Source organism: Hyla sarda, chromosome 5 (genome assembly GCF_029499605.1).
Source record: "Hyla sarda isolate aHylSar1 chromosome 5, aHylSar1.hap1, whole genome shotgun sequence".
NCBI lineage: Eukaryota > Metazoa > Chordata > Amphibia > Anura > Hylidae > Hyla > Hyla sarda.
The window spans coordinates 254,093,055-254,381,412 of record NC_079193.1 but is presented as its reverse complement, the minus strand read 5'-3'; the positions used below and the strand labels follow the sequence as shown (position 1 = coordinate 254,381,412).

The window sequence follows — 288,358 nt, the reverse complement described above, 5'->3', positions numbered from 1 at the left end:
TGCTGCTATAGCTTGTGACCTATTTATGTGCTTCTTACTGATAAATTGTATGCTGGGCCGGTGATATCACCTTATTGATGCTGTGTTCCTCTTGCAATTCACTTCCTATATTGTATGTAAATGTTTTCATATATGTTTAATAAACTTGTCTTCGCTCAGAAGCATTGTTTATTCACAAGTGACTCTGTTTTTTTTGTTTTTTTTGTACACATATTCATGGAGTTGACATATTGATGCCCATATACATATAGGGGATACACTTGTAGAATACTAGAGCATATTCTTTCCCGTTTTCTCTGTCTGCTGTTTTTGTATATTCTTCTGCCAGTGTAAAGCATTACCACTATTAGAGATGAGCGAACTTACAGTAAATTCGATTCGTCACAAACTTCCCGGCTCGGCAGTTGATGACTTTTCCTGCATAAATTAGTTCAGCTTTCAGGTGCTCCGGTGGTCTGGAAAAGGTGAATACAGTCCTAGGAGACTCTTTCCTAGGAATGTATCCACCTTTGCCAGACCACCGGAGCACCTGAAGGCTGAACTAATTTACGCAGGAAAAGTCATCAACTGCCGAGCCGAGAAGTTCGTGACGATTCGAATTTACTGTAAGTTCGCTCATCTCTAACCACTATTAATACACTACTAAGTGCCAGAGAATATACATAGGCATAATGTATTCAAATTGTTTTCTGATGTGTACATCTTAATAATCATAGAACTTATTTTCTTTGGCTTCAACATTGCGATAATCCTCTGGTATTCCTCCTGTAAATGTATGCATATATTGACAACTGGGTGTTAACTTGGCCTTTGTCATAGGGGTGTGTCCCTACGTAGTCTGATTCTCTTTGCTCTGATTGGATAGTGTGACAGTACAGCCCTGATTTGTAAAAGTGTGACAGAAAAACTGGAGAGATTTTGCCCAGAACAACCAATCACAGCTCAGCTTTCACTTTACCAGAGCTGGTTAAGATAGGAAAGCTGAGCTGTGATTGGTTGTTATGGGCAAAATCTTGCCAGTTTTTCTGTCACACTTTTAGAAATCAGGGCCGTACTTGATAAATCAAGGCAAGTGTGTACAAACCTGCCCACAACTGTTAACACCGATTGTAAGTTTAGTCATAATAGAATAACATATGAAAGGCAAAAAGCAGAGCTATAAGAAAAGAGTTTGTTATATTGTTATATTATGGGGATCACAAGTACTTACTAAAACTGACTTGTCAGGAGGGCTAACCCATGGTCTCTTAGGTCCTGCACACATGGCCAGTGATCTGGAACACAGGATGCAACAAGCTGGATCTATTGCATCCGACATCCCATACGGTGCCCCATAGACATAATTATTATTATTATTAGTAATAATAATATTATACAGTGGTCCCTCAAGTTACAATATTAATTGGTTCTGGGACGACCATTGTATGTTGAAACCATTGTATGTTGAGACCAGAACTCTATGGAAACCTGGTAATTGGTTCTAAAGGCACCAAAATGTCATCCAAAAATAGGAAAAAGTGAGGATGAAAGAAAAATACGCAGATAACTAATTTAATATAGATAAAGCAAATCCTTACATATAAAAGTAAGAAAGATCTGCTGGGAGCTGTAATCACTGTCTGTCAGTGTTTCCCAAGCAGGGGGCCTACAGCTGTTGTAAAACTACAACTCTCAGCATGCCCGGACAGCCAAAGGCTGTCCGGGCATGCTGGGAGTTGTAGTTTTGCAACAGCTGGGGGCTCCCTGCTTGGGAAACACTGGTCTATGTAGAGGACAGGAGCTTCTTCGGGGTCCTGTACAGTAAACGCAATGTCCTAAAAAAAAGTAACATGGAGCCGCCCTCGCCTGGTGTCCAAAGGAGCAGCTAACCCTGGTACAGGTAAAGTGTACAGAACATGTAATACCTCCCTGTACTGTAGGGGGCGCTACCAGACATCAGTCAGTGCATGCACTTCAGTAATACAGGGTTTTTACCAGTGAAATGCCCATTCTGATTGGTCAGTTCTTCCAGCCATTGACACGTTTCACAGATCTGGACTGTCTGTAACATAGTATGTTGAGTCTGGTTTCAACTTAAAATGGTCCAGAAAAAGATTATTGTATGTTGAGGGATCATTGTGTGTGTGTATATATAATTATTTTTTTTGATCCCCATAGGGAAACAATGAGGCTGGCATGATGGCAATATGTTGCTTTACACATTGATATCTGTACAGCACAGGCTATGGATATGCATTTGTATACAGTAAAGTGCTGGCAGGTTTAGTATTTAGTTTACTGAACTCTCAAGTTCTAAAAGTGTGTGACCTCTTCAGTAGCAATGTTTCTATGAAATCCGCCACCCCACAATAGCAAACAAATAATTGTTATTTTACTGTCTTACACTGAAAGTATTGACATTACTTGATCTTAATCCTGTTAGTGGAAAAGGAAGTGATAGCTTGGAGCTACTTTTGACGACTAGTCGCTCTCCAAGCCTTGTGCTTCAGTCATCTGTCCTCATGTAGTCTGTGACCTGCTTTGCTCTCTTGTTTGCTATCATTTCCTAATAGAGTCTGGCAGTATATTGTAGTATTTCTTCATACCGACTCTCTTTCTAGTCAACGATTGTTCAGGGCAATGTGTGTAAATCCAGACTAGGATTGCTGTGTATTAAGTCCTGCGTTTATTATAGCTTTGTTCTTTAGAGGTTTTGTTTGCAGTGTCATGTAAGTTCGTTAGACTTTTCCACTCCCGATCTTCTGTTATGATGTGAAGGCAGTCAGTGGCAAAACTAGGCCAAAGGGAAACCTTTTAGAAACTTACCAGGGTTGACTTTGTCCTGACTTTGCTTCTGTATATTTGCAGGTAATAGTGATATACATGGCAAAATATGCACCCCCCATTTTAACAGAGAAATTGAAGTTAAAAAAATAAAATGTTAAATAAATGACTTGGACTAAATGCCACATCATCTCCCCCCCCCCCCCCCCCAACTTTGTTTTCTTCTGCACCTCAGTTTGATCCCGTGCCCTCCAGTGCCACACGATTCCTTCCCTTTTATCAGTCCCTATGCCACATTTACCCCTCTCATCGCCACCCACCATATCTCATCATCCCCCCCATGTCTCATCACTTCCCCTGTCACAGATCACCACTAGCCATACAGACATTAAGCATTTAGTGCCTCCCCCCACCCTGTCTCATCATGTTCCTCCTATGGCATCCAGTGGTCTTCAACCTGCAGACCTCCAGATGTTGCAAAACTACAACTCCCAGCATGCCCGGACAGCCGATGGATTGCCATAGAATGAGATTTGCCATAGAATGAGATGCTCCGCCTCCATCACATCCTATTGGCTCACACTTGTCACGTGACATATTTAACCGTCACGCATCGACGCGCACAGCAGTCTCAGTTTGGCTATCACAGGGAGAGGATCTCCTCTCCCTGTGATAGCTGAAGCTGCACGGAGCTCTCATGGCCTCTGTGGCCCGACTTTTACTGTTTTATTGTCACCTACCAGCGCACTCTATCGCCAGCGCTATCGGGATGCCTATGCCCGATAACGCTGTCATCTGCTTGCCTCCCGCCAGCGCCATCGGTCGACAGTGCTATCGGGATCCCTATGCCCGATAGCGCTGTCAACCGATTGCCTCCCCGCCCGCAGCTCTACTCCCCGTCCCCTGCTAACTCTCAGGGAACGGGGAACAGAAAGTAGTGCAGCGAGCGCAGCTAAAGTAGTACTGCGCATGCGCAGCACTACGCAAATAGCATAGGTAGGTAGATTAGTGTAGGTTGTAATTTAGCATAATTTAGGCACCACAAGTTTAGGACAACAACTCCCAGCATGCCCAGACAGCTAAACGCTGCCCAGGCATGCTGGAAGTTGTAGTTTAGCTTAGATTAGACAGCGAAGGGACTACAACTCCCAGCATACCCAGACAGCTGAAGGCTGCCCGGGTATGCTGAGAGTTGTAGTTTAGCTTAGATTAGACAGCAATGGGACCACAACTCCCAGCATGCCCAGACATGTATGCTGAGAGTTGTAGTGCACTGAAGGGATTACAACTCCTAGCATGCCCAGACAGCTGAAAGCTGCCCGGGCATGCTGGGAGTTGTAGTGCAGTGAAGTCACCACAACTCCCAGCATGCCCAGGCATGCTGGGAGTTGTAGTTTTACACAGCTATACACAGTTTTACACAGTTTATCTGCCTGTAAAACTGAGTTAGCTACACTACACCCGTGTACAACTACGCCAACTATGCTAGAACTGGACTAACACTACACTACACTAACTACTCTAAGACTACGCTGCGCTCGCTACTCTAAGACTACGCTAACAATACGCTATGCTAAATACGCTAAAACTGTGCTAATGCTACACCACACTAAATACATTAAAACTGTGCTAAAACTAAGCTACGCTAAAACTGCGCTAACACTACTCTACACTAAATACACTAAACTGCACTAACACTAAGCTACTCTACGCTAAAACTGGGCTAACACTACACTACGCTAAATACGCTAAAACTGCGCTAACACTAAGCTATGCTAAATACACTAAAACTGCGCTAACACTAAGCTACGCTAAATACGCTAAAACTACACTAGCACTAAGCTACGCTACAACTACGCTATGCTAAATAAGCTACAACTGCGCTAACACTATGCTACGCTAAAAACTGTAAAACTGCGCTAACACTATGCTACGCTAAAAACTGTAAAACTGCGCTAACACTAAACTAAAGCTACGCTAACTATGCTAAAATCGCGCTAACACTACGCTAACTACTTTATACCTGTGTAAAACTACAACTCCCAGCATGCCTGGGCAGCCTTTAGCTGTCTGGGCATGCTGGGAGTTGTGGTGACTTCACTGCACTACAACTCCCAGCATGCCTGGGCAGCTTTCAGCTGTCTGGGCATGCTAGGAGTTGTGGTCCCTTCACTGCACTACAGCTCTCTGCATACCCGGGCAGCCTTCAGCTGTCTGAGCATGCTGGGAGTTGTGGTCCCTTTGCTGTCTAATCTATGCTAAACTACAACTTCCAGCATGCCTGGGCAGCGTTTAGCTGTCTGGGCATGCTGGGAGTTGTAGTCCTAAACTACAACTCCCATGCTGGGAGTTGTGGTGCCTAAACTATTCTAAATTACAACCTACACTAATCTACCTACCTACGCTATTTGCGTAGTGCTGCGCATACGCAGTACTACTTTAGCTGCGCTCGCTGCGCTACTTTCTGTTCCCCGTTCCCTGATAGTTAGCAGGGGACGGGGAGTAGAGCAGCGGGCGGGGAGGCAAGCGGTTGACAGCGCTATCGGGCATAGGGATCCCGATAGCGCTGTCGACCGATGGCGCTGGCGGGAGGCAAGCAGATGACAGCGCTATCGGGCATAGGCAGCCGTTGGCTGTCCAGGCGTGCTGGGAGTTGTAGTTCTCCAACATCTGGAGGTCCGCAGGTTGAAGACCACTGTATGCTATTCTTCCCCTCCCTCATCATTCCCCCTTTTCCATGCTTTTCATAGTTTTTTATTTTCCTTACCTGGCTTCGCTTCGGCTGTCTTGCGGGCTGCGGTCAGTGAAGCAGATGAGTGACGTCCTCTCCTGGCTCCTCTGCGCCGCATCAGGGATGCCGCTTTTCGGCGGCGACTACAGGAAATGAAAAATGACGTCACTAATGCCGCGCAGAGAAGCTGGGAGAGGACGTCACTCATCTGCTTCACTGACCGCAGCCCGCAAGACCCCCGCCTGACCTGACCTGCCGAAGCGCAGCCAGGTAAGAAAAAAAAAAAAAAAAAAAACTATAAAAAGCAGGGAAAAGGGGGAATGATGAAGAGGGGGGGGGGGGGGGGGAGAGAGGTAAGAAAAATTTTAAGTAAAACTGTCACTTGTTTTCTCCCACACTATCCACAGGTACTGGTGGATAGTGCGGGAGACGCTGAATAAAAGGTAGGGCAGATCCAGACAAGGTAGGGCTCATTTTAATCAGCGTCTCACGCACTATCCACCAGTACCTGTGGATAGTGCGGGAAAAAACATGTGACCGTTTTCCAGAGTGGGGAGGAGACGCCACCGGTCACTGATTTAAAGTGGCCGCGGCCGTGCTGCTAATACTTAACAAGCAGCCGCTGCTGCGGCCGCTTTAAATCAGTGACCAGAAGATTTATTGGCATATAACACGCAGGCAGGCCTTTTGCCTTAAATTTAAGTTCTAAAAGTGCGTGTTATACACCGATAAATACGGTACCTTTTAATTTTTGATGCTTGTTTCTGATACTTATAAAGTAGATTGGGCACTGACAACAGAATAAATGCTTTTATCCACTATCGACAAGAAATGGACGTAGAGTAGAGTCTTCCTGCTGCCTGCTCCTATTTATGCCTTGCACATGCCGATAATACAGAGCGGCATCATGCTCAGAGTATTGTCTAATCTATGAGACCTATGAATGGAGGGTTAATCACAAAAGTTACAATAACCACCTAGGTGGTCACAAATACCCTAATTTTCCCATCTAGCCTAAATAGAAACCAAAATAATTTTATTTAAATGTTACACACAGATTAAAATAAGCTGATGTGTACCCTGTGTATAAATGTATATCACACTATCATTGAGGAATGGCCACGCTAGTGTTATGACACTTCTTTCAGGACATATCTGCAGAATGTCCCTCTTGTATCAGGGATTTCGCAACACCCAATTATTAAAACATCCTACACAGGCCCTCCCCCTCCCCACACCTTTCAATGTTTTGCCACTACTGTGGCTTTGTCAAGAGGCAACAGGCTAGATAGTCCGTTGCCTCTTGACAAAGCCACAGTAGTGGTGAAACTACTAAGGCATTTATTGTAACCACAGTGTTGTCTGACACCATAGATGAGGGCGTGTACCTTTTCCTGAATTGTTAATTTGATGTGTTCTGTGATCTATTTTAGTTTGTATGTGTAATTCTCTGTCTAGTACTTGGCCAAGTGATCATCACCATTTAAAAGTGAATGTAATGAAGCATTAGGGCTATATAGTTCAGTAAAAATACAACAATAGATTGGCCTACACGCAGCTAAGTAGCTGTGTCGTCTTTCTGGTCATGTACTTCATGAAGTTGTGTTTTGTGTCTTTCAGCTGAACTGGAGTTTGTGCAGATCATCATCATAATCGTGGTTATAACTGTGATGGTTGTTGTGATCGTCTGCCTTCTGAATCATTATAAGCTCTCAACGTGGTCCTTCATTAACCGACAAAGCCAAAGCAGAAGACAGGAAGAAGTGCTTCAGCCGGTGAGTCCTGTCGAATTATGTGCTGCTCTACTGTACAACACATGAACTATACATGTGAAAAAAGTGCAATGTGTTTGGTGAATGCCAGTAGAATTCTGTAATGTTTGTAAGAGAAGTTATAATGCTATGGGGATGGTCTCTGGTGTTGGTCTAGGTCCTTAGTTCTAGTAAAGGGAATTCTTTAAGGGGTTATACAGGATTAGAAAAACAGAGCTGAATTCTTACAAAACCAGCACCATGTCTATCCCTAGGTTGTGCGTGGTATTGCAGCTCAGTTCCATTGACATGGGTTATTATGGGTTTGTCCAAGCTGAAGCCCAGGCATGGACAAAGTCCAGTAAGTGAGCATGGGCTAGCACTCCTCTGTGCTCTCTCCTGTCTGATAGGGCTCCTATGTGCTCTCACCTGTCTGATAGCGCTCCTCTGTGCTCTCACCTGTCTGATAGCACTCCTCTGTGCTCTCTCCTGTCTGATAGCACTCTTCTGTGCTCTCTCCTGTCTGATAGCACTCTTCTGTGCTCTCTCCTGTCTGATAGCACTCTTCTGTGCTCTCTCCTGTCTGATAGCACTCTTCTGTGCTCTCTCCTGTCTGATAGCACTCCTCTGTGCTCTCTCCTGTCTGATAGCACTCCTCTGTGCTCTCTCCTGTCTGATAGCACTCCTCTGTGATCCCTCCTGTCTGATAGGAGAGAGAGCACAGAGGAGTCCTCTCTGATAGGACTCCTCTGTGCTCTCTCCTGTCTGATAGGACTCCTCTGTGCTCTCTCCTGTCTGACAGCACTCATCTGTGCTCTCTCCTGTCTGATAGGACTCCTCTGTGCTCTCTCCTGTCTGATAGGACTCCTCTGTGCTCTCTCCTGTCTGATAGGACTCCTCTGTGCTCTCTCCTGTCTGATAGGACTCCTCTGTGCTCTCTCCTGTCTGACAGCACTCATCTGTGCTCTCTCCTGTCTGATAGGACTCCTCTGTGCTCTCTCCTGTCTGATAGGACTCCTCTGTGCTCTCTCCTGTCTGATAGGACTCCTCTGTGCTCTCTCCTGTCTGATAGGACTCCTCTGTGCTCTCTCCTGTCTGATAGGACTCCTCTGTGCTCTCTCCTGTCTGATAGGACTCCTCTGTGCTCTCTCCTGTCTGAAAGCACTCCTCTGTGCTCTCTCCTGTCTGACAGCACTCCTCTGTGCTCTCTCCTGTCTGATAGGACTCCTCTGTGCTCTCTCCTGTCTGAAAGCACTCCTCTGTGCTCTCTCCTGTCTGACAGCACTCCTCTGTGCTCTCTCTTGCCCATGCCCCCTTCATATATCTCTATGGGAGAGAAGATAGTCGGATAGGGGATATGTTTTTTGCATGAGACTACTCCTTTAAAGAATGATTCCTCTGAGAAGTATTTGGCTACTGACCTATAGAATCACTTGTAAATAAATAGATGATGCAGAACATAAAAGATCATAATGTGACCATAGTTTAATTTCTGTGCAAATTGAAAGATATTTAACTCCAGTTGTAATACACTTATCTCAGTAAAGGTGGGGTTTGTGCCTTGCCAGTTCCCACACTACCCTTCTGTGCTATATGGGGAATCTTGTAGTCTGGTGTAGCTGTATTATAGTAATGATTAAGAATGACTAGACCATCATGTTAGATGTATCCCTTGTGTATCCAGCAGGTAATGGCTACATTTATTGGTTTGCCTATTTTACTTCTAAATTAGTTAAAGGGGCATTCCCATCGCAAAGGTTATATTTAATCTTTTAGTTTATGTCAAATACATTTTTGCTAATAGTTAAAACTACCCTCCTTGAATCCTTTCAAAGATATAGGCTTTATCGCCTTCCCTTTTTTCTTTTTTTGTAGCTAAATGTTTATTTGTACCTTTCCTTACAAGTTGACGATGACTTACTATCCTGCTGTTCTAGATGGGGAAAGGATTTACAAACTATATTCACTGCTCAACAAATGGGCCTATGCATTTACTTTGCCCACTAAGGTCTCCCACAATGCCTCTCATTTGGAGGTGTCTAGAAAAACTACTCTATAGGTGGTACCTGACTCCTTTTCTCCTTCCCTTTTTGATAGCCTTTGGTCAAGTGGTCCCTATGCAGCAGTTAAATGTAAAGGGTTTTAATGAGAATCTCTGAAACATTTCCTCAGAGACCTCAGATTATTATAAAGAAAACTACTGCATAGTTCCTCTTCTCACTGACTGTCTTTATATGAATTTTTTTGTCAATAGTACAAAGGTTGAAAAAGAAAAGAGTTTTAGAATGCTGTAAGCGGTTTCATTACACTTGAGCTTCATAGATCAGTTTTACATGATGACAGCAGAAGCCATAAAGAACAGCTTTCTGTGCACTTGTAGAGCTGCTTCTGGCATTGAGGTCCCACTTTGCTTTTCGTGATGGAAGGCATGTGTCATATATGACCCAGACAGCTGACTGAACATCGCCCCTTTGCTCTCCAGGCTTTATGAAAGGCATAGCTGTAGGAGGCAGTCAGCTCCTATTAGGACAGGCAGTGGACAGGATTTTGTGGCGCCCTAGGGATGCCATTCTGGTGTAGTCCTTTGTACAGTGTGACTTCTGTGTCTGCTGTCTTACCAGCCATTTCAGGACAAGACCTATTAGTTTTCTCTATTGAATTGAAAGGGGAATGATAATGTATTTCTTAGAATTTTATATTATTTCTTTTACAACATTCCCAATACGTGTATTTATCACAGTGCAAATTTATTTACAAGTATTAAAGACAACTTGTTACTTTGGGCAGATCTACATTTTATTTATTTTTTAATATTTATTTAAGTTTTGCATTTTAATTAACACCACCAACAAGGTGGAACAAGGTAGATCATATACAACAGACGACGTAGGTCCCGAAGTCCGGCTCTAGCACATTGACAAAGATTCAGAGTATGTAAATATATGCTCCAGTAAAACAGAAGGGCACATCTGAGACCCACCATAGGAAGCCCAACACAGACAGAAGCAGACACACACACAATCCCTTTCCTGTAAAGAACCGCAGCACAGAATACATACTGGGATAGTCTAGTCGAGGGTCCGTCGACACATCCAGCAAAAGGCAGGTGGTCTATACCTTGTTAAAGTTTTTTTAGGGCACTTAAGACTCGCATATAGAACCTGGTATAACAGGACATATTTACTAACCAAAGTTAGCCAACTAGACATCGGGGGAGGCATGGTGTCCTTCCAGGTCATTACTACCACCTTACGGGCACAGAATAGCAGGAAGTAAAGTAGTAAGCGTCAATGCGAACCAGAGACCACCTCAATAATGACTCCCAGCAGGCGTACCACAGGGGTGAGTAAGAAAAGGAAGTCTAAATTATCAGCCATAAACCCCATCACCTCCCTCCAGAAGAGCAATGATGGGACACTCCCACACAGTATGCAAAAAGTACCGATTTCCTAAGAGCAACGGAAACGCAGATCAGACGTAGAAAAGCCAATGCGCTTCAGCTTAGCAGGGGTATAATACAACCTAAAAACTTATCTTGATTGGATCAGCATATCTCTACTACTAACTACAGTGGAATAAGAGCCTTCCACTGACTTGCAGACAAATCCGGGATTACAGCCACCCATTTATGAAAGGCTTGTGAAAAAATGCTAGGCCCAAATGTCTGGAGGAGAGCACAGGTCGGATTGAGGGGTTTAGAAAGATCCGTAGTGCCCAGGAGAATCTCCACATCAGAAAACACAGGAGTAAATGTCAGGGAGCCAAACTGCGCCTGAATCGCATGCCGAAGCTGAAAATACCTATAAAAGGCATTTCCAGGGATGCTATAATGTTCCTTCATGTCCGAGAAAGATAAGGAAATCTGATCCTCCCCAAGCAAGTAGATCACAAATTTGACTCCATGAGAACCCTAGAAACTTGCCACTCATGGACCACTGGACACTGCATGACTGGTATATGTCCCAGGAGGCAGGGGGACCCCTAGTGGCCAGTTTTTTTTACTGGCTTTTTCAGTATGAAATACTGAAAATTTTCTGATGAAGTCAATTGCAAAACATATTGTTTTTGCATGCTTTATAATATATCAAAAGTTATTGTCTGACCGTGCCCATTTAAGTAAGCTGGCGCCCTTAGTAGGTAATTTCATCCTGTAGGTAATTTCCCCAATATGTAATTTTCCTCAGTAGATGGCCTGCCTCTTGTAGTTTGCCCTCTCCAAGTAAGAGGGGCAAACTAGGTTAGGTAGCACCGCTCTGTAGAAAGTTTTCCCCATTTAAGTAGGACCCCCCCCCAGTAGAAAGTTTGCCCCTAAAGGTATTTTACCCCCCCCCTTTTTAGTTTGCCATTCCTTTAGATATGACCACCCTGAAGATAGTTTTCCCCCTGTATATAGGACCCCCCCCTGCAGTTAGCTTGCCCCATGTATTTAAGACCCTCTATCTGTGGGTAGCTTGCCCCCTTTATATAGGAGCCCACTGTAGGTAGTTTGTCCCCCCCCCCCTCCGTCACTGTAGATAGGATGCCCTTGAAAGTTAAAGGAAATCTGTCATCAGAATCTGTTACACAGGCTTGTAGTGTGGGTGATCCTGATTAAAACACTCCTTACCTGGTTAAAAATGGTTCAGCGGCTCTTCAGATATCTTTATTTTTAGTTTTCTGTTATTCCCTGGCTTGGGACTCAGTGGGAGGTGTTATCATCTGGGACTCGGCTATACGTCATTATAGCTGGGCGGAGCTGCCGCCCGGCTCATGAATATTCATGAACTTATCCTCGTAGTCTAACTCCTTTTTCTAGGTCTGGTGGGGAGGGCCGCGAGGATAAGTTCATGAATATTCATGAGCCGGGCGGCCGCTCCGCCCAGCTAGAATGACGTGTGGCCGAGTCCCAGATGATAACACCTCCCACTGAGTACCAAGCAAGGGAATAACAGAAAACTAAAAATAAAGATATCTGAAGAACCGCTGAACCATTTTTAACCAGGTAAGGAGCGTTTTAATCAGGATCACCCGCACTACAAGCCTGTGTAACAGGTTTAGTGCGGGTAATTCTGATGACAGATTTCCTTTAATAAAAAAAATAATAATTCTGCTCTGCTGCAGTCACCACTGACTTATCGGTGGGATGAAAATGGAGATCCAGTGGGATCTAAATGTTTGACATCATATCAAAAGTTTCTTTAAATGACACTAAAGCTTTAAGGCTTCACAGATTAGAGAGGAGAGGAAACATAGTGGTGATGTACATAACATATATTGTCAGTACAACTCTGCTTCCATGCGAATGAAATGGCAACTAAACTGAATCTGCTCTCACTGGTGTTTGGTAGGCACCCCTATAAAGTCTTTACCATACCGACTCTGAAGAATGCTTCTGGATTTGTAAAGTTTGGTTGGGTTATTTTCATAACCTTTTAGTTAAAAGTAAAACCGTGACCTCTCCCAACTGAAAAAATGTAAATCTCAAATACTGTCTAATAAAACAATAACGTTTAATGAAATAGATTTTGACGTGCGGCCACGTAAGTTTTGATTGCATCGGGTTTCACTATTGAGACTTGCTGCAATCCCTAGTTATTGGGAAGCAAGTGGCAACACACGTCTCACTCCCTGACTGTCAATCAAATCTAACCTTGACTCTGTACAAGTCTATACAGAAAAAGGTTGGGTCTGCCAGCCGGGGAGCCGAGGGTGGTTGCGCTTGCTTTCTGACTTATAACTCTCAGCAAGTCTCAAGAGTGAGACCCTGTGCCATAATAACTTTAGACCTGTGTATGCAACATGTGAAAAGTTTTTTCTAATGACAATAATCGGTCGGATTCTCAGTACTGAGCCCCTTCCAGTCGTTAGATATAACCGGATGAAGCACACAACTTAACATTCAGCCCATCTGATCCATTATAGTCTATGGAGCCTCTCTCCTGCATTTTGCACCTAATGTTAAAAGTGGTCCCTGATCTAAACTTTTGTCTGTGCAATGTATCTAAAGATGAATTTTATAGTCGCTTAAAGAGTTTGTAACTATAGACACACCACTGATGTATTTGAAGATTGTTCATATTTTTACATAAATGGAACCAAATAGGTTATCTGTCTAGGCAGTTTAGACCTGTACAGACAGTGCAGGCAGGTATTGTGGTATAGCAAAGCTATTACTATTAATCAGCTGCCAAACAGAAGGCATTGCCAAGTGGCTATCCCAGAATACACACCATCTCCAAGTTGGCACATGGTATCGAGTAATGTTTTTGAAAATATGACAAATACCCACTTGTTGCTAGCAAACCTGGTGTGTGATCGCCTGGAGACCAATATTCCCCTGGCAACAGCTTATTAAAATGAGTCAGAAGTGATAATGATGAAGGTAGATACGTTGCATTGACCTCATGGAGTTTTCTTCTAACATGTTTGGAGACTAAACTTGTGATTCAGTGGACGCTGGTAGCGTCTTATGTTCTCCTTTTATAGTAGTGAGGCACAGCAGACTGTATTATCATTTCATCTTTATAGCACTTATTGAAGGATTCTTGCCAAGGCTACATTTTGTGCCACTAGACGTATGAAAGCTTTTGAGTTATGATTTATTTTTTATTTTAAGATTAAAATTTCCATCTTTAACATAAAACACAATTCATAGTATTGCTATGTATCATATATTGACATTAAATGGGCACGGTCAGATGTAAAAACTTTTTTATATGTTGTACATCATGGCAAAACAATAGTTTTTCTAATATACTACTTTTAAAGAATTTCATATTTTATTAAAGAAAACTGCCTTTGAAAATCCCACCACTAGGGGGTCCCCATACCTCCTGGGATACTGATGAATCCCACAGCAGCATCAGCTTGTCCAAGGGTCATGGATACGAGATGGCTGATTGACAAGGCTGCAGGAGGAACACAGCCTGCAGCAACATTGCTGTAACACACAGTTTTACTAGTCATGTGCCTCCGGCTGTTGCAAAAGTACAACTCCAAGCATGCCTGGACAGCAAAACGATGTGTCTGGGCATGCTGGGAGTTGTAATTTAGCAAAAGCTTTAGGCAGCACTGCTGCAAGAAAAGAGTTATCCAAACATTGCACCACCGGTACGTCATGGGTCGGGTGAGGGCAACATGACGCGGGCCGGCGGTTGGGTCCATGTCATAACCGGCAAATCCCCGCTGCTATCAGCAGATGACATCTGCCGGTAATGACAGAGATGGGAGCTGGCATCGGAGCTGACTGCAGAACCAATAGAATAACGATAGAAAGTAAGATTTACTTATTGCCCCACAAAATTGCGCATTTACTTTATTTTATTTTGGCTTACATAGATTTTTTTATGGCTCCGTAATAGGGATTGACCGATTATCGGTTTGGCCGATCTTATCGGCCGATATTCACGATTTTGGACATTATCGGTATCGGCAATTACCAGCTGCCATATCAAAACATGATTTGGACTTCCGGTTCCGGCGCCATGCTGTGAGGACGTGGACTGGCTCGGCTCCTCTCCCGCTTCTAATATATACCCGAATTACCCGCAATAGCACCCAGTTTGGTCTGCCCGAACCTCCCCAAAGGCTGCCCTATCTTATATGGACCGTTTTGTGCTACACATGGGGATCCGGGACGATAAAGCCGCGAAGACCAGGCAATCCCGCAGTCGCAGCAGGCCTCCTAGCGCGGCCTCCTCTCCCACCTCTAGCCGCGCGGCTTCCCCGGATCCATCTCTCTCTGGCCCGATGGCGGAGGCTGACCTCCAAACACCAGAACACCGACTACGCTGCACTCGACAGATGCGATGGTGGACCGCATCGTGCCCAGAGTAAAGGAGACCCTGATGGCGACGCTACAATCTGCACTGCAGGAGCTGCAACAGTCGCTTTCGCATCATGGCACACGCTTAACTGCCGCGGAAGACCGGATCCAGGCAGTGGAAGATAGCGGGGCGCTCACTGATGGGAAGGTGGTGACACTGGAGGCGGAATGCCGCCGCCTCTGGGACAAGGTTGAAGATTTGGAGAATCGATCCAGACGGAACAATCTCCGAGTTGTGGGGGTGCCTGAATCTGTGCCGGCGTCGGAACTTTTACATCTCTGTGAGTACCTATTGCCTAAACACCTGGGCCTACCCCGACCATTCAAGGTAGAACGGGCACATAGAATGGGCCCTGATATGAGGGGGGAGCCGGAGAAGGGGGTGACCCCCGGGCCTAACCACAAGGTCCCGACCACGCCAAGTAATAGCCAGGTTCCTGGACTTTCAGGACAAAACAGCTGTTCTATGGGCATTCAGGAGGCGACAAGAGGACCTGGTGATAGGTGGGGCTAAACTGCTCATCTTTGGTGATTTCTCGGCCGAGGTCACTAGACGCCGCAAGTTACTGTCCCCAATCTGTACCGCTCTATACAAGAAAAATGTCCGCTTCGCCATGCTATACCCGGCGCAACTGCGTGTATTTTTTCCTGACGGCCAAATGGCAACTTACTTGACACCTGATGATGCCTCTGCCGGCCTGACTGACATATTGGGGCATTCCCCGACACGAGGGGGGGGCGCTCCTCCGGGCTCTCCACCGCGGCAGTCCCGGGGTGCATCTGTTGGTGACCAGAGTGCCCTTAATCCATCTGCATCCCCGTTCGGACCGAACTGCGCTGCCACGGATGATGGGAGTCTCCTGCCGAGGGATCAGCGTCTCCATTTTCTTCCCTACCTGGACCTGCTAATGAGATGGGCACAAGTTCCCAGGTGAGACCCTTCGTTGATTTTGCCGCTGGATGGAAGACTATATGAGCACAGGATTGCATCTTGCCTGATCGGACTTGAGGCGCTACTATTATGTACTGTTTACTGGTTCATGTCCTCCACATGTTATGTTGTAGGGGTGGAGGGAGGGTTAGGGGACACCGCTGTTCGGCATGCATAGGGGGGGAGGGGGGACAACATAGGTTACAAGAGGATAGATGTTTATATGTAAAAAAAAAAACACATTATAACAAAAAAGGGGTTAAAATACAAATAACAAAAAATAATTTTATACTACGTTAAAAAACAAGTCTTCCATGGGAAGGGGAGGGGAGGTGGGGGTAAGGTACCCTTAGCTCTGTTCTTTGCACTCTGAAACTGAGGTTCTGCCGCTACTCAGTTCCAACAATGCTACTTTCTGATACTCAAACTATGTGAACAATTTCATGGAATATAAAGGGGTTGAGGTCTTCCCAGAAGCGTAGCTGCGTTTTGCGTCACCTCAAAAAGTTCTCCCTGGACTTAGTTCTCTTGCAAGAGACACACCTGGAGAGGGAGGATTTTTTCAGGATGCGCAAATGGTGGGTGGGCCGGGTAGAGGGGTCTCCGGCAGTAGATAGGAAAGCGGGGGTGCTATTTCTTTTTCACAAAACATTTTCCTGTGACGTACTCTCTGTGAAGAATGATGTGGAGGGGCGACGCTGTACAGTAGAGCTGAGGGTAGCAACAGAGGAATATGTGATAACTATGGTCCTAACGATTCGAACTCTCTTTTCTTCTCTGACTTAGCTGGTGATGTGGCGAGTTATTCAGTCCCTGGTCAAATGGTGATGGGCGACTTTAAAACGGTTTTACATCGCGACGAGGACAGGCGTAGAAACAGACCGACTCAGCCGGTTCCGAGAAGGCGTGACGACGTTCTGGGTAGGTGGGCGACTGACTTGGGCCTGACGGACACCTGGCGATCCCAGAATCCTGATGGTAGGGAATACACCCATTATTCACACCCTCACGATTCTTGGTCAAGGATCGACTATGGACGGAATACCATGCCCTCAATGCTGGAACCCCCAATTGTTTTGGCATGCGGCAAAGGCGGTCCTCCGAGGGAGGATCCTTAGCTATTCAAAGTCTCTTAAAAAGAAAATTGCCAGCCTGTTGTCGGACCTGGGCAGCACCCTCCGGACATCGTACAGCGCGTTTTTAACTAATCCTTCACCGAACACGAAACAGGCATGGATGACGGCTAATATGTGTGTTTCCCATTGACATCCATGTTAAAAAAAAACGTATGCGGTTGCAGTACGTTTTTTAAACCGGAGACAAAATCGTGGTTAACCACGGTTTTGACTCCGGTTTAAAAACCGTACTGCAACTGCATACGTTTTTTTTTAACATTGACGTCAATGGGAAACGCACATATATACGGTTCCATACGGGAAAAACGTATACGTTTTTACTTTGTGCATGTGCATTTGAATCCTAAAGTCCCCACCCAAGACCCTTTCCCATTAAAAATGGACAACATTTTCAAAAACGTATGGGTTTTTTTTCTATAAAAACTGACATAACTGTATGCACTTTTAAAAACAGTATACTGTTTAAAAACGCATACGGTTTACTTTTTTCCATACTGTTCCATCCGTTTTTTTGCCATACGGTTTTCTTTAGAAAAACGGATTGAAAACAGTATGGCCAAACATAGTGTGAACCCAGCCTCAGGCGGGGTACGATCTCTGGCTGGAAAAGAGAGAGAACTTGAAACGGTCACATTTCGAGGCCTCACTATTCCGATTCGGGAACAAACCGGGGAGACTCTTGGCCAGATACGCGAAAGGGGCACGACCTACTACTAACATCACTAGCCTCAGGGATGGGACAGGGACGCCCAGAAGGGATCCTAAAGCAATCAAATCTTGCAGTCTTACTACAAACAATTATATTCCCATACCCCCGGGTCTACTCTCGAACTGGGGATGTGGCTGTCCCAGGGATCTCTCCAAACCTTGACTGCCGAGAAGTTGACTATGCTAGGGGAAAACATTACCGGTGAGGAGTTGGTGGTAGCTATCAAGGGGTTGAATTCAAATAAGGCACCGGGTCCGGACGGTTTGTTCGGCGACTTTTTTTTAAATCCTAGCACCCGAGATATCTCCTCATTTATTGGCCTTGTATAACTCTTACTTAGGGGGTGCTCCAATCCCGGCTAACTCTAATACGGCATATATTAAAGTTTTTCCCAAACCGGGGAAAGACGGGGGGGGGGGGGGGGGGGGGTACCAGAGGGCTACAGACCAATATCCCTGCTCAATTTAGATGTTAAATTAATGTCCAAAATCCTGGCCGACAGACTGGCAGTTGTGCTGCCCCTTTATCGCCGGTTCAGGTGGGATTCACCAAGGGTAGATCTGCAGTCACTCATATTCGTACGGTATTGACACTACTGGACGCCATTCAACAGCACCCCCATGGTCATCCCTCCCCTGCTCTGTTATCTATCAATGCAGAAAAAGCTTTCGATAATGTGTCGTGGGCATGGCTATGGGCGGTGCTGGACCGAATGAACTTTGGAGGCCCCTTCCTTACTTACCTACATGCCTTGTATAATTCACCGGTTGCTAGAATTCACGCACCTGGCTTCCTGTCGGATCCTTTTGCTCCCCAGAAGGGAACCCGCCAGGGATGCCCCCTGTCACCACTCCTGTTCAATATTGCCATTGAACCACTCTCTAGGAAATTATCTCTGAGTGACTCCTTCGGTATCAAAATGGTGGGGGAGAACAAAATCTCACACACTCCTGGCCAATCCTGGAAGGCACTTGGGGACAGTGTTTGAGCTTTTAGAGGATTTTGGGACTCGGGCGGGATTCAAAGTCAATGATTCCAAAAGTGTCCTGCTTGACCTTTCCCCTTTCCACAAACCCCTAGTGTCCTCTGCTCTCCCTAGACAAGTGACCATTAGCCGTACCTCGTTCAAATACCTGGGTATCTGGGTGGGGAGAACCCCCTCCTCTCTCTATGCCTTAAATTACCCCCCACTTATACAGAAGATAACGACGGAATTGAAAACATGGGCATCCCTCCCATTGCCCCTCCTAACTAGGTGCCACCTCCTTTAAAAATGCTTAGCTTCTCGAAACTCCTGTATCCTATGCAGACTATACCGGTGCTGCTTAAACGGGGTGACATCCAATTACTTACTTCTCACTTAACGAAATTTATATGGGCGGATAAAAGGGCCAGAATTGCTTTACGCAAATTGATGCTTCCGAAGGAGAAGGGTGGGGTTCCCTGGTATTAAACATTATAACCTGTCATGCCTGTTCCGGCATTGTATCGACTGGCTCAGGGGCGACTCGTGCTATTCAAACACGGCCCTGGAGGGAGGGGTAGCGGCCCCCTGGTCGCTTCCTGCACTACTGCATACTAAATTCTCGGCGCTGCCGCCACAAATCCGGAGCAGCATTCTGTTCAAGGATACCATAGGGGCGTGGAAACAGTCCAGGGACTTGATGTCCCTTATTTTTATGTTAGCAAATATATGCCTCTGTGGACTCTCCCTGAATTCCAGCTGGGCGGGCCCACCGCCCAGTTTCGACAGTGGCGTTCAGCGAATATAATGACAGTGGCTGATCTATTCCACGACGTAGAACCTAGATACCTGACGTTCTCTGAACTGTCCGATAAGTTCAGATTGGGCGGGGGACATTACTTACCATACTGCCAATTGATGGCGTTTTTGCGTCCCAGACTGGCAATCTTGTCCCGGGAACACTCACAGACCTCCTTCAACAGCTTCATCAGCTCCTCTTCTCCTTACCATACCCTTTCCTGTCTTTACCGCTATCTTAAGCGTCGAGGCAGTGATTCTGTTCTAGCCTCCCTATTTACCTATTGGGAGAGCAAGTTATCTGAAACTGATTTAACCGTCCCCATCCTGGAGGGGTGGGTGAAGCTTCGCAAGGCGATGACTAACAAGGGGTGGAGGGAGACCCAATTCAAAATCTTACACCATGCTACTTACGGTTTCTCGCTGCCACGGACGCCTGACAGGATAGAAAATTGCCCGAATTGTGGGCACTATAGGACTGACTTACTCCACGGACTATGGACATGTAGACAAACATGTTTTTTTTTGGATGCGGTGTCTAATAATATATTGAGAAAATTGATCCCTGGTTTGGTCCTGACACAGAACCTGGCCATTCTCGACGTTGTCCAGGTGGATATGTCTATCTCACTTATGGCGCACACTGTTATCCTGGTGGCCAAGAGAGGCTTATTGGCACATTGGTTGGAAGCTAGAATGCCTACAGTAGAGGAAGTTCTGGGCCAGCTGAGGAGATACATGCACCTGGATAGCTTGGATATCCTCAGGACTAAGGAGAAGTCAGCCAAACAGTTTTTCAAGAAATGGAAAAGTTTAATTGTACACTTCTTGACTGATGATGAAATAGTATAAGTGATGACTCCGTTCAGAAACACTTCCTGGTACTTGACGAGAGAGGTGTCGGGCGAATTGGGGCGACTGCGATTACCTGACTGCAATGCGGGATGATGTCCGATTAGACTCGAAGTGGGGGTGTCCTGGGTGTTGTTTTTGGGGAGACCTCATTATTCCTCTTTTGCTGAGGGGAGGGTGACTGTGCATATGGTACCTACACGCGCCGCGGAACTGAGTGCTAGCATTGGTAGAGGCAAATGGGTTATTTCATAGAGGGCCTTGACGTAGTGGAGGCTGAGGGCCCTTATGAGGGCTTTGGGAATCTCACTTCAGGGATTCAGGGTGGATTGTATGATGAAGACCACTGTATCATGTTATAACATTCCAGGATGCATGTTCTACATTGTTTTCTTTTCTGTTCCTGATATGCATTATTCGTGGTATGCCCCGAGGCATTTTCTTTGTATTAAATTTGAAAATCTAATAAAAGCATATTTAAAAAAAAAACATGATGTGGACGCACCATAACAGAACAATAGGACATTTTTAACAAAGACCTATTGCAAATTTGCTTCCATTTTATTGGTAATGAAACAAATTGTGCGTTAGAGGGATTTGAACATGGACCTCTTGAACCTCTGCTCTCCAAGGCGGCTGCTCTAACCACTAGGCTGTGGGAGCTGCTCAATGGGACAATAAAAATACAGTTGCAAAGGTGTTTACATCTCCATGCAACCTCCGCATTGGAAATTCTGCATACCAGATTTCGCCAAATTATAATACAAGTCTTTTAATTTTGCAGAATTTTGTTCAGAGCCACATTAAAGTTAATGGGGCGGAATTTCAAGCGGAGTTTGTGTTTTGAAAGCACAGAAATCTGCTCAAATCAGCAAAACTGCAAACAAATCTGCTTTTCTGTGCAGAATTTGACCGGAATAGCAGAAATTCTGCCATGTGAACATGGGGCGATTATTGCTCAAACTGGCCGATTGTTGCCCAATGTTAAGGACCCAGTGGCCAATGATTGCTGGAATTATGCGACCCTAAAAATAACCATTCTACTATAATCGATTGAGCCTTGGATACAGTGTTAAATATCTTTTCATCATCTTCCAATTGCTGTACTATATTTGTAGTGTTGATCCTTGTTTTCAAGGCTTTTGCAATTCTTCCTGGCATACCGAATATCCACTGATGACAACCCATTCTTGCCTCATCAGTTCTTGGAGTTTATTACAATTTCTGTGTTTTAGTTTGTCATCCTGCCCTTTTGGAGGGTGGACCCAAGATTTCAATGTTTTCTTCACTGTGTCCCTTACTACTTACATTTGCCTTGTGACATGGTGCCCCATCATGCTGGAAACTGTTCATCAACAAATTGCTCCGGTATTGTTATATGTTTCTCTTGAAGACTATTTAGACACCATTGCATGGCACATGGCAGTGTTTAACAAAGATTTCCTTGGATGGAAAGCAACCTCATATATGAATGATTTTAGGATGCTTAAAGGGGTACTCCTGTGCAAAACATTTTTGTTTACAAATCAACTCGTGCTAGAAAGTTAAACAGATTTGTTAATTAATTCCATTAAAAAGTCTTAATCCTTCCAGTACTTATCATCTGCTGTATACTACAGAGGAAGTTGTGTAGTTTGTTTCTTTCGGACCCCAGGGCTCTCTGCTGACACCTCTGTCCGTGTCAGGAACTGTCCAGAGAAGGAGAGGTTTCCTATATCTGTGTCAGGAACTGTTCAGAGCAGGAGCAAATCGCCATAGGAAACCTCTCCTGCTCTGGACAGTTCCTGACACGGACAGAGGTGTCAGCAGAGAGCACTGTGGTCAGACTGAAAAGAACTACACAACTTCCTCTGGAGAATACCGCAGCTAAGTACTGGATGGATGAAGATTAACAAATATGTTTTCACTTTCTAGCCCCAGTTGATTTGAGAGTTTTCCACAAGACTACCCCTTTCAAGCCTCCTTCACACAGCATAACTTCCTAGCGGAATCTGTCGGAAAAATTCCACTCTGAAATTCCATTGCAGTCCTGCTGTTTTCAGTTGAATACTGCTACAACGTGCAAACGGCAGAATTTCTGTGCTGGAAAAATCTGGCTTGGATCTGGTAGAATCTGCTCAGAAATCTGAGGATGGCACAATTCCTAGCGGCCTAGCACTGACTGATGAGAAATTTTCAGGACTGTCATGCTGCAGATATTATGCCATGTGAACATAGCCTTGTTGGCGTGAAACAGGAGTGATAGGGGCGTCATCGGAGAAAATAACTTTAGCCCAGTCCCCTCCAGTCCAGTCTCTGTACTTCCTGTAGAATCGGTGTGTCCTTGATGTTTTCTTGGAGAGAAGTGACTTCTTCGCTGCCCTTCTTGACACCAGGCTAGTCTCTAAAAGTCTTTGCCTCGCTGTGCATGCGGATGCCCGACACGTGCCTGCCACCATTCCTGAGCCAGCTCTGCACTGATGGGGAACCGATCCTGTACCTAAATCTTGTTGTGTTTTTCTTGCAATTACAATGCATTCAGAAACTCTTCAGACCTTTTCACTTCTTTCACATTTTATGTTGTGGCTAGGGTTGCCACCAGGCCGGTATTTTACTAGCACAGCCGGTATTTTGGCCACCCTGCTAGTATTTTTATATAAAAAATACCGGCAATGGCCGGTATTTATCCAACCAGTCCTCCAACTCCTGGAATGTTGCACCATAACCTATACCAGTGTTTCCCAAGTAGAGCGCATCCAGCTGTTGAAAAACTACAATTCCCAGTATGCCCGGACAGCCGTTGGCTTAATATCCCATAATGAAAACAGAATTTTATATATTTTAGCAAATTTTATAAAAGAAAAACTAGGAAACAAGGCACTGCTCATCACCTGCGCAATGCCATCCATACAGTGAATCATGTTAGTTGCAGCATCACGCTGTGGGGATGTGTTTTAGTGGCTGCGAGAGGGAGACTGGTCAGGTTTAAGATAAAGCTGAATGGATAAGTACAGAGATATTGTTAAACCTAATCCAAAGTACCCTGGACCATAGACTGGGCTGAAGGTTCAAACTCCCAAAAAGACAAAAGGGGAGATTTTTCCAAACCTGTCCAGAGGAAAAGTTGCTGATTTGCCCATGGCAACCAATCAGATCGCTTCTTTGATTTTTCAGAAATGAAAGAAGTGATCTAATTGGTTGCTATGGGGGAACGCAACAACTTTTTCTCTAGACAGGTTTTGATAAATCTCCCCCAAAGACCCTGAGCACACAGCCTAGATGGCGCAGGACTGTCTTAGGGACAACTCTGTGACTGCTCGTGAGTGGCCCAGCCAGAGCCCTGACCTAAACCCAATCTACTATCTCTGGAGAGACCTAAAAAGGGCTTCAACTGACTGTCCCCATCCACCCTGACAGAGCTTGAGAGGATCTGCCAGAGGAATGGTGGAAAATGTCCAAATCCCGGTGTGTAAACCTTGTGGCATCATACGCAAGAAGACTGGAGGCTGTAATATCTGCCAAAGGTGCTTCAACTAAGTTCTGAATAAGGGGTCTGAATACTTATGTCAGTGTGCAATATTTAATACATTTCAATAAATTTGCAATATTCAATAAATTAGCAAAGATTTGGAACATTCTGTGGTATTTAGTGTAGAATGATGGGGGGGGGGGGCTTCTTTTTAATTTTAGGGCAAGATCGCAATATATCAAAATGTGAAAAAAATAAGTATTTATTTTATTATATTTACTATCCACCTTTGGTTTAGATAAAAAAACACACACACACACACACACAAAAACAGTGTACCAAAACTCTGTGACCCAGGACCTTTTATTCATGCAATGAAGAGCTACAGTCATGGCCGTAAATGTTGGCACCCCTGAAATTTTTCTAGAATATGAATTATTTCTCACAGAAAAGGATTGCAGTGACACATGTTTTGCTATACACATGTTTATTCTCTTTGTCTGTATTGGAACTAAACCAAAAAAGGAGGGGAAAAAAGCAAATTCGACATTAATGCCTCACCAAATTCCAAAAATGAGCTGAACAAAATTATTGGCACCCTTAACCTAATATTTGGTTGCACACCCTTTGAAAAAAATAACTGATATCAGTCGCTTCCTATAACTATCAATAAGCTTCTTACACCTCTCAGCCGTAATGTTGGACCACTCTTCCTTTGTAAACTGCTCCAGGTCTCTCTTATTGGAAGGTGCCTTTTCCCAACAGCAATTTTAAGATCTCTCCACAGGGGTTCAATGGAATTTAGATCTGGACTCATTGCTGGCCACTTCAGAACTCTCCATCCATTTCTGGGTGCTTTGTGACATATGTTTGAGGTTCTGGTGGAAGACACAAGATCTCGGACGCAAACCCAGCTTTCTGACACTGGACTGTGCAGTGCGACCCAAAATCCATTGGTAATCCTCAGATTTCATGATGCCTTGCACACATTCAAGGTACCCAGTGCCAAAGGCAGCAAAACAACCGAAAAACATCATTGAACCTCCACCATATTTCACTATAGGTACTGTGTTCTTTTCTTTGTAGGCCTCATTACGTTTTTGGTTAACAGTAGAATTATGTGCTTTACCAAAAAGCTCTATCTTGGTCTCATCTGTCCACAAGACGTTTTCCCAGAAGGATTTTTGCTCAAGTTCATTTTCGCAAAATGTAGTCTTGCTTTTTTATGTTTGTGTCAGCGGTGGAGTCCTCCTGGGTCTCCTGCGTTTAAAGGGGTTCTCCACCATAAGGTGATTTTAGTACGTACCTGGCAGACAGTAATGGATATGCTTAGGAAGGATCTGCGCTTGTCTTAGGGCTAAATGGCTATGTTGTGAGACTACCATGACACTGTGGCTAGCTTTTTGTTAACTGGTATTTCCTGTTTCAGTTTTCTTTTTTTTTTTTTTGCCTACAAATCCCATAATTCCATTTTCCTCCCTCCCACACATCAGCCACCCCACCCATTGAAACATAAAAAATGAGCTGCATCCATTCAAAAGACCTGTGGTTTTCAATCAGGGTGCTACAGCTGTTGCATTAGTTGCAGATTGATCTCTCTCCCACCAAGTGATCCCTCCACCCATTGAAGCAGACAGGCTCCCTGTCATCAGCTGACTAGTGAGTCAGATCTCGGCCACATTGCAACCTGGGGTCATTGACTTGCATTGAGGGGGCATGGCCGTGCCATCGCGACCCCTGCACCCAGCGTTCGGAACAAAATGTTACGAACACTAGAGCAGTGGAATACCCCTTTAAATAATTGCAACTTGTGAAAGACCAGACAGCACAGCGTCTCTAACTCCCCACCGCCAACACCACTATGTTTAACTACTGATATGATCTTCTCATTGTGGAACGCCGTATTAACTTTATACCAGACACAAAGATCTGCGCTGTCCACGGAGTTCATGTTTAAATCATCTGTCCATATCCGAGTCTCCCAAACGGGTAGGAGGGTACTGTTACTCTTTAGTAGCTGTCATTTCCATCTTGCCGCTCTCCCGGAAACTTGGACCGTTTTCCCCAATCTGTTAACGTGGGACTTTTAGCCAGCGTCAAAGGGACCTGCGGTTTTTCGATATTGAGTGTTATTGGTCTCATTTAGTGATTATTTTTCTCTGTGGTTTGAGTCCTAGAACATTAGAAATTGCTTGCTAACTCTTTCCAGACCAATGCTGTACTTGGTAACATTATGTTAAGTGTTTCCTGGTCCTGGATGCCTTCTGTTCCCTATTTTCTGGTTTTGTTGATTTAATATTGAGAATAATGGAGTTACTGCAATGAAGTAGTTTTGCATCACAGTAACTTGACAACACGAGTCGTTGTCAGGGTGCACGATTTCTTTTTTTTTTTTTTTTTTTTTTTTTTCTTAGCTGGAGATCACTTTGCACACTGTTAGCCTTGTTAGAAACAGAAAAAATAGCTTTCTAGGGAAAATCTATATAACAGTGGTGCCATCTACTGGTGCCTTGTATTGTCTACATGTATTGATTACATAATGCAATACTCATGAGATCCAAAATGTTTGGCAGTCATTTATGCATCAAGTGCTGTAGACTAAACCTGTTCAAGTCACTCATGTGCCAGACTCCTACTCTTCAGGATCCAGGAGCAGAAGAAACTGCAAGGAGGCAGACTTGGCTATCAGTGTTTATAGGAAGCTGGTTCAAGGACGTGAATGTGTATATAGAACTACTCTCTGCGACCAAGTATAACTGAATAAGCCTTACATGTATTACAAGAATGTTACATGTATAAAGATCATCTAAGGACAGCTTACAGTTGTGTGAATGTCTGAGCCAGCCCTTTGACCCTAGGCCAGTGTTTTTGGACCAGGGCGAATGTCCGGGCATGCTGGGAGTCGTAGTTTTGCAACAGCTGGAGGCACCCTGGTTGGAAAACACTTCCCTAGGCTTTATGTGCCCTTGACAGAGAACCACTGTGATGGTCGGAAATTTAGCCTGACAGTACATTCTTACAAAATGCTTTCTGGACGGAAGGACATTAAACTGCGTAGTGGTTACAGAAGTCATCTTATAAAATCACAGATGCATCAATAAAAATATTAAAGGGGTATTCCAGTTTAAAAAACACTTTTTTTTTTTTTATATCAACGGGCTACAGAAAGTTAGATTTGTAAATGACTTCTATTAAAGGGGTATTCCCATGGAAAACTTTTATTTTTTTAAATGAACTGGTGCCAGAAAGTAAGACAGATTTGTAAATCACTTCTATAAAAAAAATCTTAATCCTTCCAGTACTTTTTAGGGGCTGTATGCTAAAGAGAAATAAAAAAAATGCATTTCCTCTGATGTCATGACCACAGTGCTCTCTGCTGACCTCTGCTGTCCATTTTAGGAACTGTCCAGAGCAGCATATGTTTGCTATGGGGATTTTCCCCTGCTCCTTACAGTTCCTAAAATGGACAGCAGTGGTCATGACATCAGAGGAAATGCATTTCTTTTTTGGATTTCTCTTTAGTATACAGCCCCTAAAAAGTACTGGAAGGATTAAGATTTTTTTTAATAGAAGTGATTTACAAATCTGTTTAAATCAACTGGTGCCAGAAAGTTAAAGAAAAAAAAAAAAAAAAAGTTTTCCACGGGAGTACCCCTTTAAAAAAATCCTAAGCCTATCAGTACTGCTGAAGTTGAGTTGTTCTTTTCTGTCTGCTGATACCTCTGTCTGTCTCAGGAACTGTCCAGAGCAGGAACAAATCCTCAAAGAAAACCTCTCCTGCTCTGGACAGTTCCTGAGACAGACAGAGGTGTCAGCAGAGAGCACTGTGGTCAGATAGAAAAGAAAAACTCAACAACAGCAGCTGATAAGTACTAGTAGGATTATTTTTTTTATAGAAGTAATTTACAAATCTGTTTAACTTTCTGGAGCCAGTTGATATAAAATTATTTTAAATTTTTTTAACATGAGTACCCCTTTAAATCTTGTGGTGTTATAACTGGATTCTGCTTAAATTTGTATAAATGTTTCACGGTTGGATAGAAAAAAATGACACTAGTAAACTAGTTACATTTGCATTGGTATCTTTCATTGGCGCCATTACGATCTGTTTTATGACAGTGTGTGTCAGTGTGTTACTACTTTTCTGCACGGTCCCCCATGGACTATTGGAGGCAGTGGGGTTTTCAGAGGTGACACTGCTTGATTTTTGATGTGGACATTGGGGTGGTTTCTGCATAAAAAAACATGGTTCTAACCGTTCTATGCTGTGTGAACATGCTCTTATGTCTTCTGAGTAAACAGCTCCTAATACTTTTCAGTAGTAGATGGATATATGGGCGTGATTCTATACAGCAAGTGCCAGCTCCCTAACCTCTGTTTTACTGCATCTGTGGTTAAAAGGGGTACTCCGGTGGAAAACTTTTTAAAAAAAACCAAATGATGCCAGAAAGTTAAACAGATTTGTAAATTATACAATGAAAAGAGGTAGCGTGCACTCACCGCGGGTAAACAGCGGGATCACCACGGCATAGACGGAGACGGTAAGGGGCGCTCAGAGGCTACGCCGGCTGTTTCGGACGTAGGAACGTCCTTCTTCCGGCCTCTTCTATTAAAAACAGAGGAAATTGCTACAGAGGAAATTCTTTGCTTTTTGAATTTCTTTTTAGTCTTGTCCACATTGCTCTCTGCTGACACCTCTGTCCGTGTCAGGAACTGTCCAGAGTAGCATAGGTTTGCTATGGGACAGTTCCTGATACGGGCATCAGGTGTCAGCAGAGAGCACTGTGGACAAGACCAAAAAGAAATTCAAAAAGCAAAGAATTTCCTCTGTAGCAAATACCTACTAAAAAGTATTGGAAAGATAAAGATTTTTTTAATAGAAGTGATTTACAAATCTGTTTAACTTTCTGGCGCCAGTTGATTTAAAAAAAAAATTAAAAAAAAACATTTCCACCGGAGTACCCCTTTAGATCTGCATCACACTTTTTAGTTGCTGTGGCATAAAGATGGAACTCACTATTGAATGCATAAAGATATATTTCACAGTGATTTTTCCTTTCTTCTTCCATAGGAAACGTGTCTGTGGCCTTCAGATAGTTTAATGGCACGACAAGGAGCGTCAGAGGTATGAAATCATCTTTCCATCAATTGACTATAGGTTTGATGTGTAGTGATACAATGTCATAGAATGATTCCTACACAATTCAGTATTACACCCAAAACCTTTTACCAGCGTGTAAATATGTTAGTGTTTTATTCTGCTAAATTGTATTCAGCATTCCTCTATTGTAGACCTGATCAACGTATGGTACAGCTATTACTGATCAATCTAGCAGGGGTCTCAAACTGGTGGCCCTCCAGATGTTGCAAAATTCCAACTCCCAGCATGCTGGGGGTTGAAGTTTTGCAACATCTGGAGGGCCACAGTTTGGGATCCCTGATCTAAAGAGCTCTATAGCTGTTAAAGGGGTCCTTTTTTTTTTTGTTGTTGTTGTTTTTTTTGTTTTTTAAATCAACTGGTGCCAGAAAGTTAAACAGATTTGTAAATTACTTCTATTAATAAAATCATAATCCTTCCAGTACTTATTAGCTGCTGAATACTACAGAGGAATTTTTTTTAACACGGAGCTCTCTGCTGACATCTCTGTCCATTTTAGGAACTGTTCAGAGCAGCATATGCTTGCTATGGGGATTTTCTCCTACTTTGGACAGTTCTTAAAATGGACAGAGATGTCAGCAGAGAGCACTGTGCTCATGATGTCAGCAGAGAGCACTATGTTTTAAAAAGAAATAATTTCCTCTGTAGTATTCAGCAGCTAAGTAGTACAGGAAGGATTAAGATTTTTTTAATAGAAGTAATTTACAAATCTCAGCCAATTGAGCGAAGTAGAAAATGTCGCACTCACCAACCAGGAGCAGTGTTCAAATTCTGTTCTTTATTCACACCGGCAGTGGAACAAAGAAAGACTGTCACACACGCGGGGAGCGAGAGCAGCCGCTCTCGAGATGCGGGGGCACACCACCAGAGGCGACTAGTTTCGAGTCACAGATTGACGCTTCTTCCGGCCAATAAGGTGTACGCCTACCTATTCAGGTGGGTAAGTATTTATACAGGTTAAAATTGGAGGAAGGAGGGGAGGGGAAGAGAAAAGGGAGAAGCATGGTGACCGTAACATACAACAAAGTGCATTAAAGAGAAACCACATACCATTTTAAAACCTAAAGGTATATAAACAATACTTATAGTAAAACCACCCTACAAAGGTAGCCGATTCACAGAAAAGCTGACAGGTCTTGTTGGTCATTCATGCCCGTCGGTCCCATAGCTCTAAGCCTGATGATCCAAAAGGCCTCTCGGCGTAAGAGGAAGGCATCTTTTTCTATGACAACTGGGACATGGTCTATTCTCTAGAGTCCTGCAAATTTTAGTCCTTCGCTTATATTGCATATTTTCTTAGATATGTGAACGATGTTCTACTAGTGTGGAATGGCACCGAAAATGAGTTTCAGTGCTTCGTCCAATATCTGAACGATAACGCAGTTAATATGTTCTTCACCTATGCGTTTGGAGATCGCTCCATTGATTTTTTGGGATGTAACCCTAATAATCAACGAAGGTGAGCTAACAACTACTGGATATAGAAAGACAATTTCCAAGAACACGTTACTCCACTATAATAGCTCGCATCCTAGTTATGTCAGGGACAATATCCCTTATAGTCAATTTTTAAGGATAAAAAGAGTAAACAGTGACACAAAAAAACAGGCAGAAGAACTAAAAGGAAGGTTATTAGAAAGAGGCTATCCCCCAGAGATCATTAAGCAAGCCTACAATAAAGTAGAAAGGAGAGACAGGGAAGAACTATTGGCCCCCAAAAATCAAAGGAAAAACAACAAACATATAAAGAACAATAAACGCATTGTTTTTTCTTTTACAAACTCGCCAATCAATCAGGAAAAGCATTTTTTACAATTGGTTCCATTTTGAACATGATGATGAATTGGATGAGGAAGCAAAAGAAAAACCTATTATTACATTTAGGAAATCTACCACCATAGGAGACATAATTAAAAAACCCAAGAAAAAGTCTCAAGATGGAGGAGATCATTGGTTGAGTAAAATTACGCCTAAGGGGAACTTTCCTTGCAGGAACTGCACATTTTTCAAATACAACCTGTCAAAAAGGAATTTCTACATTGGAGGCGTAAATATATTTGTTAACCAATTGATCACCTGTCAATCCACTCACATAGTGTATTGCTTAATTTGCCCGTGCAAAAGACATTACGTGGGCAAAACCAAGCGAAAACTAAATGCACATGTGATAGAACATCTCTACTCTCTCCGGTCAGACAAGGGGTCCCCACGCTTCATCGCTCATATGAATGACTATCATGGCGGTGTAAGCAAAGGACTAAAATTTGCAGGACTCGAGAGAATAGACCATGTCCCAGTCGGCATAGAAAAAGATGCCTTCCTCTTACGCCGAGAGGCCTTTTGGATCATCAGGCTTAGGTCTTGTCTGTCATTCATGCCCGTCGGTCCCATAGCTCTGTCAGCTTTTCTGTGAATCGGCTACCTTTGTTGGGTGGTTTTACTATAAGTATTGTTTATATACATTTAGGTTTTAAAATGGTATGTGGTTTCTCTGTAATGCACTTTGTTGTGTGTTACGGTCACCACGCTTCGCCCCTTCCCCTCCCCTCATTCCTCCCCCGCCCCCTTCCTCCTATTTTAGCCTGTATAAATACTTACCCAGCTGAATAGGTAGGCGTCCACCTTATTGGCCGGAAGAAGCGTCAATCTGTGACGCGAAACTAGTCGCTCTCGCTCCCCGCGTGTGTGACAGTCTTTTATTGTTCCACTGCCGGTGTGAATAAAGAACAGAATTTGAACACTGCTCCTGGTTGGTGAGTGCGACTTTTTCTACTTCGTTCAATTGGCTGATATAAGTTACCTTCATCTACCGGTCTGCACCTCCACGTAGAAAGATTGTTCATTACACAGTCACAGCAGCGTTATCCATCCCGGAATCCTTACTGGCTGATTGGATATAGCAGTGCCGGGTGCTACACCTGTTCTTGCAAACATTTGTTTAATTTACAAATCTGTTTAACTTTCTGGCACCAGTTGATAAAAAAAAAAAAAAAAAAAAAAAAAAAAAAAAAAAAAAGTTTTCCACTGGAGTACTTCTTTAATAGTTAGTGATGTGGTCATTGAAAATGCACTTTGTATGAGGCAGTTGCTTACAGAAGTAAATCTTCAAGTCTTTGGATTGGGAATAACCCTGTGGTGACAAAGTCCAGCTTTAAAGGTGTTATCCAGGAAAATACTTTTTTTTATGTAGATCAACTGGCTCCAGAAAGTTAAACAGATTTGTAAATTACTTCTATTAAAAAAATCTTAATCCTTTTCAATACCTATGAGCTGCTGAAGTTGAGTTCTTTTCTGTCTAAGTGCTCTCTGATGGCACCTGTCTCGAGAACTGTCCAGAGTAGAAGCAAATCCCCATAGCAAACCTCTTCTATTCTGTGCAGTTACTGAGACAAGCAGAGATGTCAGCAGAGAGCACTGTTGTCAGAACAACTCAACTTCAGCAGCTGATAAGTACTGAAAGGATTAAGATTTTTTAATAGAAGTAATTTACAAATCTGTTTAACTTTCTGGAGCCAGTTGAGATATATATATATATATATATATGTGTGTGTGTATAATAATTTTTTTCTTCCTGGAATACCCCTTTAACTGAGATTCTTAAGTCATTGAGTGCTCTTTCTAATATTTTTTTTTCTAGATCATGTATGCACCAAGGTCGAGGGACAGATTCACAGCTCCTTCTTTTATGCAGAGAGATCGTTTCAGCCGCTTCCAACCAACATATCCTTACATTCAGCATGAGATTGACCTTCCACCTACTATTTCCCTCTCTGACGGCGAGGAGCCTCCACCTTACCAAGGTCCATGCACTCTTCAGTTGCGGGACCCAGAGCAACAGATGGAACTAAACAGAGAATCTGTCAGGGCTCCACCAAACAGGACCATTTTTGATAGTGATTTAATAGATATAGCTATGTACAATGGTGGCCCGTGTCCACCTAGCAGCAATTCCGGCATCAGTGCAACCAATTACAGCAGCAGTGGAAGAATGGAAGGACCACCACCAACCTACAGTGAAGTTATGGGACATTACCCGGGCTCATCTTATTTCCAACACCAGCAAAATAACTCCTCTACCCCGTCTCTGACAGGTGGCAGACTTCAGTATCAACAAAATGATCTAGAAAGCACAATAGTCCCTGTCAATGGAAAAGATAGGCAGCCCGGAAACCTTGTCTGAATCTCCTCCAAACGGTCCATAACCTAAAGCGGCAGAAGTAGACGTGACAGTGACCGGGTGACTTCCTGAGCTCTGGTGCACAGTGCTGTTGTTTCTCAAGTGGTACACTCAAGTTAAGCCAAATGCACATATTTCTTGTATGCAGATTCTGATACCAGTCAGAGGAAGGCATGCAATCGGATAGAATTCTACACACTTTTTCTGTTTGACCCATACATTTGTTTCAAGAAACGTCTTTTTATGTTATCATATTTCAGTTTATTTAAACTTTACAAAAATGTGGCACAGAACTCTAGCTTTGCAGAGCCTCTCTCATATACTGATATTAGTGAGAGTCACATAGAACAAGAAAGTGTTTATTTAGAGATGCTAAGGTTTATAGGCAGATGGCCAATGTGTAGGGGCAGTGCTAACTATTTTATGGAAATCTATAACCCTTTTGTGTGTGCTAATGTGTACAGTGAGTTGACTGAATGAGATGAATGCAGATTTTATATATATATTTTTTTTATTGTTTATTCACATGTTCAGCATCCTGTACGTATTTAATGCGCAGGATTTGAAGCTGTAGATTTTATGCTGAAAGAGTTCAATGGAAACTGACAACGTGGCATCAATTCTGTAGCTTCAAATCTGCTGCATCAATTATGCGCAGCATACTGTACGTGAGAATAGAACCATAAAGGGGTACTCTGCTGCTCAGCGTTTGTAACAAACTGTTCTGAGCGCTGGAGCTGGCGCCGGGAGTTTGTGACGCCATAGCCCTGCCTCTCATGACGTCACGCCCCGCCCCCTCAATGCAAGTCTATGGGAGGGGGCTTGACGCTGTCACGCCCCTCCCATAGACTTGTATTGAGGGGGCGGGACATGATGATGTTGTGAGGGGGTGGGGCTATGACGTCACAAGCTCCCAGCTCCAGCGTTCAGAACAGTTTGTTCCAAATGCTAAGCAGTGGAGTACCCCTTTAGGAGGAAAAGTTGCACTAAATGATAATTATTCACATTATTTTCTATGAGGGAATCGTGTAATGTAATTCTTACTTGTCATGCAGTATTTGTGAGGATAAAACAATTGAGACGACCAGCAACAAAGAAACCATCCAAGGTTTCACTCTCACTAGTTTGCTAGATGCACATTTCTTCTTTAGTTAACCAGGAATGGGCAACTTTCCTCTGTTCCGTTACCACTGTATCTGCATGAAATACAGAATACAGAAAGTTTTCCATTCATACAATACTATACTGAATTAAATTTAAAGTGAAAACCCTAAGGGTACTTCTATATGCTGCAAAAAAAATCTGCACAGAATCCATGCTGAAAAGGACCTGTTATGTGGATCTGCTACTTCATGCTGAGGGAATATAAATGTCAAATGCTGTATAAAATCTATAGTTATTGCAGATTTCAAAAACATGGGAAAGTAAAGAAAAACTGTCTAAAAGAAAAACTGATTTAGTGGGACATGTCAACCAAATACATTGTAGATCTCACTTTACATAATGATCATTGAAAATTAAAGCTGAGCTCTGATTGGTTGCTGTGGAACACTAAAAAGTTTCTCTTAGAGTACTTTCACACGAGCGGATCCCCAGCGTATTTTACGTTGCAGATCCGCCCCTGTATGGTGCCTTTACAGGTGCCTGCTTGGAGCGGCAATACACGAGCAGACACACTGCTATGAGCAGACACACTGCGATGTGCGAGGCGCAGTGCGCAGTATACTTGCACATCGTGGCAGCTCTCGGCCTAGCTCATAGAGCAGGGGGAGCGGTCGCGATGTGTGAAAGTACACCGTGCATGTGCGGCAACTCGCACATCGCTTCACTGTGTCTGCTCGTAGCCGCTTATTGCCGCTCCGAGCAGGCACCTGTAAAGGCAGCATACAGCGGTCCTTCAGCCTGTAAAGGCAGCATACAGAGGTCCTAATACGCGCTGGGGATCCGCTCGTGTGAACGTACCCTTAGACACTTTTATTCCCTCCCACAGATTTTTTTTTTTTTTTAATCTCTCTCGCTCTCTCTCTCGACATTTACATAACCCGTTGTTTCCATAATCCGCATTGGCAAATATCGGCAACAATATCTGCACAATTTGATGTGGATGCGGTACTGCAAATTTACCCGTAGAAAGGCTGTGGATTTTACACTGCAGTAAATCTACAGCATCTGTTTGGTGTGAAAGTACCCTGACACTCTCTGTAGTATCAATGTGCTGATATTTTGGTTGTGACATTTCTTTTAGACATTTCATACCCATGTCTGCGTTAAAGCACCATTATTATGTTTACTCGTGAACACTGCTGGGGACAATGTCTAACATCAATATTACTTTGTTTTAGTTTTGTTTATAACCCAGACTAATAAGCGTCCATGCAACAAGTAAACTAATCCATAAGTACCTAGAAAAAGTGCTGAAGTCTGTACTTAGGGAGGTCTAAACAGCCATTGGTTGTTAAGTATCCAAGCTGATCAAGAAGTTGTTCATAAATTCTTAGCTTTATTGTATCTTAAATGGGTACTCCACCCCTAGACATTTTATTCCTTATCTAAAGGATAGGGAATAAGATGTCTGATGGCTGGGACCCCCACGATCTCTGTGTAGCCCCAGTCTTTCGTTTAGAAAGCTGGGGGCGGTCATGACATCACGGCCACGCCCCACCGAGCCATCACGCCACACCCCCTCAATGTAAATCTATGGGAGGGGCGTGGCTGTCGCCACGCCCCCTCCCATAGACTTACATTGAGGGGGCATGGTGTGATATCACAATGGGATGTGGCCATGACGTCACGACCCCCGCTCCAAGCGTTCGGAACAAAATTCCGAATGCTGGGGCAGCGGAGTACCCCTTTTTTAAATCTGATTTTGAGCTGGCTTTTCTTCATGACTTGTATGTAGTATGGATCAATAACCACACTTGGCTACACTAGGCAAAGCCACAAAATAACTTCAAGATGTGTGCACAGTTATTATCTGTGGTACAAAAAGACACTTCCAGGACACATTCAAAATAGCCCCTTAGACGTGATTCTTATATATGAATAATGTACAGAAAGTTTATTAGCTCTTGCCTCTCTCTCTTCTTGGTTATCCACTTTAAAGCTTGCACCAAATGCTGGAACTGTTTCTACTTGTGTGATGATATTCACGATCTGTTCATATTACAAGTGGTCTGAACCGCTGAACAATGTAAAAGAGTATTCTGTGCCTGGAAACAGTTCCAATTCTTCATCCTCTTAAAACCACAGTGAAGGGCATTTCTTGAAATATAGTTGACCGTGAAGACGGCCACCTAAGGGAGGAAAAGGATGCTTTAGCTATTCATTATCTTTATATATTCACAAGATGCACAGAAGTAGAATCCTATATAGAAGGTTTAACAGTAAAGTCTTTGAAGTGTAAAATTTACCATAGACATGAGATTCTGTGATCTCCTGACGTAACTGCATCAGATTTGTTGGGCAGCCAACTATCCATTTCCCTGTGTTTGAAATAACTTCATTGGTTGGCCTGTTTTCTGTCTGTGACTTTACTATGAAGCGACAGGCTGTGCTTCTTTATCTATGGACAGCTTGTGAACATATAATTAAATTAAACAATGTTAGAAACCTAGATAGGTAGATTTGTTGCAGGGATATTCAGGCTTGCAGAGATTCATGAGCTTGTGGCCAAAACAACCCCATTTATAGTAAATGAATTGTTTTCTTAGCTGCCACTGATCCTCTGTGTGTTAATATTTCCCTACCCTACATCTTCGAATATGTGTCCTTGTAGAGCTGGGCGGTATGACCAAATGTGTATGTGTATCACGGTATTTTTGTAACTTATGGCGGTTCCACGGTATATAATGGTATTTCTGTCCCCCAAGCCCCGCACCCCCAAAACATGTGACCCGCAAGCGCTGTTCTGCCCCCCCCCCCCATTTAATTATTAGAGCTGCGCTGTCCCCATCGGGTTACTACTCACATATCACCCGCAAGCGCTGCCCTCCTGGTCCTCCTGTTTGTTGCGGGCTGCCGGCGCTGACGCTATACTGTACGCTGTATCCCTGTGCCCAGGCTGCAAAAGATAAACAAAATAAACTTTAACGCACCTTCCTATGTCGGCCACACGCTTTTCCTGGGGACGGGAACGTCGGAGAGCTGTTAGCCTATCACCGGCCGCAGCGTTGTTCCACCTCGGCCGGTGATAGGCTGAGCCTTGTGTCATGTAAGAAGCCGGCTTCTTACATGACAGTGCACTCAACCTATCAACGTCCAAGGCGGAACATCGCTGTGGCCGGTGATAGGCTGACGGCTCTCTGACGTTCACGTCCCCAGGAAGCAGGTCTGGACCGACGGGGAAGGTGAGTTAAAGTTTTTGTTTATCTTTTGCAGCCCGGGCATAGGGATACAGCGTACAGTATAGAGTGTCGGCAGCCCGCAACAAACAGGAAGACCAGGAGGGCAGCGCTTGCGGGTGATATGTGAGTATTTACCCCGATAGGACAGCACAGCGCTGGGCTGATAATTAATTGGGGGGGGGGGGAGCAGAACAGCGCTCGCAGGTCACATATGATTAGTTCCCAGATGTGGGGACAGCGCAGTGCTGGCTTGAGAATTCATTAATTCCCGAGGGGGAGGGGCCCAACCAGTATTGTGGCATGGGAAAAATTCATATCGTGCAGCACAAAAATTTTGGTATTCGGTATGAACCGGTATACCGCCCAGCACTATGTCCTTGTACAATGAGCAATGTAACTATAATGAATAGGCCTCTTAATTCTAAATATATGGTGGCCCTAAGTATTACACCACCAGAGCACAGCAATTTTAATAGGAATTTTTTAAAAGCAAGTCTTAGACCACAATTTTAATGCTTAAGTGTTACTGCCATATGAAGAAAAACTTTTAACATGTCTGGACTACGCCCTGGGTCTCTGTCCTGAGATCTGTTGCATTTGCGAGTTATAAGTCGGTGAAGTGAGCAGCAGCACTTACTTCACTCCCCAGCTGTCAATCAAACCAAACTCATTCACTGCTTTAGTTTATACAGTGAATGGGTCAGATGGAGCAGCCGGTCGGGCAGTGAAGAGCAACACCACTTCAACTCGTCAGGGGCCTAGACTGAGACTTAAATTTTCACATGTATGGGCGAAAGTCAAAAGTTTTTTTTTTTCAAATGACAGTAATGCTGTCAGGGTTATAGTTGGCTGGGGAAACAATTCCCGCATGCAACGTGGAACGTCTTTTTAGTTTCAATAAACACATTCATAGGATTCCATTTTTGGCATTCTGCTTTGCATTGTGCTTCCTCCAGCAAAACGGCAAGCTCCTATGGCTGCTATGTCTTATGGTTTAAATTAACATAAATATAAAATTATAATAACATTTCAGTTAAATTATACCTGTCGTTAACAATTTTTTTTTTATATAATGTAGATAATACCATTATATGTATATGTGTAATATACATTGGTTAAAACACTTTTGGGCTGACAAAACGCTGTCGCTGCAGGTATTGTCTGTGTGTCTCTATGAGGAGTCCAAATACAGGAAGTGAGGGCAGGACAAGTAGGGCTCTGTGCAGGCTCCTGGCTTGTCAATCACCCTGTTTTGTGAGCCAGGAGCGTGTCATAGAGCCTCAGTGCACAGAGCCCCGCTTGTCCTCAGTGTACAGAGCCCTGCTTGTCCTCAGTGCACAGAGCTCTGCTTGTCCCCAGTGTACACGGAGCCCTGCTTGTCCCCGGTGTACACGGAGCCCGGCTTGTCCCCGGTGTACACGGAGCCCGGCTTGTCCCCGGTGTACACGGAGCCCGGCTTGTCCCCGGTGTACACGGAGCCCGGCTTGTCCCCGGTGTACACGGAGCCCGGCTTGTCCCCGGTGTACACGGAGCCCGGCTTGTCCCCGGTGTACACGGAGCCCGGCTTGTCCCCGGTGTACACGGAGCCCGGCTTGTCCCCGGTGTACACGGAGCCCGGCTTGTCCCCGGTGTACACGGAGCCCGGCTTGTCCCCGGTGTACACGGAGCCCGGCTTGTCCCCGGTGTACACGGAGCCCTACTTCTCTGCCCACACTTCCTGTATTTGAATCCCTCATAGAGACACACAGGCAATAGCTGTATAGACAAGAATATAATTTTTTTTTTTTTTAACTAATGTATATTACACAATTACATATAATGGTATTATCTACATTTTATAAAAAAAAATAAAAATTATCGACAGGTACACTTTAAGTTCATATCAGATCTCTCATCTGTTTTATATTAGAGCAGTAGCTAATAATCGGTTACCTTTTAGACTTGGTGCATTAATATGACAGTAGGTAGAATCTTGCCTTAAGTAAATTTATCCCAAAAATGCTTTCAATAATCACAATGACATCAGAATTCCTGCAGCATATGGTAATATTTTAGGTGTACTTACAGGGTAACTATAAGGAGCGGAGTCTGATGCTAGTGTGGACAAGTCATACTTGTGATGGCAGTAAATTCCCTTACCCCTTGCCATAGATTACTCCAAATGGAAAATGTCAGGGCAGACCCCAGTGAATGCATCTTATCGTTCAAGAAATATCTGAATGTTTTTATTTATATAGCTTTAAAAGAAGCAGCCAAAATAAATAAGACAAAATATGACGAGTGGACACAGAGAGATGTAATGTTTGGTGAACTGGTGCATATATATTAGGATTGGGTATACACATGACCCTAGTACATGTTATTGGATATATCAGTGCTTAGAAGCTGTGGCTTCCATGTCTGCTGGCACTGGACTGGCCCATGGGTTGAATGCAGGACACCTTTAGCAGCAGTCTGCATTCTGCTAGTAAAAAGAGCTATTCTGTTAATAAGAATATTTTATGTTATTCTTTCAGCACTTTTATCTCCTTGCTGTCCATTGCAATAGGCAACTTTTCATGATTAAGACTTCCTATAAGCATCATTTAGTCTGCAAGTGTAAAGGATTTCATTATGTCAACCACTAAGACACATCCAGGCTGAAAGAAGGGAAAAGGAACCAGAAAACATTGTGACGTGACCTAATGAAATCCCTTTATGATACTTTTATTTGACATCGATGTTGCATAATTGGTGTTATGACAGATGTTTTGTGTTAGATCCATATTGATTTCATATATGTTAGATGTTGTCACAATAGTTATATTCAGATGTGTGGGTCTTATAGCTGGGACCCTTCTGTCCCAAGAAAGAGCTGGTCTCTGTGCCAGCTACTAATGGAGATGTGGCCATACATGCTGTCCCTCTACCTTAACGGTTTATTGTTATTTAGTAAGTTATCCCCTATCCAGAGATTTGGGGATAACAAGATGATCAGAGGGGTTCTATTTGCTGGGACCCCCATTGATCCTAAGAATGAGGATAAAATGAATGAACTGAGCGCATGAACTGAGCGACCAGCCATCCATTTATTCTTTATTGGGCTTCCGAACATTGCCAAACTCTGCACGAATGGTGCACTACGTTAACTTTGGAGAGGATTTTGTTCTGAGAATCTGTGGTGGTCTGACTACTGAGAACCCTACTGATCCTTAGAACGGGGATAACTTGTTCATATGGGTATTTCTCTATAAAATGAATGGTTGTTCCAGAAGCCTGTTCTTGGGATCAATGTTGCCTCCACCTTTTTGGATTCATCCATGCTTATCAAATCTACTAACCATAACACTGTGACAGCACATCAGCGCTGCATTAGACAATAACTAGAGGGACACTACACCTAGAGCTGCAATTTATAATGCTGTCTTATTTCCTTTAGAAAACATTATGGGGGGAATTTCTCTTTCTCTGCCAGTTCAGAGTGGCAAAATTGCACAAACTCCCCCTTTGCGTGAAAACAGTTTGCGCAAACTTTTGCCGTTGTGCGCTAGCGTAGAAATTGATAAATTCCCTCTATACCTTTTATTTACATGCATCCAAATACATGACAGCTGTTCTTCATTTGTCATTGCTTTACATATTAAACGGAAAATACTTGATCGCTGAATTTAATGGTAAAATGATTGTCATTTGTTGTATAACAAATAGCAAAGAAAAAGCGTAAGTCTCATCCTCGTATTTGCTACATTACTACTGCTGCTGCTGCATTTGCTGCCATTGCTTTTTGTTGATATGTTGAATGTGTGTGGTATGTATTAGATGTGACATTAACCCTGGAGAGTAGTCTAGTGTGGAGAGATCTGCATGTGTGTCTCTGGAGCCCCATGTCATGGTCAGGGAGGCTCTTGTGTCGCCTCTTTTGCTGTGCCTCATTTGTAAAGGTGCTTATTTCCACTTCATCTACTTTTAAGTCTTATTTTTTAACTGTATATAACTTGAATATTATGCACATATCCTACCCAATGGGTAGAACAGAAAACAAATATTCATTGTTAATACTGTAATATAATGTATAGTTGGTATGGATTTTAACAAAAATGGCATAGAATTTGTGAATGCCTAACATGTCTAGTCCTTTTTTGTAAGAAGATTTGCAAATGAATGCAGAATACAGATGACAGATATCTATGTATTTTATTTTCCTATTAAATATCAATATATGACATAAGGAAAAAGAACAAATCTACGTTTTTAAGTAACCTGTTTATATTGTTGGTGTGAATGTGTTATCCGAGTGTTCCTGATGGTCGATGCTTGTTAGGCTCATGTTGTGTTGGACCAGTATTATTCTTGCACCATGTTCAAGAAATACTTTTTTATTTTTAAATCTCTCTTGCCGACCAAGTATTAATAAAGAAACCACATGACCTGATATTTGCTCTATGAGAAGAAGTCACTGCAGTATTTTAGATGAGTTTTTTTTTGTAGAATTGTCGCCATGGTATTTTATTGATTCATCCACTAAAAAAATAATGTGGTTGTGATGTTTTGTAGTGGAGATCTTGGAAGAACCAAATGTTCCGTGACTACTATGACTTCCTTCTGATTATTTTGGTATGGATTTTTTAAAAACAGAGACGTAGAAATGATTACATAACTCTGGGTGAGAAAGCTAGAGATGAGCGAACTTACAGTAAATTCGATTTGTCACGAACTTCTCGGCTCAGCAGTTGATGACTTATCCTGCATAAATTAGTTCAGCTTTCCGGTGCTCCCGTGGGCTGGAAAAGGTGGATACAGTCATAGGAGACTCTTTCCTAGGACTGTATCCACCTTTTCCAGCCCACCGTAGCACCTGAAAGTTGTACTAATTTATGCAGAATAAGTAATCAACTGCCGAGCCGATAAGTTCGTGACAAATCGAATTTACTGTAAGTTCACTCATCTCTAGAGAAAGCCACTAAAAATATTCTGGAAATAACATTTCCTTTTTGACTTGTATATCTCTTTCTGCGCCTATATTGGTGCATTACATGGGAGAATGAAGGATTAAGGAAGATGAAAAGCCTGATGACTGTTAGACCCCTGGTAGGAATTTTCCATTTGCCTACATATTTTATTAGGATGAGGACATCAAGTAGTGTTCCTGTCCTTCAAAAATGAAATTCCTGAAATGAAAGTCAAATACTGATGGGTTCTGATGGACCTTTATGTCCATTTACATATAGACAGTATGTACAATCCAAGATCACATTATATTAATAATACATAACCGTGCAGGAAAGCAGGTGATGGTAATACACTTTACCCTGTAGGCCATTTCTGGAATGAGAGCAATGTAGTCACTAAATGTAGAAGAGTGTAACTGCTGGTTACAATACAATGCAAGTACACATTTAACTACATTGCCCAATGTTTAGAAACCTAGGTGGAATACATAATTTGGCAAATAATTATCTAATGTGGATGCCAGATAATCCAGGAATTCTGAGAAATGCATAGCCCTTACAAAATCTAGACAAATGGGAGCTTTGCGTACACATACAGAATACTTATTCCCTCACAAAATGTATTGGTCTTAGTTCAGAAATCTGTGGCTTATAGCCTTAGAATGTCGCACATGGGCAGAAAAGTCGCAAACCCCTTACAAAGAGTCGAAAGTCTGCTCCAGGTCTGGCCTGGAGTACAAAACTCCCATATGTGAGCACATTTAAAAAGTCGCAATATAGTCTCACTAAAGTCTCTGCTGCGACCTTTTTTTTTTATTTGTTCCAAATTTATCATCCCCCTGTCATAGTATGATAAATATGTAGCCCATAAGCAATACTAAAGGAAAAAAATGCCTTCAGAACTTGCTTACCAAAGCAATCAATGATCAATGTGCACACATAACACTGTGCATAAGGTTTTAAAGGGGTACTTTGCTGCTCAGCGTTTGGAACAAACTGTTCCAAACACTGGAGCCGGCACGGGGAGCTCGTGGTGTCATAACCTGGCCCCCTCATGATGTCACGCCCCGCCCCCTCAATGCAAGTCTATGGGAGGGGGTGTGATGGCTGTAAGGACTTCCCATAGACTTGCATTGAGGGGGCGTGGCTATGACATCACAATCTCCCGACTCCAGCGTTTGGAGCAGTTTGTCCCAAACGCTGAGCAGCGGAGTACCCCTTTAAGGAGATTTATTTCCAGACATACTGCTTACACATGTGGCAAGATTTTGTCTTATGTTCGGTCCTTTTTTAGCTCCAAAACTGTGTCTGCATTTTCATTACTTTACCAATTCTAAATGAGGGCTTTCTCTGTTATAGTGGGGTTTCCTAACATACGTTGTTCCACTAGTTAAATGTGCAAAAATCTGGCCTAATTGGTGGCCCGAGCCTTATGTATAGTAGTATAGCATACCAAGTGGTATTTCAGTTGTGTCCCACTCATGCCAGTTTTCTGATGAACTTACACGCTGTCTATCTGTATATTTATTGAAGAGCAGTGTTCTAGGAATGAATGACATACTTCATGTACAGTAGTACCATTTCATAGCACTTACTAGGAGCACTTGACATGATATAACTTGGCACTTATAGTAGTCGTCTTTAGCTCTGTTTAACCTTTTTCCGTTCAATACTGTGTTTATTTCTAATCCTTTATTACTGATTCAGGTTTAAGAAAATGATTCCTTTATTTAGAACATTTTAGAAGTCCCCATTCCATCATGTTGTTGGTATTTCATGGTGCTTGCAGGGTATAGTAGCTAGGTTGTAATCCCCTTCAGACTGATTTCATTACTTCGGAGACTTCCAATAGAACTGGTAGAATAATAATATTAATCTTCTTGGTATCTGCTGCAGATGTAATTTGCCCAAATATTCATTCGCTGTAGTACTTAATCTCATGCTTTGTGTAAAGACTGGTGAATTCCGCAAAACGTTGGCTCGAAAGAAAGCAAAACAAAGCTGGTAATAACTTCCATTAGTAAAGTCGTAGTTGTGCAGCAGGTTTAGACGTGTAACAACACTTCATGCTCCTTGCACAATGTTTTTCCTTGGGGGACGTTTTCTTAAACATAACATTGTTCTGTAATGATGGTATTAATGATACTGTTATATATAAATTAACACAATCGCTTCTTCCGTCTACTCTGTGTTGTTTATGAAGCTGTATCTGTGTGTGGACAAGATGGCTTCCACCTTGTCTTTAAATCAGTATTATGTGTTTGAGATGCGCCTCAATATGTATCATTTACATGAAATTTATTTCTGAACACATGGACCAAAAAAGACCCCAAATAAAAATAAAAAAATGTCCTATGTGCTTTGCATATTGCATCTTATTGATGGGCTAGTAAGAGCATTCAATTGGTTGCAGAACCCAACATAGTATTTGTGTAGTTCTTAGGTGGCACAGGCCTACATGAAGTCATTTAGTAGCCATTGTATACCATGTCTTCACATAATCCTACTCATGGAACAATACCACATTGCTTTATTTATATACTATCTAAAACATTTCAAAGCAGTACTGTATCTCATTTCCCATAGCAAGCATAAAGGTTTATACTACTTAGTTCTGCTTTTAAATGTTATTGTTTTTATAATACAAACTGATTTATAATGTTAATAACTGTTATTTACAGCTTCACTTTTATATATGAGGGAACTGCACAACACTTCTATTCCCATTGTTGTTCACTTTATGACCCGGACATTACCACAGCCCCTCTGTTCCTTCCATTAATGGAAAATGCTCCACCAGAAGCCCTAAGACAAGAATTGGTATGGATAGTACAAATAACCCTTTATAACCAGTATCTATTGGGATCAAGAATATAATCCTTATCTGGTCAATGTGTATATGAGGATTGTGATCAGAGACCATCTTAGGATATGCTTACAGGGGGTAAAACAGTTATGATGTAAAAAAAGAATCATAACTGTTTTCCACATGTGAACATACCCTAAGGCTCCCTGTACTTGCAGATAAAATAGGGCCATGAAGTACATTAGTGTAGACTTGTTTCTGATTTTTCAGAAAGAAATGGGACAAGTCTCAGAAGTTAGCTTGATTCTGTTATGGAGAAGCTACTCAAGGCTGCCCACTGTTCATATTTGTTATGGTTTTGGTAACTTATCATGCCCCATGTACTGTCATGACTGGCTTTTCCAAATAACTGCAATGAATAAAATGTATCTGTATACCCACCTATCTCTTAATTGAAAAAAATGGTGATATTATTTTTTATGACTTTTGTTTAAATGAAATATGTTCTAAGTGCTGTTAGTTATAAAATAAAGGTTTTATGCTTGTTCTTAATTCCACTGTAGTCATACTACGGTGATAAAACAATAAAATTTGAGAATATTTTTGTTTTCTGTTTCTATTTTGATATTGAAAATTAACACATATAGGGAATAGAACATCAACACCAGGTATTTATATAGGATGCAATGTAGTAACGATATTGACTGAGAGAATAACAATGATAGCTTTATTCTTTTATCCAGTTCTGTTTACTTCTATATCTGTAACTTCTAGCAGAATTGTGCTGCCACCTTTTAGTTGCACATTCATATAAACAAGACTGGAGCTTCCAAGAACTGTGGATATACGAGGCTGAGGAGTGTCCATGAAGCCATTATTTTCCTGGACTTCTGGCTATTCTATTGGGATAAAGCGGAAATACAATGCATCAACTGGGCATCACATGTTCAGGCATTTGGTATAAAAATGTTTACCTTCATGATTGTATTTGAAGAGTATGCAGATACATGTCCCTTGTCATCAGGGAACGGTACTATATTCCTGTTTGTGGTACATTTTACCATTGTGTAGTTGCCTGGCAACGGTAACTGGGCTTTCAATGGACCAAGAGACCCCACTGGTGGTAATATAAGATTAGGTGGGGAACGAATCACACAGAAACGGCAACCTCTCTGTTTGCTTCATTAAACTTACAGCTATTAAAAGTACAACAGAGATGGCCAATAAAATACTATAATATCAATGCACAAAGGAAAATATAATGAGCAGTATGTTTTATGGCGGTATTGCCTACATGAATAGTGTTTTATTTTATTTTTTTTAAAGTCCAAAGAGAATGTACAGTCGGCACTGCCTATTTTCCTCTATGGCACAATCCTGTGGATCAGCTCTGACCAGCCAATATTCAATAACTGATTGGTCCACCCGGTGCTCAGGGGTGAAAGACGTAGCTCGATGCAATGTACCTTATGTAGAAGAAGACCACGGCACTCGCTCCAGATGCAATTAAAATTCTCTATTCCTGTTTGAAGTACATAAGAATGTCAGGAGGGGGAGAAGAGATGGGACAATGTCCGTTTCGCAGCACACGCTGCTTCCACCGGTCCCTGGGGGGAAAAGAGAGGGGACAATGTCCGTTTCGCAGCACACGCTGCTTCCACCGGTCCCTAGGGAGGGGGAGAAGAGACGGGACAACGTCCGTTTTGCAGCACACGCTGCTTCCACCGGTCCCTAGGGGGAGAAGAGACGGGACAACGTCCGTTTCGCAGCACACGCTGCTTCCACCGGTCCCTAGGGGGAGAAGAGACGGGACAACATCCGTTTCGTAGCACACACTGCTGCCACCGGTCCCTAGGGGGAGAAGAGACGGGACAACATCCGTTTCGTAGCACACACTGCTGCCACCAGTCCCTAGGGACCGGTGGAAGCAGCGTGTGCTGCGAAACGGACGCTGTCCCATCTCTTCTCCCCCTCCTGACGTTTTTATGTGCCTAAAGCTGGAATAACGACTTTTAAATGCATCCGGAGCGAGTGCCGTGGTCTTCTTCTACATAAGGTACAGTGTTTTATTTTAGCTGCTAACCTGAAATGCTGAAATATTTGACACTAGTTCTGATCATAATCTCCCTCACTCTTCAACTAATCCCTTTATATCCCCTCAGAGCTCCACTGTCACTCTTAAGTGTGACTGCTTCCCTACAACACTTCAGATTATAGGTGCGGTCTATCATAGATAATAGAAATGTTGTCATGTACTGACAGCCTATTCAGTGACTTCCAATGACCTTTCAATGTATAGAAGAGCACAAAAGTAATTGGAGACAGACCAAAAAACATGTTTGGCTATAAATTGTTAGTGGTAATAAAATAAAAACTGCGTTCAACATAATAAATTACTATTTTTATTTTATTGTCCATTTAATCTAAGCATTCAAGTCACTGGTGAATTACAGCTACCATGGGCCCTGGGTGTTGTTCGAACCATAGACACCCACTTCACATACTTGTTTCATGTCCAATCACTGTCCCGGAAACTATTGTTTAACATCTATTCAAGATCACTTCTGATACAAAGCAGGAATCGTACACAAAGTAATTGCATTAAAACAGCAAGAACGTGCCACTATCTTTATTAGAATATACTGGAAAGCGCTCACTTCATTTCTTGTCAAGGTCATAATTGGACCATTAAGACTGAATACTGCCGGCCTGGGCCCCTGCGCTTTATCAGCCTTATACCAAAGCCCCTGTTATAGCGCTTTGTTTCATGTATAGAATATCTTTTTCAATCAACAACAATAGAAGGCTAGAAAGTTGGGAGAAGAAGACAAGAACAATGATGACTTATAAGTGTTTTATGAAATACCTTCACAATCAGATATGAGAGATCGTAGATAAATCACAGTCATGTACTTGTGTTATTGCAATTATTTTGTTTTGGAGATTTAAAAAAAAAAAAAAAAAAATGTTAAAAAGACAAATCAATAAAAGAATTAAAACTGTACTGACATTACATGGGGCCAGATTAGGGTGTTTCCAAATGTATCTTTTATGCCAATCAGTAACAAATATGCAATAAAAACTGCACGCATTACATGCAGATTTTATTACAGACTTGTGGATCTCACCCCTATACACAGAAACATAGAAAATTCTTAATTAATTTCATTAGGCATTTTGTAGCAGTTGTGACCCATGTGGATTTAACCAAAGGGGGGAAACCTAAAGGGGTACTCCGGTGGAAATAGTTTTTTTTTTTTTTTAAATCAACTGGTGCCAGAAAGTTTAACAGATTTGTAATTTACTTCCATTTAAAAATCTTAATTCTTTCAGTACTTATCAGCTACTGTATATTCCATACTTCTTGTTGAATTCCTTTTCTGGCTGACCACAGTGCTCTCTGCTGACACCTCTGTTCATGTCAGGAACTGTCCAGAGTACAAACAAATCCCAATAGCGAACCTATCCTGCTCTGAACAGTTCCTGAAATGGACAGAGGTGTCAGCAGAGAGCACTGTGGTCAGACAGAAAAGAAATTCCTCTGGAGTTTACAACTGCTGATACTGGAAGGATTAAGATTTTTAATAGAAGAAATTTACAAATCTGTTAAACTTTCTGGCACCAGTTGATTTAAAAAAAAATAAAAAATAGTTTTCCACCGGAGTACCCCTTTAACTTTTTTTTCTCCAGGCCACAGTATAGCAGCTGCAGATACAACTAAATTTTTAATAATTTTATTAAAGTTGCAAAACTTTACAGCTGGCGTTATGTGCAGCCAGGGAATCGAAATTCTCCTGGCATTCACCAAACCCAGACTGACCCATCAGACTGCCAGATAAAGACGCATGATTCATCACTCCATTAAACATGTTTGCCCTGCTACAGAGTCTAGGTGTGGCCCTTCTGTTCGTGTCAGGAACTGTCCAGATTAGAAGCATATCCCCATAGCAAACCTCTCCTGCTCTGGACAGTTCCCGACATGGACAGAGGTGTCAGCAGAGAGCACTGTGGTCAGACAGAAAAGAACCTCTGAAGCATACAGCAGCTGAGAAGTACTGGAAGGATTACGGTAAACATTTTTAATAGAAGTAATTTATAAATCTATATATGTTGTGCAAAAATAGCCCAAACCTCAAGGATAGTAGTTTAAAAAAAAAAGGGTAAAAAATATTTTCAATACTGTGCTTCAATTAAACAGATATTTTATTAGATATATAAGAATCATAGGGCCCTTGTGGGAGGAAAAAGAAATGGCAAATATAACATCTAAAATATGCAATGGCAAAATCAATGTAAAAAATTTACCGTATAAAACATACAGTGAATTACTAAATTCAGCTACTGAACGTCCGGATACTAAACAGTCTGTGTATAGTGAAATAATGTTGGTTGAATGTCCATAAAAGTTATAGCAATAGTGATTAAATATTACCTGTTCCTGGTGATGGTATCGTGCTGTGATGCTTAAGTCCACGCAATGCTCCCGCTGGTTAGCGCTGGCAGGCGCTGAATGTGGCTGGTCCAGACTGCGCTGGATGCAATGTTTTGCCACACAGTAACGCTCCTCGTGGCACCCGGCGTCTGACGTCAGCCAGGGTGGTGATTATGGAAGTGGATGTTGGAAGATGGGTTGCAGGATCTCTGTTGGCAGCAGAGACAGGACGACACGGAGGATCTCACAGCAAGCGGATCTCCAAGTAGATGGATGGCAGGAGGTAGGTGACAATAGCAAATTGTATAAATTCTGAACTCAAAGCAGCTAGTACTGTCGGCTTACAGTGGGTTCTATGTGGTCATAGGCTAAACGCGTTTTTGGGGTACTCAGGCAAATAACTCTAGACCCCTTCCTCAGTGGCTGTCACAGCTTTTTTTTTTTTTTGTTTGTTTGTTTGTTTTTAAAACTACTATCCTTGAGGTTTGGGCTATTTTTGCACAACATATTTAGATTATTTAATCACTTTGGGTATAAGTGATTGCCCCGATACCTCGGACAGTAGTAAATAATGAGTTGCACCAACCCCTTTTTTTCTTCTTAATTTACAAATCTGTTTAACTTTTTGCCACCAGTTGATTTAAAAAAATTAGTTTTCCACCAGAGAACCTCTTTAATAAGCAATGTGAATGGCGGCTTGTATGTGTTAACCCATGACTGTCATTTTGTTTCCTTGGTCCTTGCTCACATTTTGTCAGATTTCTCCATTAGTTAACAGGGAAAATGCTGTCTTGTCCCTGCAGTTATTGCCTGTGTTTCTTGGCCGGGACAAAATACAAGAAGTGTGAGCAGGACAAGCAAGGCTCTGTGCAGGCTCCTGGCTTGTCAATCATCCTGCTGTGTGAGCCAGGGGTGTGTCATAGAGCCTCAGTGCACAGAGCCCTGCTTGTCCTCACTGCACAGAGCCCTGCTTGTCCTCACTGCACAGAGCCCCGCTTGTCCTCAGTGTACAGAACCCTGCTTGTCCTCAGTGTACAGAGCCCAGCTCGTCCTCACTGCACAGAGCCTCGCTTGTCCTCAGTGTACAGAGTCCCGCTTGTCCTCAGTGTACAGAGCCCTGCTTGTCCTCAGTATGCACAGCGCTGCTTGTCCTCAATGCGCAGAGCCCCGCTTGTCCTCAGTGTACAGAGCCCAGCTAGTCCTCACTGTACAGAGCCCCGCTTGTCCTCAGTGTACAGAGCCCAGCTCATCCTTACTGCACAGAGCCCCGCTTGTTCTCAGTGTACAGATCCCCGCTTGTCCTCAGTGCACAGAGCCCCGCTTGTCCTCAGTGTACAGAGCCCCGCTTGTCCTCAGTGTACAGAGCCTCGCTTGTCCTCAGTGTACACAGCCCCGCTTGTCCTCAGTGTACAGAGCCCCGCTTGTCCTCAGTGTGCAGAGCGCTGCTTGTCCTCAATGCGCAGAGCCCCGCTTGTCCTCGGTGTACAGAGCCCCGCTTGTCCTCGGTGTACAGAGCCCTGATTGTCCTCAATGCGCAGAGCCCTGCTTGTCCTCAGTGTACAGAGTCCTGATTGTCCTCAGTGCACAGAGCCCTGCTTGTCCCGCCCACACTTCCTATATTTAGTCTCCTCACAAAGACACATAGGTAATGGCTGGTGGGGGAACCTTTATTTTTTTTTTTACTCAAAAATATACAGATTTTTTTTAACCAATGTATATTACAAATATACATATAATATCTACATTTATATAAAAAGTTTTTGCAAATGACAGGTACACTTTAATGACCTGAGCCTGGTAAATTGTTATGAAGAGCTACTAAGGTCAAGCAATGAATTAGATTGTCTTTCTGGGCCTCTATCTACTGCTTCCATGTATAAAGATTAATAATTAGCAGCAGCGCTAAGAGGAGCAGAAACCCCCCATGTCCCAGCTCCAAACTCCCAGTGGTTCCAGTTGTTATTTGGAATTCCATATCCCCAACACTTAGGAGGCTCTTGCTTCATGTGTTTTAATGAGAATTTGTTCTGCTAAAATTCATTACACATCTCTCATTACCGTTATGTTCGGCCGCACCATTTTACATTTTAATTAAAATGCACATTTTAAAACAGCCAAGTTGAATGTATTCCAGTCTTTTTCATAGTGTTTGCTTCCGCCGCATGATTTTATTAACAAAAGATTTTGCTGTTCCTTAGCTCCCACATGGCCTGAATGATAAATAATAGAATTTATGGGGAATTTCCAAGAATCGCTCTCTGTTATTAACCTGTTGCTTTTACTTCCAGCCTAACTAGAGGCTAATAATGTCTTGCCTCTGTGGAGATACAATTGGTGCAGGTTGGTGCAATTATTCCAATGAGTCCAGATTACATAATGGAATACTTGACATATAAAAAACAGGACTGAAACCCTTTCTTATCTTGAATAAATCGTTTACAATGCAGGATACATGGCATTCTTCATGAGTTGTAAAGAAGAAGACAGCAACAGCGCGCGCGCACGCGCACACACACATTTTCAATGTATAAATATAGGATGAAACAAGTCACGGCTCTATGGCACCCTTTTCTCATTGGGAATACAACACAATAAGCATCATAACTGTCTTTTGATAGAGAGTAAAACAAGACCAAATTATATGAAGGGTTGAAGGGGCAGGTGCCCCAGGGGCCTTTACCGCCTTAGGTTCACAGCAGGGATTCATTTGTTGATACAGAAGAACTGACAGACTTAGGAACCCCAGCCCTGAGCACTGTTAGGGCCCTATTACACCAGGTGATTATAATCATGTTGTTTTGACCAGTCAAAAAAAAAAAAAAAAATCATCACTTAATGAATGCATATCTCCCGGGCATGTGCAGCCGATGGATGATAGAGGCAAAAGGCTGCACTTAAGATTCAGAAGTCCTCTCCGCATAATCCATGTAATAGGCTCTATTAAGATCACCACCCATTCAAACCATGCTTTTGGCCATGTAATAGGGCCCTTAGTCTACTACTATAGAACATAGGGGGAGATTTATCAAAACTTGTGTAGAGGAAAAGTTGCCCAGTTGCCCATAGCAACCAATCAGATCGCTTCTTTCATTTTTCACAGGCATTTTCAAAAATGAAAGAAGCGATCTGACTAGTTGCTATGGAGAACTTTTCCTCTATACAGGTTTTGATAAATCTCCCCCATAAACTTTTATTTTTGTGGAACTCAATTTGTAGTCTACAATTCATTGACATTCCTCAAATAAAAGTCTCATAAAACTATAAATCATAAAGCTAACTGTGTAATCATTAGTAAATTATGTTCAGGTAATAAACTAAATGGCCCACTGTGGCTACACTATGATTTATGTCAACATACCTTTGTGCTGGTATTCCAATGTATACGGTGAAATAGATGATCGTTAGATGTAAATGGAGCCTTAGTTGGACAGTGTAGATTGCTGTCTACTGCTGTTTGTTTGGAAATGTATGGTGGTATTAATAGGACAAAGTAAATGTATTATTTAGAACCTGGGTAACTATATATGTACATTTTTGGAAGCTGGTAATGCTGTGTCTAACCTGTATATGTTGGATCTTTGTTCTTTTGTGACAGGTTTCTCATGGCAGGACTAGCAGGGATGTGACACATACACACTGACCTTACTGCCATGTGCCCCAATTAGGCTTGCTGTTGCTCTGCTATAGCTATTTGAACTTGAACTTCAGACCTGGATTGCATTTCTTGTTATTCTTTTGCCTCACTCCCTATTGCACCACATATATCATTTTGAATCCTTGACATGTACGAATACTGTTGTTCCAAAACCTGGCTCTGCTCAACCTCAATTATGACACCTTGAGTCTCTAACTATTGCTGATTTCTTCACGGCCCAAGCACGCTTCTCTCCATGATCCCTCTGTATAAAACGTCATTAATAAACAGTCGATGCACTTTAGAAATAGAACATTTGGTGCAATGTGTTGTTGCCTCTGCCTTACATTGAAATCTTTCCGTCTAGCTTCATGGGCAGGCCAGTTTTTAATATTTTGTATGTAGCACGCATGGCATATATTTCACCATCTAAAAGGTCCCCCATAGGATAATACATCCTCAGGTAGTTCAATCTCACCACCCCCTCCAGTACGTAAATATGTTGGTAGGTAGGTATGTAATCCAAAATATTTGGGCCAAAGTCTAGTGTGCCATACAAAAATGCCTATAAATCACACCAGACAATATATTCATAAATCAAGATTAATCTTTATGGAGAACATGAATAAAAACATTTAAAAGTACAACAATCAGAATAATCTGACTACTGTGAGGGACATAAAAATCAATGAAGATACATACATTAAAGTGTCCAGTGCAATCTATAGGGCCACCAGTAAGTAGCATAACATAGATACTACAGAATGCACACTTCATTACATCAAATATCACACCTTTACATCAATATATAAGGGATCAAACATAACATGATCTCAAAGTGTGCCAGGACTGGCTAAAAAACATATTCACTTAACCTGTTAATGACCATGGACATCTATACTCGTCCATGTCCCGTTAACGGGGTATGGCACAGGCTCCTGACTCAAGCCCGCGTCATACCGGCCGGCCCCCAGCTGATTCCTTCAGCTGGGGGCCGGTGTTAATAGCCAACATGCGGCGATCACAGGGGCTGGCTATTAACCCTTTAGATCGTCGCTGTCAAAGCTGACAGCGGCGTCTAAAGGTGCCTTTATCCCGTCCCTGGTGGTCCAGTGGGGGTGGTTGGCAGGCTTAATCAATCGAGCGCAGGGCATACTGATCAGTGTGGTTTTATGGAACCACATTGATCTGTATGAGGAATCAAATGATTCCTCCTAAAAGTCCCCTAAGGGGACTAAAAATGTAAAAAAAAAGAAAAAGTTTAAAAACACAAACATTAACCCCTTCCTCATTAAAAGTTTAACCCCTTAAGGACACATGACATACTGGAACGTCATGTGTCCGCTCCCGATCAAGCGTCATAGCGGGTTGGCCCGGGCCGGGACCCGTGGCTAATAGTGTGTGGCATTGCTCGCAGTGCCGCGCGCTATTAACCCTTTAGACGCGGCGTTCAAAGTTGAACGCTGCGTCTAAAGTGAAAGTGAAAGTATGCCTGTTAGCTCAGTGGGCTGTTCGGGATAGCCGCGGCAAAATCGCGGCATCCCGAACAGCTTACAGGATAGCAGGAGGGTCCCTACCTGCCTCCTCGCTGTCCGATCGCCGAATGACTGCTCAGTGCCTGAGATCCAGGCATGTGCAGTCAAGCGACAGAATCATCGATCACTGGTTTCTTATGAGAAACCAGTGATCAATGTGAAAGATCAGTGTGTGCAGTGTTATAGGTCCCTATGGGAGCTATAACACTGCAAAAAAAAGGTGAAAAAAAAAGGTGAATAAAAATCATTTAACCCCTTCCCTATTAAAAGTTTGAATCACCCCCCTTTTCCCATAAAAAACAAAACAAAACAGTGCAAATAAAAATAAACATATATGGTATCACCGCGTGCGGAAATGTCCGAATTATAAAAATATATTGTTAATCAAACCGCATGGTCAATGGCGTACGCGCAAAAAAATTCCAAAGTCCAAAATAGTGCATTTTTGGTCACTTTTTATATCATGAAAAAATGATAAGTCCTATCAATGCAAAAATGGTTCCGCTAAAAACTTCAGATCACGGCGCAAAAAATGAGCCCTCATACCGCCCCATACACAGAAAAATAAAAAAGTTATAGGGGTCAGAAGATGACAATTTTAAATGTATTAATTTTCCTGCATGTAGTTATGATTTTTTCCAGAAGTACGACAAAATCAAACCTATAGAAGTAGGGTATCATTTTAATCGTATGGACCTACAGAATGAAGATAAGGTGTCATTTTTACCAAAAAAATTTACTGCGTAGAAACGGAAGCCCCCAAAAATTCCAAAACAGCGTTTTTCGTTTTTTTCAATTTTGTCTCACAATAATTTTTTTTAGTTTCACCGTAGCTTTTTGGGCAAAATGACTGAGGTCATTACAAAGTAGAATTGGTGGCGCAAAAAATAAGCCATCATATGGATTTTTAGGTGCAAAATTGAAAGAGTTATAATTTTTTAAAGGCAAGGAGGAAAAAACGAAAATGCAAAAACAGAAAAACCCTTGGTCCTTAACCCCTTAAGGACCAAGGATGTACAGGTACGTCCTTGGTCCTGCTCCCGTGATATATTACGGCGGGCCCGGCGTCATAGTGAAGCCGGGACCCGCCGCTAATAGCGTGCAGCGCCGATCGCGGCGCCGCGTGCTATTAACCCTTTAGCCACGCGCTCAGAGCTGAGCCGCGCGGCTAAAAGCGAAAGTGAAACCATGTCGGTTAACTCAGTGGGCTGTTCGGGATAGCCGCGGTGAAATCGCGGCATCCCGAACAGCTTATAGGACAGCGGGAGGGCCCCTACCTGCCTCCTCGCTGTCCGATCGCCGAATGACTGCTCAGTGCCTGAGATCCAGGCATGAGCAGTCAAGCGGCAGAATCATCGATCACTGGTTTCCTATGAGAAACCAGTGATCAATGATAACGATAAGTGTGTGCAGTGTTACAAAGTAGAATTGATGGGGCAAAAAATAAGCAATCATATGGATTTTTAGGTGCAAAATTTAAAGAGTTATGATTTTTTTAAAGGCAAGGAGCAAAAAACGAAAATGCAAAAACGGAAAACCCCCCGGTCCTTAAGGGGTTAAGGGGCTAAATCACCCCCTTTTCCCAAATTTCATATAAAAAATATATAAACATAATAAAAATAAACATATATGGTATCGCTGCGTGCGTAAATGTCTGAACTCTAAAAATATATTGTTAATTAAAGCGCACGGTCAATGGCTTATGTGCAAAAAATCCAAAATAGCATATTTTTTTTCACTTTTTATACCATAAAAAAATTTATAAAAAGCGATCGAAACGTCTGATCAAAACAAAAATGGTACAATAAAAACTTCAGATCACGGTGCAAAATATGAGCCCTCAAACATCCCTGTATGTGAAAAAAATAAAAAGTTATAGGGGTCAGAAGATGACAATTTTAAATGTATTAATTTTCCTGCATGTAGTTATGATTTTTTCCAGAAGTACGACAAAATCAAACCTATATAAGTAGGGTATCATTTTAATCGTATGGACCTACAGAATAATGATAAGGTGTAATTTTTAATGAAAAATGTACTGCGTAGAAACGGAAGCCCCCAAAATTTACAAAATGGCGTTTTTTTTCTATGTTGTGGTACAATGATTTTTTCCCGTTTTGCTGTAGATTTTTGGATAAAATGACTGCTGTCATTACAAAGTAGAATTGGCGGGGCAAAAAAAAGCCCTCATATGGTTTTTTAGGTGCAAAACTGAAAAGGTTATGATTTTTAAAAGGTAAGGAGGAAAAAACTAAAGTGCAAAAACAGAAAAACGCTTGGTCCTTAAGGGGTTAATCAGCTGAAAGGTTGGAGAAATATAAGGATCCAACAAGATGTGAAACAATAGGGCCTAAAAATACACCTTGTCAGGGATCCGCTAGGAAGCAAAATACAAAGCACTTTTCCACAACATATCAGCAGAGCCATGACCAAGCCCCTCACACATACCCTCGCAGCACATCAGCCCCCAACGCAGTTTCACTGTTAGGCTTCCCTGAGGAAGCAGTGTGATATCAGATGTAATGAAGTGCGTATTCTGTAGTATCTATGTAATAATGCTACTTACTGGTGGATATAGATTGCACTTGACACTTTAATGTATGTATCTTCATTGATTTTTATGTCCTTCGCAGTAGTCAGACTATTCTGATTGTTGTTGCCCTTTTAAATGTTTTTTTTCGTGTTCTCAATAAAGATTAGTCTTGAATTATATATAAATTGTCTGGTGTGTTTTATAGTCATTGTTTTAGGTAGGGATGTAGCCAGGAAAGAAGGTAGATAGCTTCTTGGCCACCTACCTACCTGGCTGCCTATCTAGGTAGGTAAGTAGCTATTTATATAGGTAGGTAGCTATCTATATAGCCAAGTAGATATGTAGGTGGGTATCCGGGTAGGTAGCTAGGTATACAGGTAGCTAGCCAAGTAAGTAGGTCGGTAGCAAGGTAGGTAGTCAACGGTACCCCACATCACCCTCTCCTGATGCCAGGATGTTATAAAAAATAAACTACTTATACTTAACTAATTACACACGCAGGGATCTTCTCAGCAGCACAGGCTGGATGCCTTTTTTTTTCTCTCCACAGTACAGGTGCCGATGAGTAACGTCATTGGCTCCTGCACTGCATGGGGGTGGAGGTCACAGGTCTCCTCCCAGAAAACCTACAGGTCCTGCAGATCACCCTGAAAGGCAGCTTTAAGCTGTATGTTCGTGTTCACATACAGCTGAAAGCAACCTCTGCTTTTCTGGGGATCTGGAACAAGTGTCCTGGGTTCTCCAGTAGCAAGAGCGCCTGGGCTGGGTGGGCCTCCTCCCTGCTCTGGGTCCGTGCGTGGCACTCAAAAGCACCCTGACTCCTGATTAGAGTAATGGGTCTTAATCAGCTTTATTATGTGTTGCTACATTATTCTCCCATAAAGCATACAAGACTAGCCAGGATGTTTAGTCTTTGTCCTATGCAGGTGGAACCCACTTTACTGCCATGGGTACGAAGAACACATTCAGCAGTAGTCACAAGATCTAGGACTTTGAGGGAAATTTATGAAAACCTGTGCAGAGGAAAAGTTGACTAGCTTCCCACAGCAACCAGTAAACATCCACAGTGCAGGGGGAAAAAGTAAGTAAACCCTTGAATGAAATATTTTGTAGGTTTCTCTTTAGCAGCAATCTCTTCCACCAAACATTTCCTGTGTATGTTAAGGAATTTTGGACCATTCATACATGGAAATGTGTTTCAGTGCATCATTATTTCTGGGACCCCTTGTGTTCACAGCCCTCTTCAGGTCATGCTGCAGTATCTCATCAGAATTAAAGGGGTACTCCACTGGCCAGCGTTCGGAATATTGAGCTCCGAACACTTCTCGGCTCGGCGGTTGCTGACTTTAACCTGCATAAATGAATTCAGCTTTCGGGTTCTCCAGTGGGCTGGAAAAGGGGGATACAGTCCTAGGAGAGAGTCTCCAGCCCACCGGAGCAACTGAAAGCTGAACTCATTTATACAGGTTAAAGTCAGTAACTGCCGAGCCGAGAAGTTTGTGACGAATCGAAATACTGGAAGTTCACTTATCTCTAGTTGTAATCACTTATCTCGGCATAAAATGCCCCATAATACTGTGTATCACTCTGCTTGAAAAAGATTCTATTGATTAATTGAAATGTTGCTGCTGACATGGGCAGAATAAACTTTATTTCACAAATCCTGGAGTGCTGCACTGGTATCTGCTTATCTAAAGTGAACCGTAATTGGGTTTGGATCGCTGGCACCCATTGTTCCTTTTTGGTGGGGTGGGGTGGGGTGGGGTGGGGTGTGGTGTGGTGTGGTGTGGTGTGTGTGTGTGTGTGTGTGTGTATATATATATATATATATATATATATATATACACGGTATTTATCAGGGTATACCACGCACCGGTCTATAACACGCACCCTCATTTTACCAAGGATATTTGGGTAAAAAAAGTTTTTTACCCAAATATCCATGGTAAAATGAGGGTGCGTGTGTGCGCGTGTATACCCCGATACATCCCCAGGAAAGGCAGGGGGAGAGAGGCCGTCGCTGCCCGCTTCTCTCCCCCTGCCTTTCCTGGGGTCTAGAGCCCTGCTGCCGGCCCTTCTCTCCCCCTGGCTATCGGCGCCGCTGTCCGTTCTGTCCCCCTGACTATCGGTGCCGGCGCCGATAGCCAGGGGGAGAGAAGCGGCGCCGACAGCCAGGGGGAGAGAAGGGGCAGCGGCACCCATTGCCGGCGCCGCTGCCCCGTTGCCTCCCCCCATCCCCGGTGGCATAATTACCTGGGTCGGGTCCGCGCTGCTGCAGGCCTCCGGCGTGCGTCCCCTGCGTCGTTGCTATGCACGGCGCGGCGCACTGACGTCGTGCGCCGTGCAGCTCATAGCAACGACGAAGGGGACGCACGCCGGAGGCCTGCAGCAGCGCGGACCCGACCCAGGTAATTATGCCACCGGGGATGGGGGGAGGCAACGGGGCAGCGGCGCCGGCAATGGGTGCCGCTGCCCCTTCTCTCCCCCTGGCTATCGGCGCCGGTACCGATAGTCAGGGGGACAGAACGGGCAGCGGCGCCGATAGCCAGGGGGTGAGAAGGGCCGGCAGCAGGGCTCTAGACCCCAGGGAAGGCAGGGGGAGAGAAGCGGGCAGCGACGGCCTCTCTCCCCCTGCCTTTCCTGGGGCGGTATCGGCATATAACACGCACTTAGACTTTAGGCTAAAAATTTTAGCCTAAAAAGTGCGTGTTATACGCCGATAAATACGGTATATATATTCCAAAGTGTAGTAGAATCAGCACAGATACAAAGTCCCCATTCCAGGACACAGCACCGATCACGAGGTCTGGTTAAGTGCAGGCTGAAATACTTTATTGCATCAGAGAATACAAATGCAACGTTTCGGCTAGTGGGCCTTTGTATTCTCTGATGCAATAAAGTATTTTAGTCTGCACATAACCGGATCTCGTGATTGGTGCTGTGTCCTGGAATGGGGACTTTGAGTGTGTGTATGTAATATTATATATAATAGAAATATAATATATATATCATTACAGAGGGCTCTTCCAGGAATTTTTATTTTTTTTCTATATCAACTGGCTCCAGAAAGTTGAACAGATTTGTAAATTACTTCTTTAAAAAAATCTTTATCTTTCTAATAATTATCAGCTGCTGAAGTTGAGTTGTTCTTTTCTGTCTAGCAACAGTGCTCTCTGCTGACATCTCTGCTTGTCTCGGGAACTGCACAGAGTAGAAGAGGTTTGCTATGGGGATTTGCTCCTACTCTGGACAGTTCCCGAGACAGGTGTCATCAGAGAGCAATTAGACAGAAAAGAACACTTCAGCAGCTCTGAAAGTACTGAAAGAATTAAGATTTTTTTTAATAGAAATAATTTACAAATCAATCTGTAACTTTCTGGAGCCAGTTGTGTGTATATATATATATATATATATATATATATATATGGTTTTTTTTTCTTGAAGAGCCCTCTGTAATGCTATATATATATAAAAAAAATATATATTTTGAACCCAATAGTGGTCTTCAACCTGCGGACCTCCAGATGTTGCAAAACTACAACTCCCAGAATGCCCGGACAGCCGTTGGCTGTCCGGGCATGCTGGGAGTTGTAGTTTTGCAACATCTGGAGGTCCACAGATTGAAGACCACTGCAGGAGGAGGTAATACTCACGTGTCCCCGCCACTCCGGACCCGTCACCGCTGCCCTGGATGTCGCTCCATCGCTGTTGCCGTGTCCCCGTCGCTCTGGAACGTCTCTGCTGCCGGCCGGGTATCCTCGCTCTCCGTCGCCGTCGTTACGCACGTACGCGACGACGTGATGACGAGAAAGGAGAGCGCCCCGGCCATACAGGGGATCCCTGAACGGAGAATACACAGAGGAGGCAGGTAAGGTCCCTCCCGGTGTCTTGTAAGCACTAACCCGGCTATTCAGTCGGGCTGTTCGGGACCGCTGTGGTGAAATCGTGGTGGTCCCGAACAGCCGGGTTAGAGTCACTTTCCCTTCAGACGCGGCGGTCAGCTTTGATCACCGCGTCTGAAGGGTTAATACAGGGCATCACCGCGATCGGTGATGTCCTGTTTTAGCCGCGGGTCCCGGCCGTTGATGGCCGCAGGAACCGCCGCGATAGGGGTGTATTCGCCGTATAAGATGCACCAACTTTTTCCCCCCAGTTTTGGGGAAGAAAAAGTGCGTCTTATATGGCAAAAAATACGGTATATATATATATAAAGTTTTTTCCTGGATAACCCCTTTAATTGCACACATATCCTACGCTTACAATACTGAATACTAAAACGTGAATGTGCGACTGAAGGCAAACCAAAAAAAACACTGTCATATTGTATTTTAAGGGTCATTTTATCGAAAAAGGGTTTTCTATAAAAGAGCTAGAAAAACTATATGCAACAGATTTTACCCTTTTATTTATTTTTTTCTGCAGTTTAGGAATTTACACTGGCGAGCTGCCTGCTTAATATTCAGATGGAAGAGCTACAACCCCAAATGAGGAATAATCATACTCACTATTTAGGCATTTCACACCAGGATCATCACGATTCCATCATAATCATACACAATTCCATCAGTACTTTTTCTGGCTATATTTTAGATTTCCTGTAATGAATAGTTAACACTTGATTTACTAACTAGCTTATTAGTTGTATTATTACCATTAGTTTATAGAAGAGTGAAGAGTAGATAAATGATGCAAACAAAAGATCAAATTAATCAAATTAACAAAAGGTAGGATGTTGAAAAGACTAACAAATGTACTCGCATCAGCCTATAGAACAGTCATCCCAGCTATTGCCACATAAAATGATTAAGTTTGTACCCAGTAGGTCCCATCCATTCCATTTTGGATTCAGTCATTCCAGCACGTCTAGTCCTTGGCCTGTGTCCAACCTATTTTGATACATGTCTTGAACTAGTCAACCCCAGGTTCAAATGCAACTGTTCAGATAAATTCCTTCTTCAAGTGAATGAGCTACGCTATTGGAAGTGAAGTGGGATGTGGGCTAGAAACACGCAGAAGGGTATTATTCACTGTCTTCAATCTATGAAAGCTGGAGACAATTCATCCCTCAGGGGGGATACCAGTGTGGAGGTCCAAGAATGTGGAGAAATGAATGATGTCACTCCATGTAATGACAGTTGGTATTCGTGCCCCAGCCCTGTTACAATGTGGGCATTGCTTCACGTGCAGGGGTTGTGTATAATATTTCGTATAATGTCTATTCCCTATTTCTGTGCAGGATTTATATTTCCCTTAGGTCTAATTTGTAAGGAAACAAAGTCACATATGCAGCGATGCATATTTATGTGTTCTTTATCACTTATTCTTCCTTTATTCTGTGTGTATAGGTGTCATGCACAGATCTTTTATAATCATCATGAAAAGAATAAAATATTGTATTTATCGGTTTATGTAGTTTTCTTAATCTATATTATTGTTTTCCAGTTACTACAGATAATAACCATTTCATTTCCAGGGTATTTTTTTAAGCTTGGAAGGGGTATTCCTATCTTGGACATGCATGGAATATGTGCAGGATATGCCATAATGTCTGATAGCTGCATGTCCCATCTTTAAAAAGAGAACCTGTCATCAAACCAGATTTTCTAAACTAACTCAGATTATATTCAATAACTATTCCGAACACCCCTCCTGCCCTAAAAAAAAAAAATCTGAGTTTTAAAAATCTCTGTATCATACAGTTCCCTTTGCTCCCATTGTCTGAGCTACCGGCAGGAGAAAGTGGGCGTTCCCCAGCAGGAAGCCTGCAAGAGCTGGGCCTCGCCATGCCCCGCACACACTTCCTGATTTTGGACTTCTGGAAGTCTGGGTGGAGACCATACTAACTGTTTGACTTGTGCAGGGGACAGAACAGAGCCACCTAGTGGCCGTTTTTTCAATCACATAAAAAATTTATAAAGGTTGAGAATGTAAAGGGGTTATCCAGGAAAAAAAACGTATATATATCTCAATTGGCTCCAGAAAGTTAAACAGATTTGTAAATTACTTCTATTAAAAAATCTTAATCCTTTCAGTACTTATGAGCTTCTGAAGTTAAGGTTGTTCTTTTCTGTCTAAGTGCTCTCTGATGACACGTGTCTCGGGAACCGACCCAGTTTAGAAGCAAATCCTCATAGCAAACCTCTTCTAAACTGGGCAGTTCCCGAGACACGTGTCATCAGAGAGCACTTAGACAGAAAACAACAACCTTAACTTCAGAAGCTCATAAGTACTGAAAGCCAGTTGATATATAAAGAAAAGTTTTTCCCTGGAATACCCCTTTAAGCAGCAAGTAAATAGGAAAGTGTCTTATAATTACATAAGGCACAATATATTAAAAGTTTAGTTTGGTGACAGGTACTCTAAGAATTGAGGGTTTCTCAACCTGCCTATTGAGGAAACTGGAAGAAGCTGTATCCAGGTATAGGATGAATGGCTGTATATGTGCACATCTCTCTATTAACCTTTATGAAAACAGCTTTGCTGCCAATATACAAATAACTTCTCTTGTTTCTCGTACATTTCGGCACAAATGAAACCTTTATAAAACAGAAATCCATATTTGAATGTAGATTTTTTTCTGACATATGCAGTGAATACTTGTCAATTGTTATTCTACAGTATAAACGGTTACATTATTACGATTACAACTAAGTTGCTGAAATATAGTTTAGAAGCACCTCTAGTTTTATACTGGCATGATTTTGTTGGCCTTCAGCTAAGGAGAATGATCTATTCAAGCTGTTGGAAATGGAATTATCTAGTTCTGGGAAACCTGGGTGACAATGTTCTGCCAATTCCCTGCCAAGTTAAGCAGGCACAGTAGAGAAAGGATGGATTATTGCATTAATGGGCAGATTTGTATTTTGACAATCCATCCAGCCATTATTATATCTCCACAGGTTGTCAGCTTTTTGGAAAAGACATAAGACACTAAAAATTGAAATTTCATAACATTTTTTAACTATAGTCATTATACAGTATTTTGGTTATTCTGCACAAGCTCACAAAATATCCATTCAAATAAGCCTGGCAATCTCTGCTGTTCAGATAGGAACCAGGACACCTACCAGTAGAGATAATAATAACTAATGCAAACAATTAGGACTCTTAGGGACTGCTCAAAGAGGTTGTTCTGGATTAGGAAGACACCGCTGTTTTTTTCTAAAACAGCACCACACCTGTCCTCATGTTGTGTATGGTAGTTCAGCTCAACCCCATTTACTTCAACCCGGTGGATATGTGTGATACTATTATATCTTTGTGTGATATTACTAAAATAAATATATTAAATAGATGACTTAAAGACTATGTACACTTTAGAAAACAATTTCTTTTTTTAATTATTAAAACAATGTCCCCCATAGATCTTTATATAAAATAAGCTGACTTTCTTCTACAGCCTGTGCAGCTTTCTGTGTGAGCTTCTACACCGCCTATATGATTCTCCCATGCAGACTGCCTTGTGTTTGCTCTCCTTTCTTGCTCCAGTCAAGGTAATCAACGTTACTGGCATTTAGAAGAACTTGAGACATGCAAACATGTAAAAAGTTTGAATTTATATGGGTCTCTGTGCGAAGACCCACACAGATCTTTAGAAAGGGCAAGCAGCAGCGCCCTATGGCTTGGGGTTTTCCGAATTATTGCAGGACATGGGCTTCATAGACTATAATGGAGACCGTCTGAACTTTGCTAAAGATCCATTGGACAAGCCGGAAGGCTATTAGCTACCAAATGATAAAAAGGTTATCCAACTAAGGTGACTTTAATTCTTACCTGCCAGATAGTAATGGACATGCTTAGAAAGGATCTGTGGGGGCTAAAGAGCTGTGTTGGGAGTCCACCATAACACTATGCTTTCTTTTTGTCAAATGGCCATTTCCTGTTGGAGTTTATTCCCTACAATTCCCAGGATCCCTTGTCAACTTTCTCCCTCCCACACAGTCTCCTCACCCATTGCAGCACAGCTGAGCGCCCTTCCATGTATGCTGTGATTGAAACTACAATTCCCTTCAGCCCTGTCAAAAATGAGCCCCCTCCCACCCAGAGGTCACTCCACCTATTAAAGCACTGCAATGCTCTATTTCAACACCTGACTAGTGATACAATATCTAGGGCCACGCTGCCACCTGGGAAAAGCCTGAGATGACACTCATTTTAAATGCTGCTAAAAATAAACATCACATAAGAATTGCGAGACCAGCCATCAAACACAGGTAAACACACTTTATTATGACACAGGGTGGGTTGTTTTAATTGGGTGGGTCCCATATTGTGTATATTGAACTGTTCTAAATAAAGTATTTTCATTTTTTGACTTTATATTTTTGGATTCTTATTGGGTGCTAGTTATAGGTTTATATATACACTTTATTATGAATTACACTAACTTTACAGCCCCTGTAGCATAGTCAAATACAAGAAAAAATCCTGGAATACCTCTTTAAAGCCATAATTAATTCTTGTTACATAGTTACATAGTTACATAGTTAGTACGGTCGAAAAAAGACATATGTCCATCAAGTTCAACCAGGGAATAAGTTGTTGAAGTAAATCAATGCAAAATCTTCTAGGGTTGGACATATCTGGTATATACAGGTGAAAATTTGAAGTTCATTTATTTCAGTAATACAACTTAAAAGGTGATAATATATATGAGAGATTCATTACATGCAAAGCAAGATAGTTCCAGCTGTGATTTGCCATAATTGTGATGATTATGGCTTACAGCTCATGAAAACTCCAAAGCCCCCCCCACCCCCCAATTACTATGATTTGGGGAGCCATGTCATCTGCTGGTGTTGGCCCACTGCGCTTAATTAAAGGGGTACTCCGGCGCTAAGACACCTTATCCCCTATCCAAAGTATAGGGGATAAGATGCCTGATCGCGGGGGTCCTGCTGCTGAGGACCCCCGTGATCTTGCACGTAGCACCCCGTTTGCTCCGGGTCTGATTACTGGCGATCACGGGGGCCGGAGCCATGTGACATCATGGTCCCGCCCCTGTGTGACATCACACTCCGCCCCCTCAATGCAAGCCTATTGGAAGGGACGTGACAACTTCCTCTTGACTCATGTCTAACAGCAACAAAGACAGTGCTATATAAATAATCAGAAGAACAAACACTAAAAACTTGGTATTGGTATAGTATTTTAATCAACAAAAATCATGTTAACAATATGATTTTCATAGAACGAGAACCAGCATCTCAGATTTAGAACAAAGGAAATGTAGACACACCTCTCCCAAAAGAACAATTACCATAGAGTTCAAAGGCCCTTTTATATGGGCTGTTGGCTGTATTGGTGGCGATAATGAGCGCCAACCAATGAGATTGGTGCAGATTTAACTTTAAGCCATCACACGGCTCAATCAATTGTAGGACGGTCTGCAGGAACAACCACTAGACTGATTGAGTCCCTCTTTATTTTCCTAATTTCCTCAGCCCTTTCTCTATTTACACAGGGTGATGTGAGGCTGATAAGGATTTAAATGACTACACAAAAGATCCCATTGGCTGATAAACAAGCACTTTTTGTTCACAGACTCTTTCACACAGGCCAATTTTTAAGGATAAGGGTTCCTACAAATTCAGACGACAATCGGCTCATATAAAGGGGGCCTTAGCAGGGATTAACTGGGCCTTAACACCTTGGAGGAAATATATCAAACACCTTGGTGATCAAATGGTACTAGTCAATTGTACTGAAAGATGGAGATCGTTGAATGGAAAACAACTATGTGTACCCATATTAAATAGATATAGTACCTACAAATGTGTGCCACAATGAAGTATCAACAAGTCTTGGGCACTTTCTTACCATTTGTTTTAAATTTCATGGCATCACAATGAGTATGAGAAAAAAAAAATTATTATACATTGTTCAAAAGGTAAAAAAAAAATTATGTAAGCCATAAACTTATACTTAATAAAATGTATAACAAAAATCAAATCATTCAAAGCTTGGCAGCCCAGATCATTGTTACTATTTTTATCTTTTTTTGCAGTGGCAGCTTTGTTTCAGAAATTTCTACAATAAAAAAAAAAAAAAGTTCCAAACACATGAAATTTCCATTTAGGTGAATGGGACAGTTACATGCAAATATTACCATGCTATGCCAAAAAGTATAAAAGTATAAAAGGCCAGATAGGAGGACTTTTTCCTTAACAGTATGACACACCATATACAGTATAACACCTTCGAGACCACCCAAAATTGCATTGAAAAATGTTATTTTAAGGAGCTGGTCTTCTCAAACATAAAGGCCATTATGTACAAATATATGGTGGAGATAAAACTCTGTCCCAATCTGGTTTTGCTGTATAAATAAGTAAAAGATGTATCTGTTACTACAGGTTACTGCACCTCCGTAGCCGTTCTAGAATTTTCTAAACTAGTCAGTGTTTGATATGGAACATTTGGCATTCAGCAGAGGTGAATAATATTATAGCTATCTAGGAGATGTTTTCTTTTAGACTGCCAGGCACATTGGAAAAATGATGACAAACAGTTTTTACAGATTAGTGGGTGACACTATACTGGATTATTTGGAATATTAGGAAACACTATGATACTGGCATAGGGATAGTACAGGCGATACGTCACCTATGATGATTATATAACCAGCTGTATCCAACACTTTCCTGGTTTAAAACTCTTAACTGCTTACTCTTGACCCCTTTAAAGAGGTACTCCCGTGGAAAACTTAAAATCAACTGGTGCCAGAAAATTAAACAGATTTGTAAATCACTTCTATTAAAAAATCTTAATCCTTCCAGTATTTTTTAGGGGCTGTATACTAAAGAGAAATCCAAAAAAGAAATGCATTTCCTCTGATGTCATGACCACAATGCTCTCTGCTGACCTCTGCTGTCCATTTTAGGAACTGTCCAGAGCAGCATATGTTTGCTATGGGGATTTTCTCCTACTTTGGACAGTCCCTAAAATGGACAGCAGAGGACAGCAGAGGTCAGCAGAGAGCACTGTGGTCAGTACATCAGAGGAAATCTATTTTTTTTTGGGGATTTCTCTTTAGTATACAGCCCCTAAAAAGTACTGGAAGGATTAAGATTTTTTTCATAAAAGTGTTTTACAAATCTGTTTAACTTTCTGGCACCAGTTGATTTAAAAAAAAAAAAAAAAAAAAAAAAAAGGTTTTCCCCGGGAATACCCCTTTAAAAGGGGTACTCTGCTGCCCCATCGTTGGGAACATTTTGTTCTGAACACTTGGAGCGGGCGGCGGGGTCGTCACAACCATGCCCCTCGTGATGTCATATGCACGCCCCCTCAATGCAAGTCTATGGGAGGGGGCATAGCGGCAGCCACGTCCCCTCCCATAGATTTTCATTGAGAGGGCGTGGTGTGACGTGACTTAACACCCCCCACCCCCCCCCCCACTGCCCGCACTCAGCATTCTAAACAAACGCCAGGTGCTACACAGAGATCGTGGGTGTCCCAGCTGTGGGACCTTAGCGATCAGACATCTTATCTCCTATCATTTGGATAGGAGATGAGATGGCAGAGTACCCCTTTAACTTGAAGAGAAGAAACCTTTTTTTCTCTGCATACAGTAGAAACCATGATCCACATTTATAGTCAGGGCGGACATAAAGGAATATTTTAGAAGCTCACCTGCAGTGGTATTACAACTTGATGCAGAATGAGACATTAAACATTTATACTGGATTTCAATGAAAAGCTTCTAATATTACGTCTACACTGATATTAAGACGTGCCAATAACTGCAAAAGCCATAGACAAGGTTAACATGTAATATATATGATTTCTAGGAATGAGGTCTTGTACAGCAACTCTATGCAAATGTCAAATAGCAAGACTGGATAAAAACCAATGCAGTTTTCTGTGCACAATTCCAGGAATTGTTTACATGACACCATTTCATTCCTCCTTCTTTTTCCTAAAAGTCAAAGATTCTTTGGTTTCTTGTAGCTTTTCAGAGAGTCTATCTTTTGTTTCTTCCATCTTTTCACTGATCATGTCTCTTGTTACTTCCATTTTCTCACTAAAACGTCCTTTTGTCTCCTCCATTTTGTCCTGTATATAGTCTTTTACCAATGGTGGAGTGGACAAGTAACCATATTTCCGGAGATATTTAACACTAATAGAAGTCCCTCCTAATGTTACAGTATATCGGACTGGGGTTGCAATCTGAAAAAAATAAATAAAAAGATATTGATTAGTGATTTCTGCACTTTTACCTACATTTGCACTGTTTATACAATTCAACCAACACAGTGTTCCTCCTGCATTAAACAAAAGACCATTAAAGGGGTACTCCGGTGCTTAAACATCTTATCCCCTATCCAAAGGATAGGGGATAAGATGCCTGATCGCGGGATCATGCACGCGGCACCCCGTTTGTAATCAGTGCCCGGAGCGCGTTCTCTCCGGGACTGATTACCGGCGACCGCAGGGCCGGCGGTGTGTGACGTCACGCCTCCACCCCCGTGTGACGTCACGCTCTGCCCCTCAATGCAAGCCGACAGGAGGGGGCGATATAGCTATCACGCCCCCTCCCGTAGGCTTGCATTGAGGGGCGGAGCGTGATGTCACAAGGGGGTGGAGGCGTGACGTCACACGCCGCCCGCCCTGCGGTCGACCTTAATCAGACCCGGAGCAAACACGCTCCGGGCACTGATTACAAACGGGGTGCCACGTGCATGATCCCGGGGGTCCCCAGCTGCGGGACTCCTGCGATCAGGCATCTTATCCCTTATCCTTTGGATAGGGGATAAGATGTTTAAGCACCGGAGAACACCTTTAAATTGAACCAATGGAAAAATAAAACGCAGTTTGCATCACTGGAGAACAAACTACACAAGTCACTATACTACATAAAGTAGAAGTGTGAATGGTGTGCAAGAATGACTTCGCACCCATGTAATTTTCATTGTTTTCTTACATTCTAGAATGAAAACAAAATGGAAAATAGAAGACATTGATTCCTATAGAGATACTCAGGAAAAAAAAAAAAAAGACGATAAGAATGCTCTTTGTGCCCGATTAACACAACTGTCAATCCTAATCTTCCCGCTGTTGTCACAAAACACTGATCTCTTAGGATGAAGTTCAAATATCCAGTAGTGTTGAATGGATAATAGTAGATAGATGGGCCATGTATTAAGCAAGAATACACTCAGATGGACATGCTTGCAGGTCATAGCTGCACTAATCTACAAGTAGGTTAAAGGCATAAAAGACGCCTTAAACAAAATAAAGTGATGTAAAGTACAAAAAGCAAGTAGCAAACTGACTGGATCTATACTGTGCAGTAATTTGGGCTAATACTTCAATGTATGAACCACATTCCCACCATGTAAAAGAATGTTCAAAACACCAATAATCAATCAATCAATCACCATGCTCTGTTTTCCACAAGAATATTTCCAAATAACCTAGAAATGCATTTTTTTCCATATGCCCAGGGAAGCTTTAGACCATGCTTTTACCACATCCCGCATGCAGCCCGCCAAAGGATTCCTTGCTGCCTGCGATTATATTGCTTTGTCAAAGAAGGTTATAGTCCAGTGACTACACTAGGATCTTCCTTGCTATAAAGGCTTATGGGGTTGATGTTGCTGCGGCACAGCCATTAATACTTATACCTTGGCAACAAAAGTGAGTAAACCCCTAAGTGGAAATGTCCAAATTGTGCCCAAAGTGTCAATATTTTTGTGTGGCCACCAATAATTTCCAGTACTGCCTTAAGCCTCTTGGGTATGGAATTTACCAGAGCTTTACTGGTTGCCACTGGAGTCCTCTTCAACAAAGACATCACAGAGCTGGTGGATGTTCGAGACCTTGTGCTCCCCCACCTTCCGATCTGAGGATGCCCAACAGATAATCCATAGGGATTACATCTAAAAACATGCTTGTCCATTACCTTTAACCTCAGCCTTATTTTTAGCATGGTCGTTTTGGAGGTGTATTTGGGGTACTGCCCTGTAGCTACTTGGGACATACTGTGGACTCTGTGAATGGATCCCATCACCACTTCTACATGTTTCAATTTTCCTGACAAGAGTTGGAACGTGTTGAAATGGTGGTTGGTGCATTTACATTGTCCACAGTATGTTCCAATCAGGTAAATATGACTATATGATGAGATTATGGCATAATACCATGTAGAAAATAGGCAGATAGCATGACGCCTATTTGTTGACAGATTATGCTGTGGGTATTCTTGTGGGTGCCCCACACCTTTTTTGTTTTGGGGTTGGTTTATTTTAAGGGTGGGTCATTTTAGAAATGGAGGGCTTCTCTTATGTAATGATTTTGTAACCAATAAAGCATTGTGTTGGATAAGTCGAGTGTCAGTCTTTCGTAGGTCTATTTGTAGCGGTTTTGGGATTGACAGGTTCTGCACTGTAAGCTGGATCATAGTTACATAGTTACATAGTTAGTACGGTCGAAAAAAGACATATGTCCATCAAGTTCAACCAGGGAATTAAGGGGTAGGGGTGTGGCGCGATATTGGGGAAGGGATGAGATTTTATATTTCTTCATAAGCATTAATCTTATTTTGTTCCAGGAATGTATCTAATCCTGTTTTAAAGCTGTTAGTTGTTCCTGCTGTGACCAGTTCCTGAGGTAGACCGTTCCATAAATTCACAGTCCTCACGGTAAAGAAGGCGTGTCGCCCCTTGAGACTAAACTTTTTTTTCTCCAGACGGAGGGAGTGCCCCCTCGTCCTTTGGGGGGGTTTAACCTGGAACAGTTTTTCTCCATATTTTTTGTATGGGCCATTAATATACTTATATACGTTTATCATATCCCCCCTTAAACGTCTCTTCTCAAGACTAAACAATTGTAACTCCTTTAATCGCTCCTCATAGCTAAGATGTTCCATGCCCCATATTAGTTTAGTCGCGCGTCTCTGCACCCTTTCCAACTCCGCAGTGTCCCTTTTATGGACAGGTGACCAAAACTGAACAGCATATTCCAGGTGAGGCCGTACCAATGCTTTATAAAGGGGGAGTATTATGTCCCTGTCCCTTGAGTCCATGCCTCTTTTGATACATGACAATATCCTGCCGGCTTTGGAAGCAGCAGCCTGACATTGCATGCTATTCTGTAGTCTGTGATCTACAAGTACACCCAGATCCTTCTCTACCAGTGACTCTGCCAGTTTAATCCCCCCTAAGACATACGATGCATGCAGGTTATTAGTACCCAGATGCATAACTTTACATTTATCCACATTGAACCTCATTTGCCAAGTGGATGCCCAGACACTTAGTCTATCCAAGTCATCTTGTAACTTATGCACATTATGGATTGTAGGGTTTGACAGGCCATCTGCTTTGGCAGTAACAATCAGTAGGAGACGTAAACGTATACAAATCCATTGTGGCAGTGGAAATATTTACCTTTATCTACAAATCCTTTGACTATAAATAAAATAAATGGACATCACATGGTTTATTAATAATACTAAAAGGGAATCAAGCAGTAGACTTTACCATATATAATGCTTGCCAAGCATTATACAGTATATGGTAAAATCGTCATCCTCACCATCCCCGGAGAACATTTCTGCCCCTAGGGATGGTAAGGATATGAATTTTGTAAGTCATCCCTGCCTCCCCGTAAGTAGTCCCCTGGACAGGGAGCTATACTTTCCTAGTACCGTCGCTCTGGTCGTAGGGACGCCCCTCAGCGTGAATGATGTCCTGCGCCACCGCTCTGCTCCTTCTGATGAGCCACCAACCCCGAAGATGTGGCGTCACTATGGCCAGAGCTCCGGGACTAAGTATAGCTCCCCCCCAGGGGAGTACTTAAGGAAACTTCATATCCTCACCATTTTGCGGGCAAAAACATCCTACGGGATAGTAGGTATAAAGATTTTAACATATACTGTATTATGTGTTGCCAAGCGTTATATATGGCAAGATCTAATGCTTCTAACTCGAATAATATAGTAAATAGTAATTTGATAGCCAACCCTAGTTCAGCTAATGGAAAAACTCTCTGGAGTAAAGTAAACTGTAGTTGTTAAAGAGGGTGGCCATCAATATTCGATCATACAGGGCTCCTACTTCTGGGCCTCCCCACTGACCAGCACAATGAAGAAGCAGCTCCTTCTATATTTATACAGACACAGCCTTATACATACAGTTGTAGCTGAACTTAATACTGCAGCTCAGTCCTGTTCAAGTGTATTTGGGTGTAGCTGCAGTGTCAGCACATCTGCTTGTGCACATAAATCATTATGCCTGTGTAAGCAAAGATTTATCAATCTGCCTGAAACCAAAACTTTCTGGTTTTTCCCATAGCAGCCAATAACAGTAAAATTGGCACTGTCAGATACATTGTTGTACATCTTGGCAAAACAATAGTTTTTATAATATACTTAAAATAAAAATAAAAATCAAATTTTGTTAAAGAAAACTTGAAAATCCCACACTAGGGGGGGGTCCCCATACCTCCTGGGACACTGATGAGTCACACAGCAGCCTGAGTGTGTCCAACGGTCATGGACATGCGATTGACAAGGCTGCAGGAGGAACACAGCCTGCAGCAACACTGCTGTAACACAGAGTTTTACCAAACATGTGCCTCCAGCTGTTGCAAAACTAAATCTCCAAGCATGCCTGGACAGTCAAAGGATGTCTGGGCATGCTGGGAGTTGTAGTTTTGCAAAAGCTGTAGGAAACACTGCTGCAAAAAAGAGTTACCCAAACACTGTACCTCCAACTATTCCAAAACTACAAGTCCCAGCATTATAGGACTGCCTATGCATGACACACATGAATGACATAGGAAGATGTTCTACACTCACCATCTTGTCTTTGGTGGTAGAGTACAGGCAATCTCCGATAATCATTGTGTGTGTGTATGTCTGTGAGTGTACAGCAAAAATCCTGAGAGGAAAGGGTTACAATGCAGGGTTGCCTGGCTCCCGAGAGCAGCTAGTCAGCAGAGGGAGGGGGAGGAGTCATCACATTGCAGGCAAGAGAGGGACACGCTCTCTCCCTTTGACAAGATGGAAAAGATATTAAGCACTGTTAATATGCTATTTATTTTTTAGAAATATTGTGATAGATACATAAAAATTACATGTACATGATCAAGATGAGGTACTGAGTAACATAACAGTTTAGTTTTTTTGTGGGATCTGACAGGTACACTTTAAGCTTTTATTTTACGCTAATTAAGATATGAAAGCTAAACTGTGTTTTTGTTTCAGGCAGGTTCATAAATCTGGGCCTATGTTCTCGCATGAAAGCCATGGCCCCATCATTGGTAGAGATTATGAAGACTGGATTCCCGTTGGTAAAATATTAAAAACCTGACTTGAAAGAATCTTCACATGGTTCAGTGCTCAATATTTAAATAGTCACTGTTATTTCAAAACAGGACCCACCCTGCGATCCACCCAACCATAAAAACTTGTGACAAAGTTCTATCCCAAGACCTTCCTTCATGCTGCTCTCCACTGTTTTCTTGCTTAAAAACCCCAGGCCATAAAGGGGTACTCTCCGCTGCTCAGTGTTTGGTACAAACTGTTCCAAACGCTGTATCCGGCGCAGGGAGCTCGTGACATCATAGCCCTGCCCCCTCTTGACATCATGCCCCCTCCATGCAAGTCTATGGGAGGGGGCATGGTGGCTGTCATGCCCCCTCCCATAGACTTGCATGGAGGGGGTGGGGTGTGACATAAGGGGCGGGGCATAGCATCACGAGCTCCCGGCGCCGGCTACAGCATTCAGAACAGTTTGTTCCAAACGCTGAGCAGTGGAATACCCCTTTAATGACACGATCTGAACAACAGTTTCAGTCTGGGAAGGCCAAGACTTTCCTTATTAATGGGAGTTTCAAACAACAACAAAAAACGTGGTCTCAAATGGCTGGAGGTGCTCAACCCCAAATGCGGTTGTGCATTTATGCTGGGGGAGCAGATCCTGCCCTTGTAGTCTGTTGCTAGGGGTGGTCCCCAGCATAAAAATGCATACAATGGAGGATGCCTGCAGTGGACTACAAGTGCCACAATAGAATCCTACACCAGATAAACGGTGTGGATGTGTAACAATTAGAATAATACAATACAGAAATTTAGGTGCACTACTGAGGTAGATGTATACAATGACATTGGCTAATCCCTCAGCACTTGTAGCCCACTGCAGGCATCCTCCATTGTATGCATTTTTATGCTGGGGATCACCCCTAGCAATGGACTACAAGGGCAGGATCTGCTCCCCCAGTATAAATGCACAACTGCATTTGGGGTTGAGCACCTCCAGCCATTTGAGACCACGTTTTTTGTTGTTGTTTGAAAATTTATACTTGGAGGTGTGTAAACTCCATGTGTTAACGCGCCTTGAACATTTTCCAGGCAGCATTAAGGTTGCACCTGTGAGGCCATGCACCTATATCAGCCAACTTGGGTGGGGCTTGTAGCCTCTCTCCCCCCTTCCATTGTATGTGTGCTTAGTCACGCTGGAGGGAACTGGGAGCAGGCTGCATGTCGGCCTAATGCTTCTGTAATTGCCCACTGGCCCCTGGTTTTTGCTTTTCACGCACAGGTAGGTTAGCGTTAGGTCCCGTGCCATCTGATAAACTTTGGCGTTGGTGTGCGGGCTCTGGTGTGTCCTTAATATAAGGATACACTGGCGAATGTCTCAATTTTAACATCAGTGTTGAGGGATTAGTCAATGTCATTGTATACATCTGACACAGTAGTGCACCTAAATTTCTGTATTGTAATGGGAGTTTCCCCTCCCTCTCCACCCTAGCGGACTCCTTAAATCTCTGTCCAGTATGCTTCTGGAGAATGAATCGGTTACATAATTTGCCCTCTTCGCTCCCTCATCAGTTTCCTTCAAGATTCAGAACACTGTTTGATGACACCTTACACTTTGTGAACGCAGTCAGGGCGTGTATTCTTTCTCGAAGTAGAAAACCTAACCTGCATTCTCAGTGATTTGGGGTAAAGAACGTAGAAGATCTGAGGTACATGGAAGATCTGACAGTCCACCATATTCTCCAAACTTGCCATTACTGATTTGTATGAAAATAAATCATACAGAATGATGTCCTAAAAAGGTACCCATACACATTAGACAAAAGTCAGCCGAACCTGCCGACAGGTTGACTGCCTAAAGTGTATGGCGGCCTCCCAACTCTCCACAGATAAAGGGTTGGGCATGTTTGGTTTCAATTGTCCCACCACACTTATGGGAGGGTTCAGCAGCCACCACAGAGTTATCTGGCCACAGTACCTCACAGTGTTGGCCGAAAGATTGTTTGGCTATTGAAAGTGTATGACCACCTTTAAGGCTGTACCTTTTCCTATTGTATTTCTATCTTTTGGAGAATGTTCATTTGTTGTGCCCCTCTATGTAGGGGTCAATTTCTATTGTAAAATCTCTTCAAATAAAATAAAAAAAATAGAGTGAAATTCTATTCTAAGGCTTGTACATCAATATCAAAAACTATTAACTGTTAACAGAAACTTTTAGGGGGAGATGTATCAAAACCTGTCCCGAGGAAAAGTTGCCCAGTTGCCCATAGCAACCAACCAGCTTGCTTCTTTCATTTATAACAAGGACTCTGCAAAATGAAAGAAGCGATCTGATTGGTTGCACCTGGGCAACTGAGCAACTTTTCCTTTGCACAGGTTTTGATAAATCTCCCCCTTAAACTTTATATTGCTTTACCATGGTACAGAACTTGTTCTTATGATGCCATTAGTTTGCGTGATCAGACCCATTTGTCAGGCCACGATTTGTAGCAGTAGTATGCAAAATTAACCTTGCATGGAATGTTCACAATATGCAAAGAGATAAGGATCACAGATATATGGTTCCTAATCTTCATACCATGTGCTGAATCCTTAAAGTCGTTATCCAGCATGTGGGTCCTTTGGCCATTGCACAGTATATATTTTATTTATATATCTATATCTATATCTATATCTATATATATATATATATATATATATATATATATATATATATATCTCAACAACAAAAACAAACTTTACCTCAAGCTTTCCCGTGGTACCTCTGAGGTCCCACTCTGGTCCCTAGCCACGATCCTATTAATGTCAAAAATCGTGACATCGATGCCCAGAGTGTAATACTGCCCCTCAACCAATCCTTGGCCGAGGTGGGAAATTGCCGCAGTCAGGGTGCCATGGCCAGGGATTGGCTGAGAGGCAGTATGACACTTTGGACCTCGATGTCACTCCAAGCTCAAGCATCACGATTCTGGACATGAAGGACCCTGGCAGGGAACCGGAGCAGGACACCAAAGGCACTGTGGGAATGCTGGATGTAAGTAAAATGTTTTTCTTTTTTTTTTTACATACTGTGCAATGGCCAAAATGTCCCTCCCTCTGGATATCTCAAAGGCAACTCATACCTGAGCATTAGATCTGAATGCACAATGAGGCAAGTTTCTAAATCATCTTCATAAAAATTTTCCTACCACTTAGCGGTCATTGCAAAAAAAAAAAGATAAGTCCGACAAACAACCTTTCTGCTCAATCACTGTTAGAGACAGCAGCAGGGAGGGGGTTATGCAACAGCTTAAAATATTAAAAGATGGGAAAGAATCCTTGGAGGGCAGCTCACACAGGCTGTAGATAGGGAGGAAAGCACACAAAAGGCATTTTGCAGGAGAAAATCACACAAGCTGCAATACAAGTGTATAGAAACAGCAGAGCTCCCACAGCAAGCTGTTGAGGCTGTAGAACATTTTTTTTTTTACCTATGAAGCAAGAATTAGATTTAATCCCTTGGCAACATCTGACATACATGAACACCATGGCCGGCTGGTACTTGGCGCACCCTGCCGTTCATGTACACCATGCAGTGCAGTAAGGCTATGAAATTAGCACAGGAGCTCTGCTTGCTTCATAGATGGTGCTATCAGCAGCAAACACAGGCATCATGATGATGTCTGTCTTTAACCTCTGGAATCGCATCATTTGAAAGGTTTGTGACAGGAGCAGTGTGTCACCCCTCTGAACGGCACCCCAGAGTGTGATTGCAGGAGCTGATTAGATTTCATAGCAGCCAGAAGCCTTTTTAAAGGCCTCCGTGCTGTCCACTTTGTGATCTTCTTCTAGAGCCTACTGGATATCACTATGCTATGTGTGGCATTGTTCAGCATTAGCAATCTAATGATGGCTCATAAAAGTTCCCTATGGGGAATTAAAAGTGTAAAGAAAATAAAAACATGTTTAAAATATAAAAAAGCCCACCCCTTAATAAAAATGTAAATTTACTTCCCCCTTTTCAGATTCTTAAAGTAGTAGAGTAGTTCCCACAATGTAAAAAAGAAAAAAAAAAAATTCTGTCCCTGCCTATTGCCCATCTATCCCTTAACCCCTCCCTGCCTTTAACAGTTTTTTTTTTTTAAACTACCTTAGAAATGTCTTTTTGTCTACCTGGTAGTGTGCTCACTTACCAGGCAGACTTCCCCAGCAGGAGCAACGTCCCTTATCTCATCTATGCTGCGCTCCCGTCAGAGGTGCGCATAGATGAGCGGCCAATAGCACGGCAGGCTGCTCCAGGTTCTCCTTCTCCCTGTTTAGCAGTGTAGTGTTATCCAGGGAGGAGTAGTATAGGAGCATCGCCCACCTGCCGTGCTATTCTACACCGCCGAGACCAGAGACCGAAACAAAATATAATATGTGAAATAAGACCTCAGATGAGACTTACCTGTACAGGACATGTACAGTCCTAGAGCATTAGCGCAGCACTGAAAATCAGTGCGCGCGCTGCCTCCAGACTGTACATGCCGGGGGCGGGGACAGCCGACGCATGAGGCCAGTGAGCCCAAGCGTTCACAGCGCTCGCTCCTGCCTGTCTGACTGACAGGCAGGGAGCGAGCGTAGACTGACTGAATTCAGACCACATAAGGTCACAGCAGGCTGCAGCCGGCCACTAGGAATGAGACCCCTAATGGCTGGATTTACAGAGCAAAATAAAATAATTTAACCACATAAAAATAATAGAAGTATATTAGAGATATGTTGTAGTACATAAGTACTACAACATATCCAAAAATAAAGTTGATGACAGTGCCCATTTAAACCAAAAAATTTATAAAATGTATTATTGGTCGCATGCGGAACCGGTCGAATTACTAAAATATAACATCACTGATTCCATACGAAGAACAGCCTGAATGCAAAACACTACCAAAGTCCAAAATTGATTATTTTGGTCACATCACATCCCAGACAAAAATGGAATAAAAATCCCTAGTTGAATCCCTAATAATTTTACATAGAGCTTATTATGTTCATACGTAGTGGAGTTGTCCTGTTATGGTGGCTTTTTGGACATGTGTCTTTGGATGAGAGGACTACTATGTGCATATTCGCTATGGACCCTTTATTATGCTTCCTGGTACCAAACCATTCCGTATGCCCAATTGCCTTTTTAGATTGGCGTAGTATATTCTCCTGGCAGCTGGTATCCCCCTCACTGTGCAGGGGAGGAAACCTACACGTTTGTTTGATGCTGTCCTCATGCAGATTTACTCCATCAAAAGCTCAATGCCATCAGGGTGATACAGTTGACCGTTTTTATCGGGTCTGAGCCCCACGGATATCCTCCCCCATGGTCCTGATGTCCGCCACTGTATATCATATTAAAACTGCTGGAGCACCTAGGACCTTTTGCTTGTCTATTGCCTTGTGAATGCTATTATATTGTACCTTATTGTATATTTACTGTTATGTTTATCCATATTAGGGTATTGATTTTCTTATTGCTCTGACTCCTGTAATCTGCTTTTTCAATAAAGCTTCACTGTTTAAAACATAAAAATAGAATAAAAGGTGATCAAAAAGTCACATTCAGTGGTACCCATAAAAACTACACAGCGCAAGACAGACATAATGGGTATATGGAAAAACCATATAGAAATTGAGCCAAAGATAATATTACAAATATACTTTATTGAAGAAATACACAATCATAAAAATGAGGACTCACACCACAGATGGAGGACATAAAACGGCAAGGGTGCCCCCCAGAGCGCAGAAGGGAGCTAATGAGGCAGGGCATGCATAGCAATGATGGCAAAATATATAATAATATATATATATATATATATATAAATAAAGATGAAGTGCAATAGTGTCCCACTAGGACTACAAAAGCTACACGAGAAAAAGTTATAACAAACAAACACATACACGAGGGCCTGGGAGCAGTGCATAAGTATGTGTTTGTTATAACTTTTTCTCATGTAGCTTTTGTAGTCCTAGTGTGTGGGGGGGGGGGGGGTCACCCTTGCTGTTTTTTTGTCCCCCATCTGTGGTGTGAGTCCTCATTTTTATGATTGTGTATTTCTTCAATAAAGTATATTTGTAATATTATCTTTGAATGGCTCCATTTCTTTATGGTTTTTCAATTGACTATGAGTTTAGTAGCATTTTTCATTATTAGGTGTTAATTTCTTTTTAGAGGATTTTTTTCTTCTTTCTTTACTACTTTTTCCCCCCAATTTGGGCCACACCTATTTTTGATGTCTGCATATTTCTAATAATGGGTATATGGGTATCATTTTAATCTTTTTGACCGATAGAATAGATATAATATGTCAGTTTTACCATAAAATGCACTCTGTAAAAATGAAACCCCATTCAAAAGTTGCAAAATTGTGTTTTTTTTCCGCAATCCCCCCCAAAGAACATTTATTTTATTTTGCCGTACATTTTAAGGCAAATTTCATAACAAAAGGTGTATTTCATAACAAAATCATAAACATAAATCTCATAGATCTGTTCTTTGACATTGATCTATTGCTCCTTGAGTATTTTTATTTATTTAAAAAAAAAAAAAAAAAATGGATACAACAGCTAGAACTAATATTCATCCTACAGACATGACAGTCACCAGAGTTTCCCATGAAATTTTTAAAAATAAAAATAAACATTTCTTTCATGGCAGTAAACATAGTTACTGGCAAGAAAAAAGTTGACATCTTCCCTTCATTAAAGGACACTGTTGCTGTATCGTCCCTTTACCACAAAGGCCTAATTATCAAGGTATCCAAGTATCTTGTGTAGAGCCAAGGGAAAATAATCACGTCCTCTGTCAGAAATCCTGCAGCAGGATGTTAGTCAGAAGAAGCTTAACAGAGACGTATTGTGACAGATTAAACATGATGTATTAAAAAAAATCCAGTCACAAGATAACCATTGTAAACACATAACACACACATTGCAGACATAATAAGCTAGTACTAACTTTTTCAGCCCAGGAACCCCACCCCCAAAAATAAAAAAGCGTAGGCTATTAAAGAATAGCATAACATGGAGGCTCGTGTATAATTGTTTTTAGGTGAGCCATTTATGGCCATCCTAATTCCTTCTTCCTTAATGATGTGGTTCCTACAATTCCCATGATGCATCAGGCTTTCCAGAAAGGGTGTAGAATCTTAGCACATGGTTGCCTAGCTACGATGGGTCCTGACTACTTTGAGGTTAGACTGAGCCTATTGGGGACAGTGACCAATGTATAATCTCTGTACAGTCCTATGGAATAGGTTAGATCTATAGAAATTAATACAATAAAGTAGAAAGTCTGGTCCCCTATATAACACTGCAGTCTACCGTGTATTTCTAGCTGTGGCTCTAAACTGATGGTCAGACTGGGATCACATGACACAGCTGACCATAAGTAAAGGCTCAACGTGTATCAATGCAATGGAGCTGGGATTAACGATTAATGGCAGCTCCCAGGACACCTGGATTCCAGGATCTCAGCCCATAGCAGTTACATGTAGAAGAGGAAGAGCGTAAATATTCATTAGGTGGTGTGAGGCACAATACCGTCCGGGAAGAAGAACCCGTGTACCTCGGTGCTAGTGAGACCTTCATTTACATATTATAATTCGTGAGGACACCTCATGAATAGCAGCACCTAGGCGAAGGCAAAGACCATTCAGATCAGCGCCACCTATACTACCAGGCGTGCTGAGTGATGCTGCTGACAGATTCCATTTAAAAGGCCAGTCCTGGTGCATTAAAGTAATGAGAGATTCCCTTTAAAAGGGGTTTTCCCAATCTCATGTTTTACTTATGTAGTGCAGTATAGGGTAATCTTACATAATAAAGTACAGGCTATTGTGTAGCTTCGTGTTCACCTGTTTTAATGGATTGTCATGGATTGTTTGCCATCTTGATTCCTAAATCTTCTCTAACATGGTTTCCTAGTGCAAGCTGAACTTCCCATGATTCCCCTGGGTTTGCAGGGTGTGGGGGCAGAGTATTATCACGGCATTAGCTCTGAGTTACATCTAAAAGTGCAGTAAGTGACATTGATCTTCTTTCCACTCACACTGTAGAGTATTACATTGTTCAGTGGTCCCTCAAGTTACAATATTAATTGGTTCCAGGACGACCATTGTATGTTGAAACCATTGTATGTTGAGACCAGAACTCTATGGAAACCTGGTAATTGGTTCTAAAGGCACCAAAATGTCATCCAAAAATAGGAAAAAGTGAGGATTAAAGATAAATAAGTAGATAACTAATACAGATAAAGCAAATCCTTACATATAAAAGTAAGAAAGATCTGCTGGGAGCTGTAATCACTGTCTATGTCAGTGTTTCCCAAGCAGGGAGCCTACAGTTGGTGTAAAACTACAATTCCCAGCATGCCCGGACAGCCAAAGGCTGTCCGGGCATGCTGGGAGTTGTAGTTTTGCAACAGATTGGGGCACGCTGATTGGGAAACACTGGTCTATGCAGAGGACAGGATCTTCTTCGGGGTCCTTTACAATACACACAATGTCCTAAAAAAGTAACATGGAGCCACCCTCACCTGGTGTCCAAATGAGCAGCTAACCCTGGTACAGGTAAAGTGTACAGAACATGTAATACCTACCTGTACTGTAGGGGGCGCTACCAGACACCAGTCAGTGCATACGCTTCAGTAATACAGGGGTTTTACCAGTGAAATGCCCATTCTGATTGGGCAGTTCTTCAAGCCATTGACACGTTTCACAGATCTTGACTGTCTGTACATTGTATGTGGAGTCAGGTTTCAAGTTACAATGGTCGAGAAAAGACCATTGTATGTTGAAACTATTGTATGTTGAGGCCATTGTAAGTTGAGGGATCACTGTATGTGATTTAGCAGCAGCTGTATCACATCTGTCAGCTCTTACACACAGGAGAGAGTAGTGTTAGGAATCACTTCACAATCCGCACACAGGAGGCAGTCGGGTATTTAGTTATATAACTGCAGCTGATCAGCGGATAGACTTCCTTATTGTCCCTGAGCTCTTTGTCTCTTAGCTACAGTCTATATGGAGATGAACAAGGAAGATGGAGCCGAGAGGGATCTGATAGGTGATAAAGTAATCATCACGGGGGACATTTATCAAATCATTTAGTAGGATTTTGTTGCTTAAAATTGTCGCAAAAAAGTCGCGACTTTTTGATTGTGCAGTGGTCAGAGATTTATCTTTTGCGAAAGACGCAAAAAAGTTGTATCGCATGAAAAAAAAAATACTAAATTTACTCCAGCTCAGACACTGAGCAGAAAAAGCCACTACCAAAGCAAAAAAAAAAAATGCTTAACCCCTTAAGGACGCAGGACGTAAATGTACGTCCTGGTGAGGTGGTACTTAACGCACCAGGACGTACATTTACGTCCTAAGCATAACCGCGGGCATCGGAGCGATGCCCGTGTCATGCGCGGCTGATCCCGGCTGCTAATCGCAGCCAGGGACCCGCCGGCAATGGCCGACGCCCGCGATCTCGCGGGCGTCCGCCATTAACCCCTCAGGTGCCGGGATCAATACAGATCCCGGCATCTGCGGGAGTTCGCGATTAAAATGAACGATCGGATCGCCCGCAGCGCTGCTGCGGGGATCCGATCATTCATAACGCCGCACGGAGGTCCCCTCACCTTCCTCCGTGCGGCTCCCGGCGTCTCCTGCTCTGGTCTGTGATCGAGCAGACCAGAGCAGGAGATGACCGATAACACTGATCTGTTCTATGTCCTATACATAGAACAGATCAGTATTAGCAATCATGGTATTGCTATGAATAGTCCCCTATGGGGACTATTCAAGTGTAAAAAAAAATGTAAAAAAATGTAAAAGTAAAAGTAAAAAAAAAGTGAAAAATCCCCTCCCCCAATAAAAAAGTAAAACGTCCGTTTTTTCCTATTTTACCCCCAAAAAGCGTAAAAAACATTTTTTATAGACATATTTGGTATCGCCGCGTGCGTAAATGTCCGAACTATTAAAATAAAATGTTAATGATCCCGTACGGTGAACGGCGTGAACGAAAAAATTTTTAAAAAGTCCAAAATTCCTACTTTTTTAATACATTTTATTAAAAAAAATTATAAAAAATGTATTAAAAGTTTTTTATATACAAATGTGGTATCAAAAAAAAGTACAGATCATGGCGCATAAAATGAGCCCCCATACTGACACTTATACGGAAAAATAAAAAAGTTATAGGTCATCAAAATAAAGGGATTATAAACGTACTAATTTGGTTAAAAAGTTTGTGATTTTTTTTAAGCGCAACAATAATATAAAAGTATATAATAATGGGTATCATTTTAATCGTATTGACCCTCAGAATAAAGAACACATGTCATTTTTACCAGAAATTGTACGGCGTGAAAACAAAACCTTCCAAAATTAGCAAAATTGCGTTTTTCGTTTTAATTTCCCCACAAAAATAGTGTTTTTTGGTTGCGCCATACATTTTATGATATAATGAGTGATGTCATTACAAAGGACAACTGGTCACGCAAAAAATAAGCCCTCATACTAGTCTGTGGATGAAAATATAAAAGAGTTATGATTTTTAGAAGGCGAGGAGGAAAAAATGAAAACGTAAAAATTAAATTGTCTGAGTCCTTAAGGCCAAAATGGGCTGAGTCCTTAAGGGGTTAAGTGAAAGAAATTTATCAACAGACTGAGACCAGTTGATAGATAAGTAGCACATAAGCAGAAAAATTGTAAGAAAAAAAATAACAAAAAAAAGGAATACATAAGCAAACATTGATAAATGCCCCAATGTAGTTCACAGGAAGTCTGGTGGCACAGGAAAGATCACCTTAGGCTATGTGCACACAGTGACATTTTCAAGCGGAATTCCACAGAAATATCTGCTAGGAAATTCCACTGCAGCAGAGTCTCACTGATTTCAAATGGGATTCTGCTGCACCATGCACAGGGCGGAAACATCTGCCATGGAAATCCTGATTTCATAGTCCAAAGAAACAATTAACATTTTTCATTGTGCCTGCAGATTCTGCTCAGAAATGCATTGCCCTCTATAGAGACAACACATTTCTGAGGTGGCTCTAGAGTGGACAGAGCATGCAAATTTGCTAAATGTCCGCCCATGATTTACCAGGCGGACACTCTGAAAATGTTCCTGTGTGTTCCTTGTGAACATACCCTTACTGTGACATAGTAATTTTGTGGTTGTCAGACTAGTGGTCATAATACCCAGCCATAGTACTGAAATGTATGGATGCAGTGGAGCTAGGAGGAAATAGATGGCTCTACGTTAAAGGGGTACTCCACTGGAAAACATTTTTTTAATCAACTGGTGCAAGAAAGTTAGGCTGCATTCACATCTCGGTTTTACACTACAGGTGCCGGAACCAGCGCTGAACTCCATTCACTTTAATGAGCTGACTGGAGTCAAACTGTGACTCCGGTCGGCTCATTTTTGACCCGTATCCAGTTTTGTGACCGGACCGAAAACCATAGTATACTACGGTTTTAGGTCCGGACACAAAACTGGATATGGGTAAAAAATGAGCCGACCGTAGTCACCGTTTGACTCCGATCGGCTAATTAAAGTGCTCCTCCATAGAATGCCATGATGCGATCGGGAGAACAGGACAGCGGAGTGGCAACACTCGAGGACAATGGGGGGGGGGGGGTCTGCTGTCTTCAAGGGGGGGGGGCCTGCTGTCTACAAGGGGATGGGGCCTGCTCCCTACAAGGGGGACAAGAGGGAGCGCTGTCTACAAAAGGGGGGGGGGGGGGGTTCCTGTTGTCTACAAAGTGAGGGGGCCTGCTGTCTACAACCGGGGGGTGGGGGCGGTCTACAAGGGTGGATTCCTGTCTACAAGGAGGGGGCCCGCTGTCTACAAGAGGGGGGGGGGGCTGTTGTCTACAAGGGAGACACGGGGGGGGGGGGGGGTGCTATCTACAAGGAGGGGCTACGATCTACAGGGGGGCTGCTACTAATGTCTGCAACTATCTATACTACCTACAAGGGCATACTAGCTACTATTAAAGGCAATCTTACAGCAGAGTCACCTGCACTAACTTGAATTTATAGGTAGATTAAAATTAAAAGGTTGGGGGGGGGCTCACACTATATAATATATACCGAGGTACTTGTGATACACGTACCCTCCGTGCCGATAGATACAATACAATAAAAAGAAGAAACAGACAGACATATAGGTGATGAAATGGATTTGTGTGTAAAATGTGGGCTAGGTGAAGTGAGTGCAAATGTGGTGTAGAAAAATTTACATAAAATATAAAAGAAAAATAAATAAGTAAATAAAAAATAAAATAAAAAAAGTGAAAATATATCATGTAAAAAATATATAATTTAAAAAAATAGAATGAAGGGGTGATGTAAAATAGGTGAGTGGTGAATATGTGAAAGGTGAAGAGATATCAAAATGTATAATTTAAATATATAATTAGAAAAGCCTGTTTAAACAAGTATGTTCAAATTTATTAATATAAAAATATTTCATAACGTATAAGTCCAAGCAGGACCCTTGCTGTGGACTGTAAGCATTAATATAACAATTAAAAAACAGGTATAAATAGATAGGAATAATAGTACAATAAAATCATTTATAGTTAATACTGCCACCTGTAATTTGGTTGGAAAAGCCATTAATTGAATCCAAGGTATCAGTAGTTTTAGGCAGATAGTGGATAGTTCAATAGTTAGCAGCAAGTTTGTAACAAATGAGCACTGATATTGTAGCAAGTTTGTATCAAGAGGTTGGTGCTGTGCATCCCGGAGAATCCTGCAAGCGGTGTGGCGAGTGGAGCACAGCACCAACCTCTTGATACAAACTTGTCTCAAACTTGCTACAATATCGGTGCTCATTTGTTACAAACTTGCTGCTAACTATTGAACTATCCACTATCTGCCTAAAACTACTGATACCTTTTCCAACCAAGTTATGGGTGGCAATATTAACTATAAATGCTTTTATTGTACTATTATTCCTATCTACTTATACCTGTTTTTTAATTTTTATATTTATGCTTACAGTCCACAGCAAGGGCCCTGCTTGGACTTATACGTTATGAAATATTTTAATAAATTTTAACATACTTGTTTAAACCAGCTTTTCTAATTATATATTTAAATTATACATTTTGATATCTCTTCACCTGTCACTTATTCACCACTCACCTATTTTATATCACCCATTCATTCTATTTTTTTACATTATATATTTTCACTTTTTTTTTTACTTATTTCTTTATTATATTTTTTATTATATTTTATATAAATTTTTCCACACCACATTTGCACTCACTTCACCTAGCCCACATTTTGCACACACATCCATTTCATCACCTATATATACCTAGAGGCCTGTCTGTTTCTTCTTTTTATTGTATTAGATAGTGCTGGTGACCCGGTTTCTATCGCTGCTCACCTTGTGAACATCAGCACAATCGCTCCGGAGACATTGGTCTCGCCACCAATTCAAATTCCCTGTTCTGTCCAATGGAGAAGAGAGAGATCTTGGCTCATATTACAGGAGCCGCCTCCATTGCGCACAACAAGGACCCACATATCAGCACGGGTCACCCTGGTGTCAGATTTCCTTTAAAGGACATCTGTAGCGTGATTAACACTTATCCCCTATCCACAGGATAGGGGATAAGTGTTTGATCGCGGGGGGTCCAACCGCTGGGACCCCCTGTGATCTCCTGTACGGGGCCGCGGCTGTCCCGTGCAGGGGGCGTGCCGGCCGCAGCATGACGTTGCAGCCAGCACGCCTCCTCCATACATCTCTATGGGAGAGACGGGGAGGCAGCGTTCGTGCCTCCCCGTCTCCCCCGTAGAACTGTATGGGGACGGGGAGAACAAAGGGCGTCACCGTCGACCTCTAGGTCGACGCTACGCGCCTTAGCGCTCACCATGAGCGCTAATGGCTGCGCCCCGTTAGGGAGCTCGCGGGGGGTCCAAGCGGTCGGACCCCCCGCAATCAAACACTTATCCCCTATCCTGTGGATAGGGGATAAGTGTCATACCGCTGCAGTTGTCCTTTAAAATAAAAGTACTCGTACTTGGTATCAGAAAGTACTAGAATTAAAGTATCGGTACTCGGTCTTAAAAATAAATGGTATCGGGACATCCCTAGTGCTCTCTGCTGACACCTCTGTCCGTGTCAGGAACTATCCAGAGCAGCATAGGTTTGCTATAGGGATTGTCTCCTGCTCTGGACAGTTCCTGATACGGGCATCAGATGTCAGCAGAGAGCAGAAATTCAAAAAGAAAAGATTTACCTCTGTAGCATACAGCTGCTAATAAGTACTGGAAGGCCAAATTTTTATATAGAAGTAATTTACAAATCTGTTTAACTTTCTGGCACCAATTGATTTAAAAAAAAACAAAAACAAAAACAAAAAAATAATAATTCCACCGGAGTACCCATTTAAACTGGTACCCCTTTAAGGGTGTGTTCACACTACGGAATTCCCGAGGAATTCCACGAGCGGAATTCCACGGTGTGAACTTAACATTAGTGTGAATGGGTCTCCGCGAGACCCGTTCACACTGCGGAATTTCCGCGGCGGACAATTCCACTGCTGAAATTGTTCTGCGCAAAGAAAGAACATGTTCATTCTTTGGGTGGATTCCGCGAGCACTGCATAGCCGTCAATGGCGACGGCTCAGTGCCCCGCGGCCCTAGCGCCGAAGTATCTTTGGCGGCGTCCACCAGGAGATTCCGCAGTGTGAACGCACCCTAAAACTGTCTACAACAGTGTTTCCCAACCAGTGTGCCTCCAGCTGTGGCAAAACTACAACTCCCAGCATGCCCAGACAGTCGTTAGCTGTCCGGGCATGCTGGGAGTTGTAGTTTTGCAACAGCTGGAGGCACACTGGTTGGGAAACACTGGTCTACAAAAGTGCAAGATATAATACATTTGGGCTCCAAGGTCTGAACCACTGCTGTTCTGTAACATGGTAGAAGTTGTGTGTAGCGCTAGTCTGAGATAAAAGATCTGGCTTGGATGTCTCTCAATATGGTGTTTGGCTTCGAATGTGGTATAGTAAAGGTATAAAACAGCTATTTTTTCCAGCTCAGCTTTTAATAGACACTTTACTTGATACATGTCTAGCAGCAGACTCTAGGACATGTAGAGTATAATCTAGTAGACTATACCCTGGTAGTTAACAGCTAATCTTCATTTTCAGCACTTTTACTTTTGCACAGAACACACAGAGCGGATGTACCAAATTTAAGCACTATAAAAGGTAAGCAGCTTTGATCAAGCTGAAAAGCCTGCTTAACCGTCTAGACATAAGGGAAAGCATGCATGAACCGGTGAATATCGTAGCTGCAAGCAACTACAAAAACGACTCAGTTCCAGACTAGTCCCGTGTCCTAGATTATAATCACACCTGCAAGCTGAACGCAGGGAATCTGGCAGAAGTTAAAGAGGAGCTTAAAGGGGAAAGAAAAAAACAAAACACAATGAAGGAGATTTATCAAGCTCCGTAGTAGATTTTTTTTTGCAAAAAAAAAGTCGCACGTGCGACTTTTCTATACATGCTGCAGCTTTTAGATTTTTGCTTATTCCAAAGCACATTTCTGAAATCTGTTCACCTAGTAATTTTTTTTTAATACTTTGCAGTGGTCATGTATTTATCACATGCGATCGTCGCTATTCATGAAGAAAAAAAAGTTGCATCTCCATTTAAAAGTCGCATGTGTATTCCAGGTCCAACCTGGCTTACAGAAATCATACGTCTGCAGAAAAGGAAATTGACACCCACTTTAGCAACTGTTCTGGTTCTGCATCATGAAACAAAGCTGCTACATTAATGTTAATTATAGAAAAAATTATAATTATATAACTTATAACTATTAATTTTAAGGTTGAAAATACACACTGCACACCTTGATAATTTTAGGACACGTAGTGCTAAAATAGAATAAGGCACAAAATAATTGTGTAAGAATTTTTATAGACTATGCAAATAACCCATATGTGGCACTAAAAAAAACCAAACATCCATAGTAATACAGCTTCATGTACATTTTGGGGTGGGTAACGTACAGAGATGGTTTTTGTTTTTTTGTGGCTTCACTATTGTTTTTGTGCCTGTTGGTGCTGCGCTGTCTTTCTAACTGACGTAAACTCCGGCCTCAGCAACGTGAGACTCCGCCCACCAACATCACAAAATGCGGGCTCAAAATTAAAACAAAAAAGCCTCCAGAGTACGGATATTAATGGTGTGGCATAGTATGTTTTTAATATTTTTAAATTTCTGAGGAGGGTGGATGGGTTGTTGCGGAATAGTTGGAGTGCAGCAATTTAGTGCCAGGAAGGCCAGTCAGGGTGTCACCCAATGAGTTACGCCCCCCTCCCCGTCACTCTCTAGCAAGGGGTTGATAAAGAACTTCGGCTATTGACATAAGGGAAAACCTTTCTGCTTTAAAAAATGCTTTTGTAAGTGATAAATAGGTCGCATGTAAGCAAAAGTTTTAAAAAATTGTCATATAAAAGCCATATGTTTGATAAGAATGATAAGTCTCCTTCAATTTCATTATTTTCTGCCAAACAAAAAGACAGGCAGATGTGTATTATTACTACCTAATATTTAAGGGTACGTTTTACATTGAGGTCTATAAAGTTCTTGTGCTGTTACATTCATTGTAGATGACTTTAAACACATTGGAGATTTCTTTTGGTGACATGTCCCTCGAATACCAACTGCAGTCCAAGTTTACAGCTCATGGAACCTCTGGTGAAGACGTTCATTTAAAAAGAAGCTAAAAGTTTCCATTTGCTCACAGTTGAATGAGACTATCATTGTCTGTAAGCAGCATTTTCCGTCTGGGAAGAGGCTGACCATAGGGTTCTTCAATAGGAATACTGACTGGAACTTTGGCAAAATGTCTGACCCATGACTACTACTTTAACTTATGTATCTCTATTTGTGAAAACCCTTATGATGACAACAAATCCTCTTATTATACATGGTTTAAAGGGGTTTTCTAAATTACACAGTCTCTTGTACAAAGGTCCACCAAAAAACTTATTGTAGGCATTTCCCTTTCTTGGAACTCCAGTAACCAACTGAAATATGGAGACCCCCCCCCCCCACAGCAGGTGATCAGTTCCCGTTTTACAATGTTCTTTTTCAATCACACAGAACTGTCTGTGTAACAAATGGACCTATACAGACAGAAACCCTTCAATCTGGCTGACCGATCAGGGTCCTGAATGGCAGACCCGTTTTGGCTCATAACACTCTAAGGGTCTATTCACACATACAGTATCCTGTGCATATTTGAAACAACTTCAAATTCTGTGCATCAGTTGTTTCACACTTTTTTGTTATGTCTATAATTCCACGTGTTCATTTGTAGTTTTGATACCTTCAGTGTGAATCTACAATTTTCACAGTCATGAAAATAAAGAAAACTCTGAATGAGAAGGTGTGTCCAAACTTTTGGTCTGTACTGTACATGACATGATGACCACTTCCGGATCACCGGAAAAAAAGCTGTGTGAAAAATGCAGGTAAACGTGCAGGTAGCAAAAAATGCCGATTGCAATGAAATAATAAGAACAAAGAAAGAATAAAAAAAAAAAAAAAAAAACATGCAAGTTAAAATAATCAATATAACTAGACTGCCAGTAAAAACAAAATGTGAGAGACAATCATATATATATATATATATATATATATATATATATATATATATATATATATATATATAAAATAAAAATGTATGGATCAATGAGACCGCTAATAGCTGAATAGTTCATGATGGCAGAGGGTCTCAGGAGTAACACTTGATGCGATCAACAATTATTGACACATCTGAATGACCTGTCAAAAGTTGTTTTTATTGACAGTAACGCTTTAGTGTTACATTGCCTCTCTAGGTGCTGAGTAGCAGTTTTCTCCAAAAGATAAAGCAACCCTTGTTTACATATAAAACAAAACAAAAAAACTCTAGTGAATGAGATGGTTAGCAGAAAGAAGGCATACAATGTCAAGTAGGAGTATCCACTGTCCTCCTTTTCTTTAGCGTAGGTCCTGACATGCGGGAGTGCTTCTAGATGATGCAATCAGAGGGAACTTTCACTACAAGCATGTGTCAATGTCAAATATTTGTGAGGAAAAAGAAAAGACAATGGAGAAAGATCCCCTACTACACCCCCATCAGCCGTGACTCTCATCACCATGATTCCTCTAGCACAGGGCTGTCAAACTTGCCAGTGTTATAATGAGCAAGCAATAATGTGGCTTTGTTATAGGAATATATCACTACAAAAAGGGGATTTAGTATGTACCGGCCACGGCACAGAATGACTGAAGGACATACTGAGATAATTGATGGCAAGTTAGCATTAATCCCAACTTTGATTGTGGAAGGGAATGAATAAAGGTCACAGCCAAGCAGGCCAGTGACTGAAGGTGGCGTTCCACAACACATTCCTTCATGTGACACAGCTTTATTCATTTGTCATGTCTAGTTAGTGGGCAGCGTCTGATTCCGTAAAGTCTAACATGGAACATGTTTACAGTAAGGAAGCCGACCCCGTACCCAAACACACAGATGACTATCCTACCTTATACAAGGCATATGCTGTGAGTACATTCCCGCTCTCAGAATTCTTCAGAATGTTCACTATACTTTCAGGCAGTCCAATGAACTCCAGGAAAGGAACGACATTTATTCCTCTGTAAAAAATAAAAGAAAAAAAAGAAAAAAGCAAATAAGAATATATCAATTCCAAAAATGTATGAAAAGATGAATAATGGCCTAAAGCTTATCTAAGCTTACACACTATGTGACACAGTAGTTTCAAATGTCATGCCTCTGTATACCTTGCACTTTAAACACTGTTCAGTATCATAATACGGCCAAAGAATCAGAGGCTAACAGACACTGAATCGTGTAGAAGTGCATTAGTTATGGACATTGTGCGCCCTCTTCTGGATATCAAGGTGTATAGCGGGCTAGTAGGCCATGAAACCTCATGTAAATTTGATCAGCAACACTTACTAGATATTATTTTAGAAGAATGGGATCATACACTATGCCAGTGTTTCCCAACCAGTGTGCCTCCAGCTGTTGCAAAACTACAACGACCCAGCATGCTGGGAGTTGTAGTTTTGCAACAGCTGGAGGCACACTGGTTGGGCAACAATGCAAATGTTGCAAACTATGCAAATGCAAAATAACGCTTGAGAGATGCACGCTGGTGGAGATCAGTAGAATTAGTGGTGGGATTTTTTTCCGGTCTGAAAAAAGAAAATTTTCAGAACACGAGTTCTTAAATTTGAAGCCCAACACATACCAATCCTATGATTTAGGGTATGTTCACACTACGTAATTCCCACAGAATTCCGCAAACGGAATTATGCGCTGAGAACATAAACATCAGTGTGAATGGGTTTCCGCGAGACCCGTTCACACTGCGGAATTTCAGCGGCGGACAATTCCGCTGCTGAAATTGTTGCGCGCAAAGAAAGAACATGTTCATTCTTTGTGCGGAAGTCTGCGAACACTGCATAGCCATCAATGGTGACGGCGCAGTGCAGCGCGGTCCTACCGCCGAAGTACCGCCAGAATGGAATCTCCGCTCATGGAATTCTGCAAGCGGCGATCCTGTTCACAATCCGTAGTGTGAACATTCCCTAAAAGGGAACAGTCATCATTCCATGTCAGCCCTCAGTGTGTCCTCTGGTTGTCTCTGCCTGACCGGCCAAGATTGTCCGCTCTCTCCCTATACCCAAACATGAAAAGATGTATTAGTCAAGGGAGATGGGGTTGGGAGAAGCCACTGAGGACTACCAGGATGATTCCTAGTTCGAGCAGCATGAAAGTAATGATGGGTTCTCCTTAAAGGGGAATTCCGGGCAAAAACATTTTATCCCCTATCCAAAGGATAGGGGATAAGATGTCTGATCGTGGGGAGTCCCAGCGGGAGCTGCGTCTAAAGTTTCGGAAACCTCCGGGATTCCGGGACTGGGGGCGTGACGTCATGCCACGCCCCCTGCATTCACGTCTATGGGAGGGGGCGTGATGGCCGTCATGCCCCCTCCCATAGACATGAATGGAGCGGGCATTGCGTGACGTTGAGTCCCCAGTTCCGGAAACCCGGAGGTTTCCGAAACTGGAGACGCAGCTCCCGCATAGAATGCAGGTGCTGCAGGGAGATTGCGGGGGGTCCCAGCGGCGGGCCCCCCATGATCAGACATCTTATGCCCTTATCTTTTAGATAGGGGATAAAATGTTTCTGCCCGGAATACCCCTTTAAGTAGTTATCTGGATACTAAAACATGTAGAAAGCGCTGTAAAAGTTACAGTCTGGCATTCACTCCGTCTCCATTTATCTCACACCTCTTATTGTTTAAACAATACTTTCGTAGTAGTAGTAGTATTTATGGTCAAGGCCTTCTGTGCGAGTAGAACGTATACCTACCTAACTAAGCTTGACTGACACGAGCGGATGTATCCCTACTACTGACGCATACATCTAAGGGAGCAAGAGACAAACACCTACCTCACTTATTCTGCGGCTATAGGTGTGCCTGTGCCGCCGCCGAGGGTACACATTAAGGGGGCAAAACACTAACATTCTTAGGGAAGAAGTGTAGTATTTATGCTTACTGAAATGAGGCAACTGTCCCACGTCCATTGCTCACACATGACAGCCACCAGAACCGTACCCGTGTAACTGGGAAAACCTTTGCCGAACCTTCGGCTTCCAGAAGCCACAACCACTCCTAAATAAGGTGCATAACCACCACGTCACTCTTGCCAACAGATTCCGCTCTCACTAATTGATACCTACCACAATAACCTGACATGCTTATCCCAGGACGAAAGGGCAAAAACCAACGAACCGAAGGAAACAATTAGGACAAGTTACATGAAAGGACTGTAGTTAAACAATACCGATAAACAGAAACTCAACAAGCAGTCTATGATAAGAAATGACCTGCATAACGACCGATGAGTTAACGTATAATGTAACGATACCATAACCAATGTATAGAACGTGCCCGCAACAACAATTATGCAGTGCACTCCACCTGCTGACACAAAGGCAACAGGTGCACTACCGCCTATAAATCGAAGTACCATTACTTGAAACTATTCAGTAGTAACAACAGATCAACGTGACCATCTACGAAGAGGAGAGTCGCCACAAGTACCTATTTCTGGTAACACTATCGTGCTGCATCGTTATCAGCAACTGTATAAGTGACGTTTCACACCCGCAATGAGACAAGCACAAGATGTATACATCCGCCTAGGTGTAGTCGTGCTATTGCTCTGATGTCGTGTCAGTAGCAATAGCTGAGCAGTGTACCCCACCTGTAAACGTGACAGGGATAACAGGTATACAACCAGCTATGTTTAGTGATACTATTGCTCTGATGACTTGTCAGCAACAATAGCTGAGCAGTGTATCCCATCTGCAAACGTGACAGATGTAACGGGTATACAACCGCCTATGTGTAGTGATACTATTGCTCTGAAGTCGTGTCAGCAGCAACAGCCAATCAGTGAAAGCCACCTGAAAACGTGACAGGCGTAATAGGTATACCACTGCCTATGTGTGACATTCTACCATGAAGATATAGTATATGTGTAGTCCCAAAAAATACCTCGTGAGAAAACTCTGATAAACATGTATAGTCCCCAAACACCATAGTAATGCCTATGAATGACCATACTACAGTAACTCATGCGTGGAAACAACGCCACAACAATTAACTGAAACATCTATGGACCTATGAATGTTATATTACCACGCCCCCTAAGCACTTCACACACAACGTAAAACACAAGTGTCTACCTCGTAACACCCTTACTAGTGGGAACCGCCTGGATGACACTTGGGTAGAACATCTTACAGAACCATCAGCATATGATACCATATGACAACATCAGCGCATAAGATCCTATGGCGACCACAACATAATAACGTATAGAAAGCAACGTACGACTCCACCTGAAAACCTCAGCGTAAAATAACGCATGAAACATCAGCGTACACCGTATTGGACCATGAACGGGCAACACATAGCACCGTGTTCAATGCTATGATAATATGCGAAAATAACGTAGGTGCAAGTAACCATGTTATGACAACAAGACTTGTAACACCCGCCTAAATATAATTACCATAGGCTCTTATGTTAACAACAGTATGAAAACATAAGGCCAGTTATACTATAGCCCGACAAGCGTATTGTACCGTATGGAAACCTACAAGTGAGTTGACCTAAATAGAAACTGATCGTGTTAAAACGTATGGAACAAGTGCGTGTTGTACCGTGTGGACACATGAGCGTTTTAATACCGTATGGAAACATAAGCGAGCACTACGTATGGAACACAAGCGTAACAAGAGTGTGCCCTGCCCAATGGAACCTGAGTGTAATACTTTAAGGAAACACAAACGTGTTAATCGTTCGGAAACCTAAGTGTGTCACCCATGAAAATACGAACGTGTTACCCCGCACAGAAACTAAGCCTGTAAACTGCATGAAAAAATACAAGCATATATACCGTAAGGCAAAATACCAGCGTGCCCAACATATAGCAACCACCGGTGCGCATGCTGTATGGAACACACAGTCATGCACGCCGTATGAACCCAGTGTGCACACCTGTGGCAACCACCGTCCCGTACACTGCATAGTAAATACACGCGTGAATACTATATGGTGAATACCAGTGAGTATACAGTATAGTAAATACCAGCGTGTATACTGTATGAAAAAATACCAACGTGTATCCCGTATGGAAATTCCGCACGTGTAAACTGTATGGAAAATACAACGTAAATACTGTATAGAAAATACAAGAGTGCCACGCATTGAGGGAAATACCAGCGCGTATACCGTACGGAAAATACCAGCGTGTACACCGTATGGGAAATACAAGCATGCATACCGTAATGGAAAAAGCAAGCGTGTACACCGCAAGGGAAATAAACGCGTGCACACCGCAAGGGAAACACACTCGTGTACCTGTAAAGGAAACACGCGTGCATACCATAAGGGAAACACAAGCGCGTACCCGCAAAGGAAACACAAGCGTGTATACCGCAAGGGAAACACAAGCGCGCACACCGCAAGGGAAACACAAGCGCACACACCGCAAGGGAAACCCAAGCGCGCATACCGCAAGGGAAACACAAGCGTGCATACCGCAAGGGACATACAAGCGTGCACACCGCAAGGGACATACAAGCGTGCACACCGCAAGGGACATACAAGCGTGCATACCATAAAGGTATATACAAGTGCGTATACTGTAAAACATAAAGTGTGCAAGCTGTATCAAAACATCAGCGTGTGTACTGTATGGAGAATACAAGCGTGTATACTGAAGCGTGGATACTGTATGAAACTACATGCGTGTACGCTGCATGAAATACAGGCGCGTACGTTATATGAAAAATACCAGCACGTATACTGTATGCGAATACAAGCGCGTATACTGTATGAAACTACAAACGTGTACACTGTATGAAAATACAAGCATGCATGCTGTATGAAAAATACGAGCGTGTATACCGCACGGAAATACAAGCGTGTGTACTGCATGAAAAAACAAACGTGTATCCTGTATGAAAATACTAGCGTGTACACCATATGGAAAATATAAGCGTGCACACTATATGAAAATATGAGCGTGTACATTATAAGAAAAATACAAACGTGTAAATTATATGAAAAATACAACAGTGTATACTGTATGAAAATACCAGCATCCATACTGCATGAAAATACAAGTTTGTATACTGTATGAAATACAAGCGTATACACTGTTTGGAACATGCGAGAGTGTATCCTGTATGAAAAATACAAGCGTGTATACTGAATGAAAATACAAGCGTGTATACTGAATGAAAATACAAGCGTGTATAGTGTAAGAAAATACAAATTGTACCCTGTATGAAATACAAGCGTATATATTGTATGGAACATAAAAGCGTGTAACCTGTATGAACCCCAAACGTGTATCCTGTATTAAAATATAAGCGTGTATACTGAATAAACATACAAGCGTGTATACTGAACCCCAAACGTGTATCCTGTATTAAAATATAAGCGTGTATACTGAATAAACATACAAGCGTGTATACTGTATAAAAAATACGGGCGTGTATACCGTATGGAAATATAAGCGTGTACACCGTATGAAAATACAAGCGTGTGTACTGTATGAAAATACAAACGTGTATCCTGTATGAAAATACTAGCATGTACACTATATGAAAAATATAAGCGTGTACAGTATATGAAAATACGAGCGTGTATACTATATGAAAAATACAAGCGTGTAAACTATATGAAAAATACAAGCGTGTATACTGTATGAAATACCAGCGTATATACTGTATGAAAATACCAGTGTTATACTGTAAGCCTGTAAACTACATGAAAAATACCAGCGTGTAAGCTGTATGAAATCTTAGCGTGTATACTGTATAAAAAATAGAAGCGAGTATACGATATGAAAATACTAGCGTGTAATAAGCGTGCAACTGTATGAGAAAGAAGCATATATTGTGTGCGAAGACAGGCGTGTATACTGCTTGACAATATCAGCGTATATACCTTATAGAAAAAACAATCATGTGTAACATGAGCGTGTCGTATCTAACTGAAAACCAAGGATATACAGTTGCGGAAAACGTTAGCCGCATCACTAAGTGTATGACACTATATCGAACTGCACATGCCAATTTAAAACAACCAATCCCAGTGATGTGAGCGGAGCTGTCAGAACCCCTGTATACCAGCCCAAATGCGAGGTCCGGTGGCAAGTGCCGGCTGTGGCCGAAGGGTGAACCCGCCCCACAATTAGCATAACCTCACCTGTTCCTGCAAGTTGCTCCCACATCTACCCCAATTGCCAGGCAACATATATCTGATATACCCAGCGATGACATGTTTGCAGCGCTGCAGGTACCCACCCGCGTATCTTTTCGCCGTGTGACAGCACCATGAGACCGCGGGTGAATATCCAGCAGCTGTTTCCGGGCAATGCATCGTGCCTAGCGGTCCAGCCACAGCGGAAATGGTTCGGAGAGGGCCGAATCTTATCACCAACCTAGACCACCGCCTGTACCAACCGTAAGTACGCTCTGCAGCGCTGCAGTCCCCCGCTTATCTGCCGTCCATGCCGCTCGCTCTCCTGCCAAAGCCTCCGTGGCTTCCCGGGCCCCGAACATCTGGCAGGAAACCTCAAACCAATGTAACGTCCGCACAAAGTAACGTCCAACGTGCCCCTAACACTACGGGGGCGAATATATATCACCCAGGCCCCGCCCATAAATCCAGGCTGTATCCAGCCTTTTACGTATGCATTAAAGGGTACTCCACTGGAAAACTTTTTTTTTTTTTTTTTATCAACTTGTGCCAGAAAGTTAAACAGATTTGTAAATTACTTCTATTTAAAAATCTTAATCCTTCCAGTATGCATCAGCTGCTGTATGATCCAAAGGAAGTGCTTTTCTTTTTGAATTTCCATTCTGTCTGACCACAGTGCTCTCTGCTGACACCTCTGTGCATTTTAGGAACTGTCCAGAGTAGGAGCAAATCCCCATAGAAATCCTCTCCTGCTCTGGACAGTTCTTGACATGGACAGACGTGTCAGCAGAGAGCACTGTGGTCAGACAGAAAGGAAATTCAAAAAGAAAAGAACTTCCTGTTGATTATACAGCTGCTGATAAGTACTGGAAGGATTAAGATTTTTAAATAGATGTAATTTACAAATCTGTTTAACTTTCTTGCACCAGATGATTTAATACATTTTAAATACCCTGTTGTTAGAAACATAGTGTGATTCAGTCAAAACACAACGCAATTCACTGTCAGGGTAAAAGACCTGATACTTTAATAGCCCGGGACACATAATGCAAAGGAGGACTCTAAGTTTAGACTGACATTTGCGATCAGTAGCAGCTAGAAAGGGCAATAATGCCAGCTGGTTGTGGGGTAACTAAAACAAACACTTGTACAATAATATGCGCTGATGTCAAGTGCTGAGCTTTCCAGCTGTAGACTGGCTATGTGGGAGCAAAGCGTACGGCTGACGTGTGGTCCGCACAGGAAATTGTATTCCAAAACAGAAACAGATGTGGAAAACACCACAGAGCTACAAATCTTAACTGGAACAGACATAAACAATATCCAAAATGTTACATTAAGTCACTTTCAATGAAACAACATAACTGGAAAGTACAGACAGCCACATATGTAGATTAAAGCTCACTTCAGTGTTTAGTCTCAGATCCACAATGAGTAAGAATAACATATGATGCTATCTCACGGTAAGAGTACAGCCACGCATGCTGCAGATTTTTCACAGCAGTAAATCTGCTGCACTTTCACATCAAATCGTGAAGATTTTGGTGCAGACTTTAATTGTAGATATTAGAATAAAAAAAAAAATAAAATAAAGCATTAAAGGGGTACTGCACCCTTAGGCATCTTATCCCTATCCATAAGATAGGGGATAAGATGTCTGATCGCGGGAGCCCGCCACTGGGGATCGCCACGATCTCTGCTGCAGCACCCCCAGACATCCGGTGCACTGATGACTGGTGATGCGGGGCCGAGGCTCGTGACGTCATGGCCACACCCCGTCAATGCAAGTCTATGGTCCCATAGACTTGCATTGACGGGGTGTGGCCGTGACGTCACGAGCCTCCGGTGCTGCACCCGACGCTCTAAACGAACGCGGCAGGCCTCCGCGATCAGACATCTTATCCCCTATTCTTTAGATAGGGATAAGTAGAGATGAGCGAACTTACAGTAAATTCGATTCGTCACGAACTTCTTGGCTCGGCAGCTGATGACTTATCCTGCATAAATTAGTTCAGCGTTCAGGCGCTCCCGTGGGCTGGAAAAGGTGGATACAGTCCTAGGAGACTCTTTCCTAGGACTGTATCCACCTTTTCCAGCCCACCGGAGCACCTGAAAGCTGAACTAATTCATGCAGGATAAGTCATCAACTGCCGAGCCGAGAAGTTCGTGACGAATCGAATTTACTGTAAGTTCGCTCATCTCTAGGGATAAGATGTCTAGTTGCAGATTCATCTAATGTTCACAGTAAAATCTGCAAAACTTGGGTTTATTGTAAACTGTATCTTCCCCATTGAAGTAAATTAGGAAAATCTGCAATAAATCTGCAGTTGATCCAAAATTTAACTTGACATGCTGCAGATTTTGTGCAGTTTTTTTTTTTTTTTTTGGGACACAAACAGCAAATACACTGAAGTGCTCCTATCCCTAGCCTATGGTTACACAAAAAAAAAAAAAAATGTATGACCCTGATCAACAGTTGAACTACAAAAGGAACATATTGTGGGGAGTAAATAAAGACTGTAAAGCAAACTGTCTGGCTTTGCCCATAACAACCAATCACAGCTAAGCTTTTGTATTTTAACAAGCTCTGGTTGGTTGGTTGGCTGCTTGCTTGCTATGGGCAAAACCAGAGAGTTTTGGTTTAAACAGTATATTTATTTCCCCCATTGAGTTGATACAATCGTCTAGACTTCAGTTGTCAATCAATAGTTAAAAATCAATCAGTAATGCCACATGTATCTGTGTGCTTCTGTATCTAGGTACTTGTGTTATATACTTGTTATGTCTCACACACAATTTCCATTGATAATTTGTGTGTGATTTTGTTGTCAGCACATTCAACTACCGTATATAAAGACAAAAGTATATACGCTTAGTTCATTCAGATTTTGGATGTGTTATCTTAGTGTTCCCTTTATTTTTTTTGAGCAGTGTATATTAGGTGCATGTCCGGAAAGAGAACACAATGGGGGGGGGGGGGGGGGTATTTATCAAAAGGTGCTGTTTTTTCCCATCTAAAATTGTCTCTCAAAAAGTTGTAGTCTAAATATGTGCGACTTTTGCTTTAGAGGATTTTTAGAACATGATGCATTCTAGTCTATTTTAGATAGCAAAGCATTGGTGCTGAATTTATCAATAGCCACTTTTCGGAGAAAAGTCGCATTGGCCGAAAGTACGCTGAAATGTCAGACCATGCTGGAGCAGGCTTAAATACAGTCTGAACCGTAGATTCCGAAGTCTGTGCGCAAAATTTATCAAAAAGCCGTGCGCCTTTTGATAAATTAGGCACGTAACAGACCGGCCTTACGGTTGGTCTATATTGATACGGGAAATAGAAAGCTTTGATAAATCCCCCCCAGGATTTAAAAAACATTCTCCCTTTAAGATTGCCTGAACAACCAGCCATTAGTGTGGCCCCTGGTGTCTTCTGCCTGCCTTGATCAGTCAATATCCCCCTATATCCAAACAAGAAAAGGTTCTCTTTTAGGTGATAAGTATATAATCAGGAGGTCAACCCCTGGGACATGTACATATGAGAACAGGGTTTGCTTGTCTCCTGAGGTAACACCACTTTATTCACTCTTGATGTGACTGCCAAAGATATTTTGGGCATCTTTGGCAATGGAACCTATGTAAATGTAGAGTGATTCAGTCCATAGCAACCAGATTGCTTCCTTCATTTTTTTTAGAGGCCTCTTTATTTAAAAAAAATATATAAAAATTAATTAATAAAAAAGTGAAAGAAGGAATCTGATTGGCTGCTATGGGCACCACCCTTCCACTTCACAAGTTTTAATAAATCTCCCCCAATGTACCCAGAAATTTGCTGCTGGCCTAAACAATTTTTATTACCAATTGAAAAATCTTTGCGCACATTAACAACACTCCACCTCTGGTTGCTTGTGTCGGCCTTGGCGATGTTACAGAGCTGGACGCAGCAAATGGGGCGCAGCTAAAAACAGGCACCCCATTCATTTGAAGATCATGTGAAACAGGCATTTCATACTAAGTGGAAAGTGATTACATGCTTATATTGTGGTGCTTTAGACAAAAAACTTTGTGGAACAATCCCTCTAAATAAAGCTTAGTCACTATAATTTGTCTTCACAACTTTCCTTTTTAAACAGGAGAGAAACCCTATCTAGCGGTGTCTATTAAAACCTCTCTTCATTTTCAGTCTAATTCTACTGATAAACAAAACGATGACAGATTTACCAAACTGTGCAAGAGAAACACTGTGATAGTTCAATAACAACCAATCCCAGCTCCGCTTTCACTTTACCAGAGCTCATTAAAGGAGATATCCAGTGGTAAAAAACTTATCCCCTATCCTAAGGATAGGGGATACGTTTCAGATAGAGGGGGGTCCAACTGCTGGGGCCCCCGGCGATCTCCTGTAGGGGGCCACCGACAGCCCGCAGGAAGGGGACGTGTTGACCACCGCACGAAGCGGCGGCTGACACGCTCTCTCAATACAACTGTATGGCAGAGCCAGAGAGCTGCCTTCGGCAATCTCTGGCTCTGCCATAGAGTTGTATTGAGGGGGCGTGTCGGCCGCCACTTCGTGCGGGGGTCAACACACCCTATTTGGCCAGTACGTACAGGAGATCGCAGGGGGCCCCAGCGGTCAGACCCCCCGCTATCTGAAACGAAGGATAGGGGATACGTTTTTCACCACTGGACTACCCCTTTAAGATAGGAAACCTGAGCTGTGATTGGTTGTTATGGGAAAGCCACAGTTTTTCTCTCACACAGTTTGATAAATCTGAGCCCCAGGGTCCAATATTTCTAATCACTGATTGGTTATTTGTCAGTAAGGTGAGAAAGGGATGTTATTTTTTTTTTCATTGTCTCCCTCTTCCAATGGATATTACAAAGGGTTAGTTCACCAGAAAGCCCCTTTAATCATATAATAAAATATTCTAAACTGTAACCACACAAAAGACCATATAGTGATGTGAATGGGACCAGCTCTAAGATTGTATATTTTACATGATGATACATTATAACAGTTCAAAGTTGCATGGTTGATGGGTACATTATAGGAAATCCTTAGCTTGTAGAAGTATGAGGTAAAAGTTACGCTCTGTGTGCAAACATCAAACAATTGTAACCGGATAAAAAGTGAAATTAAACAAAAACAGGCCTCATATCAATATTGTCTAAAACTGGCCATACACATGCTGAGCAATGTCTGTCCAAATGCCACCATAAATTTTTCATTGTAAATGTCTGATAGATTTGCGTCCCAGATCTCTAGAATGAGGGCTCCCTGGCCTAGTTGGCTGGGTCTTCAAAAACAGCTAAGTGGCCGGTTTTACACCATTTAAGAAACTCCTATAATCAATGGTACTTTGTAATGTCACCTTTCATGTTACCATAAATTGTACAGAGCAACAAAAATTTTTTGTAAAAATAGTTTGTTTTACGTAGTGCACTTTACGGTAAAACTGACAAGTTCACATTATTCGGTGGGTCAATAGTATTAAAGGGGTTATCTGACCAAAGAGCAGCACCCGCATTCTATGATGGCTGCGTCTCCAGTCTCGGCAAGCTTGGTTTCCGGGACCGGAGATGTGACTGAACGCTACACCCCTCGTGACATCATGCCACGCCCAATCATGTCTATGGGAGGAGGTGTGACGCCCCACCCATAAAAATGAATTGAGGGGCGTGGCGTGATATCACGAGGGGGTGTGGCATTACACCACGTCTCTAGTCCCGGAAACAAAGCTTGCCGAGACTGGAGACGCAGCCCCGCATAGAATGCGGGTGCTGCACGGAGATCGTGGGGGGTCCCACCGGTGGGCCCCCCATGATCAGACATCTAATCCCCTATCCTTTGGATAGGGGATAAGATGTCTGGACGGATAACCCCTTTAATACGATACCTATCTTTACATATGCCTTTCTATTATTGTACTGCTATTTTTTTTTTTTTTTTTTAAACAAAAAAAAAACAAAAAACATTTTGTAAAACTAGGTTTAAAATTGTCCCCTTCTTACTGCCTAACTTTCTTATACTGGGCTGTATGAGAGCTCATGTTTTGCGCCGTCATCTTTACTACAACTTGGTACCACTTTTGCACGTATGTAACTTTTTTTGGTTTTAATTAAAAAATTTTGGGATGTGATGTTACCAAAAAGCAACAAATTTTGAACTTTGGTATTTTTTTTTCCATTTAAACTTATCAGCGTATGTTTATTTTATATATTTCAATACTTTGAATATTTCCACATGCAGCGATACAAAATATATATATATATAAAAAATGTATTAGTAAAATGGAAAAAAGGGCGATTTTATTGAGGGAGGGGCTTATTCACTTTTTATTTTCTTTTACATTTTTTTAACTCTTCATATGGGACTATTTATAGCAATCTATTGCTAACAGTAGTCTGCTTGTTACAATCACAGTGTAGGGCAGTTTTTCCCAACCAGGGTGCCTCCAGATGTTGCAGAACTACAACTCCTAGCATGACTGGACAGCCTTTGGCTGTCCAGGCATGCTGGGAGTTGTAGTTTTGCAAAACCTGGAGGTAGCCTGGTTGGGAAACACTGGTGTAGGGAGACATACACGTGAGTACCAGGGCACAGTGACATACATGTATGTTTCGTGTCCTCTGGGTTTAAAGTTTCTTGATACGCCCTCCAGTTCTGAGATATGAGGGTTTATAATTTGTTTGACAATTTAGGGAATTAGACAGATGTGCGTGAACTCAATTTTAATAATCGGACTGAATATTAGGTAATGGGTGGAATTATACAGTTAAGGGTGTGACTGGTGAGGGGCACGTATGCCTCATATACACTCCCTGACTCATTACACTTCTGCCCATCACCGGATTGTCTTTTAATTCAACCATACTAACTATGCAACCACAGCATTCACAAAAAAATATATAATAATAATAAATAAAATTAAAAACTAAAAAGGTTAGGCACCAAGAGACATTTTTTGGTGTACCGTTCTTGAATTTATTCAGTTCTGCGCCATATTACAGAGTAGCCAATGCAAAAGTCAATAAAATAAAATATTTCACTGCAACTACTTACTTCACGGCTGCAAAGTAAAAGGTTCCGAGCCATGCACTGGACGTCAGCACATGGACTGTGACCATCACTTTCCCATACTGCTTAAAAGTCTTTTTAAACCTCTGCACAAGACCTATGGACTTGTCTTGTAAAGGATCTGTGTCATCTACATTAACAGGCACATCAGCTGCAGAGCTGGTCTGGTCACTCTTCACAGGATTACTGGTAGCAGGAGAAGGAATCTGGTGGCCTCCTTTATCTTGTGATGAATCATATTTAGGGGCTGAATGGAAGCACTGATTTTGTCCATGAAGTATTAAAACCTGGCATCCAGTCCTTGGCGAGATCAGGCATCTTTGCTGTTGTCTACATGCTTGTGAGGTTAAAGTGGAAATGGATTTTATACTGGAATAACATCTAAGATAAAAAGTCCTCAGCGTGTACATGATGACATCAAGCCTATGTGGAAAAGAAAGGAAAATGTACAGATAAAAGCCAACACGTGCAGCTTGAAGAAAGACATGGTGGTATCCCTCAGGGCAGTAAAAGGAACAATCACGGAAGGAACACATAGTACATATTCTACTGCTAAATAGTAAGAAAATAGTACCACTAATCCATTAATTTACCTGTACAAAGATATTAGAGTATTGTGGTTAATAAAAAAAAAAAAATAATAATAATAAATAAATCTGATAAGTCACGCAGAGACCCCCAGTGATCTCTGGATCTATCTAGGGGAGGCTTTCGTCTTATTAAAGTAGACGGACCCCAATATAAGTCTATGAAGGACGAATTCTGCAATCAGATCGACTGGACACAGGGCCAGGGAGGGAACTTTGTTTTTCCCAGCTATATCTGGAGATCAGTGGGGGTCTTTGTACTGAGATCCTAACTAATAATACTTCTGTCAAATGTTTTTTTTTTTTTAACTACAGTAATGCTTTAAAAGGGGTACTCTGCTGCTCAGCGTTTGGAACAAACTGTTCAGAACGCTGGAGCCGAGAGCTTGTGACGTCACGCCCCCTCCCATAGACTTGCATTGAGGGGGTGGGGCGTGGCATCATGGGGGCGGGGCTATGACGTTACGAGCTCCCGGCTCCAGCGTTCGGAACAGTTTGTTCCAAACGTTGAGCAGCAGAGTACCCCTTTAAAGCCAAAGTAATGCTATGCAAATTAATGGGAGTAATGTTATTTGCATGATAAAACTGTGTGTTGGAGGCGGCTAGAGGTACAGCGATGATATTATGTGGGACAGTATATTTTGGGGAGCAATGTCATTTGCATGAGACTGTATGCTGGAAGTTTTACTGGGAGGCAAAAAGGTCTACCAGAGGAAGGTCCCACTTCTGGACAATGACCTGAAAGAATCTAAGCTTACACTCAACTCATCTTGATCTACATTTTTGATCCCTTCAGATGAATGGTTGTCAGAGACTAAGTAAATTTCTGCCCTTTTTTTTTATATTTTTTTTGTTGATAACTGCTTAGAGACTGTTTTATACTCCCTTAATGTCACAGAAGAACCACTGCTGCCATAAAGTCCATGTAAACCTGTTATTAACCCCTTAAGGACCGGGGGGGGTTTCAGTTTTTGCATTTTCATTTTTTCCTCCTTACCTTTAAAAAATCATAACTCTCAATTTTGCACCCAAAAATCCATATGATGGCTTATTTTTTGAGCAACCAATTCTACTTTGTAATGTAATTTTACCCAAAAATCTACGGCGAAACGGAAAAAAAAAAATCGTTGTGAGACAAAATTGAAAAAAAAACAAAAAAAAAAACAAAAACGCTATTTTGTAACATTTGGGGCCTTCCGTTTCTACACAGTAAATTTTTCGGTAAAAATTATGCCTTCTCTTTACTCTATACGTCCATACGATTAAAATGATATCCTACTTATATAGGTTTGATTTTGTTGTACTTCTGGAAAAAATCATAACTACATGCAGGAAAATGTATATGTTTAAAATTGTCATCTTCTGACCCCTATAACTTTATTTTTCTGCGTACGGGGTGGTATGAGGGCTCATTTTTTGCGCCGTGATTTGAAGTTTTTAGCGGTGCCATTTTTGTATTGATCGGACTTATTGATAGCTTTTTATTCATTTTTTCATGATTTAAAAAGTGACCAAAAATACACAATTTTGGACTTTGAATTTTTTTGCACGTACGCCATTGACCGTGCGGTTTAATTAATGATATATTTTTATAATTCGGACATTTCCGCACACGGCGATACTACATGTTTATTTTTATTTACACTTTTTTTTTATGGGAAAAGGGGGGCGCTTCAAACTTTTATTAGGGAAGGGGTTAAATGATCTTTATTCACTTTTTTTTTTGCAATGTTATAGCTCCCATAGGGGACTATAACACTGCACACACTGATCTTTTACATTGTTCAATGGTTTCTCATAGGAAACCATTGATCAATGATTATGCCACTTGACTGCTCATGCCTAGATCTCAGGCACTGAGCAGTCATTCGGCGATCGGACACCAGGAGGCAAGGTAAGGGACCCTTCTGCTGTGTCTGAGCTGTTCGGGATGCCGCGATTTCACCGCGGACATCCCAAACAGCCCCCTGAACTAACCGGCATCGTTTTACTTTCACTTTAGACGCGGCGTTCAACTTTGCGCACGTCTAAAGGGTTAGTCATTTCGCTATTAGCCAGTGGTCCCGGCCGTGGCTATGACAGGTTAAAGGAGAACTCCGCTGAAACTTTTTATCCATCCATTGTGCCTGGGCTGAAAAAAGTTAAATAACAGACTCCACCACTTCCACTGTTCCCCTGGTGCATTGATATCGGTCTTCTGTCTTTGGGCCAGTCTTCTTCCACAGTCTGGAGCACAACGTGTCACACTGCAGTCAGCTTATCGTCGACCGCAGCAATGTCCCGCTTAGCTGGTAATATGCTGAGTGCAGTGTCATGTAACAGGCCTGGGTCCCACTTTCTACCTGCTGCTCGGGAGGGGGCAGAGGAAGGCAAGTTAAAGATTTTATTCGGCAGTCTGGGGACATTACTGGTAAAAAGTTTACCACCAGAAAAGCCCCTTTAACCCCTTAACGAAACAGGACGTAAAGGTACGTCCTGGTGAGGTGGTACTTATCGCACCAAGATATACATTTACGTCCTGCACATGATCGCGAGCAACAGGGTGGTGCTCGCATCATGCAAGGCAGGTCCCGGCTGCTATCAGCCAGGGACCCGCTGGAAATGGCCGACATGAGCGATTGCGCTTATGTCCGCCATTAACCCCTGTATTGATCACGGCATCTGCGGCACTGCGGTCAGAAAAATGGATAATCAGATCGCCCGCATCGCTGCCACAGGGATCCGATCATCCAGCATGGCGGCCGGAGGTCCCCTTACCTTCCTCTGTCCATCTCCCAGGGTCTTCTTCTCTGGTCTGAGATCGAGCAGACCAGAGCAGATCATCGCCGATAAAACTGATCAGTGCTATGCCCTATGCATAGCACTGAACAGTATTGGCAATCAAGTGATTGCTATAAATAGTCACCTATGGGGAAATAAAAAGTGTAAAAAAAAAGTTTTTTTTTTAAAAAGGGAAAAAATAAAAAAGGAAAAAAAATTGAAAAATCCCCTCCCCCAATAAAAATGTAAATTGCCCCTTTTTCCCCCATTTTACCCCCAAAAAGTGTAAAAAAATAAAACATATTTGGTATAGCCGGGTACGTAAATGTCCTAACGATCAAATATAATGTTAATGGTCCTTTACGGTGAGCGGCGTAAACGTATATAAAAATAAAAAATCCAAAAATGAGTATTATGATTTACTGATAATTCTGTTTTCTTGAATCATCACATCAGCACCACACGAGATTGCCCCCAATGATCCTAAAGGAACAGGAAGCACAAAGAGGTTAGAAGGCCCCTCCCCAGACAAACCATCAGTGTTTACAAATTACTAAGTAGTATCAGGGATGTGGAAATTATATAGCCCGACGCCCGGGACATGCAGTTTTGAGCACCGGGCAGGTGGATTCTTCCAGCATTTAGCCCGGCTTCGGGCAAGCAGCGCTAAATGCCGGAAGAATTTTAAATGTGTGTGCAGCGTGTGTATTGTACCTGCGGCCTCCTTCCTGAAGCGGTGTGCACTATCCGTGACGTTATAGGAAGCGCAGGACGCCGGGACGCATAGGCAGCGGCGTGACGCTGACGTCCCGTGCGGCGCCTGGGATGACGTCACTTGACGTGCTCATCGTGCATTCCCCGGCCCGCGCATTGTGCATCGCGCATCCCCTGGCCCGCGCATCCCCTGGCCCGCGCATCGCGCATCCCCCGGCCCGCGCATCGCGCATCCCCCGGCAAGGTCCTGCGATCTTTACAGGCAGCAGTAAGTGTAAAACGTCCATAGAGATATTTTTAAGGGGGTATAATTGTTTAAATAGGAACCCTACCTAGGTGATCATGTATATCTGGGGGCCTGTACATCAATTGGGAACCCCTATCTCTTTATCAGGTGGGGCTCCAGCTGTTGGAAAACTACAACTCCCAGCATGCCCAGACAGCCATTGGCTGTCCGAGCATGCAGGGAGTTGTAGTTTTGCAACAGCTGGAGGCTTCCTGGTTGGAGAAACAGCGGTATACTGTCTGCACAGTGTTTCCCAACCAGGTGGTGCCTCCAGCAGTTGCAAAACTACAACTCCCAGCATGCTCGGACAGCCAATGGCTGTCTGGGCATGCTGGGAGTTGTAGTTTTGCAACAGCTAGAGGCTCCCTGGTTGGAGAAACAGCGGTATACTGGCTGCACAGAGTGTCACAGCTCACTCCCCCACTGTGACACACAGGTCCCAGCACATAGAAGATGCCCCATTATCCTTATGTGCGGGCGGTGAAAATTTTATAAATAAAATTACCATTATTCAGTATGAACAGGTAAACCGCCCTGCCCTAGGGGTCATATATATCTGGGGACCTGTACACCTATTGGGAACCCCTATCTCATCATCAGGTGGGGCTCCCCACAGGGATTTGGAATTCCTATCGCCCGAGGCCCGACAAACAGTTTTGGGCGCCGAGCAGGTGAAATTGTCCGGCCCTTAGCCCGGCTTCGGGCAAGCAGGGCCGGACCTGACAAGTGCGGTGGCGATCTGCAGTCTGTATGGAGCGGGCTCGGGATTCCTGGCCGCTCCATACTCTGCAGCCCCCGGCTGTTTTCAGTAGCCGGGGGCCGCCGCTAATAGCCAGCATGCGGTGATCGCCACGGCTGGCTATTAACCCTTTAGATCACCGCTGTCAAAGCTGACAGCGGCATCTAAAGGGAGATGTGAATGCTCCCTGGTGGGCTAGTGGGGTGGATCGCCCCCCCCCCCCCCCCCGCAGCGCGATCGCAGGGGGGAGATCCACTATAGAGGTAGCCGGAGGACTTACCTCTGCTTCCTCCTGTCCCGGCTCTGTCATTGATAAATCCTGGCTGGACCAGGCTCTATCAATGGACCACAGAGCACACAGATTAATAGAGTTCAATAGAATCTATTCATCTGTATGAGGAATCTAATGATTCCTCCTATAAGTGTAATAAAGTGTAAAAAAAAAAAAAAAAAAAAAAAAAGTTTTAATAAAAGTTTGAAAGACACATTAACCCAGTGGTCTTCAAACTGTGCCCCTCCAGATGTTACAAAACTACAATTCCCAGCATGCCAGGACTGTCCGGGCATGCTGGGAGTTGTAGTTTTGCAACATCTGGAGGGCCACAGTTTGAAGACCGCTGCATTAACCCCTTCCATGTTAAAAGTTCAAATCACCCCCTTTTCCTATATACAAACATGCAAACATAATAAAAATAAACATATTTGGTATCGCTTTGTGCGTAATTGTACAACCTATTAAAATATAACATTATGTATCCCGTACGGTAAATGTAATAAAAATACCAAACCACAGACTTGCAATTTTTATAATATCCCATAAAAAAAAGTTAAAAAGCGATTAAAAAGTCAGATCAATACCAAGATGGGACCGATACAGAAAACAGATTATGGCGCAAAACATGAGCCCTCATACAGCCTGGTATGCGGGAAAAAAAAAATAAAGCTACAGGGGTTAAAAAATGGCAATTAAAAAAATTAGAAAACGTTCAGAATTAGTAAAACATGACGTAAACGATACAAATCTGGTATCGCTATAATCAGGCGCCTAAAGTATAAAACTAACATGTTACCTCAACCACAAGGTAAATGGCGCAGAAAAGAAAACCACCAAATCTGCAAAATTATCTTTTACTATTTCAATATCACTTCCCTTAATATATATATATTTTTTGGTTCAGAGAATATGTTATTGAAAAATTAAAAGGTATCATTATAGTAGGTAATTATGGCTATTATAGGGCGAGGAGGAAAAAATTAGAGCGTAAAAGCGAAAATTGGCCCGGACAAGTAGATCGTCATGAGGGACAAGTAGATTTTGCTCCATTTTAGTCCCGTGGACAAGTAGTTTTTTATAAAATTTCCACACCCCTGAGTATATATATCTTTATATATATCATATACATACACAACTTAGGGAGGGATTAAAAGGGTGCTGATGTGATGATTCAAGCAAAACAGAATTATTGATAAGTCATAATTCCCATTTTTCACCTCATCACCACATCAGCACCACATGAGACATACCAGAGAAACGACATATAGGGAGGGACTACCACTTGCAGCACTTTCCCGAAATCTTGAGACAAGGCTACATTCAGTTAGTAACGTTTAAAGAAGGTGTGAGGGGTAGACAAAGTCACTGCTCTGCAAAAATCTGCTCTAATGAGGCAGAAGACTTATCAGCCCAGGAGACCGCCATCACTTTGGTTGAATGAGCCTTGAGATGTTCCGGAACTTGACTTCCTTATCTTCTATAGGCTTCAGAAATAGTTGACTTCACCCATCTGGCAATTGAGGCTTTAGAAGCTTTTTTTCCCTTTGTTAGGGCCCTGGAACTGAACAAAGATTTAAGTCTTTCCTTCAATCTTTGGTTTGATATAAGTAAAAGGATAATAGTTCTTCTCACATCCAAGGAATGAAAAACTTCCTCTTTTTTTGGAGAACTACAAAAGGTAGGTATAATGATGTCTTGGGACCTGTGGAAGTCTGATACTAATTTCGGTAAGAAAGCTGGATTTAGTTTCAGAATAATTCTGTCTTCAAGTATAAGTAAATAAGGTTCTTTAATAGATAATGCTTGAATCTCACTCACCCGTCTTGCTGACATGATGGCTGTCAAGAAGACCACTTTCCAGGTAAGGAATTTCAAGGAAGAAATTAGAAGTGGTTCAAAGGGTTCTTTAATAAGACTTGTAAGGACTAAATTTAGATCCCAAGGTGCCGAGAGGTTAGTTATTCTGGGTTTTAATCTTGCCACTGCATTTAAGAATCTCTTTATCAATTTATGGTCTGTAACACCCGAGTCAGCAAAGCATCACAAAGCTGCTGTTTGTACTTTTAATGCACTGATGGCTAAACCTTTGTCAAGTCCGTCTTGAAGAAAATCAAGGATTTGAAAGATATTAGGGTTTGAGGGATACTGAGGACTGGAATCCCACCAAGAGACATTTCTTCCCATAAATGGCAGAGGTTGTAGATTTCTTTTTTTTTTTTTTTAACAGGGTATCAATGACTTTATGTGAGAGAACTTTCTGACTTAGGATTGACCGCTCAAAAGCCAGGCTGTGAACTGCAGATTTGTTAGACCCTTGAAGAATATTGGGCCCTGCAACAGGAGATCTTCTCTTAGGGAAAGAGGATATGGATGATCCACAGAGTTTTTGAACAAGGATGAACCACCCCCTTTTGGGCCACTTTGGAGCTATGAATATGGCTTTCTCCACACGAATTTTATGCAGAGTCTTGCTGATCAGAGGCAATGGAGGAAATGCATAAGCTGTCTTGAAGTTCCAACTTTGTTGAAGAGCATCTACTCTTGAGGTCGCCAGGAAATAGTGAAAATAAATTGTTTACCTACCGATTTTTCCAAGTGGAGAAAAGATCCACTTCTAGTAATCCCCACTTCCAGACCTGCTCCTGAAATACTTGAGGATTGAGTTCCCATTCTCCTGGACTGATCTGGTGACAGCTTAGGTAATCTGCCTGGACATTTTTGCTTACTTTGAGATGTATAGCAGAAATTGACAATATCCTGTCTTTTGCCCAAAAAAAAAGATTTTTTTCTGTCAGCACTTGCAGGAATATGTGCCTTGTTCCCCCTTAGTGGTTTAAAAAAAGCTATAGTGGTAGCGTGGTCGGTGTAAATCTTCACATGATGTCTCTGAATGAGATGTTCTGATGCCTTCAAAGCTTTGAACACAGCTTTCAGTTCCTGAAAATTGGAAGAACAAAGGAATGCACGAGGTCATGGAATCTAACTGGGACACTGCATTTCTGATGGTAGTTACAGTCATGGCCGTAAATGTTGGCACCCCTGAAATTTTTCAAGAAAAAACTAAGATCTTGCAACGCTTGTGGCTGCTATATTACAATTTAAAAGTGAAGAAGAGGCATCCCAATTATTGCTACGTAATCCTTACTTCTTCCTAATTTTGAAGCATCCTCAAATGGGAGGGATGTCTTTTCGACTACTTTAGCCACCTTAATATCTATATTAGGGGCTTCATTCTACAAATCCGTGTTCTCACTATTGAATGGGAACCTTGCTCTAAATTCTTTAGCGATCATAAGTCTTCTATCAGGATCTTTCCATTCATCCAAGATTAAACTTTCAAGATTCTCATGAATAGTGAACACACTAGGTTTTGTAGGCTTTAACCCCTTAAGGACCAGGCCATTTTATACCTTAAGGACCGGAGCGTTTTTTGCAATTCTGACCACTGTCACTTTAAACATTAATAACTCTGGAATGCTTTTAGTTATCATTCTGATTCCGAGATTGTTTTTTCGTGACATATTCTACTTTAACTTAGTGGTAAAATTTTATGGTAACTTGCATCCTTTCTTGGTGAAAAATCCCAAAATTTGATGAAAAAAATGAAAATTTTGCATTTTTCTAACTTTGAAGCTCTCTGCTTGTAAGGAAAATGGATATTCAAAATATATTTTTTTTGGGTTCACATATACAATATGTCTACTTTATGTTTGCATCATAAAATTTATGAGTTTTTACTTTTGGAAGACACCATAGGGCTTCAAAGTTCAGTAGCAATTTTGAAATTTTTCACAAAATTTTCAAACTCACTATTTTTCAGGGACCAGTTCAGTTTTGAAGTGGATTTGAAGGGTCTTCATATTAGAAATACCCCATAAAACACCCCATTATGAAAACTACACCCCCTAAAGTATTCAAAAAAACATTCAGTAAGTGTATTAACCCTTTAGGTGTTTCACAGGAATAGCAGCAAAGTGAAGGAGAAAATTCAAAATCTTCATTTTTTACACTCGCATGTTCTTGTAGACCCAATTTTTGAATTTTTGCAAGGGATAAAAAGGAAAAAATTTTTACTTGTATTTGAAACCCAATTTCTCTCGAGTAAGCACATACCTCATATGTCTATGTTAATTGTTCGGCGGGCGCAGTAGAGGGCTCAGAAGGGAAGGAGCGACAAATGGTTTTTGGGGGGCATGCCGCATTTAGGAAGCCCCTATGGTGCCAGGACAGCAAAAAAAAAACACATGGCATACCATTTTGGAAACTAGACCCCTCAGGGAACTTAACAAGGGGTAAAGTGAACCTTAATACCCTACAGGTGATTCACGACTTTTGCATATGTAAAAAAAATATATATTTTTTTTACCTAAAATGCTTGGTTTCCCAAAAATTTTACATTTTTAAAAAGGGTAATAGCAGAAAATACCCCCCAAAATTTGAAGCCCAATTTCTCCCGATACAGAAAACACCCCATATGGGGGTGAAAAGTGCTCTGCTGGCGCACTACAGGTCTCAGAAGAGAAGGAGTCACATTTGGCTTTTTGAAAGCAAATTTTGCTCTGGGGGCATGCCGCATTTAGGAAGCCCCTATGGTGCCAGAACAGCAAAAAAAAAACACATGGCATACCATTTTGGAAACTAGACCCCTCGGGGAACGTAACAAGGGGTAACGTGAACCTTAATGCCCTACAGGTGTTTCACGACTTTTGCATATGTAAAAAAAAAAAATTATTTTTTACCTAAAATGCTTGTTTTCCCAAAAATTTTACATTTTTTAAAAGGGTAATAGCAGAAAATACCCCCCAAAATTTGAAGCCCAATTTCTCCCGAGTACGGCGATACCCCATATGTGGCCCTAAACTGTTGCCTTGAAATACGACAGGGCTCCAAAGTGAGAGCGCCATGCGCATTTGAGGCCTAAATTAGGGACTTGCATAGGGGTGGACATAGGGGTATTCTACGCCAGTGATTCCCAAACAGGGGGCCTCCAGCTGTTGTAAAACTCCCAGCATGCCTGGACAGTCAACGGCTATCTGGCAATACTGGGAGTAGTTGTTTTGCAACAGCTGGAGGCTCCGTTTTGGAAACAGTGGCGTACCAGACGTTTTTCATTTTTATTGGGGAGGGGGGTTGTATAGGGGTATGTGTAGTGTTTTTTACTTTTTATTTTATTTTGTGTTAGTGTAGTGTAGTGTTTTTAGGGTACAGTCGCACGGGCGGGGGTTCACAGTAGTTTCTCGCTGGCAGTTTGAGCTACGGCAGAAAATTTGACGCAGCTCAAACTTGCAGCCGGATACTTACTGTAATCCTCCGCCCATGTGAGTGTACCCTGTACGTTCACATTGGGGGGGGGGGAACATCCAGCTGTTGCAAAACTACAACTCCCAGCATGTACAGTCTATCAGTGCATGCTGGGAGTTGTAGTTTTGCAACCGCTGGAGGCTCCGTTCTGGAAACAGTGGCGTACCAGACGTTTTTTATTTTTATTGGGGAGGGGGGCTGTGTAGGGGTATGTGTATATGTAGTGTTTTTTACTTTTTATTTTATTTTGTGTTAGTGTAGTGTAGTGTTTTTAGGGTACAGTCACACGGGCGGGGGGTTCACAGTAGTTTCTCGCTGGCAGTATGAGCTGCGGCAGAAATTTTGCCGCACCTCAAACTTGCAGCCGGATACTAACTGTAATCCTCCGCCCATGTGAGTGTACCCTGTACGTTCACATTGGGGGGGGGAACATCCAGCTGTTGCAAAACTACAACTCCCAGCATGTACGGTCTATCAGTGCATGCTGGGAGTTGTAGTTTTGCAACAGCTGGAGGCACACTGGTTGTGAAACACCGAGTTTGGTAACAAACTCAGTGTTTTGCAACCAGTGTGCCTTCAGCTGTTGCAAAAGCTACAACCCCCAGCATGTACGGACAGCGGAAGGGCATGCTGGGTGTTGTAGTTATGCAACAGCTGGAGGCATACTACTTTGGCTGGGGATGCTGGGGATTGTAGTTATGCAACAGCTGGAGATACACTGGTTTACTACTTAACTCAGTGTGCCTTCAGCTGTTGCAAAACTACAACTCTCAGCAGTCACCGACAGCCAACGGGCATGCTGGGAGTTGTAGTTATGCAACCACCAGATGCACCACTACAACTCCCAGCATGCACTTTAGCTGATTGTGCAAGCTGGGAGTTGTAGTTACACAACAGCTGAAGGTACACTTTTCCATAGAAAGAATGTGCCTCCAGCTGTTGCAAAACTACAAGTCCCAGCATGCCCATAAGGGCATGCTGGGAGTTGTGGTGGTCTGCCTCCTGCTGTTGCATAACTACAGCTCCCAGCATGCCCTTTTTGCATGCTGGGAGCTGTTGCTAAGCAACAGCAGGAGGCTGTCACTCACCTCCAACGATCCTCGCCGCACAGGTCAGTCCCTCGTCGTCTCCGCCGCGGCCGTCGCTCCTGGGGCCCCGATCCCAACAGGGGCGCCGGGGATCGGGGTCCCCAGCACCTGGGGTGCACGTCCCGCACCCGCTCACGTCCTCCGGAAGAGGGGCGGAGCGGGTTGCGGGAGTGACACCCGCAGCAGGCGCCCTGATTGGTCGGCCGGTAATCCGGCCGACGAATCAGGGCGATCGTGAGGTGGCACCAGTGCCACCTCACCCCTGCTGGCTCTGGCTGATCGGGGCCGTCTCTGACGGCCCCGATCAGCCAATAATTCCGGGTCATCGGGTCACTGGAGACCCGATTGACCCGGAATCCGCCGCAGATCGCTGGACTGAATTGTCCAGCGATCTGCGGCCATCGCCGACATGGGGGGTCATAATGACCCCCCTGGGCGATATGCCCCGATGCCTGCTGAACGATTTCAGCAGGCATCGGGGACCGGCTCCGCTCCAGATGGTTGCGGGGGGCCGGTAAAACACATGACGTTCTCATACGTCATGTGTCCTTAAGGACTCGGAAATGGAGACGTATGAGAACGTCATGTGTCCTTAAGGGGTTAAACCTGCAAACATCTCATCTTGTACTGAAAGGGTAAATGGGGGATCCTCTATATTCATAGTACTTTTTACTGCACCCAAAATTATATCTGTATCTTCAGCCGAGAAATAATATCTTTTATCTTCAAATTTTTTGGAAGTAGAGGGAACAACTTCTTCCGAATTCAAGTTAGAAGACAAAATATTCACTTCAGAATCTGAATCAGAGTCCACATGAATGGCTGGCTTAGATTTTTTTTTTTATCAGGAGGAGGATCACAAATAGTTTGCATAGGCAGGGCAGCTTCCACAGAGACCTGGACCTGTTGAATGATCATAGATCTTAATTAGTCTACAAACGATGGAGTCTCCTGCTGAACAATCCTGGCAGTGCAAGAATTACATAGGGGTTTCAGGTGCCCTTCAGGTAACTTTTTAAAACATACAGCACATTCCTTATGCTTGGCCTTAGTAGGTTTTTCGGGGTCTCCTTGTCTCCCTGAAAGAAGAGAAGGAACACCCATGAAGAAAGAAAAAAAAAAAACATCCTTAAAAGGGGTTGTGCGCTGCCCTGCAATTCGGAGCTCCGCTCACAGCGTCCGGAAGTTCATTACTCCGAACGCTGTGTGCGGGCTTCCGTGTTCGCAGCCGCCGGGCGTGATGTCACGCTCGGCCCCTTCGTGACGTCTCGCCCGCCCCCTCAACGAAAGTCGAAGGGAAGGGGGCGCGACCGCTGTCACCCCCCTTCCCATAGACTTTGGTAGAGGGGGCGGGCGAGACGTCACGAAGGGGCCGGGCGTGACATCACGCCCGGCGGCTGCGAACACGGAAGTCCGCACACAGCGTTCGGAGTAATGAACTTCCGGACGCTATGAGCGGAGCTCCGAACTGCAGGGCAACGCACAACCCCTTTAAGTAAATGAAAACCTAAGGGGTCAGATTCTTACTGAGCTGATAGACTTCCCCTGCTCCACAGAATCAGAGCGGATTGAAGCAGCAGCCTCCATTCTGACAATAGACAGTAAGGATATGGAGGTCTTACCTTTATATAGCCCAGCTGATTTGAATTGGGTGCCTTTCCTGTGGCGTCCGCATGCAGCGCCGCCTCCAGCATTGATTTTTCAAAAATCCAGCCGCTTGTGGAGGTGGCACTTCCAGTCCCTGGCAATCCCAGTATCCCGCACATAGTGTGACGTCACACGCAGGAGCTAGAACCGCTGGAGACCAGAAAAGACCAGGGGACACACACGCGTGCGCCCGAGGTCTGGCACAAAAGAGGGTCCGGAGAGGCACACCATGAGAAACGCATGACCCGGAGCAGTATATACAAAGGGGGAATCCCAGGGAGCCGAACTCCACCACCTGGCTTGGTCCAACACCGATCCTGCCACCAGCCCTAGGACCAGGAAGTAAAACCTCAATGCTTCCCAAAGGAACAGGTAACACTGAGGGGGTTGTCTGTGGAGGGGCCTTTAACCTTTTTGTGCTTCTTGTTCAATTAGGATCATTGGGGGAAATCTCATGTGTGGTGCTGATGAGGTGAAAATTGCTGCTTTTTTTGTCACATCATATTCCGGAAAAAAAAGAATTAAAAAGTTTTATGCCATGCAAATGTGGTTTCAATAAAAAGTACAGATCAAGGCGCATAAAATTAGCCCCATACCGCCGCTTATACAGAAAAATTAAAAGTTATAGGTTGCCAAAATAGAGGGACCGGGGTTTTTTCCGATTTTGCATTTTCATTTTTTGCTCCTTGCCGTTAAAAAATCATAACTCTCAATTTTGCACCTACCGTATATCCCGGCATATAAGATGACTTTTTAACCCTGAATTTTCTTCTGAAAAGTTGGGGGTCGTCTTATACGCCTGGTATTGGCGTCCGGCATAGGAATACTTATGATTATCGGGCCGGCTCCTGTGTGCGGCTGCATGCGGGGGCCAGCCAGAGCATGTACAAACTAATAACTGTATACTTAAAAACCAGGGTGCCTCCAGCTGTTGTGAAACTACAACTCCCAGCATGCCCGGACCGGCAAAGGCTGTCCGGGCATCCTGGTAGTTGTAGTTTCACAACAGCTGGAGGCACCCTGGTTTTTAGTATACATGAATTAGTTTTTACATGCTCTGGCCGGCCCCCGCCTGCAGCCGCACACAGGAGCCGACCCGATAATCATAAGTATTCCTATGCCGGACATCCTGTGTCCCGAAAAAACCTTTTCGGGACATAGTTACATAGTTAGTATGGTTGAAAAAAGACATACGTCCATCAAGTCCAACCAGGGGATTGAAGGGAAGGATGTAAGGGGATAAGGGAAAGGGATGTAGTTTTATAATTCTGCATAAGCATTAATGTTATTTTGTTCCAGGAATGTATCTAATCCTGTTTTAAAGCTGTTAATTGTTCCTGCTGTGACCAGTTCCTGAGGTAGACCGTTCCATAAATTCACAGTCCTCACGGTAAAGAAGGCGTGCCGCCCCTTTAGACTAAACCTTTTCTTCTCCAGACGGAGGGAGTGCCCCCTCGTCCTTTGGGGGGGTTTAACCTGGAACAGTTTTTCTCCATATTTTTTGTATGGGCCATTTATATACTTATATACGTTTATCATATCCCCCCTTAAACGTCTCTTCTCAAGACTAAACAATTGTAACTCCTTTAATCGCTCCTCATAGCTAAGATGTTCCATGCCCCATATTAGTTTAGTTGGGCATCTCTGCACCCTTTCCAACTCCGCAGTGTCCCTTTTATGAACAGGCGACCAAAACTGAACAGCATATTCCAGGTGAGGCCGTACCAATGCTTTATAAAGGGGGAGTATTATGTCCCTGCCCCTCGAGTCCATGCCTCTTTTTATACATGACAATATCCTGCCGGCTTTGGAAGCAGCAGCCTGACATTGCATGCTATTTTGTAGTCTGTGATCTACAAGTACACCCAGATCCTTCTCTACCAGTGACTCTGCCAGTTTAATCCCCCCTAAGACATACGACGCATGCAGGTTATTAGTACCCAGATGCATAACTTTACATTTATCCACATTGAACCTCATTTGCCAAGTGGATGCCCAGACACTTAGTCTATCCAAGTCATCTTGTAACTTATGCACATCCTCTATAGACTGTACCGTGCTACAAAGCTTGGTGTCATCTGCAAAGATAGAAACAGAGCTGTTAATACCATCCTCTATAACATAAGGATGTCCGCGGGTCACTAACCATTCCCCACCCGCCGCGCGTCCTCCTCCGGTCCTCCTGCGCTTCTCCACCTCTCTATGGTTGTACCCACGGGACGTCAGTGACGTCCCGTGCGTATAATCATAGAGGCGCAGGAGGACGAGGAGCGCGGCCGAGGCCTGGTGAGTGACCGGCGGCACGTCATCTACAGTGTTCCGATCACCGCTCCTCCGGTCCCGAGACTGCTGCTATGGTCCATAGGCCATAGCAGTAGATTGTGACCCCGAGCTGGAGGAGCGGCAACCGGAACACTGTGGGGGGCAGTACAGAGACATACTGCCTCCAGCCATACATACTCTATATGGCTGAAAGTTGTATGTCTGTGGGGGGAACTGCCTACTATTTTGGTGGGGAGGGGGGGGGGGGGGAAGCTGCCTACTATTGGTGGGAGGGGGAGCTGCCGACCTAATGTGGGGGGGATCTGCCGACCTAATGTGGGGGGGGGGAGCTGCCGACCTAATGTGGGGGGGGGGGGGGGGAGGGGGGTAGCTGCCGACCTAATGTGGGGGGGGGGGAGGGGGGGAGCTGCCGACCTAATGTGGGGGTGGGAGCTGCCGACCTAATGTGGGGGGGATGGGAGCTGCCGACCTAATGTGGGGGGGGGGATGGGAGCTGCTGACCTAATATTGGGGGGGGGGGGGGGGGAGCTGCCGACCTAATGTGGGGGGGGGGGGGAGCAGCCGACCTAATGTGGGGGGGGGGGGGGAGCAGCCGACCTAATGTGGGGGGGGGGGGGGAGCAGCCGACCTAATGTGGGGGGGGAGCTGCCGACCAAATGTGGGGGGAGCTGCCGACCAAATGTGGGGGGGAGCTGCCGACCTAATGTGGGCGGGGGGGGGGGGGGGGGGGGGGAGCTGCCGACCTAATGTGGGGGGGGGGGGAGCTGCCGACCTAATGTGGGGGGGGGGGAGCTGCCGACCTAATGTGGGGGGGGGGGGAGCTGCCGACCTAATGTGGGGGGGGGGAGCTGCCGACCTAATGTGGAGGAACTATACTGCTTACCCAATGTGGAGGAACTATACTGCCTACTTAATATGGGGGGGGGGGGGGGGGAACTACAAGGTATTGTACATCGCGGTAGGAGGGGTAGTCTTATATGGCAAGTATATCCCAAGCTCTATATTTTAACTGTAAAAGTTGGGGGTCGTCTTATACGCCCAGTTGTCTTATACGCTGGCATATACGGTAGAAATCCATATGAGGGCTTATTTTTTGCGCCACCAATTCTACTTTGTAATGATGTCATTTTGGCCAAAAATCTACGGTGAAACGGTAAAAAAAATCATTGTGAGACAAAATTGAAAAAACCCCCCGCTGTTTTGTAACTTTTGGGGGCTTCTGTTTCTACGTAGTACATTTTTCGGTAAAAAAGACACCTTATCTTTATTCTGTAGGTTCATACGATTAAAATGATACCCTACTTACATAGGTTTGATTTTGTCGTACTTCTGGAAAAAATCATAACTACATGCAGGAAAATTAATACGTTTAAAATTGTCATTTCTGACCCCTATTACTTTTTTATTTTTTCGCGTATGAGGCGGTATTAGGGCTCATTTTTTGCGCCGTGATTTGAAGTTTTTAACGGTACCATTTTTGCATTGATGGGACTCATTGATCGCTTTTTATTCATTTTTTCATGATATAAAAAGTGACCAAAAATGCACTATTTTGGACTTGGGAATTTATATTTTTTATAATTCGGACATTTCCGCACACGGCGATACCATATATGTTTATTTTTATTTACACTTTTTTTTTTATGGAAAAAGGGGGGTGATTCAAACTTAATAGGGAAGGGGTTAAATAATCTTTATTCACTTTTTTTAAACTTTTTTTTGCAGTGTTATAGCTCCCATAGGACCTATAACACTGCACACACTGATCTTTTACATTGATCACTGGTTTCTCATAAGAAACCAGTGATCGATGATTATGCCGCTTGACTGCTCATGCCTGGATCTCAGGCACTGAGCAGTAATTCGGCGATCGGACAGCGAGGAGGCTGGTAGGGACGATTTTGCCGCGGCTATCCCGAACAGCCCACTGAGCTAACCGGCATACTTTCACTTTCGACGCGGCGTTCAACTTTGAACGCCGCGTCTAAAGGGTTAATAGCGCGCGGCACCACTATCAATGCCGTGTGCTATTAGCCACGGGTCCCGGCCGTTGTTAGAGGCCGGGCCCGTGGTCACATGTTCTAGATCGGGAGCGGACACAAGACGTTCCAGTACATCTTGTGTCCTTAAGGGGTTAAATCTACTAATTTGGTTAAAAAGTTTGAGATTTTTTTTTAAGCGGTACAATAACAGAAAATTATGTCATCATGGGTATCATTTTTATCATATTGACCCACAGAATAAAGAAAACATGTCATTTTACTGTAAATTGTACAGTGTTAAAACGAAACCTTCCAAAATCAGCAAAATTGCGGTTTTCGTTTCAATTTCTCCAAATAGTATATTTTTGGTTGTGCCATACATTTTATGGTAACATGAATGATGTCATTACAAAGGTCAACTGGTCACGCTAAAAACAAGCCTCATACTCGTTTGTGGATAAAAATATAAATAAAAAAAAGAGTTATGATTTTTAGAAGGTGAGGAAGTCCTTAAAGGGGTACTCCGGTGGAAAACTTTTTTCTTTTAAATGAACTGGTGCCAGAAAGTTAAACAGATTTGTAAATTACTTATATTTAACCCCTTAAGGACCCGGCCATTTTTTGCACATCTGACCACTGTCACTTTAAGCATTAAAAGGAGTCGTCCAGTGGTGAACAAGTGGTGAACAACTTATCCCCTATCCTAAGGATAGGGGATAATTTGCAGATCGCAGGGGGTCCGACCGATGGGGCCCCCCTTTCGCGCGGCTGCCTGGGCGCCCCCCCAATCTCCTGTACGGGGCCCAGGCGGCCGCGCGAAAGGGGTGTGTCAACCACCGCCCGAAGCGGCGTCCGACACACCCCCTCAATACAACTCTATGGCAGAGCCGGAGCGCTCCCTTCGGCAATCTCCGGCTCTGCCTTAGCGATGTATTGAAAGGGCGTGTCGGCCGCCACTTCATGTGGTGGTCAACACCTGCTATCTGGCCGGGGAGCCTTGGCCCCCGTATAGAGAGATCGTGGGGGGCCCCAGCGATCGGACCCCCCCGTGATCTCAAACTTATCCCCTATCCTTAGGATAGGGGATACGTTTTTCACCACTGGACTACCCCTTTAATAACTCTGGGATGCTTTTACCTTTCATTCTGATCCCGAGATAGTTTTTTCGTGACATATTCTACTTTATGTTAGTTGTAAAATGTCATCGATACTTGCATCTTTTCTTGGTGAAAATTCCAAAATTTGATGAAACAAATTGACATTTAAAGAAAAAAAATGTAAACTTTGAAGCTCTCTGCTTATAAGAAAAATGAATATTCCAAATAAATTATATATTGATTCGCATATACAAAATGTCTACTTTATGTTTGCATCATAAAGTTGGCATGTTTTTTACTTTTGGAAGACACCAGAGGGTTTCAAAGTTCAGCAGCAATTTTCCAATTTTTCTAAATCGAAAATTTTCAGGGACCAGTTCAGTTTTGAAGTGGATTTTAAGGGCCTTCTTATTAGAAATACCCCATAGAAGACCCCATTATAAAAACTGCACCCCTCAAAGTATTAAAAATGACATTCAGTAAGTGTGTTAACCCTTTAGGTGTTTCACAGGAATAGCAGCAAATTGAAGGAGAAAATTCAAAATCTTCATTTTTTACACTGGCATGTTCTTGTAGACCCAGTTTTTGAATTTTTACAAGAGGTAGGGAGAGAAATCTTCCTAAAATTTGTAACACAATTTCTCTCGAGTCAGGAAATACCTCATGTGTATGTCAAGTGCTCTGTGGGTGCACTAGAGAGCTCAGAAGGGAAGGAGCGACAATGGGATTTTGGAGAGTGAGTTTTTCTGAAATGGTTTTTGGGGGGGCATGTCATATTTAAGAAGCCCCTATGGTGCCACAAAAAAAAAAAAAAACACATGGCATACTATTTTGGAAACTACACCCCTCAAGGAACGTAACAAGAGGTACAGTGAGCTTTAACACCCCACAGGTGTTTGACAAATTTCCACTAAAGTCGGACGTGAAAACGAAAAATTACCGTATTTATCGGGGTATACCACGCACTGGCCTATAACACGCACCCTCATTTTACCAAGGATATTTGGGTAAAAAAAAGTTTTTTACCCAAATATCCATGGTAAAATGAGGGTGCATGTGTGCGCGTGTATACCCCCATACACCCCCAGGAAAGGCAGGGGGAGAGAGGCCGTCGCTGCCCGCTTCTCTCCCCCTGCCTTTCCTGGGGTCTAGAGCGCTGCTGCCGGCCCTTCTCTCTCCCTGGCTATCGGTGCCGCTCCACGTTCTGTCCCCCTGACTATCGGTGCCGGCGCCCCACTGCCGGCGCCGATAGCCAGGGGGAGAGAAGCGGCGCCGACAGCCAGGGGGAGAGAAGGGACAGCGGCACCCATTGCCTCCCCCCATCCCCGGTGGCATAATTACGCACGCCGGAGGCCTGCAGCAGCGCGGACCCGACCCAGGTAATTATGCCACCGGGGATGGGGGTAGGCAACGGGGCAGCAGCGCCGGCAATGGGTGCCGCTGTCCCTTCTCTCCCCTCTGGCTGTTGGCGCATCAGGGGGACAGAACGGGCAGCGGCGCCGATAGCCAGGGGGGAGAGAAGGGCCGGCAGCAGGGCTCTAGACCCCCAGGAAAGGCAGGGGGAGAGAAGCGGGCAGCGACGGCCTCTCTCCCCCTGCCTTTCCTGGGGGTGTATCGGCGTATAACACGCACATCGACTTTAGGCTAAAAATTTTAGCCTAAAAAGTGCGTGTTATACGCCGATAAATACGGTAGATTTTTTTCCTTAAAATGCTGGTGTTACCCCAAATTTTTCATTTTCACAAGGGGTAATAGGATAAAAAGCCTCCCAAAATTTGTAACTCCATTTCTTCTGAGAATGGAAATACCCCATATGTGGATGTAAAGTGCTCACAGGCAAACTACAATACTCAGAAGAGAAGGAGCGCCATTGAACTTTTGGAAAGAGAATTTGATTGGAATAGAAGTTGGGGGCGATGTGCGTTTACAAATGCCAGAACAGTGGACCACCCCACATGTGACCCCATTTTGGAAACTACACCCCTCACAGAATTTAGTAAGGGGTGCAGTGAGTATTTACACCCCACAGATGTCTGACAGATCTTTGGAACAATGGGCTGTGCAAATGAAAAAGTTAATTTTTCATTTTCACGGACCACTGTTCCAAAAATCTGTCAGACAACTGTGGGGTGTAACTGATCACTGTACCTCTTATTACATTACATGAGGGGTGTAGTTTCAAAAATGAGGTCACATGTGGGGGGGAGGGAGCCATTGTTCTGGCATATGGGGGCTTTGTAAACACACATGGTTTTCAATTTCAGACACATTCTCGCTCCAAAATTCCAATGGCGCTCCTCTTCTGAGCATTGTAGTGCGCCCGCAGAGCACTTTACATACACATATGGGGTAGGTTCTTACTCAGCAGAAATGGGGTTACAAATTTTGGGGCGCTTTTTTCCTATTTTCCCTTGTGAAAATGAAAAAATGTAGGGTAACACCATCATTTTAGTGGAAAAATTTTTTTTTTCATTCTCACATCCAACTTTAACGAAAATTCATCAAACACCTGTGGGGTGTTAATGCTCACTATACCACTTGTTCCATTATGTGAAGGGTGTAGTTTCCAAAATGGGGTCACATGTGGGTATTTATAGTTTTGCATTTATTTCAAAACCACTGTAAAATCAGCCACCCCTGTGCAAATCACCAATTTAGACCTCAAATGTACATAGTGAACTCTCACTCCTGTGCCTTGTTGTGCGCCCGCAGAGCATTTTACGCCCACATATGGGGTATTTCTGTACTCAGGAGAAATTGCGTATGTTTCATCACCCGCACTTTCTCAAGACCATAGAGCCTTTAACTATTGATTACACCTCACTTGTTATACTGTTGGCTATTGAGAGTGGATATTTTCCACTTGTCCCACCAACTTATTAGGGTTGTTCTTGTTCATACTCATAATATTGTTTTATATACTGTACTTGGTATTTTTCCTCATTACTTTTTAGTCACATATGGTGACTTTAAAATTAATTAAATTATAATAAAATGTATAAGTATTTTTCAGGAACAATTGCTCTTTGTTTTTCTTTCTTTTTGGTCAAAGCTTGTTATGGAGCTATACTGATACACTACTAGATAGACCCGCAGCACGCAGTACAGAATGCGGACTGTTAAACTTCTTGTGTCCGCATCTCAAACTTGCAGAAGAAAACTCGCTGTAATCCCACTCCCGTGTGAATGTACCCTGTATATTCACATGGGGGGGGGGGGGGGGTGTAAAACCACCAGCTGTTGCAAAACTACAACTCCCAGCATGCACTGACAGACAATACATGCTGGGAGTTGTAGTTATGCAACAGCTGGAGGCACATTGGTTGCGCAACACTGAGAGTTTGTTACTTAACTCAGTGTTTTGCAACCGGTGTGCCACCAGCTGTTGCAAAACTACAACTCCCAGCATGTACAGTCTCTCAGTGCATGCTGGGAGTTGTATTTTTGACACAGCTGGAGGCACACTGGTTGTGAAACACTGAGTTAGGACAAACTGTTTCACAACCAATGTGTCTCCAGCTGTTGCAAAACTGCAACACTCAACATGCATTGACAGTCGAAAGGCATGCTGAGAGTTGTAGTTTTTCAACTGCGGTGGCACCCGTGCCACCTCACTACTGCTGGGTAAGGGTGAATGGGGCTGTCTCGGACAGCCCCATTCACCCTTTTTTTCTTGGTCACCAGAGACCCGATATCGCCGGTCTGAAATAAGTCTCAGGACCCCCCTGGGCATTTGCACGGGATGGCTGCTGATAGATATGAGCAGTCATCCCAGTCCGGTCCCCGCCCTGGGTCCTTAACAACCAGGGAGCCAGGGCGTACCCATACGCCATGGGTCCTTAAGGGGTTAAAAATTCTATAATCCTTCCAATACTTATTAGCCGTTGTATACTACAGATGAAGTTCTTTTCTTTTTGGATTTCTTTTCTGTACCGACCACCGTGCTCTCTTCTGACACCTCTGTCCATGTCAGGAACTGTCCAGAGCAGCATATGTTTGCTATGGGAATTTTCTCCTGCTCTGGACAGTTCCTGACATGGACAGAGGTGTCAGCAGAGAGCACTGTGGTCGTGACAAAAGAAATCCAAAAAGAAAAGAATTTCCTCTGTAGTAAGTACCACAAACTAAGGAGTAAAGGTTCAGAGCATGAGCGACCTGACAGGTATAACCCCTTAAAGCGTACCTGTCATAGTGCAAAAAATAGAAAAAAAGGGATATGTTACTCAGGACCCAATCCTGATCATGTGCAAATAATTTTTATGTGTCTCGGACCTATATATCCAGAGATATAAGCATTTATCTGCTGGTGAGTTACTTTTTCATTGTGCAGGCTGGAGGGGGCGTGTCAGTCTGTCTCCCTCACAGGAGCAAGCGTGGGCAGTCAGCCAATCAGTACTCTCTACTCTGTAACCCTTTCCTCTCTGGTTTTATGCTGTGTCAGAGGAAGATACTTGGAGCTTGCCTGCAGTAATCAGAAGACATTATGGTGAATTCATAACAGGATAAAATGTATAAATATAAGAATAGATCTTTATAAAATATTGCAAGGATTTTTTAGATAAAAGTACAGCATTTTTATGAATACATGTTCTGTTTTATCTTCTCCTAGTAAAGCTGGATGCTAATCAGCATAGCTGTCACTATGTGTGTCATTCATCTTTCACAGACTCCTGAATGTCTGATCAACTTCTTTGTTATTCAGGAGTCCGAGAAAGCTTTGACTATTTCAGCATGCTGGGAGTTGTAGTTTAGTAACAACTGAAGCTGCAAAGTTTGTAAATAACTGTGTTAGAGCAGTGTTGCCTCCAGCTGTTGTAAAACTACAGCTCCCAGCATGTCCACACATCCTTTATCTGTAGTTTTGCATACACAATAGAAATCTCCTATACTGGATACCAGTATGCTTTACGGCCGGTATCCAGTATGCTGTAAAATCTAGACTAGTCTGTCTGGCTAAAAGACAGGTGACCCCTAGTGGTGGCTATTTTGAGCTTGAATTTCAGGTGAAAATTTAATTTTTTTTAACAGGTGTATTTTGTGGAATGTCATATTATAATGAGTCCTGCAATATATGAAACGTTTTTAACAATGACAGTGCCTCTTTAACAACAATGGACGTAAATGGACGTCATGGTGCTGTGGTACTTAACACACCATGACGTACATTTACGCGCCGCCATGACTGCGAGCACCGGACCGGCAACAGCCATGAACCCGCCGGTAATGGCGGACATAACCCCTCAGATGCCGTGATCAATACAGATCACGGCATCTGCGGCAATGCGGTACTTTCAATGGATGATCGGATCGCCCGCAGTGCGACCGGAGGTCCCCTCACCTTGCTTCCGCCATCTCCTGGGGTCTTCTGCTCTGGTCTGAGATCGAGCAGACCAGAGCAGAAGATAGCTGATAACACTGATCAGTGCTATGCCCTATGCATAGCACTGAACAGTATTAGCAATCAAACCATTTCTATAGATAGTCCCCTATGGGGACTATTAAAGTGTAATAAATGAAAGTAAAAAAAAATAAATAATAATAATATTAACCCATTTTCGTTTTTTGCTCCTTGCCTTTAAAAAATCATAACTCTTTCAATTTTGCACCTAAAAATCCATATGATGGCTTATTTTTTGCGCCACCAATTCTACTTTGTAATGACGTCAGTCATTTTGCCCAAAAATCTACGGTGAAACGGAAAAAAAAATCATTGTGCGACAAAATTGAAAAAAAAAAAACGCTGTTTTGTAACTTTTGGGGGCTTCCGTTTCTACGTAGTACATTTTTCGGTAAAAATGACACCTTATCTTTATTCTGTAGGTCCATACGATTAAAATTATACCCTACTTATATAGGTTTGATTTTGTCTTACTTCTGGAAAAAATCATAACTACATGCAGGAAAATTAATACGTTTAAAATTGTCATCTTCTGACCTCTATAACTTTATTTTTCCGTGTATGGGGCGGTATGAGGGCTCATTTTTTGCGCCAAGATCTAAAGTTTTTAACGGTACCATTTTTACATTGATAGGACTTATTATATTGATAGGACTTTTTATATATTAAATGATATAAAAAGTGACCAAAAATGCACTATTTTGGACTTTGGAATTTTTTTGCGCGCACGACATTGAACGAGCGGTTTAATTAATGATATATTTTTATAATTCGGACATTTCCGCACGCGGTGATACCATATATGTTTATTTTTATTTACACTTTTTTTTATTGCAAAATGGGGGTGATTCAAACTTTTAATAGAGGAGGAGTTAAATGATCTTTATTCACTTTTTTTCACTTTTTTTGCAGTGTTATAGGTCCCATAGGGACCTATAACACTGCACACACTGATCATTATCATTGATCACTGGTTTCTCATAGGAAACCAGTGATCGACGATTCTGCCGCATGACTGGTCATGCCTGGATCTCAGGCACTGAGCAGTCATTCGGCGATCGGACAGCGAGGAGGCAGGTAGGGGCCCTCCCGCTGTCCTGTAAGCTGTTCGGGATGCCGCCCACTGAGCTAGCCGGCAACTTTTGCTTTCGCTTTTAGCTGCGCGGCTCAGCTCTGAGCTCGCGGCTAAAGGGTAAATAACGCCATTAGAGGCGGGTCACGGCTTCACTATGACGCCGGGCCCGCCGTGATATGACGCGTGGTTACTGTGTAACCCCGCGTTATATCAGGAGAGCAGGACCAAGGACGTACCGGTACGTCCTTGGTCCTTAAGGGGTTAAAAATCCCCTCCCCCAATAAAAATGTAAAATGTCCTTTTTTCCCATTTTAGCCCCATAAAGTGTGAAAAAAAATAATTAATACACACATTTGGTATCGCCGCGTGCATAAATGTCCGAACTATTAAAATATAATGTTATTGATCCTGGCTTGAACGTAAAAATAAAAAGAGCGCAAAATTGCTACTTTGTCACATTTTATTAAAAAAATAATAATAATAATAAAAATATTAAGAAAAGTTTTATGCCCACAAATGTGGTATTAATAAAAAGTAAAGATGATGGCGCAAAAAATTAGCCCTTATACGGAAAAATAAAGAAGTTATAGGTCGTCAAAATAGAAGGATTTTAAACATACTAATTTAGTTAAAAAGTTTGTGATTCTTTTTTTAAGCGCAACAATAATAGAAAAGTATATAATCATGGTATCATTTTAAATCGTATTGACCCACAGAATAAAGAACACATCATTTTTACCGTAAATTGTACAGCGTGAAAACGAAACCTTCCAAAATTTGCTAAATTGCGGTTTTCTTTTTAATTTCCCCACACAAATAGAATTTTTTTGGTTGCGCCATACATTTTATGGTAAAGTGAGTGATGGCATTACAACGGACAACTGGTCACGCAAAAAACAAGTTCTCATACTAGTCTGTGGATGAAAATATAAAAGAGTTACGATTTTTAGAAGACTAGGAGGAAAAAAAACGAAAATGCAAAAATAAAATTGGATGTCCTTAAGGGGATAAAAAAACAATAAACCACCACCAGACCCTGCACTCAAGGGTCCACCACCTCTCTGACCACAACCTTAAAAAGGGACAGGAAACACAGATCTATGGTGGAGATGCTCTAGATTTACTAGGGTTTTATATCAACCTTCTCAACCTTCAGGTGCTGTCATGGAGGAGGACTAGAAAAATGGATCTATATATTTTTTCTTTGTAAAGGTGTTTGTCTATGAAGCACCTGATCCATGATAAGACTGCTCGAAGACTATTTTTATAAATCAGGTTGGGTGACTTAACCAAGTGAATAGAAGCCTTGTTTCAGATAATGCAATCATTTTGATAGTTCTATGTATGTGATTGTGGGGAGAATCTCTGTATATTTTGGGTTCGGGTGAACCTGGAATTGTAGACATTTATTACATATTGTATTGGCTTATGATAAAAAAGGCAACTCCTGCATGGAGAACATATCTTACCTGATCTAACCAGATATAGAAAGAGAGCCAGTTAAAGAATATCCAGACATCAATGTGTTGTCACAAACTTGCTGAATGCATGAACCACATATTGTGCAACCAATAATACTTTCTGTAAAATAAAAATATTATTATATTAACACATGATAAATTTAAGTTATCTAAACTTCTATCTCATTCAACTGGATGTGCTGCTTTGCCTTCTTTTTTAGATAGATAGACGTTTATGTGTAGCATCAAGATATTATGCCAGCATCGCAGGGCAACAGTGCTAACCACTGAGCCACTATGCAGTGTTAGCATCATTAAAAGAGGAACTCCAGTACTTAAAGGGGTACTCTACTGGCCAGTGTTCCGGCTGCATTTGGAATATTTAGTTCCGAATGCTGTGCAAATGTAGGCCACGCCCCCACATGACAGCAGGCCATGCCCCCCCTAAATGCAAGTCTATGGGAGGGGGCGTGACAGCCACCACACCCCCCCTCCCATAGACTTGCATTTAGGGGGGGCATGGCCTGATATTAAGAGGGGGCATGGCCGACTACCCCCCCAGAGCGTGCATAGCGTTCGGAACAAAATGTTCCGAACGCAGTCGGGACACTGACCAGTGGAGTACCCCTTTAAAGAAGTACTCTGCCCCCAAGCATCTTATCCCCTATCCCAGGGGAATAAGATGTTTATCGGCAGGGTACCCCTTTAAATGTATCCTATTAGAAAGAAAAACATCAAAATATTGCTGTGTTCCCAAGGCTTAAAATAGCTGCCGTCTGAATACGTAGGCTTTGCTGTATAAAAGCATAATCAACTACGCTATTTTATACAGCAAAAAAAAATTTTTAAAAATATAAATAAACTTGTTCAAATATTATAAGTTAAATGAAACAAATCCTGTTGTTATACAACAGAATCTGTTTTTAGCATGTATTTTATAGTTTATAAAAGGTATACAGTAAACAGTGTAAACATAGCCTTAGCAATGTATACCTGACTTGCTAAGTTATTCCCTATCCACAGCATAGAGCAGTGTTTCCCAACAGGAGTGCCTCCAGATGTTGCAAAACTACAACTCCCAGCATGTACAGTCTCTCAGTGTATGGCTGGGAGTTGTAGTTTTGAAACAGCTGGAAGCACCCTGGTTTGGAAACACTGGCATAGAGGATAACAAGCTGACTGGAGAGACTGAGAATGGAGTTGACCGGACTGCTGAATGTATGGAGCGCCACCGATCAGCCTGTGGATTTGTTAGGGATTTTACTTTAGAGACACTAAGTGGGGATTTCTAGCAGTGAAAACTTTGTCCAGGCATTTACCAAACAGCACACAGACAGGGGGAGGTCAGGCGCCATTCCCTGACTAGCCAGATCGTCTCCTTTCTAATACTGTATCCACAGTAAGGAAACAATATTTCTGATGTAAGGAAAAGCAATGTTCAGAGGGAGCGTCTTCCCCACATATCTTTATAGAGATCTAGCTGGGTGTGTGATGAAAAGAAGGGCAGTGACACATAGGAGCCAAAGGTTTCCATACAAGGCCCGGGCCATGTGAGTCACTGAGGACTGCACAGCATGGAGGGCTCTGCTCCCAATGAGAGAGGATCGTGTGTCCTGTCAGCTCCCAGACTACAACAGCGCACACAATACAACCACACACACACACTACACTAGTGTCTGGTTGTAATGTGTGTGTAGTGCAGTGTTTTCCAACCAGGGTGCCCTCAGCTGTTGCAAAACTACAACTCGCAGCATGCCCAGACAGCCTTCAGCTGTAGGTTTGCAACTGCTGGAGGGACCCTGGTTGGAAAACACTGCACTACACACACATACACACCACAACACCAGACACACACACCAGCACATTACAACCAGACACACACACACTGCAACCGCACACCATAGAACTAGACACACATCACAACCACACACTGAAATCACACAACTGCACACACAAACAAACTACACAACGTAACACACACACTGAAACCGCACACCACATAACTGGACACACTACACAACGAGAGACAAACACACTGTAACCGCACAACACAGAACTAGACACACACAGTACAACCAGACACACACACTGCAACCACACACCACAGAACTAGACACACATCACAACCACACACTGAAATCACACAACTGCACACAAACTACACAACGTAACACACACACTGAAACCGCACACCACATAACTGGACACACTACACAACGAGAGACACACAAACACACTGTAACCGCACAACACAGAACTAGACACACAGTACAACCAGACACACACACTGCAACCACACACCACAGAACTAGACACACATCACAACCACACACTGAAATCACACAACTGCACACACAAACAAACTACACAACGTAACACACACACTGAAACCGCACACCACATAACTGGACACACTACACAACGAGAGACACACAAACACACTGTAACCGCACAACACAGAACTAGACACACACAGTACAACCAGACACACACACTGCAACCACAAAACTAGACACACATACACACTGCAACCGCACACCACAGAACTAGACACACACAGTACAACCAGACACACACACTGCAACCACAAAACTAGACACACATACACACTGCAACCGCACACCACAGAACTAGACACACATATACACACATACACTGCAACCACACACCACAGAACTAGACACACATATACACACACTGCAACCACACACCACAGAACTAGACACACACAGTACAACCAGACACACACACTGCAACCACACAACTAGACACACATATACACACACACACTGCAACCGCACACCACAGAACTAGACACACACAGTACAACCAGACACACACACTGCAACCACACAACTAGACACACATATACACACACACACTGCAACCGCACACCACAGAACTAGACACACATATACACACACACTGCAACCACACACCACAGAACTAGACACACTGCAACCACACACCACAGAACTAGACACACACAGTACAACCAGACACACACACTGCAACCACACAACTAGACACACATATACACACACACACTGCAACCGCACACCACAGAACTAGACATACATATACACACACACACTGCAACCACACACCACAGAACTAGACACACATATACACACACACACTGCAACCACACACCACAGAACTAGACACACATATACACACACACACTGCAACCACACACCACAGAACTAGACACAAATATACACACACACACTGCAACCACACACCACAGAACTAGACACAAATATACACACACACACTGCAACCACACACCACAGAACTAGACACACACAGTACAACCAGACACACACACTGCAACCACACACCACAGAACTAGACACACATATACACACACTGCAACCACACACCACAGAACTAGACACAAATATACACACACTGCAACCACACACCACAGAACTAGACACACACACAGCACAACCAGACACACACACTACACAACACAACCAGACACACACACTACACAACAAGACTCACTATACACCAACACATTACAACCAGACACACTGCAACCACACACACTACACAACCAGACACACACACTGCAACCGCACACCACAGAACTAGACACACATCACAACCACACATATACACACACACTCTACAACTGCACACACCACACCAAACACACTACACACCAACACATTACAACCAGACACACACACACACTGAAACCACACAACTAGACACACACTACAACTGCACACACACCACACAACCAGACACACATACATACACACCACACAACAACCAGACACACACAACAACCTGCTGCCCGGTAGGAATCCAACCCAGGGTCATGAGCCCCCTCCTTACACCCTTCACTGACCCCTACAGTGCTGCCCTTATCACTACAAGGACATTCAGGAAGCTGTCAGCTCCCATGACTATAATACCAGCGGTACCTGCACCTGTCCGGCTGCCTTGTTCTCACTCAGCGGCTGCAAATGACAGGGAAGTAGTGAAATTACAGACTGCGACCGTGCAACGCGCTGCGTCTAGCTCCGCCCACTGTGAGGAGATGGAGGCCGAGCGCATGCGCGACGCGCCCCGGGCATCACGGGAAATGTAGTTTTGTGCTTTTTTGAAAGTTGCCCGGATATCTTACCAGCTGTTGAAAAACTACAACCCCCCCCCAACCATGCCCGGACAGCGTCTTCTGCCAAGGCATGTTGAGGGGTGTAGTTTTGGAACAGCTGGAGAGTAACAGGTTTGGGTCGAGATAATTGGTAGACTGTGCTGGAAGAAAGAAAATATCAGAGTAAAATAACGTAATAGACACACTTCATGTTGAATGTGACTACAGTTTTACGCGTCACTCTCTGTTATTCCAGAACTTATTGTTGTCACATACACCCAGGATAGCAGGCTGTAATGTGACCCCCGGCCGCCTGTGGCGCTGTGAGTAACAGTTAGACACTCATTTCCCAGGTCTGTCTATCCCGGATCCGCCGCACACTGGAGTTGTACACAGTAGAGGACTTCCGGTTAGCGCTCTGCTGTCTGTTCCTTCTCATTGTTTGCGGTGCTGTGCTTCTATCCCCGGACATGTAAGTGGAGCAGTGACTGCTTCGGGCTGGAGACATGTGGGCTGTGTACAGGGCAGATATTGGGGACCATGGGGCTGAACATGGAGGTAACACCATTGAGAGTGCAGTGAGGGTTCCAATGGCATTCAGTGACTGGCATTATGTTGGGGGGTACTATATAGTGAGCTCATTTCATGTGTGTACTCTATATAGTGAGCTCATTACATGGGTGTACTGTGTAGAGTGTGCTCATTACATGTGTGTACTGTATAGAGTGTGCTCATTACATGTGTGTACTGTATAGAGTGTGCTCATTACATGTGTGTACTGTATAGAGTGTGCTCATTACATGTGTGTACTGTATAGAGTGTGCTCATTACATGGGTGTACTGTATGTAGTGTGCTCATTACATGGGTGTACTGTATGTAGTGTGCTCATTACATAGGTGTACTGTATAGAGTGTGCTCATTACATAGGTGTACTGTATAGAGTGTGCTCATTACATGGGTGTACTGTATAGAGTGTGCTCATTACATGGGTGTACTGTATAGAGTGTGCTCATTACATGGGTGTACTGTATAGAGTGTGCTCATTACATGGGTGTACTGTATATAGTGTGCTCATTACATGGGTGTACTGTATGTAGTGTGCTCATTACATGGGTGTACTGTATAGAGTGTGCTCATTACATGTGTACTGTATAGTGTGCTCATTACATGGGTGTACTGTGTAGAGTGTGCACATTACATGGGTGTACTGTGTAGAGTGTGCTCATTACATGGGTGTACTGTATAGAGTGTGCTCATTACATGGGTGTACTGTATAGAGTGTGCTCATTACATGGGTGTACTGTATAGAGTGAGCTCATTACATGGGTGTACTGTATATAGTGAGCTCATTACATGGGTGTACTGTATAGAGTGTGCTCATTACATGGGTGTACTGTATAGAGTGTGCTCATTACATGGGTGTACTGTATGTAGTGTGCTCATTACATAGGTGTACTGTATAGAGTGTGCTCATTACATGGGTGTACTGTATAGAGTGTGCTCATTACATGGGTGTACTGTATATAGTGTGCTCATTACATGGGTGTACTGTATGTAGTGTGCTCATTACATGGGTGTACTGTATAGAGTGTGCTCATTACATGTGTACTGTATAGTGTGCTCATTACATGGGTGTACTGTGTAGAGTGTGCACATTACATGGGTGTACTGTGTAGAGTGTGCTCATTACATGGGTGTACTGTATAGAGTGTGCTCATTACATGGGTGTACTGTATAGAGTGTGCTCATTACATGGGTGTACTGTATAGAGTGTGCTCATTACATGGGTGTACTGTATATAGTGAGCTCATTACATGGGTGTACTGTATGTAGTGTGCTCATTACATGGGTGTACTGTATAGAGTGTGCTCATTACATGTGTACTGTATAGTGTGCTCATTACATGGGTGTACTGTGTAGAGTGTGCACATTACATGGGTGTACTGTGTAGAGTGTGCTCATTACATGGGTGTACTGTGTAGAGTGTGCTCATTACATGGGTGTACTGTATAGAGTGTGCTCATTACATGGGTGTACTGTATAGAGTGAGCTCATTACATGGGTGTACTGTATATAGTGAGCTCATTACATGGGTGTACTGTATAGAGTGTGCTCATTACATGGGTGTACTGTATGTAGTGTGCTCATTACATAGGTGTACTGTATAGAGTGTGCTCATTACATGGGTGTACTGTATAGAGTGTGCTCATTACATGGGTGTACTGTATATAGTGTGCTCATTACATGGGTGTACTGTATGTAGTGTGCTCATTACATGGGTGTACTGTATAGAGTGTGCTCATTACATGTGTACTGTATAGTGTGCTCATTACATGGGTGTACTGTGTAGAGTGTGCACATTACATGGGTGTACTGTGTAGAGTGTGCTCATTACATGGGTGTACTGTGTAGAGTGTGCTCATTACATGGGTGTACTGTATAGAGTGTGCTCATTACATGGGTGTACTGTATAGAGTGTGCTCATTACATGGGTGTACTGTATATAGTGAGCTCATTACATGGGTGTACTGTATATAGTGAGCTCATTACATGGGTGTACTGTATAGAGTGTGCTCATTACATGGGTGTACTGTATAGTGTGTGCTCATTACATGGGTGTACTGTGTAGAGTGTGCTCATTACATGGGTGTACTGTGTAGAGTGTGCTCATTACATGGGTGTACTGTGTATAGTGAGCTCATTACATGGGTGTACTGTATAGTGTGCTCATTACATGGGTGTATACTGTATAGTGTGCTCATTACATGGGTGTACTGTGTAGAGTGTGCTCATTACATGGGTGTACTGTGTAGAGTGGGCTCATTACATGGGTGTACTGTGTAGAGTGGGCTCATTACATGGGTGTACTGTGTAGAGTGGGCTCATTACATGGGTGTACTGTGTAGAGTGGGCTCATTACATGGGTGTACTGTGTAGAGTGGGCTCATTACATGGGTGTACTGTGTAGAGTGGGCTCATTACATGGGTGTACTGTGTAGAGTGGGCTCATTACATGGGTGTACTGTGTAGAGTGGGCTCATTACATGGGTGTACTGTGTAGAGTGGGCTCATTACGTGGGTGTACTGTGTAGAGTGGGCTCATTACGTGGGTGTACTGTGTAGAGTGGGCTCATTACGTGGGTGTACTGTGTAGAGTGGGCTCATTACGTGGGTGTACTGTGTAGAGTGGGCTCATTACGTGGGTGTACTGTGTAGAGTGGGCTCATTACGTGGGTGTACTGTGTAGAGTGGGCTCATTACGTGGGTGTACTGTGTAGAGTGGGCTCATTACGTGGGTGTACTGTGTAGAGTGGGCTCATTACGTGGGTGTACTGTGTAGAGTGGGCTCATTACGTGGGTGTACTGTGTAGAGTGGGCCCATTACGTGGGTGTACTGTGTAGAGTGGGCCCATTACGTGGGTGTACTGTGTAGAGTGGGCCCATTACGTGGGTGTACTGTGTAGAGTGGGCTCATTACGTGGGTGTACTGTGTAGAGTGGGCTCATTACGTGGGTGTACTGTGTAGAGTGGGCTCATTACGTGGGTGTACTGTGTAGAGTGGGCTCATTACGTGGGTGTACTGTGTAGAGTGGGCTCATTACGTGGGTGTACTGTGTAGAGTGGGCTCATTACGTGGGTGTACTGTGTAGAGTGGGCTCATTGCGTGGGTGTACTGTGTAGAGTGGGCTCATTGCGTGGGTGTACTGTGTAGAGTGGGCTCATTGCGTGGGTGTACTGTGTAGAGTGGGCTCATTGCGTGGGTGTACTGTGTAGAGTGGGCTCATTGCGTGGGTGTACTGTGTAGAGTGGGCTCATTGCGTGGGTGTACTGTGTAGAGTGGGCTCATTGCGTGGGTGTACTGTGTAGAGTGGGCTCATTGCGTGGGTGTACTGTGTAGAGTGGGCTCATTGCGTGGGTGTACTGTGTAGAGTGGGCTCATTGCGTGGGTGTACTGTGTAGAGTGGGCTCATTGCGTGGGTGTACTGTGTAGAGTGGGCTCATTGCGTGGGTGTACTGTGTAGAGTGGGCTCATTGCGTGGGTGTACTGTGCAGAGTGGGCTCATTGCGTGGGTGTACTGTGCAGAGTGGGCTCATTGCGTGGGTGTACTGTGCGGAGTGGGCTCATTGCGTGGGTGTACTGTGCGGAGTGGGCTCATTGCGTGGGTGTACTGTGCGGAGTGGGCTCATTGCGTGGGTGTACTGTGCGGAGTGGGCTCATTGCGTGGGTGTACTGTGCGGAGTGGGCTCATTGCGTGGGTGTACTGTGCGGAGTGGGCTCATTGCGTGGGTGTACTGTGCGGAGTGGGCTCATTGCGCGGCTGTGCGGAGTGGGCTCATTGCGCGGCTGTGCGGTGTGGGCTCATTGCGCGGCTGTGCGGTGTGGGCTCATTGCGCGGCTGTGCGGTGTGGGCTCATTGCGCGGCTGTGCGGTGTGGGCTCATTGCGCGGCTGTGCGGTGTGGGCTCATTGCGCGGCTGTGCGGTGTGGGCTCATTGCGCGGCTGTGCGGTGTGGAGTGGGCTCATTGCGCGGCTGTGCGGAGTGGGCTCATTGCGCGGCTGTGTGGAGTGGGCTCATTGCGCGGCTGTGCGGTGTGGAGTGGGCTCATTGCGCGGCTGTGCGGTGTGGAGTGGGCTCATTGCGCGGCTGTGCGGTGTGGAGTGGGCTCATTGCGCGGCTGTGCGGTGTGGAGTGGGCTCATTGCGCGGCTGTGCGGTGTGGAGTGGGCTCATTGCGCGGCTGTGCGGTGTGGAGTGGGCTCATTGCGCGGCTGTGCGGTGTGGAGTGGGCTCATTGCGCGGCTGTGCGGTGTGGAGTGGGCTCATTGCGCGGCTGTGCGGTGTGGAGTGGGCTCATTGCGCGGCTGTGCGGTGTGGAGTGGGCTCATTGCGCGGCTGTGCGGTGTGGAGTGGGCTCATTGCGCGGCTGTGCGGTGTGGAGTGGGCTCATTGCGCGGCTGTGCGGTGTGGAGTGGGCTCATTGCGCGGCTGTGCGGTGTGGAGTGGGCTCATTGCGCGGCTGTGCGGTGTGGAGTGGGCTCATTGCGCGGCTGTGCGGTGTGGAGTGGGCTCATTGCGCGGCTGTGCGGTGTGGAGTGGGCTCATTGCGCGGCTGTGCGGTGTGGAGTGGGCTCATTGCGCGGCTGTGCGGTGTGGAGTGGGCTCATTGCGCGGCTGTGCGGTGTGGAGTGGGCTCATTGCGCGGCTGTGCGGTGTGGAGTGGGCTCATTGCGCGGCTGTGCGGTGTGGAGTGGGCTCATTGCGCGGCTGTGCGGTGTGGAGTGGGCTCATTGCGCGGGCGTGCGGTGTGGAGTGGGCTCATTGCGCGGGCGTGCGGTGTGGAGTGGGCTCATTGCGCGGGCGTGCGGTGTGGAGTGGGCTCATTGCGCGGGCGTGCGGTGTGGAGTGGGCTCATTGCGCGGGCGTGCGGTGTGGAGTGGGCTCATTGCGCGGGCGTGCGGTGTGGAGTGGGCTCATTGCGCGGGCGTGCGGTGTGGAGTGGGCTCATTGCGCGGGCGTGCGGTGTGGAGTGGGCTCATTGCGCGGGCGTGCGGTGTGGAGTGGGCTCATTGCGCGGGCGTGCGGTGTGGAGTGGGCTCATTGCGCGGGCGTGCGGTGTGGAGTGGGCTCATTGCGCGGGCGTGCGGTGTGGAGTGGGCTCATTGCGCGGGCGTGCGGTGTGGAGTGGGCTCATTGCGCGGGCGTGCGGTGTGGAGTGGGCTCATTGCGCGGGCGTGCGGTGTGGAGTGGGCTCATTGCGCGGGCGTGCGGTGTGGAGTGGGCTCATTGCGCGGGCGTGCGGTGTGGAGTGGGCTCATTGCGCGGGCGTGCGGTGTGGAGTGGGCTCATTGCGCGGGCGTGCGGTGTGGAGTGGGCTCATTGCGCGGGCGTGCGGTGTGGAGTGGGCTCATTGCGCGGGCGTGCGGTGTGGAGTGGGCTCATTGCGCGGGCGTGCGGTGTGGAGTGGGCTCATTGCGCGGGCGTGCGGTGTGGAGTGGGCTCATTGCGCGGGCGTGCGGTGTGGAGTGGGCTCATTGCGCGGGCGTGCGGTGTGGAGTGGGCTCATTGCGCGGGCGTGCGGTGTGGAGTGGGCTCATTGCGCGGGCGTGCGGTGTGGAGTGGGCTCATTGCGCGGGCGTGCGGTGTGGAGTGGGCTCATTGCGCGGGCGTGCGGTGTGGAGTGGGCTCATTGCGCGGGCGTGCGGTGTGGAGTGGGCTCATTGCGCGGGCGTGCGGTGTGGAGTGGGCTCATTGCGCGGGCGTGCGGTGTGGAGTGGGCTCATTGCGCGGGCGTGCGGTGTGGAGTGGGCTCATTGCGCGGGCGTGCGGTGTGGAGTGGGCTCATTGCGCGGGCGTGCGGTGTGGAGTGGGCTCATTGCGCGGGCGTGCGGTGTGGAGTGGGCTCATTGCGCGGGCGTACTGTCTAGGGGGGCACAAGTTTCAGTGATTTGCTATTTTTCCCTATTGCAAATTTTGCATTAAAGCTTCTGATAGAATGTTCTTTATTTTTTTTCCCTTCGTGCATAGGAAGTGTGAATTCATGGAAGTTGTAACCTGTTTGTAAGGAAACAATTGGATTTGAAGACAAATCTAAATACGTTGGATACAGTTGCTCACAACTCTAGAAATGTACGTCATGCCTTGTCATTTTGGCTCAGTAACAATTAGTCCATGTTCAGACCTAGATGTTTTGCAATATTTTGGGGCAAATTGTGCACTGAAAATCCATAACAAAGTACTGTACAACTCATGTGCATGAGGTTTTCAAACCTTGTTCCCATATAGAGAATATGTTAACAGTGGTGGGTTTTAATCTTTGCAAAGAATTTACCTGTGTCTCTATAAACCGGTTATCATAGTTTATAAATACTTACAAGATGTCCAATCAAAACGGTGGATTATCTTTCTTTTTGTTTTTTGGTATTTTATTGTTGAAAATGAAACCAACTTTGCAAAGGCCAACACACAGGCAATAGTAATGTCTATTCTGGCTTTATTCCATTCGAAAAAGGCAACTAATCGGCTGCGCAATAACAGCCTTCTTTCTACATTTAATTTTTAATATACAGTCATGGCCGTAAATGTTGGCAGCCCTAAACTTCTAGAAAATTAAGTATTTACCACAGAAAAGGATTGCTGTAACACATGTTTTGCTAAACACATGTTTATTCCCTTTGTGTGTATTGGAACTTAACCAAAAAAGGGAGGAAAAAAAGCAAATTGGACATAGTCACACCAAACTCCAAAAATGGTCTGGACAAAGTTCTTGGCACCCTTTCAAAATTGTGGAAAAATTAGATTGTTTCAAGCATGTGATGCTCCTTTAAACTCACCTGGGGCAAGTAACAGGTGTGGGTAATATAAAAACCACACATGAAAGCAGATAAAAAGGAGAGAAGTTCACTTAGTCTTTGCATTGTGTGTCTGTGTGTGCCACACTAAGCATGCACAACAGAAAGAGAAGAAGAGAACTGTCTGAGGACTTGAGAAATAAAATTGTGGGAAAAAAATCAACAACCTCAAGGTTACAAGTCCATCTCCAGAGATCTAGATTTGCCTTTGTCCACAGTGCGCAACATTATCAAGAAGTTTGCAACCCATGACACTGTAGGTAATCTCCCTGGGCGTGGACAGAAGAGAAAAATTGATAAAAGTGTCAATGCAGAATAGTCCGGATGGTGGATAAACAGCCCCAAAGATATTTAAGCTTTCCTGCAGGCTCAGGGAGCATCACTGTCAGCGCGAACTATCCATCAACATTTAAATGAAATGAAACGCTGTGGTAGGAGACCAAGGAGGACCCCACTGCTGACACAGAGACCTAAAAAAGCAAGACTACATTTTGCCAAAATGAACTTGAGTGATCCAAAATGCTTCTGGGAAAACATCTTGTGGACAGATGAGACCAAGATAGAGCTTTTTGGTAAAGCACATCATTCTACTGTTTACCAATAATGGAATGAGGCCTACAAAGAAAAGAACACAGTACCTACAGTGAAATATGGTGGAGGTTCAATGATATTTTGTGGTTGTTTTGCTGCCTCTGGCACTGGGTGCCTTGAATGTTTGCAAGGCATCATGAAATATGAGGAATACCAACGGATTTTGGGTCGCAATGTACAGCCCAGTGTCAGAAAGCTGGGTTTGTGTCTGAGATCTTGGGTCAATGATCTTCCAGCAGGACAATGACCCCAAACATACGTCAAAAAGCCCCCAGAAATGGATGGCAACAAAGCGCTGGAGAGTTCTGAAGTGGCCAGTAGAGATGAGCGAACTTACATTAAATTTGATTAGTCACAAACTTCTCGGCTCGGCAGTTGATGACTTATCCTGCATAAATTAGTTCAGCTTTCAGGTGCTCCGGTGGACTGGAAAAGGTGGATACATTCCTAGGAGAGAGTCTCCTAGGACTGTATCCACCTTTTCCAGCCCACGGGAGCACCTGAAAGCTGAACTAATTTATGCAGGAAAAGTCATCAACTGCCGAGCCGAGAAGTTTGTGACGAATCAAATTTACTGTAAGTTCGCTCATCTCTAGTGGCCAGCAATGAGTCCAGATCTAAATCCCATTGAACACCTGTGGAGAGATCTCAAAATTGCTGTTGGGAAAAGGCGCCTTCCAATAAGAGACCTGGAGCAGTTTACAAAGGAAGAGTGGTCCAACATTCCGGCTGAGAGGTGTAAGAAGCTTATTGATGGTTATAGGAAGCGACTGATTTCAGTAATTTTTTCCTAAGGGTGTGCAACCAAATATTAAGTTAAGGGTACCAATAATTTTGTCCATCCCATTTTTGGAGTTTGCTGTGACATTATGTGCAAATTGCTTTTTTTCCTCCTTTTTTTGGTTTAGTTCCAATACACACAAAGGGAATAAACATGTGTATAGCAAAACATGTGTTACTGCAATCCTTTTCTGTGAGAAATACTTAATTTTCTTGAAAAAAATTCATGGGGTGCCAACATTTACAGCCATGACTGTACATGTAAGATTAGAATTTTAAAACAATTAAATGTATTTCATTATTAGCTTTGTACATCAGCCTTTGCCTACAAAATCTAATTCAAATGTTTTTATTTGCAGCTTCAAGATTCCTCAGCCACGTGATATGGATACTCAATCAACGTCTCCCCTGAAGAGGAAGTCTGATGCTTTAGAGCCATCAGCTAAGAAAGTTGTACGTATTCATCCTTTCTTTTAACTCTAAACATTTGTGTAAGAGGATTCCCTCTGATGCACATTAAACATGCTTGAGCAAGCACTTACAATATTGTTGCCTACATAAACGTGCTTATATGAAAATGTGTACGTACCCGGTCCATTTATACTATTGTGCATGTTTCTTTGGCCTCACCTTGGCATTATTTCTGTGAAACTCTATTTTGAATACTATGTCCATGAAATACGAATTATTGATCATCTGTTTCGCATAGCTTTGCGTTGTGCAATCTTGTTGTTCTTACTAGAAATCTATGACTTAAAGTGGTATTCCGGCCCCAAGACATCTTATCCCCTATCCAAAGGATAGGGGATAATATGTCTGATCGTGGGGGTCCCGCTGCCGGGGACCCCTGCAATCTCTCATGCAGCACCCACCTGTGTGAGCTGCAGGCAACACTTGAGGATCAGAGGCTGAAGCCTCACAACCACGGGCTGGAGTATTGTGACATCACGTCCCGCCCCCTCAATGCAAGTCTATCGGAGGGGGCGTGATGGCTATCCCATAGACTTGCATTGAGGGAGCGGGGCGTGACATCACACGGGGGTGGAGTCGTGACGTCACTATACTCCAGCCCCGTGGTCGTGAGGTTTGACTTGTAGTCTCCAACGCTGTGTGGAGCTCACACAGTTGGATGCAAACTTAGGTTGTGTAGGAGAGCGCTTTTACAATGGATTATGATGACATTGTAACAGAATTTACCTCCCTTAACTGGAGGAAGTATGTGGGAAGGTGGTAGGTGAGATGGTATCCATGTACCCCTTACATTGAAGTAATAATAATTTATCAAGAGTGTTCACTTCCACAGCCTAAGGTTGTTGATTTTGCTTGCAGGGATATAAAAAGTGTACACATCCTTTTAACCCCTAAACGACGCCGAACGTTAATGTGCATCCTGGTGAGCTGGTACTTAATGCACCAGGACGTACATTTACGTCCTATGCGTAACCACGAGCATCGGAGCGATGCTCGGGTCATGCGCGGCAGGTCCCGGCTGCTGATGTCTGCCATTACCTGCGGGTCCCTGGCTGCTATCCCCGATCGCGCGGATGTCTACCATTAACCCCTTAGATGCGCTGCCGCGGCGAGCCGATCATCCAGAGTGGCAGACGGAGGTCCCCTCACCTGCCTCCGCTGCCTTCCACGGGTCTTCTGCTCTGGTCTGCGATCGACCAGAGCAGAAGATGACCGATAATACTGATCAGTGCTATGTTTTATGCATAGCACTGAACAGTATTAGCAATCAAATGATTGCTATAAATGGTCCTCTACGGGGACTATTAAAGTTTAAAAATAAAAGTAAAAAATAATTTAAAAAAAATTTGAAAAACGCCCTCCCCCAATAAAAACGTAAATTGTTCTATTTTCCCTATTTCACCCCCAAAAAGTGTAAAAATAAAAAAATAAAAAAAATTAAAAAAAAGCACACTTTTTTTTTTTATATACATATTTTGTATCACCGCGTGAGCTAATATCAGAAATTACCTAGATATACCATGGAACACCGTCAAGACGGTTGTCATCAAGTGGAGAAAATATGGCACAACAGACATTAACAAGAACAGAACGTCCCTCCAAAACTGATGAAAAGACAAGAAAAAAAAAATTATCAGGGAGGCTTCTAAGAGACCTACTGCATGATTAAAGGGGAATTCTGGTGTTTTTGGTTCTTAGAATGTGAGACAGGGGCAGCAAAGTTAGTCCAGTTATTAATATACTTCACTTACCTGTTTAATGGCTGATCTTCTTTTCCCTGAAAGTTGCAGCCTACTAAATGAGTGTTGTCTCTGACCTTTCTCTGACCTTTCCCAGCTTGCTGTGCAGCCTGAGACTATAAATCACAAGTCAGGTTGCTGAAAGGGGGCTTGGCTACTTTGTTGTGTGTGCAGCCAGCCCCCTGGTGACGTTACTGGTACACATGTGCGTGCATTAGGCATCATGCAGATCAACAGCTTGTGTGTCAGGTGTCGGAGGAGTCGTGATCAAAGGGAGCATGGCTGTGCTGCAGTGGGTGGGATGACTGATGTATGAAGGGGAAATAAGTCACCTCCCACCTTGAAACAAAGGATCCTGGGGATTGTAGTCTGAGAGGCCACAGAAACAGGAAATAGCCAGTTTCCAAAAACAAGCCAGCAGCATGATTGGGGGGGGGGAAGAGAGACATAGGACATGGCCTTTTACCACCAACACAAGCATAGATCCTTGGTAAGCATGTCCATTACTGTATGACACCTAATTACTAAAGCCACCTTATGTTGGATAACCCCTTTTAAAGGAACTGCAGGATTTTCTGCAAAGTTCACTCGGTGGGCTACATGTGACAACAATCTCCTGTATTCATGTGAATGGGCTACGGGATAGGGGTGATAAGATGGAAGAAGTAATAAAAAATAAACCTGGCTGAAGTCTGCAAAAACAAACCTTAAATCACCCCCCCCCCCCCCCCCCCCCCAAAAAAAAAAAAGCATGTGAGAAATTGTGTTATGGTCTGGTGAAACTAATGTTGAACTTTTTGGCCATAATTCTGAAAGGTATGTTTGGTGCAAAAAACACTGCGCATCACCCACAGAACACCATAACCACGGTGAAGCATGGTAGTGGTTGTTATTCTTCAGCTGGAACCAAAGCCTTAGTCAGGGTGGAGGGAATTCTAAACCGCTCCAAATAACAGGCAATTTTGGCACAAAACCTTCAGGCATCTGTTAGAAAGATGAAGTTTACCTTTCAGTACAACAGTGACCCAAAACAAACATCTAAATCCACACAAGCATGGCTTCACCAAAAGAATAACATTTTGGGATGGACCAGACCTTAATCTAATTAAACATCTTTGGATGATCTGAAGATGGCTGTGCACAGGAGATGTCATCGCAGTCGGACAGATTTGGAGCGCTTTTGCAAGGAAGAGAGGGCAAAAATGTCATTGTCAAGAAGTGCCATCTAACAGACTCCTACCCCAAAAGACTAATTGATGTAATAAAATGGTGCTTCAACAAAGTATTAGTTTAAAGGAAAACTGTCATCTGTTCACCCACACTAAACCTGATGCACTGGGTTATAGTGTGGGTGAAGAGGAGACCGATGCGGGATTTCAGACTAATATACGTACCCGCAGTCCGGTGCCTGGTCCCCCTGATGATTTGGCTTCTTCCAGCGCTGAATTGCGCACTGGAGCAGCCCGCTGGCCTTAATAAAATGTAAAAAGTGAAAGGGTCTAAAGACTTTCTGAATGCATTGTAAGTGCACTTTCTTAAAGGGGTACTCTGGTGGAAAACTTTTTTTTTTTTTTTAATCAATTGGTGCCAGAAAGTTAAACAGATTTGTGAATTACTTCTTTCAAAATTCTTAATCCTTCCAGTACTAGTTTGCGGCTGTATACTACAGAGGAAATTATTTTCTTTTTGGATTTCTTTTCTTGTACGACCACAGTGCTCTCTGCTGACACCTCTGTCCATTTTAGAAACTGTCCAGAGCAGAATATGTTTGCTATGAGGATTTTCTCCTGCCATGGACAGAGGGCTCAGCAGAGTGCACTCTGGTCGTGACAGAAAAGAAATCCAAAAAGAAAAGAATTTCCTCTGTAGTATACAGCCGCTAATAAGTACTGGAAGGATTAAGATTTTTTTAATAGAAGTAATTTACAGATCTGTCTAACTTTCTGGCACCAGTTGAAGTTTTTCACCAGAGTACCCCTTTAAATACTCAGTTGCAGAACATCTGAAGTGTCAGGTCTTGTGCCTGGTATTACGGCTCTCTGCACGGAGTGATCTCCTCTTTGTGCACAGATTACTTTCGACCACAGCACTAAGCAATGTAGCGTCTATGGGAGAGCCGGAGATACTGTGGATAGGCGATAAGATGTTCTACAATGGAGTAACCCTTTAATTGTCATCTGTTTAGTGTACATTACATCACTAAGGTAAAATATAGATGACTACACACTTCACTGACTGAATTGTGCCACCGTCATTAAGCAAGAGTGATGATGTTCATCTATAACCATTTTGTTTTTATTCATTTTTTGTATCTTTCTTTTTCTATTTCTGTGAACAGTGTACATCAGAAGGTCACGCCTCAACAGTTGCTGCACACTACAATGAACTCCAGGAGAGTGGGTTAAAGGAACGCAGCCAGTCCCGAATCTTTTATCTAAGAAACTTCAATAATTGGATGAAAAGTGCTCTGATAGGTGGGGTATTTTGCCCTTTTTTTTATATGTATGATTGTTTGAGTTGGGATTCATCAGGGAATTATTTTTTTTTTTTTCTTTCTCGTTCATTGTATATGTAGTATATCCTAACAAGGCTTTGCGGTTTCTCAGATTTTGACTGCTGTAGATAAAACAATGCATCCAATTTGCTGTTTGGCTAAGGTATTACTTAACCAGTACAGTTTGTGTATTTTTGATTTGTTTATATAATGTGTTAACCCTTTGCGGTCATTTTACATACTAAGTGGGGGAGATTTATCAAAACCTATGAAAAGGAAAAGTTGACCAGTTGCTCACAGTAACCAATCAGATTCCTTCTTTCATTTCTAACAAGGTCTCTGGAAAATGAAAGAAGCAATCTGGTTGCTAATAGCAACTGGACAACTTTTTCTTTGCACAGGTTTTGATAATTCTCCCCCACTGTGTGTAAATGTTGGGTCCAGGAGTATGCAGTGGGCTGATTTTAGTCTGTTCCATAAATGGCATTGTGCTGGCAGTTAAAGGGGTACTCCGCAGCTCAGCGTTTGGAACACATTGTTCCAAACGCTGGAGCCGGCGCCGGGAGCTCGTGACGTCATTGCCCCGCCCCTCATGTCGTCACGCCCCGGACCCTCAATAAGTCTATGAGAGTGGGCGTGACGGCTGTCACGCCCCCTCCCATAGAATTGCATTGAGGAGGTGGGGCTTGAGATCATGAGAGGACGGGGCTATGATGTCATGAGCTCCCGGCTTCAGCGTTTGGAACAGTCTGTTGAAACTTTAATTTAATTGAAACTCAGCTGATGAAGCCCTCTAGCTGCTCTGTTAATAACTGTGGCATCTAGGCAGTTAAATGCTGGATGGTGGTCGCTGCTTGTCTCAGATTTTTGCCCCAAAACACACTGGCCCTGAGTGGAGTGTGGGTTTTAATTCCCTACAGTTTTTTATCCACAGTATTTACTAAGGTTTCCCTACATTGTGCACTTTTCCCTACATTTTGCTTTTTTTGACACATGCTTTGATCTGTAGGGTTTTCCTCAGCTGAAATCCACCACATTTTCTGTGGAAACTTAGTAAATATGTTGGGTTTTTGTGTTAAAATGTTGAACACGCCATAGGTTTTCTCAGTAAAATGTAGAGTTAGTTGTTTTTTGTTTGTTTTTTTAAATTCTGGCACAGACAGAATTTCGGGCACAATACGTCAATTTGGTGCACAACCAGACAAAACATGTCGGGTTTGCAATAGTAAATGAGGGCCAATGGGGGAGATTTATCAAAACTTGTTCATAGCAACCAATCAGATTGCTTCTTAAATTTTTTTTAGAGCCCTTTTCAAAAATGAAAGAAGTGATCGGATTGGTTGCTATGAGCAACTCAGCAACTTTTCCTCTGGACAGGTTTTGATAAATCTCTTCCAATGTTATCTGGAGGTGCTGAGTGATTAAAGGGGTACTCCAATGGAATACTTATTTTTTATTTTTTTAAATCAACTGGTGCCAGAAAGTTAAACAGATTTGTAAATTACTTCTATTAAAAAATCTTAATCCTTCCGGTACTTCTTAGCTGCTGAATACTACAGAGGAAATTATTTTCTTTTTGGAACACAGTGCTCTCTGCTGACATCTCTGTCCATTTTAGGAACTGTCCAGAGCAGCATATGTTTTCTATGGGGATTTTCTCCTACTCTGGACAGTTCCTGACATGTACAGAGAGGTCAGCAGAGAGCATTTCGGTCATGATGTCAGCAGAGAGCTCTGTGTTCCAAAAAGAAAAGTTTCCTCTAATATTCAGCAGCTAATAAGTACTGGAAGGAATTTTTTTTAAAAGAAGTAATTTACAAATCTGTTTAACTTTCTGGCACCAATAAAAAAAAAATAAAAAATAATGTTTCCACCGGAGTACTCCTTGAACATTGCTGCTGGAGGCCTAGAAAACCTACCTTGGTCTGCAATCTTAGTATGATGGTTTCTAAGTGAAGTGCTGCCCCTCTCGTGCATGCCAGGTTTGAGAGGCGCATGCAAGTTGCCGCAGAAGTCTAAGCCAGCTCTGAGCAGGTATACATTGTAGCCAATTTGGCACAGAGAGATTATGCCTGGGTCAGCAGGGTGCAGACCCAACTGTAAGCTGCAAATTCTGGTAAAAAAAAACTCACAACTTCTTGCCAGGTGGAGCAGTGCAACTTCTTTTTGCTTGGTGCAGTCTTGGTAAATCTCCCCCTTGGTGTAATTTATCTTCAGTATGCTAGCTGTACTAGGTTTGCAGTAGAAGGCCTGGTGGGGTATGTAATAGCAAAGTTGTTGAATCCTACTATGCAACCAAAAAGCCAGGATAACTTAGTGTTGATGGCTTTTTATCTGCTCTTTAGTATTGCATGTACAATATGGACATTTAATATGGATGCATGCAGGGGTGTGGAAATTTTATTTAAAAAAAAAAAACAAAAGACTACCGTGTATATACTCGAGTATAAGCCGAGGCCCCTAATTTCACCCCAAAATCCCAGGAAAACTTATTGACTCGAGTATAAGCCTAGGGTGGGAAATACATCATACCCCCTGTCATCATCCAGACCCCCGTCATTAACACCCTCATCATCATCACCCTGTCATCATCACCCCTTCATCATCACCGCCTGTCATCATCCCCTTGTCATCATCCCACACCCCCCCTTCATCATCCCCTTGTCATCATCCCACACCCCCCCCTTCATCATCCCCTTGTCATCATCCCACACCCCACCTTCATCATCCCCTTGTCATCATCCCCTCCCCCCTTCATCATCCCATTGTCATCATCCCCACCCCCCTTCATCATCCCCTTGTCATCATCCCCTTGTCATAATCCCCCCGCCCCCCCCTCCATCATCCCCTTTGTCAATGTCTGATACAGTGGTCTTCAACCTGCGGACCTCCAGATGTTTCAAAACTACAACTCCCATCATGCTTGGGCAGCCATCGGCTGTTCGGGCTTGCTGGGAGTTGTAGTTTTGAAACCTCTGGAGGTCCGCAGGTTGAAGACCACTGCGGTCTTCGACATCATCCAGCCCTCCTCACCCCCTTTAGTTTTGTACTCCCCTCCGCTCGGCGGGACGTTAGGGTGCGCTGGTCCGGTGCTGCAGGACTGTCCGGTGGGATAGTGGTTCTGGGCTGCCATCTTCACCGGGGGGCCTCTTCTCAGCGCTTCGGGCCCGGAATAGAGGCGTTGCCTTGACGACGACACAGAGGGACGTTGGTAATGAACGTCCCTCTGCGTCGTCGTCAAGGCAACGTGACTATTCCGGGGCCGGGCCCGAAGCGCGGTGAAGATGGCAGCCTGGAACCACTATCCCATCGGACGACCTCCCCACCGGACAGTCCTGCAGCACCGGACCAGCGCACCCTAACGTCTTGCCGAGCGGAGGTGAGTACAGAACTAAAGGGGGCGAGAGGGGGGGGCTGGATGATGTCGAAGGCCGCAGTGGTCTTCAACCTGCGGACCTTCAGAGGTTTCAAAACTACAACTCCCAGCAAGCCTGGACAGCCGATGGCATCCCGGGCTTGCTGGGAGTTGTAGTTTTGAAACATCTGGAGGTACGCAGGTTGAAGACCACTGAGGGCGGAGAGTTCACTCGAGTATAAGCCAAGGGGGGTGTTTTCAGCACGAAAAATCGTGCTGAAAAACTCTGCTTATACTTGAGTATATACGGTACTGGTCCATGGGACTAAAACGGAGCAAAATCTACTTGTCCCTCATGACAATCCACTTGTCCGGACAAATTTTCGCTTTTACACTTTCTTCCTCCTCGCCCTATAATAGCCATAACTACCTACTATAATAATACCTTTTCATTTTTCAATAACATATTCTCCGAACCAAAAAATAAATATATATAATATATATCGGTGAAGTGAAATTGAAATAGTACAAGATCATTTTGGTGGTTTTCTTTTCTACACCATTTACCTTGTGGATGAGCTAACATGTTGTTTTGATACTTTAGGTCGCCTGATTACAGCAATACCAGATTTGTATACTTTCCGTCATGTTTTACAAATAAAAAAAATCAGAACTTTTTCCAATTTTTTTTAATTGCCATTTTTTGACCCCCGTAGCTTTTTAAAAAAAATTTTTTTTATCGCATTCCAGGCTGTATGAGGGCTCATTTTTTGCAACATCATCAGTTTTTTTCAGTACCATTTTGGTATTGATCTGATTTTTTAATCGCTTTTTAACTTCTCTGGGATATTATAAAAATTGCAATTCTGTGGTTTGGTATTTTTTTTACATTTAAGTAATTTACCATATGGAATTCATAATGTTATCTTTTAAGACTTCGTACAATTATGCACGCAGCGATACTAAATATGTTTTATGTTTTTATATAGGAAAAGGGGGTGATTTGAACTTTTAACATGGAAGGGGTTAATGTGTGTCTTTTAAACTTTTATTAAAACTTTTTTTTTTTTTTTACACTAAATTACGGTAGACTTTTAGGAGAAATCATTAGATTTCTCATACAGATCAAAAGTTCTATTGAACTCCATTGATCTGTGTGCTCTGCGATCCATTGATAGAGCCTGGCAGGACTAGGCTCTATCAATGACAGAGCCACAGACTCCAGGGAAGCAGAGGTAAGCCCTCCGGCTACCTCTATAGTGGATCGCCCCCCCCCCCCCCCCATCAATCAACAGCGATCATGCTGCGGGAGGTTTGGGGCAGCGGGCGATTCACCCCACTAGCCCACCAGGGAGCGTTCTCCATATAGACTGATGACCTCCACCGTGCTTGTCAGGTCCGGCCCTGCTTGCCTGAAGCAGGACTAAGGGCCGTAAAAATTCACCTGCCCTTCACTGACTGTCCCGGGCATCAGGCAATAGGAATTCCACAACCCTGAATGCCTACTGTATATACATTTTACAGAGAAAAATTCACTTCTTAGCTGCTCTTTCCACACTCACATGTTACGCTTTTCCTTATGTGAAGTGTGAGGCCAATCTAATGTTACCTGGAAAATATTAAAAGGCAATAGTTTTTCCTAAGCACATAATGAGTCAGTCCTAAAAGTCCATTTTTCTTAGGTCACAGTGTTCTTCAGGAGTGAATAAAATGTGCTTGGCACACTGACTGCAATACTTGTCAAACTGCGTTTTTTTGCTAAGTTAATTTCACATTTTGGCCATATCAGTCTGTAAGCTGCTGAAAATGAAGACATATTTTTTTAAATTCCCCCACACCCCTCAAAAAAATAAAACCCTGATGACCCCCCCCCCCCCCCCAAAAAAAAAACCCCAGAAACTATTGGAAAGTACAATGCTAATTTCCCTACATTTTGCAATAATTTCCGATCAGGAATTCTTTGTGGATTCTGGACCAGCACTTTTTGTAGGGTTCAAACGATGAATCTGATGGTTTTGTAAACATAAGTGAGGACACGTTCCCTTTTCTTTAACAAAAGTGTTGAGTCTGTGGGTTTCATTTGCATTTCTTGTGCATGTAAGAGACAATTTTGGTGCACAGGCAATGCACTAAAATTCTCTAACAACCCCCCAAAAAGTATGGATTTCATAAGAAATCCCTATCAGTAGTGTTATTTTCCTATCATTACTTCCTTTTTTTTTTTTCTTGGTTAATATGAATTTAACATTTATAATTTTACCTTCCGATTGTGAATTCTTACATCAATAACTACAATTTTTCCCTCTGATAATGCAAACATTTGGGCATGTATTCACTGTTAAATGAGACAGCCTATATGTATGCAGCATCATCAATCGCATATATATCATGGGGCAGGGGTAGTTGTCAGAGATAATCTGTTTACACTGAAGAAGCTTAGATATATTGCTCATTGAGCATGCCAAGCCCTGTACAGTGTAATGGTGGGCTGCTATTTAGCAAGTGAGGGACAGTATTGGACAGGTAAAAAGCTGACTGATGCTGGCAGCAAAGTAAAGTAGTGCGCTGCCATATGAAAATAGTTTGTTGCTCTTCTTGCATTCCCTTAACAGTTGTGTGCCAATTGCAAAACTAGCAGCAAAAAATGGCAATTAGACAACCGGATCCTCGTCAGGCGCAGTGCAGTAGAAGAAAGATCCGTATTGCTGGAATTCACTTCATAAGGTTTTGTTTCAAAACAACCTAAACGCGTTTCTTGCCCGTAAAGGGCACTTCATCAGGCAATGTGTACCTTAGTAAAACGAGCTCTTTGAGTCTGGGATATCGGGTTATGGCAAAACACACACAAAATGACTGATTTATTTTTATTTAAACACGTTTTTAGAGTGTTTGCAAATCCTAGAATAGATTTTAAATAGATACAAATTAACATTGGCTTATTAAGAATTTGGTCCTAGTATTTGCTACACATAGGAATTTAGACTGAGTCCCTTTGGAAACGGCCTGATGTGAGTGGTGACAATCTATGTATAGCACTGCAGAATATTTTGGTGCTATATGAAGAGCAAAAAATAAAACTTGTCAACTATAAAGATTGGAATGACTCTTATACCTATATCAGTGTACAAAACCAACAATACAACACTGGAGTCACTTAGAGAATGTTAAAAACAAAGAATTTTATTGGTATACATTAAAACCAAATCATATAAGAGAGAGGAGGAAAAAAAAAACATCAAAAAATTGCGGCATCACTGGACAACTTGCATGACATGCAAGATGGGTACTATTCATGCTATACTAATACAAAGTGCAATAAAATGGCATATATGGTAACGTAGGTGCATATAAGTGCAGACAAGTGCCGTATGCTAACAATTGTAAACATGAAACAAGAACAACCGCGTAGCAGCATGTAATACCCAGGAGCAGGATGACGCCACTCCTGCTCCTGATTTGGTTTTAATGTATACCAATAACATTCTTTGTTTTTAACATTCTCTAAGTGACTCCAGTGTTGTATTGATGGTTTTGTAGTCATTTGGGTGTTCACCTTATTCCATAGGCGTTATCACTATCTAAGGGGTATTACATACCTACACCTTACATTTATTGCTGTCTCTTCTTTTTGCTATATCAGTGTAGCACACTCAGTAAAGGAGGCAGACATATGACAGAAACTTGTCTGCACTGGGTAAGTTTGTATCCATTTGTTTGCACAGAATTACAACCTCTGGATCATTCACTGATGGTAAACATAAGTTCAAAAATTTCAATTTGTTGGTGTCAGAAACTTGCATACCGTAATTTTTTTTATTTCAAAATGATTATACATTTTATGTCTAAAAAGAAAAATTGCAACTAACGTTGTTCACCATTCCATAGTATAGATAATGAACATTGTTAGACTGGTGGTCATCTGTCTGCTTGTTCTTTATATTATGGTCATAGCTAAAAGGATATGTATGAAGCAGGCCATATGTGTAGCTTAGGCAATTCTCCATAGAAATGGATGGCATTTTTGTGAAAAAATTGACTGTTAACTACTATATACATCTATCTTTTGTTCTTTAGGGGAGTTTTTGGATAGATTACGGCGGAAGAATCATCGAAATGTTACAGTGCTTGATCTGGGTTGTGGAAAAGGTGGAGATCTGCTAAAGTGGAAGAAAGGCAGGATAGATAAACTTGTGTGTACAGGTATGATGTACTGTTGCATTTTATTTATTTGAATCCAGTTTTCATCTATAATCCTATGAAATGTTTGGATTTTAATGTGTTCAACTTCCTAATATGCTTCCTAAAACCTTGTTTTTTGACTGTACGATAATCCCATCCACAAAATGGGCACAGGTGGAGGGTGCGATGACTAAATGTATATCCTGATGCGTTAAGTACCAGGGCACCAGGACATACATTTACGTCCATTGTCTGTTTTGTCACAGATACACTTTAAGCACGGAAAGGTATGGAGAGTCAGACTGGTGCTCACATGATCAAGTTACTGCAGTGAAACTTATTGATACAACTCTGCTGGAACAATACAAATAGTGCTGTAAAAAGTTATAGTGAGTGTGCATGATATAGGTAAAACCTGAAGTGCTTTTTTTCAGACAACAATAGACTGGAAGGTGTTAAAACATATGTTTTTCGGTCGCCTTATTGGGGGACACAGACCATGGGTATATGCTGCTGTCCCCTAGGAGGCTGACACCAGGCAAAAAAGTCGGCTCCTCCCAGCAGGATATACCTGCCCATAGGCACAGAGCTAATCAGTTTTAGCTTAGTGTCAGTAGGAGGCAGATAGACCTGGAGCTCTCTCCAGACCTGGTCTTTTCTGTTTGTTATTTTCTAGCTAGGGATGTCTAGTTAGTTTTTTTTTTTTTTTTTTTTCCCCTTTATTTTTCTAGGTTGGGCGGCAGGAGCATGGTGCTACCTAATCGCCAACATGCGACAAAGGGGCACTGTCAACCCCTTTTCACCAATGGTCAGCACCTGGCGGTAGCACCCTGGGTCTGGGTCCCCCATTTGCCTCTGGCCGCTTCGCTATGGCAGTTTGGCGTGATGCATCGCGGCCTTAGCTGACTGAAGACATCTGGGTGAGTATTGGAAGATGGAGTCCGTGGGTGAGTATGAACTTCATCCTATCCTCCCCCTCTCTCCCTTGTGCTCCTCCCAGGGGCCCCCCTTCTTATAGTGCACAGCTCCTTATCCGCCATTACATGTGGCTGTGCTGGTCCCCTCATGGCCTCTGGCGGCATGTGACGGCGACAATCTGATTGTCTGTTAATCTAACCCTTGCTGCACTTGTTTTGCGGCCAGGCTCATTGTCCTAGCAGCGTGTTTCTTATGTGCTGACTGTAGACTCTCTAGGGCAGCGGGTCCCCGCTCCCCGTTTGGCTGCCGTGATCTTGGCAGACTAGTTGTATACGCCAGGGGGCGGTTATCTACAATTACTCCCCAACAACCCCCTCCCCCCGCTCCTGCCGCACCTGCAGGACCATATTGAGGCCAGGCTCAGTGAGCTTGCCGTGTGTTTTTACCTTGAGGACTGGACCCTCTATAGCAGAGGGTCTTCGCTCCCACGTGGCTGGGCAGTGCAGCAGTGGGGACGAGACCGGCTGTAGCATACAACCGTCCCCAGCCTGGTCTCTGATGCGGCTGCTGGGGAGAGGCGCGGTTTCTAGCATGCCTCCATTTTTCCAGGCGGCCGGCGCTCCATTCATGTGGCCATTTCCCCGTCCGTGGGGGCGGCTTTTGGTGGCATCAGGGGCATTTTTTATGGCGTGCCTTTTCTTCTGGGGGAAAGTTACACAGCTTCTCACGGGCGCTCTGCATCCTCCAGTGGCTGAATACTGCATTGTTGTCAGCACTGTTTTCTTGCTGAGTGTAAGGCTCCCTTCTAGTGGTCTAAAGGGGTTATTACAGCTACATAGTTTTTTTTTCTTTGGCCCTTCCTATGGCTCCAGTCTGTTTTGCAGTTTGGAGTTTTTTCCCCCAGGTCCCCTGCCTTCCTAGTATGCCTTTAAGGCATTCTTGTCGATTTTCGGCCTGTTGGCTAAGATCAGGTGTAGTATCTGTTCTGATCAGTTACTATCCTATACGTCCCCTATTCGAGAACCATATATTGATTGGATTTTTCAGAACGGGGTGGGCAATTTTGAAGCTTGCTTCCGTAGCCCCAGGTGTTTGACTGATAGGGCAGTTCTGCTAGTTCGGTGCATCCCACATTTTGGAATGCTTAGGTTTTGGTCAGAGTATTGCAACACAAGCCCTTGTGCATTGTACCATTATGCTCACATATGCTGCAGACCTAGTGTCCGCACAAGGTGCTTTTAGCCAATGTTCCTTTGCTTTCCTTGCAAATTGGTCACATTCGCTGAGCTATGCAGTTTTGCCAGAGGTTCAGTCTTCGGGACAGTAACCAGCGTTGTCTACTTATATACAGATTTTTCATGTTATTATTTATTATGGAACTTTTTGTTCAGTGCAAGCTTTTCTATTGTATAGTAACCAGCATTGCTCGCCACACTGCCCTTACCCTCACTCAGGGAGTAACATTCAGCCTGGCATCAGTCTGCCTGTTCCCTTCACCACCTACTACCCTTACAGAGTCCGCTGCATCCGCTTCTGCAGTCGCGGTGCCACACTTCCTGTGTGAAGTGACCGAAGGGGTGTAACATGGACCCTCTACTCCATCCATGGAGGTTGTGACGTCTGCGGCTCTGGTACCCTGCTATGTCAGAGTTGCCTGTTGTTCTTGGACCTCTGAGATGCCCATGGAGGACGTGATGTCTGCAACGCTCACGGCTGAAGCCCTGGTGCATCACGGCATGGGTGTTGCCGGGAGGGTGTTCCATCATGCATCCAATTTTCCATCCATGGGTGCGCGCTACGCCACATCTGTAGCTGAATTCCAGACCCTCGCTACTGGTGGGAGAAAACCAAACATTGTGTCTCTGCGGGTACATCCGCTTACATGGGTGATGTTACATTGAGTTGAAGTGGTATGGGCTTCTAGTGCGAGGGGACCAGTTGATGACCCTGTGCATTCCTTGGGTGCTTGATGGTGGTGGCATCCACCCTTGAGGGTGTAGCAGTGCCTTTTTATCTTGGATGATATTTTCCCCCTAGGTTAATTTATTCTTCCCTGGCAGCCCTGGTTCGTTCAGGTCCCTCTCCCTCTGTTTCCTGCCTTGCAGGCCCTTCTTGGGGTCTCTTCCAGGTGGCCTCCCCATGTCTCATTCTCCGGGGTGGTTTTACTGTTGCTTTTACCCTTCCGGGGGTTCTTGTCTCTGGCCTTGGCAGGGTTCTGGTCCCGCTTTTCTGTCTTTTCCCTGGGGGAAGCGGTCTTTGTTCGCTGCTCCATGTCCTGCCCAGGCCTAGGTGCTCGTCAGCTGGAGTGTTCCCTCCAAGTAGAGGTCTCTGCCTCTCCTAGTTTAGGACTACAGGGTCCCTCCAGTTCTTCCTGGATCTGGTATTCTCTGTTGCTCTGGATGGGGGGCTCTGGTGTTCCTGATGGCTCTGCTTTCCTCTCCGGCCTGTTTGTATTTCTTCTTCTCCCTCCGGTGTAGGAGGGGCTCTGAGTATAGGGCTTGCTGGTCATCTTGGTTGCCCATTCTGGCCAATTTGCGTGTCTTCGGGCATAGTCCCTTGTCGCACGATCTTGCGCTCTCTTGGCTATGCGGCATACGCTTGTGGTTCTCTTTTCCACCCGGCTTTTCGTAGGGTGGTCTTGGGACTGTGGATTGAGTCGGGGCCTCTCGGTTCAGGTGGTCGGCATGTGCACCTTGCCCTAGCCTCCTTCCTGCCCGGTTTCTTTGTGCACTCGGGACTGTACTAGAGTTATGCTTTATTTCTCTCTTCGTCCCATTCTAGCGGCTCTGTTATCCACCTTCTGAGTCTTGCCTTCTTGCTTGGGCGTGCTCAGCTGTATTCTTTTTTTTTTTTTTTTCGTTCTCTCTCCTCAGCCTCTGTCCTATGGTTGTGGTTGGACTTGCATCAGGGCTATCCCTTCAAGCTTCTAAGGTGTGTTTTTCTTCTGGGAGTGGTGTTTCCTTGCCATTTTGCCTTGCTTGGATGAATTTGTGCATTAGGGGTTCTTTTATCTCTCGCTTCTGCATTTTGGCCAGGCCTCGGTGGTCCTGCTTCTTTTGTCTTTTCCTCAGAGGTGTTTTCTGCTCTCCTGCCAGGACGGGTTCGGCCCAGCAGGCCTACAGGGCAACCTTTTTTGATCCTTTTGGTCGGCTGTTGGGCCCCAGTTCCCTACTTTTGGGTCTTTGCTCACCCCTCATGTTTTGCGGGGGCTTCCGGGTGGTTGGTTGCTGGATTCTGGTTTCCTCTGAGCTTCATCCACTTTCTTGGGCGAATGGTTATGGCTCAGTCTCTGGCCTGACCTTTCCTTCTCTGGCAGTTGGTTTTCCCACCCCAGGGACTGCTTTGAGACGTCCCATGGTCTGTGTCCAATAAGGCGACCGCAAAAAGGACATTTATTTTTATTTTGTTCTCGCAGTAAAATCTTTCTTGTAGCCTTCATTGGGGGACACAGCACCCACCCATTTGCGGTTAGCTGGTCAGGTTGTTTGTTGCCTGTTCTTACTTTTGATGACCTGACGTTTTCTCCTTTTGTGGTTTGGTTAAGTGCGGGTGCACAGCTTTTCATTTTCTCTCTAAAGAAAAACAGCACCACCCTTGTCCTCAGGTTGTTTGTGGTATTGTATTTCAATTCCATTAAACTGAATGGAGCCGAGTTGTAATATGACACGTAACCGCAGTACAGATGTGGTGCTGTTTTTTTTTTTTTTTTTTTTTTTTTTTTTTTTTAAAGAAGTCAAACAATTTTTTATTTATTTATTCTTTGATAACCACTTTTACTAGCCAGTATGTGTTTAGAGTGTGGGAGAATACCAGAGAACCCAGAAGAGAACTTAGACACACTATACATATGTTGTCCTTAGTGTAATTTCAGTCCAGGATCCCTGCATCACAAGACCACAGTGCTACATACTGAGCCATTGTGAAGCCCCATTTGATTTCCTGAGGAGCAGGTTGTTCTGAAACAAATATAGCAGTATAATACTTGTAGTACTGTAGAGAGGTGCCGCTAGATCGGCTTTGTGTTCTCCCAATGTCATGCACTGGTTTCTCAGTGTTACAAATCATGTGTAACTGCTAAAGTGCACGCGATGACTGGTTGAGTCTCCCTGCCAGTTATGTGGCATTGTAGTTTTAGGGTACGTTCATACATACAGGATCCTGCTCAGATTTGATGCGCAGGATTTGTAACTGCAGATTAGAATCTGTGCTCAGTCATTTAGTTTACATTGAAATCTGCAGCAGAAAATCCTGTGCATCAAATCCTGTGCATCAAAGCCTGTGCCTCAAATCCTGCACACGTGTGAACGTACCCTTTAATATGGTTTTCTTTGCAATGGTGCAGGAAGAGCTTTTGTATATTGAAAATATTGCAGTATGTGGTAATGAATGGAAGTACAAAACACACTTTATATATCCTTTCTGATATTACTCATTTGATATAAAAAAGTGAATTGCTATTCGCTGTTGAAGCCTTTGTTCAGCTAAGTCAGTTGTTTCACAAGCTGCCATAATTATGCTTTTTACTTGTAATTACTTTGGATATTTGAGACTTTTCAGATTTGAGTTCCTTTTGTACCTTTATTTATTAGAAACTGTTGTATAGCTCTTATATTTGGTGGAGAATAGATAGAGCACATTTCCCAGCATTTGATTTTTGTATGAAAAGACTTCATTGTTTATGGTAGCCCACAGAGTATATTCCTTATGTAAAGATCCGTTTTCACAGCTCTCCGCACCCAGCAGCTGGTATTGTTCAAAGACCTAATCACTTCTGCCGCTAATTAAGTATAGAAGCAGACCAGCTATAGATTGTCTGCCCCATACACCACTGTCCTCTCTGCCATGGTTCATGGTAATTAATTTTAGATATATTTATTTTTTATAATTCTTACAGATATAGCGGAAGTTTCTGTCCAACAGTGTGAACAGCGGTATTCTGATATGAAAGCACGGAACCACAGAGAACATATTTTTGAAGCAGAGTTTGTGACTGCAGATTCTACAAAGGTACATCTTGTTTTCATTGTGTAGGAGGGCCAGTAAATAAAATAACATTACATTCAAATAGATAATGACTTTAGGTACCCAAGTGTTATCGTAAAATATTTTTTTGTAATACAAATGAAATGAAGACCATGATTGGTCAGGAGAAATGAGCATACCTGTTCACTAGCTTAATTCATTTTATGCATAAGCATTATATAGAGGCGTTGGGAGGCAAATCTATTACTAGTTTTTACTATTACAATTTTTTTTTCTTGTCTATAGAGCCATATATTTTTTTTATTTATAAATTTTAGTGTATAATTTATCGTCTGCATGCACATCATTGGACACATCATGATGTATGTAGCAGGCTCAGGAGCTAATCCCGTTCCATACAAGGCGGATGGAGGCTGGTATCAGCAGCCTGCACTTATGGTTAGTGACGGGCATTGTAAACCATTCAGATGGCAGTCATTTAATGCCCTTGAAATCATTAGCAACCTCAGCATAGAGGCACTTTTCTGCCAGTTGGGCGAACCAGGAACTGCTCCTCAAACCTAATGGGGAAGGGAGAGAAGCAAGACTGAACGTATGTGTCTACCTTGAACATAGTAAAGCTATTATAGTAAAGCTAAAGAAAACAGTGCCTTGATACAAAGATTCATCTAGTAATTTAGTAATACATGGTATACATACAAAAAAAAAAGTCTAATACTTCTGGTGGGACAAGTCCTTTAAAGAGGCACTCTACTTTGATATCAGTGTTAAACTGATTGCATAGAAATACAATACCTGGCAACATTGTAATTTTAATAAAACAGAGAGAGAAACAAAATATTGCACTAAATGATCCCAATCCCATAGGAGGTAGAATCTCACAAGTATATCAATTGTAATGGAGGTGAATGCGTCCAGGGTAACAATTGTATTTCGTGTTAAAAAGCAAAAATAGGGGAGCACTTACCATTACTTAAGAAGTTAAAAATGTATTCTTAAGTATAGTTAAAAAAGTTGTGCAGATCAGGTAGACGTGAGGGGGAGGTGTACAAGTAACCACCGAATCGCACCTGTTCGAGGTGCTATCTGACTTGAACAGTTCCCTTCTCATGTCTACCTGATCTGCACAAGCTTATAAACTAGACTAAATAAATGTTTAACTTCCTAAGTGTTGGTTAGTGTACTCCTATTTTTTCCTTTTTTACCATGGATTGTAATTTTCATATTTGCTTGATCTTAATACCTTTTTTTTTATTTTATTTTTTCTAGAAATTTTTTACATTAAGCATATTTCACAATTGCATTCATTTCAAATTTTACAATCATCTTCATAGGAATAACAAGCAAACGGTCTTACCATGTCTGTAATGTGACTACTTACAGCTGCTTACTTGAACCTATTCCTGCTCACACAGAGCAAAAACAAAACCAGATTTGCTTGACTATTATTCATCTGATCATTGCCATTTCCATTTTTTCTCCCCCCACAGGGATTTCATTTGACAAATAGCTACGCCAGATTGTTTCCTTGTTTAACAAATCCAATGTCTGCGTAAATAAACATGCATATAATTATTTCAAGGGGAAATGGACACGGCAGATTTGATGAAGGCATTTTTGCAGCTATCTTATTCATCTGAAATATCCCATTCAGATGAAAGGAGTTTCTGCAAAAAATCTGCCATAAACTGGTTCTTAAAGTTTAAGTACTGAATACTTCTATTTATCATGTAGGAATTTCAGTCCCGCCACTGTGGCCAGCTTGCTGCCTACTGTTTTTATTTTTGAGTTATGTTATATAAATGGTATGCAGTAAGTGCATTAAACTACCGTATTTTTCGTCATATAAGACGCTCCGGCATATAAGACGCACCTAATTTGACAGGATAAAAATCTAGAAAATAAAGATTCTGAACCAAATGCAATGTAAAGTATAGGACAGTGATCTTCAACCTGCGGACCTTCAGATGTTGCAAAACAACAACTCCCAGCATTCCCGGACAGCCGTTGGCTGTCCGGGCATGCTGGGAGTTGTAGTTTTGCAACATCTGGGGGTCTGCAGGTTGAAGACCACTAGTATATGTCGCCCTCCATCGCTGTCGCCGTGTCCTTAGGGTGTCCCCGTCGCTCCGGAACGTCTCTGCTGCCGGGTATCCTCGCTCTCCGTCGCCACCATAACGTCGCTACACACGCCGCTCCTATTGGATGACGGGAGAGCGCCGGCCATGCAGGGGATCCCGACATGGAGCAGACACCCCGAGGAGGCAAGTAAGGTCCCTCCCAGTGTCCTGTAATCTGTTCGGGACGCCACGATTTCACCGCGGTGGTCACGAACAGCCCAACTGAACAGCCGGGTTAGTGTTATTTTCGCTTCCAACGCGGCGGTCAGCTTTGATCGCCGCATCTGAAGAGTTAATACAGGGCATAAGCCGCGATAAGTGTGTATTCGCCTTATAAGACGCACCAACTTTCCTCCCCCCCCAGTTTTGGGGAAGAAAAAGTGCGTCTTATACAGCAAAAAATACGGTACTCCTACTACTGGTTCCTTGGAGCCGGAGTGTAACCTTTTGTTAATTGTGTGTGTGTGTGTGTGTGTGTACAACTTTGGACTCTTTGACACTTTGAATAGGTTTGGCTGCTTTCTCTATAAAGACATATCCAAAACCTTTTTAATGTAGACACTATTTACACAAATAATGTTATTTGAGGTAGCACAGTCATATAGAGAGAACTGCTCTCCATATACCCTTTTGGGGAAAATGGACATCATGGGAGAGGAATCTTCTATTAAGCCTAGGCTCTGGTATACCTGAAAACATTTTCATTATTCCTTATGAGAGATGTGTGATGGATAGACATGAGGCAGATAAATAGACACGAATTGTGTTTCTGTCAGTGCTATAGACTTTGAATAGAGGGGCAGCATGCATTTTCTACAGCTTCTTTATTCAGGCTCATGAGAGCAATGGGACCCTGGTGATCATTGCAGGTTCTAGTAGATAAATGATAAATACTGACAAAAATACCCTGATAAGTTAAAAGCATAGCACACCAATGAGTCATAACATAACAACATAACTGACTAGTGACGTGAAAAAAATGTAATATCTTGTTACAGTGGGATCTGTCAAGAGGTGGGATGTATTAGGCAGAAATAAAGCAGTAACAGTAATTTCTTGACGGAAGCAAGAAAAATGGGCAAGCGCAAGGTTGGGAGTAACCTTGACAAAAGCCAAATTGTGATTCTTGATGATTGGGTCAGAGCTGTAAGACAGCAGGTCTTGTAGGGTGTTCCTGTATACAGTGGTTAGCAGCAACATGGGCACCTGAAGGTCCTATCTGGTCTGATAGCACAAACTGCTTGAGAGAGTCAATGCTACTACTGTCCTGTCTGACTTCTGTCTGAAAACAGAGAGGAGAGGGTTATAGAGAAGCCTGAAGTGATTGGATAAAGAGACCCAGGAATGCATAGCAGACTTATGGAGGAATTGAATGCATAGTGAGTGATGGCAGGCTTAGTGCTTACCTCGGACATGCCCCTTCCATGAGTTGTGGATCTCAGAATGAGTGAGCTGCAGAACAGAAGAATTTGATCCAAATACAGAAGCTAGACACCTATAAAGACATGTAAAGCATCTGCATGTCATAGTAACACTTAAAAGCATTATTTTCTTTCCTCTAATATCACTGGTACACTTTAAAAGTCTATTCACATGTACAGTATCCTGTGCATAATTAATTCATAGCATTTGAAGATACAGGTTTAAAGCTGTGAAGCATCTTCAAATCCTGCACCTCAAATATGCACAGGATACTGTACTTGTATACACCCTAAGTGTAGGGTCACACATGGCAAATTTTCCTACCCGTTGAAGTAAATATGTAGCAAAATCACCTACACTTATTTTGTTACCCATTAACTTCAATGGGTAGGAAAATATGCCACAGCAGCAAAATATGTCCGGTGTGACCCTACCCAAAAAGATTATCTAGCTTTGTTGTGTGGTTTTTAACAATAAGGCACATTACAAACATGGGGGTAAATGCACACTTACTGACATGTCGGTTTCTATGTTTTTGCATCAGCACCTTGAAAAGTGCACATTTAAGAATGAGTCCAAATAGTCTCATTAAAAAGCTGACCCTCAAAGCCTATGGCTTTTTATTTTTTTATTTTTTTATTTATTTTTTTGTTATCGCTAATGTTATTGTCTTCTTTCAGGGTCTTTTGTTGTCTCTCACTATTCAGCAGTCCAATAACAATCGGCCAGTCCTTTTCACATTAGGATACATTCTCTTCATGTGATGGCTCTTTTATTTGCGTAATTGCTGGGAAGGAATCTCAATTTTTATTGTTGTTTTGTAACGTGCATAGCAGGAGTTATTATGGGGAAAACTTCAGGATGTGCTGTGATGATTGTGTGTTAGGTTTTATATTATATAGATGGTTTTGGGCCTTTCCGACAGAGATTGTCTTGGTTGTACTTGATTTCAATCAGACTCCTGTGTGGGGATTAAAGCTTATTTGGAACACATGCAGTCGCTGTTCAATCAAATGAGAATATTCTTAATGCAGCACACTTGATGGCTTTCCCTGATGACAGCATGGAGCCAAGGTTATACACAAAGTCCTTTCGATATAAGCATCTTTATTGAATTTGCTTGGCTTTTCGGTTAAAAAATTTAAGGGATAAAAGAATGTTTTAGTAGTGGAACAAAAACTTTTAAAATGTACAAAATCTTTAAAGCCATTTGACATCTCCCTAAATTCCTTTTTATTTATTCTAGGAGCTTTTATCTGAGAAGTTGAAGAATCCAAACATCACTTTTGACATTTGCAGCTGTCAATTTGTTTATCATTATTCATTTGAGACATATGAGCAGGCTGACATGATGCTGAGAAATGCTTGTGAGCAACTTTGCCCTGGAGGCTACTTCATCGGCACTACTCCAGATGGCTTTGAGCTGGTGTAAGTGTTCTTGATCCTTTTTATTGCTCCTTAAACTGCTCAGAAAAATGAGCTGTCTGTTTCGTTACACTGCCAAAGACTGGTAAACAAGCATCCTCTTGTGACAGCTCTGGCAAGAAGTGTTGATAGAGAATTGTAAGTTTGGATTGTCAGCCCTTGGCAAGTCTAGAATGTGAGGAGATGAGTTGGAAGATGAGACGGAGGCAATGAGAGAAAAAATAAACTGCTATTAGTTACTTTTATTATTAGTCATTAAAAGGGGTTATGCCGAAGATGGATGATCAGTATCTGATCAGTGGGTGTCTTAACAGCTTGGTCCGCCACCAATTCCTATAACGTGCCTCCCTTTTTCCACTTGGTAAATGGAACGATAGCTGTACTCCGCCATCTTTAGAAATCTCATGGTGGGTGAATGGAGCAGGGACCCCCCATTCTTATCTGTGAGGGTTTGGATTTCCACTGTTGATTGGGATATCCTCTTTATGCATAGCCTTACTGTTGGACTCTTTTAGTTCACCAATTATTGATTAATTGCGTCAACTATTTCCTTGTATGCTTTTATTACTGAAAGACCGTTTCCGAAATGTATGCAGAGTATACAAAAAAGAGGATTGCAGCAGCACACATTGGTCAAAAAATTTAGGCTCTTAGCGCACTTTTTGATTTTGTACAAACACTTTTTTGCTTGTTTGTACAACTCAGGGGGAATGGCACCCTCTTTAGCTGTGCACCCCTCCCCCTTTTTCACAGGTGGTGTTTTAAATTGTTTATGGATCCAGCATGTCACCCAGTCAGAGGCTATATGCCCAGCAGAGGTGAGTGGATATTTGAGCGTTAGGCTCAGAATTTGTGCTAGGGTCCATACTAAATGAGGCCACCTCCCCGTGGTGGATGGGGGACACGTTTTGATCAAAAAGTGCGCTAAGAGCCTCAATTTTTGACCAATGTGTGCTGCTGCAATCCTCTTTTTTTGTATACTCTGTATCTGCCATAGCAGTGTGCACCCGTGTATTAGGTTGTTGTGCTGGCTATTTTTCTTTTTGCTTGTCTGCCTTAGTGTTACCATATCCTGTCTAACCTCTGTCTGATTTTGGACCTCCCTTCTTGCTTCATTTGTTTTTTCTACACCCTCAAATATTTTATTAAAGTGAAACTGTCAGCTTTCTCCTCCCGCACTAACCAGTGGTACTGACTGGTAGTGCGGGGTACACTGATCAATTTGATGCTTACCGTGCCCGGATCCGCCACGCTGTTCGACCCTAATCTTCTATTTTTGGGATATGCTAATGAGGTGCTAACTGGCATCGGCCGGGCTAACTGGCACTCTGACATCAGTACCGCTGGCCACAGTGCCGCCCAGCTCATCAATATTCCTCCCCTTCGGCCACCTCTACCTCTTCTCCCCACTCTGTAATGGAGAGAGGGGAGGAATATTGATGAGCTCGGTGGCGCTGCGGCCAGCGGCAGTGACGTCAGAGTGCCGGTTAGTCCAGCCAGTGCCAGTTAGCACCTCATTAGCATGTCCCGAAAATAGAAGATTAGGGCCTAACAGCGCGGCGGATCCGGGCATGGTAAGCATCACACTGATCATAGTCCCCTGCACTTCCAACCAGTACCGCTGGTTAGTGAGGGGGGAGAAAGCGGACAGTTTTTTCTTTTAAACATTACTTTTGTCCCTTCTTCCTGAACATCATCTTCTGTCTCATCCTCAGAATTTTCCACTACTATTTTTCCTTCCCCCCCCCAGCCCCCCCCCCCCCCCCCCCCCCGGCTACTGTTGGCTCACCTTTCCACCTTTAGCCCCTGGGGATCTAAAAAATTTTTCCATTGAACTTCCACCCACCGCTCAAACTCCCTTCTCCTTTTGGCAAGTCGATGTCAACCACCCGACATGCGGACGGGCACCGAATCCTCTTTCCCTGCATCCTTTTTACCCCCCCATTATCCTATCCTCCACGACCAATTTATTCTTCTTCCTCAACAGTCATCTTTACTCTCTCTTTTTCCCCTCACCTTCCGGCTCAGGTCAGTATTACAACCAAAGACTCGAATAACACCAAAGTCTATTATTAGATGTTAAGACCGGGAAGAGTAAACACAGTAATAGAAAATCAAAGACTAAATAGCTCCTGGAAGTTGCAATAGAACAGTTTGAAGGTCCAACAATCCTTATATCATTGTTGATTGTATAACCAGACAATACAGGAACAGATTGTTAGTTGTTAGTAAATCCAGTTTTTACCATCCCTTACTAGGAGGTTGTTCAGTTATTGCCTATGTCCAAAGAGTCCTTTGTTACTATTAGATATTATAGCCAGCAGATGTTTATTAGTAGCGTACACACATTTGTTATTATATGTTAGTACATAAAGGCTTTCTAGCTGAATTCATAGTAGCAGGATAGTTATTAGTTATTGATAGAAGAAAAATGTGTTCCTAGGGCACACAGTCAGTTTTAAACCATTCCGTTCTTCAACAAGGTCCCCTCACAGTTCAATTAATTGCAGCTTTTGTGTAATTGTTTTGTAACCAAACAATAAAGGAACAGATTGTTAGTAAGTAAACCCAATTTTTACACTCCCTTATTGGTGATAGTTCAAATATTGCCTATGTCCATGGAGACCTTTACTATTAGATATTATAGCCAGCAGATGTTAATTAGTAGCGTGCACAAGTTTATTATATATTAGAGCATGAAGGCTTTATAGCTGAATTCACAGTAGCAGGATAGTTGTTGGGTATTGGTAGGAGAAAATGCGTTCTTAAGGCACACAATCACAGTTTTAAACCAGTAAATTATTCGGCAAGGTCTTCTCGCTGTTCCAATTCCTTAGATTCAGTTAAAAATAACGCAAAGTTACTTTTGTAATGTGCACTGGAGCTCAGCTCCTCTCACCACTCCCATATCTGGACGTCTTTCTTCTGCTCTCCTATACTCCGTGAGTCTTGGCATCCCACGTGGGTCGCAGCCTCCTCTGCTCCAACCCACCGCTTCACTGCTTCAGGGCAGGGTAGTCAATCATAACATTCCAGCTGGCACCTCAGTCCTCCTCGCTTCTCCACCATTTCTTCTTCTCCTGCTTGGTCAAACACCCTCCATCTACACCCCTCTGTAAGCGGCAATATCAGTGTCAACAGGGCCCTGCAGCAACAGCTACCCAACACCAGCAGCCACATCATTGCTGGAGTGAGGGATAGTTCCTCTGGCTGGCTGTACCGGGCGGTTAGAGCGGTGTCTCCTTCACATGTCCGCTCACATGCTCCTCCCCCAGAATTAAAAACTCTAAACTTTTATCTAATTTGTGGAAATTTAAACACTATGCTAATTTTAAGGTACAAACTTTGGAATATTTTGAGGATAATGCTAGAAGAACTACTAGAAGTTATGTTTGGGAAGCTATGAAAGTATATCTTAGGAGGGATACTTACTAAATCTACTGCCTGGAAAAAGGCCAAAATATCAGAAGCTACTGACACGCTACATGATGAAATGTGTAAGGCAGAGGTATTATTTATAGATGAACCCTCAGAGCAGTTTGGGAATTATATGATCTTGATTTTGTCTGCTCTGAGACTTAAAGGAGAACTCCGGAATATAAAAATTTTGCCCATAGTGCCGGCAGTAAAAAGTAAAGATGTACATACCTTCCTCCGCTCCCCTGGGGCCTCCGGTAACCGACTCCGGTCTCTGCCGCGATCCTCTTCCTGGTTGCCGGTGGTCGGATGAATCATACTGCGCTCAGCCAATCACCAGCCGCTGTGAAGTCCAACTCAGCCGGCGATTGCAGTGTGAAAACGCTTCAGGACACAATTTTTCACTACACCGGCACCTGGGGCCGAAAACGTCACTCTGCCTATCGGCCTATCGCCGGCTGAGTCGGGACTTCACCGCAGGCGGCAATTGGCTGAGCGCAGTAAGACTCTCCGACCACCGGCAACCAGGAAGAGGATCACGGGAGGCCGGAGCCGGTTACCGAAGGCCCCAGGGAAGCGGAGGAAGGTATGTACATCTTTACTTTTTACTGCCGGCTCTATGGGCGACAATTTTTATATTCCGGAGTTCTCCTTTAATCTTTTAGAAGCATCCAGAAGGATGTTTCAGTAACAGAAACTCTTTGTGGAAGGCGGAATGGTTGGCTATGTTATCTAGTGTATTGAATGCCCAAGAAGGGACCCCCTTACATCTAGTTACTTAAAGATAATTATGGGGAAATTAATACTTATACATCTATCCTTAAAGGGGTACTCCGGTGAAATTTTTTTTTTTTTTTGTAAATCAACTGGTGCCAGAAAGTTAAACAGATTTGTAAATTACTTCTATTAAAAAAATCTTAACCCTTCCTGTACTTATTAGCTGCTGAATACTACAGCGGAAATTCTTTTCTTTTTGAAACACAGAGCTATCTGCTGACATCATGATCACAGTGCTCTCTGCTGACATCTCTGTCCATTTTATGAACTGTCCAGTACAGCATATGTTTGCAATGGAGATTTCCTTTTACCCTGGAAAGTTCCTAAAATGTACAGAGATGTCAGCAGAGAGCACTGTGCTCGTGATGTCAGCAGACAGCTCTGTGTTTCAAACGGAAAAGAATTTCCACTGTAGTATTCAGCAGCTAATAAGTACAGGAAGGATTAAGATTTTTTTAATAGAAGTAATTTACAAATCTGTTTAACTTTCTGGCACCAGTTGATTTAAAATAAAAAGTTTTTCACCGGAGTACCCCTTTAACCCCTTAAGGACTAAGCCCATTTTGGCCTTAAAGGGGTATTCCATGAAAAAACTATATTTTTTTTCATATCAACTGGCTCCAGAAAGTAAAACAGATTTGTAAATTACTTCTATTAAATAAATCTTAATCCTCCCAGTACTTATCAGCTGCTGAAGTTGAGTTGTTCTTTTGTCTGACAACAGTGCTCTCTGGTGATACCTGTGTCTGTCTCAGAAACTGTCCAGAGCCGGAGAGGATTGCTGTGTGGATTTGCTGCTACTCTGGACAAGGACCAGGCGATTTGTCGTTTTTGAACTTTCGTTTTTTCATCTTCTAAAAATCATAGCACTTTCAAGTTTGCACCTACAGAACCATATAAGGCCTTGTTTTTTGCGTCACCAAGTGTAGTTATTTTATAAAGAAATCTGTGGCGAAGCCAAAAAACCTATTAAGAGTGAAATAAAAAAAAATGCCATTTTGTAACTTTTGGGGGCTTCCTTTTCTACGCAGTGCACTTTAAGTAAAAATGACTCGTTATCTTCATGTAGGTCCATACGGTTAAAAGGATACCCAATTTATGTAGGTTTTATTTTATTGTAATACTTGAAAAAAAAAAATCCTAACTAGGGATCGACCGATTATCGGTATGGCCGATTTATCGGCCGTATTATTGGCTGATAATCACGACTTTGGGCATTATTGGTATCGGCAATTACCTTGCCGATAAGCCGATAATGCCCCGCCGCCCCCACCGCACCGTGACCGCCCCCCCCAACCGCCCCCCCCCCCCCCCCAGTCCATAATTTTGGACTTCGGTATTTTTTACTAGTACGCCATCGGCTGAGTGGTTTAATTAACTTTATATTTTAATAGTTCAGACTCGGCGGTACCACATATGTTTATCTTTATTTTTGGTTATAATATTTTATTAATAAAATGGGAAAAGGGGGGTGATTCAAACTTTTATTAGGGGAGGGGCTTCTTCAAATTTATTTACTTTTTTTTTTCTTCTTTCCGTTGCGATTGCGTACACTGTTCAATGCTGAGCTTTTACTCAGCATTAAGCAATGTTATCGGTGCTCTGCTGCTCCAGCCTGCAGAGACTGGAGACATCAGAGGATCACCAATCAGATGGTGCGGGGCAGGAAAGGGCCCTCTCGCCATCCTCTCAGCTGATTGGGACAGCACGATTTCAGCTCCGCTGAGCTGCTGGGATAGTTTTTTACTTCAATTTTAGATGCTGCAATCCAACTTTTATTGGCGTTTAAAGGGTCAATGCCAGGCATCAACCCTGGCTGCTGAAATATTATACTTCCCTTTATAATAAAAGGAGTACATCAGTGCCGGAGGAGCTCTAGTTTTCTGATGACAGCTAATCTGCTGAGGTTATCTGGTGAACCTTGTAAGTTTTTAGAAGGGCCTTTGACCATGGAAGAGTTAGAAATAGCATTTACAACTATGTCAAATTACGCACCAGGGATAGATGAATAACCATCAGAGATTTATAAAAGCTTCAGAGTTGTACTCCTACTTCATTTATTTGAACTTTTAGAGATGCCTTAGGCTGGGTTCACACCACGTTTTGTACTTGCGGTTCCTGTATACGGCTGGGGGAGGGGGGAATCACGGCGCCCGCACTCAGCCATATTCGGGAACCGTATTTAATGCATGTCTATGAGCCGACCGGAGTGAACCGCAGCCTCCGGTCGGCTGCGTTTTCGGCCGTATGCGGTTTCCCGACCATAGACAAAAATGTGGTCGACCACGTTTTTGCCTGCGGTCGGGAAAACGCAGCCGACCGGAGGCTGCGGTTCACTCCGGTCTGCTCATAGACATGCATTAAATATGGTTCCCGTATACGGCTGAGTGCGGGCGCTGCGATTCCCCCCAGCCATATACGGGAACCGTAAGTACAAAACGTGGTGTGAACCCAGCCTTAGAGAGAGGGATTTTACCCACTTCGATGTGAGACGCAATTATTGTAGTGATACCGAGAAAAGCAAAAGATCCCCAACTGGCCCATTTCTTTTCTATGTATCAATGTGGACAAGATTCTTGCACTTCAATTCTTTTGCAGTTCACAAAGAGTTTTTTACTATATTTTCCTGGTTTTTAAAAGGTATAAGAATAAATTTAAGTAAATGTTTTTTTTTTTCTTTTACAGGAAGCGCCTTGAAGCTTCTGATACAAATTCATTTGGGAATGATGTATATAGTGTGACTTTTCAAGAAAAGGGGAACTACCCACTATTTGGATGCAAATATGATTTTAAGTTAGAAGGTGTGGTTAATGTCCCTGAATTTCTGGTGTACTTCCCAGTACTCGTAGAGTAAGTGGTTTTTTTTTTTATTTTTTTTTTATATATTGTGGAGTAGTATTTTTGAAAGCCTTAAGTACCATACTTTGTATAGATTATATATAATCCAGAATAGGATACTGATAGTCAATGATGAAACTGTAATCAAAAGAAATATCCAAGAATACAAAAACAGAGTTAAATTCTTCAAAAAACTGCATCACGTTTGCCTTCAGGTTGGTTGTGGTTTTCCAGCTTAGTTCTATTGAAGCCTGGTTGAAATGCCACAATGAACCTGCGGACAGGTGTGGTGCTTTTTTTTGGAAGAAATTAGGTCTGTTTTTCTATTCCTGGATGACCCTTTAATTACTATTTTTAGGGAACACTAAACTACAAGATAACTAGTTGCTAGTATACAGTATGTATGGTGTTTTTATGAGTAACTAGTTGATCGTTACCACAGTATTCTATATGGATGGCATTTTAATTGCCATTCACTGTGCGGTAGAATTGACAAGTTATCTGTATATTTATCAGGTCAGTATGAGCACAACGATATCCAATTTATATAGTCATGAATTGCAAACTTTAAGTTAAAAATATTGTTATAACCCCTTAACCCCTTAAGGACCAAGCATTTTTCTGTTTTTACACTTTCGTTTTTTCCTCCTCACCTTTTAAAAATCATAACCCTTTCAATTTTGCACCTAAAAATCCATATGAGGGCTTATTGTTTGCGCCACCAATTCTACTTTGGAATTACATGAGTCATTTTACACAAACATTTATGGCGAAACGGAAAAAAAATCATTGTGCGACAAAATTGAAGAAAAAACACCATTTTGTAAATTTTGGGGGCTTCTGTTTCTAGGCAGTACATTTTTCGGTAAAAATTACACTTTATCTTTATTCTGTAGGTCCATACGATTAAAATGATACCCTACTTATATAGGTTTGATTTTGTCGCACTTCTGGAAAAAATCATAACTACATGCAGGAAAATTTATACATTTAAAATTGTCCTTTTCTGACCCCTATAACTTTTTTATTTTTCCATGTACAGGGCGGTTTGAGGGCTCATTTTTTGCGCCGTGATCTGAAGTTTTAATCGGTACCATTTTTATTTTGATTGGACTTCTTGATCGCTTTTTATTCCTTTTTTTATGGTATGAAAAGTGACCAAAAATACGCTATTTTGGACTTTGGAATTTTTTTGCGTGTACGCCATTGACCGTGCGGTTTAATTAATGATATATTTTTATAGTTCAGACATTTACGCACGCGACGATACTACATATGTTTATTTTTATTATGGTTACATATTTTTAATATGGAATTTGGGAAAAGGGGGGTGATTTAAACTTTTAATAAAGAAGGGGTTAATGTGTGTTTTTAAACTTTTTTTAAACTTTTTTTTTTACACTTTTAGTCCCCTTAGGGGACTTTTAGGAGGAATCATTTGATTCCTCATACAGATGAATGGGATTGCATACAATCCCATTCATCTGTGTGCTCTGCGCTCGATTGATAAAGCCTGGTCCTGCCAGGCTTTATCATTCAGAGAGCCGGAGCCGACACAGGAGGAGAGGTAAGCCCTCAGGCTACCTCAGCAGTGGATCGCTCCCCTGCGATCGCGCTGCGGGGGAGCAATCCACCCCACTGGACCACCAGGGACTGTATACAGGCACCTTTAGACGCCGCTATCAACTTTGACAACGGCGATCTAAAGGGTTAATAGCCGGCCGCATGTCGGCTATTAACGCCGGCCCCCAGCTACAGGAATCAGCTGGGGGCTGGCCGGTATGACGCGGGCTCGAGTCGGGAGCCCGCGTCATACCCCGGTAACGGCCATTGGACGAGCATAGACGTCCATGGTCGTTATCGGGTTATGGACAAAGTACATAAATGTACGTCCTGGTATGCTGGTATTTAACGCTCCAGGACGTACATTTACGTCCTGTACATGACTGCTGGTAATGGCAGACATCAGCGATCATGCTGATGTCTACCATTAAGCCCTCACATGCTGTGCTCAATACAGATCACGGCATCTGCGGCAATGCGGGCGTTTAAATAGATGATCAGCTCGTCCGCAGCACTGTCGCGGGGATCTGATAATTTACTGGTTACTGATACAAGGGCAGGCTAGGCACCTATTCCCATGATGATTCAGATTAGCCACAATGCTAAATAAGGGGAGGTCGCACAGGTGCAAAATACTGATGAACCCCACTCACACACCTTCTATTCATGATGGGGGTAATTGCCTAGCATTAAAATTGCACACAGATAAGGCATATACAGGGTGGCAGTAACATGATAACCTGTAGTGCACCATGCTGGCTTACAACCTATTAGTGATGCTCATACTATACGATCAAGCGGGCTGCCCACCATCTTATATGTGCAACCCACAAACACATTGACACCCCGGGCTCCCCCAGCATCACAAGGCCAGGCCACATCACAAAAAATATATATATTTTTTTCTTTTATATGATAAACATGAGATATTAGTTAATATTTTGCGCAAAATAAGCACGCTCACAACCCGCGTCAAGGGTTCTCTGTCTCTTGCGAGTCCCTTCACTAACATTATAGAAAAAAAACACAGAAAAAAGGGACAAATTGCAAAAAATAAATAAATTTTAAAAAATGCCACTTGGCCAGCCCGCCTGATTCAGTAGTAATTCATACTTATTTTGTTAACCCATAGTTACATAGTTACATAGTTACAAATCCTTAAGGATTTGTTTCGTTTTTCCTCATCACCTTCTAAAAATCATAACTCTTTCAATTTTGAACATATAGACCCATATGAGGGCTTAGTTTTTGCACCAATTGTACTTCATAATGACATCAATCATTTCACCACACAATTTACGGCAAAACTAGAAAAAAATATTTGTGGGGCAAAATTGAGAAAAAAACACCATTTTGTATTGTAACTTTTGGGGGCTTCCGATTCTATGCAGTGCACTTTTCGGTAAAAATTACACCATATGTTCTGTAGATCCATACGGTTACAAGGATACCTAATTTATATAGGTTTTGTTTTATTTTTCTACTTTATAAAAAATTATAACTACATGCACCAAAATTATTGTGTGTAAAATTATCTTCTGATCCCTATAACTTTTTTATTTTTCCAAATACAGGGCTATATGAGGGCTCAATTTTTTGTGCCGTGACCTGGAGTTTTTATTGGTACCATTTTTCTTTTGGTGGGACTTTTTGATCGCGTCTTATACATTTTTTTTTTTTTTTTTAGGGTATACAATTTTTTTTTTACGTTTACGCCATTGACGGTGCAGTTTAATTAACATATTTTTATAGTTCGGACATTTACGCACGTGGCGATACCATATATGTTTATTTTTATTTACATTTTTTATGGGAAAAGGGGGGTAATTCAAACTTTTATTACTGAAGAGATTAAATCACATTTTTTAACATATTAGTGTAATCTGTGCTCGATTGCTCCAGCTTGGATCTCAGGCTTGGAGCAATGAAACGCCGATTGGATAGCAAAGAGCAGGGTAAGGTGCTTCCTGCTGTCCTCTCAGCTGTTCAGGATGCCGCGATTTCACCGTGGTGGTCCCGAACAGCCCACTGAGCTAACGGTAATCTCCCATTTTAGACGCCGCAATCAACTTTGATTGCAACGTCTAAAGGGTTAATACTGGACATCAGCCGATCGGTAATGTCCGGTATTAGCCGCAGGTCCTGGTTTCTGATGGGTATTGGCTGAACGCGCTTCACAAATCGGGAGATAGCACAGGACGTAAATATACGTCCTGCGTCTTCAAAGGATTAAAAAAAAGTTTGAGATTTTTTTTTTTAAGTGGTACAGTAATAGAAAAGCATGCAGCCATGGGTATAATTGTAATCGTATTGACCCACAAAATAAAGAGAACATGTAATTTTTACTGTAAGGTGAACAGCGTGAAGACAAAACCTTCCAAAATTTGCTGAATTGCGATTTTCTTTTCAATTTCCCCACACAAATATTTTTATGGTTTTGCCATACATTTTATGATAAAATAATTGATGTCATTACAAAGTACAACTGGCCAAAAAACAAGTCTTCATATGGGTCTGTGGATGGAAATGAGTTATGGATTTTTCTGTCACTCTTAATTGGGGGACACCTTTACTGATGGGTATATGCTCTTGCCACTAGGAAGCACTGACACTAGGAAAAAAAAGTCGGCTCCTCCCTGGCAGGATATACCTGCTCACTGGAAGTGAGGTATTTGGTTTTAGCAAGTGCAGCAGGAGGCAAGACACATGTCTGGGAGCTCTCCCAGACCTAGTCTTTTGTTTATTTTATTATTTTCTAGTTCAGTATGTCTAGTTAGGTTCTTTTTCATTTGTTACTTTTCTAGGTTGGGTGATAGGCGCATGGCACTACCTGATCTCCCACATGCAACAAAGGGGTGCAGAAGAGTATGGGCTGTCAACTCCTTATCGACACCGGCTATCGCCTGGAGGTCCCCCACTGCCCCTGCTTACCTCCATTTGCGCCATGTTGTTGCAGCTGAAGATGCCCGAGGTGAGTATAGCCAAGAACTAGGTAAGCATACAGTGCTCTTTGCTCCCGAGGCAGTAGCCCGGCAGGAGCCCTTTATCCCAGCCCGCTATTATCCCCTACCTTGGAGCTGATAAAGTAGGCTTAGTTCAGGAATTCTATACCAGTCAGGTTGTCTGCATGGTTCCTACTATGTCGGGTCAGCTACCATACACTTCCGACACCATGGACAGAAGTTCAGGTAACCCACTGCCATGGCGTAGTTACCCCATGTTGCTCACTTGCCCTGTACAATGCACCAAATACTTGTTCGCAGGATTCTCTACTTTACCAGGTCCCTCTCTACATGCCTGCCTTTCTCACGGCTGACGGCTGGTGACCCATTTTGTGTGGTTCTGGATGCGGGACCCGATGTGGCCATGGTCCCTATGCCATATAGCCAGACTCTATCTGCATAGTTGCACCAGGTGATCTCCCCCATTCTTGCCGCTCCCACGACTGCAGCCCGGTTACTCACTTTCCATGTGAAGTGCCACACAGTAGCCCTGATTTACTAATGTCAACCCGACTCTTTTTGTCAGGTTGTGCGACCAAATTTGTCTCGCATAGCCCATGCGACACAATTTCTCGACAAAAGATATCATCACTCAGAGTGTTTTTTAAACCCGTCAAAATTGGCGTGGTTATCCCAAAAAGGGGTGTGTTCCCGACAAAAAAGAAAAAACCCTCGGAGTATGATGAAAAACTCACAGGAAATGGGAATTTTCTTCACCAAAACCCGACAGCTCTGAGCCAAAACTGAATAAATCCAACCCCCATCATGGAAAAGGGGTCTGTTCCATGTTGGGGGTAGTAGTAAAGGGGCTGAGGGATTGATCGCATCGAGTCGCACTTCTGAGACTCGATCCCATCAAAAGTTATTAAGCAGGGGAGCGGGCGGCATGCTCCACTCCCCAGCGATGTACGATCTATTTTACTTTCATTTTCAAATTCCCCGCCAGGTTCCCTGAAAGGCCGGTACTGAAGAGCCATTCAGGGATCCCGGCAGGGTTCTCAAATAGAAGAGCTGCGGTGGGGAAAGATATATAGAATCGCTGTGTTTTTTTTTTTTTTTTTATATGTCTGACTCCCACAGCTTCTCTATATCTTGCCCCCCTGCTGCGCTATATGTCTTGTATATACCCACCGCAGCGCATGTAAATATATATATATCCCCCCCCCGGCGCTATCTTATGCCCCCCGCAGCGCGCGCATGTGTGTGTGTATATGTGTGTATGTATATATATATATATATATATATATATATATATATATTCCCCACACGCTATTATACGCCCCCAGCAGCGCTTGTGTGTGTGTATGTGTGTATATATATATATATATATATATATATATATATATATATATATATATATATATATATATATATATAATATCCCCCCCCCCCCCCCGCAGCACAATCATAAGCTCCCGGCATCGCGATGATTGAAAAGCATTCTATTAGCAGTGCATCTGGCAAGCATTGACAAGCATTCTATTAGCAGCGTATCTGGCCGGGAAGCCGGCTGCCCGATGCGCTGCTAAAAGAATACTTGTAATTCATAGCGCTTCAGAGGCATATGTGTATAGATGTGCTGTGGGGGTCAGATAACACTATATGTCTGGTCCCCACTTCGCTTCTATACACATATGCCTCTGAAGCGCTATGAATGACAAGTATTCTTTTAGCAGTGCATCGGGCAGCTGGCTTCCCGGCCAGATGCACTGCTAATAGAATGCTTGTCAATCATAGCGCTGCCGGGAGCTTATGATTGCCCTGCGGGGGGCATATGCATATATATACATGCGCTGCTGGGGGCATATGATAGCGGGGGGGTGAATATATATATATATATATATATATATATATATATATATATATATATATATATACATACATATACACACACACACACACACACACACACACACAGTGGTCCCCAAACATACGATGGTAATCCGTTGCAAATGAACCATCGTTTGTTGAAACCATCGTATGTTGAGAGATCCGTGCAATGTAAAGTATAGGACAGTGGTCTACAACCTGCGGACCTCCAGAAGTTTCAAAACTACAACACCCAGCATGCTGGGAGTTGCAGTTTTGCAACATCTGGAGGTCCGCAGGTTTAAGACCACTGGTATTAAAGGTTGTTCTCGCGTGTCCCCGCCGCTCCGGACAGTCACCGCTGCCCTTGATGTCGCCGTCCATCGTTGTCGCCGCATCCCCGAGGTGTCCCCGACGCTCCGGCAAGGCCTCTGCTTCCCCGGCATCCTCGCTCTCCGTCGCCGCCATCACGTCGCTACGCACGTCGCTCCTATTGGATGACGGGACGGCGTGCGCAGCGACTTGATGATGGCGAGCGCCAACGATGCAGGGATCCTGAAGAGAACGCGCCGGAGCCCCGAGGACAGGTAAGTGATCATCAGCGGACCACACGGGGCACCGTAAACGGCTATCCGGTGGCAGCTGAAGCAGTCTGCTCCGCTGTATAGCCGTTTATGCGATGGCCCGACATACAACAGCATCGTATGTTGATGCTGCCTTCAACATACGATGGCCTCTGAGAGGCCATCGTATCTTGAAATGATCGTATGTCGGGGCCATTGTAGGTCGGGGGGGGGGGGGGGTCACTGTATATATGTGTGTGTGTGTGTGTGTGTGTGTATATATATATATATATGTATGTATATATATATATATATATATATATATATATATATATATAATATATTAATATTATACACTGCGGGGGGCATAAGATAGCGCCGGGGGAAAAAAATATATATGAGCTGCGGTGGGTACATGCACGGTGGGGGACAAAACATATAGCTCAGCAGGGGGGTACGATATATAAAAGCTGCGGGAAGCCAGACATGTACAAACCCCCCAGCAATTCTATATATCTTTCCCCACCGCAGCTCTTCTATTTGAAAAAAATTAAAGTAAAAGTACACTGTAAATGGCTGGGGAGGAGCATGCCGCCCACTCCCCTGCTTAATAACTCTGTTCGATACAAAAAAAAAAAAACAGATAAGGGAGACAGATAACTTCCCTGCGGCAGAAAAAAAAAAGACAGGCGACAGATTAGTAAATCAGGGAGAAAAATACTCAGAGTAAACCTGAAATCACTCCAAGATAAACACTCCCAGAGAGATTTATCAAAACCTGTGCAGAGGAAAACTTGCCCAGTCGCCCATAGCAACCAATCAGCTCGCTTCTTTCATTTTTAGGAAGGCCTGTGAAAAATGAAAGAAGCAATCTGACTGGTTGCTATGGGCAACTGGGCAACTTTTCCTTTGCACAGGTTTTGATAAATCTTCCCCTACATTCTTAGTAAATCGGGGCTAGTGTGTCTGTCTTTTTTTGGACCTTTATATCTGTAAGTCAGACTGTCTACATGTTTCCTTTCCCACATACATCCTTCATCTCTTGCCTCTGCAACAGCAGTCCTGTTGTGTAACGCCACTAGGAGATGGGGTGTGGGCGTTTCCTTCAGTTTACATGGCCTTTCACAGCAACAGTAGCACTCTCAATTCCCCTTTCTAAGCATGCCATGTTGGTCTGCTAGGGGCATGGTTGTGACACACTATTGGGTGCTGAGCCTGTCTTCCATACTGTCAGATTTTTGGATGCCTGCGGTTTCTTTCGTGTCCGCAGTCTTGGTACCCCACTACTGTTGTGAGTTAACCATGTCTGTGTGCCTCGGACCTTCCTGTGATCTTTGTTTCCACAGGTCTGTCGCGGTTGAGCACCTCTGTTCAGTTCTGACATGGGGCCTGATGGCGCGACAGTCGGTTCAACCCCCCCCCCCCCCCCCCCCAATTTCTACAGGTATTTTCCTTGGCTCCTTTGCAGGTGCCTGCTCTGTTGCTTTAGTCACGACCGTGATAGCTCCGTTGGCACCAATCTGGTCCATGGTTTCATCCCGTTGGGGTATCCCTCTCTACGCAGTTGGTTGCTGTGTGTGCTTCTTACTTGCATTCGTAGTTATGACTTTATATCCTTGCCCAGCACCAGTGTCCAGGATTCTGATCTCTGAGGATTCACATTGGCTCCTCTGTACCTCAATATGTTGTCGCAGAGTATCTGGGGGCTTCGTCCCGTTGCCGTAGGGTGGTATTTACCTGCTCCTACAGTGCCTGGCGCACTTTGACAATCCCCTTTTCCTCAGGGGGCACGGGGATCAGGGAGCTTGACATAGTCAGTGCCTGAGTTTCATCTCGACCACCGCTTGTTTTTTCCCCTCCGATAGGGGGACTATTTAGCTTTCTACTGCCGATATGGAGCCATCACTCTTTTCCCACGATATATAGGGTGGGGTATCTGGCTGAGCCCTTGTGTTTTTTCTTTTTTTTTTTTGCTGCAGCGTTCAGAAGAGCCTTTCACTGTCTATGATTGTGTGCTTACTGCCCACTAGCTCGGCCTGGCTCACTTCCTGTTTCTTGGTTATCTGCTGCTGCTCATGCAAACTTGGCACACTCCTCTGTTTGAGGAGTTTATGCAATCATGTATGGCTCGGCGACAGCCGGTCTAGCCACCTTCTGTTGTTTGGGTCCTGCCATTGCTCTCCTCCTCACTTGGTGCAATCTCCCTGGAAGGATGTGTTCATCCTTCCCTTTGTCAGTGTCAGTTGCGCTGCACTGACACCACAGTCTTCCGACGTAACCTTCCTGTGCTCAGAACCCAGCTAGGTTCCTTTTTTTCCCCGCTTCATTCCTGTCCTGACAGGATGTTACTTCGGAGTGCTTTGGTCTGCTCGGACCGCTGGGGTCCAGGACCTGTTAGTCTCCTTGTCTCGGACACTGTCCTAGGATGCTGCGGCATGCCTTATTTTCAAGGTTGGCCCTTCTGGTTCTTTGGGACTTAGTGATGGTTGAGGTCTTGTGTGTAACAATCCTGCCCAGACTTTTTTTGAGATCCTTTTTGTGGGGCGGTCTTTCTGTACCGCACTTTTTCTCATCTCAATACGGTAGTTTGTGACCCAGAGCGTTTCGCAAACGTTTGGTTTACTTTCCCTTCAGGTGTAAGTCTTCCAGGAGTCTCAGGAGCCTCCAATTTCCATGTCGGCTGCTCCAGTGTTCCGGGATGCTCCTTTTCAGGGTCTTCCGCTCCTTTCTTAGCGTTTATTCTTCCATGAAAATCTTCCACGTGACTCAAACCTCTAGTTCCTATGTCTGTCACTCCGGTTTTCTGGTATGCCCCCATTTCAGGGCGTTCCACTCCTTTTTTGGCAGTTATTACATTCCGTCACCTCCTTTTGGGGTCCATGTCCTCCCGAGATGGAGGGCGGTCCGGTCATGCGGATTACACCAGTTGTCTCCGGGGTGCTCGCGGCGGGCCCCTGGGACAGAGGTTTTGGGTCTGCAGATAATCAGGCCTCTCTAGAGCAGGTTTCTGTCTTTTTCAATTGATTTTCTGGCCTCCACCTTCTGTGCTCGCCTTCTGCTCAGGCGTATGCTGCGCTCCCTGGAGTTTTTCTGCTATGTTCTCTTCAGTCAGTTCACTCTGGATGGGGTTTTCTTGTTGGGCCCCTTTTTTCCATTTTTGTTTTCCAGCCGGGCTAGCCCTCTGTCTGCTTCTGTGTTTTTTGGAGTTTATTTCCTTCCTCCTTCCAGGATGGCTCCGGCCCATCTGGCTTTCTAGTCACCCTTTTCTTGGCTCTCTATCTGGACCGTAGGTAAGTCTCTGCAATTAACGGTCCCTTCCTTTGGCGTCCTAGTCCATCTTCATGGACGGGGGATCTTCTGGGAGCTCAGTTTCTGGGCCTCGGTTGTCTCTGGCCCCGGATCTCGTCCGCAGGCCTTATGGACGAGTGGGTTTTGTCTCCGGACTGATACCCATTCTCTGGTGGCTGTTATTCCCACCCCTAGGGGACTGCTTTGGTACGTCCCATCAGTATAGGTGTCCACCAATGAAGAGCGACAGAGAAAAGGAGATTTTTTTTTGTACTCACTGTAAAATCTCTTTCTCGTAGCCTTCATTGGAGGACACCACACCCACCCATTTCTTATTTTTTCTTGACCGGATAATCCTTTCCAGTTATTGGGGTTTTTTATCCAAGATTATTTTCTGGGGTCCTTTGGACTTATTTCTTTGTTGGCTTCTCCTCCTGCTTTGTGACAAAACTGATAACCTCACTTCCAGTGGGCGGGGTATATCCTGCCAGGGAGGAATAGACTTTTTTTTCCCCCTAATGTCAGCACCTCCTAGTGGCAAGAGCATATACCCATCAGTATAGGTGTCCCCCCAATGAAGGCTACGAGAAAGATTTTTCTTTGAGTACAAAAAATCTCCTTTTAGAAGGTAAGGAGGAAAAAAACAAAAATGCAAAAATAAAATTGTTTATAAGACCAAAATGGGCTGTGTCCTTAAATTGCAATAATCTGACCCCTACCCTATAACTAACTTTTTTTTTAAAAGTTTTTAGTTTATGCAATTGTGTTGGAGCTGTACTTTTTATCATTACCATTGATATCTTTATCATTTTTTGGGGTAGATGGATCTTTTTGATCGCGTTATATTCCATTTTAAGTGGATGATTTGAAATTTTATTATAAGAGGGATATAGGAAAAAAAACATTTATTTTACACTGAAAGTAATTGGTGCTCGTGCTCTATCTAGAATGTCAAAATGACCTGAAAATAAAAGGTAGTATTTTTTTAGGTGTCCATAAGGTGTCACTGTGCTTGTTTCAAATGTTTGCTCTTTGTCATGGGAAGAAAACAAGAAACGAACTAGTTAAAATGAGAATGGGCAAGTGATGGATTTGAAGTTTTATAGAGTGTGGGAGTAACACTTCTATTTATTTTGCAGAATGGCCAAGAAATATAATATGAAACTTATTTACAAGAGGACCTTTAAAGAATTTTTTGAAGAGAAGGTTAAAAATGACGAACAGAATATGTTGCTAAAAAAAATGCAGGCTTTGGAGGTAATTTGTTAACTCTATTTAATGACTTAGAATAATGTTGTCCGGCAAATTGTGTGCCATTATAGTAGTAAGGTAAAGTGTGAAAAACTGAGGGCTTTCATTTGAATGCACCCCTAGGAGCATTCACTGAAGAAGAAAATCCTTTCTCATTAATTTCCAGTTTTATGCTTGTCAAGAAAGCCGAGGTAAGCTGGAATAACATTAGCTGTAATCTGCATGTTTACTGCTGCAGACAATGAATTATAATGGCTCTACACACGGAGAGCCTACAACCAACGGCAAAAAATTTTATCCCCACGTTTAATAGCTGTACATACTCGCTTCGTGAGACATTGCTCAAACAAATGAAAGGAACTTACTATCATTAATAGCTTACGGTTTTCCACATCAAATAGAGTAATAAAATATGGAGTCATTCAGTATTGAGGAAAACGATTGCAATCATGAACCCTCCAAAAATAAAATTTTAATAAGTACTTGGTTTTTTATGTTTTCATGACGTCTTAAACTTTATGAAGCATTGAATTCACTAATATTTGTTCCAAGTTTCTCATAATGATGGTTGACAGCCACATTATTGACTAGATGTAACTTTACTGAAGAAAAGCTTTAAAGAGTACCTGTCACCAAACTAAACTTTTAAAATATTGTTCCTTATGTGATTATAAGACATTGTGCTATTTAATTTGTTGAAATTCTCAACCTTTATATGTTTTTAATGTGTTTGAAAAAACGGCCACTAGGTGGCTCTATTCTGTTCCTTGCCACAAGTCAAACAGTTAATTTGGTCTCCTCCTGGCCTGTCATGAGACTAAACTCAAAAAGTGCATGCAGGGCATGGCGAGGCACAGCTCCCGCAGGCTTCAGTGACATTGTGCCTGCTGGGGAACACCCACTTTTTCCTGCAGGGAGCTCACACAATGGTGAGCAAGGGGAAAGGTATGATAGTTTTTTCAAAGCTTGGGCAGGAGGGGTGTTAGGAATTGTTAGGGAATATAATCTGAGTTAGTTTAGAAAATATGGTTTGATGACAGGTACTCTTTAACACTTGTAATACCATCCTGAAAAATTACTTAAGAGGGATATTCCATTTATTTTTGTTGTTGTTGTTGTTGCTTGGACCGGGTTAAAATAGAACAAAAACTATACTTACCTTGCCTTCGTCCCTCGATGGTCCCCTTATCTTCTGTCGTCTTCCTGATTCCGTGATGAGTGCTTGGTGCAGGTCCTGCCAGCTCAGCCAGTAACTTACTTCAGCAGTGTTCCATTTCGGCCAGTAATTGGCTGAGCAACAGGTCTTATATCAAGTGCACCACTCGGAAGCAGGATGAAGACAGTCAGAAAATTGGGGGACCTGGATTAGGTAAGTATACCTTTTTTCTATTTTAAAAAGGCTCCAGCAACATGTGATTTATTTGAAATTTTTAATTATTTTTTTTAAAGACCCACCCTTTAGGGCCTAGTCACACGTTCAGTATCCTGTGCAGGATTTCAAGCTTTTTTCGGTCATTTAGTTTACATTAAAGGGGTACTCCACTGGAAAACATTTTTTTTTTTTTTTAAATCAACTGGTGCCAGAAAGTTAAACAGATTTGTAAATTACTTCTATTAAAAAAATCTTAATCTTTCCAGTACTTATCATCTGCTGTTATCCACAGGAAGTTCTTTTCTTTTTGAATTTCCTTTCTGCCTGACCACAGTGCTCTCTGCTGACACCTATGTCCATTTTAGGAATTGTCCTGTATTATCCAGGACATGGGTGAGGGGTCATTCAGACGGTGTGTCCCTTTTGTGTATTGCATTTTTATTAGGGGCCTGGCTGGTTGTTTGTTTGAAGTCAAGGGCTCCTTTGAGGCGGCAGGATGTAAGGAGTCTCTGGCCCCAAATGTGAGATAACAGATGCCCCCTGGGGGGTTCAGAGGGGATGGGGGAGTGGAGCTTCCCTCCAAAAAACAAGCACAATATTTAAACAATGCTAGACTCAAAGTTTGGGTTGTTAAAGATCTGTGCCCCAAGCTGACAAGACCATCCTAAGGACAGCTGGAGACTCACTCTCATGGACTGCTATACTATTACGCTGTAAGAACTTCATTTTTGCTTTTCTGAACTTGTATTGCTAAACTCTTATATATATTCTTATACCTGTATGTCATTTGTTAATTTTTATGCATAGCATTGTGATACCTTTTATCAGATTAAATGTTTAATTAATCAGCTCTGGTCTTTGATCTCTAAATATATGAGCTCACCTTTCTGAAGGCAGCTCTGGTAAAACACGTTTATCTAAGGGTTAATTTGGTGACTTGCTGGGACTTGTAGTGGATACCCAGAGGTCTGGCGGCTTTAACCCTTGCACCATCACACTCTCTCTAGCGTCTTGGCTGGACCGATAGGGGGTGATCGTGACACCTCCCTTTTCCCATTTAAAAAAAAAAGGGTAAATAAAAAAAAACATGTGGTATCGCCGCATGTGTAAATGTCTGAACTATATAAATATATTTAAACCGCACGGTCAATGGTGTACTCAAAATTCCAGAGTCCAAAATAGCGTATTTTTGATCACTTTTTATACCGTAAATTTTTTTTATAAAAAGTGATCACGGTCAGATCAAAACAAAAATTGTACTGATAAAAACTTCAGATCAAGACGCAAAAAATTAGCCCTCATACCGCCCCTTCTACAGAAAAATAAAAAGGTTATAGGGGTCAGAAGAGGACATTTTTCAATGTATTAATTTTGGTGCATGTTGGTGCATGTAGTTGTAAAATAAAATCAAACCTATATAAGGGTGCATGCACACCACATTTTCAGGCTACGACTGCCGGATCTGGCTGAGGGGAGAGGAAAACCATGTGCTCCCGTACCTCAGCTGGACCAGCGCTGAAATCCATTGACTTTAATGAGCCGACCAGAGCCACCGTTTGACTCCGGTCGGCTAATTTTTGACCCATGTCCAGTTTTCTGACTGGACCTAAAACTGTAGTATGCGGTTTTGGGTCCGGTCCCAAAATCAGATACGGGGCAGAAATGAGCCGACTGGAGTCAAAAGGTGACTCCGGTCGGCTTAATAAAGTCAATGGATTTCAGCGCCTGTCCGGCTGGGGTACGGGAGAGCATGGTTTTCCCCTCCCCCAGTCGGATCCGGCAGCTGTAGCCTAAAAACATGGTGTGCATGCACCCTTAATTGGGTATCCTTGCAACCATATGGACCTACAGAATACATTTTTACTGGAAACTGCACTGCGTAGAAATGGAAGTCGCTAAAAAAAAAATTTCTGGTTAAGCTGTAGATTTTGTGGTGAAATTATTAATGGTATTACAAAGTAAAATTGTTGGCACAAAGTCCTCATATGGGTTTTTAGGTGGAAAATTGAAAGTGTTATGATTTTTGGAAGGTGAGGAGGAAAAATCAAAAGTGCAAAAATGAAATATCGCCAAAGAGGGAAGGGGTTAAACTCTAGCATAAAATCGGCAGTTTCATAGCCTGCTCATCAAATATGCAGAAGATACTGTACGTGTGAATACACCCTTATTCATCACTAATCATCATTTTTTATGTACTTCTATGTATTATCTTGAATGATTGCCATTTCCCTTAGTCCTTTATTTGTTTTATGACCCCATATCATAAGTGGGTGAATATGATTGTTTTCTTCAAGTATTATGTTTTAACATAATTATATATATATATATATATATATATATATATATATGTATGTATATATGTATGTATGTGTTTTATCATCAGTACTGTAGAAAATGATGGATATCAGCTGTCACTACAGCTTGGTTTGTGATGTCCTAACCCAGCCTTGCTGTATTTTAATCTGTACGAAAATATAAAAAAGTTATACTGAAGCACAACGAATGGTGAGTGCCTCCCATCACTTTCTACAGTACAATTGTTTTCATACTCTACATATTGGAGATTGAGCACCCCTGTTTTAGCAATTTGAAATATCACTTGGCAATACTTGACAGGGGACAATTGCAAGTAAATGTACGGTGTGGGAATCTGGTTGTGTCGCCTGCTTTGTATACATGAACTGTCATCTTTTCATGTTTCATCAGAACCCAACAACATTTTCATTGTCTCCTAGGCCAGTGCAGAGTTATGATTCATGAGTATATATCGCTTTGAATGAGATCAATATTACTTAAAATCATAGGAAAGAGGCCATACTAACTGGTTACTGATACAAGGACAAGTTAAAAACCTATTCTCATCATGTAGACCAGCCACAATCCTATAGGGAGGGGGTTGCACAGGGGCAAAATACTAATGAATAGCTACTCACTTTGACTTTTCATAAGGGGATTTATAGTCGACTTTATAAGCTTGAGGGATCCCCTAGTCTCTTGAGTCCCTACAGTAACATTACAAAAAATCACAGAAAATGGAATTCAAATCATAGACAATAGTCCATAATAACTCATCACATTACGTATATTGAACACACAATCAGCTTGCAGCAGAATCCTATTGATCTCAATGGGATTCTGCTGCTCAGTGCACACTATAGAAATTATGTAGCTGAACTTCCGACGAGCATCTGGATACCATGGAAAGAATGAGCACATCTGTCAATTGGTCAATGGAACACATTTATTTTTTGTAATCTTCCCATTTTGTTTGTGCTGGCATTGCGTTTTATATGCAGCTGACTGGGATCAACTAGCATCTTTTTCTATGCTCTAAACTCATATCAGCGTTTTTTTTTGTTGTGTTTTTGTTTATACAGCTACAACTTAAATTATGTGGGCTTTGCATTGTGATTACCATTGCCAGGCTTAGGCTTTTAACACTCTGCATTTTTAAAAACCATCTTTCTTGTCATAAATGACCTGATCAACCACTGAAAAACCCAGGACATGACATGAAAGGGGGGGGGGGGGATGGCGTGATGTCACAAGGAGGTGTGGCATTGCGTGACTTCTCCAGTCCTGGAAACACGTATGTTTGTGAGACTGGAGCAACAGCCCGGCATAGAATGCGGGTGCTACACGGAGATTGCGTAGGGTCCCAGCGGTGGGCGCCCCGCGATCAGACATCTTATCACCTATCGACCCATACCTAGAAACTCCTGGCTGCTTTCAGTAGCTGCTGGTCCCCACAGCCGGCACAGAGTGATCTTTGATGCCGACTAAAACCGAGTGTGCCATTTATACAGTATGGCAGCGCATATTTAGTGGTTCAGGGGTTGGTTTGGCTCTCCTCAACAAGATTGATGGAAGCTAATGCATTGTAATGACAGCTGTGACAGCTATGCTCTTATAGCCTTTAATAATATTTTAGATATATGACCTCAATAATTCTAATGCACCCCACTTTTTTCATAGTTCAAATTAAAAGTATATATCACAATTTTAGGGACAAGCCCCTCAGGACTGCCCTAAACTAGAGACTGCCTACAGTCTTATTAAAACTTAGCTTTTATTTATTCTTATGTAAACGAGGAACTTAAAGTGCTTGTGGTACATACAGTGAAGAAATAAAGGGGGGGAGGGGGGGTTTGGATTAAAAATCCGGCTAGCCCAAGTGCGTGCACCTAAATGGAAATTTGTTTGTCATTTAGACCAAATAAGCAGTTAATCAGTGTTACCGCTACTGGTAGCGCAACCGCGCCTCTCAGTCGCAGCGGAACACTGTGACACTGCTGAAAGGTACCAATATTTATTGTGCCGCTGGGAATGCCGATATTAAAATATTGCCCTGAGACTCCTAGGGGATCAATTTGGTGCAAATTAAAAGTAAACAAAAAGAAATACATGTTTGGTTTTGTCGCATGTAAAAGCCTCCCTAATAAAAATATAAATTATCCCCTTTTCCCATAAAAAAATGTATTAAACATAAATAAATAATTTTTTCGTTCAAAAGCAATACAATATTCGGAAAGCATATAAACCATGGGTATTGTATTAACCCACAGAATAAAGAAAACGTGACAATTTTACCATTAAGTACACTGCGTGAAAACACCTCCTAAAATTTGCAAAATTGCAGGGCCCTCACATGGGTCTGTACATGAAAAAAAAAGTTATGCCTCTTAGAAGGTGAGGAGGAAAAAATGAAAATGCAAAAAATGAAATTGTCTATGTCCTGAAGGCCAAAATGGGCTGTGTCCTTCGCTCAGCGTTTGGAACAAACTAACTATTCTGAACGCTGGCGCCGGGAGATCGCCCCCCTCCTATAGACTTGCATTGAGGGGGTGGGGCATGACGTTGTGAGGGGGCGGTGCTATGACATCATGAGCTCCCATTTTCGGCTTCAGCGTTCGGAACAGTTTGTTCCAAGCGCTGGGCAGAGGAGTACCCCTTTAAGGGGTTAATGTTGGAGTCTTTACAGTATTACTAATGGTGATGTCAACTAGAGATCTACAGAGCAAAATTCTCATGTCTAGAAAAAGGGTCTGTCAAATAGGAATTGAAAACTGTATGAAATTCATTAAAAATTAGAGAGAAGTGGTGAAAGTGCATAGAGAATTATGCCAAATGTATTATGCTCTCATGCGATAAATACCAGCAATTGTCTGAGCAATAGCTATTCCTTGTAATCTTAGGTTTGTTATATTTTTTATTTCAGCAATATCCTTCAGCTCCTAACTCCAGCTTAGTTTCACAAAATGAAGAGGATTATGAACATGCTAGAACTGTAAAGGAAAGTGGAAAAGCAAAGCTGCCGCTGGTACGTAGTTCTCGTATTTGTGCTCTTGTTCAAAAGATCAGTCTTTACCTCTGCTGTATAGCTAAGTGTGTCTTTTTCTTTCTTCAAGGGCACTTTAAGCAAATCTGAATGGGATGCTACAAGTAAGTGATTTTTTAAAGTTAGTATTTCACTGAGAGTGGGAGAAGTACAAATCTGAAACTAACCTCACTGTTTGTTGGCAACATCCCATTAAGCTGCGTTCTCACATTAGGCTGAAGGCGGCCAAACTCAATAAGTATGTTTGAGAGTCATCCGACAGCTTAATGTTATGTTTACACAAGGCAGATACACTACACCACCAACACGCTTACTCTACTCACCTCTGCTGGGCATATAGCCTCTAACTGGGTGACATGCAATATCCGCTATCAATTAAAAAACCTCCTGTGAACAGGGAGGGGTGCACTACTAAAGTGGGTGCCACTCTTCCTCCTCCTCACTTGCAATGCAAAAAATAAAAAAACAGAGAAAAATATCCAGCTCAACTGCCTAATAGATGGGCGCACGCTGCTGTGGTAGATACAAAGTATTCAAATAAAAGGTTGCCGTAGCACTCTTGGTCAAAAAATGGAGGCTTAATATAGGGTGGCATGCAGGATCCACAATCCTTTAACCCCTTAAGGACACATGACATACTGGAACGTCATGTGTCCGCTCCCGATCTATAACACGGGGACCCGTGGCTAATAGGACGCAGGATTGATCGCGGTGCCGCGCACTATTAACCCTTTAGACGCGGCGTTCAAAGTTGAACGCTGCGTCTAAAGTGAAAGTGAAACCATGCCGGTTAGCTCAATGGGCTGTTCAGGATAGCTGTGGCGAAATTGCGGCATCCCGAACAGCTTACAGGACAGCAGGAGGGTCCCTACCTGCCTCCTCGCTGTTAGATCGCCGAATGACTGCTCCGTGCCTGAGATCCAGGCATGAGCAGTCAAGCGGCAGAATCATCGATCACTGGTTTCCTATGAGAAACCAGTGATCAATGTAAAAGATCAGTGTGTGCAGTGTTATAGGTCCGTATGGGAGCTATAACACTGCAAAAAAAAGTGAATAAAGATCATTTAACCCCTCCCCTATTAAAAGTTTGAATCACCCCCTTTTTCCCACAAAAAAAAGCAGTGTAAATAAAAATAAACATATATGGTATCGCCGCGTGCGGAAATATCCGAATTATAAAAATATATCGTTAATTAAACTGCACGGTCAATGGCGTACGCGCAAAAAAAATTCCAAAGTCCAAAATAGTGCATTTTTTGTCTTTTATATCATGAAAAAATGAATCAATAAGTCCTATCAATGCAAAAATGATACCGTTAAAAACTTCAGATCACGGCGCAAAAAATGAGCCCTCATACCGCCCCATACGCGGAAAAATAAAAAAGTTATAGGGGTCAGAAATGACCATTTTAAACGTATTAATTTTCCTGCATGTTGTTATGATTTTTTCCAGAAGTACGACAAAATCAAACCTATATAAGTAGGGTATCATTTTAATCGTATGAACCTACAGAATAAAGATAACGTGTCATTTTTACCGAAAAATGTACTACGTAGAAACGGAAGCCCCCAAAATTTACAAAACTGCGTTTTTTTTCAATTTTATCTCACAATGATTTTTTTTTACGTTTCACCGTAGATTTTTGGGCAAAATGACTGACGTCATTACAAAGTAGAATTTTTAGGTGCAAAATTGAGTTATGATTTTTTAAAGGCAAGGACCAAAAAACGAAAATGCAAAAACGGAAAAAACCCCGGTCCTTAAGGGGTTAAAAAACATCCTGTGAAAAGGGTGCATGGTAGATGGTAGACACATTTTAATCAAGAAGTGTGCCATGACCCTTATTTTTAAAAATTTTTTGATCAGGAATGCTACTGAAACCATCTGTTTGTATACATTGTATGTGCCACAGCAACATGCACCTGTGTAGTTGGTAGTTATGCTCGGTGTCTTTCTTTGTGGTACTCGAGTAATATAGGTGTTATACTAGTGAAATGCCCTCTAGAATTGGTCAGATCATCTAGGCATTATCATGTAGCACTGATCCAGTCTGTCTGTCTGTAGCATTCTAGCATGTTGGTATATGGTTGGTTAGTATTGTTTCAAGGTACAGTGGTCCTAAAAATACCATTGTATGTTGAAGATATCACAACCTGATGCCATTGTAACTTTAGGTACCACTCTAAACTTTTTATTTTATTTTATTTTTTTAAAGGCTTTATTTAAAAAAATAACAAAAATTGTAAAACAAAGCAGCGTAACATAACTGGCGCAGAATCACATCAACACATGTATAACAGATGCAGAAAACGATAATTCCAACAAGTTAAATATCACAGTATGGAGATGAGCCCAGACAAAAAAATGAAGGGAATACCGACTGTCCACACTAGAGATGAGCGAACTTACAGTAAATTCGATTCATCACGAACTTCTCGGCTCCGCAGTTGATGACTTTTCCTGCATAAATTAGTTCAGCTTTCAGGTGCTCCGGTGAGCTGGAAAAGGTGGATACAGTCCTAGGAAAGAGTCTCCTAGGACTGTATCCTGTCATCAACTGCCGAGCCGAGAAGTTTGTGACGAATCGAATTTACTGTGACGAATCTGTAGAATACATTTTAAAAAAAGCCATTCCTGTTTCCCTGGAGTAGAGAAGTTTAGACATCTCTCACATGAAAATAGCCATGTTCTTAATCCAATCTGACCACGCTTTTTAGAATTTACACAGCCACCGCCTTATCATAGTCAGAATTTAGTACAAGGGGAATTAATGGTTGACCCACTTAGTGCATTGTTTCAGCGTAGGGGCGTCTGTGGACTACCATGTTATAATGATCCCTTTTCAGGCACAAAAGTGTATGACACGAAAGAACAAACACATGAGTGCTGAAGATTAACATATCTAGAACACCCAGTAGGAAAACTTGAGGGGCCAGGAGTCTAGGGAATGCAATATGTTGATTTATAAAAAGCAGAATGCTGACCAAAATGGAAAGACCCTGGGGCAAAACCACACTGTATGTAGGAATGTGCCAGTATCTGCTTGACAACAAAAACAGATATCAGTTGAAGACATCCCTAAATATTTGTCTAGCCGGAAGTACAATAAACTCTGTGCAGGAACCTATGTTTAGGTTCTACTCACATGTACAGTATCGTGCACATTAAATATGGATTTGAAGCTCTAGATTTCAATGTAAGCTAAATGACTAAACGCAGCATCAAACCTGCAGCTTCATATTCTGCACATCAAATATGTGTAAACAGACCCTGAATCAGCACATTCCTGGCACTTAACCTGTTCAGGACATCCTGAGTCCTTAAGGACGGAGGGCGTACCTGTACGCCCTGCAGATTTCCGGTCCCTGCCGCTCGCCAGGAGGGGACCAGACTGGGATGCCTGCTGAAATCATTCAGCTGACATCCCGCTACATGGGCGAGGAGGTTCTGAGACACCACCCTCAGCGATTTGCTGCGATTCCAGGTCATAAGAGTCTCCAGTGACCCGAAAGATAAGTTGAGACAGTACCGATCCCCCTGAAGGGATAGGAGTGAGGTGGCAGGGGTGCCACCCCTCTTATCCCTGAGATTGATCAGTCAGAAGCAACCGATCAATTGCAGAAGGGCAGGGAGTTAAAATTCAGTTCCCCCGCTCTGCCAACCCATGGGTGTCCAGGCAGAGCGGGGAACTGTGACAGGAGCAGCTTACCGGGTCCGGGCGGCGGGTGATGGTGGCAAAGTGATACGGTCTGCAGTGGAGTAATGAAGCAGCGGCGGTGATCAGGTGACTGGGCCTCAAAGATGTGGAGGAACACAGTTTGGAGACCACTGTGCAGTGGTCTCTAAACTGGCCCTCCAAATCTTGCAAAATTACAACTCCCAGCATGCCCACACCGCCATTTGCTGTCTGGGCATGCTGGGTTTTGTAGCTTTGCATCATTTGGAGGGCCACAGTTTTGAGATCACTGTGCAGTGATCTCTAAAATGTGACCCTCCAGATCTTGCATAAATACAACTCCCCAGCATCCACGAACAGCAAACTGCTGTCTCTGCATGCTGGGAGTTGTAGTTGTGTGCCTCCAGCTGTTGCATAACTACAACTTCCAGCATGCCCTTTGACTATCAGTGCATGCTGAGAGTTGTAGTTTTGCCACAGCTGGAGGCACTCTGGTGAGGAAACAGCTAGGTAGCAGAACCTAACTCAGTGTTTCCTCACCAGTGTGCCTTCAGCTGTGGCAAAACTACAACTCCCAGCATGCACGGTCTTTCAGTCTATGCTGAGAGTTGTAGTTTTGCAACAGCTGAAGAGGTTTGTGCACCCGCTCCCACCATGTGAATGTACAGGGTACATTCACATGGGCGGGTGTTTACAGTAAGTGTTCCCCTGCAAATTTGAGCTGTGGCAAATTTTCCACCGCAGCTCAAACTCCTAGCGGGAAACTCACTTTGAACCCATGCCGTGTGACTGTACCATAAATACACTAGCACAAAAAAAAAAAAAAAAAAAAGAGTAAAACACTACATGCACACACCCTCACACAGTCCCCCCCCCCACACCCATAAAAATTTTTAAGTCTTGTACGGCAGTGTTTCCAAAACGGAGCCAGCTTTTGCAAAACAACTCCTCTCAGCATTGCCGGACAGCCACTGACTGTCCAGGCATACTGGGATTTTTGCAACAGCTGGAAGCACCATATTTAGGAAACACTGCCGTACGGGATTTTTGCTGGCGGATGCAAGTGTAATGCTTGCATCCCTAATTTAGGCCTCAAATGCGCATGGCGCTCTCTCACTGTGGAGCCCTGTTGTATTTCAAGGCAACAATTTAGTGCCACATAGGAGGCATTTCCGTACTCTGGAGAAATTGCGCTACAAATTTTGGGGGGCTATTTCTCCTTTTACCTCTTATGAAATGGAAAATTTTGGGTCTACACCAGCATGTTAGTGTAAAAAAATAAAAAAAATTTGCATGCTGGTAACACAATTTCTCCTGAGTACAGAAATACCCCATATGTGTACGTGAAGTGCTCTGCAGGCGCACAACAAGTCTCAGGAGTGAGAGCGCCATGTACATTTGAGGCCTAAATTGGTGATTTGCACAGGGGTGGCTGATTTTACAGTAGTTCTGACATAAACGCAAAAAAAAAAAAAAAGAAAAAACACCCACATTACCTAATTTTTGAAACTACACCCCTCACGGAACGTAACAAGGGGTGCAGTGAGCATTTACACCCCACAGGTGTCTGACACATTTATTTTTATTTTAATTTTTTTTGAACAGTGGTCCGTGAAAATGAAAAATTTTTATTTTTCATTTGCACAGCCTAGTGTTACAAAGATCTGTAACGCCAGTGGGGTGTAAATGCTCACTGCACCCCTTGTTACATTCCATGAGGGGTGTAGTTTCCGAAATGGGGTCACATGGTGGGGGGGGGGGGGGGGGGTCCACTGTTCTGGCACAGTGGGGGCTTTGTAAACGCACATGGCCCCAGACTTCCATTCCAACACATTTTCTCTCCAAAAGCCCAATGGTGCTCCTTCTCTTCTGAGCATTGTAGTGTGCCCGCAGAGCACTTTACATCCACATATGGGGTATTTCCATACTCAGAAGAAATGGGGTTACAAATTTTTTTTTCTCAAACTACCCCTTGTGAAAATGAAAAATTTGGCGGAACAGCATTTTATCAAAAAAATAATCTAGTTTTTCATTTTTAAGCCCAACTTTAGCGAAAATTCGTCAAACACCTGTGGGGTGTAAAGGCTCACTGTACCCCTTGTTACGTTCCTTAAGGGGTGTCGTTTCCCAAATATGTGGGCGTTATTTTTTTTGCTGTCCTAGCACAATGGGGGCTCCTTAAATGTGACATGCCCCCAAAAACCATTTCAGCAAAATTCGCTCTCCAAAAGCCCAATGTCGCTCCTGACCTTCTGAGCCCTCTAATGTACCCACAGTGCACTTTACATCCTCATTTTTTCCTATTACCCCTTGTGAAAATGAAACATTTGGGGTAACACCAGCATTTTAGTGAAAAAAATAAAATTTTTCATTTTCACGTCCCAATTTAATGAGTTTGTCAATCACCTGTTACCCTTGTTACCTTCCTTGAGGGGGGGGGGGTGTAGTTTCCCAAATAGTATGCCCTCCAAAATCCCACAGTTGCTCTTTCCCACTTGAGCCATGTTGCGAGCACACAGAGCACTTTACACCAACATATGAGGTATTGCCATACTCAAGAGAAATTGGGTTACATGTTTTGGGGGGCTTTTTCTCCTTATACCCCTTGTAAAAATGAAAAAACAATTGGGCTACATGAATGCAGATTTTGATCTTTCAGCTCCACTTTGCTGCTGTTCCTGTGAAACACCTTAAGGGTTAACACACTTTCTGAATGTCATTTTGAATTCTTTGAGTGGTGCAGTTTCTATAATGGAGTCATTTATGGGGTATTTCCTACAGAAAAGGCCCCTCAAATCCACTTCAAACTTAACTGGTCCCTAATAAAATCTGATTTTACATTTTTTGAGAAAATTTGGAAAAATGCTGCTATACTTTGAAGCCCTCTAATGTACTCAAAAAGTAAAAACTTAAACTGTCAACTTTATGATGCCAACATAAAGTAGACATATTGTATATGTGAATCAATATATCATTTATTTGAAACTATCTGCTTGTATGGAAAATAGATATACCAAAGTTAGAAAATTGCTAAATTTTCTAAATTTTATGAAATTTTGGAATTTTTCTCCAAGAAATAATGCAAGTATTGACAAAAATTTACCACTATGTTAAAATAGAAAATGTCACGAAAAACAATATCTGAATCAAAATGAAAGGTAAAAGCATCTGAGTTAGTAATGGATAGAGTGTTATTGGTCAGATTTGCAAAAAAGGGCTCTGTTCTTAAAGGGATTATCCAGAAAAGAACTTTTTTTTTTTTTTTTAATATGTCAACTGTCTCCAGAAAGTTAAACAGATTTGTAAATTACTTATATTAAAAAATCTTAATCCTTTCAGTACTTATGAGCTGCTGAAGTTGAGTTGTTATTTTCTAAGTTCTATTTGATGACACCTGTCTCGGGAACTGTACAGAGTAGAAGCAAATCCCCATAGCAAACCTCTTCTACTCAGAGAGATGTCAGCAGAGAACACTGTTGCCAGACAGAAAGAACTCCTCTTCAGCAGCTGATAATTATTGGAAGGATTAAGATTTTTTAATTGAAGTAATTTACAAAACTGTTTAACTTTCTGGAGCCAGTTGATATTTAAAAAAAAGTTTTTTCCTGGAATACCCCTTTTTAAGATGAAAATGGGCTTCATCTTTAAGGGGTTAAAGAGGAAAAGTAATAATCATTAGTATCGTTCCATTAACCTCTTGGGGATGCAGGGCGTATGCATACACCCTGCATCCCCGATCCTTAAGGACTCCGTGACCCCGCATCACACCGGGTCAGTCCCGGCTGCTAGTCATAGCCGGTACCCTGGGCTAACAGCGCGCAGCACAGATTGTTGTGCCGCGCGCTATTAACCCTTCAGACGCGATGGCCAAAGTTGATTGCCGCGTGTGAAAGTAAACTCTTCCCGGCAGCTCACTCGGGCTGATCAGGACATCGCCATAAAATTGCGATGTTCCGATCAGCTGGGACGCAGGCGGAGGTCTCCTTACCTATCTCCGCCGCGTCCGATTGGGGTTTGATTGCTCCAAGCCTGAGCTACAGGCTTGAGCAATCGAGCCCCTATCTCACTGATCCGTGCAAAGCTATGGCTTTGCAGGGATCAGCATAAGAGATCAGTGTGCCTATGGGAGCTATAACACTGCAAAAAAAAGTGAAAAAAAAAAAAGTTAACTGGCCATTTAACCCCTTCCCTAATAAAAGTTTTAATCAACCCCCTTTTCCCATAGAATAAAAAAAATAAACATATGTGGTATCGCCACGCACGGTCAATGGCGTACGCGCAAAAAAATTCAAAAGTCCAAAATAGCGTATTTTGGGTCACTTTTTAGATCATGAAAAAATTAATAAAAAGCGATCAAAAAGTCTGATCAATACAAAAATGGTGCCGATAAAAACTTCAGAACACGGTGCAAAAAATGAGCCCTCATACTGACCCGTACTCGGAAAAATAAAAAAGTTATAGGGGTTAGAACTGAGAATTTTTAACATAGAAATTTTCCTGCTTGTAGTTATGGTTTTTTTCCAAAGTACGACAATATCCAACCTATATAAGTAGGGTATCATTTTAACCGTATGGACTTACAGAATAAAGATAAGGTGTTATTTTTACCGAAAAATGCACTGCGTAGAAACGGTAGCCCCCAAAATTTACAAAATGACTTTTTTTTTTTTTTCAATTTTGTCGCACAATTAATTTTTTCCCGTTTCGCCGTGGATATTTGGGTAAAATGACTAATGTCACTGCAAAGTATAATTGGTGGCACAAAAAATAAGCAATCATATGGAATTTTATGTGCAAAATTGAAAGGGTTATGATTTTTAGAAGGTGATGAGGAAAAATTGAAAATGCAAAAACGGAAAAACGCTGAATCCTTAAGGTGAAAATAGGCTGAGTCCCTTAGGGGTTAAGTCAGGGATGTCAACACTATTTAGAAAGCTCTCTACCAAAAGAGCCTGTGGTCACTTGAGCACTCTGCTGTTGTGGCAAAATAGCAGAATGCTCACTTGACCGCAGGCTCTTGTCACTAGGATACTAGAATGAATAATGAATTCTCATATGATGGGCAGGCATTGCACTGCATTCAGGTCTGTAGGCAGAGAAGCTGGCTCCTGCCTCCATTGCACAGCAAATCTAATCTGCATTACAGCATTGGGGGCCATATCTTCAAAATTGCTGGACCAATTTCTGTAAGGTATACCTCGTTAGCTGTGGATAGGGGATTTGTTTAATGTAAGTGGAGAGGCCCTTTAAGCACTTAAAATTCATTCAGAAAGTTTTTAGACTTCACTTTTTTCACATTTTACTATGTTGCAACCTGGTGCTAAAATTAAAAGAAAAAAATCATGTTTGTCCCCAATATTCTGTATTCAATACCCCATAGTGACAAAGTGAAGACAGAATGTTAGACATCTTTGCTAATTTATTGAAAAGGATACATTAAATATTGCATTGACATAAGTATTCAAACCCTTTACCCAGTTCTTTGTTGAGTCTCCTTAGGCAGCAATTCCAGCCTCCAGTATTCTTGGATGATTGGGGGAGATTTATCAAAACCCGTGTAGAGAAAAAGTGGTGCAGTTGCCCATAGCAACCAATCAGATCTCTTTTATTTTTAGAGTCCTGTCTAAAGTAAAAGAAACAGTCTGGTCGCTATGGGCAACTGTGCCACTCTTCCTCTACACAGGTTTAGATAAATCTTCCCCATTTTCTTGTTGAAAGATGAATCTTCTGCCCAGTCTGAGGTCTAGAGCATGGATCATGAATTTATTAAGAATATCTCTGTTCTTTGCTCCATTTAGCTTTCCCTCAACCCTGACCAGTCTCCCTATCCCAGATGCCAAAAAACTCCCCCACAATATAAGGCTGCCATCACCATGCTTCACTGTATGGGGTGGTATTGATCAGGTGATGAGCAGCGCCTGGTTTCCTCCAGATATGACGCTTAGCATTGAGGGTTGAGAGTTCAATCTTGATTTCATCAGACCAGAGAATCTTTTTTCCCCCACAGTCTTAAAGTTCTTGTAGGTTCTTCTTTGAAAACTCCCGGAGACTTTCATGTGTCTTACTGAGGAGAGGCTCCTTTCTGGCCACTCTGCCATAAAACCCAGATTGTGGAGGCCCAGATGGTTGACCTTCTGGAAATTCCTCCCATCTGCACACAGGATCTTTGGAGCTTAGCTAGGGTGACCATTTGGGCTCTTGGTACTCTCTCTTATGAAGGCTCTTCTTCCCTGACTTCTTAGTTAGGTGGGATGGCTATCTCTAGTAGGAGTCCTAATTTTTGCAACATTCTTCCATGTAATAGTTGTGGAGGCCACTTTACTCTTTGGAACTTTCAGTGCGGCAGACACTTTTTGTACCCTTCTCCAGATCTGTTGCTCCACACAATCCTGTTTTTGAACTTTACAGGCAATTCATTCCACCTCATTGCTTGATTTTTGCTTTGATATACATTGTCAGTAGAGATGAGCGAAGTTGCAGTGATTCAACTCTTCACAAACTTCTTGGCTCGGCAGTTGCTGACTTTAGCCTACATGAGTTAGTTCATCTTTCAGGTGGTTGGGCGGGCTGGAAAAGGTTGATACAGTCCTAGGAGAAAGTCCAATCAGCTGAATTTACCACAGGTGACTCCAGTCAAGGTGTAGAAACATCTAAAAGATCATAAACAGAAATGGGAAGGCAAAAGCTAAATTTTAAGTGTCATAGCAAAGGGTCTGAAAACTTATGCCCATGTTAGCTTTTCCTTTTTAATAAATTTGCTGAAATGTCAAAAATTCTATTTCCCATTCTTATGATGCACGAGTCCAGAATTGCGGAGGAAAATAGATTTTTTTGTAATTTTAGCACAAGGCCAGAAGATAACAAAATGTGAAAAAAAGGAAAGGGTCTGAAAACTTTCCGATTCCATTGTATATTTAGAGCTGCATGCTGTGGGATGGAATGAAAGCCACCTGGTAATGTACATAATTAAGACTTGACGTATTTTAATGCAGTTTTACATTTTATAAATACTGCCTGCCTGCCAGGATTATTATAGGACTCTTAATTTTTTAAGAGCTTTCTTAATTGACTCTTCTGTATGTGGTGAGGATCTTACAGAGTAATATGCACCTGCAGTTTCAGCACCAGAGGGATTTTTAACTACATTTGCCTAAAGCTTTGTGACAATTACTTTATGCTATATGTTTTCTAATGTGCCTTTATTTTTATCTTACAGGTATATATTTATTATTTGCCTTCGAAAAACAGACTTAAATGAAGAATGAATATACTTCTGAAAAGATTCAGATGGACATTTTTTTTTTCTTCTTGTGTATGTTATGTATATACATTTTGTTACACTTCATGTGCATGTAGGTGTTGCGCACATATCTGTTCAAGTGCGAGTTGCATATGCTTGTCTGTGAGGGGCTGGAGTGTAAATAAGAAAAGCATAGCTATTTTGTACAAATGTTTTAAGTAGAATTAGAGTTTTTTTTTTTTTTTTATTCTCCAGAGGTACTCATTTATGTTTGGGGGGGGGGGGGGGGAAGTCTTGCATGCACGGAGTGTGTTTTTTTTTTGTTTTTTTTTTTACTTAGGTGTGCAACCAACATTAAATCTCTTCTATGTTCTGTTGCAAATTTGCCTGTTATTCTGCAATGTTACTGAACATTAAAGTGTACCTCCAATTATAATCCTATTTCTACAGATCTCAAGTAAAAGTTACAATAAATGACTTTGCAATGTATTCAGTTAACCTGTTTTACAGCTTTTTAATGATGGGCGTTTTTAACTCACTGCCATAGTACATTCTAGGTTTAATCTGCATATACTGCTTGTTGGATTCTTCCAGGAAGGGAGTCCTTAATCAGAGCTATTCATGGTTCCCAAGGATCAGCAGTTACATAGTTCATAAGGTTGAAAAAAGACCAGAGTCAATCAAGTTCAACCTATAACCCTATTGAGTCCCTACTGAGTTGATCCAGAGGAAGGAAAAAACCCCAATACTAGAGGTAAAAATTCCTTCCCGACTCCAAATATGGCAGTCAGACTAAATCCCTGGATCAACTTTCTGTCCCTATAAATCTAGTATACATAACCAGCAATGTTATTACTCTCCAAAATTGCATCCAGACCCCTTTTGAACTCTATTACAGATTTCAATATGACCACCTCCTCTGGCAGAGAGTTCCGTAGTCTCACTGCTCTAACAGTAAAGAACCCCCGTCTGTGCTGGTGTAGAAACCTTTTTTCCTCAACGTAGAGGATGCCCCCTTGTTATAGATACAGTCCTGAGTATAAATAGATCATGGGAGAGATCTCTGTACTGCACCCTGATATATTTATACATAGTTATTAGGTCTCCCCTAAGCCTTCTTTTTTTCTAAACTAAATAACCCTAATTCTGATTATCTTTCTGGGTACTGTAGTCCTCCCATTCCCCGTATTACCCTGGTTGCCCTTCTTTGAACACTCTCTAGCTTCACTATATCTTCCGTGTACACTGGTGCCCAGTACTGTACACAGTATTCTATGTGTGGTCTGACTAGTGATTTTTACAGTGGTCGAATTATTTCCTTGTCGTGGGCATCTATGCCCCTATTGATGCACCCCATGATTTTATTTGCCTTGGCAGGAGCTGCCCAACACTGGTCACAACAGCTATATTTACTGTTAAATAAGACTCCTAAGTCCTTTTCCATGTCAGTCGTCCCAAGTGTTCTCCCATTTAATACATAATCTCAGCCCAGATTTTTCTTCCCCATGTGCGTTACCTTACATTTTTCAGTGTTGAACCTCATCTGCCACTTCTCAGCCCAAACCTCCAACCTGTCCAGTTCCATTTGTAATAGTGCACTGTCCTCTATAGTGTTTACCGCTTTACAGAGTTTAGTATCATCTGCAAATATTGCTACTTTACTATTCAACCCCTCTACAAGGTCATTAATAAATATATTAAATAGAACAGGACCCAAGACTGACCCCTGTAGTACCCCACTAGTAATAGTCACCCAATCAGAATAAGTACCATTAATAACCTCCCTCTGTTTCCTATCACTGAGCCAGTTACTTACCCACTTGCACACATTTCCCGCGAGCCCAATCCTTCTCATTTTATGCACCAATCTTTTATCTTGCATCGTATCAAATGGTTTGGAAAAATCCAGATGTAGGACATCCAGTGATTGCCCTTCGTCCAGTCTGGAGCTCACCACCTCACAAAAGCTGATCAGGTTAGTTTGACAGGACCGATCCCTCATAAAGCCATGCTAATATGGAGTCATACATTTATTATGATACTCCAAAATAGCATCTCTTAGAAAACCCCTCGAACAAGTTATATACAACGGAGGTTAAACTAACAGGTCTATAATTCCCTGGATCACCTTTTTGACCCCTTTTTAAATATTGGCAGCACAGTTGCCATGCGCCAGTCTTGTGGAACAGTCCCTGTTACTATAGAGTCCCTGAATATTAAAAAAATAGGGGTCTGTCTATTACATTACTTAATTCCTTTAGAACACGGGGGGTGAATGCCATCTGGGCATGGTGATTTGTCTATTTTGATTTTTTGTAGGCGCCACTGTACTTCTTCCTGGGTTAGACAGGGGACCTGTACTGGAGAGTTTACCTTATCTTGCTCTATTTCACCTGCAATAAAATTTTCCTCAGTGAATACAGTGGAGAAGAATTGGTTTAATATACAGTGGGGATCAAAAGTTTGGGCACCCCAGGTAAAAATTTGTATTAATGTGCATAAAGAAGCCAAGGAATGATGGAAAAATCTCCAAAAGGCATCAAATTACAGATTAGACCTTCTTATAATATGTCAACAAAAGTTAGATTTTATTTCCATCATTTTCACTTTTTTCAAAATAATAGAAAACCAAAAAATGGCGTCTGCAAAAGTTTGGGCACCCTGCAGAATTTATAGCATGCACTGCCCCCTTTGCAAAGCGGAGACCTGTCAGTGTCATGGATTGTTCTCAATCTCATCTGGGAAGACCAGATGACGTCAATCTCAAAGGTTTTAAATGCCCAGACTCATCTGACCTTGCTACAACAATCAGCACCATGGGTTCTTCTGAGCAGTTGTCTAGAAATCTGAAACTGAAAATAGTTGATGCTCACAAAGCTGTAGAAGGCTATAAGAAGATAGCAAAACGTTTTCAGATGTCAATATCCTCTTTTCGGAATGTAATTAAGAAATGGCAGTCATCATGAACAGTGGAAGTTAAAGCAAGATCTGGAAGATCAAGAAAAATATCGTACGGAACAGCTCGCAGGATTGTGAGAAAAACAATTCAAAACCCATGTTTGACTGCACAATCCCTCCAGAAAGATCTGGCAGACACTGGAGTTGTGGTACACAATTCCACTATAAAGAGATACTTGTACAAATTTGGTCTTCATGGAAGAGTCCTCATAAGAAAACCTCTTCTACATCCTCACCACAACAATCAGCGTTTAAACTTTGCAAATTAATGTATAGACAAGCCTGATGCATATTGGAAACAAGTTCTGTGGACCAATGAGGTTAAAATTAAACTTTTTGGCCTGAATGAGCAAAGGTATGTTTGGAGAAGGGGAACAGAATTTAATGAAACAAACCTCTGTCCAACTGATAAGCATGGGGGTGGATCAATCATGCTTTGGGGGTTGTATTGCAGCCAGTGGCACAGAGAACATCTCACGGGTAGAAGGAAAAATGGATTCAATAAAATTTCAGCAAATTTTGGATGCTAACTTGATGCCATCTGTGAAAAAGCTGAAGTTAAAGAGAGGATGGCTGCTACACATGGATAATGATCCTAAACACACCTCGAAATCCACGGGGGATTACATCAAAAGGTGTAAACTGAACGTTTTGCCATGGCTTTCACAATCTGCTGACCTCAACATAATTGAAAATCTTTGGATAGACCTTTAAAAGAGCAGTGCGTGACAGACAGCACAGAAATCTCAAAGAACTTAACGAAGGAAGAAGACTTTTGTAAGGAAGAATGGGCAAAGATACCTCAAACAAGAATTGAAAGACTCTTGGCTGGCTACAAAAAGCGTTTCCAAGCTGTGATACTTTCCAAAGGGTGCAGTACAAGATATTAACTGCAGGGTGCCCAAACTTTTGCAGATGCCATTTTTTAGTTTTCTGTTATTTTGAAAGTGTAAATATGTAAAAAAAATTAACTTTTGTTGACATATATAAGAATGTCTAATCTGTAATTTGATGCCTTTTGGAGATTTTTCAATCTTTCCTTTGCTTCTTTATGCACATAAATACAAATTTTTACCTGGGGTGCCAAAGCTTTTGATCCCCACTGTCTTTGCTTTCCTGATCCCCCATCTATAATTTCTTCCTCAAACACTTTCATTTTTAACCAATGAGTCTTTTTTTACATATGTAAAATTTTTCTCTATAGCGTTTTAATGCTTCTTTACTGACGTCCTGTTTTAGTAGCTTAAATGCTTTATTTTTGTCATTTATTGCTTCCTTAACATTTTTATTCATCCATGCTGGTCTTTTATTCCTGATCCTTTTATTCCCATAAGGTATTATACAGTGATCATTTCAAATATTCTTAAGTCTCCCATTTAGTGTCAGTATTCTTGTTTTTGAGGACATTATCCATTTTATATTTTTAATATTTTTCTCTGGGTTGATCAAACTTTGCCTTCCTAAAGTTCATTGTTTCTGTGGCCCCTTGCAAGATTCCTATTTGAAGAACAAGTTATAGTGTATTATATTATGATCACTATTCTTCTACTTGCACATTAGTTACTCTGTCAGGTCTATTGGTTAATATTAAGTCTAGCAGGGTGCCCCCTCTGGTCGGGCACTGCACCATTTGGGACAGATAATTGTCTTTAGCTATAGTCAGAAACCTGTTTCCTTTGAGATTCCCAGGTCTCTCTCCCAGTTTATATCAGGATAGTTAAAGTCCCCCATTATTGTCACATCATTCTGATTTACTGCCTTGTTTGTTTGCCTCATGAACTGATCTTCTGCCTCTTCCATTGTTTGGTGGCTTATAGCAAATCCCTATCAGAATTTTTTTTTTTATCTCCATATATTTCTACCCATAGTCACTTCACATTATCGTTTTTTCTCCCACTTATATCCTCCTGCAGTGCGGCCTTCAGACTGGACTTTACATAAAGACAAACTCTTCCCCCTTTCCTTTTTGTCCGATCCTTCCTGAATAGACTATAACCCAGTATGTTGACCGCCCAGTCACAGCTATGGTCCAACCATGTCTCTGTTATACCCACTATGTCATAATCCTCCTCAGACATTATCAACTCCAGTTCGTCAGGTTTATTGGACAGACTGCTGGTATTAGTCAACATGCAATTCAATGGTGTATGTTTTTTTCCCCTATGAAGCCTATCTCTATTAACTATTCTAACCCCTCCCTCTGCTCTACCCCCAGGTATCTTAAGTCCCCTCTCTCTATCAACATTATCTTCCCCCAGTCCCTAGTTTAAACACTCCTCCACCCTTCTAGCCATCTTCTACCCAAGCACAACTGCACCCTCCCCATTGAGGTGCAGAAAGTCCCTACGGTAGAGCTGGTATGCGACAGGGAAGTCAGCCCAATTCTCCATGAACCCAAACTCCTCCTTCCTACACCAGCTTCTGAGCCACTTGTATACCTCCCTAATCTCCCGCTGCCTCCCTGGTGTGGCTCGTTGAGCTTACATTCTTCCTAGACCAAGCAATGCCAAGACATCCTAGCAACCAGTCCATTTTTCAGCAGAAGCTTATATGGCACTTAAAAACATGAGGGCACACTATGCTAGGCTTACAAAAATGAATGTATGTCATAACAGGAGAGAGACTGTGTTGGTGGGCAAACGCACACTAAGGAGGGGGTGTTTTGTTACCTGTTTTTTCACCATTACTATTGGAAATACACTTTAAATGTTTGCCTATCCATTTTTTACAGTTTACATATAGAATTAATATGCATAAGAAGTAAAGTAACTTCTTGCATAAAGGGGTAGATTTATCAAAACCTGTCCAGAGGAAACAAGGAAGAATAAGTGGCTCTACAATATTTAAATTGCGATTATGCGAGAACTGGTATGGAAAAGGATGTGTACCTTTTATACACCCTGGGAAAATCGGAGAAGACAAATATATACTGTTCTCTAATATAATCTTCTAGTTATTTTTGATTACTTTAATTTGATTATCTCTATGGTGTAATTGTCAGTCCTCAAAAGGCGCTGACAATATGCAATAATAAATGGATACATATTGAAGTAGGATGAAATAATATGGGATAAAATTTAAGAAAAATACATTTACAGATAGACTGTATTAAAGTCTATTTTGTTGTGCATGATTGGAAACAGTCAACAAGCCTGTTAGGCCCTTCTACATGCTCATTCTCAATAATTGACCTGTGCTTTTACATGGTGATATTTTTAAGCAAAAACAGAGTGGATCGAAATAAATTAGTTAAAATAAAGAACAGATGCTACTTCTATTCTACTCTTTCTTGAAAGAGAAAAAAAAGCCCAACTAGCATATTTTCTTTACTTTTTGTCTTATTCATTTTGATTTTTATTGATATTTCAATTTGGTAAATATTTACAAACTGATAGTTTTATATACAATAGTTATTTTATAATGTATACACATAAACACAAATTCGTACATGAAAAGATATAAGAAGAAATATTCCTCCATTTTCAAGACTTTAAGATTTCTGCCAGATGTTCCTATTCAGGGAACACTTTGCCTGCTCATAGCTGTTCTATTCAACAATAATCAAAATAAAGGACCTCCCAGATAATCATTGGATCGTAGGTCCGTTTAATTTCATTATGGATTTGCCCAATAATTCAGCCGTGTGAAGGCTTATTAACCCCTTAAGAACCACAGGTTTTTTAATTTTTGTACTTCAATTTTTTCCTCCATTACTTCTAAAAATCTTAACCCTTTCAATAAGATGTCTGATCTCAGGAGGCCCGCCGGTGGTACACCCCCCCCCCCCCCCCGCCGTGCAGCTCCTGCATTCTATGCAGGGATGCAGCTCCAGTCTGGGAAACCTGTGTTTCCAGGACTTAAGAGGTGACGTCTATGCTACGCCCTCTCCATTCATGTTTATGGGAGGGGGCATGACCGCCATCATGCCCCCTCCCATAGACATGAATGGAGGGGGCATGTCGTGACGTCACCTCTCAAGTCCCGGAAACACAGGTTTACCAGACTGGAGCTGCATTCCTGCATAGAATGCGGGTGATGCACGGAGGGGGGTGTACCACCTGTGGGCCTCCTGTGATCAGACAACTTATCTCCTATCCTTTGGATAGGGGATAAGATGTCTTTGGACTGAATACCCCTTTAACCCCTTAAGGACTGAGCCCTTTTTCACCTTAAGGACTCGGCCATTTTTTGCAATTCTGACCACTGTCACTTTAAACATTAATAACTCTGGAATGCTTTTAGTTATCATTCTGATTCCGAGATAGCTTTTTCGTGGCATATTCTACTTTAACATAGTGGTAACATTTTTTGGTAACTTGCTTCCTTTCTTGGTGAAAAATCCCAAAATTTGATGAAAAATTTGAAAATTTTGCATTTTTCTAACTTTGAAGGAAAATGGATATTCCAAATAATTTTTTTTTATTCACATATACAATATGTCCACTTTATGTTTGCATCATAAAATTGACGTGTTTTTACTTTTGGAAACATCAGAGGGCTTCAAAGTTCAGCAGCAATTTTAAAATTTTTCACAAAATTTTGAAACTCTTTTTTTCAGAGACCAGTTCAGGTTTGAAGTAAATTTGAAGGGTCTTCATATTAGAAATACCCCATAAATTACCCCATTATAAAAACTGCACCCCCCAAAGTATTCAAAATGACATTCAGTCAGCGTTTTAACCCTTTAGGTGTTTCACAGGAACAGCAGCAAAGTGAAGGAGAAAATTCATAATCTTCATTTTTTACACTCGCATGTTTTTGTAGACCCAATTTTTGAATTTTTGCAAGGGGTAAAAAGGAGAAATTTTTTACTTGTATTTGAAACCCAATTTCTCTCGATTAAGCACATACCTCATATGTCTATGTTAATTGTTTGGCGGGCGAAGTAGAGGGCTCAGAAGGGAAGGAGCGACAAATGGTTTTTGGGGGGCATGTCACCTTTAGGAAGCCCCTATGGTGCCAGAACAGCAAAAAACCCCACATGGCATACCATTTTGGAAACTAGACCCCTTGGGGAACATAACAAGGGGTAAAGTAAACCTTAATACCCCACAGGTGATTCACGACTTTTGCATATGTAAAAAAAAAAAAAAAAAATTCCCTAAAATGCTTGGTTTCCCAAAAGTTTAACATTTAAAAAAATTGTAATAGCAGAAAATACCCCCCAAAATTTGAAGCCCAATTTCTCCCGATTCAGAAAACACCCCATATGGGGGTGAAAAGTGCTCTGCTGGCGCACTACAGGTCTCAGAAGAGAAGGAGTTACATTTGGCTTTTTTGAAGGAAATTTTGCTCTGGGGGCATGCCGCATTTAGGAAGTCCCTATGGTGCCAAGACAGCAAAAAAAAACACATGGCATACCATTTTGGAAACTAGACCCCTTGGGGAACGTAACAAGGGGTAAAGTGAACCTTAATACCCCACAGGGGTTTCACAACTTTTGCATATGTAAAAAAAATAATAATAATTTTACCTAAAATGCTTGGTTTCCCAAAAAAATTACATTTTTACAAAGGGTTAAAGCAGAAAATGCCCCCCAAAATTTGAAGCCCAATTTCTCCCGATTCAGAAAACACCCCATATGGGGGTGAAAAGTGCTTTGCTGGCGCACTACAGGTCTCAGAAGAGAAGGAGTCACATTTGGCTTTTTGAAAGCAAATTTTGCTCTGGGGGCATGCCGCATTTAGGAAGCCCCTATGGTGCCAGAACAGCAAAAAAAAAAAACCACATGGCATACTATTTTGGAAACTAGACCCCTCGGGGAACGTAACAAGAGGTTAAGTTAACCTTAATACCCCACAGGTGTTTCACGACTTTTGCATATGTAAAAAAAAATTATTTTTTTTTACCTAAAATGCTTCTTTTCCCAAAAATTTTACATTTTTAAAAAGGGTAAAAGCAGAAAATACTCCCCCAAAATTTGTAACACAATTTCTCCCGAGTACTGAATTAGGGATTTGCATATGGGTGGACATGGGGGTATTCTACGCCAGTGATTCCCAAACAGGGTGCCTCCAGCTGTTGTAAAACTCCCAGCATGCCTGGACAGTCAGTGGCTGTCTGGTAATTCTGGGAGTAGTTGTTTTGCAACAGCTGGAGGCTCCGTTTTGGAAACCCTGGTGTACCGGACGTTTTTCATTTTTATTGGGGAGGGGGGCTGTGTAGGGGTATGTGTATATATAGTACTTTTTATTTTGTGTTAGTGTAGTATAGTGTTTTTAGGGTACAGTCGCACGGGCGGGGGTTCACAGTAGTTTCTCGCTGGTAGTTTGAGCTGCGGCAGAAAATTTGCCGCAGCTCAAACTTGCAGCCGGATACTTACTGTAAACCTTCGCCCATGTAAGTGTACCCTGTACATTCACATTGGGGGGGGGGGGGGGGGGGGGAGACATCCAGCTGTTGCAAAACTACAACTCCCAGCATGTACAGTCTATCAGTGCATGCTGGGAGTTGTAGTTTTGCAACAGCTGGAGGCACACTGGTTGTGAAACACCGAGTTTGGTAACAAACTCAGTGTTTTGCAACCAGTGTGCCTTCAGCTGTTGCAAAAGCTACAAACCCCAGCATGCACTGATAGACTGTACATGCTGGGAGTTGTAGTTATGCAACAGCTTTAGGCATACTACTTTGGCTGGGGATGCTGGGGGTTGTAGTTATGCAACAGCTGGAGACACACTGGTTTGCTACTTAACTCAGTGTGCCTTCAGCTGTTGCAAAACTACAACTCTCAGCAGTCACCGACAGCCAATGGGCATGCTGGGAGTTGTAGTTATGCAACCAGCAGATGCACCACTACAACTCTCAGCATGCACTTTAGCTGTTTGTGCAAGCTGGGAGTTGTAGTTACACAGCAGCTGAAGGTACACTTTTCCATAGAAAAAATGTGCCTCCAGCTGTTGCAAAACTGTAAGTCCCAGCATGCCCAGAGTTGTGGTGGTCTGCCTCCTGCTGTTGCATCACTACAGCTCCCAGCATGCCCTTTTTGCATGCTGGGAGCTGTTGCTAAGCAACAGCAGGAGGCTGTCACTCGCCTCCAACGATTCACGCCGCATCACATCAGTCCCTTGTCGTCGCCGCCGCGGCCGCCGCTCCTGGGGCCCCGATCCCAACAGGGACGCCGAGGATCGGGGTCCCCAGCTCCCGGGTTGCACGTCCCGCACCCGCTCACGTCCTCTGGAAGAGGGGCGGAGCGGGTTGCGGGAGTGACACCCGCAGCAGGCGCCCTGATTGGTTGGCCGGGAAACCGGACGACGAATCAGGGCGATCGTGAGGTGGCACCAGTGCCACCTCACCCCTGCTGGCTGTGGCTGTTCGGGGCCGTCAGAGACGGCCCCGAATAGCCTGTAATTCCGGGTCATCGGATCACTGGAGTCCCGATTGACCCGGAATCTGCCGCAGTTCGCTGGACTGAATTGTCCAGCGATCTGCGGCCATCGCAGACATGGGGGGTCATCATGACCCCCCTGGGCGATATGCCCCGATGCCTGCTGAACGATTTCAGCAGGCATCGGGCATCGGCTCCCCTCCAGCTAGCAGCGGGGGGCTGGGATTTGACAGGACGTACTCAAACGTCCTGTGTCCTTAAGGACACGGAAAAGGGGCCGTTTGAGTAAGTCCTGCGTCCTTAAGGGGTTAAGTCGCTGTAGATGTACATAATATGAAGTGAAGTCAGAGATTATCTATCAAACTTTTCATTTTATTATGGATTTTGTAATGTATCACATTCCCTTTCTATGCTTAAGAGTGGGCAGTTTCTCCCTGATGCCATATTTGTTCTTGCTTTGGTGCGGATTCCTGTTGCACAGTTTTAATAAATGTATTCTTTCTGTGGCTGGAGGGGTTTCTAAGCAATTACAGAGAAGCTGCAAGGAGGGCGACAGGCTCCTGGAGGAGAGAAATAGCCAAACTAGCCTGGAATCTGTAACATAATGTTTATCTTTTCATGAAAATATAAGATCTTTTATCAATCCATTATCACTCTGAATCCTAACAGAAAAACAGCTATTATGCTAATGGGAGAATGTCTATTTGTTTTGGACAGACTTTGTAAGCGCTAGCTACGATTTGTCAGTGGTCATAGGTAGTAGCCAGGAAACATAAAGTGAATAACTGGTGCAGTGATCCTGACTTCAGTCAACCGTTCACTGCAAGATATTTTTTTTATCTCAGTTCTAAAAATAGTCCTTGTATTTATTACATTAGTGTGTCCAATTACTTTTGAGCCTGTGGAAATTAAGGGACTAAAGCATAGATGCAATTCCTTCTCTGTTGACATAAATCTGGAAGTCTGCACTTCATTCACATATTCAAAGCTTGTTTCATATTAAGTGTACCCCTCTATGTGGGGCAAGGTGCGGCATAGATCATGGATCTATGATTAAGGCCGATTAGACAAACGCGTCAGATCCTGTGTGTTTCTATAGCTGTATGTTGGTGGATCACTGTTTTTAATGGATTTCTAAATAAACGTCAAGTTATATCAAGACTTCCGTGCTGGATATCTTTCCTTTTTGCAGTGATGCTCTGTTGTATTGAGACCTGGTGACTGGAGGCTATTGGAGTACAGTGAACTCATTTGTCATAAGAAGATAGGTGCAGTTTTGTCATAAAGGGATGGACATGGTCAGCAACAATACTCAGGTAGGCTGTTGTGTTTAAACGATCAGTTAGCACTAAGGAGCCCAAATTTTGCCAACAAAATGTCCCCTACAATATTACACCACCAGCAGCCTGAACCATTACCAATACAAGGCAGGATGGATCCATGCTTTCATGTTGCTTGTGCCAAATTCTGACCCTGCCATGTGAATGTCACATCTGGCATAGAGACTCCTCAGACCCGGCAACATTCTTGCAGTCTTCCATTGTCCTATTTTGGTGAGCCTCTGTGAATTGCAGCCTCAGTTTCCTATTCTTAGCTGACAGGAGTAGCATCTGGTGTGGTCTTCTGCTGCTATAACCCATCTGCTTCAAGGTTCGATCTCTGTTTTAACCCATTTAAATCCCCTTCCCCATTCTGATGCCTTGGGCATGGTACTTGCACATCTGGCTGCTCTGTACATTGAGGGTCTGTAACACACCCATAGCTTACTCTGCAGGCTGTTTGACAAGCCAGGGGCATGCACAGAGCCCTGCTTGTCCCATTTACACTTCCTGTGTTTTGTTTTGGCACAGAGCCAAGAGACAAACAGTGTTCTGGGCAGAGAAGTGGTAAGAAGTACTGAGCATTTTTTAACCAATGTATATTACAATAATCAGGGTGAACAGACTGGCTGATCCATTCGAAAGTGGTCAGAGGGTCCGGCCAAGTTAAGGGCTCACCGCTGCTACTGGGGATCTTGAACACTTGTCCCGGATCCATAGGCTAACGCTGTTTTTAGCTGTATTCGCGGCTCACATGCATACAGCTGAAAGCTTCCTCTCAGTGTGAGCCACATTTGCGACCTAAACTGAGAAGAGACGTGACCCTCACTGCAGGCACCGATGACAACCCTCATCAGCGCCTTCACTGTGGAGAAAGGAAAATATGGGCTGGCTGCACTTCAGAGGAGATGGCTGTGTGGGACATAATCAGGTGAGCATAAGGTTTATTTTTTTTATTTTATAGCCTGGGGTGGGTCGGGGGGCGCTAACTATATACCTGGCTACCAAACAATCTACCTACCTGGCTAACTATAAACCTGTCTGCCTGCCTACCTGGCTAACTACACTGCTCAAAAAAAAATAAAGGGAACACTTAAAGGGGTACTCCAGTGGAAAACTTTTTTTTTTTTAAATCAACTGGTGCCAGAAAGTTATAAAAAAAAAAATAGGTAAATTACTTATATTAAAAAAAAATCTGAATCCTTATACTACTTATTAGCTGCTGAATACTACAGAGGAAATTCTTTTTTTTTTTTTTTTCTTGGAACACAGGGCTCTCTGCTGACATCTCTGTCCATTTTAGGAACTGTTCAGAGCAACATATGTTTGCTATAGGGATTTTCTCCTACTCTGTACAGTTCTTAAAATGGACAGAGATGTCAGCAGAGAGCCCTGTGTTCCAAAAAAAAAAAAGAATTTCCTCTGTAGTATTCATTAGCTAATAAGTAGGTATAAGATTTTTTAATAGAAGTAATTTACAAATCTGTTTACCTTTCTGGCACCAGTTAATTAAAAAAAAAAAAAAAAAAAAATACGTTTTCCACCGGAGTACCCCTTTAAACCACACAATGTACCTCAAAGTCAATCACACTTCTGTAAAATCACATTGTCCACTCAGGAAGCAACACTGCTTTACAATCAATTTCACATGCAGGAACAGACAACGGGTGGAAATTATAGGCAATTAGCGAGATACCCCCAATAAAGTAGCGGTTCTGCAGGTGGTGATCACAAACCACTTCTCAGTTCCTATGCTTCCTGGCTGATGTTTTGGTCACTCTTTAATGCTGGCGGTGCTTTCATTCTAGTGGTAGCATAAGACGTAGTCTAGAACCCACACAAGTGGCTCAGGTAGTACAGCTCATCCAGGATCGCACATCAATGCGAGCTGTGGCAAGAAGGTTTGCTGTGTCTGTCAGCATAGTGTCCAGAGCATGGAGGCACTACCAGGACACAGGCCAGTACATCAGGAGACATGGAGGGGGCCGTAGGAGGGCAACAACCCAGCAGCAGGACCACTACCTCCACCTTTGTGCAAGGAGGAGTACTGCCAGAGCCCTGCAAAATGACCTCCAGCAGGCCACAAATGTGCATGTGTCCACTCAAACAGTCAATGATATACAGGTAGATGATGTGGTATCTACGGACCAGTGTAATTAATCAGCTCCCAAAAATTAAATTGGAAAAAATGGGGGGAGTGTGCATAAAATATAACTCTTAATAACCACCTCTAAAATATTATAATAATAGTGATGAATAATAATCAGCCATTTGACCCGGATAAGGGCCTCTTAGCAATAGTACGCCAAAGCTATGCTGCTAAAATATAGACCAGGGGACAAAATCCCAAGTATATATAACAAGATATCACATCCAGGATACAATCTGCCCAGAGGGACTAGATGTATCCCATGACACAACGGCCCTACGCGTTTCGGCACAAAGTAGCATGTGTCCTCCTCAGGGGCTCAACAAATGGATGCCATAAAACAAAAAATCATTTATCCACAGTGAATTATTGGATAATGGTCTATAGCCAGGATGTGGCTCGAAGTATCGGAAACGCTTCCTTCACCCTTCCCAGATTCCACCTGTAAGAAAGATGCAGACAACAGGAAACCATATTCAGTACACCATGTCGTAGCTGGGAAGGGGAGATGCTAGCCACAGTACAAGAAAATACACTCACGGTCCTGTCGGGACTCGACGTGAAACCTGTAATAAAGCATAGAGGAATATATTGTTCTCCACCTATCCCTTATGGTAGTTATGATCAATACCTGCAAGGGAAGGATTTTACTCACGGTTCTGGCGCAAGAGGTAAGTGTGAAGCGCTCCGGACAATGTGTGTAACCCGCAGTGGTGGGGAGCCGAGCTGTATGCCGGCTTCTCACACACATGTCCGGAGCTAACGGCGTCTGACGTCTTATCCGCTTCCGGAGCCATGGGAGGAGTCTCCGCCCGTCTGCCGTCTCCATGCGAACGCCTGACGCTGGAGGGCGTAACCTACACACCGCTCGTATCGCGGGGTAGCGGGCAAAGAACAGTTAACCCTTTGAGCTCTGTGGGATAAGTACGGTTCATGGGTCAGAGGTAAGCTGGCCCATGAACTAAAAGGGCTTTATTTGGATAAGTCCAGATTACACCAAAGAGAAAACCCGGATTAGTAATGATGAGGAAAGTGTTACCAAGTGATGTAAATGATACTGAACCAACATATCCAATCAGATTAAAGTAGTGGACCTCCTACTAATCAAAGAATCTATGTAAGGAGGAACGATGCAGGCAGAGGGACCCCAGGGGAGAGGCACAGGGAAGCCCATATCTTAATGAGAAAATGCGCATAGATTAAACAAATAAGTAAGATAAAAACAGCTGTAATTGAGGCGTGAATGGCCGCTGGGGAGAGGGGAACACCCAGCTTGAAAGGGGGGGGGAGGGAGAATATGCGGGGGCCTAGTGGACCTAGATACACGCTATTAGACCCTAAAACTAGTCCCTAAACCTAGGCGGGGTGGCCGCCCTAAAAAGGGCGGTCCCGCACAGGAACCTAGTCTAGGATACCCTACACATCCCTAGTTAAGGGGTGTGTCCTAGCTCAAAGGCTGACTACAGCCCCCACTAACTACCTATAGTCACCCCTAGAAATATCCCCAGCGGTCAAAGCCACAACTAAAGGAAACTAGTATAGCACAATTGCTCATTAAGTCCCTTGGGGGTTACTGAATCTAAAGTATAAATCCAACGTGTCTCATGTTGAAGCAGCATCTGGTCCAGATTACCTCCTCTCGGTGAGGGTCGCATCTTTTCTATGCCAAAAAATTCTAGATGTTGAGGATCACCCCCATGAGATTCATTAATATGCCTCGCCACTGCTGTATCCCTTTTATTGCGGATGTCACCTATATGCTCAAGCACTCTACGGCGCAGTTCTCTAATAGTTTTGCCTACATATAGTAGGTTGCAGGATCATATGGCGACATAGATAACTGCTTTTGTACTACAGTTAATCATACCTTTGATTTTAAACATTTTATCAAGTGATGGCACAGTGATACTTTCCGTTTTCCTCATAAAGGGGCAGGCCTTACAGTGGCCGCATTTGTAAGATCCATTCGTCGTACCACTGCCCAGCCATGTCTTAGAAGGTGAGGGGGGTGCTAGATGACTTTGAGTGATGTTATCCCCTACACTTCTCCCTTTTCTGTACGTAATTAGTGGGTAATTGCCCACTAAAGGTGCTATATCTTTGTCCATCATTAAGATACTCCAATGCCTTTGTAAAATTTCTCGGACTTGTGTAGATTTATTATCAAAGGTACCTATCACTCTACAAGTCTGTGATTTTTCAGGTTGGATTTTAGGGACTAGCAATTCCTGCCTAGGAGTTGTTACCGCATGTTGAAAGGCTGGGGTAAGCACCTGATCAGGGTAGCCACGTTCTCTGAACCTCTCCCTAAGATCCCTCGCCTGCACAATAAAATCTCTCTCCTGTGAACAGTTCCTCCTGAGGCGGAGGTATTGCCCTTTGGGGATCCCCTTTTTAAGGGGCCCCGGATGGCAACTCTCCCACCTCAGGAGGCTGTTCGTTGCAGTAGCCTTGCGAAAAACATTAGTGACTAGACCACTGTGATCATCCTTCTTGATGGTCACATCCAAGAAGTCCAGATGTGAGAGGCTGAGTGTATATGTAAACTTCAACCCTATATCATTAACATTAATTGAGTCCATAAACTGTTTAAAGTCACTCTCAGTGCCTGTCCATAGAATGAAGACATCATCAATATAGCGTGTCCACAAGGGGACATATTCCAAAAATCTTTCCTTCTCTTCGACGAACGCCACTGTGGCCTCCCACCAACCTAAAAAGATGTTAGCATAGGTTGGCGCACAGAGACTGCCCATGGCAGTCCCCTTGAGTTGGTGATAGTAGCGTCCGTCGAAGAGAAAGTAGTTGTGGACCAAGATAAACTCCATAAGTTTAATGACAAGGGCATTATGACTCTGTATATAGGTTCCCCTTGTGGAGAGATAATAGGTCACTGCCTGAATACCTTTGTCGTGTGGGATTGAGGAATAGAGTGATTCGACATCAATACCTCCCAGTAGGGTGTTGCTCTCCACCTCAATCCCATCTAGTTTAGACAAAAGGTCCATGGTGTCCCTTGTAAAAGACGGCAATGATGTAACAAAATACCTAAGGACTCTATCTATATATACCCCCACGTTCTGTGAAATACTGCCTATTCCTGAGACAATTGGGCGTCCTTTAAGTGGAGATGTGCCTTTATGGACTTTAGGCAGCGCATAGAACGTGGGGGTAATGGGAGCCACTGGTGTTAAGAACTCAAACTCCTTGTCGCTAATTAGGCCTGCCTCTCTTGCCTCTTCCAAAATAACCATCAGCTCCTGTTTGTATCTCAATGTAGGGTCAGAGGGTAGAATCTCGTATGATTCTCTATCCCTAAGGATCTTGTAGCACATTTCTTTATATTGGTTCCTACCCATAATGACTATGTTCCCCCCCTTATCGGAGGGTTTAATCACTATCATCTCATTGGTCATGAGATCCCTCATGGCCCTTTTTTCATTATTTGAGAGATTATTTCTGACACCACTTTTCTGGGCGGCAAGGAGTTTGAGGTCGCGTGTAACCAGTTCTTTAAAAATTTCAATACAAGAAGTCTCTCCTACCGGTGGTTGTGCTTTGCTTTTTAGTTGTAAATCAGTGAATGGTCCTAAACCACGGTCCCTTTCACCAGAGTCTAGAAGGTCTGTTAGTTCCCTTACCGTGGCCATGTCCTCTACCGAGATCCCCAATTCACTACTCTTTTTACGTTCTATATCTATATGAAATTTATGCCAACCCAATTTACGTATGAAAAGGCTAATGTCCTTTGTCCATGTGAACGCATCAAATTCAACTGTAGGTACAAAGGACAAGCCCTTATTGAGTACGGCTATCTGGGACTCAGTAAGGACATGGTCAGATAGGTTCATTATTTGGGGAGCTTTGGTGCTGCTGGTTACATTTGGGGTCTGCCCCGTCCTGTGGTTGGACGTAACATATAGGGATTTTCCCCCTCTAAAAAAGGAGGATAGGCGGAGGAAGAAGGTTTCCTATGATAAACCAGTGATCAATGATAAAGATCAGTGTGTGCAGTGTTATAGGTCCCTATGGGAGCACTGTATAGCTTACACCCTCAACTCAACTCTTTACACATTTTTTACATATATTAATCTAATCACATTATACACATTATCTAACCTCTTTATTCTATATTAACTATTTATATTTCCCCTTTGTCTGACTATCCTTCTTTTCTTCATCTATCTTCCATGTTTTCCCTATTTGTGTCCAAACAACTGCAGTAGGCTTGTTTAGCCTAAATACTTCCTGTTAAAAATCCAAAACTAGAGTTTATACCTCACCTGAGTGAAGTCTCCCAAACTTGTTATATAAGGCTGCAATTTCCAGCGATGTTCAGTCAGTCTTTGTATCCTTACCATTGAAAAAGGGGACAGGGCTCACCGAAACGCGTCTAGTCCAAGAATATATACTTACACAAGCATCGTGACAACCTAGAACACCTTACTGCCTCAGCAGAGGCACTGACAAGCAGCCTAACTTAAAATCGGCAAAGCCGGCAAGAGACTCACAGTGCCGGACTTCCATCTCCCTCTCACATCTTTCCCCATGCCGTCGGGGTAGAGAGGCACAGAGTCGGAGGATCTCCAGCGCTGCCACGTGCAATGGATTGACATCTCGTACTTAGCACCAACTGATCCGGTAAGAGGCACATAGTGCCGATCTTCCATCCCCCTCTTACACAGTGTCCCCGTGCCGCTGGGGTATAGAGGGTGAATTCTGAGCGCGGAGATGCACAATTGTATTTAATCTCAGCAGCCCTGAGCAGACAGGACTTAGTGGGCTTATATTTGGGAGTCTCCAGTGCTGCCGAGCAGCTTTAAAGGGTACCTCTCATCAAAAAAACTTTTGATATATTATAGATTAATGTATGCAGAATAACTTTACAATTGCATGTTATTAAAAAATATGCTTCTTTCTATTTAATTTTCCACTTTGAAGAAATGACCACTAGGGGTCTCCCTACCAGTCCTGGCAGCAAGCATTTCAGACTCATGCTGGAGTCCTAAACACTACGAGCTGCCAGTCTGCTTTGTTCACAAAGGAGAACACTCAGAGCTGCCAGCCTGCTTTGTTCACAGCCTGTTTGGCTGTGAACAAAGCAGGCTGGCAGCTCTGAGTGTTTAGGACTCCAGCATGAGTCACAAATGCTTGCTGACAGGACTGATCGGGAAAAATACAATAGAAAGAAGCATATTTTTCATTAACATGCTATTGGAAAGTTATTCAACATTCATTAATCTAAAATATATCAAAAGTTTATGTGATGAGAGGTACCCTTTAACTTTCAACCCTATGGGATTAATTTCAACAGTACTGTTTGCACTAAACTTATCATCTGAACCTGTGACTCTTTTTATCCAATATCCATGAGGATAAGATAATTCAGACTATCGTAACGCGCCCACAGAAGCGCAGACCTTGTTTGTCCCATGTATTTTACTAAGTGCATCATTTATTTTATCTAGTTAATTTAATGCATTACCAACTTCTGATTACACATTTGTTTTATGTAACCTATATTTGTCTATTTTATCGTGAGTTGTCTGAAGCAAGGGCCCTGCCAAAGACCTCACCTCAGAGTTATATTATATTTAATGAATGTAATTTTATTTTAGACACAGTCTCTTTCTCCCTTTTCTAAATTCTTCTTTCACCCGTAGCCTAGTGGGACTGCTCCATTATTTTTAATTTTTGCATTATTTTTTGATGTCACTGTTGCAATAAAAATTATATATTTATGAGAAACCATTTTCACTTGTATTCTAGTGAATGCACCTGCTTGTTACCCTGCTGTATGAACTGTAACATGACAGAATAAAGAAGGTTTTGGGTCACATTTTGGTGAGTGCAGTCCTGTTCTTTCTTACTGAATCTTATTATCTACTTTATATTAAAGATTTTTTACACATGGCAGCGCCCATTGAAAACCTACCCTATACAGGTACAATCACCAAGGGGGAGTAGGGGAGTTAGCGGGAAATAGACATTATTGAAGTGATCATCACACCTTCAGTTAAGAAGTACAGGGAGATAGTATCCCAGAGAAGATAGTAAAAATCTGAAGTAAAGAACAACTAATAAAACCTAAACCTATGCTTCAAATCAAGTATAATGTATTTTTTCCCACCATGTTTAGTCAGGAATACAATTTATTTTTAATTTTTATTTTTTTTTATAAAATTTGTAAATATTTAACGAAATTAAATCAAGATACATCGTAGTGTTAGGTTTGTAGCAAAAAGGCTCTCATATAAGGGGAACCGCAAATTTGGTCATAGAAAATGTTTTTGTTGCAGAGTAATGGTACAATCTAATGACTACAGGCAGAGAGAACAAAATTAGACATTATATAAATTGCACCGTTGCCTTTGTGGTTTATTAATAGTCATGTCAGTGGATTGTATATCTTGTCAGTAGAAAACCTGAATATATAAGCACTTTTCAGATATTGCATTATGCTCCAAAAGGATACATCATTTTTTCCGCAGTATCTCAGCACTTTGCCAGTTTATATCACAGGAATTATTCATCCATTACGATACAAGGCGTAGAGCGTGTGAGTCCGCCGCTAGAAGTGGAGTTTACTTAAAGAAACTGCTAATGCGAGAAGCATATTGGATCAGCCAACTTGTGACTTCTGCTCTGTCAGGTTTGAACACATAGCAAGATCTTACATTTCTTTACTAAGATGTAACTGTATAATCAGTAGGACTATTGTAAAAGGGAATTAGTACAAGCAACTGCTATCTTAGGCCAAATATATGATAGAGGTTTCCTGACTTCCCTCATTCAACCCCCCCCTCCCTCCCAATAACAACCCAATGACAAAAGTTGAAAGAAGGAGGAATAAGTTACGTTGGAATTCAATATGTTCAACACCTTGCTCCCATGTAAGTCACTGAACACCAATGGTTTATTTTTGTTTTCCCATCTGATATAAACACACACCAAAAGAGTGAAAAGACCAACAATCGTAAGAAAATGTTGCAGGAATACGAGTGAAATACAAATAAAAGATATTTCAGACCTAAAGAAAGACAGGTGAGGAGAAGGCATTTGTCTCTCGGGGCTGATGAGAACCTACGTTGTTATTGTTTTAATTGTCTTGTCAGCTGTCACTAGTTTGAGCTGTATTTAAGTGTGGGGGTGGGTTTTCTCCATTGTTTGTCTTCTGCTTATAGAGAGAGGCATAGAACAATAAACGTTTTTTTTAAAGACTACTTATTGCATAATTATTCAATTTCCATATTATAATCTTTTGTTAGGTGAGCAGCATGTACTGTAAGGAGGGATATTACTTAAATACTGCAATAACCCAACACTTGATTCTGGTTATATCTCATTAATTCTTCTTAATTATGAGAAAATAACATCACAATACCTGACAGTAATTCATGTTTAATGACATATCAGGAGAATATAAAAGCATGTTTAAATAGGTTGGCAATGTGTTTTTACTGTGAAGCAAATTATGTCTACGTGCCAAATAAAAAAAGGAATATAGACATAATGTGTTATACTCTAAAAGGCTATTTTAAATAGATTCTTAAACCATGCAAAACAATTTTAAAATGTATCTTTTAGTGGCTTTGGTTGATACATTATACAAACTATGGAAGTAGATATGACATGAATGCTTAGACTGGGCTATTATGAGTAATAAATCAATTTCAGAGATTTAAGCAACTTGATGTGTCTCATAATGTATTGGGGGTTGACCTCTAAGTGCACAGGTGACAGAGGGAACAGCTAGTGTGGGTGGTGATGGCAGTCAGATTATTAATTTAGCCTGAGCCTGAGTTTATAAGCTTAGTTATAGCACACACTAAGGGTATATTCACATGGCGAAATGTTCGCGAGGAATTCGGATTTCAATGGGATTCTGCTGCACTGTTCACATGGTGGAATTTTCGCAACAGAAACATTAAGAAAACCTGACTCTTTGTGCAGAGAACAAATACATTAAGTGTGGGTAGACAAGCAGAGCTCTGTGCACTGATGACAAGCAGGGCTCTGTGCACTGATGACAAGCAGGGCTCTGTGCACTGATGACAAGCAGGGCTCTGTACACTGAGGACAAGCGGGGCTCTGTACACTGATGACAAGCAGGGCTGTGTGCACTGAGGACAAGCGGGGTTCTGTACGCTGAGGACAAGCGGGGCTCTGTGCACTGATGACAAGTGGGGCTCTGTACACTGAGGACAAGCGGGGCTCTGTGCACTGAGGACAAGCGGGCCTCTGTGCACTGAGGACAAGCGGGCCTCTGTACACTGAGGACAAGCAGGGATCTGTGCACTGAGGACAAGCAGGCCTCTGTACACTGAGGACAAGCGGGGCTCTGTGCGCTGAGGACAAGCAGGGCTCTGTGCGCTGAGGACAAGCATCGCTCTGTACGCTGAGGACAGGCGGGGCTCTGTACACAGAGGCTCTGACACAGGCCTCCGGCTCACACAGCAGGATGATTGACAAGCCAGGAACCTGCACAGAGCCCTGCTTGTCACACCCACACTTTCTGTATTTGGCCTCCTCACATAGACGCACAGGCAAAAGCTGCAGGGAGAGCATTTTTTTACCCAAAAATATACACATTTTTTAACCAATGTACATTACAAATATATATATATATAATGATATTATCTACATTATAGAAAATGTTTTAGCAAAAGACAGGTAAACAGATTTTTAACCAATTTGCATAAAATTGCTGTCTACAGAAATTGTAAAAAAAAAAACTGTGTGTGATCCTAGCATCGTTGGGAATCCAATTTACAATTTTAAAATCAAGAGATTTGGAAAAGTTTGAATGAGGCAAGAAAATCTGTCCTAGACTAGCCAGGGCTAGTGTTTTTTAAACCTGCCAACCATGTGGGGTTTTCTGTACAATTTGACTAATGAAAAACACTCAGTAACAGGGGATTGGAAGAAGTTGTTGAAAATTTTGTTTTGAAGAAAAGGAGGTGAAGCAAATTGCGTTCAAATACTTTGCCGGTACCAGAAAGGAAAACCTTGTACTCACTCTTTATAGATATTATGTTAAAGGGGTATTCCGGGCATAAACATTTTATCCCCTATCCAAATGATAGGGGATTAGATGTCTGACCACGGGGGGAGGCGCTGCTGAGACCTCCCGAGATCTCCCTGCAGCACCCGCATTCTATGCGGGTGCTGAATCTCCAGTTTCAGAAACCTCCCCGCGATCAGACATCTTATCCCCTATCCTTTGGATAGGGGATAAATGTTTTTGCTCGGAATACCCCTTTAAATCAATTTCTTTATTCCTATACAAACATGTAGAGTGGGATTGTTTTAAAGTGGTGAGATGACCCCAGATTTCTGTTTCAGCAGTCTGATGGGTCAGAATGTCGAGAAAGTAAGCACGAATTGATGAACAAGTGTCAAGTGTTGACAGTTCAGGCTGGTAGTGTGTGGAAAAAGTTCTCTTGGCACACCCTGGGTCCTCTGATAAGCTCTACTACCCAGACATCCGTTCAGACCTATGTGAAGTGTTGCTGCCCTTTTGCTATGTCATACAGTCATATCAAAATTTTAACGGTTAGAGTCTCAGAGCCAAAACGCACATTGATTTCTATATAAAGCCAGGAGAAGCTTGCTGCGGTATATTTCACTCTATGGCAGTGTTTCTCAAGCACGGTCCTCAAGTACCCCCAACAGGTCATGTTTTCAGGATTTCCTTAGTCTTTCACAGATAATATAACTGTGGTGATGCCTGATGCACTGAACATAATTATATCACCTGTGAAAGACTAAGGAAATCCAGAAAACATGACCTGTTGGGGGTATTTGAGGACCGTGCTTGAGAAACACTGCTCCATGCTTTGGCTCATTGCAGATCACAGTCTCCACTATAGTCTATTGGAGCCTGTCTCCTGCAATGAGTCAGACTGAGAGTTAAGCCAGGAAGTGAAGTGTGCTGCCATGCATTTCACCCATATCTAGAGATCGGCCCCTGGCCCCTGTCTGCATGATATCAAATGTTTTTGAAAAGGACAGAAACGCTTAAAGCATTGTGGCAGCCAAGTTTATCCCTTCATGCAAGCTATTATCCCTATGACAGAAGGACATTTAGGCAAGACAATGCACCATGCCACACATACACTGCTCAAAAAAATAAAAGGAACACTTAAACAACACAATGTAACTCCAAGTCAATCACACTTCTATGAAATCACACTGTCCACTCAGGAAGAAACACTGATTGACAATCAATTTCACGTGCTGTTGTGCAAATGGAACAGACAACAGGTGGCAATTATAGGCAATTAGCAAGACACCCCCCAATAAAGGAGTGGTTCTGAGGTGGTGACCACAGACCACTTCTCAATTCCTATCCTTCCTGGCTGATGTTTTGGTCACTTTTGAATGCTGATGGTGCTTTCACTCTGGTGGTAGCATGAGACGGAGTCTACAACCCACACAAGTGGCTCAGGTAGTGAAGCTCATCCAGGATGAGCTGTGGCAAGAAGGTTTGCTGTGTCTGTCAGCGTAGTGTCCAGAGCATGGAGGCACTACCAGGAGACATGGAGGAGGACATAAAAGGGCAACAACCCAGCAGCAGGACCGCTACCTCTGCCTTTGTGCAAGGAGGAGCACTGCCAGAGCCCTGCAAAATGACCTCCAGCAAGCCACATATATCACATATATCAGTTAAATAAATTACAAGAAATTCACCTTCCAAAAAAATAAAAAATAAATAAAAATGGTTTAATGTTTTCATCACCATAGAAGGAGTTTTGTGATTTCTGGTAATGGTAAAAAAAAAATTACATATTGATTACCATGCTGTGAGGTTTCTTATGACAATGTTTTGCTTAATGAACTCTGTCTGGATAGTACATACTGTCACGATGCCGGCTGGCAGGTAGTGGATCCTCTGTGCCAGAGAGGGATTGGCGTGGACCGTGCTAGAGGATCGGTTCTAAGTCACTACTGGTTTTCACCAGAGCCCGCCGCAAAGCGGGATGGTCTTGCTGCGGCGGTAGTGACCAGGTCGTATCCCCTAGCAACGGCTCAACCTCTCTGGCTGCTGAAGATAGGCGCGGTACAAGGGAGTAGACAGAAGCAAGGTCGGACGTAGCAGAAGGTCGGGGCAGGCAGCAAGGGTCGTAGTCAGGGGCAACGGCAGGAGGTCTGGAACACAGGCTAGGAACATACAAGGAAACGCTTTCACTGGCACTAAGGCAACAAGATCCGGCGAGGGAGTGAAGGGGAAGTGAGGTGATATAGGGAAGTGCACAGGTGTAAACACTAATTGGAACCACTGCGCCAATCAGCGGCGCAGTGGCCCTTTAAATCGCAAAGACCCGGCGCGCGCGCGCCCTAGGGAGCGGGGCCGCGCGCGCCGGGACAGAACTGACGGAGAGCGAGTCAGGTACGGGAGCCGGGGTGCGCATCGCGAGCGGGCGCTACCCGCATCGCGAATCGCATCCCGGCCAGAGGCGGTATCGCAGCGCCCCGGGTCCGTGGAACCGACCGGAGCGCTGCAGTGAGAGGAGTGTAGCGAGCGCTCCGGGGAGGAGCGGGGACCCGGAGCGCTCGGCGTAACAGTACCCCCCCCCTTGGGTCTCCCCCTCTTCTTGGAGCCTGAGAACCTGAGGACCAGACTTTTGTCCAGGATATTGTCCTCAGGTTCCCAGGACCTCTCTTCTGGACCACAACCCTCCCAATCCACTAAAAAGAAGGTTTTCCCTCTGACCTTTTTAGATGCTAAAATTTCTTTGACGGAGAAGATGTCCGAGGAGCCGGAGACAGGAGTGGGGGGAACAGATTTGGGAGAGAAACGGTTAATGATAAGTGGTTTAAGAAGAGAAACATGAAAGGCATTAGGAATACGAAGAGAAGGAGGAAGAAGAAGTTTGTAAGAGACAGGATTAATCTGGCGCAAAATCTTGAAAGGACCAAGATAGCGTGGTCCCAACTTATAGCTAGGGACACGGAAGCGGACATATTTGGCGGAGAGCCATACCTTGTCTCCAGGGGAAAAAATGGGAGGAGCTCTTCTTTTCTTATCCGCGAATCTCTTCATGCGTGAAGAAGCCTGTAAGAGAGAATTTTGGGTCTCTCTCCATATGATGGAGAGATCACGAGAAATTTCATCCACAGCGGGCAGACCAGAGGGCAAGGGGGTAGGGAGGGGGGGAAGAGGGTGACGGCCGTACACCACGAAAAACGGGGATTTGGAGGAAGATTCAGAGATTCTGAAATTATACGAGAATTCGGCCCAAGGTAGAAGATCTGCCCAGTCATCCTGGCGGGAGGAAACAAAATGTCGTAAATAGTCACCCAAAATCTGGTTAATTCTTTCTACTTGTCCATTGGATTGAGGATGGTATGCAGAAGAAAAATTTAATTTAATCTTGAGTTGTTTACAGAGAGCCCTCCAGAATTTAGACACAAATTGGACGCCTCTATCCGAGACGATCTGCGTAGGCAACCCGTGAAGACGAAAAATGTGTACAAAAAATTGTTTAGCCAACTGAGGCGCTGAAGGAAGACCAGGAAGAGGGATGAAATGTGCCATTTTGGAGAATCGATCAACGACCACCCAAATAACAGTGTTGCCATGGGATGGGGGTAAGTCAGTAATAAAATCCATACCAATCAGAGACCAAGGTTGTTCGGGAACAGGCAGAGGAAGAAGAAAACCAGCGGGCTTCTGGCGAGGAGTCTTATCCCGGGCACAGATAGTGCAGGCTCGCACAAAGTCCACCACATCAGTCTCTAGAGTCGGCCACCAATAGAAGCGAGAGATGAGTTGCACAGATTTCTTGATGCCCGCATGACCTGCGAGATGGGAGGAGTGACCCCATTTGAGGATTCCGAGGCGTTGGCGTGGAGAAACAAAGGTCTTTCCTGGTGGAGTTTGCCTGATGGAGGCTGGAGAAGTGGAAATCAGGCAGTCAGGAGGAATGATGTGTTGAGGAGAGAGTTCAATTTCAGAAGCATCTGAGGAACGAGAGAGAGCATCGGCCCTAATGTTCTTATCAGCAGGCCGAAAGTGAATTTCAAAATTAAATCGGGCAAAGAACAGAGACCACCTGGCCTGACGAGGATTCAGCCGTTGGGCAGACTCGAGGTATGAGAGGTTCTTGTGATCGGTGTAAATAATAACTGGAAATCTTGATCCCTCCAGCAGATGCCTCCATTCCTCAAGTGCTAATTTAATGGCTAGAAGCTCTCGATCCCCGATGGAGTAGTTCCTCTCCGCCGGAGAGAAGGTCCTAGAAAAAAAACCACAAGTAACAGCATGCCCGGAAGAGTTTTTTTGTAGAAGGACAGCTCCAGCTCCCACTGAGGAGGCATCAACCTCCAATAGGAAGGGTTTAGATGGGTCAGGTCTGGAGAGCACGGGAGCCGAAGAGAAGGCGGACTTGAGTCGTTTAAAGGCGTCTTCCGCTTGAGGAGGCCAAGACTTGGGATCGGCATTTTTTTTGGTTAAAGCCACAATAGGAGCCACAATGGTAGAAAAATGTGGAATAAATTGCCTGTAATAATTGGCGAAGCCCAAAAAACGTTGGATGGCACGGAGTCCGGAGGGGCGTGGCCAATCTAAGACGGCAGAGAGTTTATCTGGATCCATTTGTAGTCCCTGGCCAGAGACCAAGTATCCTAGGAAAGGAAGAGATTGGCATTCAAACAGACATTTCTCAATTTTAGCATAGAGTTGATTGTCACGAAGTCTCTGAAGAACCATACGGACATGCTGGCGGTGTTCTTCTAGATTGGCCGAAAAAATTAGGATATCATCAAGATATACAACAACACAGGAGTATAACAGATCACGAAAAATTTCATTAACAAAGTCTTGGAAGACAGCAGGGGCGTTGCACAGGCCAAAGGGCATGACCAGATACTCAAAGTGTCCATCTCTGGTGTTAAATGCCGTTTTCCACTCATCCCCCTCTCTGATGCGGATGAGGTTATAGGCGCCTCTTAAGTCCAATTTAGTAAAGATGTGGGCACCTTGGAGGCGATCAAAGAGTTCAGAGATGAGGGGTAAGGGGTAGCGGTTCTTAACCGTGATTTTATTAAGTCCGCGGTAGTCAATGCAAGGACGTAGAGAGCCATCTTTTTTGGACACAAAGAAAAATCCGGCTCCGGCAGGAGAGGAGGATTTACGGATAAAGCCCTTTTTTAGATTCTCCTGGACGTATTCAGACATGGCAAGAGTCTCTGGGGCAGAGAGAGGATAAATTCTGCCCCGGGGTGGAGTAGTGCCCGGGAGGAGGTCGATAGGACAATCATAAGGCCTGTGAGGAGGTAGAGTCTCCGCTTGTTTTTTGCAGAAAACATCCGCGAAGTCCATATAGGCCTTAGGGAGACCGGTTACTGGAGGAAGCACAGAGTTACGGCAAGGGTTACTGGGAACCGGTTTTAGACAGTCCTTGGAACAAGAGGGCCCCCAACTCTTGATCTCCCCAGTGGACCAATCCAGGGTTGGGGAATGAAGTTGAAGCCAGGGAAGTCCAAGGAGAATTTCCGAGGTGCAATTGGGGAGGACCAAAAGTTCAATCCTCTCGTGATGAGATCCGATGCTCATTAGAAGGGGCTCCGTGCGGAAACGTATGGAACAGTCCAATCTTTCATTGTTTATACAATTGATGTAAAGGGGTCTGGTGAGACTGGTCACTGGGATGTTGAACCTGTTGACGAGAGAGGCCAAAATAAAATTTCCTGCAGATCCAGAGTCTAAGAAGGCCACAGAAGAGAAGGAGAAGGCAGAGGCAGACATCCGCACAGGCACAGTAAGACGTGGAGAGGCAGAGTGGACATCAAGGATTGTCTCACCTTTGTGCGGAGTCAGGGTACGTCTTTCCAGGCGGGGAGGGCGGATAGGACAATCCCTCAGGAAGTGTTCGGTACTAGCACAGTACAGGCAGAGGTTCTCCATGCGGCGTCGTGTCCTCTCTTGAGATGTCAGGCGAGACCGGTCGACCTGCATAGCCTCCACGGCGGGAGGCACAGGAACAGATTGCAGGGAACCAGAGGAGAGAGGAGCCGAGGAGAAGAAACGCCTCGTGCGAACAGAGTCCATATCTTGGCGGAGCTCCTGACGCCTTTCGGAAAAACGCATGTCAATGCGAGTGGCTAGGTGAATAAGTTCATGAAGATTAGCAGGCATTTCTCGTGCGGCCAGAACATCTTTAATGTTGCTGGATAGGCCTTTTTTAAAGGTCGCGCAGAGGGCCTCATTGTTCCAGGATAATTCAGAAGCAAGAGTACGGAATTGTACGGCATACTCGCCAACGGAAGAATTACCCTGGACCAGGTTCAACAGGGCAGTCTCAGCAGAAGAGGCTCGGGCAGGTTCCTCAAAGACACTTCGAATTTCCGAGAAGAAGGAGTGTACAGAGGCAGTGACGGAGTCATTGCGGTCCCAGAGCGGTGTGGCCCAAGCTAGGGCTTTTCCAGACAGCAGGCTGACTACGAAAGCCACCTTAGACCTTTCAGTGGGGAACTGGTCCGACATCATCTCCAAGTGTAATGAACATTGGGAAAGGAAGCCACGGCAAAGCTTAGAGTCCCCATCAAATTTATCCGGCAAGGATAGTCGTAGTCCAGAAGCGGCCACTCGCTGCGGAGGAGGTACAGGAGCTGGCGGAGGAGATGGTTGCTGGAGCTGTGGTAGTAACTGTTGTAGCATAACAGTCAGTTGAGACAGCTGTTGGCCTTGTTGCGCAATCTGTTGTGACTGCTGGGCGACCACCGTGGTGAGGTCAGCGACAACTGGCAGAGGAACTTCAGCGGGATCCATGGCCGGATCTACTGTCACGATGCCGGCTGGCAGGTAGTGGATCCTCTGTGCCAGAGAGGGATTGGCGTGGACCGTGCTAGAGGATCGGTTCTAAGTCACTACTGGTTTTCACCAGAGCCCGCCGCAAAGCGGGATGGTCTTGCTGCGGCGGTAGTGACCAGGTCGTATCCCCTAGCAACGGCTCAACCTCTCTGGCTGCTGAAGATAGGCGCGGTACAAGGGAGTAGACAGAAGCAAGGTCGGACGTAGCAGAAGGTCGGGGCAGGCAGCAAGGGTCGTAGTCAGGGGCAACGGCAGGAGGTCTGGAACACAGGCTAGGAACATACAAGGAAACGCTTTCACTGGCACTAAGGCAACAAGATCCGGCGAGGGAGTGAAGGGGAAGTGAGGTGATATAGGGAAGTGCACAGGTGTAAACACTAATTGGAACCACTGCGCCAATCAGCGGCGCAGTGGCCCTTTAAATCGCAAAGACCCGGCGCGCGCGCGCCCTAGGGAGCGGGGCCGCGCGCGCCGGGACAGAACTGACGGAGAGCGAGTCAGGTACGGGAGCCGGGGTGCGCATCGCGAGCGGGCGCTACCCGCATCGCGAATCGCATCCCGGCCAGAGGCGGTATCGCAGCGCCCCGGGTCCGTGGAACCGACCGGAGCGCTGCAGTGAGAGGAGTGTAGCGAGCGCTCCGGGGAGGAGCGGGGACCCGGAGCGCTCGGCGTAACACATACTATATGATTTCATTTAACTTAGATAATATAATGGGATTACCATCCTCAATTGTTAGAAAAATGGTCTTCTGGTGGGGCGAGCCTTTCAAAAAAAGAAGATCAGTGGGTATAGTATGTGATGGAACTCATTTGTCACAGAAAAACAGGTCTACATTAGATAAAGAGCGCTTGATTAATTTAATTAATTATTTATTTCAGCTATGATGGTTACTTTTCTTTCAAACTATTTCCCTATCAATTGATAGCCTATAGGATCTAAAAGATTTGTAATCCACTTAATTTACCAAGAATGACTCCTTACCCCAGCAAAAACCCTAAAGTCTTGGTCACTGTCTGATGTCCTCTGTACTCTCTAGTAACAAAGACACCAAGATGGAACACAGGAAGTGGAGACAGTGCTATGCACAGGAGTGTGCACCAGTATTGTGTGAATTTGTCTGCCTTCTCCAGAGGGTCCATTAAGTGAATGAAAAGTAAGGCTTCCTCTCATCCCTGACCACCTATAATTTTTCTGGGCAGCCCTCTATTGTGTAAATACTAGTGATTCCACCAATGAAGATACACCGTGCTGCCTACTGAATGTAATCTCCCTCTTCCCTTTAGTCATTATAATTATAATAAGCATTTCAGTGCTTTACCGTAACCCCTTTCTTGCTGTGCTGCTACTGTATCTTTTCTTCCTTTTCCCTACCATGTGCCATCTATTGTAATGTTCTGTGCTAATCATTCCCCAGCACAGTGCACAGTGGAGGAGAGGAAGTGTTTACCTACAGACGAGCCAGAACCATTAAGAGTATGGTAGCCCCGAGTCATCTAAGGGAGAAAAATAGAAAACTTATAAAGAACTCTGGAAAAACAACAGGCTGCTACAGATGTGGAATCAAGACCTGCAAACTATGCATCAACATCAATCACGGAACTACAACGTTTACCAGTAACAACACCAGGGAGACTTTCTCCATAAAGGCCAGATTGGACTGTACGTCTACATGTGTCATTTATCTTATAGAATACGAATGCAAACTGCAATATATTGGGAGAACAATCCAACAGTTGAAAACCAGAATGAACAATCACCGCTATAATGTACTTCATAAGTTTGCAAAACACAGCGTGTCCTGTCACGCGATGGAAAATCATAACAGTGCCTTCACTGCCTTTACAGTTACAGCCCTAGAACAAATACCTGAAGATTCTCAAGATCACTTTGAGAGTCTGAGACGACATGAATCCTTTTGGATCTATAAGATGGACACTCTCTCCCCCCATGGTTTGAACGAGGGGATAGAAAACGTAGAGATACATCCAGGTCCTTTTGAGCGACTCAAGACTTATCATCACAGTACATTGGTGTCAAACACTACAATTATAGTTTTTCATAACCCCTCCCCCCCCCCCCCCATCCACGAACCATCAACCCTATGGATAATATACAAACCCATTCATGAATATCTAATATATACTAACGTACAGGCTCATCCCCCCCTTCTAGTATTCACCCCTTTTGACATTAATACACAGAACAGGACACCTAACCGCTCAGCATGTAATTGTTATATGAAAAAGATTACAGTACAGCTACTAGTATTTTGAAGAGTGCCGAATCTGCTTTTAAACTGCAAGCCACACATGCGAAAATACTCTTTCTGCAGCGCTGTAGCTATTCCTAGATCGGAACACACTAACATCACATCTGACATACATCTACTGCCAGCACATGCGCAGCACACTTTGCTTTCACAGCGCTGCAATCTTGCACAGATCGGGACACTGCTTGTGTCTGTGATATGCCTTTTATTGCTAATAGATGCATGCGTAAACTTTTTGTGCTCTTACAGCGCAACATTTCCCTGCACCACTATTTAAATTAATGATTAGCCCCCGCACATCTGCGGATGTATGCGGGCTGACAAGTGCATTGACTGTACGATCTATGAGCAATGTAATAAATGGATTGAAATTCCCTGTTGCGAAGTTATCCCCACTAGTCATATGAAATGTCAAACTGAGTGCTTTCACTTTCAGGATCCAATTGCACACAATGTAAAATCTATGAAAGGTTTTAATCAATGAACTATGGGCAATCTTTTAAACATTCACTTAACACATATGGACACTATAAGTGCGGGTGTCAGTCAAAAGGTACAAAACACGTCATCAGTATGCGCCCTTCAGCTGGAGGAGTTAAATCCCCCACACCTGTTAATCATTTGCTTTTAGTGATTTTTTGTTATAAATAACCTGTAGATCTCTTAACCTGCATATGCCATTTTAACATTGAGAAAGAGACAGTGCTAGTCTCGAAATGCGTTTGTTTGTTGGCTCAATAAATGTACAGTTTCACTATTACATGTGTACTGTGAATTGCGCCGCTGATATCCGGATCCTTTTTGAAGTTTCCTTCTACCACTATCCTGAAATTAGTAAGATAAGTAAGAGAAAGAAAGTTCCTGTGTGAGTACTGCTATCAAACTCCCAAGCTCTGGTCCACCCCCTGAAATGTAAAGCGTGAGCTAAAGCTGCGCAGCATGGAGAGGACTTTGAGGGACTCAATAAAAGTAGCAAGAGCATGTTAAATAGGTAGTTTGCTGTATTATTGGAGCATCTTATAGCACACTCCATCCTGTCTACTAAATTACGTAAATACTTATGAATACTTACATATATTTTATATTTTTACGTATATTTTTCAAATAATTAGACGTGGACATTTTATTTCTTAATTGCTAAAACCAGTTTATGTTCTTATGCTACATAATTTGTTAGACACCTCTTTGATTTTTTTATTGCTAAAAAGTTGTAATAAATGGGTTTCAGAAATGGATGAATAATTTAAGCCATCACTCACTAAGTGATATGCAACTCGGAATGTATTCAGTTACTTGTATCTCACTATATTTCAACAGATGAATGTGAGACAGTGACATATAGATTCATTAGTTTAGTTTAGATATGTAAATTAAATTTCAGTGCAAGTTATTGCCAGAATACATGCTGTGTTTATGTGACTGTTTCTGTTACTGTATGTTTAATTTAGCTGTGCGCAAAATAAAAAGTCAACCACGCTATTGTGTTCTGCTAAAAAGTATACATTATGATTCCTTTTTTTTTCTTTTAATGGTGCAAGTCAATGGGAAACAGATTATGCTGTATGGCATAAAGCAGCAGACATTTTTTAACAGATGCATTTTTTGCTATACATTGTGTCACATTAAACAGACAGCAATAACACGGTGTGAATGCACTATTACTTTTTAAACTTCTAATAAAAGACTGTCACAATTAAATATTTCATTTGATGTCCAAATATTAATATTTGCTCCTTTTTTGCATGATATTTAATCTTAAATTTAAAATTGTGCATCTTACATAGGGTTAACTCTTTTTTGGTTTCTCTTAATCCCTTCCATCTATGGGACTATCCATTCCCTCTATCCTTGCAGCAGGTACATTGCCACGGCAGAACATACCCATATATCCTACCTATTTCTCCTTTTACAGGTTGTGCTGCAGGAGATCGATGGCAGAGATTGCGCATTTCTTGGCAGTTTTAACCCCATAGATTCTGTGGTCAATACTGACTTCTGCATCTATAGGATTGACTGCAGGAGGGGGCTCTCCCTATCCCCCATCGGCAACCCCACAATGCAATTGTGGTGTCCTGATGGTTGCCAAGCCAGCCAGAGGCCAGATGATGGCCTCTGCGTCTGTCGAGTATGGAAGCCTTTGAGGTCCAGGAATAGGCTGGGTCTTATAGTCAAACTGTCAGTGTATACAGATGTACTGCAGTATAGTATAACAGAAAAAAGTAAAAAGCAAAATAAAATGTTTTTCAATAAAGAAATAAAGTGTAAAAACAATAAATAAATGCCCCTTTTCCAATAAAGCCCTATATCAGTGTTTCCCAACCTTTTTCGGGTCGAGGCACACCTCGGAAATTTTTTTTTTCCACGGGGCACCGCTACCGAGGTTGACAAGCAAGAAAAAAAAAAAAAGGAAAAAACGATAAAAAAACGCAATGCACTATATCTATTTATGTAGTTTAAAGTGCTGCTTTATACAGCAACTCACCAATGACGTCTTCTCTAATTTGCATTGTTGCCTTCTCTTCTCCATCTGGTCTGGGCCATCATCACAATTTCTTCCAAACACACAATTCTTCACCTTTAAACCTGCAAAACAAATCTATTAGGCGCCAAACTTTTTTTTCTTTTTTTTTTTACATGGGTGACAGAGGGGTGTAGAAGAGTGGATATGGGTGACAGAGGGGTTTAGAGGAGTGGACATGGGTGGACATGGGTGACAGAGGGGTTTAGAGGGGTGTAGAGGAGCGTACATGGGTGACGGAGGGGTGTAGAGGAGCGTACATGGGTGACGGGTATAGAGGAGCGTACATGGGTGACAGGGGTGTAGAGGAGCATACATGGGTGACAGATGGGTGTAGAGGAGTGTACATGGGTGACAGATGGGTGTACATGGGTGACAGAAAGGTGTAGAGGAGTGTACATGAGTGACAGGGGTGTAGAGGAGTGTCCATGGGTGACAGATGGATGTACATGGGTGACAGAGGGGTGTAGAGGAGTGTACATGGGTGTGCATGGGTGACAGAGGGGTGTAGAGGAGTGTACATGGGTGACAGATGGGTGTACATGGGAGACAGAGGGGTATAGAGGACTGTACATGAGTGACAGAGGGGTATAGAGGAGTGTACATGGGTGACAGATGGGTGTACATGGGTGACAGAGGGGTGTAGAGGAGTGTACATGGCTGACAGGGGTGTAGAGGAGCATACATGGGTGAAAGGGGTGTAGAGGAATGTACAAAGGGGTGTATAGGAGCGTACATGGGTGACAGGGGTGTAGAGGTGTGTACATGGGTGACAGATGGGTGTACATGGGTGACAGAGGGGTGTAGAGCAGTGTACATGGGTGACAGATGGGTGTACATGGGTGACAGAGGGGTGTAAAGGAGTGTACATGGGTGACAGAGGGGTATAGAGGAGTGTACATGGGTGACAGAGGGGTGTAGAGGAGTGTACATGGGTGACAGGGGGGTGCAGAAGAGTGTACATGGGTGACAGGGGTGTAGAGGAGCGTACATGGGTGACGGGTGTAGAGGAGTGTACAAAGGGGTGTAGAGGAGTGTACATGGGTGACAGAGGGGTATAGAGGAGTGTACATGTGTGACAGATGGGTGTAGAGGAGTGTACATGGGTGACAGAGGGGTATAGAGGAGTGTACATGAGTGACAGAGGGGTATAGAGGAGTGTATATGGGTGACAGAGGGGTGTAGAGGAGTGTACATGGGTGAAAAAGGGGTATAGAGGAGTGTACATGGGTGACAGAGGGGTATAGAGGAGTGTACATGGGTGACAGAGGGGTGCAGAAGAGTGTACATGGGTGACAGGGATGTAGAGGAGCATACATGGGTGAAAGGGGTGTAGAGGAGCGTACATGGGTGACAGGGGTGTAGAGGAGTGTACAGAGTGGTGTTGAGGAGTGTACATGGGTGACAGGGGTGTAGAGGAGTGTACATGGGTGACAGATGGGTGTAGAGGAGTGTACATGGGTGACAAAGGGGTGTAGTTGAGTGTACATGGGTGACAGAGGGGTGTTGAGAAGTGTACATGGGTGACAGAGGGGTATAGAGGAGTGTACATGGGTGACAGATGGGTGTACATGGGTGACAGAGGGGTGTAGAGGAGTGTACATGGGTGACAGAGGGGTGTAGAGAAGTGTACATGGGTGACAGAGGGGTGTAGGGAGGTTACAAGGGTGATAGATGGGTGTAGAAGAGTGAACATGGGTGACGGGGGCATAGGGGTGAAAGAGGGGTGGACGGGGTGGACATGGGTGACAGGAGGGTGGACAGGGGGGTAAAAGAGGGACAGGAGTGACAGAGGGGTGGACTGGGGTAACAAAGGGACAGATGGGTGAACAGGAGGGTGGACATGGGTGACAGAGTAGACAACGGGGGTAGACAGGGGGGTAAACATGAGTGACAGGGATGGACAGGGGAGTGGACAAGGGTGAGAGGGGGGGTGGACATGGGTGACGGGGATGATAGGTGGGGGGACATGTGTTAGTGCGGGTGGACATGAGTGATGGGGGGTGGACATGGGTGACAGGAAGGTGAACATGGGTGACAAGGATGTGGTCAGAGGGGTGGACAATGGAGGGTGAACATGGGTGACAGGGATGGGCAGGGGTGACAGAGGGTTGGATGGGGGTGGACATGGATGACAGGAGAGTGGACATGGGAGACAGGGGGTCAGAGGGGTGGACAAGGGTGACAAAGGGACAGATGGGTGAACAGGAGGGTGGACATGGGTGACAGGGTAGACTACGGGGGTAAACATGAGTGACAGGGTTGGACAGGGGAGTGGACAAGGCAGACATGGATGACAGGAGGGTGGACATGGGTGACGGGGATGACAGGTGGGGGGACATGTGCGAGAGGGGGTGGACATGAATGACGGGGAGGGTGGACATGGGTGACAGGGGGGGTGGACATGGGTGACAGGGGGGGGTGGACATGGGTGACAGGGGGGGGTGGACATGGGTGACAGGGGGGGGTGGACATGGGTGACAGGGGGTCAGAGGGGTGGACATGGGGGTAAAAGAGGGACAGGAGTGACAGAGAGGGGTGGACTGGGGTGACAAAGGGACAGATGGGTGAACAGGAGGGTGGACATGGGTGACAGGGTAGACTACGGGGGTAGACGGGGGTAAACATGAGTGACAGGGATGGAAAGGGGGGTGGACAAGGCAGACATGGATGACAGGGGGGTGGACATGGGTGACTGGGATGATAGGTGGGGGGGACATGTGTGAGAGGGGGTGGACATGGGTGACATGAAGGTGAACATGGGTGACAGGGAGGGTGGACATGGGTGACAGGGTAGACTGGGGAGTGGACAAGGCAGACATGGATAACAGGAGGGTGGAAATGGGTGACGGGGATGATAGGTGGGGGGACATGTGTGAGAGGGGGTGGACATGAGTGACGGGGAGGGTGGATATGGGTGACAGGGGGTGTGGACATGGGTGACAGGGGGAGGGTGGACATGGGTGATAGGGGGAGGGTGGACATGGGTGACAGGGGGGGGGTGGACATGGGTGACGGGGGGGTGGACATGGGTGACGGGGGGGTGGACATGGGTGACGGGGGGGGTGGACATGGGTGATGGGGGGGGTGGGGTGGACATGGGTGACGGGGGGAGGGTGGACATGGGTGACGTGGGGGAGGGTGGACATGGGTGACGGGGGGAGGGTGGACATGGGTGACGGGGGGAGGGGGAGGGTGGACATGGGTGACGGGGGGAGGGGGAGGGTGGATATGGGTGACGGGGGGAGGGGGAGGGTGGACATGGGTGACAGGGGGGGGGGGAGGGTGGACATGGGTGACAGGGGGGGGGAAGGGTGATAGAGATGGACAGGGAGGTGGACAAGGCGGACATGGCTGACGGGGGGGGGGGTGACATGGCTGACAGAGGGTGGACCTGGGTGACGGTGGGGGGGTTTAGACAGGGTTGAGAAGATGAACTGAGGGGTGGAAAGGGTACGGTACCTTAAGCAAGCCGGCCCGCGCAGCTTGCAGTTCCACAGCAGGCACGGGAGTCCGGCGCAGGTGCAGCTCGTTCTGCCCCAGGCAGGGACCCATTTTCGGCTCCCTGCGCCGTAAGGGAGAGGGGGACGGAGGGAGACGGAGGGTGAAGGAGGGGGACGCGGGGGACACAGGGAACAGAGGAGGAAGGAGGGGGAACACGGGGGACGGGAGGAGATGCAGGGGGACGCTGTGCGCGCAGTGCGCACGCAGACTTCCCTTACCCCCTGCGCCGTCAGGCCAGGGCGGGACATTTAAAAAAATAATAATAATAAAAATTTAAAAATCACGGCAAAATCCCGCGGCACCACGGGCAGTGCTGAACGTGTGCCGCGGCACCGCGGTTGGGAATCACTGCCCTATATTGTCATAAAAAAACAAAACAACCTATACATAAAAGAGATTGCCATGCTTGTAACAACTTATACTATAAAACAATAATGTTATCTATCCTGTGTGGTGAATGCCGTAAAAAAAAAAAAAAAAAAAAAAAAAAAAAGAGCAACAAAAAGTGCAAGAATTGATAATTTTGGTCCTTTTGCCTCAAAGAGAAGGGAATAAACATGATCAAAAAGTAGCATGTACTAGAAAAATGGTACCAATAAAAAAGTAAATGCTTGTCCTGCAAAAAACATAAGCTCTCACACAATGTCGTTGGATGAAAAATTAAAAAGTTATGGCTGTCAGAACATGGTAACTTAAAGATGGGGAAAAAAAGGGATCTTGTGAAAAGAAAAGAAAAAGAAACAAAAAGTTATATAAATTGTTCCCACAACACCCCTGAGAAAATCGTTTGGAAGTGACGTAATGCCTGGGGTCTCTGTGTGGCCCCGTCCGCTTTGTACTGGATATCTTGCTCCTCAGCCGATCTGACACCCTCAGCGACTACATGTCGCACATGCACCTCTACCATCTATTCAAATAAAATCTGATTTACTGAATAAAGTCTATACAGACTAAAACATCATTATTTTGTTAATTCACATAGATTGCAATTAATTACTACCAAGAATTTGAAAGAGCAATATTGAGGGCCAAATTATTATTATTATGTCTATGGGGTGGGACCCTACTCATGCCCCCTTCAATCTCCCAGAGTTCCATAGTATCAATATTATTGATGTTATTTACAACTGAGTTGACCACAAGGGCCCTGTGGTTCATCAGTCCTGTAATCACTTTTTGTAAGCATAAATTCTTATCTATTTTTAATACTACTTGTTCTATTAAATATTTTTTATATTAAATATTTACATACTAATTACGATCTCGCTATAGCCTTGAAAATATAACTTAGAGGACTGTAGTATTTGTATATTAATTTTAATGAAAACTTTTTTTAAAATGTCTCCAACATTGTCTGACTTTGACCTTGATTTTGAAAGGCTTGCGCAATAATTTGTGACTCTTGTCCACCAGAAAACTGGTTTACAAGCCTTAATAAATTTCCCTAGACTCCTAACATTTCCAGAGACAGATTGCTAATATCTTCATTGTCTGGTCAAGTGCCAAAATGAACTTTCAGGACTTTCTCATCTATTCCAACGAAACTAATAATATGAACGCAAAGTTCACCTCCAAGTTTAGTGAATGACGAATTGAATTTTTGGATATCTCAGTTAGCATAGAAAGTGGAATTTCAGTTATAGAAAACCTACTGACACAGAGGCACTTTTGCCCTTTTCATCCTTAACATACTAAAAGAACAATTCTTTATGGCCAATTTTTGCACCTGAAGAGAATAAAAAGTAAACAATGACAAAAATATCCTCATCAATCTGAAGACAGGTCTTCCTCATAGGGGATTTGTTATTAAACATGTCAAAACAAACCAAGAATAAATATTGTTTACATTTTCACGGTTAAAACCTTATTTTCCATATAATTGACAAAAGATTAAAAGAAAAGAAGTGGTCTAAAAACACGTAAAATTTGAAGCTGTAATGTGAAATATGCCTTAGTGAAATGTAGACTCTCTGAATCTGGAGCTAATTACCATATTTTTCGCCGTATAAGACGCAGTTTTTCTTCCCCAAAACTCGGGGGGAAAAGTGGGTGCCTCTTATACGGCAAATACACATTAAAACCCCGTCCTATCAGGTCGGTCCTGGCGGCCATCAACGGCCGGGACCAGCGGCTAATACAGGACATCACCGATCGCGGTGATGCCCTGTATTAACCCTTCAGACATGGCGATCAAAGCTGACCGCCGTGTCTGAAGGGAAAGTGACACTAACCCGGCTGCATCGGGAGGGACCTTACCTGCCTCCTTGGTGTCTGCTCTATGCCGGGATCCCCTGCATGGCCGCCGCTCTACTTCGTCGTCATCACGTTGTCGCGCATGCCATCCCATCATCCAATAGGAGCGGCGTGCGTAGCTCCGTGATGGCGGTGACGGAGAGGATACCGGGCCGCAGAGACGTTCCGGAGTGATGGGGACACCCCGAGGATGCGGCGTCAGCGATGGAGGGCGACATCCAGGGCAGTGGTGAAGAGCGGTGACGGGTCTGGAGCGGCGGGGACACGTATTACCTCCTATACCAGTGGTCTTCAACCTGCGGACCTCCAGATGCTGCAAAACTACAACTCCCAGCATGCCCGGACAGCCAACGGCTGTCCGGGCATGCTGTGAGTTGTAGTTTTGCAACATCTGAAGGTCCACTGGTTGAAAATCACTGTCCTATACTTGACATTGTATTCTAGATTTTCCTTTAAAATTGGGTGCGTCTTATATGCTGGAGCGTCCTATATTCCGAAAAATACAGTAAAAATTATCTGACGGGTAGGGTCATACAAAGCGTATAAGAAGTGCATTTCACGACATCCAAAATCCGCTGCGTAGCAGGTCAAAAAGGCAACGTCTTCTATGAGTGTCTGCTACTCGGGCAGCCTTGTGTATACAGTGAGGTTTGTAAGTGGGTCCAGCATGCCCACGTGACTGTGACGGGTGGGCCCACCTTTAACCCCTTAAGGACCAGGCCAATTTTCACTGTAGAACCAGAGTGTTTTTGCACATCTGACCACTTTCACCATTAATAACTCTGGGATGCTTTTACCTATCATTCTGATTCCAAGATAGTTTTTTCGTGACATATTCTACTTTATGTTATTGGTAAAATTTTGTCGATACTTGCATTGTTTCTTAGTGAAAAATTCCAACATTTTATGAAAAAATTTTAAATTTTGCATTTTTCTAACTTTGAAGCTTTCTGCTTGTAAGGAAAATAGACATTCTAAATAAATTATATTTTGATTCACAAATACAATATGTCTACTTTATGTTTGCATCATAAAGTTGACATGTTTTTACTTTTGGACGGGCTTCAAAGTTCAGCAGCAATTTTCCAATTTTTCTCAAAATTTTCAAAATCAGAATTTTTCATGGACCAGTTCAGGTTTGAAGTGGATTTGAAGGGCTTTCTTATTAGAAATATCCCACAAATGACCCCATTATAAAAACTGCACCCCTCAAAGTATTCAAAATGACATTCAGTAAGTGTGCTAACCCTTTAGGTGTTTCACAGGAATAGCAGCAAAGTGAAGGAGAAAATTCAAAATCTTCATTTTTTACACCCGCATGTTCTTGTAGACCCAGTTTTTGAATTTTTACAAGAGGTAAAAGGAGAAAAATCCTCTCAAAATTTGTAACCCAATTTCTCTCGAGTAAGGAAATACCTCATATGTGTATGTCAAGTGTTCGGCGGGCGCAGTAGAGGGCTCAGAAGGGAAGGAGCGACAATGGGATTTTGGACAGTGAATTTTGCGAAAATGGTTTTTGGGGGGCATGTCACATTAAGGAAGCCCCTATGGTGCAAGAACAGCGAAAACCCCCCAAATTTACCATTTTTATAAAGAGTAATGGGAGAAAATGCCTCCCAAAATTTGTAACCCCATCTCTTCTGAGTATGGAAATACCCATTGTTAGGACGTAAAATGCTCTGCGGGCGAACTACAATGCTCAGAAGAGAAGGAGTCACATTTGGCTTTTGGAAAGCAAATTTTGCTAAAATGGTTTTGGGGGGGCATGTCGCATTTAGGAAGCCCCTATGGTGCCAGAACAGCAAAAATACCCAAATGGCATACTATTTTGGAAACTACACCCCTCAAGGAACGTAACAAGGAGTACAGGGAGCCTTAACACCTTACAGGTATTTCATAACTCTTTGTTAAAGTTGGATGTGTAAATGAAAAAAACATTTTTTTCACTAAAATGCTGGTTTTTCCCAAAATTACATTTTTACAAGGGGTAATAGGAGAAAATTACCCCCAAAATTTGTAACTCCATTTCTTCTGAGTATGGACATACCCCATGTGTGGACATCAAGTGCTCTGCGGTCGAACTACAATGCTCAGAAGAGGAGGAGCGCCATTGAGCTTTTGAAGAGTGAATTTGTTTGGAATGGAAGTCAGGGGCCATGTGCGTTTACAAAGCCCCCCCGTGGTGCTAGAACAGTGGACCCCCCACATATGACCCCATTTTGGAAACTTCACCCCTCCACAGAATTTAATAAGGGGTGCAGTGAGCATTTACACCCCACTGGCGTAAAATTTAAATTGTCATTTTCACAGAACACTGTTCCAAAAATCTGTCAGACCCCTGTGGGGCATAAATGCTCACTGTACCCCTTATTACATTACGTGAGGGGTGTAGTTTCCAAAATGGGGTCACATGTTGGGGGGGGGGGGGGTCCACTGTTCTGGTATCATGTGGGCTTTGTAAACACATGTGGCCTTCAATTCCAGACAAATTTTCTCTTCAAAATCCCAATGGCGCTCTTTCTGTTCTGAGCATTGTAGTTCGCCCGCAGAGGACTTTACAGCCACATATGGGGTATGTTCTTACTCAGAAGAAATGGGGCTACAAATTTTGGGGGGCTTTTTTCCTATTTTCCCTTGTGAAAATGAAAAATTTAGGGTAACACCAGCATTTTATTGAAATTTTTTTTCCCATCCAACTTTAATGAAAATTCGTCAAACTCCTGTGGGGTGTTAAGGCTCACTATACCCCTTGTTACGTTCCGTGAGGGGTGTAGTTTCCAAAATGGAGTCACATGTGGGTACTTATTTTTTTGCCTTTATGTCAGAACCGCTGTAAAATCAGCCACCCCTGTGCAAATCACCAATTTAGGCCTCAAATGTACATGGTGCGCTCTCACTCCTGAGCCTTGTTGTGCGCCCCCCGAGCATTTTACGCCCACATATGGGGTATTTCCGTACTCAGGAGAAATTGCGTAATAAATTTTGGGGTCTTTTTTTCCTTTTACCTCTTGTGAAAATAAAAAGTATGGGGCAACACCAGCATGTCAGTGTAAATTATTATTTTTTTTTTACACTAACAGGCTGGTGTAGACCCCAACTTTTCTTTTTCATAAGGGGTAAAAGGAGAAAAAGCCCCCAAAATTTGTAGTGCAATTTCTCCCGAGTACGGAAATACCCCATATGTGGCCCTAAACTGTTTCCTTGAAATACGAAAGGGCTCCAAAGTGAGAGAGCGCCATGCGCATTTGAGGACTAAATTAGGGATTGCATAGGGGTGGACATAGCGGTATTCTACGCCAGTGATTCCCAAACAGGGTGCCTCCAGCTGTTGCTAAACTCCCAGCATGCCTGAACAGTCAGTGGCTGTCCGGAAATGCTGGGACTTGTTGTTTTGCAACAGCTGGAGGCTACGTTTTGGAAACACTGCCGTACAATACATTTTTCATTTTTATTGGGGGGACAGTGTAAGGGGGTGTATATGTAGTGTTTTACCCTTTATTATGTGTTAGTGTAGTGTAGTGTTTTTAGGGTACATTCACACTGGCGGCGGTTTACAGTGAGCTTACCGCTAGGAGTATGCGCTGCGGTGAAAAATTTGCCGCAGCTCATACTTGAAGCAGGAAACTTACTGTAAACCTGCCCGTGTGAATGTACCCTGTACGTTCACATGGGGGAGGGGGGAGGCGAACCTCCAGCTGTTTCAAAACTACAACTCCCAGCATGCACTGACAGACAGTGCATGCTGGGAGTTGTACTTTTGCAACAGCTGGAGGCACACTGGTTGGAAAACCTTCAGTTAGGTTCTATTACCTAACTCAGTATTTACCAGCCAGTGTGCCTCCAGCTGTTGCAAAACTACAACTCCCAGCATGTATTGATCGCCGAAGGGTATGCTGGGAGATGTAGTTATGCAACAGCTGGATGTACGCAACTACAACTCCCAGCATGGCAAGACAGCTGTTTGCTGTTTGGGCATGCTGGGATTTGCCGTTTTGCAACATCTGTAGGGCTACAATTTAGAGATGTCCAAACTGTGGACCTCCAGCTGTTACAAAACTACAGATCCCAGCATGCCCAGACAGCAAACTGCTGTTTGGGCATGCTAGGAGTTGCAGTTTTGCAACATCTGGAGGGCCACAGTTAGAGATCACAGCCAGTGATCTCCAAACTGGGGCCCTCCAGCTGTTGCAAAGCTACAAATCCCTGCATGCCCAAACAGCTGTCTGGGCATGCTGGGAGTTGTAGTTTTGCAACATCTGAAGGGTTACAGTTTAGAGACCACCGTATAGTGGTCTCAAACTGTGCCCTCCAGATGTTGCTAGGCAACTTACCGGCTTCCGTCGGATCCAGGGAGCCTGCGCACGACATCGCCGGACTCCGATCTCCTCCACCGATGGTCGCCTGCAGCCTCGCCTGCGGGGTAAGTGGACGTCGGCGCCAGTCCTCTGTCGGTTCCCCGTTCTGCCCCGACTATTGTGGGTGGGCAGATCGGGGAAACCGAAAGTAAAGCCCCCCGCCCCCGATCTGCTATTGGTGGTCGCGTCTAGACCACCAACAGCAGGGATAGGAGGGGTGGCACTCCTATCAGTTCAGGGGGATCGTGGGTGTCTTGGACAACCGCGATCTCCGTTATATTCCGAGTCACCAGGTCCCCATAGACCCGTTTGACCCGGAATAACCGCAAATCGCAAGTGCGTATTCACTTGCGATTTGTGGCGATTGCCGACATGGGGGGGGGGGTCTGATGACCCCCCTGGGCATTTGCGCGGGGTGCCTGCTGATCGATATCAGCAGTCACCCCCGTTCGGTTCCCGCCCGGCACGCGGCAGGGACCGAAATTCCCACGGACGTATGAGTACGTGCCTGGTCCTTAAGACCCAGGGTGCAGGGACGTACTCATACGTGCCTGGTTCTTAAGGGGTTAAACCTCACTATGCGCACAGGGCTGCTGCCAGGTACCCCTGTGTGTCTGCTTATAGCAAAATATGCAGCTTATATGCAGTGGATTTTGTGCAGAGTACGAGGGACTGCCAATATGCCTGTTGCAAATATGTTATTGAAGTTAAGGAATTTGGAACATTGTAAACCAATTGGTACATGTGAAAGGTTTTTCTAGTCTAATTCAACATGTTTGGAAGAGACATATAGGGAACTCAAATGTCTAGCAATTCTGAGGTATTGAATGTATTGAAACACCTAAAGCTGCCAATCACTGGTACAGCTTGAGGTAGGACTCTGCGAGAAAATGTGTTTAAGTTGTGCAGAGCGATGCTACAGTTGTTCACAGGTAAGAGGAAATATGGGATTACACAAAAATGGTAACTGCCGGCTCTTGAAGCAGATTTATGCTTGCTTACTTACTGTTTTTATGCTTGCTTACTTGGAATAAAACAAAATATAAATTGACTTGGTGAGTGAAGCAATTTATTTTCATAGGCCTTTGGTGATCCATGTTTGTTCTGCAAGACATTAATTACACTCAAATATGTTGGGGTCTTTTGCAATCTGCTGCTCACTGCCTGTTGTTAGAGGAATTCCATATTTAGCAGCAGAGAAATCAGGTTGGAACACAGGAAGATGCTACATGCAGGAGAGAGAGGATAAGCTTGGGCTATGTACATGCAATCCGTGAGCCTGTCTCCATCCTCCAAACTAAACTTGTTGTCCCTGAAAGGTAAATCAAGGCTTTCCTTTCCTCTCTGCAGAAGCACAGTGCTTACTGTAACTTCTTCTTTGCTGCAGTAGTTTTTCATTTCTGGTCACATAGCACCTTGCAAAGCCAGTACATCAGTAACTTCTCTCTCCACATGCCACCTACAGTAGTGTACTGTAAATCATCCTTCAGTACAGGGCCAGCCTGTTTCATCCAGGGCACTTTCACCAACACTATACCATGGAATAGCAATAAGGAGTAGGTGCTGTGTTGTGACTGGCCAGACAAATTAGAGAAAATAAGTAACTACATGTGTACTACTAGTGGACAGCCCAGACCTGGTCTCACCCCCTGAGATAGAAAGAATGAGAAATATTTGTGAATCAGGAATTTTGAGGGGCTCAGTAACAGCACAGAGCATCAAATGATTTTTGCACTACTACTATTGAAGGACTAACCTAACAAAACCATGCATGTTTTAAATTTTTATGAAATAACCAAACCTTTTGTCTATGGAAAAAACTAAATGTTAAGTGCGAGATGTGTGCGAGTTGTTCATTTGGAAGCCCAGATCCTGGATCTAGAGGAGCAACTGGCAACATTGAGATGCATTGACAACTTGGAGAGGAGTCTCCTGCTCACTGAGCAATTACTCTCTGGGGTAGAGGTGGTGGAGGATAGTGGGACGGAGGTGCAGGACAGTCAGGCAGCTAGCTGGGTTACAGTCAGAAAATGGGGTAGAGGGAAAAGTGTGTGGGAGGCTAGTCCTGATCTGGCACACCCCAACAAGTTTTCCCAGGTGGCAGATGAGGGGGATGCCATTTCAGAGCTAGCAGTACTGCAGCAGTAAGGAGGGAGGGAGGAGTGCAGGGCAGGCAGGCACTGGTAGTGAGGGATTCAATTATTAGGGGGACAGACAGGGTGATCTGTCACAAAGAACGGGATCGCCAAACAGTGTGTTGTCTTCCTGGCGCTCGAGTTCGGCACATTGCGGATGGCTTGACAGGTTTCTGGGTGGGGCTGGAGAAGACCCAGCAGTCATGGTACATATTGGCACCAATGACAAAGTAAGAGGTAGGTGGAGTGTCCTTAAAAATGATTTCAGGGACTTAGGGTGCAAGCTTAAGGCAAGGACCTCCAAGGTAATATTTTTTGAAATATTAGATTAGGGAGGTAAACAAGTGGCTCAGAAGCTGGTGTAGGAAGGAGGGGTTTGGGTTAATGGAAAACTGGGCCAACTTCACTGTCGGATACCGGCTCTACCGTAGGGAGGAGCTGCACCTCAATGGGGAGGGTGCAGCTGTGCTACGGGAGAAGATGGCTAGAAGGGTGAAGGAGTGCTTAAACTAGGGACTGAGGGGGGAGGGTACCTACAACATAGAGGGGGAAGATAGTGTAGATAGAGAGGGGGAACTTATTAGTATACCTGGGGTGGAGCGGAGGGAGGGGTTAGAATAGTTAATAGGGATAGGCTTCATTGGAAAAAAAAACCATACACCATTGAAATGCATGTTGACTAATACCAGAAGTCTGACCAATAGAACTGACGAACTGGAGGGGTTGATGTCTGAGGAGAATTAGGACATAGAGGGTATAATGGAGATTTGGTTGGATGATAGCTGTGCCCGGACGGTCAACATACAGGGTTATAGTCTATTCAGGAAGGATTGAACAAAACGGAAAGGGGGAGGAGTCTGTCTTTATGTAAAGTCCAGTCTGAAGGCCGCACTGCAGGAGGATACATGGGAGGGAAACGATAATGTGGAGTCATTATGGGTAGAAATATATGGAGATAAAAAAAAAATTCTGATAGGGGTTTGCTATAAGCCACCAAACATAATGGAAGAGGCAGAAGATCAGTTCATGAGGCAAATAAACAAGGCAGCAAATCAGAATGAGGTGATAATAATGGGAGACTTTAACTATCCTGATATAAACTGGGAGACTGAGACCTGTGAATCTCATAAAGGAAACAGGTTTCTGACTATAGCTAAAGACAATTATCTGTCCCAAATGGTGCAGAGCCCGACCGGAGGGGGCACCCTGCTAGACTTAATATTAACCAATAGACCTGACAGAGTAACTAATGTGCAAGTAGATGTACACCTAGGAAATAGTGATCATAATATAATACATTATAACTTGTTCTTCAATAAGGGAATCTTGCAAGGGGCGACAAAAACAATGAACTTTAGGAAGGCAAAGTTTGATCAACTCAGAGAAGCCCTTAATAATATAAAATGGGATAATGCCCTCAAAATCAACAATACTGACACTAAATGGGAGACTTTTAAAAATATCTTAAATTGTCACTGTAAGATGTATATACCTTATGGAAATAAAAGGGTCCGGAATAAAAGAAAACCAATATGGATGGATAAAAATGTTAAGAGGGGAATAAATGACAAAAATAAAGCATTTAGACTACTAAATCAGGACGACAGTGAAGAAGCAAGACTCAAAGATAGTAAAACTAACCCCAAAATGTTCTTTAAACTCTTAAGGACTCAGGGGGTACCTGTACGCCCTGAGCCCGGTCCCGGTGTTTAAAACGGGGTCACACCGTGACCCCACATCACATCGGGTCTTTCCCGGCTGCTATTCATATCCGGGACCCTGGGCTAACAGCGCGCGGCATCGATTGTTGTGCCGCGTGCTATTAACCCTTCAGACGCGGCGATCAAAGTTGACCGCCGCGTCTGAAAGTGAAAGTAAACGCTTCCCGGCAGCTAAGTCAGGCTGATTGGGACAGCCCGACTAGGACGCAAGCGGAGACCCCCTTACCTTGCTCCATCACGTCCGATCTGGGTTTGATTGCTCCAAGCCTGAGCTACAGGCTTCAGCAATTGAGCCCCTATCTCACTGATCCATGCAAAGCTATGGCTTTGCAGGGATCAGGGTAAAAGATCAGTGTGTGCAGTGTTATAGGTCCCTATGGGAGCTATAGCACTGCAAAACAAAGTGAAAAAAAAGTTAACAAAGATCATTTAACCCCTTCCCTAATAAAAGTTTGAAACACCCCCCTTTTCCCATTAAAAAAACGCTGTGTAAATAAAAATAAACATATGTGGTATCTCCGCGTGCGTAAATGTCTGAACTATAAAACTATATTGTTAATTAAACCACACGGTCAATGGCGTACACGCAAAAAAATTCCAAAGTCCAACATAGCGTATTTTTGGTCACTTTTTATGTCAGAAAAAAATGACTAAAAAGCGATCAAAAAGTCAGATCAACGCAAAAATGGTACCGATAAAAAAAGGCACAAAAAATGAGCCCTCATACCAGCCCATACGCAGAAAAATAAAAAAGTTATAGGGGTCAGAAGATAACAATTTTAAACGTATACATGCATGTAGTTTAGGTGTCACTTTTACCAAAAAATGCACTGCATAGAAACGGAAGCCCCCAAAAGTTACAAAATGACATTTTTTCTTCAATTTTGTCGCACAATAAATTTTTTTTTCTGTTTTGCCGTGAATTTTTTGGTAAAATGACGAATGTCACTGCAAAGTAGAATTGGTGGCGCAAAAAATAAGCCATCATATGGAATTTTATGTGCAAAATTTAAAGCGTTATGATTTTTATGGGGTTAATTATATGTATAGCAAAAATTTTAAAAATGAAAGTGTTGGCCCTTCAAAAAACTATAAAGAAGAAATTATAAACGGGGATCAGGAAAGCGCAAATATATTAAACAAATTCTTCTCCCCTGTATTTACCGAGGAAAATGAAATTCCAGGTGAAATACAGCGAGATAAGGTAAACACCCCTGTACAGGTCACCTGTCTAACCCAAGAAGAATTACAGGTCACCTGTCTAACCCAGGAAGAAGTACAGTGCCGCCTACAAAAAATCAAAATAGACAAATCAACAGGTCCAGATGGCATTCACCCCCTATGTTCTAAAGGAATTAAGTAATGTAATAGACAACCCCTATTTTTAATATTCAGGGACTCTATAGTGACAGGGACTGTTCCCCAGGACTGGTGCATGGCAAATGTAGTACCAATATATCAAAAAGGGTTCACCTCCATTGTGTGTAAATAGTTTGAAGGTTTTACAAGAGATGCTATTTTGGAGTATCTTGATAAAAATAAATGTATGACACCATATCAGCATGGCTTTATGAGGGATCGGTCCTGTCAAACTAACCTGATCAGCTTTTATAAGGAGGTCAGCTCCAGACTGGACCAGGGGGAATCGCTGGATGTCGTATATCTGGATTTTTCCAAAACATTTGATACGGTTCCACATAAAAGATTGGTGCATAAAATGAGAAGAATGGGGCTGGGGGAGAATGTGTGTAAGCGGATAAGTAACTGGCTCAGTGATAGGAAAAAGAGGGTGGTCATTAATGGTACTTATTCTGATTGGGTGACTGTTACTAGTGGGGTACCACAGGGGTCAGTCTTGGGTCCTGTTCTATCTAATAAATTCATTAATGACCTTGTAGAGGGGTTGAATAGTAGCAATCTTTGCAGATGATACTAAACTCTGTAAAGCGGTAAACACTATAGAGGACAGTGCACTGTTACAAATGGATCTGGATAGGTTGGAGGTTTGGGCTGGGAAGTGGCAGATTAATGATAAATTTAAGACATGGGGAAGAAAAATCCGGGCTGGGATTATGTATTAAATGGGAGCACAATTGGGACGACTGATGTGGAAAAGAACTTAGAAGTCATAGTTAACAGTAAATTTAGCTGTAGTGACCAGTGTGGGGCAGCTCCTGCCAAGGCAAATAAAATCATGGGGTGCATCAATAGGGGCATAGATGCCCATGACAAGGAAATAATTCTACCGCTGTACAAATCACTAGTCAGACCACACATGGAATACTGTGTACAGTACTGGGCACCAGTGTACAAGAAAGATATAGTGGAGCTGGAGAGGGTTCAAAGATGAGCAACCAGGGTAATACGGGGAATGGGAGAACTACAGTACCCAGAAAGAAGGCTTAGGGGCGACCTAATAACTATGTATAAATATATCAGGGGGCAGTACAGAGATCTCTCCAATGATCTATTTATACCCAAGACTGTATCTATAACAAACGGGCATCCTCTACATGTTGAGGAAAGAAGGTCTCTACACCAGCACAGACGGGGGTTCTTTACTGTAAAAGCGGTACAACTCTTTTGCACAATGTTTGTTTATTTATTCCCCTGCAATTTATTAAACAGACATTATTGACTACAGGAAAATGTCAAGACTTCAAAATATCACTGTTCGCTTTTTCTAAAAATATCTCTATTTAATTAGTGTGTATTTAAAGTTATTTATTCAAATGTTCATGCTTCTCGGGAGGCAATATTACAATTCAATAATGGTATTTAGAAAAAAATGATGTCTTACCATATTCTTATAAGATATGAGCAGCCAATCTCTGTAACTGCATTCCAGTTTTTTTGAAATCTCTGTAACCATGAATCGAGCCCAAAAGGTAATTCTAGCATAAGGAAGGTTTCATACTGAATGTTGTATATCTTGATTTGTACAAAGCATTTGATACTGTGTCATATAAAAGGTTGGTACATAAAATTAGAATGCTTGGGCTGGAGGAAAATGTGTGTAAGTGGGTAAATAACTGACTCACAGATAAGAAATGGAGGGTGGTTATTAATGGTACTTACTCTGAGTGGGTGATTGTTATTAGTAGGGTACCACAGGGGTCAGTTTTTTGGTCCTATTCTTTTTAATATATTTGTATGACCTTGTCAAGGGATTGCATAGTAAAGTGTAAATTTTTACAGATGATACTAAGCTCTAATGTGGTTAACACAATAGAGGACAGTATACTGTTACAAATGGATCTGGATAGGTTGGAGGATTGGGCTGGGAAGTCGCAGTAGGTTATGCCCTTGGGGAGAAAAAATCCAGACTGGGATTGCGTATTAACCCCACAACGATGAGCCCGATCGGCGGCAGGTCTTTTTAGTGAGCTCAGGAGCTGAGCTCGCTTCATAGCCATTTGGTCCTGGCTGTTATGAGCAGCCAGGACCCGCAGCTAATGTCAGACACCGGTGATCGGGTCACTACCGGGCACTAACACTTTAGATTCCACGATCAAAGTTGATCGTGGCATCTAAAATGCCGTAAGTAGACTCCTGGCAGCTCAGGGGAGCTGATCGGGATCATCGTGGGGAAATCGCAATGTCCTGATCAGATGAGAGAGAGCTTTCTCAGCTCTGAAGGCCATAAATCCACTGTTACAGCCACCCTAGTGACCCTGCTTTCCCATGGTATGGAGCTCCCGCAAACCCAAGAACCCGCCAGCACCCGCCCGGCTGCCTTCCCCTGCTCCGGGAAGCATACAGAGATTTCTAAAGGAGCCCCTGGCCTCCACGCCTTCCTCCCTGGCCGCCATTACTGGACCTGCTCTGGATCTGTGCTCCCGCTCGGGCAGCTGCCCTTCCCTGCTGGCTCCTGGACCTGGTACCTGCTCTCTGCATTAGTCGGTTTCAGCGGAGGGACTGCCAAACCTCCTGCTGCCTGTCTCCACTGCTGTCCCTGTGACGGACGTCCCGCTTCTTTAATCTCTGGGCTGCGCTGGTGTGAGCGCACGGCCACCGGGACCTACAGCTGCAGCTCCAGTGTTGAACTCTCCTCTGGATTCTGTGGTGAGTCACCTGCCTGGCTCACTGTCTGGGACTGCCGCTTCTCCTTGCCTTGTTCAGCCTCCCCTACTGACGGGGTCTCCTACCTCTGAGTCGGCTGCTTCACTCCCTGGGGCCCCTTTGGTGAAGGACTGGTCGTCCCCACAACCCTGTCTATTGCACTCAGCTGCTTCACACTGCTCAGTCTCCCCCTTGCTAGTACCTGCACATAAAGGTGCTGAACTCACTACTTCTGGGCTGTCCCCCTGTAATAGGCTTGCTGCTCAGCCACAATTGGAGCTCGTCTCTGCTCCTCTGGATCCCCTGGCTGCTTGCTATACACCCTCTCCACAGCCCCTGCCACAAAGATACAAGCTAAGAGCCATGCAATCGCCTGGGACCTCCAACATGTCTCCCCGGGGCCCCCCCCACTCTCCATTGGGGGTGGGGAACCCTGCTGTGATCCCAGTTTCCAATTCCTGGGATGCCCTTTCAGATGTGTATGTGCCCTGCTCAGGCCTACCTCTGTTCTCCTCAGCTTTTCCTGAATTAAGCCAGCTTATTTCCCAAATTCGCTGATTGACAAGGTTAAGGCTGCATGTCGGGCTGAGATTGCTGAAATGCATAAGGATCTCCAACATGTCTCGGACCGTGTGGATGATCTGGAGGATGCCCATGATGCTACCCGGGGATATATTGTCCATCTCCATTCAACCATAGCTTCCCAGCGGGACTTCCTCTGTGATTTTAATGCCCATGTTGAGGACTTGGACAACCGTGGGAGGAGAAATAATATTAGGGTCGGGGGGCTGCCAGAGGCTACCCATGATGAAGATTCATCTGTTACCCTGGAAGCCATCTTTAATCTCATACTTGGAGAACCTTCCTCACATAAGATCAAATTGGACTGGGCCCACAGGGCTCTCCACCCTAAGTCTGCCTCGGGAGTGCTGTGGGATGTCATTTGTTGTGTGCACGACTTCCAGATTAAGGAAGCTATCATGACCAAGGCCCATTCACTGAGGACTTTTGATTTTGATGGGGCTCCTATCCAACTGTATCAGGACTTATCCTGACCCTCAGAAAACGGCGATTGCTTCAACCTCTTCTGGCTGTTCTCCGATCCCATCAGGTGCCTTATAGATGGACTTTCCGGTTTGGGTTGCATGCACGTAAGGGATGGACGCTCTGCTGTCCTACGCACCTTCTCGGATCTGAAAGATTTCTGTTCCACGTTGAATATGCCGACACCTCAGCTGATGGATTGGGACCTGATGTCACCTCCTCCTCTCCAGCCTTCTGTTTGGCAGACTGTCCGGCCCCGCTGGGCTGGCTCTCAGAGGCAGTCTTCCTCCAGAGCTCCCCCCTGAGATGCTAGTCATGGTCTGCATCCTCTTTTGTTCGTTGGGGAGACTCCTCACCCAGGACTGGTTTGATCTCTGATGCTTTCCTGATGCTTTCACCCTGCCCCCCCCCCTTTTTCTTTTCCTGTTAGCCCTTTTTGCAGTTGCCATTACATGTTTTGTTTCTCTGTAACATAGTAACATAGTTCATAAGGTTGAAAAAAGACCAAAGTCCATCAAGTTCAACCTATAACCCTAATGAGTCCCTACTGAGTTGATCAAGAGGAAGGCAAAAAACCCTCATACTAGAGGTAGAAATTCCTTCCCGACTCCAAATATGGCAGTCAGAATAAATCCCTGGATCAACGTTCTGTCCCTATAGATCTAGAATCCATAACCGGTAATGTTATTACTCTCTAAAAATGCATCCAGACGCCTTTTGAACTCTTTTACAGAGTTCACCATGACAACCTCCTCAGGCACAGAATTCCACAATCTCACTGCTCTTACAGTAAAGAACCCCCGCCTGTGCTGGTGTAGAAACCTTCTTTCTTCTAAACGTAGAGGATGCCCCCTTGTTATAGATAGAGTCCTGGGTATAAATAGATCATGGGAGAGATCCCTGTACGGTCCCCTGATATATTTATATATAGTTATTAGGTCTCCCCTAAGCCTTCTTTTTTCTAAACGAAATAACCCTAATTCTGATAATCTTTCTGGATACTGTAGTCCTCCCATTCCCCATATTACTCTGGTTGCCCATCTTTTAACCCTCTCCAGCTCCCCTATATCTTTCTTGTACACTGGTGCCCAGTACTGTACACAGTATTCTATGTGTGGTCTGACTAGTGATTTGTACAGCGGTAGAATTATTTCCTTGTCATGGGCATCTATGCCCCTATTGATGCACCCCATGATTTTATTAGCCTTGGCAGCAGCTGCCCGACACTGGTCACTACAGCTAAATTTACTATAAACTAAGACTCCTAAATCCTTTTCCATGTCAGTCGTCCCAAGCGTTTTTCCATTTAATACATAATCCCAGCCCAGATTTTTCTTCCCCATGTGCATTACCTTACATTTATCAGTGTTGAACCTCATCTTCCCAGCCCAAACCTCCAACCTATCCAGATCCATTTGTAACAGTGCACTGTCCTATAGTGTTTACCGCTTTACAGAGTTTAGTATAATCTGCAAAGATTGCTACTTTACTATTCAACCCCTCTACAAGGTCATTAATAAATATATTAAATAGAACAGGACCCAAGACGGACCCCTGTGATACCCCACTAGTAACAGTCACCCAATCAGAATAAGTACTATTAATAACCACCCTCTGTTTTGTATTACTGAGCCAGTTAGTTACTTACCCACTTACACGCATTCTCCCCCAGCCCCATCCTTCTCATTTTATGCACCAACCTTTTATGTGGAACCGTATCAAATGCTTTGGAAAAATCTGGATATATGACATCCAGCGATTCCCCCTGGTCAGTCTGGAGCTCACCTCCTCATAAAAGAGGATCAGGTTAGTTTGACAGGACCGATCCCTCATAAAGCTATGCCGATTTGGGGTCATACGTTTATTTTTTATTAAGATACTCCAGAATTGCATCTCTTAGAAAACCGTCAAACAATTTACACACAACGGAGGTCAAACTAACAGGTCTAAAATTCCGGGGGTCACCTTTTGATCCCTTTTTAAATATTGGTATCACATTTGCCATGCGCCAGTCATGGAGAACAGTACCTGTTACTATAGAGTCTGTGAATATTAAAAATAGGGTTCTGTCTATCACATTACTTAATTCCTTTAGAACACGGGGGTAAATGCCATCTGGACCTGGTAATTTGTCTATTTTGATTTTTTGTAGGCGGCACTATACTTCTTCCTGGGTTAGACAGGTGACCTGTACTGGGGAGTTTACTTTATCTCGCTGTATTTCACCTGGCATTTCATTTTCCTCAGTGAACACAGTGGAGAAGAATTTGTTTAATACATTTGCTTTTTCCTGATCCCCATTTATAATGTCTTCCTCATAATTTTTTTAAAGGACCCACACTTTCATTTTTGATATTTTTTTGCTATTTATATAGTTAACCCCTTAAGGACCCAGCCCAAATATACCTTAACCCCTTAAGGACTCAGGGTTTTTCCGTTTTTGCACTTTCGTTTTTTCCTCCTTACCTTTTAAAAATCATAACCCTTTCAATTTTCCACCTAAAAATCCATATTATGGCTTATTTTTTGCGTCGCCAATTCTACTTTGCAGTGACATTAGTCATTTTACCCAAAAATGCACGGTGAAACGGAAAAAAAAATCAGTGTGCGACAAAATCGAAGAAAAAACACAATTTTGTATCTTTTGGGGGCCTCCGTTTCTACGCAGTGCATATTTCGGTAAAAATGACACCTTATCATTATTCTGTAGGTCCATACGGTTAAAATGATACCCTACTTATATAGGTTTGATTTTGTCGCACTTCTGGAAAAAATCATAACTACATGCAGGAAAATGTATACGTTTAAAAATGTAATATTCTGACCCCTATAGCTTTTTTATTTTTCCACATGCAGGACGGTATGAGGACCCATTTTTTGCGCCATGATCTGAAGTTTTTATCGGTATGATTTTTGTTTTGATCGGACTTTTTGATCACTTTTTATTCATTTTTTAATGGTATAAAAAGTGACCAAAATACGCTTTTTTGGACTTTGGAATTTTTTTTGCGCGTACGCCATTGACCGTGTGGTTTAATTAATTATATATTTTTATAGTTCGGACATTTACGCACGCGGCGATACCCCATATGTTTATTATTTTTTTTTTTTTACACTGTTTTATTTTTTTTATGGGAAAAGGGGGGTGATTCAAACTTTTATTAGGGAAGGGGTTAAATGACCTTTATTAACACTTTTTTTCACATTTTTTTGCAGTGTTATAGGTCCCATAGGGACCTATAACACTGCACACAGTGATCTTTTACACAGATCACAGACGTGTATTAACACGCCTGTGATCAGTGTTATCGGCGCTTGACTGCTCCTGCCTGGATCTCAGGCACGGAGCAGTCATTCGCCGATTGGACACCGAGGAGGCAGGTAATGGCCCTCCCGGTGTCCGGTCAGCTGTTCGGGACGCCGCGATTTCACCGCGGCGGTCCCGAACAGCCCGACTGAGCAGCCGGGTCACTTTCACTTTCACTTTAGAAGCGGCGGACCGCCGCTTCTAAAGGGTTAATACCGCACATCGCCGCGATCGGCGATGTGTGGTATTAGCCGCGGGTCCCGGCCATTGATGAGCGCCGGGACCCACGCGATATGATGCGGGATCGCGGCGCGATCCCGCTTCATATTGCGGGAGCCGACGCAGGACGTAAATATACGTCCTGCGTCGTTAAGGGGTTAAGGACCCGGCCATTTTTTGAACATCTGACCACTGTCACTTCAAGCATTAATAACTCTGGGATGCTTTTACCTTTCATTCTGATTCCAAGATTGTTTTTTCATGACATATTCTAGTTTATGTTAGTGGTAAAATTTTGTTGATACTTCCAAAATTTGATGAAAAAATTGAAAATGTTGCATTTTTTAACTTTGAAGCTCTCTGCTTTTAAGGAAAATGGATATTCCAAATAAATTATACATTGATCCACATACACAATGGGGGATATTTATCAAAGCCTGTCCATAGGAAAAGTTGCTCAGTTGCCCATAGCAAATAATCAGATCGCTTCTTTCAGTTTTCAGAGGCCTTTTCAAAAATTAAAGAAGCGATCTGATTGGTTGCTCTGGGCAACTGAGCAACTTTTCCTCTGGACAGGTTTTGATAAATCTCCCCCTATATGTGTACTTTATGTTTGCATCATAAAGTTGACATGTTTTTTTACTTTTGGAAGACATCAGAGGGCTTCAAAGTTTAGCAGCAATTTTCCACAACATTTTCAAAATCAGAATTTTTCAGGGACCAGTTCAGTTTTGAAGTGGATTTGAAGGGCCTTCATATCAGAAATACCCCACAAATGACCCAATTATAAAAACTGCACCCCTGAATGACATTCAGTAAGTGTGTTAACCCTTCAGGTGATTCACAGGAATAGCAGCAAAGTGAAGGAGAAAATTCAAAATCTTCATTTTTTACACTCGCATGTTCTTGTAGACCCATTTTTTGAATTTTTACAAGTGGTTATAGGAGAAAAAGCCCCCCGAAATTTTTAACCCAATTTCTCTCGAGTAAGGAAATACCTCATATGAGTATGTCAAGTGTTCGGCAGGCGCAGTAGAGGGCTCAGAAGGGAAGGAGCAACAATGGGATTTTGGAGAGTGAATTTTGCTGAAATGGTTTTTGGGGGGAATGTCACATTTAGGAAGCCCCTATGGTGTCAGAACCCCACATGGCATTCCATTTTGGAAACTATACCCCTAAAGTCAAATAAAAAGGGGTCCAGTTAGCCTTAACACCCCACAGGTGTTTGACAACTTTTCGTTAAAATCGGATGTGTAAATGAAAAAAAAAATATTTTCACTGAACTGCAGTTTTTCCCGCAAATTTACAATTTTTACAAAGGGTAATGGGAGAACATGCCCCCCAAAATTTGTAACCCCATCACTTCTGAGTATGGAAATACCAAATGTTAGGATGTAAAATGCTCTGCGGGCGAACTACAATGCTCAGAAGAGAACGATTTACATTTGGCTTTTTGAAAGCAAATTTTGCTGAAATGTTTTTTGGGGGGCATGTCGCATTTAGGAAGCCCCTGTGATGCCAGAACAGCAAAAAATACCCACATGGCATACCATTTTGGAAACTACACCCCTCAAGGCACGTAATAAGGGGTCCAGTGAGCATAAATACCCCACAGGTGTTTGACGACTTTTCGTTAAAGTCGGATGTGTAAATGAAAAAAAAATTTTTTCTCTAAAGTGCAGTTTTCCCCCCAAATTTACCATTTTTACAAAGGGTAATGGGAGAACATGCCCCCCAAAATTTGTAACCCCATCTCTTCTGAGTATGGAAATACCCCATGTTAGGACATAAAATGCTCTGCGGGCAAACTACAATGCTCAGAAGAGGAGGAGTCACATTTGGCTTTTTGAAAGCAAATTTAGCTGAAATGGTTTTTGGGGGGCATGTCGCATTTAGGAAGCCCCTGTGGTGCCAGAACAGCAATAAATACCCACATGGCATACCATTTTGGAAACTACACCCCTCAAGGCATGTAACAAGGGGTACAGTGAGCCTTAACTTCCCATAGGTGTTTGACGACTTTTTGTTAAAGTTGGATGTGTAAATGGAAAAATTTTTTTTTTTACTAAAATGTAGTTTTTTCCCTAAATTTTACATTTTTACTAGGGGTAATAGCAGAATATGACCCCCAAGATTTGTAACCCCATTTCTTCTGAGTATGGAAATACCCCATGTGTGGACATCAAGTGCTCTGCTGGCGAACTACAATGCTCAGAAGAGGAAGAGCACCATTGAGCTTTTGGAAAGAGAAATGGTAGCCAGGGGCCATGTGCGTTTACAAAGCCCCCCGTGGTGCCAGAACAGTGGACCACATGTGACCCCATTTTGGAAACTACACCCCTCACAAAATTTAATAAGGGGTGCAGTGAGTATTTACACCCCACTGGCGTTTGACAGATCTTTGGAACAGTGGGCTGTGCAAATGAAAAATTACATTTTTCATTTTCACGGACCACTGTTCCAAAAATCTGTCAGACACCTGTGGGGCATAAATGCTTACTGTACCCCTTATTACATTATGTGAGGGGTGTAGTTTCCAAAATGGGGTCACATGTTGGGGGGGTCCATTGTTCTGGCACTATGGGGGCTTTGTAAACACACATGGCCTTCAATTCCGGACAAATTTTCTCTTCAAAATCCCAATGGTGCTCTTTCTGTTCTGAGCATTGTAGTGTGCCAGCAGAGCACTTTACATCCACATATGGGGTATGTTCTTACTCAGAAGAAATGGGGTTACAACTTTTGGGGGGATTTTCTCCTATTTTCCCTTGTGAAAATGAAAAATTTTGGGTAACACCAGCATTTTTCATTTTCCCATCCAACTTTAATGAAAATTCGTCAAAATTGTTAAGGCTCACTATACCCCTTGTCACGTTCCATGAGGGGTGTAGTTTCCAAAACTGGTGCGCTCTTACTCCTGAGCCTTGTTGTGTGCCCGCAGAGCATTTTACTCCCACATATGGGGTATTTCAGTACTCAGGAGAAATTGCTTTTTTTCCTTTTACTGCTTGTGAAAATAAAAAGTATGGGGCAACACCAGCATGTTAGTGTAACATTTTTTTTTTTTTACACTAACAGGCTGGTGTAGCCCCCAACTTTTCCTTTTCATAAGGGGTAAAAAGAGAAAAAGCCCCCCCCCCAAAAAAAATTTGTAGTGCAATTTCTCCCGAGTACGGGAATACCCCATATGTGGCCCTAAACTGTTTCCTTGAAATACGACAGGGCTCCGAAGTGAGAGAGCGCCATGCACATTTGAGGACTAAATTAGGGATTGCATAGGGGTGGACATGGGGGTATTCTACGCCAGTGATTGCAAAACAGGGTGCCTTCAGCTGTTACTAAATTCCGAGCATTCCTGGACAGTCAGTGGCTGTCCAGAAATGCTGGGAGTTGTTGTTTTGCAACAGCTGAAGGCTCTGTTTTGGAAACACTGCTGTACAATACGTTTTTCATTTTTATTGGGGGGGGGACAGTGTAAGGGGGTGTATATGTAGTGTTTTACCCTTTATTATGTGTTAGTGTAGTGTAGTGTTTTTAGGGTACATTCGCACTGGTGTGTTACGGTGAGTTTCCTGCTAGGTGTTTGCGCTGCGGCGAAAAATTTGCCGCAGCCCGAACTTGAAGCAGGAAATTTACTGTAAACCTGCCTGTGTGAATGTACCCTGTACATTCATATGGGGGGCAAACATCCAGCTATTTCAAAACTACAACTCCCAGCATGCACTGACAGACCGTGCATGCTGGGAGTTGTACTTTTGCAACAGCTGGAGGCACACTGGTTGGAAAACCTTCAGTTAGGTTCTGTTACATAACTCAGTATTTTCCAACCAGTGTGCCTCCAGCTGTTCCAAAACTACAATCCGAGCATGTACTGATCACCGAAAGGCATGCTGGGAGATGTAGTTATGGAACAGCTGGAGGTACGCAACTAAAACTCCCAGCATGGCGAGACAGCTGTTTGGGCATGCTGGGATTTTCAGTTTTGCAGCATCTGGAGGGCTACAGTTTCTAGATCAGTGCACAGTGATCTACAAACTGTGGACCTCCAGATGTTGCAAAACTACAAATCCCAGCATGCCCAGACAGCAAGCAGCCATGTGGGCATGCTAGGAGTTGTAGTTTTGCAACATCTGGAGGGCTACAGTGTAGAGACCACTTTATAGTGGTCTCAGACTGTAGCCCTCCAGATCAACTTACCGGCTTCCGTAGGATCCAGGGAGCCGTCCTCTTCTGCCGCACGACATCGCCGCCCGCCGATCACCCGCAGCCTCCGGACGGGTAAGTGACCTTCGGTGTTCGGTCCCCTTCGTTTCCCCTTTCTGCCCCGCCTATTGTGGGTAGGATGGGGAAAACGAAAGTTAACCCGCCCGCCCCCGATCTGCTATTGGTGGTCGCGTCTAGACCACCAATAGCAGGGATAGGAGGGGTGGCACCCTGCCACCTCACTCCTATCCCTTCAGGGGGATCGTAGGTATCTTAGACAACCGCGATCCCCCTTATATTCCGTGTCACCGGGTCACTATAGACCCGTATGACCCGGAATAGGCGCAAATCGCAAGTGTGAATTCACTTGCGATTTGCGCCGATTGCCGACATGGGGGGGGGGGTCTGATGACCCCTCCCTGGGCATTTGGGTTTTACTCTCTTTGGCAATGAGTTTTTCTGTCTCTATTTTTGCGTTTTTTATCTGTTTTTTATATATTTAACCTTTTTCTCTATAGATTTTTAATTCTTCCTCACTGCCGTCCTGTTGTAGTAGTTTAAATGCTTTATTTTTGGCCCCTTAACATTTTTGTTCATCCACATTGGTTTTCTTTTATTTCTGACCCTTTTATTCCCATAAGGTATATACATCTTGCATTGAAAATTTAAAGTGGTTCTCTGTTGCCCTGCCTTCCAGAGCTCCACTCCCAGTGTTCGGAAGTTCATTACTCCGAACACTGTGTGCGGGCTTACGTGTTCAAGGCTGCCCCCTCGTGACGTCAAGGCCGCCCCCTCGTGACGTCACGCCTGACCTCTCAACGAAAGTCTATGGGAAGGGGGCGCGACCGCTGTCACACCCCCTTCCCATAGACTTTCGTTGAGGGGGCAGACGTGACGTCATGAGGGGGCGGGCGTGACGTCACGAGGGGGCAGCCTTGAACATGGAAGCCCGCACACAGCGTTGGGAGTAATGAACTTCCGGATGCTGCAAGCGGAGCTCCGGAAGGTAGGGCAGCAGAGTACCCCTTTAAAATATTTTTAAAAGTCTCCCATTTAGTGTCAGTATTCTTGTTTTTGAGGACATTATCCCATTTTATATTGCTTCTTTGAGTTGATCGAACTTTGCCTTCCTAAAGTTCATTGTTTTTGTTGCCCCTCGAGAGATTCCCTTATTGAAGAACAAGTTATAATGTATTATATTATGGTCACTATTTCCTAGGCGTCCTTCTACTTGCACATTAGCTACTCTATCAGGTCTGCCGGATAATATTAAGTCTAGTAGGGTGCCTCTGGTCGGGCCCTGCACCATTTAACAGATAATTGTCTTTAGCTATAGTCAGAAACCTGTTTCCTTTAGAAGATCGACAGGTCTCAGTCTCCCAATTTATATCAGGATAGTTAAAGTCCCCCATTATTATCACGTCATTTTGATTTGCTGCCTTGTTTATTTGCCTCAGTAATTGATCTTCTGGCTCTTCCATTATGTTTGGTGGCTTATAGCAAACCCCTATCACATTTTTTTTATTTTTATCTCCATATATTTCTACCCATAATGACTCCACATTATCATTTCCCTCCCATATATCCTCCCGTAGTGCAGCCTTCAGACTCGATTTCACATACAGACAAACTCCTCCCCCTTTCCGTTTTGTCCGATCCTTCCTGAATAGACTATAACCCTGTATGTTGACCGCCCAGTCACAGCTATCATCCAACCACATCTCTGTTATACTCACTATGTCATAATTCTCCTGAGACATCAACCACTCCAGTTCGTCAGATTTATAGGTCAGACTTCTGGCATTAGTCATCATGCAATGCAATGGTGTATGTTTTTTCTTTCTATGAAGTCTATTCCTATTAACTATTCTAACCCCTCCCTCCACTCCACCCCCAGGTATATTATTAAGTCCTCCCTCTCTATCTACACTATCTTCCTCCTCTATGTTGTAGGTTCCCTCCCCCCAGTCCCTAGTTTAAACACTCCTCCACCCTTCTAGCCATCTTCTCCCCAAGCACAGCTGCACCTCCCCATTGAGGTGCAGCCCATCCCTACGGTAGAGCCAGTAACCGACAGCGAAGTCGGCCCAGTTTTCCTTGAACCCAAACCCCTCCTTCCTACACCAGCTTCTGAGCCACTTGTTTACCTCCCTGATCTCCTGCTGCCTCTCTGGTGTGGCTCGAAGTACAGGTAATATTTCCGAAAATACTACCTTGGAGGTCCTTAAGGCCTTAAGCTTGCGGCCTAAGTCCCTGAAATCATTTTTAAGGACACTCCACCTACCTCTTACTTTGTCATTGGTGCCAATATGGACCATGACTGCTGGGTCCTCTCCAGCCCCACCCAGCAACCTGTCAACCTGATCCGCAATGTACCGAACTCGAGCGCCAGGAAGACAACACACTGTTTGGCGATCCCGGTCTTTGTGACAGATTACCCTGTCTGTCCCCCTAATAATTGAGTCCCCCACTACCAGTACCTGTCTGGCCTGCCCTGCACTCCTCCTTCCCTCCTTACTGGAGCAGACACCCCCCTGGCAGTCAGAGGCAGTATGTTGCTGCAGTACTGCTAGCTCTAAAATGGTATCCCCCTCATCTGCCAACCGGGCAAACTTGTTGGGGTGTACCAGTTCAGGACTAGCCTCCCTGATACTTTTCCCTCTAGCCTGTTTTCTAACTGTAACCCAGCTAGCTGCCTGACTGTCCTAGACCTCCATCCCACTATCCTCCCCACCTCTACCCCAGAGAGTACTTGCTCAGTGAGCAGGAGAATCCTCTCCATGTTGTCAATGCTTCTCATTGTTGCAGTCGCTCCTCTAGATCCAGGATCTCAGCTTCTAAACGAATAACTAGCACACATCTCGCACAACAATATGCACCCTCAAACTGTTGTACATCCTGCTCAATGTATGCAATCCTTGAACATCAGACTGCATTTTCCAACATGGAGGCCATCTAGTTATGGGGATTTAACAGATTTACAGCAAAAAACAGACAGTAAATATTACAAATGAATTCTCAGTAGACCTTCTTAGTTAAAGTCTCTACAGTGTAAGCAAAGTAACACTCACAGCAATCTCAAACTCCTGCTTTCAAACTCTCAGATGTCACTCAGCTGTCTCTTGCAGGAAGGTAGCAGGGGCTGCTATATTGATATCTAGGTCCTGCCCTCTCCAGGTCCTTTCTTCCTATTTAGATCCCCTGGGGCGTTTTGTGGTGGTTGAGGGGGTTTTGTGTGGGATTTCGCTTCTGCTTTGTAATGTATATGCTCCGAATGCCTCTCAGATTCCCTTTCTGCATAGATTAGTTGCTTGGTCTGCCTGGTTGTTTGGGGGGAATTTTAATCTAATTTTTTCTCCTTCTTTGGACCGTCACTCTTTGTCTGCTACCCCTCCTCCTCCTTCCCAATTGCGCTTGGCTTCACTTCTGTGTTGATGTGATTACCTTCTGCTATCAACTTAACATCTAGGAATTCAAGTTCTCTGTCCCCAAACTGGCTGGTAAACTGCATATTAACTGTGTTAACATTTAAATAATTAGTGAAGTCCTGAAACTGTTCTGGTGTGCCTGACCATGCTACCAAAATGTCGTCTACATATCTATAATAACTCTTCAAAAATTTTAAGAAAGGGTTATTAATGGTGTAGACGTGGTTGTTCTCAAAGACTGACAAAAAAATATTGGCATAAGTATAGGAGACAGGGGTGCCCATCGGGGTCCCTGTCTCCTGCTTATACCACTGTTCACCCACCAGGAAGGTGTTGTTAGACAGGACAAAAAGTAAGCAGTCACTTATGAAATCAATTATCCCCTCAGAAACCTGGAGGGTCTGTAAAAAGACCCTTACAGCCTGCACACCCGCACTATGTGGAATGCGAGTGTACAGGCTGACGACATCAACTGACCCTAAACTGTAACCCTCCTCCCATGACACATCTCCCAACAACTGTAGCAGGTGCCCTGTATCCTTAACATAGGCAGGGTTCAACTTTTGTAAGGGGCTTAACATCCAATCCAAATATTGAGAAAGGTGCTCGGTCACTGAGCCGATCCCAGCCACAATGGGCCTACCAGGGGGTCGGCTCAGTGACTTATGCACCTTCGGCAGATGATACCATCGAGCTGGTTTCGGTGCATCAGGTACCAACTTGTCTGCTACTTTTCCAGATATCAAACCCTTAAAAACATATTTTTGCAGTAAAGCTTTCAAATTCTCCAGAATTTTGTGGGTTGGGTCGGCCGGCAAAGGGGTGTACGTGGTCCGGTCGCTGAGTTGTCCGAGAGCCTCAGCATTGTAATCATCAGCACTTTGAACTACCACGCAACCCCCCTTATCGGCCTTTACAATTACCACATCTTTTCTGGATTTCAGAACCTTGAGCGCTTCCATTTCTGCGTGGGTCAAATTGCTGGCAGGCTCGGGGTACAGGATGGCTTTCACATCGCGTATTACCGCTTTTGTAAAGGAATCCAGGCTACTACCCTGTAATATAGGGGGGGGAAATTTTGATTTTTTACCCTTACCAAAAAACATAGCCTTACCACTAGAATCAAGGGGGTTGGTAACCAGCTCATCCTCGAACCCTGTAGCCAGCAAATTAACCCACTGTCGTTCATCCTCCGAAAAATCAGATGACAAAAAACCTGTAACATTAACAGTAATAGGAATTTCTCCTAATCTTGACTGCTGCTCATGTGGGGGTTTATTACTGAAAAACTTAAACAGACTAATCTCCCTGACGGCTTTTGCCAAATCTATCTCGAACATCGTCTCATTAAAGGGGCGTATTTGAAGGGGCATTTTTTATCCTCGATCCCTGAGTTGGAGCATATGAGGTAGTATTTCTGTAAGATTTTTGTTTCCCTTTCACATTCATGGGTTTATTCTGCCATGTAAAGACCATTTCATTGTCATAGTCCTTTTTATCGCGCAAGAACTTATCGCGCTTCTTAAGCTTGGTGTCTTCTTGCATTGGCAACAACTTATCCTTGAGCTTGTCAAAGAATCCAGACGCTTGTTCCTTTTGGGCTCTGTTCACATAAGCCAATTTGGTCTTTTGTAAGTCCTCCATGATCTTATCATGCTCAATTCTATTGCGGGTGAGCACTATTTGCAAAAGCCTTTGCGCGTGATCATGGTGGGCTTGCATCCAGGCTTTCTTGAAGACTTCATCTTCCTGGAATACTGCAGGTTGTTTATAAAGCCGCAAACCTCTTGGCACTCTTTCACTTTGGGAATAAGCTTGTAGCGAATGAACAGTCCAAAATGAAGCAATTTCTTTTTCTGATAACTGCGTGATACGGTGTTCAAGAGATTTTAAACTGATAATATCCAAATCTTCCTTGACATTGCAGTCAAGGAAATATCCCCCCACGTCGTCCCTCCCCGTGAGTAATGCCAGATCCAACTCATCCAACATCTCAGCAGAGTCCATTTCCATGTTTTCCGGCTTTTTCAAGCAACAGGTAAACAGCGTGCTCTGTGCACAAAAGAGGCCAGGCAATAGGCCAATAGCAGGTATAGAAGATAAGGCGAGTGGCACGGCACTGCTGTATATTGTTGGACTCGATGTGGTATAGGTGGATGGATGTAAATGAGGGTGGTGGTGCTCTGGTCAAGGCTGAGGCACAGTAGAAATGAAAAAGAAATTGCTTCATTCTGGACTGTTCATTCACTACAAGCTTATTCCCAAAGTGAAAGAGTGCCAAGAGGTTTGCGGCTTTATAAACAACCTGCAGTATTCCAGGAAGATGAAGTCTTCAAGAAAGCCTGGATGCAAGCCCACCATGATCACGCGCAAAGGCTTTTGCAAATAGTGCTCACCCGCAATAGAATTGAGCATGATAAGATCATGGAGGACTTACAAAAGACCAAATTGGCTTATGTGAACAGAGCCCAAAAGGAACAAGTGTCTGGATTCTTTGACAAGCTCAAGGATAAGTTGTTGCCAATGCAAGAAGACACCAAGCTTAAGAAGCGCGATAAGTTCTTGCGCGATAAAAAGGACTATGACAATGAAATGGTCTTTACATGGCAGAATAAACCCATGAATGTGAAAGGGAAACAAAAATCTTACAGAAATACTACCTCATATGCTCCAACTCAGGGATCGAGGATAAAAAATGCCCCTTCAAATCCGCATGCTGAAACCGCTGGTCAGGTGCAGTCTGAACAAGCCCTTAATAGAGATGGACAACGCCCTTTAGGAGACGGAGTGTTCGGAGAGGGAGGAGAAAGAAGCGACAGCTCCTTGAAGCCTATAGCCCAGGAACAGAAAAGGAGGAGAGCAGAGACCGGGAGATCAAGGATTTAGCGTCCAACATCATTAACCTCACGGACACCCCCCTGGATGACGCGACCATATCCCTGTTAGCGAAGGGACTTAACTACGGCTTGACAGAAAAATTTAATGAGACGATGTTCGAGATAGATTTGGCAAAAGCCGTCAGGGAGATTAGTCTGTTTAAGTTTTTCAGTAATAAACCCCCACATGAGCAGCAGTCAAGATTAGGAGAAATTCCTATTACTGTTAATGTTACAGGTTTTTTGTCATCTGATTTTTCGGAGGATGAACGACAGTGGGTTAATTTGCTGGCTACAGGGTTCGAGGATGAGCTGGTTACCAACCCCCTTGATTCTAGTGGTAAGGCTATGTTTTTTGGTAAGGGTAAAAAATCAAAATTCCCCCCCCCCTATATTACAGGGTAGTAGCCTGGATTCCTTTACAAAAGCGGTAATACGCGATGTGAAAGCCATCCTGTACCCCGAGCCTGCCAGCAATTTGACCCACGCAGAAATGGAAGCGCTCAAGGTTCTGAAATCCAGAAAAGATGTGGTAATTGTAAAGGCCGATAAGGGGGGTTGCGTGGTAGTTCAAAGTGCTGATGATTACAATGCTGAGGCTCTCAGACAACTCAGCGACCGGACCATGTACACCCCTTTGCCGGCCGACCCAACCCACAAAATTCTGGAGAATTTGAAAGCTTTACTGCAAAAATATGTTTTTAAGGGTTTGATATCTGGAAAAGTAGCAGACAAGTTGGTACCTGATGCACCGAAACCAGCTCGATGGTATCATCTGCCGAAGGTGCATAAGTCACTGAGCCGACCCCCTGGTAGGCCCATTGTGGCTGGGATCGGCTCAGTGACCGAGCACCTTTCTCAATATTTGGATTGGATGTTAAGCCCCTTACAAAAGTTGAACCCTGCCTATGTTAAGGATACAGGGCACCTGCTACAGTTGTTGGGAGATGTGTCATGGGAGGAGGGTTACAGTTTAGGGTCAGTTGATGTCGTCAGCCTGTACACTCGCATTCCACATAGTGTGGGTGTGCAGGCTGTAAGGGTCTTTTTACAGACCCTCCAGGTTTCTGAGGGGATAATTGATTTCATAAGTGACGGCTTACTTTTCGTCCTGTCTAACAACACCTTCCTGGTGGGTGAACAGTGGTATAAGCAGGAGACAGGGACCCCGATGGGCACCCCTGTCTCCTATACTTATGCCAATATTTTTTTGTCAGTCTTTGAGAACAACCACGTCTACACCATTAATAACCCTTTCTTAAAATTTTTGAAGAGTTATTATAGATATGTAGACGACATTTTGGTAGCATGGTCAGGCACACCAGAACAGTTTCAGGACTTCACTAATTATTTAAATGTTAACACAGTTAATATGCAGTTTACCAGCCAGTTTGGGGACAGAGAACTTGAATTCCTAGATGTTAAGTTGATAGCAGAAGGTAATCACATCAACACAGAAGGCTATCGTAAAACTGTAGCAAAAAGTATGATCTTACATTTCCACAGCTCACATAGGGTATCTACTAAAAAAGGAATACCTTACGGACAATTTGTCCGGTTAAAAAGGAATAACAGCAAGCCCGAGGTGTATATGCAACAAGCAGATGATCTAGTAGCGAGATTAAAAGACAGAGCTTATCCTAAAAAGATTATAGAGGAAGGTAGAAAAAAGGCCGATAAATTAGACAGAAGTAACTTGTTAACTAATTGTAACAGAAGAAAGAAAACAGGCCGAACAGAAGAGAATCGGAGATTCACTTTTGTTTTTCAGAATTCTCCCATGAATCAAACAATAGAGAGGGCCATAAGACGCAATTGGTTTCTTTTAGAAGCAGATGAAGACCTGCGTACAGTAGCCTTGAAGAGACCTAGGTTCGCTTACAAGAGAAATAAGACAATAGGAGAACATATTAAAAACAAAAAGCAGGATAAAGATGAGATAAACCGCACCTGGCTGCACGACCTTGCTCCTAAAGGGAATTTTAAATGTAGGCATTGTAATTTTTGTAGCCAATGTTATGAAACAAAGAACATCAGAATAGGTCCAGTACAGCACATAATTAACGATTTAATTACCTGTAAAACAAAAAATGTCGTATATGCCATTCTGTGTCCTTGTGATTTCTTTTACATAGGCCAAACCAGTCGCCCTGGTGCATCTAGGTTACAGGCACATGTAAGAGAATCACATGAGAACAACCCCCAATGCCTGCGGTTTCTAGGGTTGGAAAGAGTTACGTTCACCGGGAGTGAACGAATTGATGCAAAGCTGCTCCGGAGGGAGACGCTTTGGATCATCAAGTCGGGAGCCGCGGGAGTCCTAGGGTTAAATGATCGCACAGAACTGACAGCTTGTTTTTGAGATTTACTTTCCACCCACCTGGCCGCGTCAGAACACACGTCACACACGTCCTGTCAGCTGACCAGGTGGGTTGGGTTGGTTACCTGTATATAATCCACTTTCACTAGAAAGTTAGTATGGCCGGAGGAAGCACGGTGGTCCGTGCGAAACGGAGTCTGTTGCCAGTTTGTCCCCCCACTGCACGTCCTATCCCCCAAGTTTGTGAGTATCTGTCTATGCCTTGCTTACGCAAATAAAGAAGAAGAGAAACGTGGTGAGTCTGCCGGTCTGATTCGTTGTTTTTATTCTATCATTTCTACTGTGCCTCAGCCTTGACCAGAGCACCACCACCCTCATTTACATCCATCCACCTATACCACATCGAGTCCAACAATATACAGCAGTGCCGTGCCACTCGCCTTATCTTCCATATTAGTATTCTGCTTTTCGGCCTTTTTCAATTTTCGTTTTTTACCTCCTCACCTTCTAAGAGCCACAACTTTTTAATTTTTTCCAACCATAGATCCATGTGAGGGCTTGTTTTTTGCAAGACCAATTATACTTCATAATTGCATCATTCATTTTACCATATAATGTAGAGCACAACCAAAAAATGTTTTTTTTAAACTCTTGTAGGGTTTTGTTGTGCTGCACACTTTACAGTAAAACTGACATGTTTTCTTTATTCTGTTGTCAATACAATTAAAATGATATCGATATGCTTATATGCGTTTCTATTACTGTACTGCTTGTAAGAAAAAGTCAACTTTTAACCCCTTAAGGACCCGGGGTTTTTCTGTTTTTGCACTTACCTTTAAAAAAATCATAATTCTTTCAATTTTGCACTTAAAAATAGATATGATGGCTTATTTTTTGTGCCACCAATTCTACTTTGTAATGACATCAGTCATTTTACCCATAAATCTACGGCAAAATGAAAAAAAAAAAAACATTGTGCGACAAAATTGAAGAAAAAATGCCATTTTGTAAATTTTGGGGGCTTCCATTTCTACACAGCACATTTTTCGGTAAAACTGACACCTTGGCCCTTATTTACTAAGAGTGGAGTGTAGGTTTCTTTCTGGGTTTTAATTCCCTACAATTTATTTTCCACGATATTTACTAAGGTTTCCCTACATTTTCCACTTTCCCTACGCTTTGCTTTTTTTTACACCTGCTTTAATCTGTCTGGGTTTCCTCAGCTCAAATCCAACACATTTTATGTGGAAACCTTAGTAAATATGTTGGGTTTTTGTGAAAATGTCGGGAACACTCCCCTTTTAGGAGACCATGTCCCCTTTTCCATGTGGCCATGCCCCTTTTTGGGGTTTTCTCAGCAAAATGGAAATCTGTCGCACAACCCGACAAAACATGTGGGGTTTGTAATATTAAATGAGGGCCCTTATCTTTATTCTGTAGGTCCATCCGATTAAAATGATACCCAACTTATGTAGGTTTGATTTTGTCGTACTTCTGAAAAAATCGTAACTACATGCAGGAAAATGTATACTGTTAGACTCTGCGCTCTGGCCGTAAGTACCGGCCATGAGCGCAGAGTCCATGTGTCCCCGTCTGCCGGCAGGGCCGGGATTCGCATCGAGGGACGTGTCCGCATGCGAATCTCAGCCCATCACTCATCATGTTCCGCTGCCACCTTCTCCCCTGTGTCTCAGCTCTGGCACGCGTGTCCCCATCTCCTAGGGCGCGCGCGCACCGGAGCTCTGAAATTTAAAGGGCCAGTACGCCCATAATTACTGTTTGCACTTGACACTACATTATAAAGTCCCTGCACCTCCCACACTGCCGGATCTTCAGTGCCCCTAGCCTGAGATTAAGCGACCCTTTTGCCTTTCACGTATATCCAGATCTTCCGCTATGTTATTAGACTCCGCACCTTTGCCGCCTGCCTTTGACTACACTACCTTGCATTGCCCAGCTACCTGTGTGGTCGAGCTGTGTCGGGGGTAGCGACCTGAGTGTCGCCTGCCGCAGCAAGCCCATCCTGCCTTGCGGCGGGCTCTGGTGAAGACCAGCGGCACCTTAGACTCCGCTCCCCGATATTGTCTGAGTCATCAACCACACAGGTTAGAGGATCCACATCCAGCTCCATTACAGCAAGATCCAGCCATGGATCACGCTGGGGTTCCTCTGCCTGATAGTCCGGATCTCGCTTCCAGTCACAGCAGTTGGCCCAGCAGGCACAGCAGTTGAGCAATTTATCTGCCATGATGCAGCAGTTGCTAACTGCTCAGCAGCAACCGTCACAACCAAACCCTCCTCCTGCTCCAGTGGCACCTCCCGCTCCTGCAGTCGTCTCCGGATCAAAACTCTGTCTGTCTCTTCCCAAGAAATCTGAGGGGATCCCAAGTCCTGTCGTGGTTTCATGACTCATGGCGGATCAGTTTCCTACGGAATGAGCAAAAGTGGCTTTCATCCTCAGTCTTTTAACTAGAAGGGCTTTGGCCTGGGCAACTCCGCTTTGGGATCGCAGTGATGCCCTCACAACCAATCTACAGGCGTTACTGACAGAATTTCGGGGTGTCTTCGAAGAACCTGCTCGAGCCTCCTCTGTTGAGATGGCATTGCTGAGTCTTACTCAGGGCAACTCCTGTGTGGGCGCGTATGCCATTCGGTTTTGTACCCTGGAATCTCCTGGAGACAGAGTGTAGTTGTCATCTAAATATATTTGTTTCAAAGTACCTTGTTATGAACTGGGTACTCGCTATTTGGGTCCTTACAAGGTCAAGAAACTTCTAAATTCAGTGGCTTATTCTCTTCATCTGCCTTCCTCCCTCCAGATCCCAAATTCTTTTCACGTCTCTCTCTTGAAACCTGTCATCCATAACTGCTTCTCTAAAAAGGACATTTCTCCTATTTCCATCTCAGGTACCCCCGATGTTTTTACTGTCAAGGAAATTCTGGACTCCAAACTTATCAGTGAAAATGCTTCTTCCTTGTAGATCAGGAAGGATTCGGACCAGAGGAAAGGTCTTGGGAGCCACAAGATAATATTCTGGACTGTGACCTCATCCAGAAGTTCTTGTCCTCCAAAAAGATGGGGAGACCAAAGGGAGGGGTACTGTTACACTCTGCGCTCCGGTCGCAAGCACTGGCTGTGAGCGCAGAGTCCCTATATCCCCGTCTGCCGGCGGGCCAGGATTCGCATCGCGGGACGCGCCCACATGGCCCGCCTGGCCCGTCACTCACCATGTTCCGCTGCCGCCTCCACCCCTGTGTCTCAACTTCGGTGCATGTGACCCCGTCTCGTAGGGCGCGCGGAGCTTTGAAATTTAAAGGGCCAGTACACCCATAATTACTGTTTGCACCTGACACCACATTATAAAGTCCCTGCACCTCCCACACCTCCCTTCCAGATCTTCAGTGCCCCTAGCCTGAGATTAAGCGACCCTTAAGCCTGTTAGCCTTCCCCATGTATCCAGACCTTCCGCTACGTTATTAGACTCCGCACCTTTGCTGTCTGCCTTGACCTTCTGCTATGTTTGACTATGCTACTGCCTTATCCTTCGGCAACTCGCATTGCCCAGCTACCTGTGTGGTTGAGCCGTGTCGGGGGTGGCGACCTGGGTGTCGCCTGCCGCAGCAAGCCCATCCTGCCTTGCGGCAGGCTCTGGTGAAGACCAGCCGCACCTTCGACTCCTACTCGATATGGTCCGAGTCATCAGTCACAGGTTAGAGGATCTACATCCAGCTCTATTACATATACTTTTAAAATTGTCATATTCTGACCCCTATAACTTTTTTATTTTTCTGCGTATGGGACAGTATGAGGGCTCATTTTTTGCGCCGTGATCTAAAGTTTTTATTGGTACCATATTTTATAAATGTTTTCATGATATAAAAAGTGACCAAAAATACGCTATTTTGGAGTTTGGGATTTTTTTGTGCATATGCCATTGACCGTGCGGTTTAAGTAACAATATATTTTTATAATTCAAATATTTCCACACGCAGTGATACCACATATGTTTTATTTTATTTAATAGGAGAACATATTAAAAACAAAAAGCAGGATAAAGATGAGATAAACCGCACCTGGCTGCACGACCTTGCTCCTAAAGGGAATTTTAAATGTAGGCATTGTAATTTTTGTAGCCAATGTTATGAAACAAAGAACATCAGAATAGGTCCAGTACAGCACATAATTAACGATTTAATTACCTGTAAAACAAAAAATGTCGTATATGCCATTCTGTGTCCTTGTGATTTCTTTTACATAGGCCAAACCAGTCGCCCTGGTGCATCTAGGTTACAGGCACATGTAAGAGAATCACATGAGAACAACCCCCAATGCCTGCGGTTTCTAGGGTTGGAAAGAGTTACGTTCACCGGGAGTGAACGAATTGATGCAAAGCTGCTCCGGAGGGAGACGCTTTGGATCATCAAGTCGGGAGCCGCGGGAGTCCTAGGGTTAAATGATCGCACAGAACTGACAGCTTGTTTTTGAGATTTACTTTCCACCCACCTGGCCGCGTCAGAACACACGTCACACACGTCCTGTCAGCTGACCAGGTGGGTTGGGTTGGTTACCTGTATATAATCCACTTTCACTAGAAAGTTAGTATGGCCGGAGGAAGCACGGTGGTCCGTGCGAAACGGAGTCTGTTGCCAGTTTGTCCCCCCACTGCACGTCCTATCCCCCAAGTTTGTGAGTATCTGTCTATGCCTTGCTTACGCAAATAAAGAAGAAGAGAAACGTGGTGAGTCTGCCGGTCTGATTCGTTGTTTTTATTCTATCATTTCTACTGTGCCTCAGCCTTGACCAGAGCACCACCACCCTCATTTACATCCATCCACCTATACCACATCGAGTCCAACAATATACAGCAGTGCCGTGCCACTCGCCTTATCTTCCATATTAGTATTCTGCTTTTCGGCCTTTTTCAATTTTCGTTTTTTACCTCCTCACCTTCTAAGAGCCACAACTTTTTAATTTTTTCCAACCATAGATCCATGTGAGGGCTTGTTTTTTGCAAGACCAATTATACTTCATAATTGCATCATTCATTTTACCATATAATGTAGAGCACAACCAAAAAATTTTTTTTTTAAACTCTTGTAGGGTTTTGTTGTGCTGCACACTTTACAGTAAAACTGACATGTTTTCTTTATTCTGTTGTCAATACAATTAAAATGATATCCATATGCTTATATGCGTTTCTATTACTGTACTGCTTGTAAGAAAAAGTCAACTTTTAACCCCTTAAGGACCCGGGGTTTTTCTGTTTTTGCACTTACCTTTAAAAAAATCATAATTCTTTCAATTTTGCACTTAAAAATAGATATGATGGCTTATTTTTTGTGCCACCAATTCTACTTTGTAATGACATCAGTCATTTTACCCATAAATCTACGGCAAAATGAAAAAAAAAAAAACATTGTGCGACAAAATTGAAGAAAAAATGCCATTTTGTAAATTTTGGGGGCTTCCATTTCTACACAGCACATTTTTCGGTAAAACTGACACCTTGGCCCTTATTTACTAAGAGTGGAGTGTAGGTTTCTTTCTGGGTTTTAATTCCCTACAATTTATTTTCCACGATATTTACTAAGGTTTCCCTACATTTTCCACTTTCCCTACGCTTTGCTTTTTTTTACACCTGCTTTAATCTGTCTGGGTTTCCTCAGCTCAAATCCAACACATTTTATGTGGAAACCTTAGTAAATATGTTGGGTTTTTGTGAAAATGTCGGGAACACTCCCCTTTTAGGAGACCATGTCCCCTTTTCCATGTGGCCATGCCCCTTTTTGGGGTTTTCTCAGCAAAATGGAAATCTGTCGCACAACCCGACAAAACATGTGGGGTTTGTAATATTAAATGAGGGCCCTTATCTTTATTCTGTAGGTCCATCCGATTAAAATGATACCCAACTTATGTAGGTTTGATTTTGTCGTACTTCTGAAAAAATCGTAACTACATGCAGGAAAATGTATACTGTTAGACTCTGCGCTCTGGCCGTAAGTACCGGCCATGAGCGCAGAGTCCATGTGTCCCCGTCTGCCGGCAGGGCCGGGATTCGCATCGAGGGACGTGTCCGCATGCGAATCTCAGCCCATCACTCATCATGTTCCGCTGCCACCTTCTCCCCTGTGTCTCAGCTCTGGCACGCGTGTCCCCATCTCCTAGGGCGCGCGCGCACCGGAGCTCTGAAATTTAAAGGGCCAGTACGCCCATAATTACTGTTTGCACTTGACACTACATTATAAAGTCCCTGCACCTCCCACACTGCCGGATCTTCAGTGCCCCTAGCCTGAGATTAAGCGACCCTTTTGCCTTTCACGTATATCCAGATCTTCCGCTATGTTATTAGACTCCGCACCTTTGCCGCCTGCCTTTGACTACACTACCTTGCATTGCCCAGCTACCTGTGTGGTCGAGCTGTGTCGGGGGTAGCGACCTGAGTGTCGCCTGCCGCAGCAAGCCCATCCTGCCTTGCGGCGGGCTCTGGTGAAGACCAGCGGCACCTTAGACTCCGCTCCCCGATATTGTCTGAGTCATCAACCACACAGGTTAGAGGATCCACATCCAGCTCCATTACAGCAAGATCCAGCCATGGATCACGCTGGGGTTCCTCTGCCTGATAGTCCGGATCTCGCTTCCAGTCACAGCAGTTGGCCCAGCAGGCACAGCAGTTGAGCAATTTATCTGCCATGATGCAGCAGTTGCTAACTGCTCAGCAGCAACCGTCACAACCAAACCCTCCTCCTGCTCCAGTGGCACCTCCCGCTCCTGCAGTCGTCTCCGGATCAAAACTCTGTCTGTCTCTTCCCAAGAAATCTGAGGGGATCCCAAGTCCTGTCGTGGTTTCATGACTCATGGCGGATCAGTTTCCTACGGAATGAGCAAAAGTGGCTTTCATCCTCAGTCTTTTAACTAGAAGGGCTTTGGCCTGGGCAACTCCGCTTTGGGATCGCAGTGATGCCCTCACAACCAATCTACAGGCGTTACTGACAGAATTTCGGGGTGTCTTCGAAGAACCTGCTCGAGCCTCCTCTGTTGAGATGGCATTGCTGAGTCTTACTCAGGGCAACTCCTGTGTGGGCGCGTATGCCATTCGGTTTTGTACCCTGGAATCTCCTGGAGACAGAGTGTAGTTGTCATCTAAATATATTTGTTTCAAAGTACCTTGTTATGAACTGGGTACTCGCTATTTGGGTCCTTACAAGGTCAAGAAACTTCTAAATTCAGTGGCTTATTCTCTTCATCTGCCTTCCTCCCTCCAGATCCCAAATTCTTTTCACGTCTCTCTCTTGAAACCTGTCATCCATAACTGCTTCTCTAAAAAGGACATTTCTCCTATTTCCATCTCAGGTACCCCCGATGTTTTTACTGTCAAGGAAATTCTGGACTCCAAACTTATCAGTGAAAATGCTTCTTCCTTGTAGATCAGGAAGGATTCGGACCAGAGGAAAGGTCTTGGGAGCCACAAGATAATATTCTGGACTGTGACCTCATCCAGAAGTTCTTGTCCTCCAAAAAGATGGGGAGACCAAAGGGAGGGGTACTGTTACACTCTGCGCTCCGGTCGCAAGCACTGGCTGTGAGCGCAGAGTCCCTATATCCCCGTCTGCCGGCGGGCCAGGATTCGCATCGCGGGACGCGCCCACATGGCCCGCCTGGCCCGTCACTCACCATGTTCCGCTGCCGCCTCCACCCCTGTGTCTCAACTTCGGTGCATGTGACCCCGTCTCGTAGGGCGCGCGGAGCTTTGAAATTTAAAGGGCCAGTACACCCATAATTACTGTTTGCACCTGACACCACATTATAAAGTCCCTGCACCTCCCACACCTCCCTTCCAGATCTTCAGTGCCCCTAGCCTGAGATTAAGCGACCCTTAAGCCTGTTAGCCTTCCCCATGTATCCAGACCTTCCGCTACGTTATTAGACTCCGCACCTTTGCTGTCTGCCTTGACCTTCTGCTATGTTTGACTATGCTACTGCCTTATCCTTCGGCAACTCGCATTGCCCAGCTACCTGTGTGGTTGAGCCGTGTCGGGGGTGGCGACCTGGGTGTCGCCTGCCGCAGCAAGCCCATCCTGCCTTGCGGCAGGCTCTGGTGAAGACCAGCCGCACCTTCGACTCCTACTCGATATGGTCCGAGTCATCAGTCACAGGTTAGAGGATCTACATCCAGCTCTATTACATATACTTTTAAAATTGTCATATTCTGACCCCTATAACTTTTTTATTTTTCTGCGTATGGGACAGTATGAGGGCTCATTTTTTGCGCCGTGATCTAAAGTTTTTATTGGTACCATATTTTATAAATGTTTTCATGATATAAAAAGTGACCAAAAATACGCTATTTTGGAGTTTGGGATTTTTTTGTGCATATGCCATTGACCGTGCGGTTTAAGTAACAATATATTTTTATAATTCAAATATTTCCACACGCAGTGATACCACATATGTTTTATTTTATTTAATAGGAGAACATATTAAAAACAAAAAGCAGGATAAAGATGAGATAAACCGCACCTGGCTGCACGACCTTGCTCCTAAAGGGAATTTTAAATGTAGGCATTGTAATTTTTGTAGCCAATGTTATGAAACAAAGAACATCAGAATAGGTCCAGTACAGCACATAATTAACGATTTAATTACCTGTAAAACAAAAAATGTCGTATATGCCATTCTGTGTCCTTGTGATTTCTTTTACATAGGCCAAACCAGTCGCCCTGGTGCATCTAGGTTACAGGCACATGTAAGAGAATCACATGAGAACAACCCCCAATGCCTGCGGTTTCTAGGGTTGGAAAGAGTTACGTTCACCGGGAGTGAACGAATTGATGCAAAGCTGCTCCGGAGGGAGACGCTTTGGATCATCAAGTCGGGAGCCGCGGGAGTCCTAGGGTTAAATGATCGCACAGAACTGACAGCTTGTTTTTGAGATTTACTTTCCACCCACCTGGCCGCGTCAGAACACACGTCACACACGTCCTGTCAGCTGACCAGGTGGGTTGGGTTGGTTACCTGTATATAATCCACTTTCACTAGAAAGTTAGTATGGCCGGAGGAAGCACGGTGGTCCGTGCGAAACGGAGTCTGTTGCCAGTTTGTCCCCCCACTGCACGTCCTATCCCCCAAGTTTGTGAGTATCTGTCTATGCCTTGCTTACGCAAATAAAGAAGAAGAGAAACGTGGTGAGTCTGCCGGTCTGATTCGTTGTTTTTATTCTATCATTTCTACTGTGCCTCAGCCTTGACCAGAGCACCACCACCCTCATTTACATCCATCCACCTATACCACATCGAGTCCAACAATATACAGCAGTGCCGTGCCACTCGCCTTATCTTCCATATTAGTATTCTGCTTTTCGGCCTTTTTCAATTTTCGTTTTTTACCTCCTCACCTTCTAAGAGCCACAACTTTTTAATTTTTTCCAACCATAGATCCATGTGAGGGCTTGTTTTTTGCAAGACCAATTATACTTCATAATTGCATCATTCATTTTACCATATAATGTAGAGCACAACCAAAAAATTTTTTTTTTAAACTCTTGTAGGGTTTTGTTGTGCTGCACACTTTACAGTAAAACTGACATGTTTTCTTTATTCTGTTGTCAATACAATTAAAATGATATCCATATGCTTATATGCGTTTCTATTACTGTACTGCTTGTAAGAAAAAGTCAACTTTTAACCCCTTAAGGACCCGGGGTTTTTCTGTTTTTGCACTTACCTTTAAAAAAATCATAATTCTTTCAATTTTGCACTTAAAAATAGATATGATGGCTTATTTTTTGTGCCACCAATTCTACTTTGTAATGACATCAGTCATTTTACCCATAAATCTACGGCAAAATGAAAAAAAAAAAAACATTGTGCGACAAAATTGAAGAAAAAATGCCATTTTGTAAATTTTGGGGGCTTCCATTTCTACACAGCACATTTTTCGGTAAAACTGACACCTTGGCCCTTATTTACTAAGAGTGGAGTGTAGGTTTCTTTCTGGGTTTTAATTCCCTACAATTTATTTTCCACGATATTTACTAAGGTTTCCCTACATTTTCCACTTTCCCTACGCTTTGCTTTTTTTTACACCTGCTTTAATCTGTCTGGGTTTCCTCAGCTCAAATCCAACACATTTTATGTGGAAACCTTAGTAAATATGTTGGGTTTTTGTGAAAATGTCGGGAACACTCCCCTTTTAGGAGACCATGTCCCCTTTTCCATGTGGCCATGCCCCTTTTTGGGGTTTTCTCAGCAAAATGGAAATCTGTCGCACAACCCGACAAAACATGTGGGGTTTGTAATATTAAATGAGGGCCCTTATCTTTATTCTGTAGGTCCATCCGATTAAAATGATACCCAACTTATGTAGGTTTGATTTTGTCGTACTTCTGAAAAAATCGTAACTACATGCAGGAAAATGTATACTGTTAGACTCTGCGCTCTGGCCGTAAGTACCGGCCATGAGCGCAGAGTCCATGTGTCCCCGTCTGCCGGCAGGGCCGGGATTCGCATCGAGGGACGTGTCCGCATGCGAATCTCAGCCCATCACTCATCATGTTCCGCTGCCACCTTCTCCCCTGTGTCTCAGCTCTGGCACGCGTGTCCCCATCTCCTAGGGCGCGCGCGCACCGGAGCTCTGAAATTTAAAGGGCCAGTACGCCCATAATTACTGTTTGCACTTGACACTACATTATAAAGTCCCTGCACCTCCCACACTGCCGGATCTTCAGTGCCCCTAGCCTGAGATTAAGCGACCCTTTTGCCTTTCACGTATATCCAGATCTTCCGCTATGTTATTAGACTCCGCACCTTTGCCGCCTGCCTTTGACTACACTACCTTGCATTGCCCAGCTACCTGTGTGGTCGAGCTGTGTCGGGGGTAGCGACCTGAGTGTCGCCTGCCGCAGCAAGCCCATCCTGCCTTGCGGCGGGCTCTGGTGAAGACCAGCGGCACCTTAGACTCCGCTCCCCGATATTGTCTGAGTCATCAACCACACAGGTTAGAGGATCCACATCCAGCTCCATTACAGCAAGATCCAGCCATGGATCACGCTGGGGTTCCTCTGCCTGATAGTCCGGATCTCGCTTCCAGTCACAGCAGTTGGCCCAGCAGGCACAGCAGTTGAGCAATTTATCTGCCATGATGCAGCAGTTGCTAACTGCTCAGCAGCAACCGTCACAACCAAACCCTCCTCCTGCTCCAGTGGCACCTCCCGCTCCTGCAGTCGTCTCCGGATCAAAACTCTGTCTGTCTCTTCCCAAGAAATCTGAGGGGATCCCAAGTCCTGTCGTGGTTTCATGACTCATGGCGGATCAGTTTCCTACGGAATGAGCAAAAGTGGCTTTCATCCTCAGTCTTTTAACTAGAAGGGCTTTGGCCTGGGCAACTCCGCTTTGGGATCGCAGTGATGCCCTCACAACCAATCTACAGGCGTTACTGACAGAATTTCGGGGTGTCTTCGAAGAACCTGCTCGAGCCTCCTCTGTTGAGATGGCATTGCTGAGTCTTACTCAGGGCAACTCCTGTGTGGGCGCGTATGCCATTCGGTTTTGTACCCTGGAATCTCCTGGAGACAGAGTGTAGTTGTCATCTAAATATATTTGTTTCAAAGTACCTTGTTATGAACTGGGTACTCGCTATTTGGGTCCTTACAAGGTCAAGAAACTTCTAAATTCAGTGGCTTATTCTCTTCATCTGCCTTCCTCCCTCCAGATCCCAAATTCTTTTCACGTCTCTCTCTTGAAACCTGTCATCCATAACTGCTTCTCTAAAAAGGACATTTCTCCTATTTCCATCTCAGGTACCCCCGATGTTTTTACTGTCAAGGAAATTCTGGACTCCAAACTTATCAGTGAAAATGCTTCTTCCTTGTAGATCAGGAAGGATTCGGACCAGAGGAAAGGTCTTGGGAGCCACAAGATAATATTCTGGACTGTGACCTCATCCAGAAGTTCTTGTCCTCCAAAAAGATGGGGAGACCAAAGGGAGGGGTACTGTTACACTCTGCGCTCCGGTCGCAAGCACTGGCTGTGAGCGCAGAGTCCCTATATCCCCGTCTGCCGGCGGGCCAGGATTCGCATCGCGGGACGCGCCCACATGGCCCGCCTGGCCCGTCACTCACCATGTTCCGCTGCCGCCTCCACCCCTGTGTCTCAACTTCGGTGCATGTGACCCCGTCTCGTAGGGCGCGCGGAGCTTTGAAATTTAAAGGGCCAGTACGCCCATAATTACTGTTTGCACCTGACACCACATTATAAAGTCCCTGCACCTCCCACACCTCCCTTCCAGATCTTCAGTGCCCCTAGCCTGAGATTAAGCGACCCTTAAGCCTGTTAGCCTTCCCCATGTATCCAGACCTTCCGCTACGTTATTAGACTCCGCACCTTTGCTGTCTGCCTTGACCTTCTGCTATGTTTGACTATGCTACTGCCTTATCCTTCGGCAACTCGCATTGCCCAGCTACCTGTGTGGTTGAGCCGTGTCGGGGGTGGCGACCTGGGTGTCGCCTGCCGCAGCAAGCCCATCCTGCCTTGCGGCAGGCTCTGGTGAAGACCAGCCGCACCTTCGACTCCTACTCGATATGGTCCGAGTCATCAGTCACAGGTTAGAGGATCTACATCCAGCTCTATTACATATACTTTTAAAATTGTCATATTCTGACCCCTATAACTTTTTTATTTTTCTGCGTATGGGACAGTATGAGGGCTCATTTTTTGCGCCGTGATCTAAAGTTTTTATTGGTACCATATTTTATAAATGTTTTCATGATATAAAAAGTGACCAAAAATACGCTATTTTGGAGTTTGGGATTTTTTTGTGCATATGCCATTGACCGTGCGGTTTAAGTAACAATATATTTTTATAATTCAAATATTTCCACACGCAGTGATACCACATATGTTTATTTTTATTTACACAGTTTTTTTTTATGGGAAAAGGGGGGTGATTCAATTTATTAGGGAAGGGGTTAAATGATCTTTATCAACTTTTTTTTTCAACTTTTTTTGAAGTGTTATAGCGCCCATAGGGGACTATTACACTGTACACACTGATCAATGATCCTGCCGCTTGACTGCTCATGCCTGGATCTCAGCCACTGAGCAGTCATTCGATGATTGGACACCAGGAGGCAGGTAAGAGGACCCTCCTCGTGTCCTACAGCTGTTTGGGACACCATGATTTCACCGTGGCGG

The 288,358-nt window shown here is 43.4% G+C and overlaps 3 protein-coding genes and 1 non-coding gene across 14 annotated transcripts in view; 3 read left to right on the top strand and 1 right to left on the bottom strand.

Annotated features, from left to right (window-relative positions):
• The window catches only part of LDLRAD4 (low density lipoprotein receptor class A domain containing 4), a 257,251-nt gene extending 220,067 nt beyond the window's left edge, over nucleotides 1-37,184 (top strand). For all 7 annotated transcript variants that reach the window (XM_056521505.1, XM_056521503.1, XM_056521508.1 and 4 more), the window contains 3 exons: nucleotides 7,115-7,269; nucleotides 28,959-29,012; nucleotides 32,683-37,184. In XM_056521505.1, coding sequence (XP_056377480.1) covers nucleotides 7,115-7,269; nucleotides 28,959-29,012; nucleotides 32,683-33,225 — 752 coding nt within the window. In that variant the 3' untranslated portion in view covers nucleotides 33,226-37,184. The remainder of the gene's footprint in view (nucleotides 1-7,114; nucleotides 7,270-28,958; nucleotides 29,013-32,682) is intronic.
• A 31,383-nt stretch (nucleotides 37,185-68,567) lies between these two features.
• On the bottom strand, nucleotides 68,568-137,378 carry FAM210A (family with sequence similarity 210 member A). 3 transcript variants are annotated; one of them, XM_056521500.1, is made up of 5 exons: nucleotides 137,253-137,378; nucleotides 133,321-133,432; nucleotides 106,606-107,043; nucleotides 93,275-93,386; nucleotides 68,568-69,601 (listed from the first exon to the last, which is right to left on the bottom strand). In XM_056521500.1, exons 3-5 carry the CDS (start codon nucleotides 107,028-107,030, stop codon nucleotides 69,332-69,334), a joined length of 807 nt encoding a protein of 268 aa, XP_056377475.1. In that variant the 5' UTR covers nucleotides 107,031-107,043; nucleotides 133,321-133,432; nucleotides 137,253-137,378; the 3' UTR covers nucleotides 68,568-69,331. The 3 variants fall into 3 exon arrangements, with proteins under 3 accessions (XP_056377475.1, XP_056377477.1, XP_056377476.1); XM_056521502.1 differs by having other exon boundaries at nucleotides 133,321-133,428; XM_056521501.1 differs by having other exon boundaries at nucleotides 137,259-137,378.
• A 3-nt stretch (nucleotides 137,379-137,381) lies between these two features.
• On the top strand, nucleotides 137,382-205,862 carry RNMT (RNA guanine-7 methyltransferase). Of its 3 annotated transcripts, none has more exons than XM_056521498.1 (12): nucleotides 137,382-137,415; nucleotides 137,779-137,897; nucleotides 146,507-146,600; nucleotides 150,696-150,831; nucleotides 158,281-158,406; nucleotides 164,198-164,310; nucleotides 169,075-169,256; nucleotides 176,133-176,297; nucleotides 187,650-187,767; nucleotides 194,352-194,453; nucleotides 194,542-194,575; nucleotides 205,365-205,862. In XM_056521498.1, the coding sequence occupies exons 3-12, from the start codon at nucleotides 146,532-146,534 to the stop codon at nucleotides 205,400-205,402; spliced, it is 1,083 nt and encodes a 360-aa protein (XP_056377473.1). In that variant the 5' UTR covers nucleotides 137,382-137,415; nucleotides 137,779-137,897; nucleotides 146,507-146,531; the 3' UTR covers nucleotides 205,403-205,862. The 3 variants fall into 3 exon arrangements, with proteins under 3 accessions (XP_056377473.1, XP_056377472.1, XP_056377471.1); XM_056521496.1 differs by lacking the exon at nucleotides 137,382-137,415 and adding an exon at nucleotides 143,953-144,054 and having other exon boundaries at nucleotides 137,790-137,897; nucleotides 205,365-205,860; XM_056521497.1 differs by lacking the exons at nucleotides 137,382-137,415; nucleotides 176,133-176,297 and adding an exon at nucleotides 143,953-144,054 and having other exon boundaries at nucleotides 137,787-137,897.
• LOC130275219 (U2 spliceosomal RNA) lies at nucleotides 160,245-160,435 on the top strand. Its single transcript, XR_008844708.1, has one exon. It is a non-coding gene; the product is annotated as a U2 spliceosomal RNA (small nuclear RNA).
• Nucleotides 205,863-288,358: the final 82,496 nt, after the last annotated feature.

Bases quoted from the DNA above. Each gene is read 5' to 3' on its own strand.
- FAM210A (XM_056521500.1), bottom strand. From the start codon at position 107,030: ATGTACACGCTGAGGACTTTTTATCTTAGATGTTATTCCAGTATAAAA. The intron at 93,387-106,605 runs GTAAGTAGTTGC...TATTTTTTACAG, and splicing joins TTTTACTTTGCAGCCGTGAA to AGGAATAAATGTCGTTCCTT. The intron at 69,602-93,274 runs GTAGGATAGTCA...TATTTTTTTCAG, and splicing joins CAGCATATGCCTTGTATAAG to ATTGCAACCCCAGTCCGATA.
- RNMT (XM_056521498.1), top strand. From the start codon at position 146,532: ATGGATACTCAATCAACGTCTCCCCTGAAGAGGAAGTCTGATGCTTTA. The intron at 146,601-150,695 runs GTACGTATTCAT...TTCTGTGAACAG, and splicing joins AGCCATCAGCTAAGAAAGTT to TGTACATCAGAAGGTCACGC. The intron at 169,257-176,132 runs GTAAGTGTTCTT...TTTCTTTTACAG, and splicing joins CCAGATGGCTTTGAGCTGGT to GAAGCGCCTTGAAGCTTCTG.